Raw genomic sequence first — 241,733 nt, 5'->3', positions numbered from 1 at the left:
TATCACTGCAATGGTAAATATTGCCAAGATGGGACACAGCAGTTGCAAACTGACAGCTCAGTTGGATTACACTGCCGGGATCAGAGCAGGAGAACGGATATTCCCGGGTCCCCAGGGCTTGAGGGAATCCGGGGCAGGCGCAGACCACGGGGCACAGCGCTTGCAGCGTGCAGGAAGAGCTAGAAAAAGGGCTGCGTGCCTTGGACTCCAGTACAGCGGGGGACGTTTTCACCACCCCATGTTTCCTGAGAGCCAAAAGTCCCTGTGATCGGAATTGCCGGTGGGACAAGTCAGGCCAAAGTGAAGAGTGTAGCTGGAGAAATGCCCATTGCAGCCCAAAGCACTGGCACTATTTGTGCGTTAAGGGCTTGTATAAGAGAGCCCTCGCCTTAGAAAAATGCACAATTTCTTACACACACCCTTTCACAGATCAGTGCATGTTGGGGCAGCGCCTGCATCTGGAGGAAACATCCAGCCATACCCTTGTGGTCCCTCATGCAGCACCTAAAATTACGGGTTGGGCGTTGGGACTACCATACAGCGTTGCATGAGAAGCACTCCAGAAAGCCGAGCTCCTTTGAAACACACACAGACACTTATTTCCCTAACCTCTCCTCCCCTCGCCACCCCACAACGAATAACCCCCTATTTTTTTGCTTCTGTCCTTACTTTTTTCTCATTCAGCTGGTAGACCCACTGAAAATGTTGTTGTCTCCCCAGTAGCAACATCAGGTGGCTAACATGGCTACGAGAGTATTTGCTCTCTTAGCTGTCTTCAAGACCTGAAAGCGAGCATTGGCATTGGAAAAAAAAAACTAATTTTGGTTGCTCCTCTGTCGGAACATGTCTCAAAATGCATTGGCCATCCCTCAAAAAAAGAAAAAGAAGGCAAAAAATGCTCTCAACTTTGAAAGTTTACCCAGAGCATTTCAAACAAAACCAGACCATCACCAACAAAGCAGGACATACCGACATGACACCCACCGTGGGCCTTGGCTGAGAGGCTGAGCCCTGCTCACCCTTGTCAGCATTGTCCATTTTCGGTTTCCCCTCGGCTGAGCTCCACGGGTGCCACCCCATCCCCGTTGTCCATGACGTTGCCAGCAGCCATTCACCCCAAAGGCTTGGTCATCTGCTGCCCTGGCTGACGCCCAGCTCCACATATGTCCTGCTGCCCAATTGGGCTTATTCCTGCCTGTCGCTAAGAAACTACAGATTTCTCAGTGGTCACCAGTTCTTGAAGTATTTACTAATATTTGTACTTTTTATAGCAGAGCTCGGGGCATTCAGTGGTTATAACCACCCCCTCCCAGCAATATATTGATAATTTATCATTAAAATTCCAATCGCAGTACTTTATAAATCATTAACAGATGCTTTATCAAGTGGTTAATTATTACAGGTCCTGTCAGAGCTTACCATGGCCATAGGTTTCTTGCATTTGGCTACCTTCCACTGGTGTGTCCATGAATATCCATAAAGAAACTGGTCAAGTTTGCAGCTAGCTCATGAGGACCCATATATGAATGAAAGCTAAATAGAAAATCACCTCTTGCTAGAAGTGCTGCCAGCTTCAAGAGGCTGCAATAGGTTGGGGTGGTGGAGTTTGATTAGAGATGGATGGTTTCCCTCTCCTTCCATAAAATTTTTAAAAGAGCTTGCAAAGCCCATACTGATAGGAAATTCAGATCGAATTCAGTACATAATGTTTAGTGAAAAAATATGGAAAGAACTGAAGGACCTGAAGAATTTTCTTTCAACATTTTTAAACACCATTTTTTTCAGACAAGCTATGTCGGTCTGGAGCACAATGCACACTATGGTTAAACTGACGTTATTGTTTCCATTTCCACCCTCCACCCCCCCCCCCCCCCCCCGGAAAAGAGAAAAATCATTTCAGACCCGCAAGAAATTGTTTTTCACCTTAATTCAGAAAAATCAAAAAATTAATTGCTGTATTGATCCAGCTTGGTTCCTGACAGTTTGCAGAGCTTTTCACCCTGAAGGCTGACGTTGAGCACCAGCTAGGGGAAAACATCTATCTATCTCACAGGAAAAGCAGCAGAGGGTCTTAAGAATAACATTAACCTATTTTTTTCTAGAGGATTTGTAATATATCATTATGGCACATCGAACACTGGGTTGAGGGGGTTTCTTTTTCTTCCCCTGTCCTAAGCCAGCTTTGATTTTTCAATGAATTATTAAAAGAAGCGAAAGTAAGAACTCTTCAGCTAGAAAATTTCTAGGACACTTTTTGTGTTTTAAAAAGCAAGTTCTTCATTCAGAAATGTTGCTGTGATGCCACACGTGCCCATGCTCAGGAAGCAGCAGGATCGTTCAGCATTCGAGGAAGGTTTCTTAGCGATGAGTGGAGAAGATCGTGTTTTCCTTGGGAGGCTGCATGACCTTAAATGAGATTTTTTTGGTCTCAAATACATCTTTGGTGAAGGAATCTCTCTGTGGCAACATGATGGGCTCGCTCAGGTCCTGCAAATGGGGACACTAGAAGAGCACACCACTTCCTTGCACGCAGCTTCCTTGCATGAGGCACAGCAAACCGCAGCTCCTCGGAAAGCTGGCCTTGAAATGATCTTCATGCAGCACCTCCATCCACCAGCCTGTGTGTCTCCTTCTGATGGAGACAGGTAAGCCCTGAGCTGGCGCTTCCAGTAAGGGCTGAGAAAGATTAGCTGTAGCCTGTCAGGTGCTGCAGACTGGTGGGTTTTGCCCCTTCCACTCCAGTTTAGACAAGGAGCTGTCAAAGCTGCTAAAGTCTATGTCAGCCCCTCATCGGCTATTGATTTCTGCTGCTGAACCAGCTCCGTGAAAGCAGTTTAATTACTGCAAGTCTGAAGGAACTGCAGTGCAGACTGGAGTCCCACCAACAGCTACTGGGAGGACCCTCTTAATGTCACTGCATTAGAGCTTAACGTGCAAATTGATATGCAACTAATCTAATTTTTGCAAAGCAAAAAAAAAAAAAAAAGGTGAGGGATGAGTCCTGATGAACATGACGAGAAGAAGCAAACCCTAACGGGTTCTCCCAGAGAAAGAGACACCACAGAGGGAGAAAAAGAGATCCTCCTCCTCATTTCCCACTGCTAAACCCCTCTCTTCCCCCATTTTTCACAGCCAGCATCCGTACCCTTCAGTTCTTTCATGGATGTGGTAAAAAAAGCCAGTCTGGTCACACAGGCCTCCTTATACTCAACTGAATTTGCTGAAATTGCTCCTGCTGCCTCCGGAGGCTTTTGGCCCTTCAGGAGGAAGGGGCGGCATGGAGGATCCCGGGGCCACGGAGGTCAGTGCCCCGGAGGGCAGCAGACATCGCACCAAAACTCACCGTGAAGAAGCCAAATGCCCACTGAGGGGTTCATTTGGCATCTGCCGTTCCGCTGTTTGGTCCCCCCTCCCTTTTTTTAAAATTTTCTTAAAGCTTGGACATCAAATAAGGAAGCAGCTGCTCGCAGCCCTGCGGAGCTGGCTCCCGGACAGCCTTTCTGGCTGGAAGGTGGATGAGAGCGAGGCCTCACCGAGCCCGTGAGCACCGCTGTTACGGCTGCACCCTTTCATCCCTTTTTTCGCAGGCTTTGCACATGTCCCCACCACCCCCTCCACCAGCTCCAGGCCACCACCTGCCCAGTGCCTGCTCTGCTCCAGGAGCGATCCTGCTCCGCACCTAGCAAGCAGCAACGCTCCTGGTCCTCCCTCGGCGATGTACGCGCTTGTGCCATCAGCTTTAGGATAGTCTCACTGCTGGGTCAAACACCACCAACCCAACTACCTCTCTGCATCAGTGAGACCTCAACACTGACCGGTAAACAGGTCCCATGGTGCTGTCACAGGTTGTGCTTCCAGGGCCCTTCGCACCAGTGAAGGCAAACAGCCCCTCCTTGTAGGGCACCTCTCATCCAGCCTTGCTTAGCTGCCAATATTACTTTTGCCCTAAAAACATCTTTATTTATTTATTTATTTATTTATTTATTTATTTATTTATTTATTTTTTACTAAGTGTGCTGTGGGCTGTGGTATTTGGTCAGCTAAAGCCCCTCCAGAACATCCATGTTTGTGAGTTTTGTAAGAAACAGACGCCACAAACACCACTAGTGCTGTAACTTTGCTTCTTATGTCCAAGAGAAAAGGGGCAAGTTTGACATAGATCAGACACCACGAATAAGGCATGACCAAAGTAAGATGCTGGCTACACTCATCTTCTTCTTCCCCTTCAACAAGCAAAAACTTATGGAGGAGATTGCAGCATTATAAAGCAGTTCATTTGTCCTCTTCCAGCTTCCAGCTCTGCACTGTTATCTGCTTACTGGTCTCCCCTACATGCCACAGCCTGTTTCTCCAGTCTTGACCTGCCTTTGCTGGCACCTGGGAGAACTTGGTGAGCTTTGGCAGAGTGACCCTGTTGGCCATACATTAGCCATGGCTGTGGCTTACTGGTCCTGTCCTTTCTTTTTCCATTATTTTTAGAATACGTCGGTCTTCTGTTTGCACTTGGAACAAAAGCAGGTGAGGGAAAGGGATTTGAGGGGAGGATGCTTTGGGGGAGGGGGCGGTTGTTTCTGGGTTGTTGGATTTTTTTTTCCCTGAACCTTCAAACTGTCTTCTCTGATGCCATGGATCTTGATGAAAATCATCTACCATCCTGACAACACACCTTGGGCTTCTGCTCCCATTTGCCACCAAACGGGACACCTTTTAGAGTCCTTCATTTTGATCAAGTCAACATGAGAGAAAAGTCTGGTTTACACTGGTGCTAGTGACTGCATGTTCAGCACACAGGCCAGTCACGTCTTAAAGCTGCCAAATTAGCATTTTAAGTTCCCAAATGCCACTTACCGCAGGGCTAGGTTTTACTCCCACACCAATTTTTAATCTTACCGAGCAACCCTCTATGTCCATGGCTGGCACTACTGAAATCCAGGTGTAAATCAACACAGCCAAGAGCAACAGTTGCACCTTCACTTCAGTGTACAGGTATTTCATCAGTGTAATATATAGCTGCTTTAAGGTTTCAGCTACATTGCCATGCAGCTGAAAATCAAACCCTAAATTATACACTTTTTCTGTAAATATGCGCAAGCATGGGTAATTGTTTCAACATTTAAATTAATGTTTTTCTTGGCTTAGTACCCTATTTTAAGCTAGAGGAGAGCAGTTTGTATGAGTCACTGGCTGGATCAAATCAGTATGAGAATATGGTATATTCCGTACATTAACTTAACCCAAGGTCTGGACTAACTCTTGCTGAAGTTAACACCAAAGCCAAAGGAAATCAGTAGTTTCTGTGGCAATTGGATGGGACCCTAGCAAAATATGCCATTTCCCACAAAATACCTAAGAAATAAATATTTAAGATACTAGAAGAATATTAGAAATAGCCAACTAATGACAGACTACTTTTAGCCACTATTACATCTTCTCATTTGCACCAAAAATATTGCTAGAATAAAATCTACACTTAACATCCATTTAGACTACATACTCTTACACCAACCCCATTAGCTATCACGGACCTTGCTGCTCTTGGGATCATTAAAAAACATGATGTCATTTCAAAATAAGACGGCAAATCAAACAGTAGATATGTACATATTTTAATTCATTTTAAAAATGGTCTACACTTAAGGAGAGACTTCAAGGGTTGCCTTGTATTTTTTTTCTGTTACATTAGATTATACCTGAATACTCTGCATAGTGACTTTAACATTTCTGTTTTCTTTTTTTGTTTTGTTGTGAAAATAACAGTTGCAGGTAGCAATGTAACATCTCAAAGACAATCACGATACGTGCAGGATGTCCAGCCAGAAGCATTTCTCAGTTGACTTGCAGTAGCATGGCACTCTATAATTTGTGTATCAACACTTTTTTTTTTATGTTTAATTCAGATATGTTTCAAGAAGCAAAAACAAACTTTCTTCACTGAGCCTCAAGTATCTGGTCAGTTCCTCAGCTGGCTGCAAGATGCTTCCGTGGAGTTACTCCAGTTTATGCCAGCTTGAGGACCTGGCCTGTATTTTTTTTCCAAAATGCACTTGTATCCCCTCATGCTTTCCTTAACACGAGTGCAAATTTCAGGAACGTGGTTCAGGTCCCCTAGTCAGGAGACCTTGTGGGAGTCTGTGCAATGGATCCTCCTCCCCCATCCTGCTCCCTGCACACGCACGAGCAGAGAGGGCTGCACATGTGCAAAGAGCAAAATGTCGGAGGTGAGAGTCCGCAGAGGCAGTAGCTTGGAAAGCTGATTTTGCCCTCCCCGGTGTTTTGATGTGTGAAGTATTTCTGTTCCCATGTGATTGGCCCAGTTGATCCAAGAAGGTATTCATACCACCCACTTTCACAGGCAGTAGCCAAACTCCAGAAATTAGGTGCTCTAAGTCATCTTGTGGAGACAGCTGTAGCTCTCCAGTGACCACACTGGAGCCCAGCTGTAACTGGGTATGTCCATGAAATACCTAAAAGATCAGGTGTTGTGAATACCCTCTCTTGCTCCAATAACGTTTCCCCACCACAGAAAAAAGTGCTTTTGCTTTATCTACCTGATAAATATCTGGGCTGCTCGATCCTGTCATCTATCCCATGTGTTTGTACTGAGATCTGTCTCGAGGAATTTGTGCTTGACTGGCCGTCAGTTTGTGGTGGATGTGGTAAACGCAGAGGGTTATCACAATCACCAACCCCAGGATCAGACCCAGAATCAGAGGCAGGGTTTCTTCCAGCTGCTCCCGCTGGTCCACGGGGCATTTATGTTCTGCAGATAAAGAAATGGAAAGAGAAGAAGAGAGAGGCGGGAGTGAGCAGTCAGAGGTTTCCACCGTTGACTCGTGCCGCAGTACGGAAGAGCCTTCCCGCAGAAACGACCCGTGGCGAGCCGCGGCCCCGCTCCGGGCTCCCCGCAGAGCACAGCCCGCCTCCGCGGCGAGGGAGCGAAGCAGCCGTCGCGGGAGCCCTCGCGACAAAACCGGGTGCTTTGAAGGAAACCGCGGTCACCGTCCCAAGGCCAGCTGGGGGGCAGGTGACACCTGTTACCAAGCCAGCTGCGGCCCTGGAAGGAAACGCTCCCAGGCTCACGAGCTCCTCGCCAGCCTGCCCTGCCACACCACCACCGCCGTGAGACTCGAGGACGGGACAGCGTCACTGCGCGCTTCCTGACCATGGCTAAAGGTCTGCTCTGCCTAGTTAGTTACGGTGGCCAGAAACACGGTAAGGTGAGGCGTCGACATCAGTGGTTCATAATCCTACATCAGATTTATCCTGTTCATCGTTGGAAGATATTATTCCCTCCCCTACCTGCACGATGACTGAGATCTAACATCGCTTTCCCCACCTCTCCACCAAACCTGAGCCAAACCTTCAACAGAAGATTCAAGTCTGAATCCGCATCCATCTTCTCCTGCTGATGGTCCTCCCCAGGGACTCCCGCCACGCACTAACTCCAGACACAGCCTGCTCGATCTCACCGAGATGAGTGGCCGGAAAAGGCAATTCCTGCTGGGCTCAGACCCTCCATCGCCGTGTGCTTTCAGCCGTAGCTTCCCGAGAAGACAAGCCAAAGCAACGGCAGGGCAACAGGACTCCCTGGGCAGCGCTGCCGCGGAAAACAACCACGGCTACAGAGGGAAAAACGCTTGGCTGCTATTTAGCTTGCAAAGGCAAGGCCACCGAAGTCAGAAAACACCAGAGAGCAAGTTACTCTTGCTTTCCAGTTCGGCTCCCACTCGCTTACGTGTTCTACTACGGGCACGACCGACATGATCCCGCTTGCCCATGACTAAGGAGAGCAGAGCTGTGGTTGCCGAGGTGGGGCAGAAAGAAGAAAAACGCTAACCCTGAAGAAAAAGCCACAGGATAAAGGAGGGACAGTGCTCTGGATTTTTCTTCTTCGCAGGACTCCAAGCCCCGCTGAAAAAAGACAAAGACATTGATTATGTTAAAATAAAACAGCGTGCCCTGCGCTCCTGCTGCCGGCAGCGAAGAGCGGCGAGCGCCCAGCGAGGGCTGCGGCTCATCAGATCGGGGCGGGAGGCCCGTTACGAAGTGTTTCAAACCATAAATGAAGGGAAACAGAAAAAGCCGAAGGGAAAAATAGTCTGAAAAAAAAAAAGAAAAGAAAAGGGAAGAACGTCCTTTTCCGCTCCTCACCATTTCGCCGGAGGGGTGATTAATCACCGGGACTGTGCTACAGACAACTCGGCACTTGCTGCAATGCAGGCTTTTTGTTTGTTTGTATTAAGGGGAAAAAAAAAGACCCCCAAAACCCTCTTGGTTATTATTTAGCTCCCCAAATTTGGTTTCCAGGGCTTTAGGAAATTCTTCCCAGCTTTGGCTATGAAGACCCCAGCAGCGGGTGCTGCAGCAGGCAGATTTTGCTGCTTCAGCACCCGTCTTCGGGACAAATGCTATCAGCCAGATAAAAATCGGAAAGCAGATTTCCACAACTAGTGGTGGCAGCTGCAGGTAGGAGGACTGATAGCACAGCCATTCAGATGGACGGGGGAAATAAAAAACTCATCATCACCTGGTGAAACTGTGCCCAGCATGACAGCGCAGGGTTTGAGACAGGTCTTTATAAATGACTAGTTTAAAAAAAGAAAAAAGAAAAGAGAAAAGGAAAAAGAAAGAAGAAAAAAGAAAAAATGAAGCAGGAAAAAAGAAAGAAGAAGAAAAAAAAGGAAAAGAGGAAAAGAAAGAAGAAAAAGAGAAAAAAGAAGATTGGGTCCTTCTTAAAGCCCGGCCAGGCACCTTGCAAAGAGGAGCTCTTTGCTGAGGGGACCCTCGAAAACACGCGGCCCTCCTTCGGGTGGCTCAGCGGGAGGCGAGGCCTCCTAAGGGCCAGGTGGCCGATGCTCAGCCTTTCTGCCCCAAATTTGATTTTGATTAGGATCAAAAGGGAACGGACAGTGTCTGTGAGGGTCTTTTCCTGATTCGTACGTTCTCTTGATTCAGCTCGCTTTTTCCTAACCTTTTAAACTGAAAAATGTACACAAACACTTCTGCAAAAAGACGATTTTCCACGAGCTTTGAATGAAAAAGAAAAAATCCTGCTGCTGTTGCGCTGAAACAGGTTAAAAAAATATTTGTGATGGCTGGAAGCAATATGTCTTGACAAAAAGATGTTCCAGCACATGAGCTGAAACACTCAAAAAGAGAGCAATCATCATGCCCCGCAATTCTGTTTGAGTCTATTCCAGACAGGAGAGTGTCAGGTCTGATGATGAAACCTTCCCCACCGCGTCTCCTGTCTGGAAGGACAGAAAGGCCTGATTTGTGCCCCCTGACAAAACCCACGCTGCTGCGTACGGGCTTCGCCGCCAGTAACCCGGCCATCTAGAGCCCTGCTGGGGCCGGGGTACGTAAGAGCAGAGATTTACTACATCGTTTGGAGGAATGTGAGTCATGAGAGTAAGTGCTCGGCTTTGTAGTAAGTAAGTAAGTGCCGGGGGTTTTTTATTGCACTCCGAAGTATTTCCCACACGCCAAATAATAAAAAGCCCAGTGCTTTTACTGCTAGGTTTGAAAACAACACTCTCGTTTTCTAGTCCGTTGCTGAAGGATTTGGGAACTACATATTTTATTTGCATCTTGTTTGGGTAATAATAATGGAGTTAATTAATCTACTAAAATTTTGCTACACAAAGGGGACTGGTCTTGAAGTCCTAATTCAGGTGACCGTGTTTCTATTGCCTCACTCGAGGCGAGTCAACGCGCAGGCTGAAGGCGGCGAGGAACTCCGCGTTCCCCGGAGTAAAAGACAGGAAAACTCGGCTCGGCACCAGTTTTGCCTGAACTAGAGAGGGAGCTGGATCCAGCCACACGGAACCGCCGGGGTGAAACCCCTGCTGCCCCCGCACGCACGGCAGAGACCCCTTGGCGGGGAGCGCGAGGGCTCGCACGCGCTTTCCTCTCCCCGAAACGTTACGAAGGCCTTGGCGTACCGTGCGCGGTTCCCGACACGTACGTCCCCCACCAGCCACTCACCTCCTGGCAAACTCCGCTCTGCCGTGAGCGGGGGGGGGGGGGGGGGGGGACGGACAGCCCACGGCAGGGTATTCAGTTTTAACCAGCCTAGCACACGGTCAGAGACCACGGCAGAAATTCTGGCCTCAAGCCAGAAAACCGCACGGAGCAGCGGAGGGCCCCTCGCTGCAGTCACCGCCGCTCTGCCTTCGCCCGTGCTCCGCGCCTTAACCGGATTAAAGCCGGCCCGTGTGTGCGCTGCGAGCATCTCCTCCTGCAGCAGCCCGCCGGACCTAACCGCGCGGCGGCGCCTGCGGGAGCAACGCTCTCCAGGCAGCCCCGGGGTTTGCTGGCAACTCGGCTAGGCGGGACCTTACGCACGCACGTGCAACGAGAACCATTAACAACAGCACCACAGCTTCAACCAGCCGTGGTTGAACCTTCTCCCCACTGTCCCCTCCTCTCACCCTAGGGCGACGGGCTGAGCTGGGGAAGGCCTCAGGGAGACCACCAAGGCAGGCAACCGGTTGGCTGACGGAGCTGGAGTGAGAGCGCTAACAACACCCCGGGAGGAGGAGACAACGCTTCAGCAAGGGTGGGAGCAAAGTGCCCCCCCCCCCCGGGACCGCTGAAGGCCCCGGCAACGCGAGCCCCCCCAGGGATGCAGGGGCAGGCCGTCACCCCACACCTCACCTTCACTGAAGACAAAATCCGCGCTGATGTCAAAGGGCTGAACGCGGACTTCGGACAGCAAGAGCTCCACTGACTTCTGGTGGTCGCTGGAGACCAGGGAAATGGTCTGCTGCGCTTGGCACTCGTAGGACTTGCCAGCCGGGGTGACTAAGGCAGAGAGCCGGTGAGAGCTGGCTGTGTGCTTCCCGGCTGTCCAAGGAGCAGAAACAGGAGAAAAGTGAGGCCCTCCCCACCTCCGCTGGACCGATGCGACTCAGGAATTATCAGCAAGGCCGTACGCAATGCTGCTCTTAAGGCAGCAGCTCCCCGTGGGGCAGGAGGTGCCTTCTCATGCCGCCCGGCCTTGCGCACCCCGGGCGCTTTCAGCCATAAGCGGAGCGAGCTGAGGCTCTAGGCTGAGCTGTACCAGTGGTGCCGATGGAGCACGACTGCTCTAAAGCCCGTAAAGTCAATGGAATTCCTCCCGCTGGCAAATACACCAGTATAAGCTTCGGACTGGACTCATATCCCCCACTTCTGGGAAATAATTCCTGCGGTTACGCAGGGGCTCTGAATTCAGGGGAAAAGGAGCAATGCAATTTGGGGACCTTGCTACAGAGCGAAATAGGCCCTAGCAGCTTTCCTGAAAATGACCATTGCGCCCAAGTGGAGATTGCAAGAAAATGTTTTCTCGTTACATAATGCGTATTTTTTTCAGGCACCGAAGCGGAGGCATGCTCGGCAGGGTGGACGGAGGGTCCCCGACGCTCCCTGCCCCTCGGCAGCCCTCCGTTCCTCACCCCGCACCCCGGACAGGCAACCGCTGCAGGCGTGCGGCACACGCTCGCCGTCGCAGGCTGGCGGCACAAACGCGGGGGTGTGCAACGCGCCCGTGCCCGGCGCCTCTCACACCCGCAATAGGTCGTAACGAACGCGTGCTTCACCGAAGTTTGGGAATCTCACTGAGGAACAATTCGCTGGCGACAGGATTTCAATTTTCAATTTTCAGCGCAAGGCAACTAATTTCTGAGCAGAAATGAGGCAGAAGCAGAACAAAAGCCAAGAGCATGCGACCCCAGGGAGAAAAGAAGAGCCAAGGGGCTGAGCCGGGGCTGCGGGGCAGGAGCGCGAGGGGCAGCGGGGAGGTGACAGGGGTGCAAAAAGCGGCAACGTCCCCACTCCACCGCCCCAAAATCACAGAGGGGGGAAAAGGAGCCAGAAAAGAGAGTGGGGAGGGGGAAGAGCTACATGCGGGTGCATCCCCGCGAGGCCGGATTGCGCCTTCCCGCGGTGCCCCCCGAGCCGCCCGCCGCTTACGGCTCACGGCGTCCTTGAAGTAGGTGCGCTCGGTGGTGTCGTAGGCGAACTGGACCCGCGCCAGCCTCCAGAGCACCTCGGGCCCCCGGGACGCGTTGTGCCCCTCCTGCGAGACAGGGGCCGCGCGTGGGTCCGGCCGTGCCGCGCCGCGCCGCGCGTGGGTCCGGCCGCGCCGCGCCGCGCCGCGCCGCGCGTGGGTCCCTACCTTCCCGAAGAAGAGGCGCAGGCTGTAAGCTCGCTCCAGCCAGGAGATCTCCAGCTCGGACTCGTTGGCGCCGCACTTGCCCCGCACCTCGGCGCCGCGGGACAGCGGTATCTCCGCCTGCTCCGTGACCAGCTGCAAAAGCGCGGCGGCCCGGCCCGCGCCGCGGCAGCGCTTTGCACCGGCTACAGACCTCCGGCGCTGCTGGAGGGCTTTCCAAAACTGCCGGCGGGTTTGCCCCGACCCCCCCCCCCCCCCCCGACCCCAGCCCGGCACTGCACAGCCGTGGCACGGAGCAGCGGCGCCGCCGGAGCGCCGGCACCGCCGCGCTGCAGCCCCGAGCATCTCCCCGGCCCGGCTCCGGACCCTCGATACAGACCCAGCTCCCGACCCTGGACCCGGCTCCGGACCCTAGACCCGGACCCGGACCCAGCCCATGTACCCGGGCCCTGGACCCGGACGCTGAACCTGGACCCGGCTCCGTCCCCGGTCGCCACCACTCACATCCACGTAATTGCTGGCCCACACGTCGTAAGGGACGATGAACTTCGCGGCAAATTCCGCCATGAGGCACGTCGTCCGGTTTTCCCGCACCACAAAAATGTCCTTTTCGGGGTTCGGGGAGAGCCCGGAGAGATTTTCAACTTCTTGCTCGGCGCCGAGGCGGGCGGCGGCGTCTGCGGGCGGAGGGCGCTGAGCGGCGCGGCCGCGGGCCCGGCCCCGCTGTGCCCCCGCTGCGCCCCCGCTGCGCCCCCGCGCCCCGCTCCCGTCCCCCCCGCGGAATTAATCCGCTTGATTTTAACAGCCGGAACCGACCCGGGCGCGATGGGGCATCCCCGCCGCGATACGATAGAAAGTCGCGATGAGGCAGCCGGTCGCGGTGCATCAGACCCCCTTGGGGGGGGGCGGTGTCTGATGCACCGCACCGGCTGCCTCATCGCGACAGGGCCCCGCATCGCGACAGCGCGGTACTCACGCAGGAGGAGGAGCAGCGCCGGGAGGCGCGGGGCAGCGCGGCGCCCCCCGGCCATCGTCGCCGCTCGGCCGGCGGCTGCGCGGCCCCGGGCTCGGCTTCCCGCAAGCGGTGCGCTCCGGAGGGGACGGAGAGGAGAAACGGGGCGGGGAGGGGGGGGGGGGAGAAAAAGGAAGGAAAGGAAAAGAAAAAGATTAAAATCGCCGCCTCTCTCCGGGAGCTGCACAGGCTGCAAAAGCGCCGCTCCGCTGCGGCGTGGCGGGGAGGAGGGATGGGGAAGAGTGCGTGGGTGTGTGGAGAGGAGGAGGGGGAGACGTCGTGCCAGCCGGAGCTGATGAAGGCGCCCACGTCGAGGGACGGGGAGTACGCGGAGGCAGGGCGGGGAGGAGGGGGGGGGTCCCCCCTCCCCCCCATCCCCAGCTCCCTCTCTGCTCCCGGCGGTGCGGAAAGGAGCCCGCTGGAAACCACATCGCCCTCGCTGCTCAGGGAAGAGCCGCACCGACGGCCCCAGAAGCGGCCGGGGGCCCCGCAGTGAAAGGCACAGATCGCCTCTCTGCAGTGCTCGGGTGCCCGCCCTGCAGTGCACTGGTTCCCTCCCTGCAATGCATGGATGTCCTCTCTGCAATGCACTGGTTCCCTACCTGCAGTGCACCAGTGCCCTCCCTGCAGTGCACTGGTGTCCGCCCTGCAGTGCACTGGTTCCCTCCCTGCAGTGCACTGGTTCCCTCCTGGAAAATGGTTCTGCCGGAGTGGCTGCGGCGGTCAACCCGCTCCCGGCCTGGCGCTGGTCGGTCGAGGGCTGCCTGCCACTGCTTGCTGCAACTGTGCCTTCACCCCAGGAGAAAAGCCTCAGCCATTCCAGTGGGTTTCCCCAGGTGCAAGGCAAGGGCAGCAGTGCCCAAGCCCCGAGGCAGGGTGATGGGCTGCGGATGTGGCTGGGCATGAAGCTTCTCCCACCGCCTCTGGTGGTAAAAATCACAAAGCTGGAGAGAGGTGGGGTGATATGAACAGCCCCCCCCCCAGCTCCCCCTCCCCAGAACATCCAAACACCCTGACCAGGTGTTCCCCAGGTGGTGAAAGGCTCAAGGCCCCCAGAGGAAACCGGCTCCAAGGGAGCGGCAGTGATGATGGCTCTGGGGGCGCCGAGCCAGTGCCAGCTGCACCAGGCCCCCCCCCCCCGAGCCCCCCCTTTCTCTGCATCCTTTAGGCCATCGCGCCAGCCCTCCCTCCTAGCTGTCATGTTGGCCAGCTGCTTTTGCAAAACCATTGCTGTTCCCTGGGTAATGCCACTGCTGCCAGGGAAGGAAGGAAACCAATAAAACAGGACACTTTCCGGCTGGGTCTGCTATGGAGGAGGGGTTATCTAGTCCAACGCTAGCTCCTCATGGATCGTTAGCAATTGCGTGGAAGGCGAGCAGCTGCTTCGCGTGTTAATTTGGGAGGCAATGCGCAGCTATTTTTGTGTAGCAAGAAGGTCAGGAGCAGAACCTGCATCACGTCGTGAACGGCCACCAGCACGCTGGAGCTCCGGAGAGGCCGAGCGCGCTGCTGCCGAGCTGCACGGCGGATGGCTGAACCGGCCCCTCGCACCGCACCTGGGCGCCGGGTGCAGCCCCCACCCAGGCATCGGCATCCAAAAGCCTCCATAAAGAAAGAGGGGCCTGGCGGCAAGCTCCCCTTCCAGCAAAGATTGGGGGAGGGGGGGAACAAACCCCAAAGCCAAGCTATTTTAAAATATTCCTAAAAGTGGTTGTGTGGCATCTGCCTCAGGTGACCCAGGCTGCGTGCCGGCACGCGGTGTGACCTGGGCCTGGTACCTAGGGAAGAGTTTGCTCCTACCGAGTACCGGCGTGCCGGGCGCCCCGGCAGTGTTTTGAGTAGAGGCAGAGGGAGTGAGGCGTGCGGACGCTGCAAGCCTTCCTCGCTGCTCCTCTGCCTCCTGGCCCAGCCCTCTCCAGGGGTATCCGGCCCTGCCGCGGCCCCGATTGGAGAAATCCCGTTTATTCGCCGTAAACCCGGTGCCTGCATTTCCTCCGTCTCAGCTGGGGTGTGTGTGCGCGCGTGTGCACGCACATGTGTGTGTTGGGGGGGGGGTTGCACAGTCCCACAGCTCATCGTCAAGGCGGGGGGGGGGGTCTCCAGGGCGGCAAGGAGCAGCCCGGAGCCCGGGCGAGCAGCCGGATTTCACGTCGGGGGGCTCGCAGCCGGCAGCAGTGACCGCCTCCAGGAGGAGAGCCGAGCCCCGGGGCAGCCTGGCGCTGCCCCCGCCGGGCCCCCGGCCCGCGTACGAGGAGCCGTGCCGGCCCGCGACAGCGCGAGTCCCGGCGGCGGTGACAGAGCAGCAGGGGACCGAGCCTATTACGGACATTTTTGCCACAAACAAGCCAGAACGACACCAGCTATTCGGAGCATGCGGCTTTCCACGGACTTACTAGTAATTCGTATTTCTAGTTCGGGAAAAAGAGTTTGGAGGAAACGGTCGGGGGCTTTGCTGAGCAGGGCGTTAGAAGGTGAGTGCTGCTTGCAGCCCGCTGCCTTTCCTCGAGCAGCGCACGCCTGCAGAGGGGCGCGTTGTCCTCGGGAAGTAGCTCTTTAAACATAAAACCAGACAGTGAAGGGACAAATTGTTTTTCGTAACTATTCTGCTGAAATTCCTTTCCTGCTTGCGGTAGATCTTAAATATCTGACTATACCTTTTTCCTCCTCTCCTCTTTCACTGTAAGGAGTCATTCCTTCCTGGAGACATAGAGCCAGACCTGTGTTGTCCTGATACAGGACTGACCTACAGAACAGCTGTAGACCACCTAATCTTCTGCACGAACCTCTCCGTGGTGCCTTTAATGCCTCGCTTCCTCAGGTCGTTCGGCCTCAGTATTTAACCACCATCTGTCCTCTGGCCTCTGCTGCGTTCCCAAACCCGCTGAGGTTTCCAGGCAGCAGCAGAGCGGCCGCCCCACGGCACAGCACGGGGTGGGGAGCAGGGATGGAGGAGCGAGCCTGCCCCACAGCCCCCCCTCCGGCACCCGGCGCAGCCGGAGCCGCTCCAGCGGCCATCCCCAAAGCGAGCGCGGCGCTCAGCCTTCCCTCGCCGCGGCGCTGAGCGCTACTTGACAAAATTCATCACTTATTTACTTAATTTCCGACTGCTGCCTGCGTCTTGTGTTAAATCGCCAGCGGCCGAAGCGGGTACCGGCCGGGGAGCCGAGCCTCGAAGCGGGGGCCGCCCGGCTCGGCCGCTTCGCAGGCGCGCGCCCCGACGCAGCGAATCCCCAATGCCCGGCTGAGCCACGAGCACAACCCCCACGAAGAGCCTGCGGATATTCCTCCCTTCCCCTCCAAAACCAGCTTATTCCCCCCGTACTCTCCAGGGAGGCAGTACCAGCAGATCCGATTTTCCTCCGAGAGGGAACCCGGCTTTCCATTTACAGTTGATTCTTTAACAGGGAGGTAACCGAGCCTAAGAAAACGAGCAACGCTGAAGGCTTCAGCGAGCGCCGCAAGGCCAAGTCGCAGCAGAATGGGAGCCGTCGGTCTGCAGCTTTGCGAATAGGCACCGCCAGTCCGTTTACATCCCACGTTATACACCTAAATACTACCCTGACTTCTGCTTTAATGGGATTCTCAGGGCAGGGCTATTCTGTATGCAGGCTGCCTTGCAGCACTGCAAGGACCAGCATTGCACAACTCTGCTATCACTTAAAACAAACGAAATGAGACTCCTTCAAATAATAAGCTGTGATATAAATATATTTACACTATATGCATTTTTACAGGAAATACTTTACAGCTTATGAAAAGTTAACACCATGACCCTATAATTGACTACAGTGACAACTACAGTTCTTGGATTTTCAAGATTTTTATTAGAGAAGTTGAAAGTTTCATCTCAGGACTGACAATAACATAATTATCTCTTTCATTTAATTTGTTTATAGGAATATGTAGAATTCATTTGTACAAGCATATACAACAACTTAATTGGTGCTTAGTACATTGAAATCAGTAATCTGATTTGTTCTAAACTACCATTTTTCCATGCAGTCATCTTTGTATTGGCAGCATGGACAAATTCCAAGCAGAATGCTTACATGCATTGTTTTGCAATATAACTACAGCAAGCTTTAGAAACATGCAAATTAACACATAGCAAATTGTTTTTATATCTAATGGACGTAAAAAGGTTATTCCTGATATGAAATTCTGAAAATCTGCATAAATACTTTTGTGTAAAATTAAATTAGTTATGTACTTTCTTTTACTAGAAGTATCAAGAATGCCCACGGAATTAATATACACACATATATATAGAGAGACCTTGTTATGCTAAAAGTCTTTGTAATTAATCAAACAATATTCTGTGCCATACATTTATTCAGTATTTACTGGCTAGCAGAATGACTGTGGTCATATAGTAGGCATTACAGTCTTATTGGCATTTGTATCACATGCAAACATACTCGTAGTTTTTCTGCTTACTAGTCTTACCACGTGGCAACATATATGTGATTTTTCTACAATATTGTGATTCTGAAGTGTATAAATACTTTTTACATTTTCACAGTTACAAACTTTTTGCCAAAAGCCATTTAAACAATCTTTAAGTTACAATAAACTGTAATATTGGGGACCTGCAGCAACAGGATCAAAATGCAATTTTTATACAAGCAATGTATGATGTAAACTTCTCTTAAAGTGCCTAACACACAATTCCTTAGAGCACTGAGCAATTTTGGCACAAATACACTGTATTTCCCTCATGCTAACCGTTTCAGTAACTTTTACAGGATATTAGCTTCTTTCAGAAACAACAGAGTTGATATGGCACTTGTGAATGACATCATTTGGATGCAGAAATATCCTGTCAAGTTAGTGTTACAGGCGATGAATTTGGCCGATAACTGCAGATAATGTATTTTTGAATATATGTAGTTAATTTTCAACAGCTTACTGCCTGCTGCCTGAAAAATACCTCGAAGTATAATTAAAAATTGCCCAAACTTAACTGCTTACTAAACTGATTAGGACTGATTATTACTGTGACACAGCAGAAGATCCAGTTCAACGGGCTTGATGTTGCCAGGTGCCGATGAGTTGTGCCTGGTTAGGATTTGGTAGCATGAGGTATTTCACACATGAGAATACAAATGGTAAATAACATGACTACAGTTTTGTTACCATTTGAGATGATGTTAAAAATATTTGTTGTCTTTCAAGGATCTGATTGTATAATTCTGATGCAGGTAAAACTGCCTGCTGAGACAAAGAAGGGAATACAGGATTGGGTTTAAAAATCGTGTTCGTCTTCTGATTAGTGTGTTTCCAAACAAAGGAAATTCGTATTATGGAAATCTACCAAAGGAAATTCTGTGCCCAGTGTTAAAAAAAGAAATATGCAAACCTTAAGACTTAGTGGTCCATAGCTACACTTCATATATTAAAAAAAGAAAAGAAAAGAAAAAAGCCCACTTTTCAGTCTCAGCATCCATAGCGTGAATTTTGCTCTCTTTTGAAGGATGCTGTGTTCTCAATTTGCATGTTGAGGCTTTAGACCACTGTTGCTGGCCTGCGATCCATCTCTGCTTCCAGCTTCACCATCTGCTGCATCTCCTTTGCCTGCAACCCAAAATAACCACGTGAAATATTGCATTAGATCTTGTGTTCAAAATGAAGCACATTTTCTTTATGATAGTGTCTGAGTGAAATACAGCCAAAACACATTCAAGATATATGTAATCATATTATACTTAACCCCCAAGTGCCCTTGTTTTCAAACTCAGATGTAGTACTTAATGTTTACAAATTCTTGGAATATATTTTTGATCCTATTCATGAGTCAACTTTCTGAAGAAACATACCGTAAAAAATATTTTTGTGAAGAAAACTAGGCAGATGCTAACTCAACTACTTCTCCTGATACAGAGATGCCCTTGAGAATATATGCTTGATCACCACTGTGTTAGCGCTGGGAGGTGTTACATCCTGAGACATTCAGAGCGTTGACCCACAATCTGAACCCATCTCTTTCCAGGAAGACAATGAATGATGAAAATCACTCAGTGCATCATCTTCCTTGCAGCTGGTAAGAGAGGTCTTTAAAAATAATCTTCATCTGGCCTGGCAATCCCAATCAACTCTTACGACTGCAGATGTCCTGTTTTTCACCCCAAGATTAGTCTGTTGCTACATGTTCTTCTTGGGATTACACACACTGAATTCACCTGAAACTGTATCCAAACATGCTGTGCGGAACACAGCGATGCATTTATGCCAGATCTTGCTATAAACTCCAGGTGCCTCAGGCTTGGCAAGCTGAGTTAAAGCACTATATATGAATGGTAACTGTCCTGGGAATCCCCGGCTTTAGGGTGGCTTTCTTTTCTCTCCTTCTTTTCCTCTCCCTCTTCCCTCCCCTCACTATGTACACTCTTACTCCTCCCGTGGCTCAGCTATGGGTTTAAATTTGTGATTTGGTTTGAAATTTTGCAATTTAAAGGAACTGGGAGACATCAGCTCCTCCTTCATTTTCTCTAAGAGTTTATCTGAGAGTTTATTTAAATCCATAACCCAAAGAACTCTGAGTAACTTGACCCAGGGGCAAGCTGTCCCATCTATCTTTACAACCAAACTTCTATGGATTAGGACGGGTTTAGGAAGGGGAAAACCAAGCTAATCTTTTCTTCAGCACAACTGCTTTAGTGGTCTATATCTGTCATAAATGGAAGAATGGTTACTGGACTTTATCCGTGTGAACTACGTTTCCTGAAAAGTTGTAAAGGTTGCTTAGACAGGGAACTTTGAGTAGGAGCTTCTGTAACAGAGAGTCACCTATTCTGGATGTGCAAACATACTTGTATATGCAAAACCAGGCAAATGTAGATCTAAAGTAATGAGATGCACAGTTATTCATTTTGCAAGGTAAATGTGGGTTTGCGCATTTGTGATAAAAGTGTCTTCTTGAAAAATCTAGTCCTGTACCATAATCATCACCATCATCTTGGGGGAGAAAGTAATTATGATACTAGCAAAGCAACTGTCATAAATATGATGATTAAAAATTAATCAACACTCTCCATTTAAATGAGTTAAAAGCTTGAAAGTAATGAAGAAATAATTTTAACATGAAAATATGGAAACATAATAAATAAATATGTACAGCCTCTTCTGAAATGTTGGCTGGATTTTGCCTGTGTGTGAAATGAAATTCCAGATAAAACAAAGCCCCTTTGTTTGCTTCTTAGTGACTCACATATTTTACGTTTTAGGCTTGTGACTTGAACACCAGCACACAGTGTCCTATAAATATTCTGCAAGCTAGCATAAAGCGCATGGAAATATTTTAAAGTTAACTTGGTTTCAAAGAACACATTAGCAGAGGATCAGGATGCCCATTTTTGCTCGTCAGGGTCAGGCAGCGCATGAGCTGACACGAGCACACCAGCAGAATGCTTGAAGGTGAGCCTTGTGGAGGAGGTGGGGAAGCTGCAGCGAATTCATGAGGCTAGTGGCAGTTAATGGACTCGGCTCTCCAGACGCTTGCTCTCTAGTGAGATTTGAGGCAGGCCAAGAACCACACACATTAAAAGAAGAACACAAATATTTCTTTCTAGCCTAATGAATGCTTTTATCCTTTCATTATATATCCGTAAATAAATGTCTTTAAAGTAGGTGCAGTCAGACTCAGCGGTGCGAGACCTATGTTATCGAATCAAGAAAATAATTTGGATCAGGCAGCACTGTGCAATTGGATGTCCAAGCTTAATACAACGAGCACCCTTCGTAAGACAAGGGGTTAATAGAGACTTCTTACAAGTGATGAATATTAGAAAGATATAACAGCACAGCCACACAGTAAGTATAATTACCATATCTTGTAATATGTCTGTAAATTGTGTTTTAAAGTGCTGGAAGACTCTCTTCTTTAGACACTAAGAAGCTATTTCTAGCCATCCATTCCAGATTTTGCTATTTTTAGTGTGGCATTACTTATTTTATTACCATGCTAATATATTGTCTGTCTTTGTCTGTCTATCAGCATTAGCAGTTAATCATATGTATGTTAACATTAAAATGGTTTCCTCAGATCAATAGACACTTCTCACAGACAGGGCTTAGAATTCTAAGCATATCTTCTAGCAACGACAGGTAATGTACAATACAAGTTAATCTCTAAATATTTCCTATCCACATCGCTGTTCATATGCATCTGGATCTGAGATGCTAAAGCATAAAATACTGTTAATATAGTGTCAGACTCAAATATTCGTGTGCAAACATGATTAACATTGTGTTCACTGTGTCAATGGTACTTCCCAATGGTTGCATTTACAAGGAGAGCTCCAATGATAATGATTTAATTTAGAAGGAAAGCACACCAAAATAATAGCTTGCTTATTATATATCCATCCTACCTTGTGTTTGAGACACTGCATGACAGGATTTCAAAAGCTGTTTATACAAAAATAATAATGTCAAAATTGAGTAATACAACAAGAAGCAAATAAAATGAATGAAAACTGAAGTGAGATTGAAAAATTAATGCAAGAAAAATTATACATAAAACAAAACAAATCTAAATTCACAACAGTTTGTACTGAAGGCTGTTTCCATCCATAACTCCACTTGCTACATTGCATATTTGTATGAAAAATTTCTTCACTTGTTTGATCATGAAAAAAAAATCAAGACTTAAAAAAGTTCATTGAATAAGTACCACCTTTGTCTTGATCCAACTAGCTATAATACATCCACGTGTATAACACTGAAACCAGACCCAGCTAACGAGTGTGGGTGTAGCATCTTGCTAACAGGTCTATACTGCTTCTGGTACATGAACTAGGATCTGCTTGGGGTCACTGATACTATTGATCTCCCAGGATTTCTCAGAAGAGAGAGTCAGCACCCATTGTGATCAAACTAAAGCTAAAATTTTCCCTTGGTACACTTTTAGGGCTAAAAGTGAGTACTTGATACAGCAGCTGTGGAAATACACGCTCTGATGGACCAAATTTGAGTGGGTTAAAAAGCCGTTAACAAATGCTTCTGTGGTGGAGACCTTTACTTGCCCAGGCAAAAGTGATAACAGGTATGTGGATGATCTTACTCCATTTAATCACAGATGATTTAAGCTGACCCCTTACGAGCAAGCTCATGTGGCCAGTTACCAGTTGTCAGCAGTGGAGTCCGTAATGCTGGGTGAGGGAAGTAACTAATCGCTCCAAGAGGTGACTCCTTTAATGACTCACATTTTGTCACAGCAGCCTACCTTCCCTAGATACAACATCATCATTGCATTGTGGTCAAGAGCACAACCCTAATCATTCCCTCTTGCCCTTCTGTTTTTGAACACTAGATCCAAAGCTCTCTGAAGCCAGTAGCAAGACCCCATTGACATCACCTCGCTTTGGATCATGCCCACCATCTTTTCTCAACCCGCATAGTTTGCGGGGAGTTGTTGGTCACACTGCAGTAATCCTACAGATCCGCTGAAGCCTGACCGTCTCCCCTGGGCGCCCTCTCTGCCTTCTGACTGCCCGTGGATACTGCTCAGGAGCAGACTGACTGACAGACTCATCTGCGTCAGACATCAGAGACATCGTCTATGGAAACCATGTGGAGGAGCAGCCTAGGAGATTCTGTTTGCTGTCCGAAAGGCAGGTGGAGCAGTCAAAAGGGAGAGCCACGGTGGGTCTGGCTCAGCAGTAGCAGCTGCCCACGATCCTACATGCTATCTCCCTGCTGCTGCATCGCATCGGGCTGCATCGCATCGGGCTACAGAATTCTGCTCTAATAGCAGAAATATTTGATTTGTACATACTCTTTCCTCCCCCTCTGTAGGACGAGTTTAATTCATAGCATAATGTCTGCCAAAGTGTTCAAGTTCTCAATATTTAATAATAAAGAAGTGCCTATCTTCCCTCTCTCATGTTACGAAATTGATAGATACATTCCCCTCGTAGTACACATGTGTGCAAGTGCAATACTGCAAGTCAGTGTGATTATCAGAGCTCTCTGGCTTACCCTTTCACCAAGGGAACTGCTCAGAACAGACTTGCTCCTACCAGAAATAAGATTAGAACTTTCCTTTCCTTCCTAAGTAGCTTTTCAATTAACAACAAAATTCTTATAAACCAGCAGAAAATAATAATGTATTTTAATTAGGAGAGGGTGTACTAGTACAGATAAAACTCCCTGTGCTACTGTATTTCTTCAGAGTTCAGTCCAAACTAAAATGTCTCTTGAAGATCAGAGATACTCTGTGCACATTCTTCACCACTATTTTCCCATCAGTGCTAGAAACACAAGCTAACAAATGAAGAAAACAGATTTTCTTGAGGTACTTTATGGGAGTAATTAAAATAAGATATGCTAGGCTTTTTTAGGATTGTTGGATCTAGCTGTCCCATATCAGTGTGTTAGAATAGCTGGAAGGATAGACTCCGGCTAAGCAGTCAAGCTTTCATATGCTTGTTTGAACATCATCTGGATTTTATAGCATTATTTTAGTCACTTCACCTCTTCATTTTCACTCCCCCAAAAGATTACAAACAAGGTCATTTTCCCAGGTTCAGTAAAATGACTTACATCTAGAAGCATTCTACTTAGCCTGATTATGATTACTGTTTTTAGTAGATTGCTTTTATTTCAAGCCCTTTAAATTAAATACCTGCTCATTCTGCTTCTCCAAGACTTCCAAATGCTCAAGCTGAACTTTTTTCAACTGATCCATTTCCTTTGACTGCTTCATTGCCAGCTGTAAAGAAGAGAAAATAATGACAGCGAAATGTAACACGTTATTAACTAGCAAAATAAATACTTAATTGAAATGTATACATATATAAGCTGGCTTGCCTCCTTTAGACTGTATAAAAAATGGGAGAAGGCCAGTTATATCACAGGCTTTATATATAATATAAAATATTATATTAATACCTCTTTTTGTTACGTATTTTACATAAGAGTAGTAAATAAACAAAAGGAACAGTAAATTTGTCAATTTAAAACTGCTTCCTCTTATGTATATTTCAGGTCTTTTAAACTACAAGTATGTGGAACAAAGCAAGGACAATCTTTCGTTGTTTATTAGAGCTGAATTCTCAACACAGAGAAATGAAAATGAAAACCCAGAAATAGTGCCCAGTGACTTTGTCAAGGTTATAGTTACCCTTTTCCTCTCTTCCAGGAACTTTTTTGTGTTGCTGCTGTTCAGTTCTCTGACTCGTCTAAAAAGAAAAAATGTCCATAAAAACTTACTGCAGAAAAAAAAAGCAACAGTAAAAAGAATCACAAACTCACAGAGGATATTTTGGTTTCTGATTATCTGTACCAAGTGGGACTAATGGCAAATTGTACACTCTTCTAGCTTTGGCTCTTTACACTGATATGTTTCCAAACACCTTTGACACTATGGCAAAGACTTGAAAAGAGACCAACACTGTTGTGAGTGAAGTTTGATTTGTCCCCTACTCAAGAGTGGCAGATATAACTTAAAAAATTATTTAATTCCTTTATGATATCTCTTGTTGCACTCCAGATTTATTCTGGTAAATAAAAACGCTACACCTCTTAATAGTGGTCATGGAAAAATTATCTGATGATCATAAGTAAAGTCATCAATGCTGTAAGGTTTTTAAAGTTACTATTAAAAAAAATCATATATAACTAATATTTACATAAAAGACATAACTGCCAATTCTCTCTCATTAGGATTTCTGTCATGAAATACACCAAAAATAGTTCAAAGAGCTGAATCAGACTAATCACAAAGCCTGAAAAGCAGAATTGCCTTCAGACTGCTTTCAAATATAGGAACAGATTTATCTCAGTGTCATTAATGGGGGTCTTATGGAAACTAAGCATACCCGTACAAGTTACCAAGGCCTCTGACATCTCTCACCTTCCTCATATGCTAGGGTCAGTAACATGCAAGGGAGTTGGCTCAGTAGCAACATGCTCACGCTTCTGGACCAAAACGGCCCAGTGCAGAGGAGGGAATGGAAAGAAGAAGGAATAAGCCAAATGGCAAGCCCAAAGTCAAAGAGAAACCCTGAAGGCTCAAGAGACATCATTGTGTAGACGCTGTTTCTACCTATCTATTCGGAAACTTTTAGAATAAATGGAAGAAATTTAAATAGTTATAATGCAAATCCAATCCTCCAAAACATCTGAATAGCTGGTACTGAAAAGTGTCTCTCTAGTCTCTCAAACCAATCAAGGATGACTCCCTCAAACGTGCAGTGAATACCCCGCTTTTGCATGCGCAGCGGTGCCTGCGGTTTGCAGACCCAGGACGTTGGCTAGGTTTCCAGTGCCAGTGGTGGTTCAGTCAAGGAGCAGAGAATCAACACGTGTGCTGCTGTTGAGCACATCACCTGCTTCTCCTATCTCTTTCATCACCCTCTCTGCTTATTATCATCACTTGTAGCATCCCTTTTTTCTGTTCCATCTCTGTTCCCCATTATTAGTAGGTGAGGGAGAAAACCTTTCAGTGGCACCACCTCCTGTGTTTTTAGTGTGCTAAGTGTCTAGTTCCTCTAACTCCAGCTAGAACCAAACCTTAGATCCCCATTTTCACAAAAAAAAGCAACAGTAAAATGATATAATGTCAATAGCTGAAGAAGAAGAAAAAAGAATCTCCAGATAAAACTCATACCCCGATCATTAATTCTTACAGATGTGCTTCTATTTAGCAGTGTGACTAGTCCTGCATCAGTCACGTCACGGTTAGTAAGTATAAAGTTAAGCCCCCTTTTATTTCCCTGATCAGGGCATTACATTTCTTAAAGGGACAAAAACGAGAAAAATAACATTTTTCATAAAATGGCCATCTAAAATATATGCAGCACAATCATTAGACAGAAGCAAGATGTTTCCACACACAGAAGCATGCCTTTAGTAGATTTAATCAGTGAGTTCGTCAATCAGCCTGTGAGATGCTGTCTCAGGAAGCGAGATCTGATACTTACCGCTCTCTTTCAGCTTTGTTTTTGATAGATTTATCCTGGCTTATGGCTTTGCTGTTTTCCATAGATATCTTAGCCTGGTTGGCACGCATTTCCTTGCTTTCCCTAGGCAAAACCAAACAAGATCATTATTAGCTAAGATTCAATCACTGTTGCTGTTCATTTACTGATATTATTCTACACTGTGGCTTATATTGTCCTTGAAGCACTAGGGCAGAGGAAAGAATAAACAATATGAAGACTGTCTTCCTTTGGGTAGACTTTCTGCAATTTGAGAACACATTCAGAAATCTCAATATGTTCTACAGAATATAATTGAAAGAATAGTTTTAAGCATTTCAAACCTGGAATAAACAGGTATAAAATACTCTTTTCTCTCTAGTATATAAGATTTGTCTGAATAGGAGCTACTATCAATCACTTAGAAAATGCAACCTACCTTTAAAAACTGCCTAATAGATTTACAAAATCTGACTGCAATATGAATATTAATAATACTTGCTAGCTGTGGCATAAGTGGACACACTTCCTGGAAGGACTTTTACTTTGGGACTGAAAAGAGCCCTAAGTTTTAGATCATGGTCAGACCCGTGCTCCTTCCAGGCCAGGGAACCTTGTGGTCTTTTCTGTGAAACCAGATACCTTTAACAGAAGGGTGGCAATTGCCTTCCATTGGCAATGACCCAAATAGTCTAGTTTGACTCAGGAGGTGGAAAACTCCATGGTTTCAGCCAGCATTGTAGGAAAACCGAAAAGAGGTAAATAAGCATCCTGTTGTTCTATAAAGAAAAAGAGATCATAATTCGCTGTCGGGAGTAACAGCACAGATGCTGACCTTCAGAAACAGCTTATTAATTGCGAGTAGAAGCCTCTTCTTGACTCTGCTTACGTCAGCTAAGCTCCCCCTTCGGAGCTTAGGAAAGGCCCTTTCCTGAGGGCTAGCTCTTGCTTTCTGCCTGCTTAGCGCTCCAGTTCTGATAGCTCCTGATCTTAAGTGCTCATTTAAATGGGAATTATGTACAGAAAGTAGAAAGTGAGTAACCAACTCTGAAGTCCCCTGTATAGGAGAAACATACAGAAGTTTCCTGTCATAAGACAAAGCAGTGTCTTAGTCTCCTTGTCTGGATCTGATCTTAAGTACAGTGCTAAAACGTTACTGTAATTATTAACTCAAAATCCAAAAATTCTGTATGCACCAAAGACAAGAGGTATGGCACAGAGCATACTGCTTAATTTAATGAAACGTTATTTAATTTTTAAAATTTTTTTAATCTGTAAAAGGCCTTAACCCTTAGGTAGCATGAGGAAACTTTGTGTCATTTTCCACATTTTAAAAATTTTGCTAAAGAAATGCAGTCCTTTTTTTCCAATAAGACTTCATAAGGTTTCTCAAATACAGATTTAAAAGCAGTGGTGTTACAACAAAAACAAGATGGAGTTATGAACGATGGTCTAGCAAGAGCACGTTTTATTCCAACTGTCTCTTCTCCAAATAAAAGCTTTTATTTGCTATACTGAGTTTGAAGTAATTTTCAAATATATCTCCTGAAAAGCAGCAGTGGAATATAAATGTCTAGAGGATATGAAAAAATTAAGTGCCAGTCTTTAAACTGGTTTAATCTATTTGTAATAGACATAATTTTAGAGTGAAAGGAGTTAGGAGGACTAGTCGCCTTCTGTATCAGGCTTTGCATGGCTGCAAAATGAGGCTTGGGTTATGCCTACAGCTGGATCAGCCAACACCTATGGACATGCAGGTGTTTCTCCATCCTGGCAGCTGTACTCAAGCTATGAATTGGGCTGCTGAGGGATCTCTCTGGGTGTAGTCGTTTCTCACTGTTTCAAGAAACGGCAATTACTTTTTATAGAAGAAATGAAAAACTCTATCCACCTTTTAAAACCATCAAGACACATTTGCAGGAATCACTCTTTGTTTTTTTAAACAGTACTTCTCAAAGATGGGGCCAAACTTCTAGTACTAGTTTGCTGCCAAACTGCCTGACGTGGGCCCTCATGTTGAGCTTGTTGCTCAGCCCCTGCTCCCCTGCTGCATCCAAACTGGGAGATTTAACTGCTGATTTCCCACTGTATCATATTGACTGCAACCCTGAAACCTGTACAAACATGCCTTTTGAAGGAATACTTTAAGCATGTTAATCTATCCTAGGAATTCATATATATACTTAGATGACATTGAAGTGCATTAACATGTCATTTTATGTCACCAATGATGTGTGGATCACTCTCTTAAAATCTCTGTATTTAACAACTGCTACTTTTCTTTCTCGCTTATGTTATTTAACCTGGAATGCATGCATCATGGCTGCAGGTAACCACTCTTGGGTTCCCAATTTCTGAGAGGCTGCAAGCTCACTAGCTCTAAGTCAGTAAGGCCAACCCAGTTGGTGGTGGTGGTGGGGAACACCCCCAGAGTTCAATAATAAACTTCAAATTTTGTGTCTACTCTCCTCTGCTTCGTTTTTAAACAAGCTCCAACCATATATTGTAATTGCCCTTCCCATCACACATGGAGGGAAACTACTTTCTCTACAGCAGATAACTGCATCATTTTAGATTACTGATGTTCCTGCTGCTACTGTGTCCTCTGCTCTGAACACTGACTCCTTACTCCAGCTCACGGGCAGGCGTGGCGAGCACTGCGTGCTTACAGCACCAGCCACTGCCACTCTGTTCTCAGACACAGCCTTCATTCTCCTGTACTTACCTGAGCTGTTTCCTGGCTATTACATACGTATATACAGGTAAATGCATACACACATACACTCCTACACACAATGTAGTCTATGTAACAGTTTACAACAAATAAAGTGCACAGTCTCTTTGAGGCATTATTATTCACATTTCAGCATTTCACATTCCAAAACCTTCTGAGCTAGCCAGTCACAGTTTTAAACAAGAAAGTCTCGAAAGTGCACAGTTGGGGGTTTGGTACAAATTCCTGAACAAGCAAAAACGCACTAACTGCAGCAAATAAAGAAGAACGAACTTTGAAGGTGGCTTCTGCTAGGACAGCTCAGAAGAAATAATACTTATTATTTATCAGGATCCAGATTTTGAGGTCTGTTCCTCAGTAGCTCTTTAAATAGAACAATATATGGAATGAACACAAATGATTTTTAATAAGGAAGTAATATCCACTAATAAGAATATAAGAATCATTTACAAAAAAAATGATTTAGGGCTGTTCAAACAATGTAGAGAGACAAAAATTATAAACCCAAAGATGAAAACCATGAGAAAAAGGCTAAAAAAGTAAACTTCATCTTCATGTAAATATAATAGCTACCTATAATGACAGCTCTAAATTAACAAAGTCAAGAAAATAAAAAAGGTATAGAAACGAAAACAAAAACACTTTTATGAGATGAGAAAAAACCTTATTGCACAGAAAAGCTATATATTAGTAAAACGTCTTCTAAGCACTGCATTGAACTGTGAATAGGACTGAAAACAGGACTGTTAAAAAGAAAGTGATATGATCTCTCTGCGTAGATGCAATACTAGATAGACAGTACCAAGGACTGAACGTTCCTTTGGCTAGTGTCTTTTGAATAATGTATTTGTATTATAATTTAGCAATTTTTGAATTTTAATTTTGACTGGGTATGTATTGCAGGACAACTTGAATACATGGGTTAACACAGAGATTAACATAAAGATGAGCTCACTAAAGCCTTTTGCTGGGACAATTCTCCATTGGATGGAAAGCTTCAAGGTCCCAGGATCTATTCTCTCTGATGCAAAGATAAGCTGTTATTTCAATCAGGAGCTTTAAAAATCACCTCTTCCTCCTTCTTTAAATGTGATTTATTTATTCATTTCTTCCTATGCTTTTTGTGGGAAAGATGCTGAAGACAATTACATATGAATATACACATACTGCATTCATATGCCTTTAGACTACTTCACATAATAGGATATAGCATAAGATATTGATTCCACTATTTACTAGCATTTTTAACGCTGTGGCTAGCAGATGTATTCTGTTTTCATTTAATTTGAAACAGGCAGTGTGGTGAATTACAAAAGCAACATCAAGGTAGTGTCATGTAGCATCTCCTGTATTCCCAGTGCTTACAAAACAGTTCATCGCTCTGAAGTAGCTAACCCCGCAACCTGTTGGCTAAAGTTTTTATGACCTTACTTCCACCTTTAATACTTCTCAGGTTCCAGCCCTCAAGATTCAAGTTCCTGGGTAAAGTCTAAGCACAGCCACAGCTGATGCAAAGTGTTGCAGCTTCCCTGCAGCTGCTGCCTGCTGACAATCTGACCCAGCCAGGAGGCCTATTCCTGCTCCTCTCTGTCCCATATCCGATCACTTCTTTTACTTCTATCTTGTATGCAGCCCAATAGCTTTGCAAGTAGTGCAGGAGCTAAGAAGACAAGGAAACCACGGTGTGTTACACAGGTCTAAGCCAAACCCTCATTATCAAGTATCACTGCCCTGCTTACCTGTCGTGGGAAAATTTCAGCTGCTGGGTTTGTTGTTCATGTGCATTCATCAGCAGTTTTCTCAGTAGTTCACACTGTTGGTTCAAGTGTAAATCACGGATTTCTTGCTCTTCAGCGCTGTGTGTGTTGATCATCTCAGACCACTCTTTAGTGTGTTGTGCCACAATTTCTTTGACCTGCAGAGAAGTAACAGCAGTTTCACCACTAGTTCTCAGGTCGGCAAAGACAATCATAAAAAAAGACTATACACAGTGCAGATAGATTGTGAAAATGAAGTTACGCAAATGAAATGGCTTCATAGAGTAACAAACCATAGAGGACATTACAGTGCATTATAAAAACAGATGTAAAGCAACCACTACTATTAGGACTTTATTATCTAAAATATCCTGAATAAATTGACTACATATATACTCCTGACTGTACTGACATTATTTTAAAACTTTCTCTAATACTGAGTTCATTATGGAATGGTTTCATGTTCTTGATTGCCAGGAAAAATTTATGTATTTAAAAATACAAAAATTAGCAATGAAAAAAATCTAGTGAGGGGGATTTCTCTGAGGGCTTAAATACAGTCTTAGATTTTGTGGCAACAGTTTTACAAACACAGACAGTTTACAGAGAAATCCAGTACTTAATATAACCTGAATCTGAAGATAGGCTACGTATCTCTGTTTTATATTCATCAAGTCAGCAGGGAATCTGACAAATATTCCTCTCTTGCTTATCTCCCAGGATTCACAAGAATAATGAGATTAAAGTTTTGGAAAGTTCCCAAGAGACATTGCAAAGAAATCTAAATTATTTGAGTTATTATTATAACAATATGTGGTACTCAATGATTTAGAAAATAAGCTAATAGAAAGACATATTTTATTATCCTTTAATAATTATCTTTGGGTATTTCGACAAGCTACCCTACTTGTCTGTAAATGGTATACAAAATGTGTCTCATAAAAAACCCTCCTATTTTCAGATAGTTACTTCAAGCGCTACTATGGTAACTAACAGCATTTGGGCCACCTTCTCTGAAAGCTGAACCTAACTCTTCAAACCAAAACTGCCACCATACTGCTCAGAAAGGCAGTGATTGACGCCAGTGTTCTAGGTGTGGGTCCACAGCCGCTCCGTGCAACGCAGAGCACGCTCTCCTACACATGTTGATGTCGGCAAAAAAAGAAGGGGCTTGAAAAGTAACAGTCCCCATTCAGCCCTGGAGAGGCTCCTCTGAAGGTCCTCCTGCACAAAGGGCAGGTTTCCGAAGCTGGATTCCGAATGGGGGGGAAAAAAAAGGGTATAGTTTGCTCTCAGATTATGGTGACTGCTGTTACCTGAAAGCTGGATTTGTATTTAACTGTAACTAAATAGATTTCCCTTATCAAAACAGCTACGATCTGCGGCAGAAGTCGTCGGTGGAGAGCCACCGGGGACTTCCACAGCTGTCAGAAAATAACAGAGGCGTTCTGAGGCAGGAGCTTGGTAAGATTAATACAGACCTAATTCATCAAGGTTTTTAAGTGTGAGTGTTTGTACCTCCAGCAAAATGAGTCATGCTTCATTTTCTGCATGTAGGTAAGTGTACTACCAAACCAGGGCCTACCTCTATGAAGTGTAGTGTATACTGAAGCATGTGAAGCAGCTAGCGGGACTAACATCTTTAATAAGAAGTTTCTAAGGCAGTACTGCCTTCAGGCCAGGAAAAAATCTTGAGTATTCAGTTTTAAAAGGGGGTCAAAACAAACGCTTCAGAGTCAGTAAGGAGGAGATTCTCCTGCTTCTCAGATGGAAGCTTGAAAGGTTAAGGGGCAAGCACTCCAGCTCACCTCTGGCACCTAACTATGGCACTTCAGGGCTATATTTAGCCTAAGCTCCCTATATGGCTGATGGGAAAGAGCAGGCAGCTTCAAAGCAGGGTTTATCACACCAAAGAGCTGAACACTCTCTGAAGATGCCTAATTTCTACAGTGCCTCAAGTCAGTTAGGCTACAGGCATCTCCTCTAAATGCTGATCTCACCTGGCTTATGCAGCCCCCAAGACAGCCAGAGTAGACTTCAAAAGAGCTGAAAACAAGCTATTGCTGAGGTCTTTGGGAAACCCTTTTCTTTATTATTTTTTTAATGCAGTGTCTCCAGATGGAATCCACACATCATATGGAGAAAAAAGGTACAGGTAGATCCAAAGTCCTGAGTAATTGTGTATAAGTGGGATTATAGCAGTATGGGGAGCATATCCTCAGAAAGCTTAGGCGGTCACAGTGTTAGGAAGTATTAATGTTTTAAAACAGATGAGTGTTACTGTGAGACATAGGAAGTGGACAGACCCAGAAGTGAATCACACCTAGGTACTATACCTGCTTATACAGATGCCAACACGTGCATTCTTACATGTATTTGTGATTTAAAATATCTTCCTACAGAGAGTGTTCCGATTGGCCCCTGCCCCTCCTGAGAAGCACTTGTGGGGGGAACCGTGACAGTGTGGGCCAAGGAGTCTCCTCCGTTGCTTGCTGTTGTGTCACTCTTCCATACAGTTTGTCACTCAGGACTGAGAGCCTGACTTCAGATTGATTTCAAATATTAGACAGGGTAGGAAATACCAACATTGGAAATCTGATTCCTATTCACAGTTAAGACCGCTTTACACTGCCCTAAGCACAGAACGGCATTCCACTAAATAAAACTCGGAGTTTGCTTTCACTTTAAGCCTCCTTACACTGTTGATGAAATGCTAAACAAACTTAGTGTAGATAAGAACCTTGTCTTGCTCTCCAGCTTAAGAAAATGATGAAACAAATTAATGTATAAATAGTGGAAGCCATGGTGAAAGCAATGTGACTTAGATGGAAAGAGCTTCTACAAAACCCAAATAAATATAGAGAAGCAAAGAACCAAGAGCCTTTTGCAAAAGAACAGTGTAATCATTGCTTTTGAATAGTTGATATATAAACTGCAGAGGAACACGAACGCAGAAATTCTGTACCTGAGGTACACTGATACCAAAGAAACCTGAAAGAAAAATCATAAAAAATGCCTTTGCTCATGGATAGACATGCTACTGACATGCTATTAATTTCAGAATCAGCAAATAGTCCAAGAAGCAGATATAGCTCCCGGTAAAACAATTTTTTTTTTTCCTGAGAATGGGAGAGAAAAAGATGACTCCTTTTCCTAAACATCCAACAAGCAACAAGTTTCATTTCAGGTACAGCAAGACATACCCTGATGAGAAGGTATTTGCCAAACAACTGTTAACAAGATTTGAAATATCCAATCTGACTCAGATTCAGATGACCTTAGAACTCAAGACCATCCAACCATCTGAAATCAAATTTTGCTGAAGATCTATGATACACTTCAAAGTTCAGAAGCAGTAAATCGAATGGACATCCTTTCTTTTCCGCAATTTATTAGCATCATAGTTAAGATGACTACTTCAGTTGCACGGGGCTGTGCTCCTGTCCTACTTTCCACTGCTAAGGCAATGTTTCTTACCCAGAAGAGTAAGAAAAATAACCACCAGCTAAGTCTCTCTTTCCTGTTCCAAAGACCTGTCCTCTCATCTACCCTAGTGGGCCTAAGAGACTAATTAAAACCTTCCATTTGCATAGCATATATGCAATGTTTGTCTAGTCACTGTGTTCATGCAGGAACAATCTTTGAAGCAATCTTCTTTTCTATTCATCCTGTTCTTGTTTGATGGTGGGACCTACTTTTCTAATGTAGGAGAATAATTTGTATCTTCTAGCTTAACTGTGTGTGAAGTACATACTGGGGTATTCCTATCTACTACTTCATGCTAAACCTGGGGTGGAAGTATCTTCATGAGAAAAAGGCTGTAGTAGATGAAAAGGTCTCTTCAGAGCTAGAAGTATACATGCACACTGTGACACAGAGCTGCACTGAAAGGCATGTGCTGTAATTAAAGGCGAATTCTGGTACCATCTGATATTAAAATTAGTGGCTCAAATACTGAGAAATGCTAAACAACCGTTAATTAATCAATCTCCCACTATCTCAGTGTGATGCATTCAGCATCTCAGAATTTCCTCTGATTTAATTGCACCTACCTTGATCTAGGATAGAAGTTAATTTCCTTATGGTCTGCAGCACTGATTTTCAGCCTGTTGCTTGCAGGCCTCTAGACAATCTCTGGGACTAAGTCAAGAAGCCCACACATGGCAATTGAACAAAAGAAGTCTGTGAGAATACTAAAATCGGTATGTCATGTGGAAAATTTTGACAGAACCACAGAGAACAAGAGACTGAAAATCACTGAGCTAGAGAAAACCACAGAGGCAGATGACTAGCAAAAAAGTATCCAGTGCACAGAGGCTTGGAATTTCAAAGGATCATATGCCTTAGTCTCCTTTGAAAATGCCATCCTAAAGCCTGACAAGGGAGTGGACAAAAATCAATCTTTTTTCCAGATACAGATTATGTTTTAAGGCCACCAGTTTGAAAGCGGGATTTTAAGAACACAGCTCAGAAACTGCATACATTTGCGGAGATGGTAAACATGAGTCACATTTATTGGATATGGAAGATTAATGAACACTTGCATGTCCTTTGTGTACAAATCACACATCTTAACTTCGGACTGTCAATGACACAGGTGAGAAGCTGAGATCACAGAGAATAATTTTCTACACAATATAATTTAAAATGAGTTTTGGAGCTTATGTCTGGAGGACAGCTACCAGTGTTCTCTAGAGAGTTTATTTTATCAGGCAATGAATTAATTATTTTTTAAGTTGACAGTAGATTTGTTTTTAGTTAAAAAAACAGTTCTAGATTTTTCATAGGAGAAGGAGATAGAGAAATGAGAGTATCCTAGGTTTTATTCCCAAGGGTTTTCCTAACTCTTTGGCTGAGCAGGCAGCAATAAGACAGAAACCTTGTTTAGAGAAACAGGATCTCCTCCACATGAAATAAAAATACCAAAGAGTAAAGTAAGGAGGAGAATAGATGAAAATGAGCTTGTTCTAGTCTCATGGATGTGGCTGCTTGGTCATCTCTCATTTGTATTTTCTATACTTGTCTGACTCCTTTCACTGCTTCCAGCTTTTATATTAAAGTCTTCTACTTGTTAAACGCCCTCACTCTCCTGTACTCTTCTGCCCATGGATCATTCTACACCTGGATGTGTCTTCTACTGTACCTGCCACAGACTAGTTTGGATATCTTTCAGAAACTTAAAGCACATTATAGGTGGAATAGGTGAGCACAGATCTGAGAGGGGCTTGAGTGGAAAAGTGACGGGCGCCGAGTCTGGGAGACTGGGGAGGTTCCAGGGGGAACTGGCAGGAAGACAGACCGTGCTTTGTGGGTAGAGAGGGAGCAGCTCCCTGCAACTCGGCAGCATCTGTGAATTACAGCTCGAGAAAAACTTGTTTAAAATGAACAGAGGCTGGGTCTCGGGATACTATTTTTCTCCAACTCTCCTCAGAGAAAACAATGCACCAAATCCCTGAAGAAAAATGCACTAGAAGAAAGAAGGCACTTGTTCAAGAGTAACTTGGACTCCTCCTTCCCTAAGAGAGAGTCTGGCAAGCACTGTGAATGGTACAATGATGGACAACGAAAAAGAAGTTTCTTTGCAAATGTATTTTAGGAACATAATTATCATTTCAATTTCATATAGCATATTTTTGCCTCTTTGTCTTAGCTAAACTGATATAAATGACCAGTTTTGCTTCATGAGGCATGAATATAACACCTCCTTCAATAATTGTTAAAAGGGGAGGAAATTGATGTTGCTTTTAAAATATTTTTGAAGAAACACATTTAGATATCTGATTACTCCCATTCTTTTCTACATGTTATTATCGCTGAAAATCATTCATGTGCTTCCAAGAGAATGAACTACCACTTGGGTCTCAAATTCTCTCTTTCAGATGTTGCATGTGTTAAAATTGGCTTGTTTGCTTACCTTAGATTTGTGATCCGATGTTAGCGTCTGAATTTTAATTTCAGTTTCTTTCTTCAATTCAAGACAATTACTTCCACTAAAAAAAGCAAAATTGCAAATATGTGCCACAAGTTAAATATCTTCCCATCCAGTCAGCTCTTGCTAATTAAAATGTTAATCAAAGTTGAAGTGCTGCAGTGTATTGGAATGAAATTATTTCTTCTGGCAATTTATTCACAACTTACTTACAAAATATTGTAGGATTAATGATCACTCAATTCAAACACCATACAATTAATTCTAGTTTGGCTCTGCAATTATTCCGTTGCTTAGGATATGTCAGCATCTCCATTTATAGTACTAGGTCCTTTTTTTTCAGGCTTAAAGTACCTTGCCAAGAGAAACAAACTTGAGCCTGAAAACTTATGTGCATATTCCTGCTATGCAATGATTTTAGCCCTGTTTTAGAAGTCATATTTGCTACTTTTTTAATTTGAGGCACAGGAAAAGAAATCATTTGATAGCAACTTCCCAGAGCAGTTTAGGCATACTGAATACGAATGTTTATTAGAAATTTAAGTGCCCCTTTGTGGAAAAGCAAAAGCAAAGGGACTGTGAAGAAGGGTACTTATTAACCTTACAGACCAGCCCACATGGACAACTCTAAGCCATTTGATACCTCATCTGCTTTGAACAGCAGCGAATCCTGAAGACAGCCCTCACTCCTGCAAGAGGCTGAATAGAGTGCAGCCTTTGTGCCTAGTTACGTTAATGGGGTTGAATGTAAGGTGCAAAGAATGTTCAGTGCTGGACGAAGACCATAATCCCAAGTAACAGGCTGGTAAAACAGCTGTGGAGAGCTTGTGCTGCAGCTCCCCTGACATGCCTGTGGGCCAGAAGATGGATGACTTCTAGCATTCCCCAACATGATTTCCTTCCCAATTACTTGGGCTGTGCACTGGCTGGGACGGATGCACAGCAAAACAATTCCTTTGCAGCAAAAAGAGGAATTCCAATTACTGTCTCACTGAAGTCAATAAATCCTTGCAGATGGGACTGACAAGCCCCATCTTTTAGCAATCTTCTTGTTCCCTTTTTTGTAGTGAAGGATTTTTAGAATAGAATACAAGCTGGCAGAGTGAAAGAAGTCTTAGTCTTTTGGTTTGGAGTAATACAATATATTTAGTGGAGTCTATTTTAACAATGCTGTAATAATTCCGATTTCAGACCAGTTCAGATGTCAGGTCATCCACTGATGTGAACTGGTGTGACTCAAAATGAGAGGAGCTACACTCATTTCAGCACCTCAAGCTGGCCCTATTAAGAATGTTATTGCTTGACTGGAGTAACATTAATCCATGTTAGCTCTAGAAAAGGAGATTTATGAAACTATAACATGTTGTTTAAATCCTATTTTAATATCAAAGTACTGCTAAACTTAGGGAAATGAGCAGAAAGCTTTATCATCAAATGTTGCCAGGAAAGTCCTTGCTGAAAATGGTAGTGTGATTTGTCTTATGTTCCGATGGGCCACCATGAGGATTAATGATTTATTTTTTGGTCATAGCAAGAAAAATTCTGTAGAGATGTTACTCTTCTGACACTTTGGAAATAACATAAAGCCATAGAGACAGGTTCTGACCACAGTTACATCTGCCTGAAAAAGAAACAGTTGCAAAGAAAGTGTCTTCCGTTTTGCACGCAGGTATCTGAGATCAGAGCCTGGCTATGATTGATATATGACTTGCAACATGCTACGACTGCTCCAGAGGCAATTTAGACACATTTTACCCCAGACTGGTCTAATTAAAAGCCCGACTAATTTTTCCCAAATCCCAGTGGTCAGAAGGACCAGGAAATGCAGCCTTCCTTAGTCAGAAGGAAACTTCGAGACAGGCTGGACGTAACTAGAACTGTCCACAACCACAGTGACAAAGTTAGCTCAGGCTAAAACTATTGAGTTGCAGCTGAGAATAAATACCTAAGAAGAGTCCAAACAACGTCACGTGTCAACACTCACGCGTGCACGTGCACACATACACACACAACACACACTTTAATTCCTGGACAGCCCTGATAAATCAGAAGCATCCCTGTGTACTCTTCAACTCCATTTCCGAGTGGGAACATGAGCGTGCGTACTCCTGTAGACCTCTATGAGATTTCTGAGCATGTGCAGCATTCGAAGTGTACCACAGAAATAGCATAGAGAGCAAAATCCTGTCCATTTGTCAGTGAATTAGGACGTGATTAAAATTTTTACTTTGCTGAACATTATGCAGGTGACATTTGTCACACATTGTGGCAGAAACATACCACAAAAAGCTGCCCAACATAATCAGAAAAGAGACTCTCTTCTCGAGAAAGGCCTTTCTGAGGAAGTACCTGACAATTTCGATACAAATGCCTTAAAGACATATTTTACATTTGCTTTTACAGCTTTCATTGCTTGTAAATGTTCCAAAATGATAGCCAAAGAAATGGAACATGTTCTGTATTCACTGAACCCTGGGGTCCCTTATTTAGCAGTTCATTTCTATTCAACAGAGTGCCTAAGTCTCAAGCAACGTGCTCACATTTAAGTATGTCCTTAAATACACTGCACAGTAGATGGGACGTGAAGTAAGTGCTTAAGCTCCTAGCTGAACAGAGTTTCAGGACAGCATACATAGTAGACTCTGAAAGAAATCCTTAAAATATTTTGATAAGTAATTAAAAATGTTTATAGAGATGCTGATTGGTTAATTAGACACCAGTAGTTATTTTCACTTCTATCACTGTAAAGCCATCAGATGACTGACTGTTCTGGAGTCCATGGAAAGTACTGAGTTAGACCGAGGAACAAGTTGATGGCTGGGTATTTTATCTGCTGCTGCAGCAATAATTTCAAACTTGTTTTCTTTTTTAATTTTTTTGATCATTTGAAATGATCATAAAGTCTTTGGAGTCCATGTGAAAAGTGTTAAAGAAATCAAGGGAAGACATTACAAGCAGCAAATAAAATGGTGTGAAACTGGGAATCAGACCAACTATCTTTTTACTTGTTCCATTCTGCAGTTATTCTGGAAAGTATTGGTACACTAACTTTCCACTTTTTACTTAACAGGTATAGCCATTACCACCTTTAACTCTCTGACATATCTTCATCTGGTGTCTTGCTAAGAGAAGCAGAGGCACTGGCCTCTTCTCAGGCCAACAGGAATATTGATTCATGGATCTTCTGATAAGAGATTCTTAAAGAGCAGAGTACTGGGAAGCTTTTTTCCCTTGAAGATAATTCTGGTACAATGTCCAGGGCTCAGTTTGCTGCCACTATAACAAATACTCTGGCTTTAATCATAAATCCAGCTCTGCACTGCCATATCAATAACTCTCTGCTGTGTTATATTCAATGGAAATTGAACTCAAGCAAACAAATTTAATTTTTCCTACAGATGATCCCTCTCTGTTTGGAGAGCTAGTGATTTTTTGGGGGGGAGTACTTAGATTAGAAGTATTTGGGTGCTTATGCTTCTCCTTGCTTGAAGAAAAAAACACATTTTTTAGAGAGTTTATGTCACCTTCTATAATTTAATGGGGAGAATTCTCCTTATTTTACATACTTTAGAGAATTTCTTTTCTATGCTATTGTGAGCTTCTAACACACACAACCAATTATTAAAAAATAATCATTCCAAATCATTTATAAAGCAAATAAAGTATTCATGAAATAACCCAATATCAAAAAGTAATCTATGTTCAGTATTCAGTGAGTGAGTGGGTTGCCAGTTGTTGTTGCCAGATGCTAACAATATGCAATTAGGGCTAACTACTAAAACTAAATAAAGCAATTCCTGCTTTAGGTCACAGGCTATACTGTATAAACTGCTGTCTCAACGAAATGCCAAAGGGTGAAGGGTGAAAAGGAGAAATTTCTGCCAGATTAAATGTTAGCACCAAGGCAACAGCAGATCCTGCTACATAAGGCTAAATGGGACTGTAAGCAGGACACGTCAACAGTATGCTCCAGGAACATTTCTGGGATGATTGAGAGAGACACAGATAATGGCCCAGATTTTCAGCTAGTGCAAACCAAAGTAGCTTCAGTGAAGACAAAGGAGTAATAGTAATTTATCCCAGCTGAGGATCTGAAGAAGGTTTTGTGCTGTAAAGAAACTTTATGCTGACAACATGGCAGAATTCTATTGTTCTAAAACATTCATGATTGAGAAGCTGTATTTTTCCCAAGATCAAATCTCTGCAACTTTTTGGCCATTAGAACTATCGAGGACCAGCGTCTGCTCTCACTAAGCATAACAGTAACATTCCCTGGGGAATGCAGTGAGATCAGATCAGACCATGGAAACAAAAGTTTGAGGCAAACCCTTTGCTTTTATGTTTCACATATTAAGATAGTAGAAAACGGGAGAAAGGCATAGTGAGTACAACATTAATGGTCCATCGCTAGGGCCTTCAAGCAGCTCAAACTCAGTTTGATGTAGGATGCTGGTTCAAGCTTCAGTTAAGTTTCATCTGAATGACCTTTCTATGAATGTTTTATTCCAGACCGCAAAAACATAAAATCTATTTTGAGTCTAAAAAAAAAATATTTTAAAATAATATCTTACCCCTTCTTCTTGATTGCCTTCTCTAACATTTTCTCGTAAGATACTTTTTCTTTATCATATTGTGCCACTATTTTGTCAATTTGTGTGCAGTGCAACTTCTGCATAGCGCTGTGCTCCTGGAAAACAGTAGGACCTTACAATTAGGTTGCTGGGTTTTTAGTTTAGATTTCTCACAGTGTAAAAATATCAGTGTATGAACAAATAACTTTGACAATGGAATTTAATCTGGTTTAGCCACTCGCTACTGAAGGTTCCAGGTATTCCACCATAATAACTAAAGCATTTTCCTTAGTTTAGATTTTCATGAAAATCTGTGGTTGATCTTAAAAATATGGTATGTGGTGACCTTAAAACAAAAGAATGATGGGAAAAAACACCAACTGGTATTATCTACACAACTTAATCTTCTTTTTTTTAAATCTCCATTTAAGTGCAAAGTAAAAAAAAATATTACATTTGCAAGTTCAGATCATACAACAGAAAGTTTCTGAACCCAGAGGGGAACAAAACTCATCCCAACCCCCTTCCTCTACATATCTCAACAAATATAGTGCTACCCCTGTGGCCATTGCAAATCTAGTAGCTCCAGGTCAATAAAATACCTAAAAATCAATAAAATCATTAATAATTGAGAGTCTGAATATCTGGCCCGTGACCTCTAATGATGGTTGGAATCTTATCATAAGAAATTCCATCATGTTGCAGAGCATCTCCTTTTGCAAGAGACAGTAAGCTGTGCAATATGACTTTCAACTGCACGTGTACTGCTGCAAATAACTATTGGCCTTTTTCTTCCTGCGCAATACAACATGTACTGACAAACTAGACACAAAGGCCTACCTGTGAAGTATTTTGCATGAGTACAAGCCTGCTGTCATTACTACAGTTATATGCTTTATATTTGTGAAGTATCAGAGGAGACTATCTATGGAAAGAGAGGAAAGAACTCTCCTCATGATGAAAAGATGAAATATGAATGCACATGTTACTTGGCTCTAACATACAGATAGTTCCTCCCCACTACAGGACTTCACGAGACGTAACACTTCCCATTTAGTGCTTTCATGTAGACTTCATTATCGAACCTGACTTTGTATTCTCCATTATCAGAAAAGCTGCTTATAATGACGCAAATATTTAACTACCATTGAGAACACTAAATATTGAATTTACATTATAATAGAAAAAAGTGAATTAACAAACAACAATTTTATTAATAACCTATTTCTCATCATTTTATCAGATTGTGACAAAAGCCTCATATTAATTAATATGGCTTCTAACCAGAACTTTAATCTGTACTTTGCTTTACAGTTTATTTTGAATCTGTGCTACTGTTTCTATTCTAGAGCTCTTTGTTATTATTTTCTATACATCTGTGTTTGCCTTATCACTGTTTCTTCCTCTAAAAATACTAATTAAAGACTTTTATATCCACTTTCACCAAAACACTAACACAAATGTTGCAATGCCTTCTAAAACCTAGCATTAGGATGTACCCTAGCGTTCCACCATCTGCTAAGCACTCCTCCAGGGAACACTACAGCTTCCGATTTTTGTATTTAGAATCACAAACTGAACTTTCTGTTCCACAGAGGATTTAAAGGTAAACAAAAAGACTCCACCAACGTCAGAAACAGGCCAGCTTCACCAAGGAATAACTATACTGATTAACTATGTAGGAGAAAATAGGGAGAGTGAAAAGAATGACGCAAGCTTGATGGCACTAGGCAGCCACGGGTGAACTGACTGATAGCATCTAATTGCTCACATTATGTACTCGCCCCTAGATGAACAGAACAACACAACCCTTAGCACAATTATCGCGAAGTGTGAGCTGTCTGCATGCTCATGTGGCACTTCCGGATAATCTGGGAGGAGACATCACTTGAAACTAGAGTACCTCCTTTTACCTCAGCACAGCCATGAGTTAAGCCCTGTCTCTGTATCACAAGCCTGCTGTAACCTTCTGCGGAGACTTATTCTACTGCTACTGCTCATAGACAACTCTTGATCTTATAAGTGAAACAGATCTACTGTGGCCCCCCACTCCATCCCTGGTCTGCTTCTCCATCTTGATCATGAAAGACTTACTTTTTTGAGCACATACACAAACAGAGCTGAAAGAGGAAGATGTGCTACGGGCAACTACTCAATCCTAATCCTCGGAGCCAAGACCTGAGTATCAGAGATTCCTTGAGTTACATGACATCCGAATACTCATTAAAATGGCTTAGCTGATGTAAGTTGGACTTATCTCTATGTTCAAAAGAAAATTCATTACAGCTAGCTGCCTCACCCAAAACTTCTGTCACAATTCTGAGAAATACTGGTCGTTTGACAACATCTTAAAACACTCTTTCTCAGTATAATTTGTTCTCAAATGCAAACAAGTTGCAGATGAAAAAAATGTTCTGCATTGATTCAGAATATGTTCACAAATAAAACTCTTCTCAGCTGGATCTCTGGTTCATATTGCCTTAATTCCAGTCAATTTAAATTTACAATTTGAATTCATCTCTACTTTTTACACAAATATATTCAGAAATTACATGCTAATGATCATATTTTAAACTGAAGCTATAGTTCATCTGAGGCTCTGGAAGGCCAAATAACTGATATAAGACCCAAATCACAGCAAGACTCTCCAAGAGAAAAGGCAGAAAATCATATATAGTTCCGTTAAAAGGAACAAAAAACCCATAATTTATTATTATTAAATATATCATAATAAATATTATTATACACTACTAACAAGAACAGGAAGTAAGTTCTTACGATACAAATTGTAACTCTGGTGTGAATTATCTAAAATAACATAAACATTCCTGTGCACGACTACAAACTGAAAACTGGAGGATCCTCATTACAGATTATCAGGATGAGAAAATTAAGAAAAAATCCTATAAATTCAGAATCAACAATCCTTTCTGCAGAATTTTATTCGTCTAGAGTCTCAGAATCTTTTGTACTGTGGCTTTTGCATGGGAAACGGAGATGCTCTTTTTCCAGTTGTTCATTTTACTAGGCATGAATTCAAACAGCACCTACATTCAATATTAGCATAAATGTGTGGGACACGTGTCTGGGATTCATATTCTTGCATGGTAGTTATGCAGTTCTAGTTAGTGTCTATGTCCATATTAAATTACTGAAGGGTGCACATGAGAATATCTCTTTCTTGTCTGAAACTGCTAGAACTGTGCACCACACGATCTGGTAGAGAATGTATCAAGATAATCCCTCATTATCCTGTTGCCTCTTCTGCCTAATCCCAAAGGCACAAAAGCCATGCAACATCCGTGCAACAGATTAAAATTCAGTAGTGGCCCTCACAGGCAGGCTGCTAATAGATGAATTCTCTGGCAAAGACTCTTATATAAATGTGTGACCCCCTATCTTTATAGTCCATCCACCTGTGATACCCCCCAGCTCATTTACTCAAACTATACTCAAGATATAACCTGATGAAAAAAAGAAAAAACAGTAAAAACCAATGAAAATTATTCAGAGACATCAGCCCTTGTGCAGTTCCACAGTGTCACTCATTCTAGGAGAGAAACATTACTTCGAGGACTGCAGATAGGAAATGCTGGGTTTCAAAAGCTGTGCAGTGTAAATACTGTTATGAATGCACCGTCTAGGCATAAATATTTTGCAATATGCAGAAGTGACTGGATATATCATTTTAAAATTACCAAAAGTACAGGTTACCACACCTAAGATTCAGAAGTAAGATGTTCCTAATATAAATTTTTTATTTATATGTAAATGGTGATAATTAAGCAGATTTCCTATGGTTGCAAAGAAGTAGAAAAAGCCAAAAAAAAAAAAGCAAAATAAAATGAATACTCTAGCATATGAGGCTGACAGCTTGCAAGTTAAGTATCACTACAAAAGTATTCATTCTTGTTTACTGGCAGTGCCGTCTGCTGGAGTTAAGCAGCTGCATTTCACATCTCCAGATTTAAAACAGACCTATGAAGAATAAAATATCTTTGTTGCTTCCTATACTTCTGAATATCTTGCCACTACCACCTTACTGTCAAATGAAGGCAGTATTACAGACATTGTAAAACAAACCTCAGCTCTTCCCTATTCATGGACTTTGTGAAATGCAAAATTATGTGGTTTCCAGCAAAGCCACTAATCTGACATTAGGGAATGGGCAAATCTGATTTTATCAGTCACAGAATGATGCCTAGTAATGATGAGGCTAAGAACAGTCGTCTCTCTGCCAATCTAATGATTCATTTCTTTATTCTACTTAGACTAGATGCCTTGTGAAATTGGAAAAAGGAACAGTGAATATTATCCTTTCTGTTGCCCAAACATCCTATATAAAAAGTAATCGGTGCCAGACTTTTCAGAGTATAACAGTGTGTGTGGGTGTGTTTGTCTCTAGATTTCTTTGAATGTTCTCTGTCTTTCTTTTCTTCTGTTCAGTATTTCGGTCACTTTGACACCAGTAACATAATACAATGTATTCTCCTAACATCTAAACATAATTACTATTGTATTTTCCTACATGGTACAGCTTCTTTCAACTGTAATACCCTGTACACACACACACACATACAGAGCTGCACAGGCACACACAGCCATACAAATATGACACACAGTGACTTCATTTTATACTAGTTTTGTTATTAATTAAGGCATTTGAAGAGAATATTTAGAAATATTTAAGTCAGTGATCACTCAAGTTTAAAATTTAAGAAATATTGTTATTAGGGCATTTCTAAGCACTATAAAATAAAAAACAAACATGACCTGTGATGTGCAAGAGAGGTGTAACTGATTAATGCTTGTTGAAGTCAGAGTTATAACCACCTTTCTTCTAGGTCTCCTGAAATTGAGGTAACCAGCTGTACTATGCTTCTCCTGTACTCATCACACCAAGAAGGCAAAATGACCATGGAATTGCACCACACGTACCCAGGAAATAGAACTACTTTTCTGAAAGCCCTCATTGACTAAGCTGCAGTGAAATCACTTATAACCTCTTAGATACATTGGACATTTTCCCACTGGACCTTCTGCTTTAGAAGGTTGTACAGCTTTCCTAACTGCACCAGGAGCACCAGCTCTGCACCCCTGGCAGAGCAGATGCATTTCTGGCATTTAATCTGGAAATGCAACATCTGTATGTCATACACCTTGGTGAAACACAGAGATTGACAATACTACTGGCCTTGCTGCTACACAGCAACCAACCTCTACAAATGAGCACTTCAGTGGAGCTGCTAACACTTCTCTGCACTCAGTGGATGCAGTCAGTAATGGGGAATCTTCCTGCTGTCGCTTTCCCCAGCTCGCTCTGCGCAGGACTACCAGATCAGCTCCAATACTGCTTAGATCAATGCTTCTTTCTTCCTGACCTGCTCTCTCTTCCACCCTTGCATGCCTACCCCTACTCCTCAGTTCATCTCCAGCCTCTGCCTTTCAACCCCTGGCTTTCTGATACTTGAGTGTTTTTATAATTTATACCATCCACCTTTAATCCTCTTCCCCTTTCAACATTGAACCTAGAGACCTCAAAAAATCAGCCATATCTCTGTCCAGGCTAACCTCCTTGTTCCTTCCTTTGCCCTCTCACTCTGCTTCCCTCCTCCCAGAATGTCCATCAGGAGCTCCTTTTCCCATCCTCTGCCTGCTGCCCTCTCATCCCTACCAGCTCAAGGTGAAAGTTACAGTTGGCACACAGAGGCTGTGAAGGAGAGGAGAAGCAGGGAAACACTCTGGACTCTGCTCCCTCCACTGACATATCTGCCTATATGGGGAGATACTTTCCACTTGGCTTTCAGGACTCAGCACAGATGCACATGCTGCAGACACTGTGTCTGGCCCAGAGGTGCTCCCCAGACTGCCAGTGTCTGCTGGTTTAGGGCAGAGAGAAACTCTTCCCCAAAAGCTCCTGATACAGGAAAGATGTTTGACAGTGGCTTGGCTATGATACTCTGAAGACTGGACACAACAGTCCTCTCAGCATCTCCACAAATTCTAAAGCTAGCCCAAGCTCCACATTTTCATCATACTGCTGCACTCTGTAGTAATGTCATTCAGGAGAAGGAGCTTAGAGAGGAATAACACAGTAACTCTTGGCCATAATGTAGTTGATCCATTCCACATGAAGACAACGGGTATATTGTTAGATACCAGGCTTCACCTGTCAGGGCTGGGCTTCATTTCTTGTTCTTTCAAAGCCAATAATTCATTTTACATAATGTATTTTTCGCGGACAACTTCAGATGGAAAAGGTTTGGACCTTTTCCTTAAACAATACGAACAATTCCTTTCTGTTTACTTAGTTCTCCAGATCTCAAGGGAGTCTGTCTATGGTTAAATGTTTCAAAGAACCAAGCTATTTCTGGAAGGAGCTTTTAAGTTCAGTCTACCTAATACACAGACCTTCTCCAGCTGACCAAAGATGACTGACTGCATAGCTCTCCTGTTGCCTCCTAGATGATAAAATGCATTAAAGAAGCGACGAGTACATTAAGTACTTTCCTAAGAACATCTGTGAACTAATATGGCCAAACTTTTCAGATTCTCCTCTCCAAATTCAGGAAGTTGCCCTTACTGGAGCCTAGAGCAAGGCATGCTCTAGACAAGTGCTCTACTGTTAGTACAGATCTGCACTCACTCAGTTTGCACTTGAAGCTAGCAGAACACAGGCTGGCTCAGAACTAAAATGGCTGTGCTTGAGCTAATGCCAAAAGCTCTTCTGAGAGCTCAGTATCTTCAGACTGGTAATTTTTCCCCAGATTAGAGGACGTAAGTACAAGTCTGAACAGACAGGATCATTTTTTAACATTAGCAGCCATACAGTCTTGACTGAGATACTCTTACACTGGTGGGGGACAAATATATCAGGGATATGTATCACTGAGTACGTTTTTTCCCTATGCAATCTGGATAATGCTTTCACTTGGAAAAAGTTACTACAGCTGACTGGGGGATGCTGTCCAGAAAGAGAGAAAGTAGTCTTTAAAAACAAGAAGCCTCTACAAGATCCATCCCACAAAGGCCTAGAAATGACTTATGACATAACAATTCAGTTAAGAACAACCCATATATGTAAGCTATTCACTGCGGCCCATCATTACGGGACAGAAGTACTACTTTTGACTTTGATGACAGACTTTCTTTTGAGCACGGGCCTTGCACACAGCTCTGAAATGGAGAAATCGCTGATTTCCCTTCTGCATAGCATCAGTAAGGAGTCTAAAATTCAGCCACCTAATTTTCCTACAACTACCATGAATATGAAGAGCTCCAGGGAAGTGCAGACTATTGCAAGTAATTTCTTCATACTTCATTGCACAAACATACAGTTCCAAACCAAACAATATTCAATGAAATAAACACAAAGACTGATATGTAAGAAGCACAGGCAACTATATCAGGTCAAATGTCCAATGAAAATGATCCCTCTGATAAGAAATTCTAGTGCATCAAAAGAAAACAAGAAAATAACTGCCCACAGAGCCCAGAATGGATTGTATGGGTTGCCAAATGGGGTGAAATTCAGAACTTACGTATTTTCTTCACTTGTTATGTCTCTTTTTGTAACAAGAGTAATGGTTTCCTAATCACTAAGGGTAGGAGAAATTGGTTGTAGTTTTTCTAACGTAGAGTATATTTGTGATAGTGTCACATCTGGGACATCGCTGCCAACAGCACCAAGCAAAAGGCTAACTATAATGTGGTAAATATATACCTAAGTGAGGAGGCATATGGCCCCTCATTTTTAAGTTCCCCTTTCCATTTCTGTCTGGCAGTTCTGCAGTATCTCTAGTGTCTGCCTCTGATGCAGTACCCTCTCACATCACTATGCCTTTTCTCAGTTGCTTGCTAAGGTCATGCAACAAGGAGCTAGATAAAATCATTATCTGGATAGGGTGAGCTTTGATGTGTATATGGGTCAAACAAAAGTGCATTGGAACTTACGGAGACATACAAATAGTTGCTAAAGAGAAAATTTGCTTACTGGAGCATGTTTCAGCACACTTAAAACACACATGCCTTCCCTGCTGGTCCAACCACTGCTCCTTAGTTTTTCCATTCACTTTAAGAGCTGTCTGTGCTACTAAGCGCTGTACTTTTTTCAAGTAGAGTGTTCCGCTCAGAGAACTCTAATGATCATACCTTGGCATGCTTCTTCTTTAAAGCATTCAGCTCTTTCTGCTGTTTCTTTAAATGCTTTAGGTAAGCCTAGAAAAAGAGACGTTGGATCAATATTTCTGTGGAAATACTGCCTTGTAACCAGATAAAATCCTGGCTATTGGAAATAAATAATTAGAAATACATATTGAAAAGCTTGTGTCTATACTTACCTTCATTTGCTTTAAATCTTCTATCTTCACTTGAGGAATAAGATCTATACCTAGGAAGGAATTGATATAGTTTATCTAAAACTTCAAAAATACTAGCATATCCCATACTTTTTTTGAACTTTACCACAGAAATTTACATTTAAGTTAGATATTAATTAATATTTTTCACAATATAAAAAAGAAACTCTCAGATTAATAAAACAGTATTAACCAAGACATAGTTAAGATATGGTTAATTTCATTTTCAAATGCATTTGCTCAATAGTCTTATGAAAAAATTAATCAATGAATATATTCTCATCTCTTACTGTTCTACACTGAAGTGTCAAAATACAGCAAGCTAATAACTGAAAAAGCTCCTTTTATGAAAACAAAGCAGACCATTTATGCACGTTAAAATTTAACCATGCCAACTTCAAAATTTTTGTATATACATGGAGATCAATCTGGCACCGCTAATTTCAGGGAGAATGTTTTTAAAATAAAGTTCTAAATAACTACACAAAGGGTTAGCAAATGCTCGATATACTTATTCTCCTTGATTTGAAACACAAAAACTACGGGACTGAAAATCTGCCTGCAGCCTGTATGTTAATGGTGGTAAATTTGCATTTTGGTTAATACCAGGATATGAAAAAAAGAGGAACAGTACAGTTCAAGACTAAAGGAAAACTAAAAATCGAGGAGAAACAAACAAAACCAGGAGAAGTGATGAAAATAAATTACAAGAAACAAATCTATTACATAAGATTATAAGTACTATTCAGATGAATGCAAATCCATTTTTACCATCCTAACTACAGTACAAACAAAAAATTCCATTCCATCTCTATGTTTCAGTAAGTATTTTCTGCTATATTATGATTTTTTTCACTACTAAGCACAACCTAAATGTTATCATTTATAAAAATGTCAATACAATATTATGAGAGAGATCATGTGTAGGGTTTTTCTGATTTTTTTACACAAAAATGTTAGGTTATTCATAAATATACTGCAAGTGTGTTTAGTTAACTGTTATTAGTAGTGTCTGTGGACTATAAGATTCCTCCTGCCTTGCAAAGGGTTTTCTATCTTCTAAGTTGAATTCAACTGAAAAATGTTCAGATGCTGTAAAAGCAACTTCCTTAGGGAACAAAAATTTTTTATTTTCTTAGAAGCATAAGATTCTGCTAAATTATATGTACTAACATTGGTCTAGTAAATGAAACTGATATAGATTCAGGTACAGATAAATACAGAGGCTGAAGTTTTCAAAAACACAATCTGGAAATCAATCAGTACTACTGAAAGTCAGGTACAGAACAAAAAAAAAATTAATGTGTATTTGAAAATCTCCTCTAGATATCGTATCTTGCTTGTCATGTAATTTCTAACAACAGAGTGAGTTGCATATTTTAACAGTGGTAGAATTATTCAGCTCTTAAATGATCATATGGATCATACTATACTATAAAACAAGGATGGTTACATGGGATATAAAAATGACCAACTCTATTTCAACATGAGAGAATATAGATAAAAACTGTGTTCAGAAAAGAGTATGTACTCAATTCTTGGTTTAAGAAACAGTGCTGCATCCAGCGTGCTGTGTTAAACAAAAACTTCCTCAGGTTTTTATTTTAAAAGTGTAGATTCATTTACCTTGTAAACCAGGTTTAACTCCATGCTAATCAAGAATTAGACATCAACCTCAACAAGTACCATACCTAACTAATGCCAATAAGACTAATATTTGCATCTTGGTCATGATGCATTAAATATTAAAACATCTCACTGCATAAAGTAATCTGGATTTTATGCTGGGGAGAATTCTGAAGTAGTTCAGGTGCCACAGACAACCTGTTTCATTGCCAAAAATTATTCTGGAGAAATTGGCATTTTGGTTCTCAAGAGATCTCTTCACACCTGTATATCCACTCAGGTCTGCTTAAGTTTAAGAATTAAAGCAGTTAGCACTCCTTTTCATTCTAATCAATTCCTGTGGGCCAAGCTGGATTCTAACTTTTGAAGGAGACGGATAGAAATTATTTTCTGTGTTTCATTCACTTGTACAAATTAATTTTTTCACTGACTTGTCATTACCTGTGATGATCTATGAGAAACAAATAATCCCACTTGACCCTATAAGATGATTCTGAAGAGTCAGTAGTTAGAAAAAAATATTTATTTACTCATAAATGAGCACATTAAATATGTATATCTTTGACGATAAATAGGCCATTTCCATAATCACTATTTGGAGTAAAACCACACACTGAAAACATTTCTAATTGTGAAATTGCCATAGAATCCGATGAATTTTAAATATCTTTAATTACTCAAATCTGCAACTCTGTCAAGGGACTTGTGGAGGCAAAAAAAAAAAAAAAAGCAGAAGAGTTTTTGTGGAGTGTACCAGAATAGTCATTGCTATTGGCCTGGCTCCAGTAGACCTTTAGTAGATCTCTGCTCCCAGAGTCATACAGGTTGCTACTATTAGCAGTAGTTATACAGCTACACAAAGAGGTCACTTAGTAAAATAAAGCCATGTTGGCTTGGCAATGTAGTCATTTTTGTAACAAAAAAGAGAAAACTTTATTTGCAAGTAGACAAAGACCACTATCAAAAAAAGAAACGAAATATAGACCATTTTAAGAGGGATAAGAATGAGTAAAACTGCAAAACCAAAAAGTAAGAATGAGTACTTTTCAAGGACTTTCAGAATCACTTAAGAACACTGAAAGAGTCACACATGATTTTACCTTTCTTTGCGTCAGTCCCAGACCCAAAACCAGAAGTGGTACTTGGTCGAAGTTCAGAGCTACTCTGAGGAGTCACGTTTGCTTTGGCATTATTGGCTTTTCCTTTTCTATCATTCTTTGAAGTGTCATTTGGTACATCAGCTATATCACTCTGGAAGAAATATCCGCATTACAATAAATCAATTGCTGTTTGCAGTAGTACAAAAATTGGGAGATGGAAAATTTATAAACTTGCCTACTCCAAACATAATGAAGAAAACTGTAACATAGTTTCAGACAATACAATGCTCAGTGAAGTATTTCTAACCCATCTTAATAGTCAAGTACTAGCATATGGCTCCTTTCTCATTTCTCAAAATTTCTAATTCTAAAGGACGTGTTATCATGACCAAGGGTCATCATGACCTGGGAAAAGTCAGTCAGTGAAACGTATTTCAGTACGCATGGTGACATAAGCTAATGCATTTCAGAGTATATTGAAGAAGCTTACATCTGAAAATGAGAGATGGTGCGGTAACATGCATCAATGGGAGAAAGGACTAGTTTAGTTAAAAACAAAACAAAAAACCCAACTAAACAAAAAAGATCCAAATTCAAACCAAGGAACCCATCTCAGTCTTTTATTGCCAGAACTTCTTGCAACCCAAATTTTGCATCCTCCATTATGAAAAAAAAATAAAATGAATATTTATTATTCTGCCTATGTTTGGCATAAAGTTCTACTTACAGTTTCAATACCCATAGCTCTCATTTGGTCTGCTCTTTTTTCTGTGATAGACAAAAATTTCTTTGGATCTGACAAAGCATCCACAATATCTGTAAAAAAATAAATAAATAAAACACAACTTTTTAATATCTTCAGAGGCATTTGGAAATTTATCTTTGGCAAGTGCATTATTCTATGGCTATTTTATGAGCCACGGCTTGCAATAATATCCCAGCTTTCCCTAGTGAATCTGGAAGGGCTAAAAGCACTCATCAGCACAGTGCCACAACACTCCAGGAACATTACGTAGTGTACAATGCACCAAAAATCTGCAGGTTTTTTATTTTTTTTAAAAAAGACATTGATCCCATCAGATTCCCCCCAACTTACTCCCAGCTGATGACACTGGAAGCTGACTCCAGAAAGGGGTCTCCTGAGTCAGTCACAGAGCACTAAGATCTTCCTCACAGGGTAGGAATAATCATACTTTGTCCCTTGGGTGTTCAAGAGGGTGTTTACTGATGTGGGACTACCGTGAATTGTAGAAGACGCCAGTTTTTTCCCTGGTTCAATGAAAAAGCTAAACAGCTGTTTCAGATGGGCGGTTAAAGCAACAAGGCAAATGCCCTTCGGACCAGGCTTCCCCTGAACTCAGGGTCAGCGAAGAGCAATAGTGCCCTGGTATCAAGAGGCCACTCATAACTATTCTGTAGTAGCTGTGGCTATTTGGATCTCTTAATGCTGACTTTTTATATCTTGCGTGATCAAACAAATTAATATTTGCAGAAGTACATCTCCTTTACTAAGGAACTAAATAAAATCCCTTTCCTAGAAGCAGTCCCTTTTCCCTTTACACAAAATAATACAAACAATAATATCCCAGTCCCTCTTTATTTTACAACAGAATTCAGTACTACCATATATTGTGTCTCATGCTAGGTGGATGAGTCTACAGAGTACAGTTTTGTGATCGTTTTGCCTGCCAGCACACCAATTACCTGAACTGCAACCTCTGCTATGGCCAACAAAATCAGTAGCAATGCCACTGAGGTCAGTACAAAACTGGTATGAAGTCAGAACAAAGCCTCACGAATAAGGCTGGAAATTCTATGTGTTTTTTTCTGCTGAAGTGTGACAGAAATCTATAACACTAAAATTAAATTAATAATTGTGTTGCGTAATTTTAACCACACAGATTATACAATGTGTTTTACGTATGCAGTGATAAACATGCAAGTATAGGTTTACAGGAAGACAAAGACCTGTGAATCTTTGCCTGCATAATGAAAAATCTCTTTCCAAGGCTAATTTCAAAACCATCTCAAAAGAACTCACAGAAGGAGGCCCTGACACAACACAAAGTGATTTTACAAATTGATTTAGTATCTACAGTCAGAACATATCCAGAGACTAGAGCAGCAATCTGTTCTGAGGATCCCTCTGAAACTTTAACTGCAGTCTTATGGACAAAAGAGTCTCCAGGTTCGGTTAATAGGTCCTCTTGTCAAAGCAGTAACTTAAGGAAAGGAAGTTTAAAAGCTGCAGCCTGACTCATCACTCACTACAAAATATGTCATGTAATTAACTCAGGCTTTTGCCAGGAACATTATGGGGATCACAGATGGTGATTCATGTGCGGGGAATCTTTTTCTTTACAGAATGGTGTAAAGCCCTATTTTCAGCTACTTACAAGTAAAAGATAAGCATTTTGCATCCTTATATTCTGGATTGTCTCCCTATAGAAGAGGCCATTGTTTCTGCAGTGACAGTTCTGACAACCACAATTTTCATACGCATTGGAATTTTGCCTATGTTTCATGTCATATTTTCAACTATTTTCAAAATCAGCTTACTATGATGCCAGACAAAGAAGTTAGCCCACTGACCAGGTCTTTTAAAAAATATCCAACCTGTTAAAAGCTTTGGGCAAAAACTTGCTATCCTTCTCATGTGAACTGGTGGTTGGCATAAATTACACTGTGAAATGCTCCTCTGAAGTCATTGGGCAATAAAAAGGATGGATTGGGCTCCAATTCCCATCAAATTTGTCTTAAATAGATTTCATTACCCTGATAGACCTGTTTATCTACCCAAAATAGATTGTCTCCAGTACCTGTAATCCCTCTCTCTTCTACAACTGTATTTTAGACAAATGTAATACGGGTAGAATTTATTTTCAGACATAATATAGCCTTGCAACCCAGAACTATTTTCCTCAATCTAGTGAGCAAGTCTTCCTGTCCTTGGCTCCAACTCTTCAATGAAAATTCAGGACTATCCTGCTAACATGATGTGGTGTTTGAAAATGGTACCTGATTATCATGAACTTCAAGGTAGAAATGACTAACATGTTGGGGAGAGTGAAGCCTCTGTAAATTGTATTACTAACTGTACAAGTACGTCATCAAAGGCTCAGCATTTCTAAGGGGGGAAGTGACTCATCACCGCTTTTCACATTGTCATTTGGCCCCTGCATACGTTTTTCTTTCTCCTCAGTGAGATAAGGTGGAAGGAGATTCTTAGCACTTGTAAAACTAGCAAAATCACAGGACAAATGTATTACAGAGGACTCTAACCACCAACCTAAGTAACAATGCTTGATTACACACAGGCTTATATCATAGAAGTTTCTCTTTGGAGAATGCTACTTCACTTGCATTGATTCGCACCAGTACTGTATTTAATTGGGAACAGAATAACTGATGCAGATAAACTACAAAAAATTACTTTATCACTATATCATATGAAAAACAAAATTACGCATATTTTAAAGCCTACAATGGACCAACTATTCTAATTATTAGTTGATGTTGGTTTTTAAAATTTACAAGAAAAAAAAGAAAATAAAAATTAGGTAGCCAATGAATCAAGTTGTACCTTCCTAAAGATTTATTAAAATAATCATGGAGATTCTAATGATAGCTCATAAAACAATGAAAGGTGCACTGGAGATGTTAAGTACTTATAAACACATGCCAAGAGAATATTAACAATTCCATCTGAGTGTCAAAAGATTTCTCCTAGTTGTTCACCAGGTTATTCTGTATCGAGAAAAATCCATGAAACACAACAAAAGTATCTGGAATTGGGAGAGGAGAATTAATAACTGAACTAATTTTAGTTCATATTGATATGGAGCCTCTTTTTCCCAACACGGACAGTAAGCTATACAACTAGTCTCCTCATCCTAGCAGTTATTTACTGTAATGATAAAGTTACTTAGCGGCAGAATTGTTTTTCTGTATCCTCAAATCTAACAGATAATTGTAGATAATCTTCAGTGATGCTGACAATGTAGTAGACCAACCAATACTGAACTACACACAATTTGCAAGTTCTAAATTGATATTCAAACTCTGCTTGAAAATCATGTCTTTTGTTTCTGAATTTGTATAATGCATTTTAAAAAAAATCTTCTACTGAACAATGATCAGCACATTTAGTGGCTTGAACCACCTCAAATTCTGCTAAGCTTAATTTCAACTCCTAGAAAAAGCATGATATCATTCAGAAAAAAGTCAATCCCACTTCAGAAGCATGTCCCTAATTTAAAAAACACTTTCAGTGACTTATTTATTGTCAAAAGTTTTATTTCAGAGATGAATTAAAACACATGCTTAACTGTGTCCCTTAGATTCATGTTCCAGCTACTGCCCTAAGAATCTCAAGTTTAAGCAGAAGCTTTTATTTGCCTTGAGCTGAAATCTGCAACGTTAAATACTCTAGATGAAACATACTGAATAAAGGCATAGTAGTGCCCTAAAGCCTGTCCAGCAAAGCTGGAGTTTTACCCTAAAGCAAAACTCCAATTGATTCTCCAGCAGCCACAATTTCACCTATGTACTGTACAAGCATTTCTGTAAATGCTTAACTTGGATCATGAAATTAATGCTAGTGAAGTCAAGGTCTGTATATTTTTTGAAAGTTTGGGTAAATATCAACAAAAATATTCCAATATTGTCAAGAATACAGAAGTGGTTTTGTTTGGAAAAATGCATGTCTAGATTCTGCTTTACCTTTTCATACCTACAACCAGAAAATATAGCTAAAATACAGGTTAACCTATACAAATATTTACATTAAAAAAGTCAAGAAAAGTATCTTGCTAAAATGTCAACAGAGAAAATCAAATTGAGAGTATTAGCTTATTTTCCACATTATTTTGTATTTTGGCTTCCAATGGGTATATTTCACTCCTGTTAAAACTGAGGCACTTGATACTAATGCTGGTTTCTTAATTGAATACATAGGGTTTGAAAGAGCTTAAAGACACTTAATCTGTCTAGTCTGTTCCACATCAACACTCAAGATTTACAACACACTGAGGGATAGGATTATCTCACCTCCAAAACCATCAGGCACATATGTTTTAAGCACAATGTTGCAGAAAACTGTGGGAAGAGAGAGTGGTTTGTTGCCTTCATTCCGAAGGGAAATGTGTCTGTACCCTGCTTGCAGACCATCCAGAGGCAGGATCCTCTGACCAATCAACTTATTATTGTCATCATACACTGCTATTCTCAGGACAGCAAGATCAGGAAGAATAACCTGGAAAACCATAAAATAAAGAAATTCAATGACGCTAGTACAGTAGCACCCTTCCCACCTCCCATGTTTGAAGAAATCTGCTCATTCACCTTGTATGCCAGAAACACAAGTCTATCATCACTGTTAGATAATGTCATTCCCCTTTGCTGAGGCAAACTGAGTACTTTCAGATGATTCGTTCCTAGAAAAGCTTTCTTCACGCTAAACAACAGGCAGATTTCAGAATGCTTCAGAAGTTGCAATCTTGCAACTTGCAGCTACGCTAGCTTGCGTTGTTTTTTTTTATTGGAGAGTGGCGACATGGACAAGCAGGTAGGTAAATATGACATGGGAAATGACAGATGCAATGGCAACTAAAGGGTAGATAATGCTGCATCTGGAGGAATAACGACATGAAGAGGGGATTTGGGATGTACTCAGAAGGGCAATGTGAAAGAGTGCAAGCACAAGCACGGGGATGTATGTTGAACTGTGGGTTCTGCGAAGAGAGCAGACAGAGGAGGGCAGGAGAGGGTGAAAGCCTCGCTGAAAGGGCATGCTCCTGGCAAGCAGAAGCAGGTGCTTGTACTCAGGACATGAAGGGTATACGGCATGTATGGTGGGTGGGAGGAGCTGTGGCTGCTTCCATCTGTCAGCTTCTATCTCCACCGATCAAAGCAAGAGCAGAATGTCCCCTGCCTTCCCGGGAAGGAAGGCGCTTGCTCTGAATGCTGCCTCTGTGCAGGGAGCAGAGAGGAGGGGACAACCTAACTGCAAGGGGCAGCCTCTGTGCCCGTCTGCCTTGCCTGCATGCCAGCAGATGTCTTCCTACTCCTTTCCTGACTGGCTCTTTTCATTGATGATTACAGGCCAAGAGGAAAGGTCAAAATAAATCGCCTCTATTACCTCCTTAGACCCCCCCACACACACACATCATTTTCATTTTTAAGTCCTAGGGAACACAGAAGGTAGTACACTTTTGGTCTCTGAAGCCACCTGAGCTATTCACAGGTGCTCTGCCTGCCTCACAGCACAGGATGAGTGATTACAACTAAGCATCCCTGGCACAGCTCATCACCAGCACTGACTCCCACCTCCCTCTTACACAACAGAGTGACAACACAAAACTTGGGTTAGAATGACTGAAGCTTTATTTTAAAATCAATTAAAAGAAAAACAACAAAACATAACAGAAGAACAATCAAACACATTACCTGTGAGCAACCGTGTAGGATTAAACATCAGCTAGAGGAGAACACTGCAACCCAAATAGGGCACCTAAGATCTCTCTTCTACAGGCCACACACCAGCACATCATTCCTTATATGATGGGCTCAGATATAGCTTTACTAGGGAAAGGAGAAGGACCCAGAAGGTTATGGTTCCCTCTCCATTAATTTGTTCTAAGGTATCCTAAAGGCACTCCTGCCCTCATGACTTTCTAGCACCATGCACCCCAGGTCTTCATTTCCTCCACCCAGAGGAACCATTCCAGTTTCACTCATCTGCCCAGTCACCAACAGCTGTCTTGATTAAAACACTCAGCCTGACATGATTAGGGCCTGTGATGAAGAAAAATACCTTCTTGTCTGACTTGCAGTATGAGTTATTCAAGAGAATGTATGACCATGTAATTGTTTATTGCAGGTTAGAGATCAAAGTCCAAGAACTACTACTCCAACTATTAGCATCAGTCCTAACTCCCATGTCATGATACCCAGGTCCTCCTCATCGAGACTGAAGCTGTATTTTATGGGCCTTTTGAATTAAGAAATAAGAAGGCAACAGATGCCAGCCTAATTAGCAGCAAGGCATGGGCAACTGTGTGATTGCCTGTCATGTACCTAATGCATTTTCCCTGTGCCTCCTCATCTGCAGAGAAAAGCACTTAAATTCACATTCATTTCAGAATATATTTGAGTCCAGAAAAGCCTCTTGCATAAATTACGCTTCTATTAAAAACTGGTTATACTGTTAAGAAAGCAGATTATATGTGTCATATACCAAAGGTAAAGTGTGAAAACCACTCAGTAAAGTCCGTCACTTTGGAAAAGAGCAACAATTTTGCATGACAACGAAACAGGTGTAAGCAAAACAGACATTATCAAAGACAGCACTGCTAACACATGTAGTCTGGATGAAACTCCAGCTGACAAAAAATAAAATATAAAATAATATATATATGCATCATATATATAAAGACTGAGAGATAAAAACTGAACACTGGTAATGACAACTGTGATCTCTTTAAATCCCCCATACCAAGAAAAAAAGGTTTGTTTCTCTCTGCTATTGAAAAAAAAAAAAAGTACATGATGCACATGGACTACTGAAGGAGGGGGCTGAAAACACGTCTGAGGAACACAGCACCCTTCCAACTTTTCCATGTAATGACATTGACCTTAGCTTTGGATGCAGCATCTCACCTGCCCTCTGGGCTGAAGGAACAGTGCAAGATAGCAGCCACTGCCAGGGCAGGGAAGAAGAAATCTCCAAGGAATGATGGTGTCCACCAGCGGGGGCTCATTCTGAGCAGACTGCATACCTTGAACACAGGCATGGCCACGGAGGAGGTGGCTACCTCCGAGTGGGAGGAGGAAGCAAAGGGGAGGGAAAAGCCAAACAGAAACAAAAAATCATGTGACAGCTACAGAGGTTATCCATTAGAAAAACAAAGCAAAATTAGGAAAAAAAAAAACTCTCAAAAGCTTATTTCAGCTTTAAATTGTTTACGGTAGTAAACAGGAGCCCTACAAACCCTTTTTCATGGGAGCAGTACTTAATCATGTGAGCAGTCAGACTGAAGCAGGGAGGGATGGCTCAAGTGAGCAAGGATGCTCGTGTGCAAAAGGGCTGGCAACCACAGACTGTGCTTTCCAAGTATCCTACCTTTCGAAATACAAACGATTCTTCATTGTAAACAGGGTTCAGACCATTGTTCATCACCATGCGTGTTCGAAATTCTTTACGTATTGTGTCCGTGGGTAAACCATACATATCCACTTCTACATACGTACCGATTTTTTTGTCTGATAAGAACTGACCAGATATTACCTGCAACATAACAACAGTAGAACAGTAAAGAAAAGCAGTACAGAGAATAACAGCAATAAAAAGTATGCAGTGTTTTATGAATACTGGGAATACTGAGGATTCTTTATTTAACGACAGCAGTCTGCAAAATGTTTTCTATAGAACAAATATATTAATCATATGAAAATGGTAAATATAGCATTAAAATTACACTTTTTTCTGAAAAGTTATTGTGTTAAAGCCTTAAATACATGGTTGTCTTTAAATGAGATTACACAGAATACAAAACAGTAATGGTCTGGTCACTCTGCACAAGTTAAAAAGTTTTTTTTTTTTAATGCAACTCCATTATAATATTTGACAGTCATGCTATAACATCTAAACCACAGTTCTTTCCTGAAGGAATTCCTCTGTTATATTTCATCCTGAAATTCAGTGTTAATGGAAATAGACACTGAAGACAAGTAGCAGCCCAGTGGGAAACGCATACTGAGTCTACTACTTTTAGCAGCTGTTCGTCTTTATACAGCTTAGGGGACTCACTACAGCACCACAGAGAAGCGCTGGGCTAGCATGTTTTACTGGGTTATGATCCAGCTGAACACACTGCTGCACACACAGACGCACGAGCTATTAGTACTGCAAAGTCTCCAGCTTTTCGCTCATGAAAATACACACTCAGTTCCTGCCTTAACTCACAATTAATTTCATATACCATTTGCCCATAAAGGAAAATGCCAGCAGCAACCAAATTTTTGTTCAAGGTGAATCTTGGATTAAGAATGACAGATTAACCAGTGTCGAAAGAAGAACATTTTCAAAGATGCAACACAAATATGAAGACTTCTGCTTCCTGGTCACAGTTCTTTGTGTATCCCTGTGCTGTGTTGGTGGCACCAATTCAATGGGGAGGTGTGAATATGATGTTGCCATGCACAGAGTGGTGTTCATAGATAACCATGTGAGTGACCACTTTGGGAATCAGAGGCTAACGATTTGATCGAAGCAGAGTTTAAGGGCACAGGCACATAAGAAAGTCACCTTTGGTGGGAATTTGCAATGCCACTCTACAGAAACTGCCTAAGGTCATTTTATTACAGACTAATAGGTGTGACATGGACCTGTTGAGATAGGAGCACACCAAAGGTATGGAAGAGTGAATGTGTTCCAAGTGCATATAACATAGTATCATACTGCAATTCCTTCACATGTCCAAGATTCCTAATTTCTTTTCTTACCAACTTTGGTCTGATTTCTGTAAGGATTGTTGTGTGGTGGTAATACAGTGTATATAGCAGATAGTTTTTATTTTAGCTGTACTATAAATTCACACCTTAGACAACTTTCTACATAAGTATGCATGTTATAGCCAGCTGACTTTTGATAATTTGAGGCATTTATTTACATAGCAAACTATATCAATCTAAAATGGCTGTGCTCACCGTGCCACAGTATTAACAGTTATAAGTCAGCTGGCCCAATTAACTGCAGTCTTACAGGTACATTGACGACATCAATAAAATATGCTGAACAAAACCATCAGCTTGGGCAATGCTATTCAGCAACTGATCTGAAAATATGCTTTAAACTTTCTGTGCTGGCGCACTGTCATCTATTATACGTCTTGACTACAAAGAGGTGAATGGAAGCTACTGCCCTGCTTTCACTTAGGTGCAATCTGCAAACTAAGGCAAATATCAATCTAACTCCATATTCTGTGTTTAGGAAACGAAGGATGCTTAGAAAAGAAAAAATAAAAACCAAAAAACAAACCCATGACTCCTCTGTTTTTCTACATATATAAAATTTGTTTTGATTCTTTTCCAAGTCAAGATTAATCTAGCAAAAGCAAGTGATTAATTAGTGGCATTTTTTTACTTCATTTAGATGATCCACTCCTTAAAAATATAGCAAATATTGTTAGTAGGATTAAGGAGGGAAGAAAAAAAGAAATTCTTATGTTTTCACAGAGCTAAGGTCATTCTGAGCCATTATTTTCTTTTTATGGTCTAACATGCTTCCAAGAAACACTCTGAATAACAAATCTGAAAAGTTACGTAGCTGAGGGATACGTGACTGGGCTTGGGTCCACTCTTACCTTTTTTACAACAGCATGCTAGTACAAGGGGAGTCCTGCTCTCAGTCAGGGCTTCTAGCTATTACTGTAGTACAAATAAAAGTAATTCAGAATCAACAAACCATGCAGTGGAGATATGTTCTTCTTATAACCCTGATCTCTCTCCCTCCCACTGTTTACAGCTACTAGGCATGTTTTGTCTTTAATAAGGTTGTACATCCTCCACTGTATGGATCATACCTTCCCCCGTGTTGGGGAATTGCATTGCATTGCATTCTGCAATACGGCCCCCAACTCAGAGTAGGCACCACGCAATAATTATAGTGAACAAAACCTTTTCTGCTTTTCCTCTCCAATTCTCAGATGCATTGGCTGTCATTATTATTCCAATTTTACAGGAGCAGGAACAGAAGTATGGAGTTTTATGCTCATTTTAATCAGATAAGAAGAACAAGTTGCAAAAGAAGTGAACTAAAGGCTCTCTCTCATTGTTCTTAGCACTGTATTCTCATCACCAGATCTCACTAGACTCCACTTCTTTCTTGGAGGGACTGTTCTGCCATCTGACAGTAAAAAAACAAAACAACACTTTTCTGTTCTTCAGGAGGGGCAAATAAAACTTAGTTCAACTTCTCAAGTGCAATGAACTCTTGCTTGGGGAGAATTTGAAATTTCCATGCTGTGTATAGACAGAGATGACTGAAAGGAAAACTCTTTGGTTAAGTTGCAGGTAAGATATTTCAGCTAAGAGAGTTGAGAATCAAGTCACAAAACAGGATATATAGTTGTTCAGTCTCCTTCCAAATTGTGAGAAGATCTAACCACGCTTCATAACTACACCAGAAGTTTTAAGGACTTTGCTCCTCATGGGTGACTCCAAAGTTAGGATCTCCAGCACATGAACCTTTTTCTCTGATGTCCTATATGAGGTGAATATACAGGCTGGGCTGCTCCATAAATAAAAAAACACTTGTCTTCACCAAGCAACTTCATTCAGCTCTACTGCAACTTTATCATCATGCTAGGCTCTCCTGAAGCTTTGATTTCTTCCCTCAAGCAGCATACACATAGCTGTCACTCCTCAGACCACAGCGCAGAGTTCAGGTTCTACTTGCTTTGAAAATATCCTATCCAAAGATGCCCATTACAAACTCCCTCTAGGTCTGTGGTGACAGCAGAAGTTCGTGTAGTTTCTTATTCCCCACAGGAACGAGCTTTACTCATTTATTTACTTGTGAAGGCTGACGTGAACCTCCAAGAGTATGACAGGGTTTAAAATTCAGTGATAATATGTAATAACAAACCATTTCTAATTATATCATGTTCCATTTAGTTCAAGTAAACACAGATGTTTTAGCCAGCAATCAAATAAAAACAATGGAAACTGTTTGGTGAAATCCACACAATCCTAACATATTTTCTGTAGATATTATATTTCTGCTCACATTTAAATGTGATTTTGGATGTTCCAAGATGACAGAAGTTCCTAAATTTTTATTTTACCTGTACAGAACATGTCGCTGCAATTACACCATCTACAGGAGTTTCAGAGAAAGGGTCAAATGTTCGATCTGGTCGCCGCATGAAATCTGGTTTAAGTAAATACCTTATTTTAAGAAAAAGAAGAAAAAAATATTTTGTGTGGAAATTAAAATTGTATTAAATATAAATAAAATAGATGTTCTAGCTATAAACAATGAAGTCTCCTATGACACTGTAAAATACAGAATAACATTCTAGCTGCAAGTGTGAGGAGGGAAAAATGGAAATATTACAGTTGTTTAAAATACAGATAAATGTTAATCTTAATTTTGAATTACCAGCAATTGCAGTATTAAATCTACCCTGTGTTTCAAGATAAAACTAAATATAATGTAATCAAAAAGATTTCAAAATAATTTAGGAGTACATTTTAAAAATACACTGAGTTATATAATAAAAATTAGATGCTCTCATTTACTTTAATTCTTTAACACTGTTGACAAACAGAGAAGATTTATTCAATTTTGTTTTAAATGAAGCAGTTCCATGGAGCCAAGATTCATACAATAAATTGCAGCTTGAAGCTATTTTTTTCAACTCAGTTATAAAGCCTTGGGGAGAATAGCTGATAATGTTAGTAGTGACAGACTGTTAATTATAGTAGCATGAAAGGTACTACCATAATAACACTTGCAATACATCCCTGAGGACTACGCACTGGATCAACATATCAATGAAGCCAATACGTGCACTGATGAATTAAAAACCAAGGATTCTGCCATCAAACTATAACAGCAGCTGACCCACAAAAATGCTGTGCTACATATGAAGGGAATTCTCTTCCACTGATGGAAGAAAATAACTAGCTGGAGTCATCCTGCTAATTCGGCAGCCCTGACAGTAGCTGCTAGCAGCTCGTATTTCATCCACACTCCAGTCTCTCTAGCGAAACACTGGACACAATGTTATAAAAGCCTACACAAAATTCACAAGGAATTAAGAAGTGATGGAAAAAACTCCAATGGAAAGACTCTCAATCTGTTTTCTCACTTTTTCATATAGCATTTGGTTTATATTTAGGAAAGTAATACTCATCCTTATCACACTATCCGTACAGGTTATTTCCTAATCTTTTACTAATTTAAAGCAGATTATGGGCAAAAGGGAGCTGTGGGAAATGTTCTTAGCTCATAATTCAAGCCTGTCGAAATCAACAGTGCTCTCATGCTGGAGCAGCTCTATCTAGTTTCACCAGCATGCAACTTTTGTACATCAGAGGAAAGAGTAATACACACAGACATATCATTTTTATTCTTATTGCCCTAAGTGCTATCTCCCTGTACTAAACTAGCACCACATTTATAATGTATAGTGGAAAACTATTACCACTATGTTACCAAGTGTTATCACTACATTACTGTAATACCAGAAGACTGCTGTAAGAACCAAATTATTTGTTTGACAATGACGCCAGTGTTTTAGAGAATTACGTAAGAGTAACCATATGGTCTTCTAGCAGACTTGTGGGTCTAACAATAAAGGAACCACACTCTTCCATTAAAAAAAAATAAATAAATAAAAATAAAAGCTTAATTTTCTCCTGTTTCTATTATTCAGGATTAGATACAAGTAATGGTTGGAGATTCCAACCAAAACGACCAGGCACTGCACCTTTGTCAAACACAACAACCGCTGTTTGAAGATTTCACAACTGAAATAAAGACCTGGAGGAGCAGAGTACAACTGCCTATTCTGGGAACAGGAATTCTCCTAAACTCCATCCACTCAAATTTTCTTTCTGAATAAGATTTGCATTAGTAAAAAAGTTATTTCTTTTCCAGGGTGAACCGCATATTTTAATGCTTTTCTGGACTGCCACTTCCTACAATTCATCAAACTTTCTCTGTCTATCCTATTAAGGTATAAACATTTGAGAATTAGCTAACAGCATTGCTTGAGAATCCCTATTGATGCAGAATTATTGAGTGAGAACTTCGAGGGGTGAAACACTTCAGTGTTCTCTGTGCAATTTGCTCTCCACCTAAAGGACAAAGATAAGAAAAAAATGTTCTCTTGAACTGAGACTCAACCTGCCCAAGTAAATTTGACTATTCCGTGAACTGTGCAACAAATCTCTAGACTAAGTTGTATCTTCAAAAAAAGATTCAGAATAGAAGTTGAAGATGGATTTAAATAACTCTGTGTATGCTATTCATGATCTTCTTCCTAATTTGCACACAAAGCCTCTTCTATCTATCTCATTAAAAATGGGCATAATTAAAAAGCATATTCATCACAATACAGTGCAGTACCTCCTTGCAGGGGATAATTCTCTCTGAATTCTGCTAATTTCTACTCTTCACCTAGCATCTCATTTTTCTTTTATAACACATAATTAATAGTGACAATATTTTATTAAAGCCATAGTAAAGGATTCACTGTGACAACAGTTTAAATCACATCACTCACCCGCATGATCCATTATATTCAAATTTTCCTTGATTCAATTGCATTGCTAAATCTGTCAAGAGAGAAAAAAAATAGCATCTTTCCTGCTGAATAATGCATATCATGAGCAATCTCTCTTTGAAAGAAAATAAAGATCATTTGTCCAGAATAATTTGTTTAAATGAAAATTAAATTTAATGTATATAGAATACATATGCACATAGACACACACACACACATCTGCATAAATAAGAAATAAAAGGAAGCAAATTGAAAACTTCTATTTCCTCACAGCAGTAACAGCTTTATCAACCAAGCTGAAGTCTAAGCTGTGCTTATAGTCTCTCCTTCAATCCCAAAACACCCTACAGGCAGAGAAGCATCAGGCTATGGTCATGTAAGTGTCTGGGGTAGGATTCTTCTCCTCTTTTGAGATCTACAGTATCTTCATTTGAACCAGTGGTCTAGAATCGCTTTAAATAATGGAGGGATAGAAGTACTTCTAACAGCACAATTAATCTCAGTCTAAGGCAGACAACCAAAATAGACTAAATGAATCACATCCAAGAAGTGTGTACTTCTCTCCAATGACTGCAGACGACTGACTGATGAAGTGGTCTGTATATTGATATCTTAAAGATGAGATGAATCTTGTACTGGGTTTCTAGGAGCTTATTTCCATGAAATACCACAATAAGAGACCACAGAGATCACAGGAACATTGCTTAATTTCAAACTTTAGAGCACCTGAGTTTCACTCAATGCATTACTATAGCGCTTGTCTACAAAGATAGGTAATAGCCCCCTTCCCAGAAAATCTCAAATCCAACAAAAATAATCTTTTCCTGCAGGTTTCCAATTACATCAAAATACAACATCCTGGCTCACTGATAACACAAGTCTTCTCTTGCCCATAGACTCTAGCTTCAAAGGGTGCAAATATCTCCTCTGTACATTCTCCGTCACACTAAACGCAAGGTTCTGAATACACTTATAATGGCTATTATTCTCCTTTCTTGGCAGCCTTACAGCAGTTTTAACTTCTATTTCCTCAGCTATTCTTAAGCCTGCCAGCACAGTTGGATCACGGAAGACTACCACAGGGAAGTTGCTCATTTCCAATTATACAGGAAACACCATTATTTCGCAATACAAAGGGGTTGAGAATGATGTGCATTGGGCAAAGGCAGTGCTGGGAGAAGAGTGAAGCTGGTATTTCTGCTCCAACCTCCACATCATGTCCAGTGGAGCAGTTTACAAGTAGTGTATGTCAGTACAGCTTTCTCTTGCCTTCTCAGCTAGAAATTAGTGGTGGCAGAGACGCAAAGCTTTGCAGGAGAGAACTCGGGGTATACTCATGAGGAGTGTCTACAGTATCAAAGGCATTACTGCAGAAAAAAGATAATGGTCCTATCCCAGATGGAAGAAGAAGAAATGGAAGAATGGGTCTGTTACATACACTGTTAAAGAAATTTCTATATTCACAAAAACAACAACAAAAAAAACATTAGTTAACTTACACCTTCATTTAACAGGGGCAATAGATCTCTCAGTTTACGCCACATAGAATCATTTACACTCTCTGGCATCATTACATAAGATGAGTTCTCGTGCCTCATGCTCTGATGCTAAACATGTTACTCTCATACTTGACAAAAACTGGTCTAGAAATGTATTTGGCATATAGTCATTACTTTTTACTATCTTAATTTGCACATTTCTTCATTTTTATTTTGGAGAAATGCATCTGACTGTGGCAAAGGTGTCTCTTGCAAAAACAATGTTTTCCCTGTAATTAATATTTGTATTAATAACATTATCATTTACGTGAGAAGTTACAGTACTCTGTCAATTATATTTCCATGAAAGGAGACTGAATTTTCGTTCTATCCCTTTTTTTTTTTTTTTTTAATATTGCTCCTTTTCTTACGCTTCCATAATTCCCCACACGCCATATTATTTAGCCATATGTCTACTTCCTCAAAAAATGCCAGAAGCATATCCATGGCATCTGTTTGGGAGTTACTGCCCATGCCATTCTTCAGAATTTAGGTTCACTGGTCGTTGCTGCTTACCTGGGGTCTGATAGTTCAGTGAGACCATCTGGCAGCCAGCGTTCCAGAAAATTTGAGGCATGTAATTACTGGAATCCACTCGGCCTCCCTTTGGGTATATCCGACTCATTTGTCGTTTATTATAACTGTATAATTTGTTAAGGAAAAATGAAATACAAACAGCATAAAAATGTACTGTCATATCCTCTTATCTTCACTATTTCTTACTATTCCTTACCTTATGAGCTATGTTCTTTGTTCCATTACAGACATGGAACATCATAAATGAAGTGGACATTTGTTGTTTATTTATAGTATTAGTACAGAAGTGCCATTAACCATTTAAATAGTTAAAAGGATACTTTACAAACTCAATTGCATGGGTCTTCAAATACCCTAGTCCAACTGATTCATTGAAAGAGGACATGTTATGATGAATATTGCGTTCTAGGAAAGAAAACACATTTCAAATGCTGCTATAATGATGCATCAAAATTCACAATCATACACTATACGTAATAGCAGTATATACTATTCAACGAAGTGCTGCAAACACTGGTCTGTTTCCCCATTATCTGTCATTCATAGAATCAAATTATACTGATGATAAATTTAATAATATTTCTGACTTGCCTTTTTCTTTCAATTCCTGGGAAAATTAACAACATTCTCATCTTTTGTTTAGGACAAAACTATGACTCAGAGCCTGCACAATGCTGCTAGACAGCACAAAAAACCATAAAAATCTTCTAGTATGCAATACGAAAGCATAAGCTAACTGCTGTAGCGGCAATCATGCTCACCTTACTTTAATGAAAAAGGAACTAAAAAAAGCAGTTTAGTCAGAAAGGCGTATAGAATATAATCACGCTCAGGAACTCCATATTCCCCCAGTAATTTAGTGACTCCATGTGGACGACCAATGGAAAAACAAGCTAACTTTATATTTAAAGAAACAGATATCTTTTTAAATATACAGATGAAAGTCATTATACCATAAAAATCTTACACTATTTCTAAACTTTGGAAACAGAGAGATTAAAAACTACTTAAAATAAGCAGACATATTCTTTTATTTCATTCAACCTTTTATGTTACCTTCTGCTACATCGAAACCTTGAAATTTTACAGGCTGAGCATAGTTGACCATTGTTGATAAATACGGATGTATATTGGTTGTGGCACCTACATATTTGTAAGATGCCATCCATGCTTGTTCATCTTCAACAGTTACTAAACCCTGAAAACACATTTAAAAGAATAATCACTATTTGGGTGTGTGAATGTTATTGTTGGAATTTCCAATGTGATAGAAAATTACAACCAAATCTGCAGAAACTTAATAAATGCAAAATAACAGAAGAAAAGTGGAAATGTAATGTCACAAATTAAGATCTATTTCCTTATGGATATATGCACCAAACACACTCTAATATTACAGGAGACATGCAAGAGGACTGATGATAGAAGAGATCCTAAGTAGTGGGTAAATGTTATACGATGTTATAATGTAACTTTGAGATAAAAGACAAATATTAAAATGAAGTGAATAATGCTGCAAGATAGCGATCTTTGTGAACTCCTGAGAAATGTAATTTAATATAAATTTTCTGATAGCTACTTCCAGGACAGTATACATTTTGACTGAGTAGAACTTTGTCAAATCAGAACACAAACTGATTCAACTGGCAAGCTTTACTAATAAAAGCAAACTGAAATAAAGAGATTGCAGCTTTCACTGGACTGACAGACATCACAAAACCCACAAGAGGCAGGCTGCCAAGCTTATCTCCCTGGCCCCTTAGAATGATAAAATTTGACTCCATCATTCACATACAGATGCTGTACCTTTATAAGAGAATTGCAAAAATTTTCCAAAGGTATCTGATCTGCTAGAAATCCACAATATAAAGCACTTCTCCTGTGGATCTACTGTCCAACTTTTTCCTTTCCCTAAATCAATTAGAAACATATTCTTTTTATTTAAAAAAAGATAGAGAAAGATAGACCTCCGTCAATCTAAGCAAACCCTGCAAGGCTACCAGGTCACAATATTTTTCCTGTAACTTGTTTGCTTGTTCTCCAACCAGCAAATATTTTATTTGGCCTGCACCAACTACCCAAAAAAGTGCCAAAGCCAAAATAACACTTATTTTACAAATCCACTAGTCATTAAACTATCCTAAAAAAGATCGCTCGTGAAATCTAGCTCTGATTTGTCTGCTAGTATTCTCGTATGACCTATCACATGAATGAGAAAAACAACCACCAAAAAATGTAACCTGTGTGTGCAGACAGTGTACTTCTCCAAAGAAGTAGTACAAGCCAGAGTTTTATTTTCATAATGCAATAAATGTTTGTCTGACAGTTCTTCTCCATTACTGTATCAGGGAACCATGAATAACTGCAAGTATGGCATAGTTCTTTTTCTGGCAATGAGCCTCAGTATGCGTAAAAGCATAAAAGCATGGAAGAACCACCTATTTCACAGCACTTGCACTACTGCAATTCATTTATCCATGAGATGAAAAAAGAAAATGTGCATTTACTAGTCAGTATTGTGGGCATGTATCTGTACCAGCCATATACTGCTGACACACGTTTAAGAAAATGAATTACATGTGAAATGAAACAATTTAGGCCTTGACATATAAGACCAATATACCCAATGAGAAGAGAAAGACAAAAACTACTGGTTTCCTGTTATTACTTCAGGTATTCATGTAACTGTAATACAGGCGGGCCTCTGAGTACTTGAAGTTACAAGGAACGGCACTTGCTGATATCTACTGATTGCCTGGAACAGTTTAGTAAGCTGTGTACAGCTTTATTTGCATTTTAGACTGAATCAAATTTCCAGTGGCTTATGAAATCAAATTGATACCACATTTTAATGTTGCTCACCATGGCCCAGCGCAACTGTTTCTCTGGAAGTCATATACTGAGGATTCACAAATTTGTCCCCTAAATATGCCAAATACCAGCATCCCTTTATTAGTAGAATACAGGTGTTTTTTCTTGCTAGGTCAATTTTAGTTAATAAAAATTAATAAAGTTTAGATAAAATTAAGGCCAAATTCTTCAAAGTAACTAGTCATTTTCAGTGTCTCCATGTCTGGAAGGGCAATACTGAGGAAGAACTGACCATCCATCTTCTAAAATCCAGGGTCTTTTAATGTGCCTCCTCGTGCTGCCTGCTTAGAATTGGTAATCGTATTTTACCATCTTGATCCTTAAATGTCTAAGTAATGAATCACAGTGAAAAGGAATTTGAAGAGGATTATGTATGCCTTAGCGCCAGATAATAGCACCCTGCAGCCTACGGCTGTATGATTACATTACTGACGCGCTAGCTCAGTGATGCCAATGCTCTAGGACAACCTACTGATCATTAAATTTAAATTACTTACCTACTGACACACAAGTTTTATAGTTAAAGGACTGTTCTCTGTGCACTGTTCACCTCAAAGGATTTAAGACTTTCAAACTATGAATTAGGAAGGGTAGGAGACTTACTGAGACATAAAGACTTGCTGAGACAAAGGGATGGTTATAACAGCACATCCTTTTAATGGCTAGAGGAAACAATGGCTGAAAGTTGTTGAGAGCTACGTTTTTTCCACCCTACCTCCTCTTCCCCCAGCCCCCAAGAAAAGAAGTAGGATACCTTTAGAAAACAAAACAGATGGAAACAAAGTGTGATTAGGAACAGGAGCAATTTTAATGAGAGAAAAGAAGGAAGGAGAAGAGTGGAAGCAGAGGGAAGACTCTGTTGGAAGGGATTCTTGGGAGAAGATAAATGTAGAAGTCCCAAAGGAAAGGAAAAGGAAGAAAAAGAGAGAGGAAAACAAAGTGCAGTCAAGGCAAGGGAAGTGAAAAAAAAAGCAAGGTAATATATCTCAACATCTCTCAACAGTGCATGGCATTTAGAGGTAGGTACCTGCACTGAGATCAGACACTTCTAAACAGGGACAAATCATGCACTCCTGTCTGTCCCCAGTTAGTGTTGTATGTTCTGACAGCCCTAACCCTCGTATAAAAGGACAGCAGAAGAAGAAATCCTACAGGAGAAAAGGAGGCAAAACGACTTTCAAAAATATTCTGCAGGTGCAATGAAACTGCATAAAATTGTTAAAGCACTAAGAATGCATGGTAAGTAATATTTATGTTATATATAAAGCAATAAAAAACTATGTAACATCCTATATGTCACCTTTTTGTTTTCTTGCTCAGAATCTTCAACAGCCTAAGGGAAAAAAAATATATATACATTACCCAAAGAAAATGCAGTATGAAATACTCATAAGTAAGGTAAAAAAAAATCCTCAAAAAGTTAATGTATTTAGCAAAAAGTATAACCTCTTCCACTTTACTGTGTGGCTCATCTGTCACAAAAACTTGCAAAAAGTTGCAGCGTCTTTCAAATGTGGGCACACAAGATATGAAATTCAGCCATCGGCCAGCAGTGGGAATAGCAGGGAGGATGCTAAATGGTGAAGTCCAAACTACTGCAAATTGCTAGATGCAGGGGACAGGAAGTTTCAGAGAAGAATGAGAGAATGACACACCCAGAGAGCAAAAAGGATCATCTGGATATGCAGGCTGTCCAGACTCTGAAAACTTAAGGGTTAAGACTGCTGTAAACTGTGCTTTAAATGTTACATTTGGAAAAAGCCTATCTCAAGACATTACTTGCAATGGCTAAGTGAGCCTCTCTGCTGTCTGCCTTCAATTATAAGTCATCATTACTCAGAATTTCAGACAGATAAATGGTGACTTGGCACTGAAGGTGCATACCTAAAGAATAAAGATCGAGTCACTGATAAGCAAAAAAGCAAAGAAATTACCCAGGGGCATAAGGTGAGGATGACTGACTAATCTGAAAAAAGAAAAGAGAAGAAAACAAAAATGCTCAGGTAGTTGAACCTGTTTATTTAGTAAGTGAAACTAGCCCAAGAACAAACAAGTTAAACAGTAGTTCAGTGGGAGGACCCATAAAAGTCTTGAAGAACCATGGATGTAGACTGAAAAACAATCCAAGCAGGCAGGTCTGATGTCTCTGTGGTACTGTTAGAGAGAGACATACGGCCAAGGGCAATCTATATCATGAAAAAGATATCCCTTATTGATACTTCCATCTGGAATAAGATCCAAAGGTAGCCAGGCAGGAGAGAAGTGACCACAGATGCTTGAGTGACGGAGGCATATGACCTGATAAGGTACCTTAGCACTTGAATGTTTTTTTCTGTAGCAAGCAGCTCTTATGCCTTCAGTGTCAGAGTAGGCTTAGTTTTGAACTTCAGTGTCCTGTATCAAGTGTTACAACAAGTAATATTCTGTTACCGTGCACAGACTGATAAACTGTACTAAATCAAATACCAGTCTTACCCTGTCTGCCAGCTGGCTCCCTGGTATAGCCCCATTGCCACAATGCCCCACATGGGAATGATCGTCCTACTTTGCCTGTATTGCTGCAGGTGGAAAGGAGAAGCTACCCTAAGACTTAACCAATGAAGAATGACCCAGGGAATCCCTGCAATGAAGACCCAGGACAGAACTTTGCAAGGAAGCATTGTTGAGTGAGAATATTCTCCCCACATTAAACTCTCAAATGGTGATGCAAATACCAGAGACAGGACTGCAAGAAATTGATAGCAGCCTTTAATTAGTATTTTTTGCTGAAAACCTCCACTTCTTCTGCGCTGTCTTCCTACATTCTGATTCCATTTCCTCAATGAGTATTCTATCCGAACAAGCAGAGAGCTATTCTGGGCTGTAAAGTTTTGTATTCTCATGAATTGGGGAGTTAAGAATTCAGTGAAAGTTTGTATTCAACTCTTCTGACAACATGTGATGCTTCCACCAAATAGAATGTCTTTTACACCTAGCTCTGTGGGAAGCCTCCAAGGAAATACATATAAGAAGCAATCTCACCTTTTTGACACTGATGGCAACAGCTTCTTTTTGACAGTAATCATCTGCAGAAAGGTCGCTTCCGAATTTGTACTCTGGATGTGCTTCTTCTTCCTGGTCAGCTGCACAGGAAAAAAAGAAGGATGAGTGCAAAAAACAGAGTAGTTGCTGTTTTTTTGTGTGAGATAAAACAAATGACATCCACACGCACAGGTTTGATCTGGGGATTTTTTAAACAGAATGAAAATCTAGGACATGAGGTTTCCAAGCATAAGTAGTAAATTACAGCAAAGAATTGAGATTCTTACGGCTTTGGCATGGTTAGTAAGGGAGACTTTATTTCATATATTTCTGAAGGAATCATTAATATATTTAACAAAACTGTGAAAATAGCATAGGATTGGCGAAATAAACAAGAAATGAAGATGGGTTCTTTAAATAAAGATGTAAAAAGTTGCTGGTGTCCAGACATCTAATGTGTATTTTTAGAGCTTCCTTACATACCCCCACTACAGAGGACCATTTTAATTTAATTTTAAGATGATTTTCCAAAAGAAATTAGAGTTCTCAAAGAAGACAATAAGGTCTCTTACAAAAACAAAATTGTTAAGTATGTGATTTATTTGGATCTAAATAATAATTTCAAAAAATACTTATTTGAGCCTCTTGGTAGTCTAGTATGTAATTAATAACATAACACTATTAGAAGTATTCATTTCAAGTGAGACTCAGCCTGCCAAATAGCATGTCCTCTGTGCTCCTGGATCATCTGAAGAAAGATACTGAGAGGCCCTTCCAAAAAATCCTTGCGCTTCAGCCTTTTCCATCATTGCAAGGACAGACAACAGATTTGGATTATAAAGAGTATCTACCCCGAGGACTTCTACTGACTGCAATGGCAGCAGCTTTGTGATATGAAGAAATCAAGGATCAAGGGGTAGGCTATAGCTTGGGCATTCAGCATAAAGTGGGTCATGGTCCAGTACCTTGGGACAGACACTTGCAGGCACTGCATGATTTACCTCATCTGAAGGTGGCCATCTAAAACAGGCCATGTGAATCACATCTTAGAAATGTCTACTCTTCTCTGTTGGCTGTAAACACATTCCACATTACTGGCTCAGATCTAGATGTTTACACTAACGATATCTGAAGCTCAGCACGGAAAATCCTATCCCTGATGTTATCCGTATAGAGCATAATGCAATAGTCTAATCTGATGTCAACACAAGCATTAAAAATAGTGACAAAATCTGTTTCCAAAGCAAATATCACAGTCTCCCAGTCACGTACATACACACATACACAGTGAAAATCTGACTCGGTTGCTGTTATAACATGATTTCTGAAAAATAAGTTAAAAATTACCACTTGGACCACCATCCAAGCTGTGTTCAATGTGCTACATTCCAACTACAGTCTGCCATAGAGCCAGAAGCAGCTGTAGCATCTATCTGAGATGAGATGGTGGGGCTGGAGGTCTGTATAAATGGTCTTGCACTGAGCCCAGAGTTACTGCTGCTGCCACAGATCAAGCATGTGGTTTGCTTGGGTAACACATGCATGCTAACTGCTGATGCTGGCCCACCGTTTTACAATATGCAATGTTCTGAGAGGCATTCTACATGAAATCCTCACCACTTTCTATTTCTTCTTCATTATCATCCTCTAGGATATTTACAGGGGCAGCTGTTTCGCCAGCCTCCATCATCTTTTTCAGAGCATCTAGCTGTTCTGTTTATAAGAAAAATAAAAGAGATTAATCACATCATAAACAGTTTGAAGCAAAACGAAATACATAAAAACAGGCATAAATAACTCATTCTGAGATCTACTTTTCATAGAATCATAGATCATAGAATCAGTAAGGTTGGAAGGGACCTCTGGAGATCAGCTAGTCCAACCTCCCTGCTCAGCAGGGTCACCTAGAGCAGGTTAGGCAGGGTTGCATCCAGGCAGGCCTGGAATATCTCCAGAGAAGGAGACTCCACAATCTCTCTGGGCAACCTGTGCCAGGGCTCCATCACTCTCACAGTGAAGAAATTCCCCCTCACGGTCAGGCGGAACTGCCTGTGCTTCAGTTTTTACCCATTGCCTCTTGTCCTGTCACACGGGGCAACTGAAAAGAGTTTGGCCCCGTCCCCTTGACACCCTCCCTTCAGGTACTTTTACTTAATCCCAGATCAAGTTTTCTGTTAGCATCAACATTCTGCAGAATAACAGTGTCATTAGACATGGACTGTTGCTAGTTCTGAAAAGCTGCCAAGAGCTGTATCCAAAGCTCACTGAAGTTAAGGAAAGTACCTCTACAGACTTCAAAGGCCTTTGGAGCTAACATATTATTTCTTCAAAGAATAAACAGACAACTGTCTCTTCTGTGATTGATCTATACACCATATTCAAAGGGAGACAGAGTGCTTGGATTTTCAGTTGTGTTCCTGCGTGCATTTCAGTCAGACAGTACGAATATCATCAGTGTAACATTGAAGTCAGTAGAAGGTTTGCATGCTTATCTTTGGCAACAGAAGAACCAGGGTTTATCACTACGGCCATACTGGAAACTAAGATAACAACATTATTATTACTGAAGTAAGATAAATATCAGAACTGGCAATAATAGCAAGAAGAGCAATCTGAAATTCCATTTCATTTTTTGCTTATCCTGGAAAAACACAGAAATGTAAACATACCACTGCGGGCAGAATTTACAAGAGATTATATCTCCGTTATATTTTAGCTTGAATGGCAATCTGATAAAGTCCCAGTATTACATTTCTACGTCTATCTATGCTACACGCTGATATCAAGGTCCAGACTGTAGTATTCATATGAAACATAAGGACAAACAAAGTGTTATTTACATACAATTCATGATACATATTCTTCAACATCGAAATGTAAGCAATTTGGAAAGCTTAGTAACATAAAGCACATTCATCTCCAGTCTGGACTTTTGTTTAATTTAGTATTTGTTACAAGCTCTACTTACTTTTTTCTACTTCAGGTTTCAGCCTTTTATTCTTTATGAGAATCTTTCTTTTGAGGTCATTAGGAGAAGGTAAGGCTTTACCTGGATCAAGCTGTAAAAAACAATTAATAAAAAAGCTTAGTAACAGCTATTGGACCACTCTGTATTCCTATTTTGGGCTTTGACTTTAGGACAGCAGTGGTACCGGACAGTGAGCAAGCAGTGCCGCCTAAGGCACAACCCCAGAAGGCAGTGTGACTGGAGTAATAACATCACCTCTGTTTCTCCCTGTCCCATGGGAAAGCTCTGTTCAGGTAACTGTTGCCAGCTGAAATCAGCACACTGCTCTCCAGCCTATGCCATCCTCAGCTGTATTGATCAAAATGTCTTCTGTTGTTTTCTACCTAGCAGTGGTCATGGAAGTGGCCTGCAACTTTTCATCAGAGGACTTCCTACTTTGTCTCTCTTCTTGTGCCTGATACATAGTCTAAGTCACAGTTTAGCCTTTTATGATTTGATCTCTAAATAACTCACCTGTTATGGTCCCTCTGAACTGTAAAAATGCAAGCATGGCAGCCTGCACATACTGAGAGAGTACTTTACAGAGTAAAAATTGGCTGGTACTGGTGAATGGAAAACACTACCCAGGTCTTGGTTAAGTGATGAGGACTGCTTTTTCAAGTAGAGCTACAGGGTCATGTCTTAAGTATTTGTGAAAGGCATCAAATGGCAAACGTCACATACATAGTAAGTATTAGTAAAAAGTTTGTTCTAATTTGGGGAAGGAGAAAAAACATTATTGAAAAAAGGGAAAAGTACAAAATCCTCTAAATTAAGCTTCATCACATCAGTCTGAGGCTGAGCTATGGATTTTTGAGTATTATATGTAGTACCCTCTCCACCTGAGGCCCACTAAGGATATTCTATCAGGACTTATAACGCGCTAAAGTTCCCAGTGAAGCATGAGTGATATGGGATTAGAAGATATTGTCAGGACTATTAAAAATTATTAGAAGAAATATTCAGATATTTCTTATCCTTCATTCTAACTCTCTGAGCTAAGCAGAAGCACAATTCTGGAGGAAGAAACAGGAGAACCAACCACTGCAACCTGAAACCCAAGTACAATAAGCAGAGATGACAAACATCAACTAAGCCAAAAAAAAATCCACCAAAACCAAAAAAATAACCCTGCCACAACAGTGGGTGAAAATCTCCTTGCAGAAGGGTATTAGTTACCTATTACCACCAGGCTAGCTCAGCTGTGGGAGTTGCAGCTTGCTCACTGATGACAGAGTACACACTGAGCAACTGCTCTGAGACAGTGTTGTAGTTCCACTAGATGTCAGTGCCGCAGAGATCATTTATCCCTAGGCCTCTAGGATGCTAGCCAGCATTCCCAAGTATAGGTTAGAACTAGATGCCTCTTTGGACAAATATTTGTTTTCATTTAAAAAATAAATCTACTTCAACCACTGTCATGTCTCTCTTAAGGTCAGTCCTCCTCAGCCAGCTGAGGCACCAGCAGACGAGGGCTCCTGAAATACGCATTTCAAGTTTCCTGGAATGTCTTTGCAATGTTTGCTTTGCTGGGGGCTAGGGACTGAATGAACCCCTGAGGAGGAATGGAGATAAAAAGCAGAAGGGAGCACAGGCAGCTGAGTACCACAGCCTGAGGTAGCCTTTGGCTAGCTCTATTTTAGGCTTGCATAAAGCTGCTAGAATCAAGTCTCTGTGAAGAGCATGGCAAAGTATTACAGACATCATAGGGGAATACTACTTTTTTTTTTCTCTGGGTTGTGCCCTTCATGGTGACAACCTGATTTTCTCTCAATCTTAGGTGTTGCTCTCTATGCTACATGCAAGGGAAGCCAAGAAAAATGCAGCTCTGAAGATGCTGATGACAGGAGGCCTCTTTGAAGAGGCTCATAAGGTCAGGAGGGGAGAGGTTAGGCAGAGACTCTTTGCCATGGTCTCCCACAGCACCCAAGAGCAGCTTGTTCACTGTTTTGGTGGCTGCTGGCATAGGAAGCGAGTAAATTGTTCATGGGACTAAGGAAGGCCTTGGAGGTGTAGCTGCAAGCACTGGATAAAAAGATGTTAAGCCTCAAATATTGTGTTTGTGGAGGAGTGTCTGCCGTTATCTCCTGCCATGTAGGAGAGTGAAGTGCATGCCGATTACAGTGTACTTGATAGCCTAAATGAGGCTGCATGGAACTCTTTGTGCTTAATTTAATTCTTAATGGAGTAGTGGGGGCTACTTAGCCTGCAGAGCCTGATCTAGACTGTGAAGCATGCAAAGTGCAGCTAAAACAAGAGGTACTGCATCCTTCTCAGATGAGACCATGTAATTCACAATTAGTTGTTTGTCAGTAGTGACTGGCAATTTCAGAGTTACATATGCCCAACAAATACAAGGTATGTGGTGTATTTTATATAGGAGCTGGTATCACGTCACACATCAAGGGGATGGAGTTCCCCAGGCTGCTTGCTCAAGTCCTGTACGGAAAAGATTAAACAAATCAGATAAGGACAAGTTCGTATGAAAAAGCAGACATCCCAAACTGCTACTCATTTTTGAAAGCACAGGACTGGAACTGAACAGCATTCCCACAATAGGCTATATAATCCCATTTTATCCTTTCTCTCTCCAATACAGCTAGTATAAAAAATAGAAATACAAGCAGAAAATAACATACTGGATGGGTTTCTAGAGGCTGCTTCAACAGGAGATCTCCAAAAAGATCTTCACAGTACTTTGACATCTTGTACTGCTGATATTTGCTGGAAAATATGACACTGGTTAACTTTTAAGTGTGAAAAAAGAAATCATTACTACTCAGCAAAAGAGAGTAACATTAAAATAATTTAGGCATCCCAAATTATACACTGCACACTTTCTCTCAACTGAATGCTATTATTTTACTGTAAATAAACCATCAATAAAAGCCTATGATCTAACACATATAAATTTAAATTAAAGACTAAGAAAGTAGATGAACTGAAAACCACACAGCTAATGGAATGTTCAAACATACTTCACAGCATTACCACAGATAAAAATATTGCCATTATTAAGCCAGCTACAGCTTGACCAAGATATTAAAGTATAGCCCCTTCCAAGTGAGATCCAACATATCTGCATGCCCCTATACCATTTTCAAATATACTGAAATTATACTATTTTTGAGCATATCATCTTTCTCATTCACTGCACTATTAAAAATGAAAAAGGAATACACTATATACCTGCAGTGATTTTCAAAGGAAAGAATGACAGGATACTCTGATGTAACAAATGCTGTTTCCTTAATGGCCTGAATTACGTCCTTTAAAATGTAACAACAGGATTCAAATTAGAACAGATCAAATTACAATCATAATGAAAGATACATCTTTTTTGTCCTTCCTTTACTCCACTTGGAGAAACAAAGAGCTAAATCTCAAATGTAGCAAATGAAACCAGAACAGGAACAAAATGTATGCTCATTCTTCTCTACATCCCCCAACGATCCAGATTCAGTGCCCAACAGTGCTCACTGCACTTGCAGCAAAGACAGCTACTCCACTCGCAACCCATCAGTGCGACCCCCAAATCTCCATCTATTCTCGCCCAGAAGGATTTCAACTCCAAGAGTAATTCCTACATCTCCAGGCTGCTTCCACAGTTAGAAACTTCATAGGCACTGGAGGGAATTTTTATTCTGTTCTGCGGAGAGCTATAGGAAATTAAAAGACCATAAGACTGGGCAACAGATGAGAGCCTGCTTCCTGCAGGAAAGCGAAAAAGGTGTGTATAACACAAAGCAGAAAAAAGCCTTAAGATTTGGGAACAATACCATATCAATGAGATGTGTTAGTCTGTCGCAAGGGAGTAGCAGCTGGGTGCAGAGAAGAGGAAGGTGCCCTCCATCGATACTTGTCCTGGGGGTTTATTTGGGCTTACTTTCAGACGCAGTGGTGAGGCATTTACCTTAAAAAGAATATCTGTACACATTGCTTTTCCATGTGTTATTATTGGTTCTTGGTCTTCCCCTTTTCCATCCCAACAATCCAGTTCAACGCATCTAAAGACCCAAGAAAAACTGTATCAGTTTTCTTAGCGTTTTAGTACACACATGCTACTCAGAACAGTTTTTATTGGTGATGTTCAGGAACAGTAGCTACAAAGCAATTTTAGGCATAACACAATTCCTTTTAAGCTGTATCTGTGTAATTTCAGGCTGCTTTTATAAATATGGATATATTACCTTAAATACAGAATGTATGGGAGAATATATTCACACCTGAGCACCCTAGTATTCATTATTTATTTTCTTCCACGGTTAATTGTGACATGCTACAGTATGTCAAGAAATTAAACAGGAAATCATAAACTGATTCTCATTTACACATAAACTGCTTAATTAAAAGACCCTCTCAAATTCTTCAGTTTTCATTTTGAGACCAATCTTCTGTTGTCTTTATTACAACCTGTCTCCCATCTCCTGAAACCAATTCGTACATTAACTTGCAGTGTTTTTTGTGAGAAAAATAGTACATTAAATATGTATTTTGTCATTTACCACACTTTTTAATTTACACATTCAATTATGCAACTTATCACTAAGGGATATTACGTAGACTTAATTATTTAATTCACAAATGTTAAAGACTATTATCTACTGCTTCCAACCTGCATCCAGCCAAAAGCACTTGTCTGTACATCTCCACTGAAGACTTCCCACCAAACTGCCTGCCTGTTAAGTATGTATTGTGGGAGGAACTGATGAAATAGTGAGCCAAAGGATGGTCCATTTCTTGATACAACTCCAAACGGTCTAGGAAAACTGGGGCATTTTCATCTGACATCAAGTATCGGCAAAAACCATCACTTGATATGAGACCTGGAAGGAAGAAGAAAGCATGGGTTACTTACTGTTAGAAATTTATAATGGGCACAAACTCTATCAAAGCACGAGCCCCATCAGAAAGTTTTGTCTACACAAGCTCTTGCAAGCAAACAGAGGCTCCTTAGAATCACAGAATCAGTAAGCTTGGAAGGGACCTCTGGAGATCATCTAGTTCAACCTCCCTGCTCAGCAGGGTCACCTAGAGCATGTTAGACAGGGTTGCGTCCAGGTGGGCCTTGAAGATCTCCAGAGAAGGAGACTCCACAACCTCTCTGGGCAACCTGTGCCAGTGCTCCGTCGCTCTCACAGGGAAGAAATTCCCCTTCACGGTCAGGCGGAACTTCCTGAGGTTTGATTTCTGCCCATTGCCTCTTGTCCTGTCACATGGGACAACTGAAAACAGTTTGTCTCTGTCCCCTTGACACCCTCCCTTCAGGTACTTATATGCATTGATAAGATCCCCCCAAAAATCTTCTCTTCCCCAGGCTGAAGAGGCCCAGCTCTCGCAGCCATTCCTCATAGGCCAGGTGCTCCAGCCCTCTCATCATCATCTTAGCCCAACGCTGGACTCTTTCCAGTAGCTCCATGCCTCTCTTGCAGTGGGCAGCCCAGAACTGGACACAGTACTGGAGATGAGGCCTCCCCAGGGCTGAGGAGAGGGGCAGGATCACCTCCCTCCACCTGCTGGCAGCACTCTTCCTAATGCAGCCCAGGAGACCATTGGCCTTCTTGGCCACAAGGGTACATTGCTGGCTCATGGTCAACTTGTCATCCACCAGCACTCCCAGGCCCTTCTCTGCAGAGCTGCTCTCCAGAAGGTCAGCCCCCAGATTGTACTGGTGCCTAGGGTTACTTCTGCCTACGTGCAGGACTCTGCACTTGCCCTTGTTGAACCCCAGGAGGTTCCTCTCTGCCCAACTCTCCAGCCTGTCCAGGTCTCTCTGAATGGCAGCACAGCCCTCTGGTGTGTCAGCCACTCCTCCCAGCTTGGTATCAACAGCAAACTTGCTGAGGAGGCACTCTGTCCCCTCATCCAGGTCATTGATGAAAAAGTTGAACAGGATGGGAGCCAGTCCTGAGCCCTGGGGGACACCACTAGCCACAGGCCTCCAACTAGACTCCACATCACTGACGACAGGAGTGACATTAGCTTTCTTGCAGTCCTCAGGCACCTCTCCACTTCTCCAGGACCTTCCAAAGATGATGGAGAGCGGCCTGGCAACAACATCCGCCAGCTCCCTCAGTACCCAGGGGTGCATCCCATCCGGGCCCACGGATTTGTGGATGTCAAGTTTGTCCAGAAGGTCTCTAATCCTATCCTCCTCAACCAAAGGAAAGTCTTCCTTTCTCCGGACTTTCTCCCTCACGTCCAGGCTCTGGGATTCTTGAGGGCTGCCCTCAGCAGTGAAGACTGAAGCAAAGGCGGCATTCAGTATCTCTGTCTTCTCTGTATCCTTTGTCACCAGGGCCCCCACCCCATTCAATAGTGGGCCCACATTTTCTCCAGTCCTTCTCTCACTCCTTCTTCTAGTACTCTAAGCTAAACAGCAACTGCACCACTGGTGCAAAATCTGCTACTGTGTTCCCAGAAAATCAGAACAGTTCTATCAGAAAAAAATAGGGTTCCATCTAGCTCAATATCCTGTCTCCGACATTTATCAATAGTAGACCTAAGGCATCAAGAGCATGCGAGTAAGGCAAATACGTAGTAACATATTCTCAGAATACTCCAACAGTTTCAGACTCTTAGACTTTGCAAGCAAGAAATTGTGAGTTTGCACTTAATAGTCTAACATGGGAATTCTTCCGTTCTGGACAATACTTCGTCCTGAGCTGACTGTGGCTACATTGCTGGATGTACATCAGCTTGCAGCATGCATGGAGATTGTTCTCTGCTGGAAAAACAAGTGAAGACTTACTTGAAGACACTCACATGTGTTCATTTGCAAAGCATGGAAAATCTAAGATACTTCCAAGTTTGTATTTTGAAATACTTGCAGTAGTTTATTCCATTACAAAGAAGAGCAAGCCATTTTGTATATGAAGATAGAACAGTACATTAACTCAGGATGGAATTTGCGATATCTCTTACTTCCCTGTTACATGCTTCATAAAGTGTTAAAAAAGTCAAGGGACAAATTTCAATGGAAAAAAAAGGTAAGATAATCACTATCAGTACTGCAATCTCACTTTTTAAAGATTTTAATCTTTTTAGCTAAGATGCTAAAAAAGGATGGTGGATAGGGAAGAAGGGTTTACTCACAGAAAGTCATAGCAAAGAATAATTATCTGACACTAATTTGGAAACTGCATTCCCTAAAGTCAAATACGGACACTCAGCTATTTCTAAGGCACAGGTCACAGCATTCTCAATTTTATTTTGTTTAAAACCACCTTTTGCCTTATAAAGAAAACTCCTATAATTCTGCTTTTTATTTTGCTGATAACCTTTTGAAAAATCCTGTAGTGGAGCTGAAGCTTTCTGTGATTTGTGTCAGCCAAAGGTGAACCGTTCTGGAAAGTCCTACTCAAATCCTCTCAGCTGCTTCTGAGTTTTGGAAGATGGTGAAAAAGGGGGGAAAATGGAATTTCCAGCTTTAAAAGTGTTTTTATTTTTTTGATCACTGAGAACTTAAAAGTGGCAGCACAAAATGGCTCTCAGATGATATGCAGTGAATCTAGTGGAAAAAAGGCACAGTTGGGCAGGCATTCCAGGCAAACAGTGGTTGTGGTCTGTAGTCTTCTTGCCCAGAGAAAGCATAACATTTTGCAACATACCCATGTAAAATACTCTGTTGTAAGCTAGGCTGCTGCCTGCACGTAGTATACGGATCAAAATATAAGAAGGCTAAATGAATATCCATTGAAGAGGGTAACATTTTTTACAACACCTAAACAGCTTTACAGTCAGCCACATGCACGAGGCCCTGATGGCAGGAGTCCTCACATTGTTTTCCATCACTCAAGGCCAGACTTGTGCTAGCCTTTCCCATTTGGTATTAGGCAGCTGTTTCTATGTATCAGGACAGCTGTCTGAATGGTCACACCCTAACCTTGATCAGGGAAAAATGAAAAATCACTGATTCTGAGGGGGAGATATTTCTCTGCAAATCAGGTTCCCGATCCAGTTTCCTGGGTGGCCAAACAAGTGCCCATTGACCACAGGGACCATAAGCTTCTTTTTTAGAAGTCAGATGTTTCAGAACATTTTCCCAAATGCTTAAAGATTAGTGATATTAAATTTCCTTCCATTTGTTTACCTTTTCTCCTCAAGTCTTCATCTGGCTCATATGTCTCAATTATCTGCATGGCTCTTTTTGTATCATAGAACGGAAATAAAATTTCATTCAGCCGAGGATCTCGCTGATGCTATGGTTAGAAAACAACAGAATTCAGCAAAACAATGTAGTACACAGCTATCATCCAAGAGCATTTCATTACTGCAGATGAGAGAGAAAGAAAGAAGTGGACATTTAAAAACAAAACAAAACAAAACAAAACTAAACTAAAACTTACAGAATATCCAATGGTAGCTTTAGCATTAGATAGAAAATAAACCTTACTTATCTTTCATAAGAAACTTAGGCAGTTTGATTCTAGAAATATTTCATAAGAGTCCAGTGTAATCATAAACTGGCCTTACTGTTGCTTGTTCACGAAAATAATGACTGCACATCGTATATGTGTCAATGAAATGTTGAAAAAAATAGCTAAACTTTCTTCTTTGTAAATCCTCCCTGTTCTTCCCAATCATTTTTTTTAGATCATATAAACTGATAGACTTGACCGATGGCACTGTAATCACCTCTGCAAAGATACATCGCTTCTGCAACATCTACAGCTAAAGTAAAAATTAGAAGCAAAACAAAGCTATACTATAAATACAGAATTTGAAACCTGTTTTTAGAAATGTGCAACTATTGATTATTTGTGAAATATTTATATATTGTTCATCAACTATTTAAAAATCAGCCTAGGTTCTTAGAAGAAATATGTAAAACTTAAGAAACTTCACAGTATCATCTCTTCCATTCACAATAATTTATGATATTGTGATTTCACAATATATAATATATAATATATAATATTTAGGTATCTCAGATACAATTTAGCAGTGATTTTTAATACACTGCTAAAATTCAGAGTTTTTAAGGTTTCATTTTAGTGTTTGCTATGTAATACTTGGGTTTTTTCCATTCCAGTTTAGAGCTGCACACTGTGTGCCTGATTCTCCATTAAAAAAATTAAAAACAAAATTGAACTGAGTAGTGGCATGTAAGCAGATGCAATAAAATGTAAAGAAATAAATATGACTGTGAAAACACTCTTTTACCCCAGTAGGTGCAAAGTTTTCAAGCTGTAGTTTAAGCAGAATTCAGAAATGGAACAGGTCACCCCCATAATGGTGATCAATAATTTGGAGTGGACAGGATGGTATTCATACGGCTTGGCACAGCACTACCAGCATTTGCTGCAATTTCTTATGTGTAAACACTTTGACTTCTGTTTGTTTGTTTGTTTTACAAGAAAAGCAATATCCAATTGAAAATAAGCAACTTCATCTGTTTTCTTCCAATCAATATATTGGTGCCTGTTCTTGATTCATTTCAAGAAATTACAGCCAATGCCAATATAGTCATGCAAATAAGGAGGGATCTTTCAAGGAATGCCGCGGACAGTCTGCAGCATCTGAAGTATAGCAATTACATTCACTACAGATTAGCTATCTGAATATGTAAGTAAAACTCAGATGAAATATGAAATGAAAGCAGCTGGATGCAGGACATAACTTGCTAAGCACCACACAACAGCAATACAACACTTGCATGCAACAATACAATCTATTGTGCCAAATGACAAGCTATATACCATTAGTGAAAATATACCACCTCAAACACTTTTAAGAAAAAGGAAGGAAGGTTCTTACTAAAGAGAGCGCTTCCCCACTCTTTCTTCTACAGATAATTGTAAGAAAACAGAAGAAAATAAATGGGATAAAGCAAAAAGTCTCCTTGTGAGAAACAGTGTCTCAGAATTATCGTAGGGAGCTAAGAGCAAAACAGTCTTCTTAATTATTATTACTATTTTTTTCATCTTAACAAAAGTTTGTCTTCATGTTTAGTTTAAAAAATAAATCAAATTTGACAAGGTATGACTTAAAAAAACCCCACAAAAATATTCAGAACCATCTCTTGAGGAAATGTTCTGCCCTCCTGAATTTGTTAACTCAGGAAAGTTGTAACACAAAAGCTAACCAATACTAAAAGCATGAAGTTTCACTCAGAAGACAACGTGCCCCAGGACTAATCATTTATGTCCAATGTAGCTGCTTTTGCTTGTTCTAGTTACTATATTAGAAGGACACCCTTCCACTAGACCTTCTTAACCATATGAGGGTGAACCATCTAAAAGCAAGGACAGAAAGAATGCCTGGTTGATTTGCATTCTCCCTGTGCAACGATAGGAATGGTCTCCTTTTGTGGAAATGCAAAGAGAAGGAGAGAGAACACAAAAGGATGTCCTCATATCTCCTTCAAGGAGAAGGGAGGAGTTCTGGTCAGACTACTGAACTTCTACTTTAACAGTTGTTTGGCTTAAAATTTATTGCTGCAAATGAATGGCAGAAGAGAATCTCAATAGCAGTGGTCTCATTTGTTTTTCTATTATTTTTCTTTTTTCTTAAAATTGGAGTTTAAAAGAGAAGACCTAAGACAAACACTCAATGCTTGATAATAATTATATTTCTAAAACCTTCTCAGATGCTTTAACATTGATATACAATGAAATCAGCTGTCAGCCAGCAGCATTTAAAACTCACAGAGAGATAGCAGTTTGCCTGAGAAAACTCCAGGGAAACATTTCACTTTCCAGTCATATCAAAAACATATCCTCATATTTCCTTAAAAACCCATAAAACTAACAGCTTCTGCAGCACACCTTGGAGGTTACTGAATTCAAAATAATTTAGGTTGAAGGTTCTCATGAAGAACTGCCCTGTCAAGCAACTCCCTTCTCCTATATAACAATAAAAATCTTTTAATATTTTTCAACATTAAACATCACTGCTAATTGAAGTGTTGGCCAGATGTCAAGGGGATAAAAATGGTCATATCTGGACAGAAACTCTAGGTCATTTTGTGCCTTCGAATTCATGACCAAAACCCTAAACTCTACTTCAAAACCAAGAATCTTCCAGATTACAGCCAAAGGCATGGGTTTCAGGTCATCAGAGCAAGTGTTTCACTCTACGAAACCATCTGACTGTTTTTTTCCAGCTTCAGTTGCCAACTAAAGAGCCAACTATAAGATTTCTATTTGAAAAACTTGCCATGTCTATAGGATGTAGAGAACAAGATCTTCAATCTTGCTCATAAAATAGGACTTCTAATTCTGACAAACAACTGCTAAAAGCATACAAAATAGAGAGCATAGCACTTAAACTTTAGGTTTTTGTTGAAGTGGAGATAGCCAGGAAGTTCCTGCAATTGCTAGCACTTCAAAAGTGTTAGCTTCCAGAAAATACAGTTTAAACTAGAATAATCATATAAATCAAATTTAAAATAAAGCTGAAATTGTAGTTTACTGAAAAATTCAACTCATGATTAACACACACAAAAAGAAAACAGCCCAGAAACAAATATAGGACAAAGTGAGTGCAGGGTTTTATATTTCAAGCAGTGAAGTCTATCACTACAGGTCAGCTTGGGGCTGAAGTACTTTAAAGGGATCACTTACAATTTAAACAACAGTTTAACCCTTTCTTCTTCTCAATGCAGGAGCAAGAATGATGTATCTTAACTAGGATCCTGAGTCCTGCAAATATCTAGACACCAAACTTTGTAAATAACTACAATGAAAGAACATCTCACAGTAGTGATATTAAGCATGTGCTTAAATTTGGCATAGAGGGAACTAGGTCGATGGCAACTGAGGCCTCAAGTATGTAATAATTACAGATGAAATGGTTTATCTTCTCACTTTTCGTTTTGAATACTCTTTCTACATGCAGCTCAGTTTTCATGAAGAATAAGGTATACACATTCCTTACTTAAAAAAAAAAGGCAAGGGGAAATTATTGCTTAAATCTTCATATAGTAGTATCAAAAATACATTAAATACATAAAATAGATTTATAAACAGTAAAAAATTTTAGACTGAGAGATTTTTGGTAAATGCACCTGGTCCCTAAAAGCTCATACACAGAAGTAAAACAATTCTCCACATCACAGATGACAAGAAACTATTGGTACGTTCTGTCAAATTCACAGAGTGTTGTTCCAGTTCTGAATGAATCAGTCTTCTGTAACTTACTGTGCTTTAGGAGTGGGATAGAACACCATTGTTCATTGAAATATTTCTCACATTCATGATATTGTTAAGAAATAGTAAATATTCTTAATAACAAATGAATTTTGGAAATACAGCAGCAAAAATATTTCCTTTTATTTAACACTTATAATAATTCAAAAATTATAGACAAGCTCCTAAAATATCCTCTCAATCCTTGGACTGGTAATAGATGGAGGAAAAAAAAGAAAAAAAAAAAGGAGCGAAGAATAAAATCACTGTTTATAAAAGCCTACCTCTTTTTTTCTATTATTCCGAAGGATTAGCAGCTATATTTATCAGTGGTCTACAGGTAAAATATATTGCTTATAATAAAATACTGGAAGTATTTTAGCTGAAACTGCACTGAATATAACAGTATAAAATATATAAAACATACGTAACACACAACATAACACAAACACAAGTATTAACAGATGCAATCCGCAAAGCCAACACATAGAAAGCACAAGAACATAGAAGATTGGAGCTGATTTTTGCACCTGGATGTTACCACAATGGAAAGATCAGCAGATCAGAAGCATAGCAAATAATGGCATGATACATGCAATGGAAAGACTGGAAGAAGCAAGCCACTGCAGACAGACTTGTATGGTAGTTAATGTATGAAAAAGCTTACTTCATTTAGAAAGCTCACTAATTGGTCTACCGTTAAATAATCAGTTTTGTCTCCATTGCTGAAAAGAAATTTATTAGAGAATGTAAGTTTTCATATATGATGCTACAGTAGGTATGATTTACATGTTGACATTGTTGATACTTTTCAAACCTTCTACTCTTCTACCTGAAGTGGCTCAGTATCTCCAAATTAACAGTCACAGAATACATACTAACTATCTGTGCTAGGTACAGTGCATCTCCCATATTTGGCAAAACTTAGCAGATATTACTTCATAAAACAACATGTAAGTCTTCCAGCTGAGAATAATTTGAATGAAGAAACTTTTAGATCATCAGATTTCTTACTTAATTTAGTTAGTTCACACACTGCATTAATCACCTAAAAGGAGCAAGTTAAAATTACAGTAGTTAGTAAAGCCAATGCAAATAAAATAAACCAAAAGAGTTCCAGGTGCTTCTTTTAACTCATGTAAAAGTTACTATAAAATATACAGTGAACTTTTACATTAACAATCTTAGAGGGAAGGATGGGGAAAACATAGGCTTGAGTTTGTCTAAAATACTGCTGATAACACTAGGATTCAAAGACAATCTTTACAGTGCTCTGTCACTTTTAGATACAGACTAAAACTACAGTAAAATAAGTTTAAAATGAGATTATATTAAATTTAAACTTACATCTTTCTATAGAGTTCCTCTATGTCAGTTCGGGGACATATCTTTTGGGTAAGCTCATAAAATTTCTCATAAGTAAATGCTGCAGGCTCAATTTCATCATTCTGCAACAAAATGCAAAGGCAGATTATCCAGCAGAGGACTCTTTACATATTCTTATCAGTGCATAAGCATTACATTAAAGAAAGCAAATGAGAATTATTTTAGTGCTTCACCTAACGTACATGGTTTCACTTGTATTTTCTGAAAACAGTTCTCAACTCGTCTTTATCACAGATCTGTTTGGCGTGCTTATATTCTGACCTCACACTAACACTAATTCTACATAAACACAGAACTGGAACACAGTCTTTATTTTTCTCCTTAGGCTTAAGAAAAAGTCCAAGATGAACTTCAAGATATTTATCCTGAAGTCAAGGAACATTAGGAAAAAGTCCCAGGTTTGGTACAAAGGTTTTAACTAGTAAAGCCACTCCAGCACAGCGGTGTGTAAAATCTCCGCGAGGGAGGGAGGATGCGGGACTCTAACGCGCTCAGTGCTGTGTCCTTCTTTGGCTGAGCAAGGCGAGCGCTGCACGAGGGAGGGAAGATTTCACCTCGGCTGCCAGGAACCGAGGCAGCCCTGCCACGGGGGATTCACGCTTCTCTGTGCCCCCTCTCCCTGGCCGGAGACGGCGGACGGACGCCGAGCCTGCAGGGCTGCCCCTCGCCAGCCTCGCTAGGCGCCTGCTGCAGGCCTGGAGTCTCCGAAAACAAGGCAGGGAGACTTGGCAGGGCGCACGGGCGAGGAAGCAGGCTGCAGCTGGCGGCCAGCCGTCCCCTCTGCGGGGCTGCGGGCAGGGCGGCTGCCGCCAGCGCTGGCAGAACGCCGGCGCGCAGGGCAGAAGGGGCAGGAAAGGCAACCGGGGCCCAGAACGCAACAGAGAAAAGGCTAAATGCGTAACCTACACCGATATATTTTGCATAAACGCATGAGGGGGCAGGCTGTTACAGAAAAGAAGCCTGATGCGAGAAGTTTAAGGACCACTGATGTCACACATTTAATTACACTTTGCTTTTAGTAAACAGCCTGCAGTGACGAGTAACTTCCCCACAAACAACAGGCATGTTTTTGTGCGACGCAAATGACTCTTATCACAGCCACAAATGTGAACAATTCATCAATTTCTTACGATATAAAAAAAATTATTCAAAACTGCTAAATACCTTTCCGCTGGGAAGACCTAATTCCTTAAGTGCCTGAAAGATCACTTTTTCTGTTTTACCTGATGCAAAGGTTCTGGTAATGCTAAAACAAAAAAGAGTAGGGGAAAAAAAGGAAAAATGTTAGTCATTTTCTGAACAATCAGCTCTTTCTCTCTCTGCCAACATTTTCCTCTGGCTTCAATGGATGAATGTAAGCACCTTCCAAGTAATCGTGCAGTCGACAACGTGCTCTAAGTTTCGCGGAGCAGAAATGCCCTGCCTCCAAGCTACCTGTTACAAAATAAATCAAAATAACGAACTGCAAAAAAGAACAAAAGGGGTTTTTATCAATATTCTGGGATACAGAACTGTGCAAAGCATGCTTCTTTTGGCTCTTGCCACGCGACTGCATGCACAGATAAATGACCGTGTTTAAAGAGCAGCATATTCTCCAAGTAAGGAGGCTCACGTCTGCACACATTGCCGGTTGTGGGGACTCCCCTTCCTCTCCGAGCACTAACCTGTTCCTCTCAGACGGCCACCCGTAACGTAGGCCTGAACTATCCCCAATAGCACTTTCCCTCCTCTTTCCTTTTCAAGCCCTCTCTGCTAAAGAGAAACTCCCAGCTGGACATCAAATCTCCTTCCTTGCTCTCTCACCGGCTGCAGCACACTCCTCCCTTTGAATGCTCCCTCATCTTATACCCCCACAAATAAGCCTGTTACAGAAATATTGTGCACAACTTGTTTTAAGCAGGTCTCCACTCTCACTGAAATATTTCCCAATTCTTGTGATTAATATGCACTTGCTTCTGTAAAACAGGCGTGATTCACCATGCATGAGACTGACAAGGTTTCACTTGACAGGAAACAAATCCAATTAAAGCTTTAATACTGGGTATGACTAATGCGAAAACTTTTGGTCGATTTGTTTCTACTTGAATAACCTCTAACTTGGAAGAGTAGATCCAAACTTAAGAGCTCTCCTTCCATCTTTCCAGGGTTTAACCCAAAATGATGAGTCCCATAAGTGCTCTATTTTGGTAACTCAACTCTGGCTACTCTGGATAGGAAAATTGCACTCTGTATGCTTACGTATTTCTAACTCTGTCAGAGGCTGCACATTGGGAGACACTCCGCAGTCGTGGCCTGATGAGAATATGTTGCTCTTTATCATCAAATGAAACAAGCAGTTGCTGAGACTTTCTGTTAACCTCATGCACACTGAATAATTTCACAAAGTGAAAGATGTGAAAGAAACTGTTGCTTTTATTTGTTGCCACAGCAATTCAGAGTTGTTTGACTCTCCAAAAACACTCCAAGTCTCTTGCCTAAATATTTTCATACTAATAAAGTGAATATTAGGAACCAAAAGATCTAAATGATAAAATAATATTTTAACAAAACTTGGCCAATTTTTTTATTGGGTTCTTAAAACATTTAGACTTCTACTTAAGCACCTAAATAAATTGTTTGATTTTCCAAGTTGATAAGTACTAAGACGTTTTCGATAAAATGTAGACTGAGGAGTTTAACTTTAGGCACCTGCTGTTTTTTCAAAAATTTCACAACCTATTTTTCTACTTATTCTGAGACACAGAATAATGCTAGCTAGATTTACAATACATCCTCAACCCTGTAAAAATTCTATGCCTGTTCTAATGAATTGGCTCCCAGTAGTAAATGTCATGTCAAACACGTGTAATATTGGCATACGCAATTAATCAGAAACTGTGAGCCAAGATTCCACGGCTGCAGAAAACTTATTTTTGATGCCAAATTCTCTTTTATTTCACCAAAGATGACAGCAAACATAGTAATAATTTGTAATGACAGTAGCAGCCTAGAAAAAGATTGCATGAATCAAAGAATTCAGCACAACACTTTCATTTTGCTAGGGATATTGTAAAAAATCCTACTTTTTCTTCTACCAGAAGAGGATGCATCCTAGCAGATTTACATTCATCTCATTGTAATGCCATGGAAGAAAACTGTGTTACTTCTAAAAAAAAAAAAAGGGCAAGTTACTGGTCGACAAATACCTACAAGTGTTTAATCCTCCTGTTCTACAGTTATTTTGATTTTTTTTTTTTTGCAGTGTCAATTACATTTTCATTAATAAATTTTTAAAACACCTCCCAAATCTGGTCTGAAAGGAATAAATCTATCACGCTTGTTGATGGCTGAAATGACTTGGTTGCAACTCCAAAGCTTTACCAATTTCAAGTCATTACTTCAAAAATCAAACCAACACAAACTGTTCAAAACAACTGTTCAAAACAATCTTTTATCTTGGCTACACTGATTTTATCAGTTTGGCTAGAACTGCAAGTACCACTGCCTAAACTCTACAAGAAATTCTCTGAAACTATGATTTCTAGCCATCATGAAACTGCAGACTGAAATTTCTTCCAAGTTGTTTCGAATAATCGATATTAAATACATTTACTAACAAAAAGTATAGTTTCAAATTAATTAATTCAGTGTAAAATAGAATTAATCCTCATTCATCATAGTTTTGCTTTTGTTGATATGCTTATAGGAAGAATCTAAATTAGTTTAAATCCTTATAAATATAGTCACACAAAGCCAGAGGCATGGGAGGAGGAGTAGGAAGATTTCCCAGATCAACAACTGGCTACACCACTGGTGTTGGCAACAGGGTTTTGGGTTCTATGACCATGGAACATGGTTTGAAGACCAACAACTGGTGCAGAGAGATGGGATTCACCTCACCAAGCGAGGCATGTTTGCCTTTGCCAACAGGTTGGCCAGCCTAGGAAAGAGGGCTTTAAACTAGGCATGAGGGGGGAAGGCGGTTGTCATACAGACATGGTAGATAACAAAACACAAGTTGGGTTAGGGAGCCTCCAACAGGTGCACACACCTGGGGATGTGTGTTTGGGACATGGCTATGGGAGACCCCCCTACACCCTCCCTGGGAAACCTGCAGGCATGACCACCTCTCTGAAAGGCCTGTACACCAACGCACACAGCACGGGGAACAAACAGGAGGAGCTGGAGATCTGTGTGCGGTCGCAAGGCCATGATCTCATTGCAGTCACGGAGACATGGTGGGGTAGCTCTCATGACTGGAATGCTGCCATGGATGGCTCTGTGCTTTTTAGGAAAGACAGACCAGGAAGGAGAGGTGGTGGAGTTGCTCTTTATGTGAGAGAGCAACTGGAATGCATCGAGCTCTGCCTAGGGGTGGAGGAGGAGGAGGCAGTCGAGAGCATACGGGTAAAGGTCAAAGGGCAGGCTAACACGGGGGACACTGCTGCCGGTGTCTACTACAGGCAACCCAACCAGGAAGAGAAAGTTGATGAGGCCTTCTATAGGCAGCTGTAAGTAGCCTCATGGTCACAGGCCTTGGTTCTCGTGGGGGACTTTAACCACCCTGATATCTGCTGGAAGGACTACACAGCAAGGCACCAACAGTCCAGGAGGTTCCCGCAATGCACTGATGATGACTTCTTGTCACAAATGGTGGAGAAGCCTACGAGGAAGGGCATCCGGCTGGACCTTCTCCTTACCAACAGAGAGGGACTGGTTGGAGATGTGAAGGTTGGGGGCAGCCTTGGCTGCAGTGACCACGAGATGGTGGAGTTCAGGATCCTGCAGGAAAGAAGTAAGGCAACAAGCAGGACTGCAACCCTGGACTTCAGGAGAGCGGACTTTGGGCTCTTCAGAGACCTAACTGGAGGAATCTCATGGGTTAAGACCCTAGAAGGAAGGGGAGTCGAGGAGAGCTGGCTAGTATTCAAGCAGCACTTCCTCCAAGCTCAAGAGTGGCGCATGCCTATGAGTAAGAAGTGCAGCAAAGGGGGCGGGAGACCTGCATGGGTGAGCAAGGAGCTCTCAGCCAAATTCAGACAGAAGAAGAAAATACACCGAATATGGAAGGAGTGGACAGGCTACTTGGGAGAATTATAGGAATGCAGCCAGTGTGTGTAGAGATGCTGCGAGGAAGGCTCAGGTCCAGTTGGGATTGAGTCTGGCAACGGACGTTAAGGACAACAGGAAGGGCTTCTTCAAATACATCAGCAGCAAGAGGAGGACTGGGGAAAATGTGGGTCCACTACTGAATGGGGTGGGGGCCCTGGTGACAAGGGATACAGAGAAGACAGAGATACTGAATGCCGCCTTTGCTTCAGTCTTCACTGCTGAGGGCAGCCCTCAAGAATCCCAGAGCCTGGACGTGAGGGAGAAAGTCCGGAGAAAGGAAGACTTTCCTTTGGTTGAGGAGGATAGGATTAGAGACCTTCTGGACAAGCTTGACATCCACAAATCCATGGGCCCGGATGGGATGCACCCACGGGTACTGAGGGAGCTGGTGAATGTTGTTGCCAGGCCACTCTCCATCATCTTTGAAAAGTCCTGGAGAAGTGGAGAGGTGCCTGAGGACTGCAAGAAAGCCAATGTCACTCCTGTCTTCCAAAAGGGCAAGAAGGAGGACCCAGGCAACTATAGGCTGGTCAGCCTCACCTCCATCCCTGCAAAGGTGATGGAACAGCTCCTTCTGGAGGTCATCTCCAGGCATATGGAGGAGAAGAAGGTGATCAGGAGCAGCCAGCATGGATTCACCAAGGGCAAATCCTGCTTAACCAATCTGAGAGCCTTCTCTGATGGAATGACTGGCTGGGCAGATGAGGGGAGAGCAGTGCACGTTGTGTACCTTGACTTCAGCAAGGCTTCTGACACTGTCTCCCATAACATCCTCCTAGAGAAGCTCAGGAAGTGTGGGTTAGACGAGCAGACAGTGAGGTGGATTGAGAACTGGCTGAAAGACAGAGCTCAGAGGGTCGTCATCAGTGGCGTGGAGTCAAGTTGGAGGCCTGTGGCTAGTGGAGTTCCCCAGGGCTCAGGACTGGCTCCCATCCTGTTCAACTTCTTCATCAGTGACCTGGATGAGGGGACAGAGTGCCTCCTCAGCAAGTTTGCTGATGATACCAAGCTGGGAGGAGTGGCTGACACACCACCTGAGGGCTGTGCTGCCATTCAGAGAGACCTGGATAGGCTGGAGAGCTGGGCAGAGAGGAACCTCCTGAGGTTCAACAATGGCAAGTGCAGTCCTGCACGTAGGCAGAAATAACCCTAGGCACCAGTACAATCTGGGGGCTGACCTTCTGGAGAGCAGCTCTGCAGAGAAGGGCCTGGGAGTGCTGGTGGATGACAAGTTGACCATGAGCCAGCAATGTGCCCTTGTGGCCAAGAAGGCCAATGGTCTCCTGGGCTGCATTAGGAAGAGTGCTGCCAGCAGGTGGAGGGGGGTAATCCTGCCCCTCTCCTCAGCCCTGGGGAGGCCTCATCTCCAGTACTGTGTCCAGTTCTGGGCTGCCCACTGCAAGAGAGGCATGGAGCTACTGGAAAGAGTCCAGCGTTGGGCTAAGATGATGATGAGAGGGCTGGAGCACCTGCCCTATGAGGAACGGCTGCGAGATCTGGGCCTCTTCAGCCTGGGGAAGAGAAGATTTTGGGGGGGATCTTATCAATGCGTATAAGTACCTGAAGGGAGGGTGTCAAGGGGACAGAGACAAACTGTTTTCAGTTGTCCCATGTGACAGGACAAGAGGCAATGGGCAGAAATCAAACCTCAGGAAGTTCCGCCTGACCGTGAAGGGGAATTTCTTCCCTGTGAGAGCGACGGAGCACTGGCACAGGTTGCCCAGAGAGGTTGTGGAGTCTCCTTCTCTGGAGATCTTCAAGGCCCTCTTGGATGCAACCCTGTCTATCATGCTAGGTGACCCTGCTGAGCAGGGAGGTTGGACTAGATGATCTCCAGAGGTCCCTTCCAACCTTACTGATTCTATGATAAGCAGAGACTGAGCTAAGCTAATTTTTGAACAGGCTCTAGCTAAACTGGTGCAATTTGCATGTGTATGGGTTTTCTGCCAAAAAAAAAGCTGCACAAACTGAGTATATATTTTTAATGAATGTTGATCTTTTAAGTATCGTTTTCAGAAATGTTAAAATCAGAAAATACGAAGTATCTTATCAAAGCTATACCTCGTAAGATCTGCAGATGCAGTTCTAGTCTCCAACTGCTAAAATTTATTAAAGCCCAGAAGACAAAACTGATGCTCTCCTAAGGTTTGCCCATTACTAACTGCGCCAGTAGTTCTTACCTCCGAAACATAGTAAGTATGTTGGCAGTAACAGAGATATGCTCCAGAGTTGGTTAAAAACTGAAAGAAGTCAAGAAGAGTCTTCATGACCCTGCCACCTCAACTGTACTGAAGCAGAGTCAGTTGAGCATTTATGCTCTTTATCACTGACAGCCCACAGAGTTCCACTGACCCAAAGCTTGCATACTCTATGGCCACGTGCTAGTTGCAACAACCTGCATTAAACTTAAAAGAAAAGGGAAGAGGTCTAATTTCCAAGGGGAGATTTTCTCTCAGAGTTTTACTGTGCTTCAGAGTAAAAATGAATGAAAGCTGGTATGGCGATAGACGTTCCTACAGCTTACCAGACCTGCGAGGTCTTCTGCTGAGAGAATAAAATTCTGTACTCCTAGAGCTACAGCAATTGCTGCACGGATCCCTGGGCAGCAGGAAAAGGCAGAGGTTTGAAGAAGTAGGGTTGACTAGAGGACACTGTATTTAAAAATAGGTATATGGGACAGATCAGAGGAATCTGGAGGCGTGTTGAAAGAAAAGCACTAGTGGTTTATCAGGGGGAAGAGATACTGGGGAAAGACTTGGGAAAACAACGTGAAACTTGACACGTGGTGAATAGCAAAGGCAATCTCTGCCTGCATTGTCCAATGCTTCTTGTGTGCCTTCCTTCAGCTGGTTTCCTCAGCCACATACTCCTCCCCTTACGCATCTGCCTCCTTCTTCCCCCTTCCCTTTCTCCATGCTCCTCCTCTGTGCTAAGCACCCGCAGAAGGAAGAAGGTAGTGAGTCCCCCATGTCCTGGGCTGCCCAGTGCTCAGACACCCACATGGCTGTGTCCTACTTCCCTACAAGCAGAGGCTGGATGGACCTGTCTGCTCTTGTGATCTTACTGGCCCCCATCAGGGCTCTGTTGCTGACAAGAGACCACAGCTCTTTTCCAAAACTGTAGTTACAGGTTAACAGAACAGTAGATTTTTTCCCCTGCTGCTCTCATTCCTTCTCTGCTCTTCTCCTTCTGCCTCTCACAGACATCTCTTCTAGTCCTTTCAGTAGGTGATAAGAGTGCTTTTCTGATGAGTCTGAAAAGGCTGCTACATCTTGCTTGTACCAATGCAGGAAATTCCTTGGAGTGTTCAGGCGTAAGAAAGATGCAGATTCCCTCTGCAAGCATGGAATAGTAGTAGATCTATTAAAAATATATAGTGCAAACTCTTTTTTCAGGAACTTAAGTGGGTATAGACCTGTTTGTGTCTGGAACCTGGAAATAGTGCCTATTTGAAACAACAAACTCTTGGAACTAGAAACATTTTTAAGAAAAATGGTTCAAGTTTAAGTGAAAATTGAAGTCCTCTAAAATCCAAACTACAGATCTGGCAGGAAGATTTAATACATTGGAGTCAGTGCACTGGATTCCCTTTAGCAATATGTGGATTTATCTGCAAATGCAAATTAACATACTGTAGCACAACAGTGAGAAATCAGACCTTACTGTTAGGTAACTATTGCAAGATGGAAGCATTTTCCAATAAGCTAGCCCACATATTCATGCTGAGGCATATAAAGCTCTATGTTCAAACCTAGGCATAAAGATCTACATTCTTGGAGATTAATTCACTTTTGTAATATTGTTCTCTCATCTTTCCCATTCAGCTGATCTCTACGCAGAAGGTGCCTCATGGCAGTTTAGTTTAAGTTTGAGAAACAAGCAGGGGCTTGGCAAAGCAAAAGCTTCAAGTTTCATATCCTGAAGCAGCTCTAACACTGTCAAGCTGCTGCTGGAGTCAGGAAACTAAAACCTAGAGGGCAGCACAGCAGGCTCAGTAGGTTTTTTGTCTTTAGCACATCCTGTAGATCCATAATCATTTATTCCTCTCTTTAAAAAAAAATCTGCAAGGTTTATCCTATAAAATCCTCCTTCTTGTTTCCTTCTGTAGGTTTCTCTTTCAGAGAGCACAGCATGCCCCAAAAGGGATTTTCACACACTGGATGAGGAGGAAAGAGGCTCAAGGTATTGACAGGAATTTCTAGAGCAGGTGGAGGGAGAAAAACTCCATAATCAGAACTAAAAAAAAAAAAAATAGTAACTTGAAATAATTAATAGTTATACAGAAAGAAGAATGCTATTTTGGCTTTTCCATCACTGCCAATAAGTAACCCAAGGGCTGCAATGATTCATTTACAATGTGGAGAAAAACAAATATAATTCTGGTGGTTCCTATAAAAGCAGAAATAATTTTGGCAGAGCTGTGTCTGTCATTTTACAAGGAATTACATTTTCAAATGTACCTTTCTGTCTTCCACTTAACTGGTCTGAGAGTCTGTGTGGTTCTTCTGATAAGTATTTTACAAAGTTCCACATCTGAAAAACTCTGATCCCAGAGACGGCGGACTTTTAAGTTGAGAAATCTGATGTTCTTGGCTCTCAGTGACTTTGATAACACCTACAAGCACTCAAATCTTCACTGTACTGGACTAATAGAAAAACTACCAGGCTGTTAAGCAATCCTAATGAGTTTACCAAGGAGGTATGAAACTCAAATAAGTATGTCTCAGGTCTGTGTTTGTTTTTACATACGTATTAGACAGTAATAAAATTGGTATTAAAATTTAATTAATAAGCCATAGAATTTGATTAGCATTAGACATCCACTACTTGCTAAAAACTTGAATTTCTAACTGTGCTTACCTCCGAACTGGAATTTTACCATTTGTGTTCGTCAGAAATGCCAGCTTCATCCAGCTGCAATTAAGAATGAAATAATTTTAAAATACTATTAATTAAAATGAGAAGTAGATATTTATGTTCAACTCAGTAATACTGGCATCTCTGTGAAATGAGTAGAAACAAACAATTTTTCTATAATAAAAATACTTCTTAAACCTGTAGTGCTTAAGGCAGGGCACTTCTGTAACTACAAAAGCAAAAATCAGCCCAAAATAATCAGTACCACAGTTAACAAGAGTTTGAAGAGAAGAAAGATTCTGTTTGTGTATGCATGAACAAAAGAGCAATCTAGACAATAAAGAAAACACACAGTATCAATAAATCAGATGAATAGTAAGAAATTCTCTCACAGTTTCTTTTTAGTAGCTGCCAGATATAAGCTTGAGACCTGTTCTGGTCACAGTGAAACATAAACTTTAAACCAAATTAACACTATTCTTGACTTAGACTGTTTCTGTGACTGCAGATGTTAAACCCAAGAAAAGAAATGCAAATAGGAAAATACAAGAAAAATACAGGAGGAGGACAGGCGAGGAGAAAAGGTAACTTACTGTTTCTTGAGACATGTCATTGGACTGACATTGTTAGCTCTAAAGTTATGTATGATGGATCCAAGCCCTTCTACCCATTGCTGAAAAACATGAAAATACACAAGCACTGAGTTAGGAAAACTGAAGAGGGAAAAAGTAGGAAAGTTAGTCTCAGGGGAAGGCTCTCCTCCCTCTTTGCAACTATGGATAATGTTAACACCTGAGTTAAGAAAAAAACCTCTCCACTTAGCAGCCTATAACACCACAGAAAAATCCAGCCATATTTTGCACATTAATATTTTATCCTTCACTGAACTAAACTGTTGTGCTTTCCTTTCTTCCAACTACTACAGCAGCATCTGCAGTGCTATTAAAACAGTTCATTGCCAGCAAAGGAAAGCGATTCATCGATTGATTTATTAAACTTTCCATGTATAGCCTATATAAATACACGTCTCCCTTACAGTTGCTGCTGGCAATATTAGCTATTATTAAGCAACATTATACAATTATACAATATGTGATGACATATTTAACTGGTCTAGTTTTAGAACAGGAATTCAAGAAACATTAACACGCTAGAGCGGACCACAGGGAGGCACAACAATTGTTATATGACTCTGACCTCATCTAACACCCCATTACATATTCAGTCCTGCTTTCTTTCTGGCTTTCATCCTTAAAAAGCAAAACATTCCAGTAATCATTGGGATGACTGTCAGCCAACAGCAGCATTACAGCACTTACGCAATTCCTTTTTATGGATATATTTTTCCACTATAGCTTGTGCCTAGATTTTGCAGTACTATATAGAAGAAGCTTAAGGATTAGGCCTTAACATGAACTCTCATTGATTTCAGCATGAATCCTGGCAGGATAAAGCTATAGGAAAAGAAAAAACGATGGTATTATGGCCAAGTTCGATCTGAGTTATCCCATAGTAACGCGAGGATTACTCAACAGATAATTTACACTGGTGGAAGCGAGATGGGATTTAGTCCACTGCTTAACATCAACCTTATGAATAAAGAAGCTCCTTGCTTCTGGCCAAATTCTACGCACATAGCTTTCACTAACTTGGGCACAATCCAGAATTTGACACTTATAAATAGATGAGTGTATATTTTCTTTTCATGAATGAGTGCTGTACATCAACAAAACAGATGGAAAAATTCTCATTTATGTAGGAGGAATACTAACATCTTTGGCAAATGGTAGTAGATCTGCAGGCAGTAAATCCCAGTTGGCTAAAACAATATAAAAATCATGTAAGGTGTCAATTCATCAAATGAACAGGTTTAAGCAGACCCTTGCACTCACGAAATGTTACAAGAATGTCACAAACTTCTGTTTTAACACAGAGAAACTGTCATCAGACTGCCTTCTAAATGAACCTTATAAACCTATTTGGCCCTAGGAAAATGAGGCATTTATTAAGGCCTCTATTAATACTTAAAAATTCTTCTCCAAAGTATCCTTTTAAGAAGTTCTGCACAAAAATACGCACACAAGAAAAAATATGTATCTGAGAAAAATTTGAAAGTAAGTCTCAGTGAGTTATGAGAACAGCATACATGTTTTCATGCATTTGGGGTTTTCTGATGTTTGTTTTTATTTCTTTGAGCATTTTTGTATGCATTATAATTCTTCATACATTCTTCTTTTACTAGAATTCTTAGAATTATTTATCCTCGATATTTTAACTGCATCTAAACTGCATCTTTTCATTGCACAGAGACAGAATTCCTGGAGTGAGAAAACATCGTATAATCAAAACAGCCAGTTAGGCAAACAAACATGCAGTGAAGTAATGCAAGGAGACATCCCCGGCAGTTTCTCTACTCTCAAAGCACGTTTCTTTCTTCCCCTGCAATATTTGCTCCGTCCCTGCTGCCTCAGCTGCCCTAATAATCTGTCCTACCGCATGTACTCAGGCTTTGCCAAGAGAAGAAGAAAACCATCTCTCCAGCACTCACAACTCAGACGCGGAGGAGGGTAAGAGACTCACACGGTCTCACCTCTGAAACAGCTTCCAAATTTGTGCTGAAAACAATCCATCAGTAAAAGCCTGCCCTCCCACTTCCCAGCTGCATGAATAAGAGAACCTCGTAGTAGTAGCATGGATGTACTGGCCAGGGAGAGAAAACAAGCACGGTTCATGGGGAGAGATAATGTTATTTTAATGGTATTTACAAGAAAGAATGATATAACTGAAAACAGTATTGATAGACTTACGGAAAACTATTATCTTTTCATACAAATGTTTCCTCATTTAAGGTGATACTGGAAGAACACCTGTAAGAATTTCAGGATAAAGTCCTGAATTCTAATCTAGCTTGTCTCAGGTATTTTTCAATCATTTTGAACTGTAGAAATCTGACTCCAGTTTATCAATCATCATGCGCATGTGTGTGCGTGTGTGTGTGCTGTCTCTCAAAAGCAACTAAAATTTCAACAATGATCAAGAAAGTAAAATGGCATATGCCTGGCAAACAAAAATAATCGCAAAAATAAATCAAGCTATATACATGGTGTGAATAGGTCTCCAACTTTCAAAAGCCCCTTTTTTTTCTGCTAATAAATGCAATCAGTGCAGTGCTGGCAACACCAACGTTTGAACAGGAAATACACACACTGATCAATTTTGATTTGAAGGCAACAGACTGCAACTACACCAGCTCTAACAAAATTTAACATTTCACTGTAAGATTACGCAGGACTCAGCTCCCAAGTCACTTCTACACATGAAGAACAGCTGCTAGAAAGAGAAGCTGCTAGGGAAAAACAAACAAGTCTAGGGAAAGATCAATACACTGAATATCAATTTATTTGCAAGAATTGTTCTGATGACTCCCACTTCAGAGGGACTCCCTCATCTTTACTCAGGCCCTTTCTGACAGATGCCAAATCAGGAACGGCTACCTCTGAATGTCCAAAGGGCACAAAAATGCAGCTGACTGCTGATGGAACACAGAAGAATCACATCTCTGCTGGCATCGAGCAAGGGAGTAATCTAAGAGAGATTCTGTCAAACTGTGAATCATCTTTACATTGGTACGATGCCCTCTGGGCAGGATACGGCAGTTAGAGACCCACACTTCCCTGTCTGTGCCACATCACACAGCTGCGCGATGCTGCAGCATCTGGCTGCTTGCACTCTGTTTGGGGCTAAAGCAGTTTCTGGGCACTTCATCAGATATTCAACGAGCTGGCCCCAAATCAACTGGGAATAATAGAGCTATGAAAAAATGCTTCTGGATTATGAACACATTGTATAGAAACAAAATGCTATAAGAGGAAAAAATGTCCTGACCAACAGAATAATACATAAGCTCAGTGTAAGACATTCAAACTATTTGTTAACTGGTCAACACAGAACATCCTTCTGAGCCAGAATCATCATTACCTTTAAGGCACTGTGATCCAATGCACGGATATTCACAAACAGCCAAAGTCTGAATACCGTGACAAATGTCAAACTGGCGATATATTGCTTCCCTGTCAACAAACCATTTCCAGATTAAATGTATTCTTGCGAAATGACCATGCAGAAGGGATGAAAGAATAATTCAGATTTTTCCCTGCTAACATACTATGAGGACACTGTCAGTTTTATGAATGAAGCTGAGACCTGTATACCTATATACGCAAAGGGGGATAATCATCATCAGTTTTATTCCTTGGTGCTCAGAATCTCAAATCACCGCCTCTCCAAAGGAGGAAAAGCCTCTGTAATACAATATTCTGAAATGAGGCAGATAGGAACTAGTTTGCTTGGGTCTTACAGTAAGTGGAATAATAAAATATTTTTGACTGAAATTCAGGATACATTCAGTTCTTACTTATGCTCATACTAAATATTTTCAGACTTTCAAAATATAGCTCAGTATATTTAACCTATTAATGTAACTCCTGAATGGTTCTCTGTATACCGAGAATTATTCTAGATTCATACAAGGAATCTGGGCCCTGCTGTCTAATCTTAGAGAAAAAACAATCATGAAACTAAACAAACAAACAAAAAAAAAGACACCTTGAACACAGACCCATAGGCTGATACAAGAGGCCAAAACCTAACTGCACCGTTGGAATTAGCCACCTATATTGTTTTTCTGTAACATGAACCAACATCGTCAAATGCCTCTGTATAGAGAGATAGAGAGGCAAAAAAAAAAAAAAAAAAAAAAAAAAAAAAAAAAAAAAAAGAGCAATTGAAGAAGCACTCTCTCAGCTTTTTCAGAAGAACTCAAATGCTTTGAGGCACTTAGTGACCCAGCCGTAGTTGAGATTCATTGATGAAACACAGCCAGCAGTGGCAGGGTGAACAGATAGGTTTGACCTCTCAGCTCTCTCTTAGCCATCCACCTTTCATTTAGGGGGTTTAAAAAGGGCTAAAATTATGACCATTAAGAAGGGCTAAAACTCACTCTAACCTGCAGCCCATGCAATTCCATACAAGGTCACCTGTGGCTTATTTATAGATGAGGCCAGTATTATCCAGGCCTCTTGAGGTGATTTTACCTTCACTTCTTCAGCGCAGTCTTTCCACAGTTGCACTCTGCTTAAGTCAAGTACTAAGAAAGCAGTAGAGGCAGAAAGGCACTGCTCTCTGATTTCGGTATTTACTGCCTGTGACTGGCTGTCAGAATCAAGGGCTTGATAGCCTGAAGGCCAGCACTTCCAATTCAATGTATTTATTATCTATGCCAATCTATGTAATCTCCCTGCAGCTCAGTCCTGTGGTCCACAGCCTACGAAACAGATCCCCCATAGACCTCCAGGCACAACCTGCTTCCCTGTGAGGGCTCCCCCACCCCGGTCTCACTCGGTCCCCGAGCACTATCATCATGCAGAACTCATGCCCCCAGGGACACCGCAGCTTATACTGCTTCTCCGTTGTGCTTGGTTCTTCCTCTCCACACAGTGAGTTGTTAAGACAGAGAAGGAAAAGCTCTGGCAGTAGTCAGCCTTTGGACAGTCAGTCTCGAGGTTTTCCGTGCTGCAAATTCAGTGGCACAGGTCTAGCTAGAGCAGTTTAAACCAGCCATTTCTTTCTGTTCATTACTGCTTTTCATGGAGGTGCAGTCCCAGATCATTCCCACCCCCTGCATCTGGAAAAAATGCAGAACTTCACAGAGGAAAATGAACGAAGAATGGGCACATGGTTGATTACCATGGAAGAATACTGGAAAACATCTCAAACTGCTTTTACTGTTTCCAGAGTTATTTGGCACCAACCCCGAAGGAATGATAAACTGTGCAATCCCAAACAGTGGTATGAATGTTAAAGGATCAGAAAACTTTGCTAGGCTTACAAGTCCACTTACAATAGTTTACAACTGCTCGGGATCAAGACTCCCTACTTCAGTAATGGGGAGGAAAAGTCAGAGCAAGCATATGAACTAGTACTGCCTGTTCTGCCTAAGGGATGCTTCAGTGTCAGACTACGGAATATGGGTGAAAAGCACTTCCCTGGCTGACGGCATAATTAAATATCCACTGGTTCAGCAATAGGACATGAGAGCAGAAAAGCAGAAGAGAATGTGAGAGCCCAAAAGCAGAAGCTACTAATTGCTGAGCTGAAAGATATGGTCTATTAGCTGAAGGGCTGCAAAAATTCATAAACACCTGCTGATCAGACAATGGAGAAGAAGAAAGAGAGGGTGTTAAAAAAAAGTCTCTATTGAGACCTGAAAGCTCTCATTTCAAGACAACTTAGGAATCTGCAAGCAATGGAAACTACTGATCAACAACTCATTTATTGACAGAATTTCCTCACTAACCCCATGGCCTTCCCCAAAGCTGCAGGGATGTTGTCTGGAAAAGCAGTGAGGTTAGTGTGATAACTTTGATGACTTTTGAATCTATTAAGAAAAAACAAACCAATACAAATAACCAAAATAATCTAGCTACTTCAAAATCCAACCTACTTTAATGAAACACTGTCCCCTATGTGCAAGGAGCAGTCCTGAGCTATACATGAGTGCATGGTTTCATAAGCTGCAGGTTCAGAAAGCCCATGGAGAGAATAACCAAACTTTCCCAAGTCTTTTCAAGAAAGAAATTGCCTGGCAGGATTCCCTGGTATTTTGCTCACATCTGCCGACACAGTGACCACTAGATGTCCCTCTTTTCTCAACACAGATGTCTCAGAAATAATTTCTATTCTGTGAAAACTGCCTCTCACACACGAGACAGCAAAAGCAAGGAGACTAGGCTAGTGACATTGTAAAATCCAACCCCTTCCTGATCAACAGCAGCATAGACTTGCTGGATATGACTATTGAAATTCTGTTACAAAGATAAAGGACTTTTCCTATTTTGAGTACTTCATTTGAAAAGCCAAGACACATACAAACACTTCATATTACAAAGCACCTGATACATCCAGACTGCTTCCACCATTCAACAAAGCTTTTCACCCTGGAAAACACTTGAAAGATCTTCTCTGAAGATGGCTGAAAAACTCATTTAGGTTGCTTTTGTATGTAGACTAAGGCAACTATGGTGGAGTTTTACAGAAAAACAGACTCTTCCTTCTCCTGGCTACAGAGAATCAGAGGTGAAGTTTTGAATGTCGCTAATTTGAATTAGCGACATTACCAAGAAAAAAACATGAGAAAGCAGAAAGGCAAGCACACTGAAATCACAGGCAGAGTATTTTAACCGCAGGCTAGATATGAATCCTGGCTAGGATATGAAGATCTCTCTACAGAGCATAGCATTTCATACTTGGCACAGAGCTACCTAAATGTGCAGGCAGTAGTCATATTGAAGACAGTCATAGTTTGGAAATGTTTGTTTATCACATAGGCTATGAGACATAAGCCATATACCAGCATAATGGGACACCCAGAACAGCAGTAGACTTTCAGAGTTCTGCCCAGTTATGTTCTGCAGTCTTTTTGGACAAGTTTAATTCAAAACATCAAAACAAACAAAAGCTATGGGAAAGCAGGACCTTTCTGAAATGTATCTGTGGGATATTCCTTTGGGAATCTTCTACTATTCTCTGGTTGTCCTCCCAGCCATCTCATTTTGGCAAATAATTAATATCTTGTTTCATGGAAAAAAAACAGAGTCAAGTGAAACAGAACTTTTTGTAAGTGAAAAACAGTCATAAAGCAGAACAGAAAGTATCAGTTTAAAGTGCTTTATCTTAGCAAAAACATGGTTGTTCATCTAATTGTTTTAAACAAACTGAAATCAATTTAAAAATGAATGACTATTCAAACTGAAAAGCTGAGAAGTTTAAGAATGTTAATATGAAATGCTTTCAGCTGCAGTCACCTCCAATGCCATAATACTATTAGTTATATAATAAAGCTGGTATTTTACCTATAGTCTGTTTCTTAGTATATGATGAGCAAAGTGTTTCAGCAGGTGCTATCCGCAATTCATTTTTGTGACTCACAGGTTAGCCATCGATATGCAGTTCAATGTCTCAGTGAGTAACACATCTGTAGAAAACATTTATTTTCTACCCACTCCTGCTATGCCATTGGGAAAGGTTACTCCCCTCACCATCTTCCATGGGGCAACTCCCATCCCCACCTACCATCAGCAGAATGATTTGTGCAAGCACTTCCTAGAGCTAGGTTATCTAAACCACTGGCGTTAGCTTCACCCCTAAATTGGTGAACTTAATCCTCTGGCTCTTCCTTGAAATGAATTAGGGAGCATTCACACAAACTCCTGTACCGGCAGGGCAGAGGGAACAGTATGCTCTGGCAGAAACGCAGAAACTATCAGCTGTAGAGACAGTTCCTTCCAGCAGCACAGCTGGATCAGGGAAAGAATGGCTTTTGCAGCCAAATTTACCCCTACTATGCAATAATATCGAATAATGTAAAAAGAGCTCACTGCACTTAGGTTCATTTTTGAAGTTAAACTCCTTAATACAGTGCCAAAGGGATAAACAAAACAAGTATAAAGTCCAAATCTGGGGTTGCTAAATTACAATAGCTTCACTGGATTTATGCCAACTTTGAATAGGTAGCCTACAGCCAAAATGCCCTATGCTAAAGACTCATACCAACACCACTACATTGCCCCTGCAGTAAGGAAATTCACCCCCAAATATTCAGTGATCCTTCTGAATGTCCTAGATTGGGGAAAGCAGATTATCAGATTATTAGATCACAGAAAGTCAATCTAGTAATTAAAAAAAAACCCTCAAAACCAAACAAAAACAAAACCCCCAAATCCCTCACATACACACATACTTTTCTAATGTGCATTTTTTTTAGCTCACAGGAATTTATATAACCTGATTTAATCAGGATTCCAAAAATTAGATTTTAGAATCCACCGTTTACAGTTGTACTCTACTGTCATATGAAAGTTGCTTTAGGAGTAGACCATGACAGCTGCTTGGAACCAGACATAGAGTCCCCCTTATTTTGTGATGGTTTTAAGAGCAGAAATGAAAACCAATTTCTCAGCTGAAAACACCAATAAAATTTAAATAGATAGAATGTAAATACCAGAGTTGGAGTTTGGAGACAAGTGGAAAGATAATAAACACACTCTGCTTGCTGGAAGAGCTGTACTTGGAGCTCAGCAATGGCTTGGCCAGACCTGTGGAGCTCATTGCCACAAGAGGCAGAGGAAAGTCTGGCTGCCCAGGCACAGAGAAGCTGACAGATCCCAACTAGCCACCAGGACGGAGCCCTGCCTGGAAGGCAGGAGCTCCACACATGCCATGGCACACATTTACAGTGAGGCACCAGCGAGGGATGGCTCCTCTGCCTTGCTGCTCTGCTACTTGCAGAATCTGCTTCCCACTGAAACTACTCCTGGCCACTACCTTCAGGGTAGCCTGAAGAAGACAGGAATTTATATACATTTTCTTCTCCTCCAGGGCTACTCAGTCCCAGCCACATTCCAGCCTTCAGCGGCTAACAATTACCTCTTGGCCTCATTTCAGGGTATTATCTACAGAAGCAGAACACCTTCTCCCAAAAAGAAAGGTTTGGGGGCTTTTGCATTTGGATCTGTTATCAAATCCCCTTGTTTTAAAGTATCGCAATCATGTGTGGATCAGTCCTAAACTTAGCAATATGTATATAGGGAAGAATACTCATCTTGCTCATGGCAATAGGTGGGAAAACAGCAGGAACAATTAGAGATGCATCCTTTGCAAATATCTGGGCTGCTCAAGCTACAATTATTGCCCTCTTTCCTCCAAATTCTTGCCTCTGTCATTTCATTGTGGGAGCTTACCTTTGAATGTGGATTAAATCAGGGCCTGTTTTAAAGTGCAGTAGGAACTGCATAGCTACTGAGTGCTCCATACAGACTCTTCTTCCAGAAGAGATTTACTACGTCCCAGAATAAAGATGTCTTGTCATGAATAAACTAGGAAGAATTAAGCAGGGACAGAGTAGATAAATCCTGGAAAATTTTCTTTTAGCACAGAAGTGTAGTGGGGGGTCATGTATTCATCATACACAAAAGGTCAGTACAGTGCAGACCTCCTCCAACTTACTTTCTGTATACCCATACCTCCAACAAAGTCACAGCTTTAGCTGCAGTTTTAAGAGCCCTACATTGTTTTTGGCTTGATATATTGTCACCTTGTGTCCGAAACATATCAGATCAGGTGTTGACAAGTCCCAGGCATGTGTTTTTGCAACCTGTAAGTATTTTTCGTGGAAAGACTCCCAGGAAAGACTCACAGCTACAGATCTGCCAGAGCTGACCCACAAACACACTGCAATACACGACACATCATCTTGGATAAGTATCTTGGCTGTTAATGCAGCAGTATACACCTTAGACAGTATAATCATCTTAAATTTGACAGTCTATGTAACTGGTCAATATATACTGTTCACAAACAAGTTGGTATAATACAGTTTATCCTGGTCTTCTTTTAGAATAAATCAGAGACATTGCTTAGTTAAGTATAAAAACGAATGCCTCCTGTGCTTCTCTTTCATTGCTTCTTAAATGTTTTCAAAAGCTAACAGCAGCACAATGTTTCTCCCTGAGAAAATACACACAATAAAATCAATTTATTGTATCTAGGTAAGTCATACAACTATGTCTTCTATCGTAGAGCTTACTCAATACTCCCAATGGCTACGGAGGTTGGGATCCAAGCACTGAAAAATCAACTGGGTCTGCCAAAGGATTTAGTGATACTGCATTCAACAGATACTCTGTTTTAAAGGAGGGGATTTAGCAGGTGTACTGTTACTGATCACTGTTCTGTATTCAGCCAGAGGCAAAGCAGGGTATAACAGATGATAAGTGCACACAAATCTGTAAGTGTGCTTGCCTTACAGGACAGAAAAGCAAAAAAAAAAATTGTATTTTAAAAACTCCTTAAATCTCTGGACTGTACCTATCAGTATACAAACAGTCCTCTGGATCAAGTTTCTCAGGTAGAGCAAATTACAGCAGCCAGACCGAGTGCCAGGCCACGGTGGGGCCTCAGAACTTTAAGAAGTATTGTGAACTGCCTTAAGCTCTCAAGAAATATGACGTGTGAAAAAGCACCATTGTTTTCGTATGACTGTTCCACGTAAATAGGAAATAGAAAACAAACTGGGTATGCTGGAATCCTCTTAACTGCATAGAATTTTCTTTCCTGCATTTGTCTTTTCAAATAATATGAACTAGTGAATACAATTAGGTTATCGCAGAACAAAATTTTGGAGAGCTGAGCTCCACCCACTAGGAAAAGGAAAGTAATTGCACTTACCTTCAGCATCACAATGTGCCACAGAGCTGCTGTGTAATCTGCTCCACATCGTCTGCTGTATAAACACTACACAAGGCTGCTAAATACTTGGGACAATGCTGTACCTTACACTTAATGGTCTCAGTGTCTACTTTCGATAAATTATTATGCATGCAAAGACTCATGAAGTTGCTATTTCCTTTCACCATAGCACACCAACATTTTACAGAATGCTCTAAATGGATGTTTGTTGTCCTTTTGTAGAGCGTGGCAGCAGACATTAAAATGGGTATTTCAGTCACCCAGGCATGCTGACTTGCTTCAGAAAAACAATCTAGTGGAGCTGAGGAGCTCTCCTTTTGTTTAACATTGTTTAACTGTGGAATACCTTGGCTACTTCTGTGTTTTCTGCTACCATGAAAGTGAAGCTGATGTTCACCAGATCTATGCCACTGCAAACACATACTATCCGTCCTTCCAACTCATTTTCTGATTTTCCAACAGCCTCAAGTGCAGTTAGTATTTTGGGATCCTGTTAAACAGAATAAATAACCTGTTACATTTGCAATACTTTTATTATGCAATACACTATGGTAAAGATGCATTTCTGTCTCTATATACATCTTTAAACCATTGCCAGTTATCTTAAATGAGTGCTTTCATTTAGAATTCTTGTGGTGAGCCCCAAAACAATATATTCTAATAATTATGAGCATGATTGTGAGAGTTCAGAAGTAAATGAGGTATATCAAATACATTTCAGAAAGTTAAATTAAAAATTACATACATTACAGTCATGAAGAAGAAAAATAAATCACTCCAAGGACTGGAAATGGATTGTTTTAATCTCTAAGTAAATTATTCCAATCTAGTTAAGTCTGTAATTACTGAAAGTTATGACCTGTGTGACTTTTTGCTGTTTCTTAACGTTGTATCTTACAAGCTGATAGCTTTCCTGAGAGTCAAAGGCGATGGACTTAATGGGCATAGAAAGCAAACTACCCATGTAAAGACAGAGGTGAAGTCTGAAGCATATTGATATGGTTGTCTCCACTAAAACATGAGGCCGTCTGCACTACTACTTCTCATGCCCCTTTTCTGTTGGGGAAACATTTTAGTCTATCAGCTCTCAAGAGAATTACTAAGAGATGGTTATCTACAGTTAACACTGAAAGCTTATTGCTTCAAAGTGTAAATGCAGAACTGTTAAGAGATGCCTCGCTGGACAAGAAATCTTCAAAATTGATCTGAACAGACAGGCCCAAATGTCATCTCAGAAGATTCTACATATGCTTTCTACAAAGTACCATTTAAATTATTTTCACAGCTTTGCTTTTTTGCAGATTTCTAACTTCTTCTTCTGCTGATTTTCTTCAAAATGGCAGGGAGTGACCACTTGCTCCAGTGTATTGCTGCCACCCCTAACCATCTAACTGTATAAAAAGGGATGCAAGCAAAACTTTCTAGCTTTTATGCCAATGAAACAAGAAGATTCAGCAAATTTTAAATGGATGGGGGGAAAAATGGCATAAGAAACATTGTTTTCCAGATACCTAAAACAAGTATCACGACATAATTTTCTGAAATAATTAAAAACTCCTGAGAGACTCTCTTTGTTTTTCATTTATTTCAAACATTTTTCAGCTTTCATAGCAGCCTGAAGGTAGAGTGCTGCACTGAATCAGAAAGACCAGATAAAAAATTTCACACTGCAATTATATGAAATCACTTAAATTCAAAACTTAAAATTTTAGACTATAATTGCAGAAGAAAAGCTGTGTTGCTGGTATTTTGTAACTAGGTGAACTGCATTCTGCACTTCACCTTCGCAGTATAAATTAAACAAGAGTACCTTTGGTACAGCTCCAAAGCGAACACTGTTGATCAGGGAGCACTCTAATACCTGTCCTTCCTGAAATACAAAGAAAAGGTAGATGAGTTCAAAGGTCTATTGACACATGGCTCCAGGTAGGAAGTGAAGCAAAAATAAATAGTCTTATTTGCAAACGCTGTTAATTAACACTAAACAACATATTCCCCCTTCATTTCTGTTAATTCTCTAAGTACTTCACTTCTGTGAATTCTAAAAGAGGACTAAGTCTAGCTGTGTAAATAAAGTCACATAGCATTTTTTAAATTTAAAAAGATTAGTACTATGTAATATACATTACTGACATAATTGTAGTATACCTTTCCTTCACTTTTCCAGCTCAGAAAAAAGCCAAATTCATCCACTTGAAAGAGACAGTTGGTTTCAAAGACAAAAGACTCCTATAGAAAAGAAAGTATAGACCAATATTTTAGTGACTTTGAAAAATGCTGTAAATTAATTTCCTCATCAAAAATAAGCTTTTTACATTTTCCCCAACTGTGTTCCTAGAGAATTTTCCATTTTCAAGCAATCAGAAATGATGAGTGAGGCTTTTAACTAATGATCAATTATAGTGATTTTTTCTTTCTGCTGCTATCTGAGATATTAGGATACCCTTAATTAATATCTTCCTACTTCTCTTTGCAATCATGAGGGTTTTTTGTTTAGTTTAGTGGGATTTTTTAAATAAAAGCAGTGATTCTTACCTAATCAAACACTTCAGTGAAACAGAACTTCAAAGACAACATCCAAAATATGGAAAGGCTAAAATTATGCAATCTGCCAATACTGCACTTGGGATCAAACCACCGTATTTTACTGTAACATTTAGAATTCAGAAATGCTTCTCTGTTTGACTACCACAGTATGTATGCCACAAGTATTTTTTAGTGAGTGTATCAGGCAAGTAGAGTTTAAAGGATATTGACATATAGCAAAATCAAGAACGAATGGCATACAAAGAGACGAGGCATGGCAAAAAATCAGATGAGTTGAATTAATGAATTTCCCCCACACACCTCCAGCCTCAATTAATACACTAGATATCAAGCAAAATGTAGGGAGATATCACACTATGCAGAATCAATCATTTTTTAAAAGAGAAAAGGATCTAGGGCTTCATGAATTAAAAGGCCACATTAAAACAGCAAACAAGCATGTGTGCAGGCTACAGCAATGCTTAGTGATTCAGAGTTCAAAACTTTGTTCTGTTTTAAAGATAAAGACTGGGGGGACCTTTCTGATATACCATGTCCTCTCCAGTTCATCAGGACCCTCTACAGGACTCTGGAGCCCTAGCACTGTACTGACACGTTATATAATCTTATTTAACTCATCATTTCTCCTTCTTCCCACGTAACCTTGTCTGCTAAGATAGGGAAATAAACATGGAATTTCAATGAAAATTGGAAGCCTAATCTGAAACATTTCTCTTGAAAATTGCAAGTCCTATGCTGCAGTCACTGGCTCTCGCTAAGTTTGCATAGCGTGCCTAAAGCAGAGGTCTCTCTCTTGGGTAGGCTATCTAGTTACTACTACAACACAATTAAATAACAGCCTATGTATCTCATAAATCTGATTATACCAAACAGCCAAACCATTAAGTTCTCACTGTTTACAGGCTACACATCTTAACTTCTGAGTTACTGTTTTTTACAGCCCTTCACGATTCCTGTAAAATTCTAGATGAAATATAGAGTTAGCTACCCAAGCAAAGGGCTTACAATGTTTTCAGAAGAGTTCCCTTCAATAAAACTAACCAGGCTTCCAACTGTCCCCTACCTAACCTGGTGTAACCCTTAGTAAAACTTGCAGCAAGGAATGCAGACAATGACATACAGACAGACGGACAACATTTTGCACTGAAGGTAGCAAGTAACACCCCTTTCTCTAGGGCTTTGAAAAGCAGCAAATTCAGCTGCAAGGAGTAATACTTAACAGTGTTGACATCCCACTCCAGGACTACTTAACATATCCGGCTGGGTACACCCGACTACTGTGAAGAAGGGCTCCATTCTGAGATGTCTCATTTTCCCTATCACACATCAAGGATCCAGGTGCCTCACTGAGGGCTCCTGATCTCACTCTCAGATGTGAGACTTGAACTCCCTTCTGTATCTGCCTGTTTCTCCCTGCTCGCTGCCTAAGGCGTGAGAGGAGAGCCACAGTCACACAACGGGCCATACTCATTCACTCAGGTCCACACAGGCCAAGTTTCTTAAGAAGCATTTGCTAAAAGAAAAACACAGCTTTTTCTACCTCTCTTTTATAAGGCTAGTATTTGATGTCCACTAGTGTCTTATTAGTTTATCTATGTCCAAAACTGAAAATACAATTATCCCCACCTCAGCATTCCTCATGATAAAGAATACCTTCTGCTTACATTTCAAAAGATAAGAGGAAAATACTAATGTCCCTGAAGGCGCTTACTGAAATACTTTCGACTTAAGAGATTTCCTGTCCAAAAAAGATTAAAAAGAGCCTGATAAAACTATTCTTACAGGCATATCAATGCAGAATACAAGGTAAATGCCTAGACACTTTATTTTGGCTATGCAAAATGTCCCATTTCGCATTCCTTTAATAGACTTGGATTAAAGCACAGCTGAAAGTAGGACCATAGGAAACATATTTTACAGAGAGTACAAATTGATTTTCTAAAGGAGATAAAAACCCTCCAGATCACAAATGACACATCTGACTCAAAATATAAATGTTCTGTGTTCTTTTACTTTTCCCTGTGAGATGCAGGTCCCTAGTTCACAAGTAAAAGAAGACGCACACAGATTTGATACATGCACAAAAAATGGAAAGATGCACTTGGTTTGGTAATGTGCTTTGTGGAACTGCAAAGACGAGCTTTATGCACATTATAGATATTTTGATCCAAATCTCCCCTTTCTCTTACTCAGGGATTATTCCAAATCAGAGGATTAAATATGTTTTAAGGTTATTTCTTTTAAAAGCAAAAGACCTGTAAGATTATAAAGTATGTCAGTATTTCCTCCCCGCATACATTTCTGGAGTTATTTGACACATTTCTGTGTATACAATGAAAACAAAACGTGAAATATTTTGTAATATCCACATATTTAAAAGAGATTAGCAAATGAAATGCAACTGGCTCTTACCTCTTCATATCTATCAAACACAGCTCCATCTTGCATAAAAGAGGGAACTGGCTTCTGCCAGTTAAATTCATAAGGTTTTGCCATGATTATAGAAGAAAAACCTGAAATAGAATGAAAAAGCAGAGTTCAACTGCTGTCTTTTAAAAGGAGTCTTCATAGTCTAAAAAGGAAAAAACCAGTGACTTTAGCTTTATTTTTCACACAGTAGGAGTATTAGAAAAATATAATCGTGCACTTTCAAATAAAGAGTTTTCCTCATAAGCATATTTTCATGTTTCATAAGTATAACTTTAAAATGAAAAATGTTCCTCAAATGTGTGACTGCACATAATTATTTGAAAAAATATGTAGACTGTAGCATTGCACTGGTCTAAATATCTGTTACACCACTTCTAGAGCATAATTAGGCTGGGATTAATGCAGTCCCAGGTAACACAGAATATCACAGCTAGTAGTATACACCAGTGCTTCTTTTCCACAGGAAAACATCATATACCAAATAGACAGGATATATTTTTTAGTGCTCTAAATTGCATACTATATACTTGCATAACATATTTTTACTCTGAGCTTTGTATTTCAGAATCCATTTATACTAAACACAGTCCTGTTCTTTTTCAGTGATATTTTTACACATAGCTAAAGATATGGATAATATATAGGTCAAGATTCATACGGAAAAAACTGTTTAGGAATATAGGGCATGAAATAAAATTAGCTGCCAGCATTGTACAATTTGTGCAAGTTTAGGGATGCGAACAAAATAAACTGTTGATTTAGAAACTAAAAGTCACCAGAAACAGTCCTTACAGGAAAAAAAAACCTAATTATTCAGTATCTTTTCCAACACCCTTGTGCCTTATTGGGTATGTTACTTTACACCACTAAATGTCCCAGCTACATACTCTGAAATACTACAGTTTACTGTACCTGAAGTAAAGTGCATCTGCATTGTGCCTGCTTTCTAATGCCATTTTGGACATCAGTATCTTGATTATTCCTCTACACAATACACTATAAAGTTTTGCATGAGAAGTAATATACTTGGCAGGGGCATCACAGGATGGCAACTCTGACTCACAGACAGCAAAAAATCCATTTTGCAAAATAGTACATTGAGGATGTACCTAGCACATAGTCATAATAATCTGATGCCACATGCTACTGCCTGTCTCTCAAGTGAATGCAATCGTACCCTGCTCTCGTTTGCTTGGCCTAGTCCTCCTCTGACACCTTACCAGAAAGGCTGCTCAAGAAAACATCGGAACAAAAGCCTGCGCGCAGCCCCTCAACGTGGAAGCTCTTTGGAGAAGCTATGGCATTCTTAGAGGCCACCACTCGTTTCTGCAGGAGCCCAAAGAGCCCTCTGGCTCAGACTCTTGCTCAGCACAGATCCGAACTGCTGTTTCTCCCTTGCATGTCCCAAAGCAGAGCCTAGCACAGATGGTAGCCCTGCTTCTCCTGGACCTGAGCACGTGACCCAGAAGGACCCCTGCTCATGAGGAACAGGACAGGGCTTTCACAACTGGGGCTAATGTGCAATTGTTAGATTGTAACAAATAAAACCCACCCCACATGGGGACCATGCTAAGCCACACTGCTCCAAGAGCAAATCCAGCACTGCAAGTCATAATTCAGTCTTCTGATTTCATTTGCTCCAAAAGACAACAATCTTCACCAGCCCTTAACTTGGCACTTATTAGGCCTTACCCTTGTGGGACAGATATAGAGAAAGGAAGAGAGTCATCATCCCAAGGCCTTATCCATTCCCCGCACCCCGCTCCCTAACATCTCACTCGCTTCAAGTGTCAGTGAAAGCCCCTGCCTCCAAAGCGAGTGTTAATCCAGGACAGAGAGATTTGCTTTTCCCCCACACTGTGTTTCAAATGAGATTCAACAAATCACAAAGGTCAGAAATGTCTACTTAATCACAGGAAGCAGAAACTGAATCCTCGGGGAGAAGTTTCACTATATGTGCCTTCACCTACTTAATCACTGTCTACCTCTAGGATGAAGATACAAGGCTAATCCAATACAGCTATTCCCTCTGTTACAATGTAGGCACCAAACCCAAGTAAGGTTTGTCCAAATAAGAATATTAAAAAGTATACATAAAATTCAAGGAAGAGCATGACAGTGCATGTAATACAAACTGTCTTTGTAGTGCTTGTTCATGCCAAAACTCTGAATAGCAGACTAAAATATTATCAGTTAGGTAGAAATGCTTCCACACTGCTTCTAGACGGAAATGTCTACTTGGACATAACTTAAACACAGAATAGATGCAAGTGTGTGTACATACATACGTACACATATACACACACACACACACACACATCCATACGGTCATATTCCCCTTCTTATTAAGAAATTCTAACAAGCGTAAGAACAAGAAAAGGACGCAGACAATACTATTAAAGAACTATGTCCCACAGTCCCTTTAAGAACAAACACTTTGCTCATATTTTACTGAAAAAAATGCAAAATACATTTTGATGCTGTCCATCTATTCATCTCCTGCCTTTTTTTGGTCATTGATACATGAATATAAAAATATAGAGCATGTTTCTAAAATGTATCAATCCATTAAATGAGTTCATTCTCTAGAACTATCAAAGAAACAATTTGTCAGTTATATGTCACACCATTAAGTGTTCACTCCTTTTGAAGATGGCCTGAAAACTCGAAACAATCTGCAACTAGAAGAGAGAATAAGCAAAATAAATACAGGACAAGTGACCAGGACAAAAAGGTTATCAGCTCTATTTAGTGCCCTATCAAAAGTCCATGTTTTTGCCCTGTGTATTTGGCTTTTTACTACTCTGTCATGAGGGCCACACAATGTTTTGAAGTCCTTTCAGGGAATGTACCAAAATATTGTATATTTATTATTACTCTCATAATCTTAGTTTCTTTTTTTGGTGTAGATCAGTGCAGAGCTGCCTTCTCCTCATTCCCTAGAGAAAGCTGAGTAACAGACATGCCTCAGCAGTAGCGTGATGGCATCCTGTTCTGGGCAGCTCGCAGACTTCATGCAGTAGCCCAGGAGAATCACTGTATCTTGAAAATTTCTCCTAAATTCTCCTAACTGCAAAGCTACATTTAGACAAACATAGCTTCAGAAGAACAGTTTTCCGACTTTGCAGGCTTTGTTAACAGCCGAAAACCTAACCCCCAAAACCTATACTACGTAACAGTTCCTCAAAGAATAACTCTTGGAAAAATACCCCTTACATTTAAAGGAAACTTAAAACATACACACCCAACGTTATACACATTCCATTTTTACAGCACACTGACCCTTTCCATGTAAACATACTTTTATCTGTTTAAATGATTTTTACTATCAGAATGTACCAGAGAAAAGTCACTTCATATACAAGATAGGTAGTTTATGCACCAACACACATTGCCAGCATGTGAAGTTGTTCTGGGAAAGACAAGATGCATTCTGTGCTAAATCATAAGAAACATGATGACACTTTTAAGGCTGTGAAGAATACTCTTCCACAATCCCTATACTGTATCCATGGTCTTTACTCCTTTTTATTGACACTGAGGTCCCTAAGTCTCAAATTTTAAGACCTGCATACTCCAGAATTGCTCTGAACTCATATATAAGACATCTCATAACATTTTCACTCAGCAGTAATGTGCTCAAACTGACACCTATCTTTCAGAAAGACTAATTACCTTAGTACTACAAACACGCACTTTACTGCCAATTCGAACTTAGCTGAGTTCATCATCCAGCCACAGAAACACAGCTCTGTAAAAATCCTTCCTTTACAGACATATCTTCTCCCGGTCTGTACTTACACAGTGTGATGAAGTTGTCTCGTTACTTCACTACTGATAAACTAAACAGATTGAGCTCTTCAGTTTCTCGCTGAAAACATTTTTCAAAACTTGGAGTCGCTCTGAACTCTCTCCAGTTTTCCAGCTCCCTTTCTAAAGTCAGGAGTCCAGACCAGGACACAGCAGCCTAGCACAGTCCTCTGTCGTATAAGCCAGAATTACAGTCTTATTTGCATAACCTTGCATTTAGCTGCACGGAAACACACTTGCTTGATTGCTCATCATTTACCAAGCAATCAAGTTTTGTGTTGGAGACTTGAGCTCATCATTATTTACTGTCTTACCTATCTCCTGTCTAGCTTTACTCTCTCACAACTCAGTACAGTTTACAGATGAACTGAGACAGATGAAGTGTGAGGGAAAGATGGTTTGAGTACATGTAGCAAGCAGTCAGATAAATTGTAACAAACCAGATCTTTAAGCCATATGCTTTAGCAGCTGTGCAGAAGGTGAAGAAAAAATTATCTGCCTTTACAAGAACTCTTTTCAGACTCACAAAACCTCTTCTCCTCCTCTCAAAAATCTGTTATTCCCTAACCCTGTCTGCTTTTAAGACCACAAAAAAGAAAAAGCCTTGTCACTTCCTGGAGCTCTTGTAATCTTCATCAATTTCTGAGCAGTTCAAAAAAAGGTAAAAAAAAAAAAGCAAACAAACTCAAACACGATATTCCAGCTTTCACTTGATTGCAAATATATGCATGCATATACCCTTATGATGAGGATTAAGAACTACACGCTTTAAAGATGATATTTAATAACAATGCAATGTCTGAAGACTCAATTCAGAGAGATCACAGATTTAGGAACTAAATTTAAAGGTAGCCATATTGTAATTTTAATACTTTTAAATGTCCCCTACGCATTAAAATCAAAATCCTCTCACTGATTTAGGATTCTTAAAATATCCAAATCCCTCTGCATATATACCTTTCACAAAGAGCAGGCAAAACACTCATATAAAATACACTCTAGGACTTGATCAGTGACCACAAAGGAGTAATAGGTAAGTCTCCCAAATTCAGCAGTTAAATGCCTTTTGAGCTATTTTCTGTCCTTTAAACACTTGTCTATCCCTCAGGCCATCATTTGGGTCACAAGAAATAAAGCTCCTTTTGATTCACCTAGAGTATCCAAAGGGAGAGGCCACAAAATTAACCACATCCATAACAGCATTATTTAACATAAAAATCTTCCTGTTCTGTAAGCTTAGCTGTACTAACCTAAAATGGGGGAGGGAGGACACACTACAGGACTGATGGACTATAAATTCTGCTTTTTTCTTTCTTCGACCAAAACAAGGACAAGGTGTGTCTGAACAGGAGGAGGAAATGATTCTGTTAACATAAAGCAGACAAATGTTTGGGGAAAGAAGTGATATTTTAAACTAACTCGTAGGGCTGGCTAGTGTGATGGATAGGATACTCCTTGGATCCCACAAGCATCCTGTCAATGTTGAGACACCTCTGGAAAGGAGCGCAGTATCCGTTTTCATCCCGCCATTCTAAGACACGGCTAAATCATCATTTCCACAATTTGCTTAGCCCCAAACCTTATAACAATATCTGCACTATTTTTTTTAGTAATTATTATTTTGCCTTTCAAATTAATCATTATTTGCTGAAGGTGAGGAGGCTCCCATATCTTCAATTTCTTATTCTACCATTTCTCTCTTCAAATCACACTACCTAAAAACTGCACTATTTACTGTCTGTGTGGTTTTCAAGGGCAATTTATAAGCATCCGAAGAAAAGTGCAGTCAAATTTACTATTTTTGACCAGTGGCATTTATTTTCTCAAAGTAATAAGGAAGCATTTTTTTAAAAAAACTAAAGTATTTCTGACTCCTTTCCCTCTTCAAGTACATATGTCCTTCACCACCACTCCTCTTTGGTAAACAACAGTCCTTATGAACAAAACCAACTAGATCCACATAAGCAGATCATGTAACTTTATAGAGTTGTTTATGGAGTTCATCACAGTCCAGAAAGTCTACCTGCAGGGATATATTTGCAGGGTTGTGGGCTAGAGATAGAAACAGATGGTGCAACACTGAAGTTCTTGTAAAAATGCTTCATTCATGTATTTATTGAGACTCTAATGCACTTTGATATGTGAATATCATAGTTTTTTTCTAGATCTCTATGGGAAAAAGACTCAGATCTTTGTACATTTCCTTCTCAGCGTCAAATTTATTTAGTCCTAAATGTACCAGCATGATCATATGAAAAAATGCACAGATGGGGTATTTTTAAAATACAAAAAGTATGGTTCCTGCAAAAGAACTTGAAATTTAGAGTGAAACTTAAGAAACTTTAGAAAATAAGAACCACTACAGTGTGAGCCCTATGGAAAAAGCAACACTGAGAGCCACACTGCTGAATTCCTGGACCATTCCTGCTTTATCACAATGTGGCTATGAGATGCTACAGTTTCCCAGGCTCTTCCGCAGCCAAATTTTTTTTCGTTTTCTTCTTTTTTTTTTTTTTTAAGAGTAATCTTTCAGCAATTATTTTTAACATGTTAATCACACACCTAATGCAAGCAACCTAAATCAGTTCTCCCCTAAACAAGCTCTAGGAACTGCACAAGATATTACAACAGAGCTCAGGCACTTGAACATATATTGTCTTGTAAAGTTCTCATTTTCCACTTTGTCTCATTTCCTTTGTTGTTTTAATTGCTGCAGTGCATTGGCATGTAGGGGCAGCTAAGAGATTACCCCAAAACAAGTAGTGCCCTGTTCTTTACTAACTCTTTTTCAGCATTTCACAAGAAGCTCAGTGAGGCAGCCCACTGCAGAGCTCTGCCTCAGGCTAAGCATGTCTGTTGCTGACAGCAGAAAACAACAACAGCTTATGCCACAGCACCGAAAACGAGCCGCTCCTGCCTTAACTTGACATCTGAACTGTGGTTCAACCATCACCTCTGATGACAGTAATTATCTATAATGAGTACAGTTCCTAAAATAGACCAACAGATCGTAGGACCCAAACATGACCTCCCTCCTTCCTTAGCTGTTTTTCTCTGTGCCCAGCTTTCCCATACATTCCAAATCCCTCCCTACCTGCTATATGCATTTATCATCTATCCTTTTTTGTCCTTTTTTGGGGGGAGGGGGAGATGGAGAACACTTCATTTTCTGAGATGTGAATGGTGTAAAGAAACAGGTAATATTCTGAGGAAGGTGCATTTGCAACAATATAACAAGACTATGTTCTGATAATTAGAAATATATTTAAATCATGCTATGTAGGAAAGCTTTTCAGTCATGTGATTCACTAAGGCCTAACTCCTCAGAAACTTCTGAGTTAGTTGATTTAGTGGGAGCTTTCCTGAACAGGAACTGAGGTGAAACATTTGAAGTAAATATCAGCTTAGCTTACACAGACCAACAGCTGAAATCTAAACACACACCCACACACACCCCTCACACGAGAGAATCCTAAAGAAATGTTTACAATAGCATGGCTAACTCTTTAGAAAGAAATAATCCACATTCTCTAAGAGAATTAACTTCCATTAAAGCTGTTACAGAATCAAAGTGCATTAACTCACAAAAATAAATGTGAGGCAGGAAACACTATATATGCAATAAATTCGCCATAAGGAGTAGACTCCTCCTAGAGCAGCAACACAAAGTCACTGAAGCAGATTCTTCCCTTTAGAGTCGATCCAAAAGGCGCTGCAGTTGCCTGGACATTTTTTGTGCAGATTCTCACAGGACCGGGACTGCTCCTTGTGTGCTCCCTTCGTATAAAGTAAAGCTGTTAGCTTCAGCTGCTAACTAAAATGGGCCTTTAGACAACGCTTTTATTTTTCCAGCCATTTAAGTAGCACATTTGGCAATTTCAACAACAACAAAAAAAGACAGATTTTCTTCATGGTACACAAAGAAATGCCTACGGTGATAACAGAAGCTCATCTATATGCATCTGTTGGAGAAGTATGATTTGAAGAGTAAAACAAAATGCAGAGCTATCCTCATACAACTGCAACTTCGCAGAAAGTTTAAGTGTTAAAAAGATCGTGAGGCAAACATACAAACTCAAACTTTGCTGAATAAACAACAACATTTTTTGTTCTTGTTCTTTTCTTCTGGAGATGAAGCATTTCATGCGTACATTTTCAACTTGCAATGGTAAGTCAAAAAGGCAAGAAGAAAGACAAAGATCTTCCCAAAAGATGATTTCTGAAGGTGACCTACTCTTCGTACTATCAACTATACACAGAATTTAGCTGATTCATTACAAGATACAATAAATGATAATTTATTCTCATTTGCATGTATTCTGCAGTGTCCCTCTCATAGCAGTTTTCTGCTTCTGACCTGTTAACTTACCTTACAGCATGAGCATCAGATAAAGAACCTTTTCTTAGTCCTTTACTCATTTTGTCTTGCTCTAATAGTAAACACTACCCATATGTAAAATTAAGTTGTCGAACGTCGAGGATGCCACTTTTGTCTTCAGTTAAGTAGAAGCAGCATTAGAGGCATTAAATATTTGTTTTTAGAATAATGTCAAGAATGTCATTTCCTGGAAGCCATCTCCCCAGGTAGTAACAGAGAATGAATTGGACTTTGATGAAAGCAATGGTTTGTGTAATTGTTGCCACGATCTTTTTCTGAATCACTATAGCCTGTGGTGTATGTACACCATCCATATATCTTGATTTAAGAGGCAATGACTTTTATTAAATGTAAGTACTTCCCTCTTTCAGTTGAGGATAGTGTCAAAACAGGCTACCTCAAGGAAAAAAAAAAAGAAAAAAAGGAAGAAAGGAAAAAAAATGATTACAAATACGTTGCCCTTGCAAAACGCCTATCTATTTTCTGAATTATTATTTAACCCCAAACTCTCTGACACCTTGTATAATTACAGTAAGTGAATCTCAAAAGAAAGAGATCTATCAGACTTATTACAAAACATACTCTTCAATATTCTATTTAGGTAATTAACACTGTACTTACTTTCTATTGTAGTTGTTGTTTAATCTGTAGCTGACAGAAAATACATAAATCAGAGAATATTTTTCCTCCATTTTAGGTATATCTATATGAAACATTTGTGACAGTTATTTTAATTAAAATCTGTTCAGTTTCTCCTTTTTAGCCTCTTTCAGGGGCTTAGAGCTTCAAAAGAGAAGTGATTTCTGTAGTTTAATTTGCTAGGACAACATAAATAAATGTTTGAAATTAGAATCCTAAGAAGAATTCAGATGGGAGTATGGGGAAACACCAAATAATCTTAAGGGAACAGCATTCTTGTCATGAATATAGGAGCTCAAGTATCCTGGGAGTTAAAAGGACCATAAAAATGTGAAACTGAATTATTAATTACAAATATTGTGGAGAGACAATACAAACTTTCAAAAGGAATTCATTTCAACAATATTTCACTTTTAAATGCAAGGAAAGGTTTTGGAAATAACACAAGCTAATACTTCAAACAAAAATAAAACAAAATACAAATATCAGCTCCTCCACGAACACGTCTTTAGGACACAGTTGTCTGTTTCCAAACAATCATGCAGGCTAAGACCTTGTATTAATAAAATTTAAGGAAAGGTCAAGATCACATTTTTGTAATATCTTCCAAATCTCTGTATGTTTAAAATAATCCCTTCTATGGTCAAATATATTAGTTCAAAATAAACTTTTATAAAGTTTTGACATGACTTAATATGAGCTTGCTTAAAATACACGGATATTTTAAAAACTAATAAGCTGTGAGGAACACAGATGTTACTTTAAAATCTAAAATTAGGAAAGTGACATTATAATCTGCAGAGATCGATTCTGACCAGTTCTCTAGGTGATTTCGGAGAAAACAGCACTGAACCACATGGCTGGTACTTAATCTTCAGATGTAAGCAAAGACAATCTTCTTTAAAGATTGTAGGAGCTATTAATATTACAGCTTGCAGTCATTATTGGATAGGTGTTTTTTTTTTTTTTTTTTTTTTTTTTTTTAAGTAGACAGTTCTTGAAAGCTTAAATTAGTTACAAATCTCTCGGTAGATGATATGGAATGAAAAACAAAGAAACATAGAGCTAATATCTACATTTGATCAGTACACTCCTTCCTTCCTTCCTTCCACCTGAGATCCTTCTCCTCTTTTTTTTTTTTTTTTTTTTTTTCCCCCATTCCCCTCTTATCAGGCTGACTCATGTGCTGGCTCCTGCCCTGATCCAGGTCTCAGGTGCAGCGGGCAAGGATGTACAAGCACAGCACTGACGGCTAGCGGAAATCACCACTGTCCTGGGTGTCCAGCCCCAGCAGTCAGGGTAAACCAAGGCCTGGGTAGGATTCGATGACAGGCATTGCCCTTCTTCCCTCCTTCGTCCTGGCGAGCGAGGTGAGCTTGAGCCAGGGCAGTAGCAGGACAGCTGAAACCTGCCCTGCTGCGAAAGACTGCACTGGAAAAGGGGCTCTCCCTCAGAGCTTTACTGCTTCGAGTTATTTAATATTTTCTGCAAATATGTCAGGTTCAAACCAAACAAAACCACAAAGATCAGAACATAGAACCATAAAGTTGGAAGGGACCTCTGGAGATCATCTAGTCCAACTTCCCTGCTCAGCAGGGTCACCTAGAGCATGGTAGGCAGGGTTGCACCCAGGTGGGCCTGGAATATCTCCAGAGAAGGAGACTCCACAACCTCTCTGGGCAACCTGTGCCAGTGCTCATTGTCTGTAATGGAGGTTCTTCCTATGGTTCGCCTCAGCCAGATGCATGCACTTCAACATCACTGTGCAAAAAGCAGATCTCTGAACTAGGATGGTATTTAACAGATGGGGAGGAAAACAAAAAAATAACAAAAAAAATATAATCGCCATCTGGTCTAAACACTATTTTATGGGCTCAACTTGCCCATTTTCCTCACTCCCAAACACCCCTCTTGCCATATGCAGAAACATCATTTATTACCAACTGTTGAGGAAAGAAAAAAAAAAGCCTCTTGGGGTTAGCTGGGAGTCAAGGGAGCTGAGCAACAGCTGAGATTTGCTCTGCAGTCCTGGCTGGACACTTTGTCTCTTCCAGTTTTCTTTTTCTCCTCTGTAAAATGGGGTTAGCAAGATATGTCTTAAATATACCTTTAGCGATACTTATCATTTATCTGCATAGAGTTTTGAAAGCAGAAGGTAAGGTTTCCCAGAACAAAGTGTTGTTATAGACATCTAACCATCAAAAGCATACAGTATTAACTCATTAATAAATAACTGGTCATTCTTCAGAAGGTAAGATTGCCACAGTATTAAACATAGAATGCATGGCAAGCAATCAAGGCTAAAAATAAAATGCTGCCTATAATTTGGAAAAATGAAACCCTTCTCTCCAACAGGACACAGCCATGTTTTTGAGATATACCAAATCATCAGATATTTATAGCTTTAATTTCATAAAGAGCCAAGAGAAAAAAAAAGGTTCTGAAATTCAAATTAATATTATTGTTACTTTATTATGATAGGTAGGTGGCATTTCTTCTGAATTTGTTGTAGTCAGATTTCTTTTTAATGGTTGTAGTGCATCTGTCTAGAAACACTAAAAGCAATGGAGATAAAACAGGAAAGATAGTGTAGATAACACAACCAAGGATATAAAACAAATGCTACCAATCACTTAGCCGATGAGTTTCATAGTTAAACATAAATGAAAGATGCAGGTGCATAAAACACGGTATCACAGTCTTTTTTCACTAATCCCTTTCTCAGAGAAACAGAGCAACATGTATATATGTATGTGTCTGCTAATCATACATTAAAACAACTCTTTTGACACTGTGCTATGTCTACTGTCACATCAGTCGTTACTGATTTGACAGAATTTTTCTCCTTTAGGGTAAATCAAGACTGCATGAGACATCTGAAAAACTATTGGGTAAAACAGGTCAGGAGTGCTAATATATTCATTAGCATTATTTTCAATTGTTCATATTACTTGAGAAAAATATCCCTAAGCTGTCTTCCTGAATATTGTGCCTCTTGTTTAAAAATTGGGGCAAAAACTGTAATGGCAACTATTGCAAGGAGGGGTAGGGAAAGTGTTCCAAGTCAGCAGGCTCTACAAATCTTCCTGCTGGATGCTTTTGGGGTTCTTCAACTATTCATATTATATCAGGAAATTTCTGAAGAACAGGCATCTCAATTTTTGTATTCCTCCACATGGTTGGTTTGACACAATACTTCAAATGGGATAAAAATAAAAGTGTTGGCATGTAACCTATTTGTCCAGTATGGAGACAAAAAGGAGAGTCAGTCTGCCAGTCATGAGTGCTGGTATGGTGTGCTGGCATACACAGCACGTTTTGAACACTTATTTGACATCTCATAATAAACAGCAGGCTTTATAGCATGCTGAGAGTTTCAATTTATTCAGACTTTCCTGGACCAACTGGAGAGACCAGAGTCAGTGGACTTTCTCTAAATTCCTAACATTAAGATGCAATTTAGTGTTGTACAGAGGGAAAAAAAGGGAGTTCTTAGCTCTCACAGCCTGTAGTACAGAGTAAACATCCTCATCACTGTTCTTTATTAGCACCTCGGAGTTGCTAGGACCCACTTCAGCTAAAGTGGAAAGAGACACATCTCTTTGCCCTCATGCTGAGCTAGGTATATAATGGAACATGCTCACGTAGGCAGAAACACAAGCAGTGCTCTCTATTCTCTCCCTGGAAAGGCAAGAATATAAACATCACGCATAATCATGAAGACATTGCTGAGAGTGGCCAATCGTCTGGGGGAGAACGTGTGGAGAGGAGCACAAGAACTGAAGAGGAGGGAGCCAATGATGGAAAAAAGTACAGAACCTTGAAAGTGAGGATGGGATGTCTGACACTGGTGCTGGCTTCAACTGAGTGGCGAAGGGTAGAGCACAGCCGAAAGTGAAAAGGGAGGGTGGCAGCATTTTGACAATGCTAGAGGATACCGGGTGTTTTAGAATAGCTCAAATGGAAATGGCTCAAGATAGCACAAGTAAGACTATTTTTAGAGATTATTCTGAGTATGAAGATGGATTTTGGCAATAAGGCTGGAAAGGAAGGAAAAGTGTGGAATATAAGCTACAGAAGACCAGCAAAATATAATGCAGATGTCTACCTGCATGGGGTGAAGAAGAAAGAAGTGGCAAGAATGGTGTCAGCATTCCAGGCAAAAGTATAGGGAGGTTATTTACTGTGGGGATGGCAAGGCTCCCAAAGATGAGAAACTCTGCATTTCCCTGTGCTATAGACAAGCCCGAGCAGAGGACACATGGGCAAAATGCCTGGGAGAGCGAAGGAACTGTTTCCAGATGAGAGAGTGGAGGGCAAAGGCAGAGAATTGGTTTGGAAGTCCTCAGATGCAACTGATTATTCCATAACAAATGATAAAGAGATCCTAGTAGCGTTAGAAAGAAAGTCTGTATGCACTAAAGTGTTCTGCAGTGCTTAAACATCACTGTCCTTATTGACTCTAAACTCCCACAACTTAGTAGCAAGTGGTAACTGGGGAAGGACACACACTCAGCAAGCCCAGTGCCCATCAAAATCAAGAGCAGTGTCACATGCAGCAAATTGCAGAGCCTGCAGAAAGCAAAAGCAGTATTTTTACATGTTTAAAATCATTTCTGCTCCACATATCACTGTTAAGCATTTGCAGCATGGTAATTACCACTGCACAGAAGAAAAGCCTAGGCCCAGCAGGCTTTTCCCATTAAAAAGCTGGTCAGCTAGTTCAGATCTCTTTTCTTCCTGTCACATACCTATTAAATGCTCCAGACTGTTTAATGTGATAAAAATGTCTAGACTCTATTTTGACTGAAAGCTTAAAGTGGAGAGTTTTTTGCCCTTGGCTAGCAATTCCCTTCTTTGCTCCTCTCTTGGCAAGCGGCAGCACAACAATTTGCATGCTGTACTATTGCAGTCCACACTTTCTGCATATTGTAAATGCATTTCTCCTGTCTTCATAAATTTTCTCAAATTTTTCAAACAAGCCCAGGGAAACATGAAGAATATACACACAATATATTACTCGGCATAGCATTTCTTCACAAGGGAAAACCTGGATCTAGTAATCAAAGTGTAAAAGTAGCTAAGAAAAGGAAAATGAAACAGCACCCTTCACAGTCCAGTGAACAAGAAAAGCAGAAATGTAACAGCGAAATCTCTGTTGGGACTAAGAACAAGATGCTTTGCTAAAACAGGTGGTAGAAGTAGAAATTAGGCAAGAAATTGCTATAGGCACTCTAAAAGAAGTGTTACCAAATGTGAAGCAGTGTGTTCAATGCATTGTGGTCCTTAGTTGCCCTCATTATCTTTAGCAACTGCTGATTTTGGTACAACAAAACTTCATACATATAATTCAGACAAAATTCTGACTTGACTTAATCACAAAAAAACTTAGATGCTAGTATAAAACTTAGGCTAAAAATAACTCCTGTCAGTGAAAGTACCCAGTTCATCTTACAAAGCCCCAAAAGAAAGGGCTGCAGGGTGTGTGCAAATCTGCATCTGTGGAGTGGGTCATGATTACGGAACAGGTGCATCTGACTTTTGTCAGCATGTGCAACTTGTGTATCGGAAACTAAGCTGCACACCATGGAAAATGCCTGAGAAGAAACCTTATCCCTGGATACCACTCACCGTAGCCGATTCCCACAGGAAATACAATCGTTGCCAAAAGAATTAATGGACAATGTGGTGTGACGGAAACACCACTTTGGCACAGTCACAACTGGCTTGTCACACATCTTCCAGTACCCTATTTGTTCCCAGATCAGAGCAGCCCTAACATCCTGGGAGTAAACTTTGGTTTAAAATGCCCTTCATCCTCATCCAAAACCTCAACTAGCACTTGCTCTTTGAGATCAGGTCATGAAGTGCACTGCCAGTCAGAGGAGCTGAAGAAGAGCCAATCTCCTCCAGCACAAATGATCACTCCATAGCAAAAGAACCAATGGTTTGGGAGTACCTATGGGGAGGCTATTTCAATGGAAGCAAACTGCAGCCTTTCCACATTAAAAACCCAGCAGCAGTAAGACCTGTGCAGTGAAGGTACTGGCTCACCACCGAGCACTTCTAGTTACCACCTTCCTCAAGACAAGTTTTGCTAAGCAAGCTGCAACGCTCCCTTCTGCTAAGGGGGAGAACACTGTTTTCCAGCATTACCAGAGAAGGCTGTTTTTTTGTTATTTTTAAGCACTCAGATATCGAAAAACAGAGAACTGACTGAGCAAGCAGCCAATGTCTAAAGAGAGTCTTCTGTGAAACAGCTGTGCATAGAAGTTGAAAGGTTGGATCAGGAAGGTTGTATGTTGATTCTAAAAACAAATAAACAAACAACACACCCCTCCTCCCCAAATACTACGAATAGAGCTTTGCTCTATTAGATGCTTTGCTAAAACAGGTGATAGAAGTAGAAATTAGGCAAGAAATTGCTATAGGCACACTAAAAGAAGTGTTACCAAATGTGAGGCAGGTCATTAAATCTTTCCTTTTCTCAGTGCACTCCTGCAGCCTTTACACCAGCACAGTTCCCATCCGTGTCAGAGGGTACTTTGCACAGTAAAGGGACTACAAAATTGAATCCCTTCTTTGTTCCACATATGCATAGTTGCATGGGGCATCCATGACATGGCGCACACACAGGGAAAAGGGAGTAGGCCCAGACAGTGTTTCTCTGAAAAGCCCCATGCCATCCTGAGTAACACTTTGAGAGTAGTCTGCCACTTGTTTATGCAGAGCAGCCGGCAGAAGCCTCCTGGAGGCAGGAACCCACTTTGTGGTTACTGAGATATCAGGTTGTTGCGGAGTTTTTTTGGATGGGGGGAGAGACTACTGCTTCTCCTGAAACAGAAGTGACTGGCACAGAAGCAGGAAGAACAGATTTTATAGTAACAGCTTTCATTTCCAAAGTTGTATATCCACTGTTTTCTCCAAAATTGTAATAGCATGTGCTAGCTAACAGCTAGAGACAAGACGACTGTTCACTGCAATAGTCAGACTAACATGCAGAAAGATCTGTGCGTAAGAAAGTCAAAAACTCACTGTGCCCACTTCAGAGCTTTTTTTCCTCAGAGTATCCTCAACCGAACACCTTAAGGGAGCAGATACCTATTAACATTGTAAATACTCAGAGCAGTGGACACCACCATCCCCAAGCCACTTGTTACCACCATCTGCTAGGGACAACCACTTATCAGCACTAACTGGACTAACCTATTTGCAGGGCTACCAGTGAAATGCAACATACAGCTGCCCATTGAATGTGCCAGAGCAAAGTGAGCTCTCCTGGAGTGGTCAGCCCTGAAAAAGGAGCAGATCTGACTCCCTCTCACCGAAAAGAGCAGCCCCCTCTTTTCCTTCCTTTTGGTTTCCAGCCATCCGAACCCACTCCTACCGGCCTGACTGATCCTGGCTTAGCCAATTCATGTCTGTCTGCATGTGGAAAGCTATTCAGTTGCTCTGATTTTCTGCTAGCTTAGTGAGCTGTATCCATGCCACAGAGGGGCATAAGGGAAGAACTGGCAACGCGTGCCTGCAAGAAGCAAAAGCATCAACTTTTTTGGGTGGCTGCAAACTGATATTGGGACAACCTGATCTCATCTGACTGCCTCTCTATCTTCAGTGGCCAAAAATATTAACTGGATAATTTCTTATTCTCCCTAGCTCCACATTTATGCACACTCCTCATAGAACCTTCTTAACCACAACTAATACAACTCTCTCTCTCCCGCATAAATATATAAAATATAAAAACAAAATCAGAATACCCCAAAACCCCTATACCATATATATGGCAACTACCTATCACATTCTCATTTTCCTTACTTTTGTGTGCAAGATTACTGAAGGTATCTGAAAGCAGAAAGAAGAGGAAAAGAAAAGGGTAAAGCATAGAGAGGATAAAAGGAAAAGGGCGAGTGGGAGGGATAGGGGAAATGACAAAAGCAAAACCTTATTTTATGGGCTACAACATAACGTAAGTAAGAGAGCTAATTCAGTGATACAAAATTCAGAAGACATGCCGTAAGATCAGTTTACTTAATGACGTTTATAAAATATTCTTGAAGAGCATGGGCTACATCTTTAAATTCAAGCCAACACCAAACAAGCAAACCAAAAAGTCATAAAAATGAAAACATCTTTTCTTCCTCCACATTGGTATTAAATCACATGTCCCTTTTCTGACGGTTCACGACCACAAGTGATTCTGGGATAAATTATACAACCACTGATTAACACAGTGGACCCTGAGGTCCAAACCATGCCTCCGCCCACCTTTTTGTCCCGACACAAAAATCTTCTGGCACAAATTAAGTGATGTCTCAAATTGAAACTCAGTGGTCCCTCAGTTGCAAGACAGGCCAAAAATCAGGTATTTCTGACACGCATGTTGGTACCATAGAGAAAAGCAGCTCAGGCCACAATAACCCATGAATATCTTACCCATATGTTCAGTGAGCATCTTTAGGCTGTGCAGCATAACGTGTGGTTATGTGAGTCAGCTCTCAGCTGGCTGGGTTTTGCTATGCTACCTGGTATGCTAAAAGCAATTTCGCTGGATAGGTTAATTTAGTCTGCTTCTCAGGCAGGCAGAGCTCCATGCCACTATAGCTAGGCTGCTTCCAGCTCATTTAGTGCTTGCCCAGGGATCCTGGGGATTTCTCCACATTACAGTATGTAGGGCAAACATACCTTCTGCTGCAATACTGGAGAGAGAGTTGCTGCGCAGTACTTCTACCAGCACTCAACAGAGGCTGGCTTAAAGCCTTAAAATATCACAAAGCAATCTTTGAAGCAATCAAAGCAAATTTCACACTGCAGTAATATTCTTAAATATTCTCTTCACTAGCACTTTTCTCTGTTCATAATAACAGCCTGCAGTTACAGAATCCTCCATAAATTATTTCATACCAGTAGTATGGCCATAATATTCATTTTCCCAATGCATAAACAGTGCCTGCTCCAATATAACAAACACATCAAGTCAGTGAAAACTCAGGTCTCTGTGACAGATTTCTGTCTTCAATCATGAGCCTATCCAGGTGGGGGCACTGCAAGGTAGCATTACTTCAGCAAAGCATGGGAGAAATTAAAACCCTAGTTTTTTATTCTAGCCTTTAAATTTGAAAGCTTACTTCAATAAAATCATCGGTTAAGGATTAGGTTGAAAGTAAAACTCAGGGAACCAAAACAAAGTAACTGAAGAAGTTTGCATTTTCCCCACTCACTCAGCACTGCATTCAGATCGCATAACGCTTCTCAGGAATGACCTAAGAGCATCCTGTAAGGTGTCTGCAAGCTATATTCCAACATAAACAACCCGCTTGCTAGATCCAAGCGATCCATCTCAAAAACATCTTGAATGGTATGTCAGATCTGATTTTTTCTTATCCTCTACAAGACATAAGCAAACAACTAAGTAGAAACAGTCAACATACAAAGATGAAATGAAACAGTTCAGTCAGCTTCAGGAAAGAGGCAAATCAGAGGCAATCAGAGGCAACGTAGTATCAGAGGCAAATAAACTAAGGCAAGCAAACACACACACACACACCACATATACACACAAATAATAGTTACTCCTTTGGGGGACTTCTTGAGCAATCAGTTTGCAGGAGTTTGTACTATTCTGGCAGCATTTAGAGCTCAAAGTTATAGCAGTAACAGGGATTTCTCATCAGTATAATGTACTCCGAGGCATTTTATATGTCTTAAGTGAGACAAGCCACCTGAAGTTTAGTCATCATCTGATGGAGAAGGAAGAAAAGTTTTGCTTGCCAAACATCTGGGCAATTTCACTGGGGACCAGTGCAGAATGAATCTCATAGAAGACAGCTTACAGGTTAAAAAAATGAATATAGATGTGGTAAGGAAAGAGAGAGAGAGATGGTGGCTCCAGATTCACTAACCTGGGAAATCTCCAGATGAGGATTAGCCAATACAGTTTGTTTTGGCTGTGAAAATTTTGCCTAGCTCTTAACGCTATGCCATTTGTAAAGTTCTTTGTATAGTCTCCATGTAGCTTTGTTCAGTAAGTGTTATTTTAAATAGTGTTCTGATGCTGAAGCAGAAAATACAGCTGTAAAGGCATGAAGAAAACGCTGGTGAACATTTTTCTTGATGGAGACTCAGAAGATCTGGTTTAACATCAGAATTTCCTCCTATGATATTCCCACTTGTTTAATGAGAAGGAATTTATGCCTTGCCAGCACATGCTATTAAAATGTGTTGTCTGTTTTGTACAGACTGAATTCACTAGAATGTTACATTAAAACACATAGAAACCAGAGATTCAAGTCCCACTAAACACAATCACACAGACTACCTGCTAGTACACCTAGATGTCTGTTTTCCTACCAGTAAACTATGAAAAGCTCAGCTTATCCTTCAGTTTCCAGATTACAAGGTAAAAATGTGTTTCACATAATAACCAACAAAATAGAAGAACTATCAGAAATATTGTTGGAATGAACTCACAGGAACAGCATTTAAGAAAAGTTTCTGTGTTTGTGGACAACATCAAGACAAAATTGATTAAATATAGTTAATACTATGATTACAGCTTTGGACCTAGAATACATTCGCCTCATTTTAACATCATATAATCTATTACTTTTGTCAGCTACAAAACAATTGCATCTATTGATCATCTTGCTTCCTTGTATCTTACAAAAGAAAAAAAATTCAAATTTGGAAAATGTAGTATAGTTAACATGCATTGAGAAGTAATATTTTATATTATTAAATTTATCAGATATTATTAAAATGTTATTAAAATTTGATTAAAATCAAAGGTGTATTTAATATCTTCATTTCTTCTGATATGATGACTTTATACATATAACACTGTATTTAACATTATCTCTTAGAAAGAAGAAAACCAACAAAGCTAACTTTTTATTCCAATTCCTATTCTTATGTAAAATAACATGCAACATTCATATGTTTTATAGCAATACATAGAAATTCTGTATTTCAAATATGATTTGTTATTTATTGAAAGCCATTGAAATAGATTTGTAATGAGCAAGAAAGAGTAAAAAGTGGTAAAGATGGAAAAAAAAACAAAAAGTAGATTGAAGAGAAAATATTAGACAATTCTAATAATTTCCCAGAGACTTCCTCCTCCTGAATCCCATCATAAATATTTCAATCTTACTTTTTTCACAGATTGCTCATACTACTTTTTTTGTATGCTGGCATATATTTAATCAGCTTCTTAAAGCTAAAACTTACGGCAGGAGGAACCAATAATCTTTTTAAATTAGAAAAGCACCATTTCATATTTTTACCTTAATGATTATCATATTGTATACACATTCAACATTTCCTTTTAAAAAAAATAGCAGAAGATGAAAAGATAGATTTGAAAAAAATCCTCTTTCAATCTCTTCAGGATTTAAAACTCAAATTCTGGTACAATCATAAATTTAACTACGCACTGCAGTGCACTACAAATGGTCAGAAATCTCCCCAGAGATTTCCTCTCACAGACAAGAAAAAGGCTATGAAATGGCAGAAATGATTTAAGAATGTTATTTTATTAACCATCAGCCAAATGTGGAAGGGTATTAGTTTTTATACAGCATATAAGGCCTAACTTCAAACTACCTAATACAACTTTGCACCTACTGCACAGGTGAGTTCAGGCTAAGCACATACACAACCAGCTGCACTTGGGACAAATTTGTTCATTTACATGTAAACAATTAGTTGATGCACAGTTTTGAAGACCCTAGACTACATTTCCAGAGGAGCACAGGGATACAGTAACACTACAAACTGCTTAGTGAGCCGGCCAATATCACCGCTGAGATTCGGCCAACTCACACCCTTCTGTAAACTCCAGTGAACCACTACTAGCATCACTAGATGTTCAAATACAGTTGCATATCTGACCCAAGTAACTCCTGAAGTCAAAACCTGGGACCCCAAAAGATTGGTTCTGCTGCAGTTACTGAGAACATTACTGTTTTCTTCCTGGGGTCAGAATTTCCATTGGGATTCCCAGTCTATTGCTCTAATCATCACAAGTGCTTGATAATAATTTTCCTTTTATTTGTTGTTTATAAGGTCATCTTTCCACAGTATACTGCCACAGTGCCTACCAAATTATTCCTAGGACAGCCTCAGAGCTCTTTCTAGGTATAAAGCATACATCTTTGGTTCTTGTCATCATGGGATTTATCCCAATCTGTTTTGAGAATTATCCCAGCAGAAATTCCTAGCAAATTTTCATTGTTGTACGAGTTCAAAATTAAATATACATTCTACTTCTACTTCATTTTGGTACTTTTCAATCCCACCTAGTAAAACTGTCATTTCTAATAGATAATCCAAAGTAAAATTCATGTCTGTTATGTTGAATCTGCAATGTTTTCATATTAATTTGCAGGTTCCTCAGTCATTCTTGTTCCATTTTTTTCCCAACAGGTCTGGATCCAAAACCATTTTCATGGGACATATTCCAAAATGTTCATTATTTGAATGCAGCAAAGGAATCTAATTCTTCTCACTCATAGCAAAAATTTAACTTTCGCTTAGCTTTGAAATTCCTTCTATAATAAGGCATCTTCATTAGATACGCATACTGCTTCATCATATACTTGCACTACAAGGATCACAGACTCACTAGTATCGCAAAATACCTGTCACAAAATAAAGCTGCTTCAATCTGATAAAGCTGCTTCAGTCAGATAGCTTTCTGCTTGCCTGCGAACAGACCATTTAGTAGAATGGTCATGGCATGGAAATATGACTTCAGTATGTAACTTTAAAGACATCAAGTCTTCTTTTCCTATTTGTAGAGATCCTTTAACATAAAAGCAAGGTTAGACTGCGCAGACTTAAAAGGACAGATTAAACTTTTCATGAAAATATTATCAAGTACAGTAGCATAATCAAAGTGGGGGGTCACAGTCATGAAGGATTTGACTGGTGGTGACCTATAATTACGAAGAATAAACACTAGCCTCATTTTCATCTGATTTTCATCAGCATAAACTTTTGCTGTCCTCTATGTACTTTGAGAAGTTAACAAGTGTAGCTTTCACTACTAGATAAGATCTCAGCTTTTGGGTAGCTTTACTCAAATTATTTGTCCCTTTAAAATGACTAAGCTTTTCTAAATCCTACATTTAGCGGCTAAAAGGTCCAAAGTAATCAAAAAGATTTATCTTCTGATGTGCTGCCAACAGTGTTCCAACTGGCCTATGTCTTAATAGCTTTTTTATGATTTTTTTTCATAACTTGTTTTATTCGACTTACAGAAACTGTTTCTAACTACTCCAGGATTTTGTAAGATAACTAGAGGATATTTTTAAGTGAAAAGCAATGGTTTCTAAAGGATTTTGAATATTGTGAGTCCTGAGCAAAGGGACACAAATGTTATTGTGATTTAATGTGAAAATTATATTTATTAATATCAAGTCAATAAATATCTAATTTCAGGCAGTTTTGCTGATCTTTGAATGTCAACATATAACAACTTCAACATATTTTGATAAATAATGTCATTAGCTTCATAAAAATGTTTTTAGAAATGTATCTTTTCAGATTGAAAACAGCAAATTCTACAGGACCAAACTGAAGAAACTCATGTCTTTTGAATGTGTCTTTCAAAGAAAAGTCTATCAGACCGCCTCGTCTCTCTATAAATAAATAAATAAATAAGTAAAATTTAAAAAGTCATTAAGTCTTAAGATTGGAAGTGACTCAGAAAAGTTAGCTTCTCCATTACCCAGCCCCAGAAAGGATCAAGCCCATTTTATTCTTGATAGATATGAGTTTAACCTGTGCATGAAGATCTTCAGCACTGGAGTAACCTACAAGCTCTGGAGACAATCTACTCAAGTGCTTCACTACTACTTATCCTTCAAAACTTTCTCCTAATTTAAATACTCCTCACTTCAATAACCTCTATCTTTCTTGTCCTAGCCACCATGGAAAACAGTTTTTTCCTTCTCTCTTTACAGAAATCTCTTTAGTATTTAAAAATAATAGTTAACCAATAATAAATTTTCCAGTGATCATTTCCAGATACTAATCTGTTTAAAAGTTACTCAAATAATAAAATAATTTAATGTTAAGGACAATTAATTGGAGAAGCAGCTGGCAACATGCTCACTCCATGTAGCCGGCCACAATGTTCAGGACAGATAGCTTATTCACTTACCTCATAGCTCTATTGTCATTTTATGGAAAATAAATGTTACAAGTTATAAAGACAACTAAAAAAAATACCAGTTGGAAACTTGGAAGCATCCTACGGAAAGCTGGGAAACACAGCATTAAAGACAATGTGTCACAGTGCATTTAAGTACTCAGGGTAAAACACTGGGATGAATTTTCACATCTGTGCCTTTGTTGTAGAGTGCTGGCATCTATCAGAGCCTAGCATCCAAAAATGAGTGATCCGTTGGAGCTCCCAGACACAGCCTAGACCTTCTAGCACACAAGCATGCAGGCAATAGGAAATGGCATGCCGGAAATACACTTCTATATTGCTCATGGAAGTGGTTACCCATCTGATGCAGTCCATCAAACCTGCTACAAGAGCTCCAGCTGGCAGGTGAAAATAAAAAAAAATCTCATTGGGGACAGACATGCAGCTGCAAGAGAAACCGGCAGATCCCACTGGCACCATCCCAAAATAAAACAGACACCTGGACAAGTCTGGCAATCTGTGAATTACCTCACAGCAAAGAAGAAGAGGGAGGCACCAAACTGGACACAGTCTGTTAGAGCTTGTAAGAGTATGTCAAGTGTCTGCTGCACAACATAACAAACATGATGCCTCAAAGAGGTCTCAGGTAGGACAATACTGGGAACATCCTCATTGGTAGAGAGCGAGTAGTCGTCACTTGCTCTCCTATACGCTGTGTTCACAACAAGTAGCAAAAATGGACATCAGTAAAATAAAGCTGACATCCAATGGATCAGTGTAGTTTTGCATCTTTGGCCATTGAAGAAAGGAACAGTTATGAGACAAGGCTTAGTGAAGGGAAACCTAAAAGACAGACAAAACAAGCTGGAATGGAGCTTAACTAATGACTTACTAATGTCTATTTTTAGAATGGCTGCTATCTTCTGTTTTAAATTACCCACACTTTTGAATGACAAAGTCGAAACAAACTCTCAGACAATTATTTTTTTGTGCTTCCATCTAAAAGCAATTTCTAACTAAATGTACTGCTGGTTGGTCCTGCATTTCACATGATTCATGCTGCAGGTATGTAAGGCAGGGAAAACTCGAGATGAACATGGTTGCTTAGCACGTATTTACTGCTACCCAAAAGGTGTCGTCCCTTAGCAATCTCAGAGCACGTATATGCATTCTCACTTAAAGGTGGAGGAAGTTAAAAGACAAAAGTAGTTACCAGTGTTCCTAATTGATGATTGAATGCAATTAAAAACCCAATTAACAATCTGATTTTCAAGACTTTACTGTTTCTAGGCTAAACAACTTGAGGTCATTCAATCTTTTCTCTTAAGTCATTCCATAATCAATCCTATCTCTCTCCTTCGGACTCTGTCCCCAAGGACTAGGCTTCCTTTGAAGTCTTGTGCCCAACACTGGATACTCTACTCCAACAAATCTTTCCTAGACTCTTGTAACTGCAATCAGTTAGCAAGCACACAAATTCCAGTAATTATCATTTATTCGGAAGTCATGGTGTAGCAAAGGAGATGTATTAAAACAACAACAACAAAAAGGTATGGTTGTTAGCTTTAGTTCCAGACTAAGCCCTACCTAAATTTCTTGAAGCTGCCTAGAGAAGCTACATTCCCTTCAGGCCCTTTGAAAACTCAGCAGTAGACATTAATTTAAAATTCTGGCAAATTAACAGTACTTCAAATGATTTTTTTTTCTGAAATACAAGATGTAATTAAAAACACTGATTTCTAGTACGACCTATAATCAGGAATTCAGTGCGTGCTGGCTGTGTCAGAAATGACAAATGTGCTCATTCTGACAGTGAAGATACCATCCAGTCCATGCTGGGTCAATAGACAGAAGTTATCCTGAAAAGCCAGTATCTCCATTTCTGCAACTTAGTTGGGAATATTTTGCTTACAGAATAAGCTGTTACAAGTTTGAAAGTAAATTGGTAAATGTTTATGCTACTTAAATGATTTCCAGTTCACACAATCTCAAATACTTTTCCTTTTTAAATCTAGTCTAACTGATTTGAAAATAATTATAAAAAAGTAAGGATGCCCAAAATTTGGAACAGAATTCTTCATGAACTGCAAAATATGCTTAATGTTGGTTTAATGTTAGGGTTTTCTTTAAACAGTATCTAGACAGCTAAAGAAGGCAGCCACAGTTAAGGTGATCTTCAATGACATCAATGTGCTTCAATTCATTCAGCATTTATTTGGTAGTTCTTGGAAAGTTTGAGTTAAACTATTTAAAGGTTTTTCTAGGATTAGGATCCAACTATTGAGCAAAAACAGAACCCCCTAGACCAAATTCCATTTCCTGTTAGCTTAAATCTGGCCACATCCCAAAACTTTTTGTGAGTTAAATAATTTACATTCAACCGCTGAGAACGCTCCTCTACCCTACACACAAACTCTAATCAGGAATTTCAATGGGAAATTAAAGTACACTTCTGTCTCTGACAGTGGTATGTATTTCAGTGTCATCACAATGCAAAACTGAAAAGCACAGTGAAAGATGATCACGCTCATTTACTAACATACCAGAGAACTCTATATTCTAAGATTTTGAAAAGTGTAATGACTATGCAAAAATTAAGATTCATATGGTCACTTCAGTTTAATCACTCTCCCCAGAGAATATCACTTGTCTACTCAGTACCAGCCACACTGCCTGATTCAGTTTAAACACTTGTGTAAGGTGATCTCTCGATTTCTGTGAAAGATTAGGAAAGCCCATATTACAGACAGTAAAATAACATGATGCTGGAAGGTGACAAATCTAGGTTTACTAAACCCTGAATTAAGCCAAATGGCGTTTAACTTGAACTCCTTCTGGAACACTGCCAACTAACTCGTATCAAGGGATGCTTTAGAGCAACATATTCCACATGCTAAAGTGCCAGGAGACTATGTTAAAGAAATTAAATCATTCTGCTCCACTATCATAGAAGCCTGAGCAGAGGCTGGTAATTAGCTAATTTGCATGGACTCTGTGCAGAACTGTAGTTAAAAGAATTCCATGAATAAAACCTTTAAGGCCAAGACAGCTTGGCCTGATGGCTAGCTAGCTCGCATGTCTTGTCAACCCTCTATCTGAGGGACGACAACCCATTTTTAGCTTTACAATGAATGATAGGTGGGTAGATTTCTGAAAATAGCTACATCTGCAGTTTTGCAGTTAAATATGTAATTTCCTCACAAAGAGTCTAATCAGATTCGCATTTAAGTGAATTGCAAAACTCCCATCAAGAGATGCAATGAATTCAACCCTCATTTGAAATACCTTGCAGGAAAACAGGCATTGTTCTTGTGTGTATCCGACTATCTACACGATCCAGACCAGGAAAAGTACCAGGGCAGCCAAAGTTAAACTCTGGAGAAGATCTGTTATAAGTGCTAGGAAGCAGCACACAACCTCTACTGATGCTGTGACAGCCCTTGGAAATACCAATTCCTCTACATATCTGTCAGGGAACAGTAACCTTGGGCCCATTAATTATTATCAGGTACCGTATGCTGTATGTTCATGCAACCTCCTTTTCAGGGAGGACTATTTAAGTCCCAACAAGAAATAGCATGGAAAGCTTTTCCTGGAGAAAAGCAATCATGAGCACATGTCCTCAGACCTGGCCCTGGGCCTCAGAAGCCAAGCCTCTAGCTTGCAGACCTGAGGGCCAGGCCTCACACCAAATTAGAGGCCTGATTAAACCTTATCCTCACTTCTCCATCATTCATCAATACAGCAAAAATATTCCAGGCAATACTATAACTACGGAGTCCTGGGTCCCCACGGGGTTTAGCAGGTAATATGCTGACCCACCTTCTGAACAGATGTGCCTCCTGAACATCTTGAGTTCAAAATGATACTGTATGCATTTCCCCTCTCCGCTCCTTCCCAATCACCCTGTTGTTGGACTTTGCTAAATTAACCACCAACTGGAAAAAAAAGAAAGTGAACCTGCAATTCAATGGATTTCTTGCTGATTAATCATTACCCTTTTATTTTCTTTTAAAAGAAATGGGAAGTTGTAGTCAAATCACTTCTTAGCCGATTTTGAGAAATGAATGAATGTTTTGCAGACATTTCTAGAAGGCGGTAACTTACTATCTATTGAGGGAATTCCATATTTATTTTTGGCATTTAATTTCCATGAAGAGGAGGATCCTGTTGACGCAGAATGTTTCTTTATTTATTTTTTTCCAACTTTCAAATGTTATTAAAGCATCAGTTTGTTAAGATTCCAAAATAGATAATATAGATCTTCAAATGTTGTAGATGAGAGTTTTAGTTTGAAATACATTTCCTGTATATGATGTTTTTATCTACCCAAGCAGTAATACTCCATTTTTTTTGTAATTTCCTTCTGAGATTTGCAATGGCAAAATCACAGTAAGCTACAATGAACCATATTTTATGTAGAAAAGGTTATACATATATAATATCTATTTTATAAACAAACAGTTATAATTGCAAGTACCTCTATTTTTATATTATTAGTGTTCTGGACATCTCCCCAGTGACTGCAGTATAACATATCCATATGTTGATCAACTCTATACATGTAACATACATTTCAGAAGTCATACTTTCTGATGAGGTAGCTTTTTATCATCCTACTTATAAAACACTGCCCCAAAAGCTGTTTTTAAAGCTACACAAATATTATGTCAAATCTACTGTGCAAACATCTATTTTGGAATCTTAACAAACTGATTTTTAATGCTTTAATAACATTTGAAAGTTGGAAAAAAATAAATAAAGAAACATTCTGCGTCAACAGGATCCTCCTCTTCATGGAAATTAAATGCCAAAAATAAATATGGAATTCCCTCATGTGGCCTTGCTGTTTTCTTCACTTCTTTCCCATAGACTTCAAAAACAGAGGTCTACACTTGGATTTTAAAGGAATATATATATTTTAAAAGTTACATTGCAGAAGGAAGAAAATTCTACATATTTCTACCAGCTGTTAAGGTTTCAAGTTATCTGCATGAGGTACACAGATAAAGCTAATATAGCATTTTAAGTAAGATGAATTAAGTAAGATGAAGTTTACAGATATTAGCCAGTACATTTCACTGAGCACAACTGAAAAGAAAATATACAAGCTTTTGGACACAAGCCATATTTTCAGGACTGAAACAAAAATAACAAAGTTGAAGCAAAACACAGGTTAGATTTGAGCTTTTTTTTTTCATCATTGATCATTTGTTGATCTGTCTGATAATGTTTGCAGCCACACTGCATGGTCTCTAGGATGAGGAAGGCAATTCTAAGAAGGAAGCACAGCAGAGGCACAAAGGAAAGTACTGGCTTAATTACCAGACCCTTCTATGATAAACCACAGTTACAAATTGACTGAGACTAATTCTGATTATTATCAAACCCTACTTGGTAAGGCAAGCTCTCCTCTCTTTCATTCACAAGCTCTATACATATAATCCCCCTTGCCCACTTTGAGCCTTTCACACTCTCGCCAGGATATCTTCTTTTCTGCTCCTTCTCTTCTCTGTTTGGACATCCCCCAGCTCTTCACAGCTCCTTTTTGCTGCACTGGTGGCCTCTGCTTTGCTGCAATTCAAACTATTCTCCCTTTCCCAACTCTTCTCATTTCTTCTCTTTTATCATTGCACTTTCTTCATCCCTCATCTTTCTCCAAATACAACATTCTTGTCCTTCAAATTGTGACTCCAGTGGTTTGTCCAATTTCTGCTCTCATGCTCTCACTTATCTCTGAATGCATGTCACCCATTTAAAACTGTCTCTCAAAAAGGGAGGCTCCTCTCACAGCCAAGACCTATGAAGATTCAGGTCAGGTTCAATTTCACATTTGAACTTTGAATAAAGACTCTCTGCAATTCCCGGCAACCCTGCTTATGCTGCAGTTCTACAGCAGAAATACAGGCATATATCATCTTCCCACCTCCACTGTAGCATTATGATTAAAAAAAAAAAAAAAAAAAAAAGAGAGAGAGAGCACGAGCGAGGGGGGGAGAGGCTGAAGCATGCTCACTACTCACTGATTCAAAATCTTTGGTGAATTTAGCTGTAAAATGCTACTGAGTATAGAAGAAAAGGTCTTTTAAAGCCCATAACGTTGTCAAACTTGGATGAATTTCCACGGAGAAATGGACATTACTTAGTCAAAATGTTTACATTTGACTGTATCTTTTACTATCTTATATCTTACAGTACAGTCTGTAAAAGCAAAGGATTATTTATTCTGCATATCATAGAGCACTAGAAATGGTCTTAATACAGAATAAATTATAACGGTAACCTTTTTACTAACTTCCAGGTGTTCTTCCTACAGAAGCACAACCCTTATACATAAGTTGAAAAACATACAAAAACGTCATTTTTTTCCATGCCACCACATCAAAATACAAATCAAACAACAGCCAAATAAAAATGCTTCTTACTTAAGAGTAGGTAAATATCTGCTGACCTTTTAATTTTTTGGCAGCATTAGTCATTTAGGAAATTTTGAAATTTTGGACTAAGTTAATTACTTAATTCTAGAAGTGAAAAAGCAAACAACCGGTATTATGGTGGCATAGCAAATCTAATCAGCAAAACTGACAGTCTCAGATATCAGCTTACAGAGACCAGTTCTAAAAAGATGGGATGGCTGGAGAGCGTGGGAAAAATGTTTGCATGTTGGCTGCACCTGCAAAACTTTAAGGCATTCATGCTGAGGGTAAACAAGTAGTCAGTCATGAAACTATTTGCAGAATGTGCTCTTACAAATGTCTATTTTCATGTATAATTGCTAGACTTGAAAGGCACAATATCCACACTTAAAAGACATCAGAAGTCCTACACCCTAAACAATTAAGCTTCCTCCTTATCCCTACCAGTCAAGGTCTGACAAGGCTATGGTTTAATGCAGATGACTTGATGTTCCTTTTTACCCTATGTGTCAGCCTTTCCAACGTTACTGAAAGTTATCTACAACATCAACACCACTGGTGTGAAACCTGTACAATATAAGCTCTCTCTTGCTTCTTAGAGAAAGGGGAAATCATTTTTTAAAAACAAAATTAAAAAGCATGGAAGGGTTTTGAAAGCCTGGCTTGGGTGTTTTGTTGTAGTTCGTTTGTTCATTTTGGGGGGTGGGGCAGTCTTTTTAACATCAGCGGTTCCCAGCAGGTGAGGTATCTTCAACTAGCGGACAGGCCACTGTTAGGCATGTGGAGCCCAGTAGTCTATGCAAGGCTCTGGCACTACTAAAAGCACTGGTACGACAGGTAAAGAGAGGAGAAAAAAATGCCAGTTCAGGAGAAGATGAGGCGGCAACAGGCATCTGACTGTTCTTCTTTACAGCAAAATAAGGAAAAACAATACCAAGAAAGATGCCATACTCTTAGTGATTAGTAATTCTTAACTCTATTGTATTTGGTCAAGTAAACTCAGCATACCTAAACGTGGTATACCAGGGACACAACCATGTCAAAAGGCAACAGTTTGAAAGGACGAATTTAGATGGATGGGAAGATACTTGCATATAAAATTATGCAATGATCTACACGAATCAGTAGACACGATTTTTTTCCCTGAAGGATTGTGCTTAAAGACAAACAGAGCAATGCTCCCTCTCTCCCTAAGTTTCCTCTGCTTTGTGTTTTCTCTGTTAATTTACCAAAGGCACTTCAACACCCTTCTAGATTACATAACGCTTTGCTGGACTTTACTCTCTCACTGGAAATAACATGAACAATGCTGCAAGCTGTAGCTGCAGCACCCAAGCTTCACTTCCCATATGGAGATACATGAAACTGCCACTAACCCACTGCAGATCCGCAGAAAGGATGTACTACTTTAGAGGAGATAATCCTGGAACAGGCTTTTCCCCTTTTCTTCAGTCAAGTGATGCACTAAAGCTTCAGCCCTCCTGGTAATGCACGGTCATATATCTAGCATTACTGTATAAACAGTCGTATAGCGTGCATTTGTGCTACCCGTAGAGGGCCAGACTTTCAGGACTGCTCCACCCTTAGAGCTTCAAAAGCAGCTTTCTCTCCTTTTTAGGCTCATGAATGAAGTGCCTGGGTTTTCAAGTGCTCAGCACCCAGTGAGAACAGGGAGTCCTGTTCACATCACTCGTATCGCAATTGGCCACTTCTCCGAGGACATTATGAAAAGCTGTTCCAGCTTTATTCTTTTCAACAGTATTGCTGCCTAGTGGCACCAAACATTTCCTGCAAAATAAAGATAGGCTTACTTAATTTTTCAAAATAATCAGTTTGAAAAACTGGGACAGAGAACATGTGGAATATATTAACTTGTCCTGATTTCTAGAAGGAGCTATCAGTTGCTCTGTATGAGACTAGGCCATTCTCTTGTGCAAGCTTTGCATTTCAGGAATTTAGAAACTGGCTAGGGGAGGTGAAGGGGGGGGGAGAAAGTCCTTTTCTGATAAATTCAGACAAAAAAGAATCGGAGCTCTGAGGCAGATCTTCAATTTCTAAGAAGTAAACTTTCTAAAAAATAAATATATTTAGCTAATTTGGAACGTGAGGCACAAAAACAAGTTTACATGATCTGGCACTTCCCTCAACAACAAAAAGAAATGTTATTGAAAAGAACTACTTCTGTTACAAACACTATTTACAAGCAGTTATTATCAAATGAAGCAAACATATAACTGAAGAAGGAAATACAAACCTAAGATACTCATACTAGAATATCATGCATTTCCCATTAATTATTTTGGCAGTAGAGCATATGGTCTGCTGTTCAAACAAAATTTCTTAGGGAATCATCAGTTGCCTATTGGATGCCTACAAAATCTACCTAGAAACACAACATGGCAGTATCATGGAAAGCTTAAAAAGCAAGAGCCGTTTAGGATGACTAAAGCATATAGGTGCTCAAGAAAACATTGTTCTTTGTTTAATAATTCTCCGAGGGAAAAAAAAGGCAAAGCAGAGACTTTACATTGTTTGCCATCATTATTGTTATTCTCGTTGTGTGTGCATGTATGCATACACACACCTTTCTCTAGTTAACAGTGTTATAGAAGCAACAACTGGCTTGTTAATGAAAGTGAATTCAACTTAAATGAAAAATTATAAGACTTTCTGACACTTTTTTCTGCCCAAACCTGAAAAACTTGCTAAACTTCAGTATTGCTTGTTGACTTTATTTTTGGAAACTTTACGTTTACAAGCGCCCTTCAAGCACTGCACAGTAAGACTACAGTTGTGGATCTGAAGAAGCTAGGCAAAAACAGGAAAGCAGCACTGCTTGTAGGGCCTGCTTCCCATGCAAGAATGGTGGAAAAGATACACAGTTTCAGTGGGCCCTGTTAGATCAGTGTTCAGTGGGCCCTAGGCACTGTTAGATCTCTCCCTCCCTCCCTTCACAAATCTGAGATAAAAGTCTTAGGCATCCTTTACTTATTTGAACACACTCAGTTCCTTTCAGTAACCTCTCCAGAACTGAGTAACATTTTAATCTTCAGAAAACTGCAGGTAATGGTAGAAAATTCTTACCAGTCAAATTTTAGCTTTAGATTATGCCTGTAAACTTGCAACATTTATATGTTCTGACTTTACCATTTCTCATCTTGCTCCTATGATCCTTCCTGGCAAATCTTAAGCTTCAAAAAAACTCAGAGCTGTAAACTACTCTGTTATTTTGATGCTCATGCATTGCAAATATACCCATAGGAAAACCCAGGCATCACCCTTAAGACAAGGCAATTTAGTACAGGCAGCAAATGCCAGACAGTTCAGTAAGCTAACAGCAAAATACAAAGAATATGCAAGTAAAGAGAACAGCAATCAAAGCTAAAACAGATGGTATGAGATGGTAGAATCCCGGTGTCTGAAATCATCACTTACAGTACTGAGATGAACTGTAGGAAAACAACCACGCTACAAAAGCATTACTTCAGCCCACTTCAGCACAAATTAAAACCAAATTGCAATCCACTGAGAAAATGCACTTTACTATTTTACCAAAAAAAGAAAGTGAGTTTCCAGTTTCCTCCCTACCCCAGAAATACAAGATTTCACTTCTCCACTATAGCATAATATAGCCTTGTTTGCTAGCAAACTGCACTCAGATGTTGCTCCTCTCTGACATCATTAATCTCCATGGAAACCTCAGAATAACTGTTGGCCTGAAATAGGTTCTGTCATCCCAGATCGGCTCAAACGTAGTCCAGGAAAAGATCTTATCTCTCATATCTTTTGGCTGTACATTGTTACCAGTGAGCACAGCTGAAGAGTTAAAATTTCTGTGACTGATATTAAATAGAACTTTCACTCTCAGAACATCCTCATTTTCACTCAGAACATATATAAATTAAACTTGTTTTCCAAGCTGATGCTCAGATACAGAGATTTAAGGATTACCTAACTCCTAGAGCAAAATGCAGGCTGAAAAGAAACCTCAAAAGATGCATCTGTATTGAAGGTTAGGCATGCACTATAGATCTACATAGTGTTACTCCACTAGAAAAAGAGATCGGGGTATAGCAGAGAGGCCTTTCTAATAAATATTTATCAATACTTACTTGTGAGGGTCAACAAGGAAACACTCATTTTAAATGGCATGCAATGAGATGGGTCCTGTTCCTCCTCCATGCCAATGCTGCCCCTTTCCATGACTAATGTTCCCAGCATGGGGTCAGGGTAGTTAAATTATCTCATCTAGAAATGTTTTACCTAGCAAACAGGTCTTCCACAAATGAGTTTCTTGCTGAGTTAAGTTGACAGGCGAAGTCGTGTAGATTTACACTGTCAGGAATACCACTTTCTTGGCAAGAAGCTACATACACAAACTGTTTCTGCAAGGAAAATATACTGCCTGTGCATATATATATGCATAATGTTATACATGTATATAAATAATCTGACTTCTTATAGACAAAAATTGAGAAATACCATAAAAAGGAGATTTATTTGGGCAAATGTCATGCTGAATTAAATGAACTTGCTTTCTTAAATGTAATTCAGTCAATTATTTTGCATTTCCAGACACAATTAACATAAATTGCCATATAATTTTTTGTGAAGTATGAAAGAAAAAAACAAAGAGACGGGGAAAAAAAAGAATAAGGCAAAAGAACTGTAGAATAGCACATAATAATATCTACTTATTGCAGCAGCATTCATTTATTCGCTTTCAACAGCCCAAATAAGTATGCAGAGAGTAACAGGTCTCAGTCCTAAAATGAGTCATCTCCAGTTAAAGCTTCAAGTACTTAAACACTTCCAGAAATAAGTTCATACTTCCTTAGATCTGACCTTCCTCACCTTAGCTCCCTGATTACCGTTATTTCAATTTTGGGCAGGAAACTTCTGCTGTAGTGTATTTGTCCACTTTCAAACTCAATGAAGTTCTGCATCTCTTCACATTCTGGCTGTATTCTTAAACATGATAGTAATACAGTAAAACAGAGATATCTTATGACCGAGTTGCTAACAGGCTCACTAACTTGAATAACACTGTTGCTAGCTTGCTAGCTAATAATATCCAAGGCACACTGTCAAGTCTTTTCTTTAAAAAAAAAAAAAAAAAAAAAAAAACAACAACACAGCAGCATGAAGATTCATGATAGGCAAAACTGGCCGAACTTTAATATAACATTGATAATGCCTTTACTTTAAGGTTTGTGTTACAACAGTCTTAACTTAAGAGTTCATTTGTTATTGAGTAAGCAGCTGAGCAGGACACTACAGATCACAGTGTCTGTGCGTAGAAGTCCACATCAGTTCGTAAGGTCACACCAACACATCCCTAAATGGGAGTGCGGCTATGTTTTATATGAAACCAATCTTAGGGATTACAGAGGCTTTGGCTCGGTATGTCTTTGAATGGTAGGACATAGCTGTTGCTGCCACTAGCCTCCAGATAAGCCTCAGTTAACTGTCAAACAAGTCCTCTGCATGCTGCATAAATGTTAGGCCTTTTGCATACCTACTCTTTTTCTTTTGTAAGAAAAAGATGAAAGAGGATGGGGACTATGCATCTGAAACATGAGATGCTGAACTGGGATCTTCAGCCAGTAACCGAAGTTTTTGCAGCCGTGTACTTTCTGTCCTAGCTCATCCTTTCTTAACTGACGTGTTTGTAGCCATGTACTCTCTGACATAGCTCACCCTCTCTCCAACTAACAAGCAAAGCTAATGAAGCAGCTGTGTACTAACATCCTTACACTAAAGTGCTAAGGAAGGAGGTGGGAATCCACAGAAATCTTCTAAGGGCTGAATGATGCCTGTTTTACAAGCATGCATCTTTGGAGGGGCACAGCAGACTCTCACTATAGAGGGACCAAAAGCACTGTTCTTGTGCTCACAACTAATTATAGGGAAAGGGCAGAGTCCAGAGGACGACAACAGACAGAGCTTGTCCAGTGTGAGAAGAGAGAAAAGCAAATGCTAGACAGAAGTGCCTCTTGCTGTCTCTGAGAGTCTCTCGTAGTTTGGTCCATGCCATGACTTACACTTGTTAAGAACATAACATTACCTGTGCAATTTTATTTCTGCCTGGAGAAAGAAGAGAAGGGCTAACAAAATACTGTATTTTAATTGTAAAAGAAGTATCCATCCGATAACATAATGATCATACGGGGTTGGATCAAAGATCCTATCCCCAGTGGTGTCCAAGAGATGATATCTAGCGGAGCATATCTGATTAGACCAAGCAAATAACTGAACTTCTTTGGAATATTCTTTTGCAATTTGGTGCTCAGAAACTTTGAGCCTGAAGTGAGGATTTTGTGTTCAACAGTTTTCTTGATTGTTTTTTTTCTTTCAGGAATTTGTACAATCAGTTTTATAAATTCATATAAACAAGCTCTAAATAACATGAAACCAAGCTAAGAGATATATAATCTAAACTCTGAGTCAATATTCCACCCCTGAAATCCAGGCATGGATGTCTGAGGACAGACAGCAGCTAGCTTACTGTCTACTCCTATCTCAGTATCTTTTCCTTCAGGCCTCTCATTTTTATGACAGCCTCAGAAATACGGAGCCACAGTGCAACATGAGAACACAAAACCTTCCAGCCAGAAGAATGACTCAGTAGATTAGGTTAGCATTATAGAAATGAATGGTTACTTGTGTTTTTTTCCCCCCAATTCTTCAAATCGGGCTCACCTTTCTTTCTCTGGCTGCTGCCTCTGAGAGTAAGAAGATACGAAGTCTTGATCACATGCTAACATGCTAACATGAAGAAGAATTTGTTTGGTTCTTTCTCCCCAAGAGACTTTGATGAAACATTTAGCCTTCATCAGCTCAGCAAATAGAATACAAAATGCTGTCTGTAGAATAGAATATCAAGGTCTGATATACTTGAAAAACAGAAGGAAAGGCAAGTAATCTTTCTGTAGCAACCAATGTTAAATTTCACAAAGGGGGTATTTAAATTTTTTTTAAAGAAATAAAAAAATGCATCCCCTGGTTGCTTCTGTTACTGATGCCCACCATAATAAAATGTCTTATTCTGGTGTTAGAACAAAAACAGTAGGAAGAGAAAGAAAAGAAATACAAAAGACAATTGAACATTCAAACATTCACGAAAGAGATTCAGAACCAAAACAAGTAACATCTGACAGAACGGTGACACATGCAGACTTCCTAGGCAAAAGCTCTGGTTGTATCACCAGCCTGACATTGCTAGGCAACTCAATGCTGAAGCACCAACAGTGTATCAAAACAACTAGTTTGTTAATTGCTGTCAAGTCACCATGTCATTTAATAATACAAGATGCATCAGACATAGCAACAATTGAAATTAGATGTTTCTAACAAACTCCATTTAAAAAAAAAATCTTATTAAATAGCAGCCCTCAGATCCATTATTTCCATCAAACAGCTGTGCTAAATAAATCTCAGTCACTGTGCAGTCTTGTACTTAATTAAAATAAAAGAAAGTTTACTAATATCTACGTTGCAAGGACTGAGTCTTATCTGAAAGCTTTTATACTTCCAACATTGTTATGAAAAACCTGAGTTTGAGAAAGTTTCAAACAGGCTTCCAAGCTAAACATAAATGTGATTATAGAATGCAAATGCAGTTAACTAAGATGAATCTTCATGGGTCACAGCATTCTTGTTAGAGGATCAGCACTAGACCCAGACGTTACGTTATAGAGTTGGGCTGTTTTTTTTTTTTTTTTTTTTTAAATAAATACTTAATTATGTTTCTTAGAAAACATTTTATTAAAAAAAAAAAAGCCCAAATGTACTCTAACTGTTTTTTGGTATTTAGAATTCTAAGTAATTAGAGACACAATGTAATTTAGAAAATACACATATATGCATGTGTACATATACATCAAAAGCCCATCGCATCCTAGTAACAAGGTGAGCGCTGTCTGAACTCTAGGAGCGCCTGGATATTGTTTTCCTACTACAGCCCAATACTTTGTTATCCACTTGGTTTCTGAACAGCATGTATTCTCTTTGGCTCCACACAAAATGCCAAGACAGACTTCTGTTGCTGTTTGTTAGTTGCCATGCTATTGTCATCTACTTCACCCGTTGGGAATACATCATCCACCTACAATTTCTCACGTGTGTATTAGTAAGCTTTGCCTAGCGCTAGCTGTATTTCCAGGAAGAGTATCACTCTTCAGCTGTTCCAATCACTGACTTAAGCTTTAACAGTAAATATAAACAGATTCAATGTAAGCAGTAACAGTTAACGTTGGTTAACAGTTAACATTGAATCACGTGCAACAGGAAAGGGGAAAAAAATAGAGAGCAATACTCTTTGGTATATCTCAGAGAACATGGAGCTGGGAATATGAGATCAACTAACTCCGAGTTGTTAAGCCTGGAGTTGAGACATTTTGTAAGCACATGAGGCAATTCCTGCCTTTAGCAGGCAGTACCCCCTTATCCTTCACTACTGGCTAAATGTGGGCTTCATCGCAGTGAATTGATGGCGGAGAAAAGGTTCCAGCTTTCAAAAGTGCCAACTATAACATTTGTTTGCAAGATCCAGAGCCACTGGTAACACTGGTCCAACAGAAACGGCGCACTAGAGAGCATTTCAGCAGCATGGCCACTTCGTGGTGACTGTGACATAGTCTATCACTGAACCGCATCCTAATTTTTCCAGGCCGATTTCATAGACTATCCAGAGCACATGGCGAGGGTCTCCCATGACACACTGTTAGATGCCAATGAGTGAGACATTCAGGTACCCCCCCAGGGAACTGTCTGGAGGAATGGCCACTATCATTTCCCAGCGTGAACTTTAGAGAACTCTAAAATACATTCCTCGCATCTCTTCTCTTCTAGGAGGTAACAGTTAGGCATTATATCTTGCCCTACTCATCCTAAAGCGAGCAGGCTGCAAGAGAGACAGTAAGGTAACCGCAAGCTGAACAACGGTGATTTGAGATGCAGCTCCTTTGGGACTGGAGGAAGAAGATTCTTTAGGGTCTGAAATGTTGGCTAGCTGTCAAAATATACAATGAAAGACTGGGAGAAAGGTGTCTTTCTAAATCTAGATCACTGAGCCAGTACTTGTCATTAGTCTGCAGGCTTTGCACCCCAGCAACTCTATCTGCTGCCAATGTTACATGTAAATTTATCTGTGACAGAGTTCAAAATTCAGTCATGAAGAGGTCTGATTTAGAGAGAGCAAGAATGAGATGGAACATCTGGCTGATCTTTTTGTTGGCTTAGTTTTGTCATGAAAATTACTGAGGTTAGTATGAACCAAGCAAGAGCTAGGCAAGTGCCAAAGATGTGTTACATTATTGTTAAGGTGACCTGCAATTTGGGAATGCTTCTGGAATCCCAACAGCTGCCTGGGCAGTCCTACTGTACTGAAATGTGTTTCCATCTGCTACTTTATGAATTATCTCTTCACAGGTTGGTCACCCACATGGTTATGAATCTTAGCTAATCCAACGCAAACTGAGTGAGCTGGTTTTGTGGAAATAATGATAACAGCTATCTCAGAATTCACCAGTCATCATTTTTTCCAGTGCCAACAAGTTGTGCACCAAATGTTACAGTCAACCCTACTGCTACTCAAGCTCTGTTCTCAATTAATAAAACTGTCTCTTTGGGATCCTGGCCATTTTAAGCTATGGGTTCAGGTTACAAACATTTCAGTGACACTACCAACTCCCTGACCTTTCTTCCCACAATGACTTGTTCATGTCTCCATGGCACAGCATGCTACTCCAACAGAGATGACACCACAAAACAAAAAAAGTATGTTGCGTTTCACTTTGTTCTTTAAGAACAGTCTAATGCCACCACAGAAACCACAAGAAAGATGACGGTAGATTGTGATTTAAAAAGTAGTGTAAGACAATACTGCTGTGAAATACTTTAGATCTAGAAATTACCTCAACTAATAGCCTCTTTGTTCTCTGATATTCTTAATCAGTTTAACCATACTAATTGCAAGATAACTTATATGAAGCCTAGTAATATATCCATATATATATATATATATACACATATATATGTAATTGATTCAAAAGGGTAATAACACAACAGTGGACCATATGCTTAAATTCATATATTAAAGAAACATTAAGAAGCCATAAGCATTACATTTGCAAATTCTATTTAATTGTCATTTCTAATTTAAAAGCAAGTAACTTACAAAGCACTTCTGGACTGGATGGATAAGCAGTGGTCTAATTAGACTGATGTGCTGGAAAACTCTTCCTTCTGTGAAGCAATAAAACAAACAGAAGATCAGTAAAAAACCTGGCATTGTCTACTGAATCTCAATATGGGCAAAAAACATAGTCCATAAAGGTATGGTCTCAAGAGAAGTATTTCAGAATAGAGATACTTTTTGCTATGTATTCCAGTATAGGAAAAGATAAACTATGATAAGCTATGGCTGATAGCATTGCAAGTGCTGGATGAAGCATGGTGTTCCCCACTGCATTGTGCCAGGGCAGTGTTTAGCATTCATAAAGCATCCTGAATGATTAATAATCATCACAAAGGAGCAGCTGAACAGTGCTGCCACATTTATATCTTCCCAGAATAAATGCTGCCTGATTTTAATTATTTGTGTTTTGCGTCTTCTTTAGATGAGAAACAAACTTGAGAAGATTTCATGTTACAAGGAATAACGGGCAAGCTCCAGTAACACAGGACTTGGTACAGTGTGAACAAGGGATGCGTTATCGAACTTGAGGACTCTGTTCCTCCTGTGTGGTATTCACGTATGTTCATTTTTAAATTGTCTAAGCATCTAGTCAGACCAGGTTTCACCCACAAGCTGTTACAACCAAAACATTTTAGAAGAGCACAATAGTATCTGTATTTCCATACCACCTCAGAGCTGTAGTCATGGGCCACGTGCTATTTCACTTGGCATTGTTACCAAAACAGAACCAAAGATACCTTCTATCCCAAGCACTTCATAACTAAACAAGTTGCTAGAGACACACGCAGGTAAAACGAAGGGACATTAAAAATAATGAGAGAATACTGTTTGGACAAGAGTCTTGAAACAGCGGTTTGTTTATAGAGAAGAGATTTCATATGAGGAACTGGAAGAAGAATAATGAGGTAGTTTGCCAGATGTTACACTGGCATTTTTTGAAGTGCAAGATGCAGCAAAAAATCAGAGTATGAAGGTCTTGAGTTGAAAACGCAAAAAATAAACAATGAAGGCTTGGGTCCTGAAGTGACTGGGGTGAGAATAGGCTTCTTATTACTGAGAGAGACAGAGAACAGGTGACGGTCACTGGGAATCACAGTGAAGAATCTCAAAAGTACACAAGGGCAGTAATGTTTGATGCGCAAGAAGCCAACAGAGTGACAAGCAAACAGGGCAGTGACACCATTAGAAGAGCAGGCTAAAAATTGCAGAAACATTTCAAATTGATTTTAGTGTACTAAGACTGCATTTATCAAGGCCAGTCTGTTATAATAACAGAGACATGAGATAATGAGAATCTGGAGGAAAGATTAGATGTATGCACAGATAAGAGGCTTTTTCCAACAGCTGTTAAGCACACTGCAGAATCCTCCACATGCCACAGTCTTTATGCTCTGACCCCAAGAGATCTGAATGACACCCAAAACTGTGGGTCAGAGGAATGCAATGGCAGTGCTCGCAGTATTTAGGAAAGTAAATCTAGGGTAGAGAAAGGAAGTAGCAGAGAAATTTGGAGGAAAACAAGGAGGACAAAGGAGACAATGGACTGCAAGAGTGCAGGAAGGGTGATGACAGTTTTTAGCTGTGTTTGTCAGTTTAAGAGAACACTGAAGAAGAGGGAAACGGAGCGGAACCAAGTACACCAACAGTAGATGGAGCTCTGCGATAAGAGAAAATCTTACCTTTCAGGGGACAGCTAAAAACGTAATTCTGAAAATCAAGGCATAAAACCCACCTTTATGTTAGATCATGAAACAAATCCACAAGGGAAGTGTGATGGTAGTATAACAGCTATGCCATGCTGGCAGAAGAAGCTGGTATGGCCTGTCACTTCTTCTTCCTGCCCTTCTTAGTTAAGCAAACATTGACCATGCCTGATGCAGGTTAAACCCCAGCCAGCTTGCTGTCAACCAAGTGCCAAGATCAGTCAAACACTAGGCAAATGTGAACTCTGGATTTGATTTAAAAAGCACATTGAGGAGTCATTCGCATACTTCACGCTCCACAGTCTACAATATGTGCCAAAACCATTTGGACTTTTTCATAGAGGCACAGATTAAGAATTTCATACTATTTTCTGAGATCTCTCAAAAAGAAAAGAATCACTTATAACGAAGTCTGTTTACCTCTAGAAGGGAGGAAGTTATATTTTGCAGACCACAGTAATGAATATCAGTGATACATAAATAGATCTTCACAGACAACTGGTATAACCCTATTACTGTAAGAAAATCTGTAAATGAACTGCACCAACATAGGCTCTACTCTATGTCCAGACCCACAACGAAGTTGGAAATTAACAACTCCAACAGCTCCATATCGAATGGAGTTAGAAATCTAACCTGAAAAGTCTCTGTTAATAGAAAAGAAAGAAAGAAAGGAAAAAGTCTTGGTCCTACATAGAATGGTTTCCTGTATTAGGCAACGTGTAGCAAGCCTGTCAAGAGTAAAACATTATTTTCTCTGTCAAGGATCTAGCAACCTTGTCTATAACAGGTTTTGGCACCTGAACCTTCTCTGCACAGTCTCCAAAAGAGCAAGTTCATGCTTATATGAAATTGAGGAACACAAAAATGGAGTTCCTTCTAGCTTTGTTCATCAGAAGATCCCAGTAGTGCTCCTGTGAGAAGAAGTAACAAAGGGAAATTTTAAGTAATCTTTTCCTCAATTCCACGTGGAAAGCCCTCACTCTCCAACTTTACAAGTAGTCTCCAGTCAGTCTTTTTCAAGGAATGAAGAATTACAACCACCCTTGCCACATTTTTTTTTGGAAACAGAACACACAAATGATCAATATAAATTATCAGTGCAATTTTTCAGAGTCCTGGAAGAGCGCCTAGGTGTCCAAAAGCTTGTTTGTTGGTCTCATCAGTTAGCCTGATAAAAGATACCATTTCTTCCTACAAACCTTGAGTCTCTCAAGGTTTCTTTAAAAAAAAAAAAAAAAAAAAAAAGTTACATACAAGCAGTTGATCAGCAATATTTATAAACAATTCACAAGAGATGGCACTGAGGCCTAACTATATCACATGCTGCTAACTTCAGTCTGGGGCCTACTTAAACAAACTATGAAATGTGCTGTCAACCAGGAATTATGTGCACAGCTACAAGATAATAAATTAAAGTATAAGATTAACTTGATCAACAATAGGAGACTTGAAGCACAGCATAAGTTTCAATTTATAATTACATAAATGGGCCCAGAATCATACTGCTGGCCTGCTGTACATCAAGCAATGTATTTCTCTTATTTTTGCTAAGCTGAGTTTTAAATCATGTTGCATAATTTATAAATCACCTTGCTGAAATCTGTTGATTCTACTATGCATGCCAGTACTCAACCACATAACTTACCAGTGGAGAGCACAGAACTATTCTTGGGCCCTTCAGACTACTGACATTCATGCTAATCATTGCTATTTAATAGTAACGTATAGCTTGATGTAGCATTGGTTAAGCCTTTGTAATTTAAAGCATGTTACATGTTATCTTTTTCCAACTCAGCACAGTACACAGGTAGGAACTGCATTAACAATCTAGTTCAACACACAAAGGAAGAAAGCCACCGACACACGTTGCTCATGACCGCAACGCCGCTCACAGCACAAAGGCTGAACAGACAGAGGAAACCAGACAGGACAGAAGCGATCCCCAACTCAGCCAGAGCCCAGATCACCATCCCAGCCACTGACCAGCACAGACCAGACCAGGTCCCTTTTCACCCACAGCCATGTCAGGGACAATAGATTTACATAAACCCTTGCTTCTGCTTGCCTACCTCTGATCACTAACATAAAACTAAAGCCACAAAGAAATCTGCAATGAGCAAATGCAGAGCTGCCTGCTGAGACGTCCTGCTTCCCTCTGCAGAGCCTCCGCGACTCTCTCTGCACTCAATGAGCCTCACGCCTGAAGCCTTGGTCAATACATGGACAATAATAAAGAGGTTAGAGACACAGCTGACATCTTAATCAAAAGTGAATGGCAGTGCTAGCACATGACCAGGACCAGTAACCCAAAAGAGAGTAGAAAAATAGCACACATTTCCTACTTGTTTCCAAAAACTCAACTATTCAATCATTTTAAAGAAGAACACAGAAAAATATAAAGGAACACTGCTTAAGTTTAGTAACTGCCAAAGCTAACAATACCAGCTTTTCTGGTCCCTAGTGTAACTAGTCAGCTGTACAGTATGCAAAAAATTGAAGTACTTTACTGATGCTAAAGCAAAAAAAAAATTTGTGACTGGAAGTCCTGCAATAGAATTCCAGGCAGAACAGTAATTTCTGTCATAACAGAAGGGCTAACAGACCATTTGGAAGCTTAATAAGAAAGCCAGCATTTGTAACAACACTGCTGGATGGGGCTGGGGGAAGGAGAGAGGGGGGAAGACAATGTTACTTTCTTTTCTTGAAGAATATTGGCCCTGATGGTTTTTATGACAGCAAAGTACTTCTGGCCAGAACAAGTTGATAAAGACATATGGTCAAATCTGCCCAACTGTGGCACCTAGTAAAAAACCACATACTCAGGGAAATTCATAAAACCCTTGTGGCCAGCAAGTGGGAACAGCGAGGGTTTTGTCCATCAAAGTTTAACTATTTGTATTAGGTAGATGTGGTCTTCCTCTGAAGACCTTTACAAACATATACAGTAATTACACAAGGAGCACAGAAATTACACAGGGTACTTACTCTAGGGAGACTGCTTCAACGGGTATCAAAAAAGCAGGTGCAATCTAAGCTGACCACTATGATTTCCCATAACAGGTTCCTACCATCTTTTGCACAAATCTGAGTAAACTAGTAGCTTCCTACTGTGCCACTCACATTGTTGCACTTGTGCGGCTGTTTGTGAGACACTGAAATGATGTAAGTAAAGAGAACCCTAAACCCTAACCTCTTCCTTTTATTCTAAACTCAGCTCACTGGTTTGAGTTAAAGTTTGGACTGACAAACAGATGCATCAGCACAGCTAATGGAATAGGGGAACAGCATATTACAATAGGATAAGAAGAAAAAGCAATTTAAGCAGGAGAGGGAATCCCCTTAAAAAAGCTTTGCACCCAAGTCAGTTCAACATGGACCTGCACCCTCACATTCCTCATCAGGCAGGCCAGAGGCACTAGTCTTTTTCTTCAATATTATCTTATGTGTGCTTTATTTGCAGCATGCTATCAGCAGTTGGCATTTCACAAAATGCTAGAGCTAGGGATTAACGTTTTTAAGGATTTAAAGCCTTTACAACAGTAAGGAGCATTGACTTCTGCAGAGGGTTGTAACAGGAGTAGTAAAACATCATGCCCAAATACATGCTGGGAAGAAAGGCGGTATGCAGAATGATGAGATTTTAAGAACAGGCATCCAGTAATGTGTTACAGCTAGAGAAATATATGGAAAATGGAGGACAAACTCTTTAAGTCTGCTGGACTTTGCAATTGCTGTTTCTCTCGGATCAGACACATTTCTGTTAGTTCTGGTGTATATATGTATCATGATCAATGACTCATCTACTGTTAAATCTCTAGCACGAAATCCTGGATTCACAAATGCCAGTAGGGAAACCCCAACTGACATAAATAAGCTATAGCAGAGGCTTCCAAACTGAGGTATGCAAATTACTTTTAAACGATATACAGAAATGGCTCTTCCTGAATGGAGCTATGTGCTTTTACCTAGGTCTCCTTGTAAGGAGACTTTTTAGGACTTTTTAGGGGAAGCCTCGGGGGTATCTGCCTCTATATAGCCTTCTCACCAGATCCTTACACTCTGCTTTTGGCATCCCTTCCATTCCTCTTTGCAAAGACTCAAGTTTAAATCTAAACACACTACTCCTTCTCTTTCCTGCAGCAATATGCTAGATCATTATCTAGCTAGATCATTGTCTAGTTATTTTCATCGTTCACTTCAGAATGATCAAAATGTAAAATGCAGAAAATCTCCAAAACCACAAGGCCATTTTAAGAAAAACATCAACACACACATGTATACATAGAAACAGCAAAGGTTTGCAAAACTGTCCAACAGAAACCCACAGCTGCCACAAAGTGAACCAGAAGCTCCTATAAGGCAAGACGCAACTGAAATACAGAGGAAAAGCCAACAAAATATTTTCATCGTGGCAGCAGCTGCTTCATTCAGTTTTATGAAACCCAGCATTTGTTACTGGAGATGGCACCGATTCCTTCGGCTGGTCACCACAGAAGAAAGCACCCGGCCCTGCCATGGCCTGGCTGTCCCTGCTAAGATCCAGCACAGCAACAGGAGCAAAACTGCCACCGCGCTGCAACCACAAGAAACGATCGTGCCTTGGGTACCGCGCGTCTTTTTCATAGGCAAAGCTGGCGGTTTAAGGAAACCAGGACTGCACGCTCCCTTCTCCACTTTCGGTAGCGTGCCAGGAGCATGGCAGTACTTTCCGGCCCCGCTCCCACCCTTCCCAGGCTCCCCAAGGCGCAGCAGGATTCAAGGGCCCTCCCTCCCCAAGCGCCAGGCAGAGGGAAGTGGCCAGGCAGCAAAACAATGGCCCTAAATATTTTGTGCCCAACCTTAGAAACTGCACATATGAAATAGAAATTAAGTACCAAACCCCAGCTAGCCCACAGCCAGGAAAAACACCATTTCTTTCTTTATTTATACTTGCTGGAGATCTAGGTGTTCCGGGTAGCAGAGTTTTGTGAAGGACTGCAAAGGAAACCATTAAGCAGAAATTCCATGTGACTATTCCCCCAAATTTTACTTTATGCGCTAAATGCTTAGGCCTGAAGACAGAAAAAAAAAAAAATGGCCCAAGCCTGAGCACAGAATGAATGGAGCTTTTATGGAGTTTCTCAGATAGTGGCAGTTTGACAGTATAAAAGGGTTGTGACAATACAATAAAGTCATAGCAAACTAATATTGCCTCAAAAAAATAAGCAGTATAATTTACATTTAGTCTTTTTTCTATTTCCATTTTCTTCATAATTCAAAATAAAACAGATTTTCTTCTACATATTACTTTCACTGCTGATATGAATGAAAGAAAGAATACGCTGACTTTTATCATAACTTGCTTGGAGCATAATGAGATTTTGGAGAGCAGTAAGTGTCCATTCTCAGTTTTTGGTGACGGAAACTGAGAATTTACCATGACTTCTGTAAGTGCTACTTAATGTTACTTTATTTTATTATTTTGCTAAGGAAATAAAGCAAGATTATTTTATTGCCAAAGGAGTAACTATTCATATTTTTCCAATGGAATTCTGTCTTCAATATTTCTTCAATGTTTGGTCTTAGTTTGTCTTTCAGCAACTAAATTAAAAGACTGTGTTAATTCCCCACTTATTATTTACATTGGCCAGGTATATTTTTGACTAGAAATATCTCAATGATTTTATTTTTAATTCTTCACTTTCAGGTTCACTTTCTTATTTATATAATGCTATTTATTCATTTGCAGATACAAGCTGTAGATTTTGGTGACAGAAGTCACATTTAAAAAATCAGGTTAATACTTCTAACATCTGAATAGAAACTCCTTCTGGAACACTGCCTTTCTCTTTTCCATTAGATCTACACAAACACATTTTACATCTCTTACAGATTCCTTCAGCACAGGACAACAACTTTGCAACTCATTCAGCAGGACCTTGATCATTTGGAGCTCAAATGAGCTTAAAGATAGCTCTTACCAGCTGTAGCACCTTTCCTAATTAGAAGCCTGGATAAGACTTGGTTTCCTAGGGCAAATGACAGATGTCAACCATGACAACACCATCTAAGATCAAATATCTGGAATATCATGCTGTGGAGTTACCTGCCAGTAAGCTGTAATACAAAAAGTCTCGAGTGAGTTAAATTATTCAGTAAATGCTCATAAAGTTTACAGAAACTGTCTCTAAAATAAGATTTTAGATTTTCACTGTCTGCTACATTACCTTTGAGGCAACGATACTCTTCTCTAGAGTAGAGTATCTCTACTTTACTATTTAATAACAAAATTTATCACCACCTTATTTTCTTCTTCCTCTAGTTCTTCACTTTTACCTGAAATGGATTCAGTTCTGGAATGTTATGTGCACTACAGTTTTAATCCAATACACCACCTAGGCGTGTACTTAGCTTACACATATGTAGGGCCACTGATTTCAACTATGTAACTTATACTCAGTCTTAAATCTACAGTAATTATATGTTTAGCAGCATTTCAACCAGAAGCACAGGCAAGCTATCATTTTAAGCAGGAGCAGCCAGATGGAGCTTATAAAACCCTTACTCTACTGGAATCAATGACTGTTCATTGGAGACGCAGCTGGGGCACAGACGTAGCTTGGAGAATCGGTCCATGGTGGTCACTCAGGGACGCCAAATTTTCTCCCAAGGCTTAGAGGCTGCCCAAGCAGTCTTGCTCCCCAAAAGACCACTCCCTGGCTGCTACTCTGACATATATTACAGGCCACCTCTGGAAAAAAATAGCACAAGGAAATACAGGATGATTCCTCTAAAAGTCTCTCACCAAATCTGACCAGCTGTAAAAAAGTTCATTAATTCCTAAACCTTGGCTAGGGATTGGGAAAAATCCCCTTGCAGCCCTCATAATGTTGCTGAGTCTCAACCTGGCAGATTTGTCGAGAAGAGCAAGATGATGACAAGCCCTTACTACTGCAACAAAACATTAATTTCTTAAGAAAATTCCAGAAGATTCCAACAAATACGGCTGCTCAGGAGGTCTGGGTATTCATGTCATAAGATGTATTCACATGAATGACATGCCATCGGCCTAAAAAAAACTCCACTGCTGTGGTACACAGCAGTATTTCTTCTTCCACTGAAGTCATCTGAAGTTTACTATTGGCCCAATGACTGATTGGACATCAGTCCCATAAGATGATTATTCACATTCATGCACGTGTAGGCACATAATGCTGTCCTATTTATATTTTCATTCCAAACCAGCTAGTGTCAGATTCATCTTTCACAAAGCAGCAGTCATGGATCTCTGGCTAAACTTTGTGCCATGTTTCCTATTTAAAAAAGCATTCCCTTTGGAAGTTATGCATGATAAAAAAAAGCTTTGAATATTTTAACATGTAATTGGAATGGTAACTGTTTCTGTACCGGAAGTTCTCATCTGAAAGAGTTCATGAACACAGACAAAAATACATAATCTCACTATATTCAAATAATCCTGCTTAGAACAGAGAAAAATTATATGAAGATTCTAAATATATGGCAGGAGCAAAAGAAGTTCCATTCTTAAGTTTAACATTAAGGTAAGCATTTTCAATATCAAAGTAATAATGAAATGTTGACGACATTTTCAGTGTATTGTCTTAAGAGTATCACATGAGTGCATGCTTGAACAACTTAAAATACTAAAGAAAAAGAACAAGTATAATATATAATGGAAACATGCAAATTTGTTAAGAGCCCAAATGGAATGTATGATGTAAACAATCAAAAATTGCATTTATTTAAATAGGAGATTTTTGTCTAAACAACGACTTCATGAAGAACTGTGTTCCAGCAATTAAACATTCTAACTAATTTCAATCTTTGAATTAAATCTTATTCAAATTTTATGCTAGCCCTATTACATTTTATAATGGTTACCAGCAAAAAGTCAAAAAAAGCCTCATGGATAGTTGCTATTTACTATTGCTTTCTATAAAAATTTATATATAAGTAAATATCACAAAGACATTACTACAGGAGGATGAAAGAGCATCCAGCATCATAAAAAAACTGAGAGTAGACCATCACACACCTTTCTAAAAGACATTCTATAGAAACAGGTTGGTACTAAGTATTCTGTGCTGAAATTACAAGAGCACGCTAAGACACAACTTTATGAGAACCTTAAACACAATTATTTCATTCAGTACTTCTGAAAAGACTACTTAGAAGTTATATGGAACTTACACAAAGGCCTTGATCTTTTAATCTTACATACAATTAAGCCTGTCAGCTATCTCTCTTCATTGGGGCTTGCCATGGGTAAAAAAAAGTTCAATTATTTCAAAGAAAGAGAACAAAACCATCAGTCAATCTGTTCTACAGCAAAACTGGATAAAAGAAAGATCTAAAAATGAGGAGCATTCAGGAGAGCTGCTGGATAAAACGAGATTCCAAATTTTTTGCAGTGCTCCAGAAAAATCAAAGAGGAAGCAAAAACATGAGTGATACAAACACCAGAAGAGTAGATCATCCAGAGGAACAAATGCAAAACCTAACGGTCAGATTTCTCTTTACAAAGTATGTGCATATTTAGACATATAAATATTAAAAAAATGTATAAAGTAAATTTGCTACTGTTTTAGTGAGACAAGCTTTCCAGATGAACTTAAAAAAAAGCCTGACACTAACAAGGAGCTTGCATTTTCCCTTTACTTATAACATATAAGCAATAGTCTGAACAGTCATTGTATATTCTCCCTCTAACCTAACTCTCCTAAAAGCTAAAAGAAAACTCTTTCCAAAAGAAAGATGCTTTTCTTCAGGCATTCCTAGAATTCCTCATGATCACTACTGAACAGAGAGGCTATTCATTGCGATCCTGTTACTTACTCCCACGTATTGAAGTCCAAAGCATGCCTCAGAGCAGGCAGGTGGTATGCAAGTGATTTCATCTGGACTGCATTTGGCCCTTGCAGACCTAATTACAAAGCTGTTTGGAATGAACTTAGGGAAAATGCATGAAACAAACCACAAAGTAACCGAGCTGTAAATTAAGAGGATCAGAAGCGAAGATGCATCAGCTCGCTTTTTAAAGGCAATTAACTAACTATCTCATCCTTTTACAAAGAGAAATTTATTTTTCCTTTCCAGATACCTTATGTGAGCTCTAATATTTGCCATTACATGAGGAGTACAGGACAAACTAGGGAAGTCATATTTGTTACTGCTTAAAAATGTTCTATAATGAGAGCTGTAAAACTACAACTGAGCCGCAGATCTACAACAAAACTTTTTTTAGAATTATTTTGTGGGCTTTTGCTGGCCATGGTAGAACTTGCCAGCGTAAGAACAGCTTTCACTGCTTTTTTATATTCTCCTTTCCCCTAGACTCCACAAGACTCCAAAATAGTAGGAAATTGCAATCTGCGCTTTTTTCAGGCTACAACTTCTTCCAAGGATCCCATTTTTCTGAGAAGTTTAGTTATGAATCAGACAGTGAGTGTGATTTTGAAATCAATGCGAGTTCTGTCACTGACTTAATTGAAACCAGGATTTCATCCAAAGAATGCAATCATATGCTATTTGACATTATCTATAGTGTAAACGGTGATGTGAAATATAGTTTGACTGTTAAAGAACCAAAAAATTGTCTAGCAGCTTCCTGGTTCATTGTCTTTCCGAAATTTGCCTGCTCTAAACTCAGATTCTACAGAAGAATCTTTTTATTAAAAAATGAAAATAAAAGTGCGTAAAAAGACAACGAATTTTCTCCACGCAAAAAAAAGCAACGTTGCAAAGTATACATTTTCATCAATACTGTAGCTAATTAGTTTAAAGTTATCAAAATAATTGATTTGATAAAGACTAAATACAGCAGTGACAGAAAACTATACAAAGAATGGAAAAAATCTTGACACTTTAAATAGAGGACTTCTTGGCTTAAAACAAATTGATCACAGGCAAAGAGGCAGTCAGCATGACTTTTCTAGCCAACCACATTAAATGAGTCTTTGATCTCACCAGCAAAGTGTTTTAAAATAGCCAAAGAGCCGAAAAAAATTACCTGCAGAGTAGAATAAAGCTATTATTGATACACAGAGTTTGTTGGAAGGAAATGGGGCATGACAACCACTGTACGCAGAACAGAGGTGATTACGCTTTTCAGGTGACCAGGTCCCTCATCAAATGCCATGCCACAGAAATGCCCGAGTAATTTCAGCTGGCCTGCAGAGATACAAGAAATTACATCACATTTCTACCATCTAAAAAGGGGCTCAAGATTCAAGCCATGGAACTTTAGATACTGAAGGAGTACATGGCCAAACTGTGTTAATCAGCCAGGCTCCTTCCATGGTAAACGAAGGCAGAGTGGTATCTGCAAGAGCTGACTTAGATGTAAAGAAAAAGTGGAATAAATAAGTCACCTTTGGGAAATGCCTCTCTTCCAACTGCCTATGGAGGAAGACTGCGTGACTAGCTCAGACAAGATACACTATTTCCAGTTAAAGCAGCTAAAGCTCCTTGGGATGAATCTCAGTCTAAAGGGCTGGGCCCCGAAGGGTGAGGACTCACAGGCACCGGCGGCCAGGCACGGTGCCCCTCTGTCGCTGCTCGGACACGAAGGCCCCACTTTCCCCAGCGCCCGGAGGACAGCGCTGCGTGGGACAGCACTGTGCTCCCACTGCACCGGCACAGGCACAGCCGCTGTGTTACTTGCACAGATGATTTGGTTTTTTCTTGTCTCACCTTCTGACCAGAATTTGCTTAGAAGACAACAGGTTTCCATAAAACCTCTCCAAAGCCTACAGCTCCCAAAAGATAGAGACGTACTGTCCTTGGGCGCTACGAACAGGCAGGATTTTCGGACAAGCAAGTGTGTAAGATGGAGAGTTCCCTACCAAAACTAAGCTGGTTTAACGGGCATTGGGTGCGTGAGCCCTCACTGCGGTGCCTGCGCACAGGCACTGTGGCCGGCAGCTCGACCTGGCTGTGCATGGGCTGTGCCCAGAGCAAGGTGTGAACTTCGGCCACGCTGAGCACCCCCTGCCACGCAGCTGGAGCTGCCTCGTCTGCAGAGCCAGCTGACTCCCGCCGGGCCCCAGACACCTCACACAGGCAGTTAGATCACCAACATGCTCAGCTTCAGCTGAAAGTTTAAGCCTAGAGTCTGCACCAGTGGTATGGATGTAGCCGAGCTAAATACACAGGCTACGGTGAGATAGCCTTTACTACACCACAGTCCAAAATGGTACTTAAGTTGCTCAGGCAGATAACTCACTGCTATATAAAATTACGGAATCTGTTCCTAGCTACACAAAAGTCCTCCCTGAACTTTGTAGTAGACAGAAAAAGAGTCAATTTTGAAGTGAGGATGCTTTACCGGATATGGCTGCAAACATCACTTCATATTTATCTCAGCATTTTAAGTGAGGGTTCTTGCAGTGTTTAATACCAACTTTTCAACCATTTGAACCATTTTGCTTATTTTCAGAGAATAACATTACTATTATGTAATAAGTCGGATGAAAATAAATAAATAAATATTTCATTACATTTTGCAGGATTTCCAATAGTATCTGGGAAATTTTGTTGCTTTTTTCCCCCATAGGGAATAAGAATTTACAGAAAAAGCCTCCCAGGTCTTTTGACTCTTCAAATTGCTTTTCTACACCAAAACAGGCACATGTCTGTAGCAAAGACAGAAATTAATTTCTCTGCCAAGACATCAGAATCATTTATGTGCAAGTTTGTTATGTACAACAAATATTAAAAAGTATAAGCTTGTTATCTGACATGCAAGACATCTTCATGTAGTGAGTTAGAAAGAATTAAAATTGTGCTTCATATGAATCACTGCACATTAGGCCAGCTTTGCCTTTATTTGTGAATCTACTCATCTTACTGCAGTTTTCTAACACAGATTTCAATAAACTAATAGTTCAGAATTGATTAATCTAACTCAATCTATAGATATTTTACTTCATTTAAAATTTTAAAGAAGGAAAACATCTTGAGCATGGCCCAAGTACAGCTCATCATAATTTAACAATAATGTATCCAGGTAGCCTGTAAGTCAATGAACCTTTGGTTTGCATCAATTTGCAATCCAACACTATGCCCTACCAGCAACGCCGTGCCATCCATTCAGATCAGCTATTTCCCCATGCAATCAACTGTCTCCTGTCTGCCCGTATAAAGCTTTTAGACTTTATGTCACTAAGAGATTGCAGTTCAACACTTGTCCCTAATTGGAAAGGCACCGATTTTAGAAAGGTACTGTTCACATAAAATTGGATGCATTTCAAACAATGCAACAGTCTATTCAGTACACCTTCAATCCCTCAGACTGTCGGTCTATTTTTATGATTTTATAGTAATATTTTTTTTGTATGTTATTGTGTACATGAAAGATAACTTCAATGCCTACCATTACCATACACAACCTCCAGTTAAAAGTCAAAAGAATGAACAAATAACCTGGGAAGTGCCCAAGTGTGTAAATTCATAGAGTAGAACTGCTCATGCAAATAAAATAAGTATTTACTAGCTCTAATTAATTGAATGCATAAAGGAAACATTAAAATAACATTAACTGCTGTCAAGGTAAAAACACACCACATTTTACTGGGCATCTTTTTTCCTCTGCTTTCTTTCACTTACAGTATACTACAGTAACAGCAGGCAAAATATGCTTGAGAAAGACTTAATATTATTCTGAAGGATGCATAGAAGGGTCTGATGAAGAAAAGTGTTAGAGAAAGGCTGTCTAAAATTTACAATGCGTAATTTAAGAAGTCAGTATTCCCTCGTTCTTCCTATTATTTAAACATTATAACCTAACCTGCACTGGGAGATTGATTTATCTTAGCTTTATCAGTTTTGCATGTTTAAAACACATCTACAAAGCAGGGTAGATGAAACTGTAGCTGTGGAAAGATAACATTATATCCTTTCAGATATTACACAAAGTGGTAAGTCAACTTTTATCAAGATGACTGATTCTACCCTTGGGCTTGTGCTAGTTTAATTACATTGGCCAATATAAAGAGAAATAAAAACAAAAACATTAAAATATTAATTGGCAAAATCATAATCAGCAAAATTTAAATTATGTGAAACAAATTGTATCAATCAAAATACATCAGAAACTAAATTGGAAATTTTTTTTATCCAAGTCATAATTGCACAAAGCAATCATACAAACCTATTAGTAATACTTCACTTTTTTCTACATATGCAAGTAAAGCATAAAGGAAACTGGTTTTTTTACCCCAATGTTATTCTCAGTCGAATCATCCCTTCATACATTAACTTCCCCACGAAAAACAACCACCACAAGAACAAGCCTAAAAACGTTTTGGTGTTAAACCTGTCAATCGTTAACACGGGGCGCAGCTGGCGCTGCTGGCGGAGGTGGGATTCCTGCTCACGCACGGACGCTCGCCAGCCTGCAGCCCACCCCCCCTGGGTGCTGGCGAATACCCAGCCGTGTGAGGTGGCAGGGCGCTAGCTCTTGGCGTGGGCACCCACGGGCACCGCGGCTTCCCCAGCAGGGCTGACGTCTCTGTCAGCACTGCTGCACCAGCGTGGGCGCCCACCCAAGCAAGGCAGACCGGAGCCACTGCAAAGGCAGCTCCCCCCGCGGCACTCTGGCCGCTGGCCGCGGGGCAGATGTAGCATGAGCGCAGCAAAAGCGTGGCTGGGATCACGCCGGCAGCGCTATTCCGTAAGTCTTTTTCCATGTGAGAAACCAATTCCTTCTCCTAAGGACTGAACTGTCTCACCCTTTACAGCCAGGCACAACAAAACCATTATGTTGGAATGACTTGCTGGGAGCATAGAGGAAAGGAAGGCAGGGGGAGAGAGGAAACGAATTCATCCCTGCCCCCTCAGAGGCATATACTTCCCCCCCACACACACACACAGCTGCAAGGCACAGGCCGACTGATGAGCTCTACCACCTTACCCTCTCAGCCGAGAAACTCTGTCCTTCACCCCATGCCTCTCGCTGCTTTGGCTGAGGCCGACCCCCGGGGAATTCATTATCCCTTATTTCTCCCATCCTGGCACACAGCTCACCGTGCTGTAAACCTGTGAAACGACCTGTTAGCACATGCTGTCCTATCGCTCCAGCCTTCTTCCTTCCGCATCTATCGATTTTTAAACTCGCCTACAGTGCTTTGCCTTTAACAAGGCACAGTTCCTGCATTACAAGCTAAGCAGGGGCTAAAGTCTGCATGCAATTGCTGGATTGAGGACAGAGATCCTGGATTTCAAGTGCTCTGCGATAAAGACTGTGCCTCCAGGGCCTCCGTACAACTCTCCCCGATGATCACAGCACAACGCAAATAAATACCCGCATCTGCATCATCACAGTATCGTGCCCACCAGATTCACAGTCCTCATTGCCTGCTGCCATCTAACCTCAAAATACATTATCCAGTGCTGCCTCTGCAGTTATTTCCCATTTTGCTGATAAAAGAAATGCCAAGACAGCACTCCCTGCTAATTTTGCCAAAATCATCTTCTAGGAAATAATATAAAAATTCCCTTGTGCTGTACAGCAAATGAAAATAACACACTATAAGGGAACTAAGGGAAAACTAAACTACAGCTGAACAAGACAATAAAAGCATTGTGATGAATGGTTTCAGTGCCCCACCATATACATTATTTTCTGGTAGAGATTAAAAGAAAAGGCAAGACAAAAAGAATGATAACATTGATTCTGTTTGACATTATTTCTTACCAGGCAGCAAACTACTGTGAAAGAGTGCCTGGTGACAGATTTCACATTCAAACACCTAAATACAAAACAGCCCCAATTTTAAAGAAATCGGCAGATCAACCAGATCATTAACTGCAATTCTATTACACTTTCCCTGCATATATTTGCAAATCAGATCCAACCAGATACATTTTATAAGCAATATTTTAATGGGATAAATGCCAGAATCTAAATTAATAAACAGAGTCATAAAATGTTAGCCCCATGTATAAAAATGCCTATGCCCATCTGGAGCAGGAGTGCGCCCTTGGGTTAATATTTAAAGTCAATACACATAGCAACTAAGAGCTTGCTCACATCCTCTCACATGAACACACAGTTCTCATTAGCGTGTCTTTCTGTTTCTCTGGAGGAAGGACCAGAAGAAGGGCTTCACACGCTCCTGCAGGCTAAATATCCAAAGGAAGCACAGTAGGAACCACATGGATCTTGGGTGCAGTGTATGGCCGCATATCCCTTTTCCAGCTACACAAGTTGGGGAAGCATCTGGCCTGTGACCATTCAGCAGTATCCTTCGTACTCCTTTAATGCCCACTACTAGTGTTGCTCTCTTTTTGCCTGAATTCTTCTAATCCGATTTTTTTTTTCAATACCTGCCACATACTGGCAATAACCTCTTGGTACAATGCAAGTCAGCCACAGTTTTCCTCCAGTACAGGCTGTGAAACCCTCTTGATTCAAATTTAGGTCTGGTCACTCCCATGTTTACCATATAAATGGAGCAAGCAAAATGGCCTTAAAAGTTATCTGCAGTCCAGATAACTGCAGATATCTCTTCCTGTAATAGCAATTGTATGTGTCCAATACAGATAAAGAAAACACACACATAAAGGCAGCCAAGTCAATTAATTTTAACTGCTTTCTTTTTCCTTTGGAAAGCAGAAAGGAATTTCAAAATAGTCATGTGTTTGTAGGAGAAAAGGGAAAGTATCTGCAGACAGAGTCTAATCAATTTTTCCCTTATGTGGATATAGCCTAGAGCAATGCACATACTCCCAAACCTCCAGATCCCTAACACAATAAGGCTTGTGAGTTGATATGCAGAGAAGACTATCCCAGTACCACTCCTCCCTCAAAAGAAAGAAAAAATTGTTTTACCTACCTAAAAATAGGGTCCTACACATGATATTTTTTTAAGGATGGAATGGAACTAAAAGCTTCCAAAAAACACTCAGTTTTATATTTATACAAATCTATTAATTCTGTAAAGCTCTGCCGATAAGCTCATGTTAATTATAATGCTTTCTGCGTTTGCCTTTCATTTGAGATTCTGGAAGTACTTGGAAAAATCTTAATTAGGTCTCAAAACACTCCTGTGAAGGAAGTATATTCTCTTTGCACAGAAGAGAAAGACAAGGTGCAGACAGCTCCTGTGATTTGCCAAAGGTCACCAAAAGGCTCTAGCCCTAAACAGCACTCGGCAGACCCGCACGGGAGCGGCGCTGAGCTCTCCAGCCCCCTCCTCTCCAGTCGCATCCCAGAGCCATCACACAGCATATTTCTGTCCCTCACATAAATATACATCTACTCTCCTCTTTGATTTTCAGCCACAGGCTGAACTGGAGTCCAAGTTTTTCCAAATTTTATGGAAAGTTAGCTTTCGGTTTGGGAAAGCCACGTGAATTTCTCTCCTTTCATCTGAACTGGTCTACACAGGCACAACTGTTTATTCAAGCTAAAGCGAAACCTGGCTGGTATAATTAAATGTTGTGCCTGGAAGGTCAGAACATCTTATAGCATCAAAGATTTAAAATCTCATTTTCATTCCTGATTACTTAAACCACTACCATAAAACTACAGTGGATAAAATCTCATCTGAAGCAGATTACATCTCTCCTGATGTAATGGAAGTGTAGCAAACAATCAATTTACATTTTTCTGTGGATATTAACCTCTACTGCAGCTTCCAGTTCCACAACGGAGCAGACTATTTGCCAGCTTCCTCTAACTTAAATCAAAAACTTTGATTTCTGGCTGCCAATCGTCTGCTTGAACAGATCATATTCATAAATGTTAAAACATGCTTTCATTTGTTTAAAATCAAGTGAGTAATTCAATTTGGCAGGAATTAGGATAGCTGTATTACAAAAGTGAGGTGAGGTAAAAGGATGACAAATGTACAAAAGAAAAGCTCCATTTTGTGAAGAACAGAAGTGATAAGGCCAAAGACGAACAATTATTTTAATCATTACCTAAAATATTATTCGTACCTGTATCTGGGTGTCGAGCAGGACATTTCATGCATACATGCTTTGTACCCATAGTTGGAATCAAATCCTTCCAAGACACCTCCAGAAGCCCCAGTTTTCAAGGGCAATAAGGCATGCACACAGCGCACAACTTTCCTGGTTACCAAATACTTTCAGAAAGCTGATTCTGAGGTGTAAGCGTACAGCTCTCCTGAAAAGTTGCACATTTACCACGAAACCAAGTAAGAACTCAGCTATTGGAACGAGTGTGCCAAATTCACATGGTCAGTGCATATTTGACCAGATTTGAACCTTACTTAAAACAAAGCAAATCCTGAGTAACTCATACTGATCAGTGAAGTAAAACTCAGGAAGCCAAGTTAGTATCCATTCACTGGGCTTGGAAAAGTTTTATTTTTGAATACGGAATAGACTAGGAAGAAACAATTCCCCTTCCTTTCATGTTTAGTCACAGTTTAGGCTATTTCCCACCATTCCCTGAAAATACTAGATGCATTTTCACTCATATTAGAAAGCATTCTGCTGGCTCACACATTGTTCCTTAATTTGAAACTCTTATCTTTGGAATTGTCATTTACCATTCAAACAGTCCTTGGTGACATGCAGAGTCTAAAGAGTTGTCATAAACAAAATGACATGCAGTTTTTTAAGTGTGAATAAAGCAATAAAAGCTTTCAGGAAAGAACAGCCTTGCAAACCCTAATTGAAAGTTGAAACTGGGCCTACTTATCACTATAAAAAAAAATGTTATTAATATTAAATTTAACAACTTGAATATAGGCAGCCCACCATGATGTGGCTCCACCATTAAAAGGTTTGAAGTAGCCCAGGTGGAGAGTGCCATCACCACAGCAGTAGACTGGAGATGGAAGTTCTCCTCACAGAGCTCATATTGATGAAACCTTTATGGGCACGGCTGGAAAAGCAAAAGCCTGACCCTAAACTGTAGCATATAAAAATGTAGTGACCTCAGTATTTTCACAAAGCAATAAGGGAAAAAAACAAAAAACAAATAAACAAATATAAAACCCCACTATTTGCAACCCCTCTCCTACTGAAGAATAGCAGGAGAAGAAAAGGCTGTTGCCAACCTGAAAAATGATACGCATTCCAAGAAGGTACACTTTCCTTGAAAAGAAAGAAGTTTCAATTTACTGCCCTGCTTACACATAGGCCCACTTTGAAAAATCTCAGTAATACTAATATATATGCACGTTCCTCTCCCACCCAAAAAAGAAAAAAAAAAAAAAGGGGGGCAAAATCTAGTTTCATACCCCCGAGGCAGCAGGACAGCTCTCATGAGAATATATGGACTCACAATCCCAAACGAATCGGTTGATACTTGGAAAACATACCAGAACACACCAGTTTCCCAAACTGACTTGCATAACCAGCCAGAGCCAGTTGTTTACAGTTACCCAGAGCACAAGGAGCTGAAGTTAGGCTGTGTTAATTTTATATGTTGTTTTTTAATTAAATCTTTCTGGCTACTCAGGACCCATTTTTCCCTTTAAAATATGAATCTTTACTGGATGTCTGCAAATAGAACATGGATTTATTTCCATATAAAGAGATCTAAATATACTACCCTTTATTAATGGAGAAAAAACAGAAAATCTCATGTTAACCAAGGACCTATCTAATCTTCCACAGACTTTACATAGATGTCCAGTGAAATCATTAATACAGCTTACACTGCTATGAATCAGTCTCTTTGCACAAGATACACGCAACGGACAGTGACAGTTCTGTCCAGCTCTCCATGGCTAAAGAAATACTTACTAAACCAAATGAAAAAGAGGAATATCAGGCTGGAAAACCTTTTGCTTTTCTGCAAGGCAAATTCCTGGTTTTACTAAACTAGATGGGAATTTTGTCACCAATTTTAACAGAGGCTGAAAACACATGTAAATCTGAAGAGTCGCAGGGAAAGTGGCAGAATTCCCCACTGCGCCTACCTGAAGCGCAAACACACATTTTTGCTGAACAAGGTGTCAGTAGCAGTGTGAACAGCACTGCTTCCAGAGCAGCCTCCCCTCTCGCTTTCTAACCATGAAAGAGTACAGGGGAAAAGGGAAACAGCAGACTGCTAAAACAGACCCTGAGATAAGTGAACAATTTTTTAATTAAAAAAAACAAAAAAACAAACAAAAAAAAAAACACACAGAGGATTTCAAGCACTTTCTGGTTTCTCTTAGGTCAGAATTATTGCAGTAACAGGGTCTTCCCTCAGCTATTCATAGCTAATCCAAGCTGTAAATTGGGGGTTGCAGACGTATCTCAATAGATAGAGGGTTATGCCTCGTCTTGGCCGTGTTAGGTAGAAAATCCAGTGGTTGGGGTGTGCTCAAGTTGGTAACTCGGATGTTGCCAAAGGAACAACAATTTATAATACATAGATCACACAAGAGGCATCATGCATTAAGCTGTAGTGTAACGATACTGAAAAGATAAAATCTGTGAAATTTTAGAAACAATGAATGCCTTGAATATGTAATACCTGTTCATTATGCGTATATTATACAATGCATACACACCATTGTCAGTGAAAAAAATTCTATTTCTTTGGATATATAAAAATATTCATTATTTGATCTACTCATTTTGTTTAACAGAAATTATGCATTTTAGCAATAGTACAAAAATCTGAAGAAATCAGTAGCTTGAAGTCCCTTATAAAGTAAAACAACAAATAATTCTAAAGCAGATAAAAGACTATTTATACATTTTCAAAATACATTCTTTTTAAGCTAAAACCTAGAACCTAGAAAGCTTTGCAGATGCTGTTTTTAAAAAATATTCCATTCAATAAAAGAAGGAAGGCTTGTTTCATTTCCAGACATCACCTGTTAATAGCTTGAAAACTAAATCGCTATTGCAGAATTCTGGTGACTACACCACTCAATTGTTAAAATGACTGCATGACTCAAAAAATTTGAGTGTCCTTATTGAGAGCTGTTAGATAATAAATGTTTCTAAAAATCTAGGAATTTTTTAAGCAAGAGCTGATCTTTTCTCAAAGTCTTAACAGTTGTTTATGAGGGAATAGTTGGTTTCGAGAGCTTTTGAAAAATCTGGTGTCTCGACTTTCAAAGCCCATATAAGAATTAACTTATGATTCTGAAGACAGTCATTGTAGCAGGGAGGCAGCAAGAATAACGCTTAGTTTTAGTCATCATATACTACCTTAAAAGCACAACTGATTTTAAAAAGCAACTAAGCTATTTACCAGATAAGGGTCAGCCAAGTAAAAGCCAAAGAGTCCCAGAGGTGTAAGTTTTGGTGTGGGGAACCAAGGCAAGCAGCTGCCTTTTACAGAGCGTGAATTGCATGTGTAATGCCACACAGACTCCTATTGTGTCCTTGGCTATTCACTAGCAGCTTTGGAGGGTGAACTATTCCTCCCCTGTGCCAGGCCAATTTGATAGTCCTCGCATTGATAATTTAAAAAAAATATTTCAGTAGTTTTCCCCCTTCATGAAAACCATACCTACTCACTTTACTCAAAAAAAAAAAAAAAAAAAAAAAAAAAAAAAAAAAAAAAAAAAAGATCAGTTTGAAATCTGATAGTTCTTCAGGTTTATGAAAAGGTTGCTTTTCAAGATTACCAAATTATGCTTCAGTAAAGTACATGGTAGGTGAACATCCTGAAAGTGATATGCTGTTAATAGGGAGTGGAAGCTGCTCCCAACTCTTTCATATGTATTTTATAGGGAATCACACAGAAAGAACTGCTTGCTTCTTGCTAGATCCTGCATATAAACAAAAGTCTAGAGCTGCTGCTGCTATTCCTACAACCTAATGCAAAAGCAAATTGGGCAGCAGCAACCCTGCAAAGCTCTCAGATTTATCTCTGCTTCCAGCTCCATGTGAGCTTGAGATAGGAATTATGCTTTCCAGTCAGGGCTGTGGGAATGTGCATTTGGGGAGTGGGAGAAGTTGAGATTGAGGATATAAGCTCTAAGGCTATATATAGGAATGTGTGTAGTAGGAAGGTGATGGATGCAGACAGCACAGAGGCAAGGGCATACCTTAGGTTGGAGCAGAAGGTCTCACAGTAGGATGGGGAAGATAAAGGGTATGAAGTTACAGAAGCAAGGTGGGAGGACAAAAAGTAGAGAAAGTAGGGAAGACATGACTGGATCCTTATTTCAGAAGTCTGAGGTGCAAAGTTACCTGCAAAGTTGAGGCTGCTAGTGACATTAATAGTAGTTCTTGAACAAGCTACATCTAGGAACTCGTAATGTGAGGTTATAAATAAGCATCACAACAAATACAGCTTCTGCTAGCTTTTCCCTGAACTCTTCTGTTTCTAGCTGAGGTACTCACTACATCCAGCCAAAATTCTGCAAATACAGATCAGTTCATGGCAGTAGAGAGCACTCACCTTTGAGAAAGGATGCAGCATCTAGCTTCCAAAATGAGCAGAGATATGTGACAAGTCATTAGAACCATCTGGATCTCCAGGCAGCCAAGAGGAAAGGCTCCCTATTTCCCACCCCCATTAAATTTTGATCTGTAATAGGAAATGCCTCCTTCTACCTGCTCTGAAACACCCTTCCAGATCTTCTCCCTGCCTTTATTTCGCATGGAGGAGCTAGCAACCTGAGTTACACTTAGCCTCTATGTTTTGCCATCTGTTAAACAGGGGATAACACCATCTCATGGGACTGTTGTGAGGTTTAATTAATTATTGCTTGCAAAGGACAGACTTCCTCAGCTGGAAGACACTATTTTAAGTATTAGTATCATCCATAGTGTAGATCAGTACAACTTATGGCCCTTAGCAGTCAACCCTAGCAAATAAAGCCGGAACATTACGTATGTAAATCCTGTTGTGCCAGTGCATAAAAGTACACAAAAGACTGTACAAATTACTTAAATTAAACAAACTGAATTGTTCTGTAACAAAGGAACCTATTTGTCTTTCCCCTCAGAGGTAAACTCCCATTATTTAAATGCTGCAATAAATCTGGCAGGATATGACAATTCTTGTATTAACCAGTGGACAAACTTCTGAGAGTTTCCAATACTCCTGCCAAAGCCCTTGCCTAAGAAAGAAAGAGAATTGGTAAAGATCTAATGAAGACTCAAAATGTTTCAGGCTCTGAGAGAGAGGGACTAACACATCTTACATAACAGGAAAGCCAGTTCACCAGATAAGGCAAATAGCACAGGTGGTTACATTACAAGTTCCTTTCTTTTTGGGCTCCCTCCCTTCCCCTCCAACAAAAGCTTTTGGTAATACATGGAAGGGAAAAAGGTGGGGCTAGAGCCACAGGCCCTCTAATCAACCTTTGGGAGTATATTCTCACATGAAAACGATGCAGCCCCAGTTTACAATGATTTCACCAAACAAAAGGGCTTTATTCTAAGCTGCTGTAATTACATCATCTCATAATCTCACCTAGATAATTCCTCCAAGCTAAAGTCAATACAGATATTCCAGATATCAAGGTAAATGGTGCCACAAATGACCTCGCCCCCCTTCAAGGTGGGACCACAGCAGGAGCACAGTGGCTCCATCACTCAGCTTGGATAACCAGGGCTCCACTACACCCCTGCAGCACACACTTCTTCAGCTCATTTCTCTCTCACACATCTTAAAAGTCTGAATGTCTAAAGCATTGCTTCCCCACAGCTCAAAATGCAGGTTCCGCAGAAGGAATTCTGTTCAAAGCCATTAGAGTACATTTCTCACACTACTCAGGTACTTCTCTACTTGTTTAAACAGACAAGTATGATAAAGCATGGATTAAGAAAATTAATATTCACTCCATCTGCACTGCAGCTAACGTTCTCAATACAGCATGCTCTATTTAATAAACTCTCCCAGTTCTGACAATGTCTCTCAAGTTTCAGCAAACCAAATGAGCATGTTATACTTGAATAAAATCTTATCTTCTTATTAAGTCTTATAATCCAGGAGAAAGTGAAACACTTTCAGTTCAGCTTTTTATCAGAGTAGTCTGCCTTCAACACAAAAATACAACAAAAAATGTTAGCTATGATCAGCAACAAATTATTCCTTTCTATGTGCATTTATAATTACACCTTTTAATAGTCTACTCAAGAACTGGAAGAATCGGCTCACTAGTTATAAGGTGGAAGTATTTTTTGCCTGAATTAACCCAGAAAACTCTTAGAATTTTAAACCATTTGCTTTTGAAGGAAAAAAATGTGCTTATAGATGCTATAACTGTAAAGACAGTATCTCAGACACAACTAAATGCAGTACCCTATCAATCTGCAAACAGCTGCTTTTCCCCTTCAAGTCTCAGGGACAAGAGAATAAAAGACCAGTTGATTGAAAAATTGCTTTTAAGAAATCAAGAAGAATCATCAAAATAGGTAAGGACTCTTTACTGCTTTCACTCTAGCCTTGCATAGGAATATAATAACCAATACATGCAAAGACTAAGCTCCTTGTTGAAAATTAAAACTGTTGAACTCTATTTTGCAGAAGCTGGAGAGAAGATCCTGTCTTGCTACAGGAGTGACCATGGAAAGGACAAATACACATGTGCCATATTCTCATAGTAATCAAAAGGCTGGATGAAAGACCGCAGATTACCTGTAATTTGGGTTCACTTCACTCATTTATAACAGTGCTGAATAACCAAGACCATCCAAGGTGGTACTCTGAGACAAGAGGACTCATACAAAATAAACACTAGGATGAGGAACAAAGCAGAGCTTATTAGCTGATGAACAAGTTGTCCTGGTTGCTTATCTGAGTTGGGTTGTTGCAAGCTGCAGAGGTGGACAACTAGGTGGATAAATACTGGTTGGACTGCTGGCCAGCCTCATAGGGTAGTGGTTAAATGGGCTGTACTCTACCCGGATACCAGTGGCAAGCAGGGTACCACAGGCTTTTCACAAATCCTGAGATCTGTCCTATTTAACACCTTTATCAATAACCTGGAGGAGGCCATAGAGTAGCAGACTCATCAGTTTTGCAGAGGACACTAAACTGGGAAGACCAACTCATACACTGAAGGGCAGAACTGCCATCCAGAGGAACATAGCCAGGCTGGAAGGATAGGTTGACAAGGAACCTCCTAAAACTCAGCAAGGACAAATGCCAAGTTCTGCCCCTGTGAAGGCAAAGCACCCTGCGACACGGCAGGCTGGAAACTGGCCAGCTAGCAAGCATTTCTGAAGAAAAGGCCCTGGGTTCTCGCAGCAAACAGCAAGCTAAGCATGATCAAGGCACTGGCAGGAGAGAAAGTCATCAGCATCCTGGGCTATACTAACAGCAGCATAGCCAGGAGATCAAGGGAAGGGATTATAGCCCTCTACTCAGCATTCACTGGACAATATCTGGAATACTTCACCCAGCTTTGGCCCCCTAATGCACGAAAGACCTTGACAAACTGCAGTGAGTCCAGTAGAGGCCACCATGATGGTCAGGGGCAGGAGTACTTGTGAAGAGAGGCAGCAGCTTTGGGGACACCCAACGGCCACTCCTCAGGACCTACAAGCGGGTTATTGAGAAGACAGTAAGGCTCTTCACAGTGGTGCATGGCAGGAGGAGAACACACAACAGATATGAACTGAAAAACAGAGGCTCAGAATGGATGTAAGGAAAAACATTTTCACTAGGAGGACAGTCAGACTTCGGAGTGGGCTGCCCAGAGAGGCCGTACAGTCCCTCTCCCTGAAGGGTTTCAAGATGTGTCTTGATAGAGTCCTGAGCAACTCTGTCAGGTCTCAGAGCTGACCTTGCTATGAGCAAGACACTGGACTGCAGGACCTCTTCAAGGCCCTTCCAGCTAGAGCAAGTTTTTGAAAGAGCATCACCAAAAAGGGGAATTACAGAATCATAGAATGGTTGAGGTTGGAAGGAACCTCTGGAGATCATCTAGTCCAACCACCCCCCAAATTTTTTTGCTGCCAGTTTCACAGTGACAACCTAAATAGCAGGGCAAAGGCAGTGCAGGCCACAGGAAGGTGCAGAAAATGGGACAAACAAATGGCTGTGCAGATAGGGCACAGTCTAGTACTCGGAGAACGGAGCAGAGCAGAGGAGCAGCAGCCCAAGGCCAAACGGTGTGGACCCACCACACTAAACTAACAGCTGTCTGGTGACTAGCAAGATGGATGAAATGAAGGTTTCTTTCAGTGGCAGAGAAGTGCGCACAGGACTTAACATTTGTGTTGTCTTCCATTTATACAAGCTTTATATAATGAAAAGAAGGTATCAATTTATGAGGCTTCAAGAAAGAATAATCTGCAAAGGTCAACAAGCAATGCATGATTACAAACTAGATAAAGGCCAAAGAGATTACTGTGTTATTGCTTAAAGTTGATTGCTATTCTGTAACCTTTAGAATGACTTTCTGTTCAACAGTTGAGTAATTGTGACCTTTCTCATTAAAAAAAAAATTAACAAGTGTGATAAAATTCTTAATCCATTATGCAGAACATGATGGAGAGATATTTATCTTGCTTTATTATCCCAATATTTATGTCAGACTATAGGCAAATTAATGTATTTTGAAACTATATTTTAAAGTGTCAGGATAAAGACTGACAGACTTTTTTGCATATAGAGCCATTAGAATATGAAGGTGCGTTATTACCTACCTTCAGGTTAACTTTCAGCAAAGGTTTTATTTGCTTCCTCAGAGAAAAACAAAGTGTCTCTACAGTTGCTCAAAAATTAAAAAGAAATAGCTACCATTTCCTTTTGTTAATTATGCAAACTATAAAGCGTTAATTTTTGTGGAGTGTTGCACAAAATTCAGTAATAGATTATATATTGCATCATTTCAAAACTAGTAATTTTTTTTAGTATCCTTCACAACTACAAAAGTAACTACTCATGAACTAAAATAACACCAAGCACAAGAAAAAAAGTGATTGTATATAAATATCTGACAGCAGTACATGTGATAACTTCAAAAACAAAGGACTACAAATGACTAACTGAAGGGTTTGCTTTACAGAGAAAACACTAAGCCAGAACATGACTAACACAGCTGTTTTGTTTTGTTTTGTTTTTTTCCTCTTAAGTCTAGGGCCTGAGAGCTAGGTGTCCAAGCTAAATTACCTGTCTGTCTCTCTCTCTAATCTATGTGAAATGTTAGGCATCTCCAGAGGACAAGTCATCTCATCCTAGGAAATTTGTCTATAACAAAAGAGATGAATCACTTCCCCAAAGGTACCTTATTCCCTCCTTTGACTTCAGAAGGAGTCAAAGCAATAGCTTAAATAGATGTTTAGCTTTAGGCAGCCAAAGTTCATTGAGACAAATCCTATGTCTAGAGCTAGACAATATATCTAATAATACTAAACCTACAGTTCTTTCTCTATGCAAAAATTGTCATTTATATGCCCTTTTTCTGTACTGTACCTTAATACATTCTTTCTGTTTAAATCAGCCCTTATTTAATCTCTATTTTATGCCTTCTCTTGCAAACATTTTCTCTCCTTTTTCTCTCTCGGCCCTCCTATCCTTTAGGTTTGCTTTTGTTGTTAAAACTGTGGAAACATCAGCTTAGACTAGACTATTTTAACTAAAAGCAATTAAAACATCTCAAAATATTCACTTCATTTTTAGTTTAGTCTATGCAAAGAAATAACTACTTCCGCACAACTACCTTATCCCCAAATTTTGTGGGTTTATTTTTTTTTAAAGAATAAAATTATTCAATCAAGAATGTACCTAATTCCCCCAATGTAGTAAGTTCTGAAATTATTAGAAATACTGCATCTTACCAGAAGGCCAATATGCTACAAAATATAATCAGTGTAACACTATATTCTTGAGAACATTACTCATTCACAGCAAGTACTGTATAGGCTCTGAAATACACAGAATCAATCACAGCTCTTTTCTAAAGACTTAGTATTAAAAGATGGAAGGCTCATGAGTGCTCAGGAACAGTGAGTTTTTAAGCATTTACGACTGTTATACCAATTGCTTGATGCGTCATTCCTCAATTTTACCAAAAGTACTTAAGAGATGAAAAAGCATTTTCTAAAGTCAGCTGAAAACAAAACCAGCAAACAGCGTAAGGCCTAACAACAGCTTCAGAAACATTGTAGTACGTTAACCACAGAAATTAACTCATGTGGAACACTTTATAAATGATCTGGCAATTGTTGCTATTCAGTGAATTCTAGGGAACAGAACGATATCAGAGCACAATTTAAGTATTTTATATGATAGGTGAGACAGGAAAGAATGTCACTCCTGATGAAAACTGAATTTTTTTGAAGTTACTGGCATCTGAAAGTCTAAACTATAAAATTTATTTTAAAGAAAGAAAACAAAGGAAAGACTAGAGAAATTAAAGAACATAATTCCTATTATGTAGATTTTTTTAAATCAAAACTGTTATGATTGTGCACTGCATCAAGCTATGTGATTAGATCCTAAAAAAATTCATTAGATCATTGAGCCATAAAAACTGACCTACTCTGAAATGGTTATAGTCCAATGTGAGCAGCCTCACACTTGTAGCTATATTAGAAATAAATAAAAGAAGAACAGTACAGTGTTCTCGGGCTACTACATGGCTGGTCACACACTGTTTCCTCAAGCATTCCTGCCATAAAGCACGCCAAGCCCTGCTAAAACGACCTGCCTTTCAGTGGAACTGAGATTCCCAAGGGAAGTAGTTTGAAGAGGCCTTCTGCTGCTCCCATCACACAGCTGCTACCCTGACACTAAGGACAGTTTGAATAATCAGAAGAAAACTTTGTCCAGGCCTTGCACGGAGCTTCCTCCTGGTTTGCAGGCACATAAATACATCAAGTATGTGGGTGCACAAGCAGAATCCAGTGGAAGAGGCCAACCCTAACCCAAAAAAGCACCATTCCTAAAAACTACCCCCCCTCTCCCCGAAAAAAACATTTTACATAGGGGATAGAATGGGAAAGACAATTTCCATTTTCTCCTCTATATTTTTGGGACGCTAACAGAAAGTACTGATTTAAATTGATCATTTAAACCGCCAAGCAGCATATTTGAATTACCAACAGTGATTTTAGGCTGTATTTTGCATTTATCCTACTTCTCTTTTTTTGACGTGATTGATAATTGTTGGTTGTACAGTCCACCATTACCCACTGGAGGATACACTGTATCTACCATCATTTGTTTAAGTAGTATTTCAGCAATTATGAGATTTTTTTCTGTATTTGAAAAAAAAGGGGGGGGGAAACAAAACTGGGATTGATTAGGACCCTGATATTTACTTAGTATCAAGCTGCATTTGCATGGGCGGTAGACATAAATTCAAAAGCATCCAAAAAAGCATCAAAAAAATTGGTGAAAGTATTTTGTGAATTAGATGCAGTAGTAAAAAATACATGCTTTGCACTTTGTTGATTTATTGTATAAGAAAGAATTTTAAGTGAAGAAATGGAAAATAGTGGTTTTGTTTACCATGTTCTCCAAAATTTTAAATGTGTAGCTCTCTCTCCCTTAGCACCTCACTTTTGTTCATAGGAATACAAAGGCAAAACAAGATAGTTTTTTTCAGCTTGCAGTTTCTCAGCAATGACTGTGCTAATCACTGAAATGAAACAGCTGAATAATCTGAACCTCAGAAAATACTCTCTGGGCCTCTCTGTGAAAAAGACTGCTGCCAGAAGTTGCATGAGCTTCTTACTAAAGATTGAACCAGCTCTTTAGTGGATTATTTCTGCTATGGAGAAAGTTTACTACATTTACAGGCACTATATCTATAATTTCATGTAAATTGTGTTACCAGCTATCCTTAGCTTCCATCTTAACAAACCAGGACTATTTTTAAAAGGTAAGGGGGGATTTAAGTTTTAGAAGTCAACGGCAAGTTAAAAAAAAAACCAAACAAACAAAAGAAAACCTTCTACTCCAGGAAGTAAAGAGGGAGAAGTAAAAACACCATCCAGACTGCATCTTGCTAAAGAAGAAATACTGACTAAAAGTCTTAAACAAGTAAAGGAGGGGCAGAGAAGGACGGGTGGACAGACTTCAGATGCTCTTGTCCCAGGGAGTTAGATGAACAAACCCTATCCCCCAGACACGTTCTCATCATTGGTAGCACTGCAAAGAACACAAGAAAAGCAGCGTGAGCCCCAGAAAAAGACAGGACTGCAAAGCCTGGAGTAAAGGACAGGGTGGGACAGGAACTGAGCCATACCTGTGGAAAGAAAACAAAAGGAATCTACAAAACATACTCTACAGTAGTCCTTCAACAAAACTGTAAATTGAGAATACCTTTCGAAAGGTATTCGTCTCTCAGAGCTAAAAGAACAGATCAAAACTGCCACGTAGTCCCTTTCTCTCAAACGCTCTTTGTTGACTAACAGAAGACTTATCTCTACTTTCATAAGCACAGGCTCCTTAGCAAATCCAGCAGAAGTCACAAAAATGAGACCGATGGCAGTTTTTTATGATTGTGATTCAACAAAAGCAGACACAGAAATAAATTAATGCCAGTGGTTATTTAAACTGACATTAATGAAACCAGTCCCACAAATAACATTGAATAATGTCCAACAAATCAAATTCTCTACCTCTGAAATCATCGGTTGAAGAAAACACATTAAAAGGCCCATTCTAAACCCTCTGAATAAAATATATTTTGCTGTCTGTAAGAGTAATTCAAATCTATCTTACTTATTCCAAAATGATTAAAACTATTATGAGTATTTGCCTACTTTAAAATAAGGTCAAACAACTCTGCTCCCAAAAGAGCCAAAACCAAAATGTTTGTCAACTTCACTAACAGCATAGAGATTTACTGAGAAAGAGGTTTCTGTACTTTTTCCCTGTAGCCTAAGAATAAATTGTAGGGGGAATATTGTTGGGCATGTGAACAATATGTCCTAATAAAGTTTCATAAAGTACTGGTGTTGTAACAAAATTATGAGTTTACAAGCAAAGTATACATCTGCATACACTTATCATAAAACTTGACATCTGCTCTCACTTAAACTCTAACCTGACAACAGAGACATTAAAAGTGTACATTACTACATTTAAAGAATCAAAAAGACAATCATTTATCAGCATGTTACCAGAAAGAAAAGTAATTTTTACTCAAGAAAGATGCCTCTGCTCTTTTCAACCCAGAGAAACAACTTAATACAAGAAACTCATACAAAACGTACAGTTCTAATTAAAGCAAAAGAGTATATAATGTTGTACTTAGTCTGGTTTTAATACATATGAAGCATGTCTCAGTGACCTATAAAACAGTGTAAAAAAGGAAAATATATGTTTATAAATATCAAATTTCTCCATAAAATATTTTTATTATTTGAGCACTTATTATTTGAGCTGCACAGTAAGCAGCAGCATCCAAGTAATGCAGAAGAGCTACTATTCATCCTTATGAAACACAAATTTTCCGTAAATTGCTTTTACTAGCTTCACAAACTAAGAAAAAAAAATGCATCTCATTAACACTGGCAAGCTTCCACGCTCTCCTACTTTGCAAAACTTAAACTACTAATACGGGAAGAACAAGAGTAGAGCTTCTTCTGGAATAAAATAAAAATAATAATAATAACACAAAAGTGAAAAAAAAATCTTGAGTTTTAGAGCAACAAACATTATTGTTCACTAAAGTGGAAATCCTTCCAGGTCTGTACTACAGTACAACTGAATTGTGAATAAATAAAATGTACAATTCCTTATCATTACATGCATCCTAGTGTTAGGAGTAAGCTATTTTGTAGCAGCTAACAGCTCAAAACCTCTTCCTGCACTGAAATACGCTCCTGTCTTCCATATCTACTTTTTCCTCTTGACATAGCTTTAAACTAGGCTTACAAAACAGAAAAATTAAAGAAGTGATTCAGGCATATACAAGTATATCTGAGCTTGCTTTAATCAAGCAAGCTAGCTGCTGTAACAACAGCTTCCTAAAATACAGAGCCTTCAGTGCACATTTGCAACCCGAGTCTGATCCCAACGACCCGATTTACTAGGGGTTGTCGGCAACCCCGCTGCCCAGGCCTTTGGGCTTGCACAGCCATCACCGACTTTTTTACTGCTCTCTCTCTACTATTACCGTTCCTTGATCCAAGCAAGATTAAAGTCCACATGTGTCTGCCTGGGAGGCAATCCCATCACCTATAACTTTGGACATTTAGTTTGGGACCAAGAGGTACAATGCTTTCAACAGAACAGCTATTTTATTTTCTGTTTTTCTTTTCTTGAACCCAAAATTAGGCTTTCATGTATTCTAAAGGGTACCTCCAGATATGCATGCATATAGCTATATAGCTACTATATAAGCAAATATTCAGATATACTATTTATACATACATAACTGTATGAAGATGTGATGGTCAGATAAATAGGTAGATGGTTATAGATGGACATAATTTTATTTATATCTTTCCTTCTCCCTCCTGGAATTATGCATTTCTAGTCAAGCAGGATAATACCACTTGTATAACATGGAGGGAGGGAAAGCAGCAGGGGAAAAAGAAAAAGATTTTTTCTTAATTTTTGAGACCCCTTTTTCCTGTTTATAGCCTTTTTTCACTGCTAATGCATGTTTTTATGAGCTAGAGTGACATCAAAGATAAAAAGGTTGGGGTTTTTTTGGTTTTTGGTTTTTTAAGTATTATGTACACACTTATGTCATAGAAATGCTGACATTTTTAATTATATGCGCACAACAGAGAGCTGAATGTCAGTCCAGGAGATGCATTTGCTTAAAAATAAATAAATATCAAAAATTTAAGATCTACATTTCTCTGATTTGCCTTTAATATTCAGACTTCAGTACTGATCTGAAGCTCATTTATACAGTTAGAGACTTCGTTTTTCTTAGGCCATGAGCAAAAGTAATGGATTGGAAAGGATTTTTAGACACTGCCTTAGTGACTGCAGTACTCACTAGTCACGCAGGAAGCAGCAAGGAAAAGCACTGACCTGTGGTCCAAAGCTTTACCAACCTTCCTCCCCTCTGCTCTTGTACAGGCCTCAGTAATGAAAGTACAGAGAGCTGTTTTAAGAATGGCTGGCAATTAACTAATAAAATATTTGGATTTATAATTTGAAGACTTTAAGACTTTTTTTTTTTTTTTTTTGTAAACAGAATATTGTGTTTTCAAGTGGTACAGCCAGCTTTATCTTCCTTGTCCGTACATGTTGATTGCCTTTTTCCTCTTTCACAAAATAAAAACAGGTCTACAAAGGAGCTACTAAGGTACAGCTGTGAAAAATATACCACTGTCACTGAACTGAACAGCCTACTCCCGAGTTCACTCTGCAAACTTGCCTCCGGGTATATCATATGGCTGGACAGCTGTCAGCCTGCAAGTCTTCCTTTATTCACTACCATTTCCCTTTTACCCAAAGATGTGCTATTTGCACACATCGCATTCTTTGAAAGTTATGCCTACAGAAATAACTTCGAATTTTATTCAGAATAATTAACCTATCTGCAAACCCACAGTGCATAACTCCTTGATCTGAATCTGCGACTAAGGTATCCCCAGACATCTTACTATTCAAACATACAGCTTGCTTTTTGGATCAATGAACTGGTCTACTTGCTGTCACTGTGAACTGACCAACTGCAGTCCCAAAAGATATTTATAATTTTTTCTTATGAGTCACAATTTGCACCACATACACAATTTAAGCACAGAAAAAAAAAAAACAGATTTCCAGTTCATTTTTATGACTGCAAAGATTTACCTTCATAAGCAAATATACTATATAACGTGGTCTAAATTCTTTGGGGAAGGAAGTGTTTTTCTTGTCTGTGTTCCCAGAGTAAAATAGGACTCCTAAGCCATGAACAAGGTTCCTAGTACTACCATAAAACACGCAAATACTCCATGTTCTTTATATTGTTAAAACATTGAATTTATGATAGAAAATTTCTTTTCCACAAGCAAAGAAAATTAACTAAGAAATTAACTAATTATGGAATATTATCCACTGGAAATAATTGAATCAACGTCCAAGTACAGTCAAAAGTAACACAGTATTGCTGAAAACCCTAATGGTTTCAGCATTTAGGATTTTTAGGGATTTAGGATTATTAGGTTTACTTTGAAACTGTAGCAACCATATTCTACCAGCACAAAAGGTCTGTGCTAGGGACTATGAGAAAAGATCCTTTCAGGATCCCAGCCCTGCAATATTATGGAACCAACTCCACATTATCATCACCTGGAACTCCACAGAACCCTCTAAAGCACTGCAGGCTTCTCCTCTTCCCTCCTCCACTACAGATTCAAGTACTTAGAGTAGTTTTGACTACTTTGTGGTGGTGCTAGCATCGTATCTTCAACTGCCATCACTAAAGAACTAGAGTATTATTGCTTTAAAAAAAAAAGTTGAAATCCTTTCCTTTCAATACATCTCCTCATGATCATAATGCAAAAGCAGATGTTTTGCTTTAAAAAGGGAAACCTTATAATTTGGAAGGCAGAAGGGGGAGAATCTTTCACTTGCTCTTTTTCTAAAAAACTTTACATTCACTTTTCCTTCCTTAAAAATATTGAATTTCTAACAGTTGATCTAAGATGTTTTTTAGCATCTACAGAAGAGCATTCAGAACAACAGTGAATTAGTTTCTTTTTTTAATAGCATGATAAAATCTAGCCCTCGCACTTGGTTCTTCAAAATTTTGTGCTCCTCTAATCCATGAATTTGACACAGCTGCCGTGTTCCTTCACTTCTACACTACAACTGTGCCAAACCACTTCATCTCTTCACAGCCTTGGCCCACAAGCATCTTCACTTTGCCTTTGTTGCTGTCCCTTACTCCCAGATTGCTGTTTCCCTGACCACACAACACTAAGTTGCCTTTTTTTTTTTTTTTTTTTTTTTTTTTTCCCCAGAAGGGAGTCTGGCTGAGTTGGATGCCTGCAGGCTACAGAAAAGGAAGATAGAGCTAGCAGGAGCTTTTGGTGTTCAAGTTATTCATGTCTCAGTTCTTTTGTCACGTAAGTACCTAGAAGGTTCTGCTTTGCTTTTTAAATAGGCTATTTGCTATGTTACTACCTATGGAAATTCAAATCACCTCATCTTTGCTAGCAAAATACAACTGTAGGGTCATGAAAGGGAAAGAAAAATCTTTCCAAAGAAAAATGACTTTTCTATATCACAATACTAATGCTATTTAGCTCAGGATAAGAGAATGAGTCCAAAGCAAGCAATATACTGAAAAACTAAGTATTACTCTTTTTAATCAAATAAAGCTCCTTCTTGCCACCAGTGACTGCAGACTCCAGGCCTGTAAGCTAGCTGCTGACCTACGTGGGAATACTGCCCTTCCTGTAGTTGAGTCCAGCACAAGAGCAGTAGGATCAAACATGAGTTTTGCTCTGTGTCATGTCACTGTAACAACACTGTAATATACAACTGCAAAAATCTAGGCATTTAATCTCATAAATACAATCTGAGCTCCAATCATCTTATTTACATAATTCTTTGATAAAATTAATGCAAAAATGCCTTCAAGGAGAAGTCAATACCCTCGTCATGTAGATACTCAAAAAGTTGGGCAAGATTAGTTTCACTCTCCCCTACATTGTACTAAAATAGTCACAGATAATGGAACATAAACAACCAAGATAATAAAAAGTCTATCTTATACCAGACTGAAACTGCCCTAAAATATCTTATATATATATATGCTGATGTTCCTGGTATTGATATATATATATATGCATACATATACACACACACACACACACACACACACACACAAAAAAAAAAAAAAAACCCACAAATATATACACACACACATACTATAAACCAGGTTTCAGCATCTCACAGCTCTAAATCTACAGCAAATCAAATGCAAATTTGCAAATTTCATCTTTTCCTTGAATGTGTCTTTCACAAGGGGGGATTTTATTCTATATTCTCTAAGTGCCCTAGAATTGATACGTATATGTTAATGGAACAGTATATAAAGTCACCTCAAAGGCAACTGGTTTAAAATTATAATCCCATCCCCTACAGATGGGATGTAGGGTGACAAGTTCATTTAAAATTAGATTCCTAGATATAGTGCACACCTGATAATTGAGGGAAGTAGGAGGAGGGAGAAGGTTATTGTTCTATATTTGAAAAGGTGAATCCCTCCTTCAATAGAGGAGGAGAGGAAGGAAATCCAGAATCATACTGCAGTGGAAGTCTAGCTGTCTGATTACAAGGAGACAGATGTGTCAGTGCTCATGCCTTTTCACTACGGGCAAAATCCACCTGAGCTTAGGAAGGCTGTTGGGCAGTTGCTGCAGAAGTCTCTACTAAGTCTCTACTAAGGACTGCTGAACAATCTTAAACAGCCCAGCACACGCTCTTCCCCCACCTTCTTGCTCTCCTACCTCTTCCATGAGGGAGGCAGCAGAAATTCACAGAGGCACTAGCACTCTAATCCTCGCTGCTGCTCAAACCTGCCCCCGGGCCACCACGCAGGAATGGCCCCTCCGTCCAGCCACAGCCCCTGCAGCACAGAGGCAATGTGTCCGCTCTGCCACCCAGGTCTCCGCCACCCTACAGCGCAGTCTCGCCTCTGAGATACCCCAGCCACTCTCCCATGCCCTGCTGATTTCCTACCCACAGCGCATGCGGAAACCTCAGTCTTTGTCCTACATTCCCCACACACAGCACCTACCACAACAGCAGAGAGAGAACAGAAAGCTTACCACCATGCTATGTGCTCTGCATACCCACAGCAAACACTGGGAAGACCCCACAAACAGAGAGACATGGGGAAGGAACAGAGAACGTGCAGAGCATTTCCCCAGAGTACCCAAGGAATATCAAGATTTTGAAACTCTGGTATCTACAAGGCCAGAGGATTTGGTGGCATGAGTAATACAGCATTGCTGCAGACTGTATTCCTACCTGTTGCAATTATCATTTGTGGAATGCCAATCACGTGTGTGACAAAACAAAACACCAAAATGAAGCAAGAAATACTTAGCTTTAAATTGTCAGCCAGCCATGTAGTACTGCTCAAGGAAGCAACAGAACAGAGAAAGTGAGCAGAGAACACAGTTATAGTAGCTTCCTATTTTAATAAGTGTTCTAATTGCTGACACTCAATTATTCATACACAGTTACACATTTCTATTGTGCCAGAAGCATTGTAGGGACTTTGAAGTTGGAATTGCCATGCTGCACTTAAAAGTATTTTGTTTGTCTTAAACATTACTTAGGCAAATACTCGTGCATGAATTATCTAGAAACATGAAAGGGAGCATGTGTTAAACACACTAGGAAATAAGCCTGTCTGGCTGGGTGAAAGTAGCATGCACAAACACACACTGCTCCTAGCTCTGAGGCTCCAGCATTCTCCCTTGCAATTTAAAAGAACCCCAGAGGTACATTTTCATGGCTGATACCAGAATGGCAGTTGCAGGTATGGACATGCACACATTCACATACAGTTACCAAGAAGAAAAATATGCAAGTTGGACCACACATCTTTAGAGCTGTTTCATGACTGAGAGAAAGCAGAGACTCCAGGTCACTTCGTTTCTTTGGGGGGTGAGGGGGGAATTCTATACATGAAGCTCAAAGAAAATAACCACCACAAACCCATGGAACAGAAATCAAACAGCAACTATCTTGACACCTCCTTTTTTTCAGTTCTACAAGAGTCAACCTAAAAGCACAGTAATGTAAAAATGCTCTAGTTCAGCAAAATATATACATATATATATATATAATGTATGGCATGCCATAAAAGACCTATTATTAGATTTGTCACTGTTCTGTCTTCAACGTCTTTCCTAATAAAACCTGGAGGAATAAAGGGCAATACAATGAATCTTAAGACTTTGTGTAAACAAGAAAAAAAAAAAAGGTCAGTCCCCAATTAATGTTAAAAATGGAATTAGGCACCAGGTCAATACTAAGTAACAACTAAAATTGTTTAGGAAGACGGCTGTGTCTATGTTGACCTTACCCTCCACTGATTGAGAATTATCCATGTGGTAAATGGTAAATAGCTTACAGGACACAAAGCTGATTCACTTTTCTTTCTAATCTCAGCTTGTACAACAAACTTTACGGACAGCCTCCAAAAGGTTTTCCTTCCTTTTGTCTTCTTCTTTATACACCTCAGCAGCTCAGTGTCTGAAATGCCCCAGTGATAAGAAAACGTGCATCTCAAACAACATACTCCTACTCTGCACTGTTGCTATGGAAGAAAGCAAGGAAACTGAGGAAAGGAGAAATCACTCACATGTTCTCTGCCTGGCATTTGCATCTGCCAGCAAAGGGATAGGAAGTGCAAAGGAAATGGTCAGAGCATCAGGAATCCCCCAGAGCCCTCATCCACACATATGCACAGTTGTGATGCTGCAGTCTTGAGAAGAGAGATCATCGGTCATGAATACGGCATATTACAGAGCACTCTGGGGGACCAAAGAACGACACTCATATTTCTAAGAAGATTCTTGCTTCCTGCTCTTCCTGTTAATGCTAACACCTGGCATTCACTTCCAGCAAAGCGGAAAATTCAAATATCACACCCTGCTCCTGTTATCCTCACCACCTCTGTCTCAGTTGGACCAGCTCCCAGCCTTTCTGTTCAGCCAACTATCCATGCTGCTGCCCTTACTTTTCCCCACATAACACTCAACCAACACTACATCTCTAGGAAAGGTCCTCCTGTCCTATCTCTGTTTGCGTGGGTGTTTCTATTCTTCTTCTCAATTATCTCTATTTACAATTTCCACATAATTGTACTTTTAAATACTCAGCACTGCCTTCTGACTCCCCGATTTCTCCTTATTTATAGCTTCCAAATGCCTGCAGATGCTGCACACACAAGAGAACCCCCAACTCTGGTAACATATTTCTTAATGCAAGGACCAGCATTTATTCCTCCCATCAGCGAGCATGACCAAGTACCATTTTCAGTCCTTTAACCTGACATAATCAAATATATATGGTTTTGCCTGTGTAAGAGAAACTGAACTTCAGACTACTCATCCAAAGATTAAAAAGCTCTCAATTCTGTATTTAATGTGTCTTGTTTTGATAGCTAAGAGAGGATAATCATTAGCAGCAAAAAAATTTTTTGAAAGTGTATTTCCCTGTACTGTTTGTACAAAATAGTACACCCCACTAAGATTTAGATGCAAACTGAACTTTAGATTGTACAACAAAACAATTTGTATCTTTAATATCAGCATATGAAAATAAAAAAGCAAGAGTCAAAATATACAGGTTTCTCTCTCTCTTTTTTTTAATCACTTAGCTAGTACTGGCAAAAATATCTCGTTTCATTGCTGCTCTAGTGGGTGTAGTACATAGTTTATGTCTTCAGAAACAAAACCAAAAAAATCAAATGCATGATTCTTAGGACTTCTGCAAGAATTCTGTGTTTTGCTGTCTTTTAATTTAGCTTCATTGACTACTGTGGTCCAACATATCTACCCCAACAATGCCAACAAATGTTTACATATGTGCTACTCTATCATGTTACTCTTAGCAGTTCTAAAGTACTTTAGTTCACTGAAACCCTGGAAGTTTTTAACATTTCACATAATTCTGCACAATAAAAAGTCATATACTTGAAATACACTATGGAAAAGTACTGTACTGAGAAAGGGCTGAACAGCAATTTACATAGCAGCTGTGGATTGCATGTGCTCAGTAAAAACAAGAGAGAAAAAAAAATCTGTTCACAATGAGAAGTACATTATCTGTGAAAAGGTCAGGGACTAGTTTCATTAGCACTAGCCTAATGGTAACCTAGAATTAGCCAGTATTAAATTATTTTTAACTTTGGCAGCCAATGTACTGAAAACAAGCACAGCTGGTGAAGTCCAGCATCCCAAACCAGAACAGCAATGTTCCCATTCTCATTAAAAGGATCAGGATTTTCATCCGTTGCCTCATTAGCCAATAAATATGGTATTTGCTTTTTCATTCTGAATATGGTCTCAGTATCATTTAGCAGAACAAGGAAAGAGGTGGCCACATCATCCACTTAGTTCAACTGCATGTAAAAACCTCATCTTTACTCAACTTTTGCATTAAGACTCACTAGAGAAGTCTCAGCCTAATCAAAGGCCCTGACATATCTTGCCCCTTAATTTTTAATGTTTTGTGCAGTTGGATATCTTTTTATAAAGGGCCTACATTCAGAAAGAACATCTAGAGATGCACTGAAAATACTCCCTGTTTCAGAGCCTGGAATGATTCATTTTATTGAAGCAAAGAAAATAAAATCAATACTGAAGGACTAGGATCATATTCTTAAACCCCTTTGCTCTACTTCTGATTAAGCTAGTTAAAAACAAAAACAAAAAAAAATCAAAAACAAAAAAAAAGATTGGGTAACACGCATAAAATCTCTTGGCATTGAAATGCCATGAGACTATTTTCACTAGCAACAGAAATCTTCTGGAAAGAGGCAAAAAGTAAAAATACATTCAGAAATGCTAGTTTAAAGTTACTGACCACAGCAACAACCAGTTGTTTCAGGGCAGACTCAGGGTTCTATTAAAAAAAAAATCTTCAAAGAAATGGAAATATTAATTTGGCATGTTAAAATTTGCACTGATCCATGACCCACTACCCTTCCTTTCCCAATGACTGCTTTTTAATTTTTTTTAATATCAGTTTGTTGACTAATAAAGCTTTGTCAGTTTTTTAAACTGCTCAATATAATTACTGTAGGTACATCCACTCTCACATACCTAAAAATTAAATAATTGTTCAGCTAATAAACAAGAATAACTTGTGATCAGTGTATCATCACACCAGATTACCATTTGGATACTTGCTTTTTCAAACTTTTCTTTAAAATGTTAAAGCAATTGGGGTGCAAAACGGAAAGCTGAGAGTGAAAGCACTTCAGATGAATGGTTCTTGCCACAAGAAATACCAGTAACACAGAAGCACCTCACAGTACTTGCAGAGGTCCTAGCTTCACTGTGCTAATTGCTCTACAAATAGGGGAAGAGACGCATTTCCTTGAAGACTTAAGTCATGGAAAAGCAGCATTAAAAAAAAAATAATAATAAGGTGAGCAAACCAACACCGGCCATTGAACACAACCGACCTACTCCTGCATCTCAGATCAATGCTGTCTCCGCTCCTGTCTGTTGATGGATTTCAAAGGGACTACAGGATGAGAACAAACACAAATCAGTGAAAGAAATAAATATGCTTACAGGAACACACATATATGAGATACATAAGCACCACAATAAAATATTACTTGCAAAACAATAAGCAAAATACTGCCATTATCAAAAGTTGTGCAGGCTACACAATCTACCACATGAGTTGTAAGACCTGGTGAAAGGTTTCCATCTTGAAAGGCCCCCATCACAAATTTTGCCAACTGCATGGAACAAAATGAAACGAAATATGAGAGATACCTCTCAAAAAAAAAGAAAAAAAAAACAGTCCAGTTGGTTCCTCCCTTAAAACCCATTAATGTGAATGGAAAAAGTCATGTTGATTTCAGCAGGCTGAATAGCAAACACTTAAATAAGGATCTTCCTTTTACTTTACATCAGAGGATACTCAACTGATAAGAAATGTTTTAGCATCTGTAAAGTGTCCTGGCTGGTACTAGATTAGAACTATTAAAGACTATTCAGGCTCTGTTCCTTAAATGTGATCCTATTCCACTAAACTCATTGGATTCTTTTTTCTCAACTGTGAAAAGGATCTGATAGCTAAATTTACAGAACTAGCAATACTCTGAAAATACAGAACCTCAGAGAGAAAAGAGAGCTCATGAAAAATAAACCTTATGGGATTATCAATTAAGATATTTTAGCTTCCAAATTTAAAATAAATGGAAAATATGTCATATGAACCTCTGTAGATATTCAATCATTTTATTTTTATTATATTGAGACCCATAATTGTACCTGGAAGGAAGGAAAAACTGGATCACTTTGTCCCCATTGGTCTAAAAGCACAAGTACCATCAAGAGACGTACCTGACTCACTGGCAGTGGGAGCAGCAATGAGACCTGTATTAGCAAGCTTCATAGGAAAAAAAATAATTAGGACAGTAAGAAAAAATACATAGGAGCTAATTGTTCTCATAACTATGAAATAAAAATTCACATCATTTACGAAGTTCAATGAAATGATGCTTGAGCAAGGAGTTCTGCATCTGGGCAATTATAATACCATCATATATTTCACTACATATACTTAAAAAAATGAAAAAGAAAGAAAAAGAAAACCACACCACTTTCTGACTCTATCCTTATCTTCACACATACCTGATACTTAAAATTTAGGATTTGGGGAGCAAAAATTTTTAATTCTTATATTCATGAGTGTAGGATGTACTCTGTATGTAGCATTCAGAAAACGGAATCATTTGCTGAATCTTGTTCAAATAAGCTTGTTTGAAAAATTTGCCTTTATCCCTTCCATACATATAAAAATAACCAGGTAAACAGAATCAGGATGAGGAGTGGCTTGACTGGACTTAATAGTGACCCCTAAAAGAAATGAGGTGTTTATGCACTGAAAGAGCAGCTTGCCTTTGAGGAAAACGAAAAGTATAACCAGCAAGCAGAGATTGAAGGCAACCTATGAAAGTTATTCTGAAATCTAGGTACAAATAAGCTGAGACAAGGGTGACATATGATAACCGGAACATAAAATAATAACAAAAACAACAATAATGACATACAGAACCAACCCAAACGTGGCAGGTTTTTTTGAAAACTATTCCTCCTGACTTAAGCACTTAATATTACACATCTATCACAACTGATAATGAAAAAATACACACACACACATGCACAAAAAAAAAGAAAAAAGAAAAAAGAAAACCAAAAATATTTACAGGAGGAAATAATCAAGATTCAGGTTCCAGCCTACCAACATTTTGCTTCCATCCCGCTCTTTATTTATAAGTGTAAACAAGTGCACCAGAGTGCAGGTAATATGTATATAAATATTTGCATCAGAAAGGCCTGCTGTTACTGCTTTTTGAAAAAACAGTTGTGAAGGAATGATATTATAACAGACATTTCATAAAGGTGGTGATGCTATAAGCCCAATGGCTGCACGAAGCAAAACAATATCTTCAATAAAGCAGAAGCCAGTAACACAGCTCACAAAATCAGTGTATGCAGATTTCTTCCAAGCCTCAATTTCAATTTCCATAAATGTCAATATTCCTTACTTCCAGGTGATCTAAGATGACTTATGAACCATTTGCACCTGTTTTGAAATAAAGCTTATAGAAAAGACCTTACTGAAAAAATTAGAATATTTTAAATATTAATATGTATAATTAAAAATGTTTCTAAGCTTAAAATAATGAGTATATCTAAGCTATTTATTTCATTGCTTTTTCTGTCTTTTCCAATGTATTATAAAACACACATACCTGATACAGCCAGACATCTAAAGGGAACTGACATGGTGCTGCAAACATTTTGTTTACCAGAGACATTTATAATCAAATTTGAGGACATTTACAAATGTTAGCTTTCTGACTGCCCTCTTAATTTCTTTGACAGCTTAGTGGATTCACAGTAACTGCAGGTATATTAGGATAACCTGTCTCAGGAGTAAAGTATTCCATCTAGCCTTTTCCTAATGTTTTAACCTAAAAATTACTAAAAGAAAAAGCCATTTCATGTATCGCAGACCTCCTGGTTCAAAGAAAATCTGTCTCATGGACATTTGTATGTTATAAAGTGAGAAAATGCAGTGTCAAATAAATTCTAGGTAATTGCAATCTGAAGATGTATTCCGATGCTTTGAAAAGTTTTGGATGGTTTTGTTGCTCCTGTCTTTAAAGTGAACTGCAAACGTTCAGTTTCCCTCGAAGGAAAAAAAAGAAATTTTTTTGGCAGATAAAAAACCAAAAATAATAAACTTGCTTTTAAATTCTGTTGGTTTTGGTTAAAGATTTGCCATGAAAATGTGTTGTATGATAGTCACTGAGACAAAAACTAAATTCTCTGATCCCAGTGAGCACTTAACTTTTCTGAAAGCAAATACAGGTTATTTAGCACTACTTCTGCAAAGCAATTATACCATCAAGATGTAGGGATGACAACCTCTGCACACAATAATATCTGAGTCAATTAACCAGACGCTGTGGTGTGCATCCAATAAACTTGATGGGTCAAAGAACTTCTGATCATCCTAAACCAACTGCAGATTATCTCAAACTGCTACCCAAATTAACTCCACATGGATTTATTGTCCTGCTAACTCTAACAACTTGGAGTGAACTACACTTCTGCAGACCTAATCAGCAGTTGAAAGTTATCTCCCCTATGAAAGTTATATGCCTCGATCATCTCAACATCATGAGGGCTCAGGATAGTTGACATGGTTCATACAGCCACCTCCCGCTATCCACAATCGCTGGAAGAACATCAACAACCTTTTAAAACATCCACTCTAAGATTTGTACCAAGGACTGCAAGGATTATTGGTGAAGCTGCAATTGAATTGGAAGTGGCTTAGGACCTGGCAGGAAGGCAGAGTAAGACCTCCAGATTGCTCATCTGCAATCAGCATAGCTTGGAGGATGCTCTGAACTGTGTATCAGCTATCCTAGGAAATGCCTTTGACAAAAAAAAGCTCTGTACTCTAGATCCCTAATTTGTGCTTACCCAATCTGACCCCTTCTTGGCCCTAATTTTAAGGTTCCCCAGATGGCATTGTATCAGTACATGGACTCTTTCTTTAAACTTCTTTTAAACTTTCTTTTCCAGACATTTAGAAAAAATCTGGTCTCTGGTGATCAATATACACTGCATGGGCATCCTCTTCATGGCTTTTCCAAAGCAAGAAAAGAAAGAACCTGTCAAAGCTTGACATTTCTGCTAGAAGGAGAGCAAGATGAAATTTATATATATTCAGCCTTTCTTCAAAGTTTCCAGCAAGGTTGATGCACTGTCTATTAGCCCAGGTTTGTATATGGCTATCCATCTGCAAGAGATGTAATGGCCTTCCTGTCCTCAGGCAAGAAAAATGCAAGATTCCAGCAGCTATGCAGGACTAGCAGTAACTGCCTTTGTTATCCTACATTATCTGGCTGCAGTTAAGAAAGGCAAGTCCTACCTTCTGATTTTTAAAACTTTCTGAATCACAGAGGGTGATTTTGTATCCCCCTATTTCCTTGTTAGATTCTACCTCTTTTCTGCTTCTCAGTCTTGTGGCTTTTCCTCTCACTATACAGTAAAAGAGAATCGATACAGGGAAGCTGTGAAAAATGAATTAATGTTTCTGAAATATCTCCAAATCAAAAATGCCACACAGAGGTATTATCGGGTAATTTTTGCACATGAATATTGAACATCTTTTATAACACAAAACACTGCTGCTACAGATTTCCATTTATATATAGCTTGCTTTCTCAGACACAACTGAAAGCCTTCCACTTCCAAACACTGACTATGACATTCACTACCATACGTGATCTAGTTCAAAATGGCTTGTCAGGCCAGCTCAACTTCACAGCTGCCACCAATAAGATGCAATATATGCTGCTTAGTGTTTTCAATCCAACAAGAAAAATTCACTTCTGACATCTACACATAACTGAAAAGGACTAAGAAAAACTTGTATACCCAACCCAGTCCATCTTTAACTACCATGTATATGCAATCTGCATCCTGGGTATGTGTAGGCTATTACCTTAGATCCTTTGATCAGGCCACAGACTGCATGTGCAGAACTAACAGAAGCTTTGCAGTGATATTTGATAGTGTAATGTCTATTTTTCTAAAACACTATTTAATAGGTTTTCATATAGTTTATTATTTTAAATGATTTCAACACACTCAAAGAGTCTATATACTGCTCCTGAAGTCCCTACCCCCGGCAGCAGGGGAGTTGCTGGAGGACTCTGTGAAGAGTGAAATAGTACAGCATAGCACTGTCAAAGAAGGCTGGAAGCTAGTTGCTTCTCGAACAAAAAGAAGAAAGGCCTCTAATCCTCCTGTAGATCTGGAGTTACAGTTGAAGAACAGGTTTAGTGCACTCCAGGATGAGGAGAACCCGGACCTGGCCTCCAGGGAAGCAACTGGCCTGTCTGACCCTGTGCCTTGCGTGACCACTCGGAAGAGGTGACGAGTGGTTGTAGTGGGTGATTCCATGCTGAGGGGGGCTGAGGTGCCTATCTGCCAACCCGACCCCTCCTCTAGAGAGGTTTGCTGCCTGCTGGGGGCAAGGATACGAGACGAGTCTGAAAGGCTACCAAGCCTTGTCCACTCATCAGACCACTATCCTCTGCTGCTCTTTCACGTGGGTGCTAACGATACAGAGAGCGACTTCAAAGCAATCAAAGAAGACTTCAAGGCCTTGGGCATGGTGGTCAAGGGGCTGGGAGCCCAGGTGGTCTTCTCATCGGTCCTGCCAATTAGGGGGAGGCATGGGAGGAGGAGTAGGAAGATTTCCCAAATCAACAACTGGCTACACCACTGGTGTTGGCAACAGGGTTTTGGATTCTATGACCATGGAACATGGTTTGAAGACCAACAACTGGTGCAGAGAGATGGGATTCACCTCACCAAGTGGGGCATGTTTGCCTTTGCCAACAGGTTGGCCAGCCTAGGAAAGAGGACTTTAAACTAGGCATGAGGGGGGAAGGCGGGTGTCATACAGACACGGTAGACAACAAAACACAAGTTGGGTTGGGGAGCCTCCAATGGGTGCACACACCTGGGGATGTGTGTTTGGGACATGGCTATGGGAGACCCCCCCTACACCCTCCCTGGGAAACCTGCAGGCATGACCACCTTTCTGAAAGGCCTGTACACCAACGCACACAGCACGGGGAACAAACAGGAGGAGCTGGAGATCTGTGTGCGGTCGCAAGGCCATGATCTCATTGCAATCACAGAGACATGGTGGGATAGCTCTCATGACTGGAATGCTGCCATGGATGGCTCTGTGCTTTTTAGGAAAGACAGACCAGGAAGGAGAGGTGGTGGAGTTGCTCTTTATGTGAGAGAGCAACTGGAATGCATCAAGCTCTGCCTAGGGGTGGAGGAGGAGGAGGCAGTCGAGAGCATACGGGTAAAGGTCAAAGGGCAGGCTAACACGGGGGACACTGCTGCCGGTGTCTACTACAGGCGACCCGACCAGGAAGAGAAAGTTGATGAGGCCTTCTATAGGCAGCTGTAAGTAGCCTCATGGTCACAGGCCTTGGTTCTCGTGGGGGACTTTAACCACCCTGATATCTGCTGGAAGGACTACACAGCAAGGCACAAGCAGTCCAGGAGGCTCCCGCAATGCACTGATGACGACTTCTTGTCACAAATGGTGGAGAAGCCTACGAGGAAGGGCGTCCGGCTGGACCTTGTCCTTACCAACAGAGATGGACGGGTTGGAGATGTGAAGGCTGGGGGCAGCCTTGGCTGCAGTGACCACGAGATGGTGGAGGTCAGGATCCTGCAGGAAAGAAGTAAGGCAACAAGCAGGACTGCAGCCCTGGACTTCAGCAGAGCGGACTTTGGGCTCTTCAGAGACCTAACTGGAGGAATCTCATGGGTTAAGGCCCTAGAAGGAAGGGGGGTCCAGGAGAGCTGGCTAGTATTCAAGCAGCACTTCCTCCAAGCTCAAGAGCGGTGCATCCCTATGAGTAAGAAGTGCAGCAAAGGGGGCGGGAGACCTGCATGGGTGAGCAAGGAGCTCTCAGCCAAATTCAGACAGAAGAAAATACACTGAATATGGAAGGAGTGGACAGGCTACTTGGGAGAATTATAGGAATGCAGCCAGTGTGTGTAGAGATGCTGCGAGGAAGGCTCAGGCCCAGTTGGGATTGAGTCTGGCAACGGACGTTAAGGACAACAGGAAGGGCTTCTTCAAATACATCAGCAGCAAGAGGAGGACTGGGGAAAATGTGGGCCCACTACTGAATGGGGTGGGGGCCCTGGTGACAAGGGATACAGAGAAGACAGAGATACTGAATGCCGCCTTTGCTTCAGTCTTCACTGCTGAGGGCAGCCCTCAAGAATCCCAGAGCCTGGACGTGAGGGAGAAAGTCCGGAGAAAGGAAGACTTTCCTTTGGTTGAGGAGGATAGGATTAGAGACCTTCTGGACAAGCTTGACATCCACAAATCCATAGGCCCAGATGGGATGCACCCACGGGTACTGAGGGAGCTGGCGGATGTTGTTGCCAGGCCACTCTCCATCATCTTTCAAAGGTTCTGGAGAACTGGAGAGGTGCCTGAGGACTGCAAGAAAGCCAATGTCACTCCTGTCTTCCAAAAGGGTCAAGAAGGAGGACCCAGGCAACTATAGCCTGGTCAGCCTCACCTCCATCCCTGCAAAGGTGATGGAACAGCTCCTTCTGGAGGTCATCTCCAGACATATGGAAGCAAAGAAGGTGATCAGGAGTAGCCAGCATGGATTCACCAAGCGCAAATTCTGCTTACCCAATCTGATAGCCTTCTCTGATGGAATGACTGGCTGGGTAGATGAGGGGAGAGCAGTGGTCGTTGTGTACCTTGACTTCAGCAAGGCTTCTGACACTGTCTCCCATAACATCCTCCTAGATAAGTTCAGGAAGCGTGGCTTAGACGAGCGGACAGTGAGGCAGATTGAGAACTGGCTGAAAGGCAGAGCTCAGAGGGTCGTCATCAGTGGTGTGGAGTCCAGTTGGAAGCCTGTGGCTAGTGGTGTCCCCCAGGGCTCAGGACTGGCTCCCATCCTGTTCAACTTCTTCATCAATGACCTGGATGAGGGGACAGAGTGCCTCCTCAGCAAGTTTGCTGATGATACCAAGCTGGGAGGAGTGGCTGACACACCTGAGGGCTGTGCTGCCATTCAGAGAGACCTGGATAGGCTGGAGAGCAGGGCTGAGAGGAACCACATGAGGTTCAACAAGGGCAAGTGCAGAGTCCTGCACGTAGGCAGAAATAACCCTAGGCACCAGGACAAGCTGGGGGCTGACCTTCTGGAGAGCAGCTCTGCAGAGAAGGGCCTGGGAGTGCTGGTGGATGACAAGTTGACCATAAGCCAGCAATGTACCCTTGTGGCCAAGAAGGCCAATGGTCTCCTGGGCTGCATTAGGAAGAGTGTTGTCAGCAGGTCGAGGGGGGTGATCCTGCCCCTCTCCTCAGCCCTGGGGAGGCCTCATCTCCAGTACTGTGTCCAGTTCTGGGCTCCCCAGTCCAAGAGAGACATGGAGCTACTGCAGAGAGTCCAGTGGAGGGCTACAAAGATGATCAGAGGGCTGGAGCACCTGCCCTATGAGGAACGGCTGCGAGAGCTGGGCCTCTTCACCCTGGGGAAGAGGAGACTGAGGGGGGATCTTACCAATGTGTACAAGTACCTGAAGGGAGGATGTCAAAGGGACGGGGACAAACTCTTTTCAGTTGTCCCATGTGACAGGACAAGAGGCAATGGGCAGAAATTGAAGCACAGGAAGCTCCACCTGACCGTGAGGGGGAATTTCTTCCCTGTGTGAGCACTGGCACAGGTTGCCCAGAGAGGTTGTGCAGTCTCCTTCTCTGGAGATATTCCAGGCCTGCCTGGATGCAACCCTGTCTAACATGCTGTAGGTGACCCTGCTTGAGCAGGGGGTTGGACTAGCTGATCTCCAGAGGTCTCTTCCAACCTTACTGATTCTATGAGTCTATGATTCTATATGTATTAAATCATACTGTCAAATTCCAAATAAAATGCACAGGCATTTCCAAATACCACAACATAGTGGTTTTTTTGCAATCCTGGACTCATTAAAAAAGATGCTAATTTAAAGGGGGAAAAAAGTGGACTAAAATGTTATTATATTGATTCTTTTTCAAAAAACTGTTCAAGATCCTAAAATCACTAAGCGAAGTCAAGTACAAACTTAAAAAGCAACAGAGAGGATTTCCTTTTTACATTTCTGTAAAGTGACAAAATACAATATTAATGTTTTTTCCACAGTAAGAAAAATCTAAGAGGACTTCCAAGCTATTAAACCTTCCAGTGGATCATTTGTGTTATGAGCTATTAGCATAATTGGGGGCACACTTTATTCTGACCTTTGTAAAACTTTCATTTCCCAAATGTGATAGGTACAAAGTGCTTTTATAATACCAATAACGATTATTTCCTATGGGAAGCTGCCAATTATAAGCTGTCAAAAAAGGTATATCAGATATACGTTGAGAAACTGAACACACCTACCAACAGTTGGACTAATTAAAGCTATTCTTCAAATATTAATAAAGCTTTTCACTTCTGTAAATATAGTCTGTACATTTTACTTCAACCACATCCTTGTCAGGTCATTCATTCAACACTAATAAATATCCTACTACTGTTTAAATACAGCATTTATGCTGAACATTCACCTTTCCCTGGCAATAACCCAACACATGTGGGAAGCTGTTTTTAACATTTAACCACTTGACTCAAGTTCATATTATTTATATCAAGTCACATCAAGTGCCAGCAAAAATATACAGATATAAAAACAAATCCCTTGGGTTCTAAACACAAGTCTTAAAACTTGGAGGGGGGGGAGCGAGGGCAGAGGAGGAGGCGGCAACAAAGATGACATATAAGGATAAGCAATAATAAAGTGTCTAATACTGTGTGGTTTGGTTTCACAATATTGACTGCAGTATATTCCGCAGAGGTCACAAGTGCAAGAGGTAGCCTCAGCCAGCCAGAGGTGTGCCCAGGCATTCTGTAGCTCTACACGCTACACGGGTTCGTTAAGCATGCCAAAGGAGGACTGCTCCTTTCAGCCATTTTTAGTGACACAAGCTTCAGGTATTTTGCTGTAAAGCTGTTACAAGCAGTGAAATTAGACCACATAGAAAGGGAAGCCTTCTAGAAACCGCAGTCCTAGCAGATACTGCAAATACAATTTCTTCATAGGTAGCCCCGGCTTTTTGACACTCTCCCTGGATCCCACTGGATAGGCAGATATAGTTGGTAGGTTGCAGAATCTTACCAAGGAAAAGAGAATAAAAGGAAACTCCACTAAGAAATATTCAGGACACAATCATGTGCTCCACTGCAGAATACACCCTAGCTCTTACTGATGAGCTGTTTTGTACAGTACTGTTTTAACTACATTACCTTATACTTAAAGATATTTGCTGTAATATCTCTGCTTTGATCATCATAATTTTAAAGTAAGTTCTAGGATGTGATTCCCATTAACGCTCCTGTCACTTTGAAATACCTTTTCAAGATGAAATGGACATTAAATTATTTTACATTATCTCCTCAGAAACTGTAAATTAACACAGAAATGTTGAGTACGAGAAACAACAAATCTGATCCCTAATTACAAACAACATTAGAAAATACTGCATGCTGATATGTCAATGATGAAAAGAGGAAAGCTTTCAATTTTCTAAAATAAATAAATAAATAAATCCATCTCCAGTTCACTGATTATTTATGTACACAATTTATGTTCTATGCAACAAATTGCTTAATTAAGGTATGGAGGGAAAAGCCCACTTTTTGAATAGACACTTAAACCAACAAATGAGATCATTTAAAATCAGACATGGAAGTTAATCTACCAGGTTCTTCAGAATGCCCTGCTAGATGCTTATCTGCATCCATAGAAACAAAAACAGGCCACAAAAGCTAGTCTGCATAGAAAAAGCTGACAGGTTTTCAGGCACACAGACCCTAGGTGAACTGCAAACAGACTTGTATGCCTAAATGTTTTTGTTTCTCCCATACAACACAGAAATGTATTATTTGGTCTGACAGAAGATGCTATGTCTAATTACAAATTCCACCTTACTTGTCAAATACCATGATGGACACAAAACCTTCATTCTCAAAGAGTTAAAACAGGCAGAATGACTTTTTGAAAGGAAATATGGGCACAAAGTTCAAATTCATGAAATTCACATTCTAATTCATCTGGGCCACTAACCTCCCACAAGACTTAGAATACTGCATCTGCCTTTCAGAGAGAGAGAGAGAGTTAAATAGCTGCACAGGTAAGACTCAGTATGTAGGAGAAATTTAGGAGAAATTTAAACACTCATTTACTTAGTTTTCAAAGAGAAAGGTTCAAAAATAATTTGGTCAGAGTCTCCAAGCACCAACATGAGGTGGACATTCCTGAACATCTTGCTGGAAAAGACTTCCTGCATTCAAAGAGCTCACGGCTCAGCCTAGATAAATTCAAACCAAATTCAAGGCACAAATATTTTAATAGTCAGGGTAACCGGATTTACTCCTCCTATACGTCCTCTTAAGAAAGAGGAGGTAACTTTATAAAGGCTAAAATCTTCCAGATGTAAAAGCGTCTGAGAAAAGGACTCTGCAGATCTTGAAAAGCAGTGTATGTGTTAGCACAGGAGTTACACTTAACATCTACGGCAGCTCCAAAGATATGCTCCCAACTGCTAGCTCAGACTGCAAAGGATCTTATAATGATCTTGTTTACAGTCCAGATTTTCAAAGTCTGGTATGGATCAAACAGTAAAAAGCATAGTTATGAAATCTAAGTAGATTTACTCTCTACTTTTCACTGTAATGTTTAATAAGACTTATTAATTTTGAAAAGAAGAAACAACAGTTGAAAATATAAACAACTGAAAAGTGGAATGTGTGCTGTTAAGCAATAAACAACATTCCATATTTCTCTGTCTTTCCCTTTTGTTTTACATAAAATAACTAGACAGAAGCTCATCACTCCACACACTGTAACTTTCAAAACTTGGCAAAGCAACTCTTATACACTGTGTTTCAGATCCAATAACGCAATACGTGCTTCAAAGATCTGGCAGCAGTTCTTTTGGGAGCTACTTCCTACTCTTCTGGCTTATGCAACCTGTCGAGTCTGAAAATCTACACTTCGCAAATTAAGAGGATGTACGCGGAGAAAGAGCAAATCATAATAACCACAATAATTATAAATGAAATACTGAATGCAAATTTTGTTTGCCACACAGGTATTTGCATTGCCTGCAAAGTCATTTTGATGCAAAACAGTAAATGCCATCTTCTCAGATTCCATTTTTCCCAGGTACTGCAATTAAAAAAAAATGATTATTTTCAAGTAAACAACTGCCCATAGGGCAGACTCTGTACCTATTACACAAACATTCCCAGTTCTCTAATGCAATAGTCATTTTAAGAGTAACAAAGTTAGAACAGATAAGAACACCAGAATAAAAAGCAGTTTCATGTAAAGCCACAATACGATGGGGAGTTTTGCCTTCATTAGAATCTATCCTTAACCAAACATCTCTGTCCTAAACCTGACCACTAATGTACTTAGAGAAAACATCCCTGTATTTTTCCACAGTTTTGGGGCTCAGAGAAGTTGGACATACTGTGAGGAAAAAGAACTTCTTTCCAAATATAAAGTCTTTTCTGGCAGTAATAAGCTAATTTTCTTTTTGGCTTCACCAGAAAGCAGCAAGTTTTAAAACTGAATGCACTATTCATGTGGTATAGGAATATACATCTGTATGTTTCAAAGAAAATATCTGCTGGGCAAATAACCTTGGCATTTCATTAGTAGGGTTTGGTAGATGGTTTCAACTGGAGAAGAGTCAGAAGTGGATAAAACTTTTTATACAAACTCAGCTACGCGCATGACCTTGCTTCCTCTCCCAACACACACTTATTTCCTTTTTGTCACTTGTATTATTGCCTATCCTTCCTTCTCTATCTTGCTTCATTTATTTTGCAGATCTTCCTATACCTTTCAGATTGTTCTGCCTATTCTTTTACCTCCTGTTTCTCTCTTTCTCAGATGCTTGGCCCCAGCTGAGGTCAGCAGCTTAACTCCCACTGACTTTACTGCAAAGGGATCCCCTGGGAACATAGGAATGTTACCCGCCATCTCTGACCCCTGCCATCACTGCTCTTCAGTTTTCACATACAGTCATGCCATCTAATTTTAGGATGAGAAACTGGAAGGAGAATAGTTTCCTCCACTCCTTTCTATCCTACACTCTCCACTCCCAGACAAAAACTCTGGCTGATTAGTTTGAGTGGACACTTGTGATCTGATCTCCTCCAAGAGCCAATGCAATTCACTATCCAGGAAGAAAGCAACCAAGAAAAAAAAAAGTGAGAAAAACAAAGAAATCCCATAACCCAGAGTCTTAGTGAGCTGAGCCAGCTCAGCAGAGGGCTCATCTGAGACTGCACAGAACAGAATTTGCAAACTCCATTTTCCTCAGGTTTCCTTGAGGCCTAACAACATGAGCTGTCATTTTGCAATTCACTTTTTCAGACCTCTTGCCCACTGCAGTTCTTCCCACGTTGCCCATCTCTGTATACAAGACTAGGTCTTCAAATATTTTTAAGAAACAAGGTTCTAACTTCGGGCACCAATAAGATATAAATCTTGAATAAAGTAACAACCGGGCTTAGTTCCTTATAACACTTCCACACCTTTGCAAAACAAACAAGATAGTCTTTCCTTCTGGAGGACTGGGAAATAAATCTTAAAGGGAAAGTTTTACAAGGCTGCCACTTAAAGAAATCCCCAAGCCAATAAAAACAACCTTTCTTGGCTGAAAACAATTGATTATTCAGGTTAGTGTCGTACATCCTTCTATATACACACCTTTTCCAACAACAAGAAATCTATAAATGCAAGAATATCAAGGGGGAAAAAAAATTATTGTCTCTAAATACCCTTACCTCTTCCAAGTAATATCTTCTAGTCATCATATAACTTATCAGACAGACTGGATCAGGTCCCAGGTCCGCCTAGTTCAGTACCGTCTCAGATGCCAGCACCAGATCCTTTAGATGAAGGCATCAGGATCTCACAGTAGGCAGGTACTGGATAATCTGTCCCTCTACATTAGACCTCATGCTGACCTCTGCTAATCAGAGATGACCTTATGCAATGAAAAATAAGGTTAAATACATCCTTTTGGATTTATTACTAATTATAATAATCATATGGTTAAGAAGAACTCCAAAGATCTTCAAGAGCTTTTATTATTTCCCCCCCTCCCCTGCCTTTTTCTGCACTAGAATGCCTGAAGACTGAAAGATTCCAGTCCCAGAAATGGTAGAGTACATCCAGCTCATCTCACCTGGCCACAAGTAGTTTGAAGCTGTAGTCTGGTAAACTTAATTAGTCCTCTCTAGAAGTCCACTAGTCACTCATTCTTTCCCCACTAACCTCCATTCTGCCAGCACAAATGAAAACCGATTCAACTGAAAAACAACTTCTTATAATTGTATTTAGCAAGCTATTTTCAGCCAGATCAGTTCCCTGATAAAATTCACTTGTCAATTACATAAACTTTCGGTGAGACTTGCAAGTGAGGTTGGGGACTACTTTCTTTAGCAGCAATATTGGTTTAAACGTACATGAAACTATGAGAACCTGACAACTGAGATGATAACTACTGCTCTAAGCTATCTGTATGCTCTTGTCACCACTTGCTTTTTAGTTTGGATAGCTTCCCCCCCCCCCCCCAAAAAAAAAAAAAAAAAAAAAAAAACAAACAGTATGCATATTCTGCTCCTTCCACACTCACGTTTCCCACCAAAAACATCCACCCATTGCTGGACTTCACTATAATTAAACAAAACAGCCAAAGGAAAGTATGAAGAACACACAATCACAAACAGCAGGAAATGTTTGGAAAACAATGCTTCTTCTGGATGCAGTAAGTTTCATTTATTTTTCTTATGCCTCTCTATTTTTGTTTTATACTGTTGACTCCAAGTTTTAATGACAGAAGATATTTTAAGCATTCCTGACCTAGAAATGTGCTAAGAATAAGAGATTTTTTTTTTTGTAAAGAAAACATTGTCCATCCAAAGGGAAATTCAGAATATACTCCACCTAAATAAGCTATGCATATTGCTTATGAACAGCAGATAAATTGTTAGATCTAAAGAACTCAGTTTCCAGGAGCCAGCAGTAACATGCATAAAGAATCACATGGTCTATAGAATCATTGGACCTGATTAGGAGAACAGTAGTTGGATTCATGGACATAACAGATCTGCAGAACAAAAGGCAGCTGAGATGGAAAATATCCACACACAAAGTCTTAATTGCTATATTTATCAGAGACTGGAAGAAGCTATCTAGTTTTATCACAGAAACAATGTCAGTAGCTAGCGTTAAAAAAATCTCTGTATTTTGAGAATAAGAAACTGGGAAAATTGGCAGGGGTTACATTTATCTCCAGTAAGAATTCCATTTCTCTTCTTTGCTCTCCCCTAGCAAGTGTCACTTCCATTTGGGGAATGACTAGGAGGCAAATGCATTAGGGCTAAAATCTGTCTTCAAGTACATCAATGTTTACATGGATAAACTGTGCAGGTATGACAATGGAGTTATTGTAGACCCACTGTGGCATAAGGAAATAAGCTCAAAATATTTGAGATCTTAACAAAAAGACTAAACAGAAAAAGTTCATGAGGTTTGGGCCTTCTTAAGTCAACAGTAGCCAGTGTAACATCATGAATTACAGTAAATAGTTCTTACAATTATACTGGTATACGAAACACTACGTTAATAGTGTTTCTTTTGCGTTTGCAGTACTTACACAGCTACAGGAAGATGTCTGTGGCTATTTGATCCTATTTCAGAGGCCCCAGAAATGTGAATAAGTTGTCATCCAAACCTACCAAGTATTCCCTCAACTGCTAAAGCAAAAAAGCAGTCATTTCAGCTATAAAAATAAGATTCAAATAAAGCTCTCAGTTATACATAACTTGGAGCATTATACAATATATACAATACAGTCCTTTGAGCTTGCTAGACATTTCCAAAAGACCAGAAATATCGGAAAGAAGCACACATTTTATAGCTATGATATGCACAAAATACGTAATAACATCTTGAAATCATACATTGTTTTGGTCAGTATGTCATTTTATATCCCCTCTCTCACATAAACAAAGAGCTTCGTTGATTTTCTTAATGTTTGAAGAGTTGAGAAATATATTCACTAAACGTCACATTGGTTGAAGACCAGAAGAGAAGACATTGTGTGTTAAGCTTCAACAATTTTAAGAAGCTAGGTTTTAGAGGAGCCAGTAGGCATTCTTCTACTTTGGCAACACAATAGGATGGAGAAAACCTTACCGACTGGATGCCTCAATGATCTTTCATGACCCTCTAGTATACAAGACAGAATTGCATCATTTTGCATGGGGTTGAGCCATTCTGCCCTTCGCCCCCCATCCCCAGAGTCCACCAGAGCAAACCTCAGCCATGCAGCTCCCTTGGCAAACAGGTACAAGTTGGCATGTACAGTAGGGTAGACAAACGCTGTTTACACATCCCGGAGGGACACAGTTGACAGTCTCTCTCTGCACGTCTGTCTCATTACCTACGCCACAAGGACTGCTAGCCTGAAGGGATTTGTCAGTACCCTGTTATCAGCATAACTAAGATAAGAGTAAGATAGATAAGAAAAATAAAGCAAATAAAAAAAGAAGAATGGTGTCCATTCAGACAAATGCAGACAGCACAGCTGCAGAGCATACAGAAACAGGTAAAAAGAAACAGAAGAAAGCCTTACACACAAGTAAATGTACCTAACACTTATATCAGCTCTTAATATTCCTGCCTCCTTAATATTAGACATCCACAAGCTCTAGGTTGAGGATCAGTTATTCAATAACATATTAAAATCATATTAAGGGAAGAGGATTTAGTAGCAGGAACACTTTCTTATGTTTACAATCTGTTCTGTCTTATGTAATAGCTACAATTTGCATCTTTCCCTTCCTTCACCTTCTTTCAGTCAGGAAGGCATTTCAACTTTTTTCCCTCTCAAACTGTTGTCTGACTCCCTGGTTTGGATATATTAATGTTCCTTGGGCAGGCCAGATTCAACTACTGCCTACCTATAGGGTAAACAGTCAGCTAACAATTACTCCAGTGCTTGGCTAAATCCTAAACAGAACATTAGCAGAATGCTCTTTTCTGCAAGCCTGGATTTTGTCCAAAACCCCAGAGCGAGGCACTTCCATATCATGAAGCTCCTGTTTTGTATAAACCTGAACTTTTTTTAAAAATCACAATGTACACAATTACATAAGTAGGATTAGTGTAGGCAGCATTTAACCAGCTTTCAACACATGATACAGTGATAATTAGGAATCTTTTTGTGGCTGAGAATGAGGTTGGGGTGAATGTTTTTCTTAGCTCCACGTCCGAGAGATACAGTAGCACAAACATGAGAATAGATAATTTCATCGAGTACATACAAGCCAAATGATCTCACTATGCCTTTCGCTCTGTAAAAAGTCTGCATGTCTAGCCTGTAAAAATATCACAGAGATTTATTTCATCTCCATAAAAATCAACTGATGCCTGTTGATGAGAAAAATATCAATGAGGTAACTGTGAAGATCAATACATTCTTTTAATTATTATTCTAGTCAGGAATGCCCAGTAAACACCATCACCTTCAGATTATAGACTTTGATGGGAGTTTGGTAGTCTTTCCTTCCAACAACGTCAGAGAAACTGTAATTCATAAAGAATTTTTTCATTAGTTAATTCTCTCTTCAGTCCAACCTCTTTCAGAGTAGGAAAATGGTCAAAGTTCCTCTACCTGTTGATGGCATCATTATATGTAATGATGTTCAATGATACAGGTGGCACTTACATATTTGCACATCACCATGTAAACAGAAATAGCTACAGAGACACATTGGTTGACCTCATCTCCTACAGCAATATGGTCTAGAACCACACACTGTAATAAATCAAACAATAATGTGTGATGATCTCACTTGACCTTTAATAATGTGATGTTTTAGCATATTTGGCACCCAAAATTCCACCTCTCTCTCCAGGCATCCTTGAGGTAACCAGTATTAACTGCAGCACACTGCTCGCAAAGCCTAAGATTTGACTGCATAAATTCTGACTGCCAGGAACTATTTCTGCTTGTTTTTTCTTATCTTGCTATTGAGCCAAATCCTCTTCATATTTACTTTATGTCAATTCAGAAGATTTGGAATTTACTTTTTCTTTGTTCCAAAATCTTTTAGTCTTTGACTTTCAAGATACTGCATGAAACCTACAACATACACCTGTGTATGCTGTGTTAAAATGGTTAAAAATGGGTCCATCTGGGAAGTGAAAAGCAGCTTCCCTAACTTCCTTTATGCATCTCCAAATTTAATAGCTTTTCCCGTTATGTAGTGGTTTGTTTAGAAAGTATGCAGGACACTCCAATGCAATAAAGAGCTAATCAGGATATGGTAAACCAATTCATCCCCTACTTTTCTTTATTTATTCTAACAAATGAACCAATTACTCCTGCAGTTGCATTTATGGTGTGATATCGTTCCAAAGCTCCAGTAAGAGTTCTATTGCTTACACCTGGACAAGAAGTTAGTACCATCTGTTTTTTCAGACTTTAGCTTTAAGGATATATTTACAGTATACTTATGAGAAAGCTATTTCTGGCCCACGAAGCTTTAAGGATTTTGGGGTTTTTTTTTTTTTTTTTTTTTTTTTTTAATTATTTTAACAAACTGCACTTATGCCCACAGGAGAATTATTTTAATCATTTACAAATAAATAAATTAATAGTGATAGAACAGTAGGTCACAGTGCAACAAATTTCCTAAATTCCTGTAGAACAGCACAGGGATAAATCGACTACAAAAAGCGAAAAGCCAGGGAAACAGAAATGGTTTTAATGACTGAGCCCAATGCTATACATAGACAATGCATCGCCTACAATCATTGTACTATTAGTTTTAATTCTAAAATTCTATAAGAGCAGGGCCATCACATCCTTCAGACATTGCTGACTTTTCTTTGCTGAAATTTTCCTGTAATGGATCCCTCCACTGAAGAGCTCCCATCCACAATCAGAATCCTCATCTAAAAAAATCATCTAATATCATATCAAAGAATTCTTGTATAAATTTAGATATTTTTATATGAACAACAACAAAAGGTAAATACACCACCTCTCCATAGCCATTTACAGAAATTTCAGTAGAAAGAAGAGTGAACAAAGTTCAACATTCTACTTACCTGTACAGCTATGTTCCTATACACTAAAGTGACAGGCATCAGGGGACTCATTTAAGCTAAATGGATTGGCTCAAACAACAGGGCAAAGCACCATCTCAGCTGGTCTCCTATGACTCAGGATTAGTGGCGCTCAGAACTGGTGACAAACTGGCCCTTTTTGGCCTGCTCAGAGCCTAGATGCTGAAGCAGGTATAATTTGGTGCTTCTGGAAGAAAAGTTTTCAGATAGCAGAAGCCGATAGGGTAAGAATCTTGGGTGCTGTTGAATACATAAACTAAGCTCAGACTAGAAACACCTATAAAATGAACTTAAACAGGTGTGTGAGAAGTGTCCCAACTCTGAGTGTTAGAGAAATATTCTTTATCGCTAATTTGAGATCAGGGAAAAAAGGATGTAATCACATGGAAACTAGAGCACTTACATTAGCCTTTGCAACTGTTTTATGAAGGGTTCCACATAGGTATTGTGAGTTCTCAGTGACCTCATCTGTTTGCAAACCTCAAGCCCCTAGTAGGCTAGTATTTTGAGAGGAGAGAGAATCCTTTTTTTTTCCCCCAGGCCTGTTTAAACCACAGTGCCTATCTGTGGCACTGATTGTTGTCCCATCCCATCCTATCCTGTTCCCACCCACACCCATACACACATTCGCACAGCTTTTACTTACTGTCAGGGTATTTGGTTTTCAGGAGAGGAACTCAACATACTCTGAAGCTACAGACTTTTGGTCTAAATTCCTAATAATGTCTCTCATGTTAGATTATCCTCTTTCAGAATATGTTCTTCATTCTACTAGCAGCACAGAACAAAAACATTAACTGTATTTTAAACTTGAAGCAAATAACCTACTAAAAAAACAGCTAAAATGAGAGAATGGGAAAATGCACTTACCTTTTGAAAATCAGAAATTACTCTGTAGAAATTCCCATTGTAGATAATCAGCTCCTTTCCCTTAAATAATAATAAAAAAAAAAGGCAATGAAACAAATATTTTATGAAAATTCACTAAGTTGTAAGCTATGCATATGGTAGATAGAACACACCCTCTAATATTTTTCCTAGAAAACTGAAAAAAGCTGTAATAGTACATATTAATATACAGTTACCTAATAAAATACTGTGAAAGTTTTCAAGATTTTTTTTTCCAGAAATAATTCCCCCTCATGGATTAGAATATATACACTGTTGCACTCCACTCAGCAAGTTTTTAAGTTCATTCTATTTTGAATTTCCCTTCTGTCTTCGTTATCTAAGCAAAAGCTTAGCTGCAATTGAATCTAATATGCAGTATCCACTTCTCCACGCATTTAGGACTAGAAAGTAACCCTTTGATGGAGGCCAAGAATGAGCAGTGTGAGAAACATACCTCATGAGCTAAAATCGGTAAGAAACTGATGTTTTATGGTTTACGTAATCAGGTCCCTTTGTCACCCCTACTATGGGCAGAGAGTAAATTGTGCCAAGGTTATTTAGTGCCAAAACACATTCCCCCATTACTTTTGCCAGCACTCTAGAGTGATGAAAACATCAATTAATTCACTGATGTCCATTTCTGCTTTGTCTTCTGCTTCTGTCAGAGTGGGGAAGGGACTAGCAGCCCTAGTGCACTTGACACTTCAGCCCTTTGGGGTAGTGCAGTGGGTAAAGAGTCTGACATCATTCCCTCAGCCTAAGACATCAGTGCACTGATGGCTCAACAGCAGAACTCTAAATTTAAATATTTTCATCTTCTGCAATATACATCATGAAGTGAGTGCTTCAAGGGAGACTTCTCCCCCAAGCTCCCTCTGCGGAAGGAGGAAGTACTGGCACATCTCTATCAATGCTACCAATTGCCTGCCAATTGTTCCTTTTTCTGTTTTTTAAATGCACAGAAGCAATTCTTCATCTACGTCATTCATATGTATGAGACTCAAAATGTACATAAGCAATAAGCAATGTGTTAGCAAGCACTAAATAAGCAAAGCAGCAGAGATACGGGAATTAGAATGAGGATGACAAAACAGTGTGCAAAAACAAATTCAAATTCAATTAGAAACCTATGCTTTATAAAAGAAGATATGTTTAAAAAAAAAGTGTTTTCAATTTTGAAAATAGTATAAAATTAACTATAATGGCACCTTCAATTGAATCTCTACCATCAGCTCCTGAACATTAAGAGAGAAGCTCTATAATTACGTTACATCTTTTTTCCTTTAAAGTTAAATAAATTGACGTCTAATATTCAGAGCATTTACTCAGGATGAAATCTGACCTGGTACCTTTTACATTTTAAGAGGTACAGGAGAAAAGAAAAAAATATCTGTATTTATACAGATACAGATATATTTAAAAAAAATCAGAAAGATTAGGAACTGAGAGGCTCAGAGTGCACAAAATGCCCCAAGTAGTTTGCTAGAGGGACTGCAAACCAAGGTAGCTGCAGTTACAGCAGTGAGAAGAATTTTAATGATTTGGGCCTGTATCAAATCATAAATAACAGTAAACTATTTTCTTTAAGATTTTAGGTTGAAGACTTCTGAAGTTGCCAAAAAATTATATTAAAACAGTAACTTTTCCAAAATATAAACAGTAACTGAGAGAATGGTAGTTAGGTATTTTATTTTTATTAAATATTGACAGTGCATTCTTCTAGTAAAAGATGACACAGTGCCTTTGGTTTTTTTTTTTTTTTTTTTTTTTTTTTTTTTTTTTTTTTAATGCCTCAAACTCTCTCATTATAATAATGCACTTTCAGGCTCGCCTCAGTAGCCTTAAATTACATGACAAGGTATCACTGTGTCTCCCCCATCTCACAACCGCCGTACACAAAAGAATGAGAGTCTCTACACTTATTTCTAGGGACAACTAAAGCCAGCTCAGTGCCCTAAATAAAAATCACTATTCAAAACATGTTACTGATGGAAAAACAAAGACGCTACAAAAATATTTTGATACAAACAGATTATTCTACTAGTCTGCAACGAGATACACACCTTGGATATTTTTCTTCTCTTGCAGATTGTGATCAAATTTCAGAGTTACATCAGCATAAAAATCAGCAGTGTTTCATTGAAATCAGTGGCATCATACCACATCTAATGCACAAAACAGAAACAGAATCTGTTTCTCAATTGTCTTTAATTGTTTACAGCTTTCTGGAATAAAAATTGCCATTGGGCTCTGAAATTTCTCATGTGCCATGTAAACAGACAAGTACAAGATCATAAAATTTAATGGAAAAAAACAGTTTCTCTTTAGTTATGCAAATATCAAAAATCTTTTTTTTTCTCGAGTTAAGTACTTCTTCAGAAGCTTGTTTGCATTAAAATCTCCAATGGCCCTTTTAGTGAGACTGTAAATTCTTTGAGAGAAACACTTAGAGCCAGAGTCAAGTTTCAGTTACATGGTAGCAATGCAGAGCATTTCTTAATTCACAGTAACCTAACTACGGACGGGTAAACAGCCTGCAGCTGCAGCCTCAAGTTTGTTCCATAGTGGGTTGTAATGGCTAACATAATAAAACCCCAGAGCTTTAATTTCTCTCCTGTCCCAAGGAAAAAACAAACAAACAAACAGGTAAATAAGTTGGTCTTAAAAACCTTGACACTTACTTTTTATAAAGGATCATTGATTGTATAATCCTTACCTCCCAAGCCCCTGGCCAGATAGATACCACAGGATCTCAATGGCAAAACTGCTGAACACTGTTCCGCAAGTTGAACTCAATAGAAGTTAAACACTTAAACTTCTAAAATGGGCTATATATAAACACCTATTCTGGTATTCACACTCACAAGTCTGATTTTAGGCATTCAGATTATTCTCTGAAAATTAGCAGAACCTTTCTGATCTTTGTCTCTTGCTGCTCATGGTTCCTCATTAATGAAAGCAAGTAACAACAACCCTTCAGACCACAGATGTGAGGTTTGATAAATGCCCAATAAGCTGCCATAGCCTGCCTTACCATGTAATGGGGAATACCAAATCCTGAAGGATCCAGTATCCATCACTGGCCACCACAAATAATATCACTAGTCTTTCTTCTAACCGGGACATCACAAGTTGGCTTTCAATCAAGTTTTCACATTGGGGTCTGCAGACTCCTAGGGATTCACAGATAACTGCTAAGGATCTGTGAACACTAGCTAAGAAAAACATCAACAGTAAACTATTTTCCATTCTCGACAAACATTTCTAAATATACTTAATATCTACCAGCTTCAGCAACTCAGTTCTTTATTCTGTCTAGCACAAATGACAATCAGGTAGTACACATAATACCTCCCACCCCATGAACTAATTAGCCAATTCTTTGTATTGTGAGAGCGCTATTAAAATTGCTGTTGTTTCACTTCCTCCTTTCCTAATGGAAAGCATCCTTGTATATTTTATGCTTGCCAATCTATCAAAAAAGGTTATATTGAAACAAAATCCTGTGAGGAAAAATGTCTCAGTATTATTTAACAGTCATCTACCAGTAACAGCTGAGCAAGCAAAAAAAGGGATTTTACGGTTCTCACTATCAGTCAGCATCAAAAGTGAATGTTATGGCAGCGTCGCAGAATCTAGAAAGAACACAAGGTGATATGATGATAGACAACCTTCAGTCTTCTCAACAGAGTTCTTCAAAAGTAAAGTAAGCACATTCATAACAGAACAGCAAACTGGCCAATCAGCTATCACTGTGAATGTAAAAATATGGTTTTGTGTCACTAGGGAACTGCTAAGGCTAAAAAAAAAAAAAAAAAAAAAAAAAAACACAAAAACACACACCAGAATCAGAATTGCTGGTAGAGAATAGGAGCCAAGCATTTCCATCAGTATATGCCAAATTCAAGAAAAGGCTGAGTATTCAAACCAGCTTTCAGCCTGAACAAAGAGCAGCTCCTACTTTACACTGCAGAGATCTGCTGCGCTCACCAGCTGAGTCATACATGTGAAATACAAGCTGAAAGTGAACTGTTGAGAAAAACGTTTGTTTTGCCCCCAGGTTTCAGAAGACATGGTGATTATACTTAATTATACTTAATGATTTCCTACTGGAAAGATGAGAGAGACTGAATAAGTCTGCCATGTCTTGCTCTGATGGCACATGTTCAGTGATAGGACATATTCCTCATATTGTTGTATTCATTTATAAAATATTCCTAATATTTACATGAAATTTTGTGGTATTGTCTGGCACTAAGACAATGAAGCAACACAAAAACTGTCCTCAAAATCCCACTGAAAACAGGTTACATCAGAGTTCAGCCGCTGAAATCACATACATCCTCTGTTTCATGCCGTGGACAGCAAATGCAATTTTAAATCCTTCTACTAAAGTGCAATGAATACCAAGAGACAAAGGTCTTGCATCTTACCTTTCACAACAGAAGTTCATAAACGTGTATTTCTCGACAAGAGACCTAAACTATTCTATCACCTTAAACACACAACATAGTTCTGCCAAATTGTTTCTCTTTCTCGTGTTTTCTCACAACTTACAAAATCCTGAAAGGAGAAACAAAACCTGCAAGGAGAGAAGTGAAGTTTTCAAAGTCCTCAGATAAATCGTGATGATTCCTCAACAGGATGGATAACCTTCATTAAGATGCTGGATTTGTCAATAGATTCAAAACCTTTGACTACTTTTTTTCCTTAACGGAAAACAAGATGTGATTTGACACTGATCCAGAACGCAAGGGTTTCTTTTCACCCGTCACTCTCCGAAATCATCAGAGAGAATGACCTGACAGAAACACATTCCTAAAAGCCTGCAACTCTGTTTTGTAACTAATGACACTTGGTTAGGAATGAAGAGCACTTGCTTGAGTTACCCACTGGGAGATGATACTTCAAAATTCTGATAAGGACCTCTTGCCTGATTCTGGCGTACGAGCACCTGATTTGGAAGACAAGACCATTAGTATCTTAATTCACTCATAATGATTATTTTAGTCCATGAACATATCCTATTCTGAAGCAGTCATTACTCACCGAACTTTCACTCATTTTGTGCCAGAAAAGAGCATCAACTATAGTTTATCTGCTTTTTAGTTGTTAGTTAGACCTAAACTCACTGTACAGCAACCTGCACATGTGAAATTTCTAAAAAGGTCTTTTCTTTCTTTGTATTCTTTTTCAGAAGAGAAGGAGAGCACGAGAGAAAGCGAGAGAGAGAAAGCGAGAGAGAGAAAGCGAGAGAGAGAAAGCGAGAGAGAGAAAGCGAGAGAGAGAAAGCGAGAGAGAGAAAGCGAGAGAGAGAAAGCGAGAGAGAGAAAGCGAGAGAGAGAAAGCGAGAGAGAGAAAGCGAGAGAGAGAAAGCGAGAGAGAGAAAGCAAAAATCACTCTCGCTGTAACACTAGCTCTTCGATAAGATGGTGCCAGCTGGTACACACTCATGGGCAGGAAACCACACTTACCAAATCAATGTTATATCAGCACCCTGCCTCCTAAAAGCAGGCAGCAAGGCTGCACGCTGCCAGGTCCTGCGTTCAACGAGGCAGACTGTTCTAGCAGAGGCCACGCTGCCGAATTGCTCATTCTCATCCGAAACCTTTGAAAAACCTCAGCTCCTTCCTGGAGTGGAGCCTTGCCAGGGACATCAGTCTGTTGTTGGTGACACACTCTACACACAACTCAGTGGCTTCCTGTTCAAAGCATTACATAATTTGAGCCTCTGGCATATCTTCCTGGAACATTTCACGTATTAATCCAGAAGCTCAGCAGCCTCTTCAGTAATCAGAAAACTCTCCACCTTTTCTTCATTGATGCTGACCTGAACAGTACTGACTGCAGACCATAAGGCTTTTTATTTCCAAGGAAGCAAAAACTGCATGGTTGATTCACAGAAACAGACAAAAGAAGCAGCTAAATACAGAGCTATTCTTCAGTAACTCCAGAGGCAACGAAAAAACTACATTTCATTTGTCTATGTCAAAGGAATAGTATGATTGAAAACACATTCATAAACCACATACATGGCATATTAAGCACAACTGCATTTAGGTTAATGGAGTTTAGTTAGAAACTTATTAACTAAAAAAAAGTACACATCCTACCACTAGTATCATACATAACACACACTAACTACTAGTCCTACATCTGACCTTAGCCATGCACATTCACGAGTCAAGAAACTTCTCAACTCAGGATAAGGAGCCATACAGCTAATCTGAAAAGCAAATCTACTTTTTGATCTCTGCTGAGCAAGATTCAGCTGACTGAATTCCTGAAACAGGCAGGCTATTCCCACAGGGATTCCAAATAAAATATAATCCCCAGGTTTCAAATTATGAAAAGCATATTGCTTAGTAATAGTTAGGTACACCCAACAAAATTATCTCTTTGTAAATAAATAAATAAGTCTTTCAGACTTCCTTCCTACAGTGAATACATTATATTTATCTGATAAAACTGAGTAATTTAAGTCAGGCAATAAACAACAGCAGTATTTGTACAACATAAACAAAACTGAGATACCACAAACTCATATCAGTATGCAAATATAATCGGCCTAAGAAACACAATCTGCAATTCCACTCTCAAAAATTTTAGTACAATGTCTGGAAAGACATCCTTCTAAGAAAAGGAATTATAATGACAGATCTTCTGTCTTGAGACCTAACAACTACAGGATTATACTATCCTGAAGTATCTGCAGGTACTTTTACTTATATTTTAGGTGGGTATTAGGTTTTCCAGGATTTTAAAGTATTTTTACAAGCACCTGCAGTAACTTTTTGGAACCAAAGTTATCCTGCTGCAATCGAGGAAGATTTCAACTATGAAATTACTCACTGCAGATGAAAATAGTAACTGAAGACCTCAGGTATAGCATTACTAAGAATCCAGCTCAGTTAGGTGTAAATGCTCTAATTCTGCTTTGGCCAATGAAATCAGTAATTTTCATTAAAGCAAATGTGTTCTGCTATGAGTACAGTTAAGGTTTTTCTTACTACATGCAAACCAAACAGTTAAGAAGGGGCAATTCCAGCATCCAACACACAGCCTGAGCAACCAACGTAGGTATCAGGGAATGTGCAGCGGACGAGAAGATGGAAAGAGGACAGATACTCCTTTTAAGCTGCAAGCCACCAGCTGCTGCATTTTATTTTAATGAAATCATTAAAATAAAATGCAATAGTCTAAGGGATTCTCCAGGGAAAGCTCAGCATGATCACAGAAACCCTTCCACTGTAGCTCAGGCGCTCTTTTGGGGAGTTGCCCCCTTTTTCAGAAACCAGTAGTTCATGTCTTACTGTTCATTTTTTAAACATAGACAAGCAACCCCAACATAGCATGTTCCAATTTGTGCTTTTATTATCCCGAACTTATTTGACACTTTCAAATGTGTCAAATAAGGCATTCAGCTTTTTCACACTATCCCTTTCCATGGCAGACATTAAATTTTACTCATTTTTTTACTATTTCACAAGACATTAATTACTAAATGAATCTGTGCTTCTAGGGAACACTCCATTTCATCATCTTTTTTTTTTTTTTTCTTACGAGACTGCAGAGTGAAGATGCAGCACTATATTTACAACAATTTTTATGCTAGCAGATGTTATACCACAACAAAATTGCTTTGCTACAAGTTCAAGGAGGCAGCATTGGAAAGTTTACTCAACCAGATATCAATAAAAACAGAGGATGGCAAACCACAGGACATAGACATGTAATTTCACACAACTATCTCTTTTTCTTTCCCTTTCTTATGCTGCTCTCCAATCTATTTTAATTCCATAAGAGTCTCTGACTTGTAGTCTCTTTATAATGCATTACAAGGCCTAAATGCCAGCAGTTTTCCTTGTAGATCTGTAGATTTTGTTAGAACAAGTAGATTATAACTGGCTTAAACACACATTTATTTTAATTCTACCCACATAGAACATATACCCAGTTCAAAATATAAAACAAACTTAGTTTTTATTGGTAATATATAAGAGGAAAAAAAATCATTATAATAATGAGATACATTTCAAAACAATTTTGATTGCTGTCACTGAAACCAGCAGCAAAGAGTTAGCTGAAAGTGGCATTATTGTGACAGAAATAGCATGGTATTTCAATGCAATAAAGTAAATACACTTCTCCAGATGCTGGATAGCAGTTGAAATCCACTCAAAAAGGACCATTGCAATAATGTTTTGATAACAAGTTAAAGCATTAAACTGTAAGTACAATGCCACATTTTTGGGGCACTGGGGTAAAATCTGATATGGCTTGCCAGATTTCCTATCTGCTAACTTCTCCCCAAAAAGAGTGCAAGACATAGTTTAACTTTTATTTGCCCACTAAACAGATTAGAGCATTACACATCTGCAAAAAAAAAAAGGCTTACAGAGCATCACTGTGCAAACATCCTGGGTCTGATGCTGCAGGCTTTATTGAAACAAATCTTTTGTGATGGTAGCCATTACCAACCTGTGTTAAACCTATACGGGATGTCCATCGTCAAGATTTATGCTTAAAAGGGATACCAGCAACTTCAAAGTCCCACTTGTTTGAAAATTATTAAAACATGCAGCTTGAGTTTTTAGCCTGACTTTTACCATGTGTAATTAGAATTGTTTTACTTATGTTCACTTATATTCTCTCACCTGTATGATAAAAATTGTATTCAGTTGTAAAATCATCCTATACTGATTATATAAATTCTTCGGGATCTTTTTTAATACCAATGTACAACATCTAAAAAGGATTCCAGAACTCTTATTAGATCTCTAAGTGCCCTGAGAATGTGAAATATCAAATAATTTTTTGCACAGTTGAATCATTTTTCTAGACATATGCTTTGTATAGTTCATTGTATTTTGTCCCAGTCTCTCCTGTTGCTTTTCTTATCCAACTATGCAACTGAAATTGTTCATGGTTTGTTTTCTGTTGCCTTCCACAGAGCTAAAAGGAAGAGGGAAGATATAGAAATGACAGAACCTAGAGAAATGGGTTGTAAAATTCATAGGGGAGTTCAATGGCAGCCCTGATGCATGCAGCTGCTTCAGTTCATTGTTTGGAGGAAAACAGAGGAGAGAAAAAAAGAAAAGGTTTTTGACTTGACAGTGTCCCTTTAAGTAAGTTTTGCTGATTCAGACTATATCCATACAGCTGCCAAAAAAAAAAAAAAAAAAAAAAAAAAAAAAAAAAAAAAGCAGCTCATGAGTTAAGCTCTGACTTAAGGGTTTACACAGGGAATCCTCATAGCTAGAAATAATACTAAGCAGCATATTTACATTTTTGCTGGAAGATTGGTGTCATAAAGACTCTATGAAAAAAATCTGCTTGATAAATATCCTGCATCAGTTTATACTTCTAAAACTGAAAAGAACGGAACTTTCCTACTGCTGGGCTATAAATCAAACAGGATCTGTTCCATAACAAAGGTATTAGAGACAATGGTCTCTAATACTACATGACACATCTGCTTAAGTAGCATGAGCAATGCCTTATTCGGTACATTCAGCAGTATTCCTGGGAGTCTGCCCTGATACAGTACGTTCATGCCCCTGATTTACTACCTCCTAATTTGCAACTCAAGATCAAGAAGTATGTTAGCAAAGTGCATTTTACTAACATACACACTGCGGACTTCTGTAAGCCCTCTCATCACACTTAAGAAAAAGGCCTCAAGAGTTGGAATATAAAAAGATACCAAATTGTCCTATTCATTCTGAAAGCTCCTTTATACTTTCAGACACTTCAGTATGTTGAACTGAACAGTACAAATGTCATTCCTTTTTAATTTATATAAAATAGTGGCACATATATTCTGTACTGCAGTGTATTATCTTATTTGAGGTAGCAGTGAATGGTCACCAATCAGGAAAAAAAAAAAAAAAAAAAAGAGATAAGGGCCGCATTGCAATAAATGCCATAAAATAAATAATACAAAGATAGTCCCTGCCCCAGAAACCTTACAATTTAGGGCATGGAGAAAGAATCCTTAAGGGATCATCCCAAACCTATCTAATGTTCCTGAATTCTGATATTTGTATTACTTCAGCTGATACTTTAGTTGGAAGTTGGAAGCATGCACATTCTTCCGTGTGCTGCAGAAAGCTGCTGTGTATCTCCTCACTCACAATACTGTAAGCCCTCATTTCAGGTATTATCGTGACAGAAAGATAACACAGGTATTGGAAAACTATCATAATCAGAATGCTGGGGTCAGGGGTGCCACACTGTATTTAACCCACAGCAACTGTCATCACAGATACAAGCCTCTGTTCAGAAAAAAAAAAAGAAAAAAAAATGTTCGCAATACAGCTAGATCAGCCAATGTCCAAAAGAAAGGGCAAAGAGGCTAGACTGTGGAACTATTAAACCAGTATCAAACAGCAGCGAAATTTTCAAGCTGGGCTCCTATACTACCAGTATTACATAAGGCTATGTTTTCTAAGCAAGATAGATGTTACTACACACAGTAACTATGCTCAGTCAGTTTTATTCCTCATAGATGGTGTGATTCTCCTAGTAATTCCTGACTTCACCCCAGTCTGGGTGTCAGGGAGCTCTGTCAGGGTGGTGCTGCCCTTCAAAGAGGTGTAGGAATATAACCACTACTTCTGAATATTACATACACTGTGACACTTTTCAGAGCCTGTTTATCTTTTGTCAGGTCTAATTTAAAGACAGAAAAAATAGAAGCTATTTAATTATCTAACAAATAAAATACCTTTTTTTCACTCTGTCTTTAGCTTTGCTGCTGAGCGTTGTTAAACAGCTGCCAACTTCTTAGAAGCAGTGAGTGATACAAAAAAAATAATATGCTATAACAGCACTCGAAGCACTTTGCAGACAAGTGTTACCTAAGCTTCACTAATACCCAGCAAGGCAGCAGTGTTTTTAGTCTCCTTCTAAAGATGGGAAGCCACAAAGTGGGAGAAAATTAAGTGGTTTGTTCAAACCTTCACAAGGCCAAAACATGGCCTGAGACAGCAATGATGCTAGCAGCACAGAGTTAGACATTGCTTATAGAGCCATTTACCCACGTCAAGCCCAATCGGGGACAAAAGCAGTAATAGAGAAAAATGCCGAGATGTACGTTCCCTGCTTCTCATTAGTTTTTTTGGAGAACATCATCTCACCGATCCTAATCTCAGGGGCTTAGCTCAGAATGAGCTGCACTGAGATTGAATCAAATCACATCTCCAGTACCTCTTTTTTTAAAAAAAAGAAAAAAGGGAGAGGGTGGGTTGAGAAAAAAATAAACCAGTAAGTGGACAGTATACAAACCTTATTTGAAAAAATTTCAGATGCAGAAACCCAACCATAGTGGGACTACAATAGAAGACAATAGATAAAGAGGCACATCCTTCTGAAAGACTTCTTAGGTAATGCACAAAGTCATTTAGAGTTGAACACTTGAGGCTCAGATTGACTTAGATTACATGGTTACAACAAAAATGCCACAATTTACCAGCAGATATCGCTGAACATGAAGCGCCAACTTCTATTGTTAAATTTTTATTTTATTCATGAAAAAATGTACTATTTACCTTCAGAACCTTACCTGCAGGACTTCAGAATACTTGCCTAAGCAAACCATGCCCTGCCAAAGGTTTTAATACAACATTTTTTTTTTTTTGGGGGGGGGGATTTAAAAGTAATGATATTGTAAAGAGATTTAAAGAAAAAAGTGGATTTGTCCACTTTCAGTCACCTTTAAAAGATTTACTTTATATGATTTAAAATTAATCGAGATTTCATTTCTTCAACTTTTGCAAAAATAAAATGACAGTCTGAAATTTATTTTTTACTTCATGTATACAGAAGCACCCATTTTTTATTCAAATGATCAGTTAGCTTCTCAGCTATTGAGGGATGCCATATTTATAGATTATGAAATTAAGAAGCATCACCAGAAAAGCCATCATTATTTGAATTACTCATTACAAATACCAAAGGTCTATAATTTTATCTTTTAGGTATAAAATTTGATATCTCTTAACAAAACTGACATCTTTTTCTGATAATTGCTGCTTCTAACACTTTGAAGGTACACTTTTTACAGAGCTTTCAGATGAAGTATATGAACCAACACATTGACAATCCAACTTCTGGTTAAAATATTCAAATTACGCAGGCAGCCCTTAGGGTATTTACATTTAAACGATGCTAAAGTTATTCTTTTGGATATCAGCCTTTATTAAAAGAATGGAAAAACGAAATAATCCAAAAACTAAGCCTACAAAAATGCCATTGTAATTTTATGTGACTGGAAAATTTCTCTTGGGTTTTGCTATATTAACATTGTGTTTTCTTAAGAAAACGATTCCATTAAGAAAAATAAAAAAGGAGTAAATGAAAAAATTACCTGAAAATTCATAAAGAATGCACTATGTGTGTGTGTGTGTGTGTGTGTGTGTGTATACACACACATATTGTATATATACTACACTAGGGGACAGAATCAACTTCTTAAAAACTATATAATGCAACATTCAACCCAACAGCGTAAATCCCTCTGCTTTTTTGCACTTCAAAAGCTGTTTTCCAGTTTTCAAACACCTTAAAGTAATCTCCACTTTGCTTAGCACCTTGATCGTGGAAAACTACTCACCATATCAATCATTTGATGATTCAAAATTACCTGAAGAACTTTCTGCCTTTCTTTCTACATAATTTCAGATCAATTCAATAGATGTTTTTAACATAAGCCCACACCTGAGAAGTCTGATATATCTTTGCTTTCATAATATTCACCTTTAGATGTTCTACTGTGGAGAGGGGAAGTGATTATACTGAATTAAAGTGAGCAAAGTCTTTCCATGATAATTTAGAAGTGAAAGTTAGATGAGATCACTGAATGTTTCAGAGCACTGCCGATTTAATTGGGCATAACTAAATCTAAGATGCATAAATTACAGCATGCATTTCTGGACAGATTCATCTTAGTTTTGAAAATTTAAGTGTTACAAAGATCATTAAAACAAAGATGCTCCCAGCAACAAAGCTCACCTTTTTTTAAAAAAAGTCTGCTTCATGCCAACTCATAGCTGCTCATAACAACACAAGTATTGCTGTCACCTCAAATGTGTTTTAAAATACAAGAGGAATTTACAAAACAAATATATTTGTTCATATAGCAAAGAATTACTGCAAATACTTATTTTTTGTTTCCCCACACTTGGAAATGCATGTACTCTACACAAGACTTTTAGCTCACCATAGAAAAGCTGTTAAGTTTCCAACACACAGGGATCTGCACAAAACTGAGAGCACCATTTATCTACCTTTCTCAAAAAGAAGACAGAGGAAATGAACTGGTGGACTGTCACTGTTCCAACAAACAACATAACATTTTCTTTCCTGAGCCTGCAACTCATTGAAAGGATAAGCACTGAAAATGAAAATGCAGCAGAGTAATAGAGACTGCATTTTTATACATGGTTTAGACTACTTGATAAAGGTCTAAGAAGCGAACTGTGGTTCCTATAAACACAAACCAGCTGAAAGCTACTTTTAGGGACCACAATTTCTCAGTGCAGACTTTATTAATAAGAATTTTAAATGAACTTGATTAGACTAACAACAATTAAGATTTGTGTCTTCCATATCAACCGAACCGAGCTGCAACACTGAACACTTCTCCACAGTAACAATCACACAACTATCTAGAGCGATAGAAGTAAAATGCAGATGACTGTCATACCTTTCTGACATTGCTGTTTCCTCTTCCTATCCATCCAAACATCTATTCATCTTTAACATCAGCTCACTCAAGAGAGCCTAGTGATCATCAGCTGTCTCTCTGTTTCTAATGTAAATGTAATTAACAGCTAAGTTTTCAAAAGAGATATTTTGAGTGCTAATTTCTATATATGTAATCCATGCATTCAAACACAAAAAGTACCAATACAGGTTATCATGGTCATCACCAGTACATTCACTTTTTAATTGAACTTGCCTCAAAAAGAGTTAAGTACCATATGTTTCTTCCAAGGTGTTAGTCTTCATTAATTCAACAAGGGAAGGATGGCAATGACTCCCATAAAAGCTTCAGAAGTACAAATACTTCTTCTGCTATGTGAAGCAATGACCAATTTAACTGTAAGATATTTCCTTGTATAAAGAGATGCGCACAAAACGGTATACAGTTACAAACTATTTTTACACGACTTTTCCAAGTCAACCTTATGCTCTCATTAGGATATCTCAAAGGAGACCATTTTATCAGCCATTGGCTGCGCTAGGCATATGTGCAGATCCCAGTAGACTTTCAGGTGTTGGGGGGGGAGAGGAAAGGGGCAGAAGCAGTCAGGACCAAACTTTCATAATGCTTTAAGATAAAATCAAGTAGATGAGGGACTGCTGGAGTTTAGTAAAATTATGCTGACAGTATCCACACGCAGAGAAAGCATAACTAACTCATCTAAAAAATCATGTCCATTTTGTTCTGTCCTGGTCCAAGGTCTTCTCAGAAGTTACTTCTCTTCTCGGGTGCCAGTGATAGTCAGGGGTCCAAACAAGCCACTGTACATTTCAGAGCTGAAGAACAGAGCATCAGCAAAAAGTCAGACTCTGCTAGATACTGCCAAATTCGAAGGATTTGGCAACAATCCGCTGTATCAGTTCAGTTAGAGAGCATGAATGGACCCTCTACAGGTTAAATACAATTGTATGGAGGTGGCTACTTTTTGTAGCTTCAGAGCAACTGCAGAGCCTTTCACAATCTTCCAGCTACAGCTGTTGTACTAGGAAGGATATGGCCCTACCACCTCCCCAGGATGACCAGCAGCAGCCAAAAGTTCTCTCCAGACAGACTACTCCATCCAAGTCCCTCACCTCCCTCTTCCCCCAGCAGAGAGACCCTCCACTTCCAGCTTCAGCATAGGAATTCAGCAATCCCAGCAGATAACGGCACCCTGTTAGGTTATCTAACCACCTATGACAGGCACACCAAGGGGGATTTCCAGGAGCTCCCCTGCACCTGCAAGTGCACGCAGATACAGGAGATTTCTAATGGGAAAATTACAAAATGAGCTGTAAAGCCAAAGCAATTACGTTAGCTGCAACTATCAGCTCTTATGCCAGACTGCAGCACCTAATTTGCTAGCTGCTCTGATATACCTGCAATCACATTTCATCTTCCCTTGTCATTTAATGTATGACAACTATTCCTAAACATATTTTGTTAGGGAAGTAGTGCACAAGTAACACAGGCCATAAGACCAGAAAGAAATAATTACTCAATCTATTCTTTGCTGATGTCAGACATGCAGTACAGTTCTCTGCATCCAGCAGAGATCATACTTAATCTGCACCAATCTTCAAGAGCTGTATCTGAAAAAGAAAAAAATTTTAATGGTCCAAGAGCCACCTTCTGCCTTGCAGTCAAGGTCTGGGAGCAACACACAGTCCCTTTCATCATAAGGCAGAGATATATAATCTCTCTTTTAACAGAATTGTGCTTCATTGTCATCTCTGCAAACAAATTCATATCAGCGTCTCACCCTGTCTCCATGCCTCCTTAAAAAAACACTATCTTCCCTGATCAGAGCCCTCCTAGGAAAGGGATACTAATTCCATTTGGTTATTTTAGCGCGAGTAACCACTCCACATCTCAACTTCATACTTCCAATAAGCATTCATCCTCCATTTCCACTCACTCTGACAGGAATTCTGTATGAATTGGAGCAACATGTCCTTACCTTGCCTATATCCACAAAAAAAGATATTCAAAACTGCTCTTATTTTTTTAAAAATAATTTTTATTCTATTTTGTGTATTTCAAGACAGAAATAAGCCCTTAAAATAGCTATCAACTCCTTTCCTACTTGTGTTTTGTACTAGTAGCTGCAGCAGACATCCAAAGGCAGTGAAAGGGGCAAGCACCCTGGACCCAGAGCAGATTCAAAGCTAAGAGCGCAGTAGGGAAGACCTGCACATGAAGGAGGTACAGCATGCACAGCAACATGAGTAACAAACATCTTTGCAAGATTAGCAAGGAAAAACAAAAAGCAAATGTGAGAGACTGCAGTTTCAGGCATAGTAGAGAAAAACGTTCATGGAGGAGAAGAATGGGAACAGAAATTGTTGCAGAGTTTTGGAATGAAAGCCCCTAAAAGATCAAGGTGGGAAAATTGCCACTTTGTCATGACAAGCTCCCTTCCAACCTATCTTGTTCAAAACCACAGCTTGTATCTTACAGACCTCCCTTATTGCTTGTTATTTTCCACAACATCACATTGTTCGCAGGATCATGGAAACTCTAGATCACTGGAATCCAAGAGATGCTTCTTATTAACCTTTCAAGAGCTCTCTCTCTTTTGTCCCCTTTCTTAGTCACTAACATCCTGACTGATTGCTTCCAGTCTGCAGGAATGTACGTGCATGTGGGCTTAAGTTGAATATAGAAATTGTTGGAAAAGGAAACCTGTCTGCAACTTTAAGATTAAACAGTCTGTTCTTTAATACCTATTTCATACTGTTTTTTTTCCTCTTTACACACAAACATTGCTTACATTGAATATATATTCTCTCTCAGACAGCATATTGCCAGACCGACCACAGCAATAAATGCTTTTTACCTAACTCTTTCATAGCTGGATTATATCTGGTTTTTATTCTTTACATATTCCTACTTTCATACAGCGTTGTACATGAAAACAATAGAATATAAGCACTAAACGCCTGGATTAAAATATCTCATAGAAGTAAATGATCTATAAACACAACATCTGGAAAAGAAATACGTAGAGTATTCAATCTAAACACAGCAATCACTTTGATCCTAACACCTACACCTTTGCACATCTTCTCAGTCTTCTAAAATTGGCCAACTGTAAGGTTAGCTCACAAAGACAGTTACAAGCTGAGAGTCCTAAAGTCTGTTGAATCGAGTCAATTTTTCAGAAATGAGAGAGCAGAGTTGCAGGTGCTGGTTGTTTCAGCAATACTAGTTTCAGGACCTGCACAAATACATTATATAGTAGATCACAGTCCAAGCAGACTGCCACATCTTTGTTGCCTAAAGCTCCGAGCTACAAGTTCCTGGATAAAGAAATAAGCTCTTATTTTGAGAAAAGACCAAGCAAGTGACCCTAAGTTGTCTGTGTCCAGGGCCTATGCATTTGATAGTAAGGGAATAGCTTCCCTATAAAATTGGAAAAAAGGCGGTATCTTTAAAAGTATGACAGATGCCAATCACCTCTGAATTCAATTTCCAATCATCTCTTTTTGTAACAAGTAGGAGAAAAGATGAGAAATGGAACAGCAGGGCACTTTTTGCTACAGAGTAAATCTTCTATCAGACAGCATGCAGCAGCTGCAAGAAGTCAGATTACAGATTCATCTGACTTCCATGAACTTGATCATTAAATAGGTGAATGCCAGCAAGCCTGCTTCACCTCCACATTCATGGGTTTTGTAATCTACGCTGTCCTGTGACTCCTCATTAGTTGCTAGTGGGACGGAATCAAGACTGAGTTCAACACCAGTAACCAGCAATGGAAAAGAAGGGGAAGCTGGAGACCTTGTATTTTTTTTTCCTTTTCATGCACAAACTCATTACATTATGGCAATCTAACCTTTCAGCAACACCTGCACTGCTCCCCCTGAACAGGTTCCCTCCCCCAGGAAAGGCTCGCTGGTGCTTCGTAGAACTCCAAACATGAACAGGTATTACCATCATTGACAAATGCCATTCATCAAAGCCTCGTAACAAGCCAAGCAGGCCAGTACGACTTCATAACACCCTGCCTAAGGGCTGGGACTGTCAGTGGAAAGGAAGATAGGTTTTTCTGCTTCATTCTCCTCCCCAAAAGAATGAGATCTTTAGGTGCCACTTTATTGAGTTCTTTATCCAGTGGATGATGCCTACACACTGCGAGGTGTTGTGCTATCGTATTAGAAGCAGTGTTTGCCTCAGTTGAGAACTCATACAGCCAAACCCACAGCACCTCACTACCTTACAATCTGATGTAAGTCTTCAAAAGGAGGGGACGCAAGTTCTCATTTTCCTCCAAGACCCGAACAGCGATAACTTCACAGGACAAGACCAATGACTCATCATCCAGAAGTTTGCTGGAAAGGAATCTCTGATGCCACAATAGTGCTGCACCATCTATTTCTGTGTCACACAAGCCGCTCGGGAGCGCCATGCCCTGAAAACTAGAGAAAGTCCTGACATAAGCGCTGTGAGGACAGCTGTAAAAGAGCTGTCCTGACATTCTTCCCCAATTTGTAGCTCTGTCCAGACATCAGTATTTCTTTTTGCAATATGGATCTTACTATTTCATGACTTCTGGAAACAGGAAGAAAAAAAAAGGAAAAAAGAAATACAAGAAGGTTGGGAATCTGTCATCTTCCAGTTTGACAAATCTCTTCATCCATATTTACCAAACTTCATAAACCTTTACCACAGGGAGATGGTCCAGAAATATCAATATACATTTTCACAGCTTAGTGCTCACAGGCTGAGAACAGAAGCAAAACAGGCTAGTTAATGCCAAAGCACAGTATTTGTGATATTTATAGCAGTGCCATCTATACATTCAAACTCACAACAGGTCAATCTCTGGGTATACAACATCCAAGGATCACATAATGAAGTCAAGCCAACGTTCACTTTTCTTACAGCAGCAAAGGCCACCACAAAGCCTGCTCTCAAAAAATCCCAATGAATAAAATTTATCTGAGCCTTTGATGAATGCACTTAAGCCACTTTGATGTGGTTAAGTGTTACACATGCATGTTACAGAAGAATAAGACCTCCTAAACAGTATAATCAAAAACTTTTGAGAAGTTTACAGTCTGGATCACAAACATACCCACTATGTGTAACTCATGCAGACATCAAAGAGTCTTCCCAAAACCATGAGTATGTAATACAGATCTCAAAATAAGTAAATGAACTGAAGCTAGCAATTTTGCAATATTCGAAGTGGCACAATGCACCTATTTATTAGGTAATGGAACTAAGCCCAGGCTCCTAATAAGCGATTCTGCAAATAGTGCTTTGTGCAACCTTTAATAATAGCTTCCACTAACAACCAACCAGTGATTTTATGAACTGGAATATTTCACTTCTAAATTAACTTAAAACAATTCCCCAAATCTAATGGGGACAGATGATTAAAACTACAGTGGAAATCAGTCTTCCCTAAAAGTCAATGAAGTATCTATCTTCATAGCTAGCCACTCTTCCCTAAGATGCCTGAATTCTGTTTCTGTGCTCACTTTTAAAATTCTGATAAATATTTCCCTGCCCCTTCTTCTCCCCTTCCCCTGGGAAATGAATTATTTCCATTTTAAGCAAAATATTAAAACAGCCATCTCCAAACTTGTTCTGCTGCAAATTATAAACAAGCAGGAATAGGTATTGAGACGCTAAAACTACCACAAGGAAAGTAAACCACAAAGCAACACAAGTAGAATACAAAACCCAACAAGCTAATGTGCAAAGGAAATACTAAATAAATAATATCAGGAATATTGGAAATTATGCTCCTCCAACTTTTCAATACTTGGTAAACCTCGTGAAAATAAAGCCATTACTTCCTACAAAGCCATAACAAATATTTGACGCCCTCACAGCATAGCTCCAAGTTCACATCACTGCCAGATATTATTGGAACAAATGGCCAAAGTCTGCAACAGAAGTCAGCAGTGTGTTTCAAGCCAAAAGACTGGGCCACTATTTTAAAAAAGGTGAAAGCAGAACACAACTAATGATTTTGCTTGGTATATAACAATGAGGTATTTTCTCTGTCAGGAATGGAAACTCGTATGATATCTCTGCTTTCCCCTTCTTGGTCTTTATCTCTTTCTCCTCAAGGTTCTTTCTTCCCTGCATGCTAAGAAAAAGTAGAGAGTGTATGTTATGCATAAATTCATGACATAGAAAATTCTGTTTCAGAACACAGCCCTTGTGCGTGGGCGTCTGTCTATAAAATAAAAGGCACTGTTACTCTACCAAGTACAAATCCACATCCAGAAATTAAATCAGATCTTAAAATTTTATTTTGACAGCTGCACACAGCTGTATTTCCACCAGAGGTTTGACTTCAATATGAATACCTAGTTTTAGTGATATCATCAAAAGATGAATCAAAGCTAACATTTGAAGGTAGAATGGCATTAACAGTTGTTGAAGAGAGTTCTCATGCCTGAAATCTGCAATTTATTTTAATTACTTGCTGAAATTATCAGTTGCAGAGAGGAATAAATCTGTTTCCAATTTGTATTTATAAACTGTCTCTGTACAAAATAAATTTGCTCCGCTCTGTACAATGACAATTATTCTATAGTACATAGCAACACTGTGTAACCATGACCTGGAGAAAGCCTGCAAACATAGCATACATTACACTTTCAGAAGTTAAAGAAAATGAACTCAGACGAGTAACACTGCCAGCTTGCTTAAACTGCTCAAATCAACTACATAATATAAATGTGTTATGACAGAACCTGCTCCATCCATTGGTAGAACTAGCAATGTTATGTTTTCTGTACAAGCCACATTAACTGAGATTACTAATCTGAAAATTCACTAAAACAACATCAAGTGAAGTTTGGAAAACACTAAACATCATTTAGCCATTAAGCGAATACGATGCACACTTTACTGAAGAGCTGTACTGGACAGGTCTCAGATGGTGTGCAGCCCCTACCGCCTGCCTTCCAGAGGCACCCCACGGACACTTAAACGTTACAGAAATCCCCCCGGGAGATAAAGATTACTCTACAACTTTACAAAGCCATCTCCTTTTGAGAAAGCATTACCTAACAAAGACACATTAGGTATCGCACTAAAGCGCTAGATTCTTGGTTTTCTACTAGACGCCAGTATAGCTTAAAGGAAAACTCGAAATTTACTTTCAGATGTTAAAATAAAGAAGAGTAAGGCAGGACAACAGTAATCGGAACGAATAAGCAGGGTTAAGTAACAGGTGTCTGACTGCACATAATTCAAAGCCATGCATCAAATACTGTGCATAGTCCTGCTGGCAAAATGGCAACCTTGGTTTGCACCTCGCTTTTGAAAGTTACCAGCAAGTGATTTAAAACACCCGTGTAAATGAGATGCACGCACACAGGGAGAGGCAAGGCGGGTATACCGAGGGACCTCTCCCTATTTAACCGAAAGGAAACAAACCAAGCTCTTCAGAGGTGAGCCTTCCTTTGTTTCTCCTTTCTCTTTTAAAAAATAAATAAATAAAACCGAAGTTATACTTAACTGCACAGAAACATTTGTCACACCGCCCAGCACCGACAAAATCCGGATACACTGAGAAACTACAGCGAGCCGCGCAGCTGGCAGCGCAGAGGAGAATTCAACCGCCCGCCACACAGCCGCTCTCACACGCACATACGTGAGTGTGTGCAGACACATACATATGTGCGTGTGTATATATATGTACTTACGCACACCGCCCTCACTCACCTCGGGCAGCGGCTGCCGGCGGCCGCCCCCGGCAGGGGCCGGCGGCCAAGGTTACGGCCCGCCGCCCGGGGCCGCCCGCCGCCGCCGCCCGTGAAGGACGCGCCGCCTCCGGGCGATGCCGCCGCCTCAACGGCCACCAACGGCCACCAACGGCCGCCCGCGCGCCGCCACCTCCCCCCGCCCCCCGCGGGCGCGCAGCCCCCGCCGCGCCGCCCTTACATCAGCTGCCGCCGCTGCTGCCGCCGGGGCGGGAGGCAGGGCTGCGGCCGCCGGGCGGGCGGGCGCCGCCGCCGCGCTGCGCTGCGCAGGGTGCCGGGGCTGCGCGGCCAGGCGCCGACCTCCCCCTGCTGCCGCCGCCTCCTCCTCCGCCGCCGCCGCGGCCGCCGCGCGCCTCCGCGTGTGCGTGTCCGGCCGTGTGTGCAGCCCGCTCGCCTCGCAGCGGCGGCGGCGGCGGCTCCTCCCCCCTTCCTCTCCCTTCCCTTCCCTCCTCCGCCCCCGCCCCGGCCCCGGCCCCGCCGTCGCAGCGGCCGGGGCGAGGGGAGCCCCGCCGCCCCCCGCGGGCAGGGCCAGGGCCAGGACCCGGGCCGCGGGCACCGCTCGGCCGCGGCGCGGCCCGCCTGCGCTTTACTCCTGTACACATACATATATATATATATATTTATATGCGCGTGTGTGCGCGCGCCCGAGGTGGCTCTGCCGGGGCTGCGCTGACGCGAAGATGCGCGCGGGCACGTTCACTATATGTATTTTAAAGGGCGCCGGGCTGGGTGCGCGCGTGTGTCCCCCGGGAGCTGCCGAGGGGTCACCCCGGCCCGAGGCCGTCGCTTCAGGCGTCCTCAGGGACGGGGCAGGCGCCACAAAGCCGGTTGGCAAACTCTTCTGCTGGCGTCCAAGGGGTAACCGCAGAGTCCAGCAGTGCCTTCAATCCCGCTGCCAGGTCAGTCGTGTAACCGCGACTTCTTATTTTCCCCTCCTCGTGATTCTTCTGCCTCTAATTTTGCACGTAATTACAGGCTCCGGGGGCTGATGCGGTACCCGGGGAGCCGCCGTGGGGAAGGCGGGCGAAGGGCCGGTGGCAGCGGCGGCGATGGAGGTGTGCGATTTCATGGGCTGCCCGTCAGCGCCGCAGACCTGGAGACGGAGGGGTTTTGATAAGTGATGCAAGTGCTATTTTAAGCGGGTGTTGATATTTGCTCTTGCCTGCTCGCTTAGAAGTTCCTCGCAGGCGTGGTGGCAGAGGTAGATCTCTGGACAGGTATGAAGAACGAGCCCGTATCTACGGGCTGGAGAGGGTGGATGGTGCCAAAGGAAGAGCATGAAGGAAATGGCAAAGGCACCTGCATAAGAAGCACATGAGCTGGATGAAAGGCAGTATCATGTCAGGACTGAGGGGATGGAGGTAACATACAGGATATAAGAGCAGCTATTACAGTCATTAAAGATGTGGGGAATCAGCTTGGGTTTGAAGAGGACATTGGGATGGCGAAGGGGTTCCTCCGCCGTTCGAGCATGACTCAATGAAATGGATGCGTTTGCAGGAGCACCTGAAAAGTGCTCCATGCCTTTTTTCATTGCTATTTTTTTTTTTTTTTTTTGCAGGTGGGCTGTTTATAAATTACTAAGCAAATTTTGATGGAAGTATTGATAAGAATATTTTAATTCCAGTGAGGAGTAACACTAGTAACACTTACTAGCAACTACTATTTCCCTCTCTTTAGGAATACCGGGTTGTAGTGGCTATAAACATAGACACTTCTATTCTGATCCATAGTGCTGTCTGGCTTTCCCCACGATTTGTCTTGTCCTCGTCGCCCCTAAACTGGCTTCTACATGACAATATGCTGTGGCTGATATTTTAAGGCTGCCTAGTATCATTCAGGCCTAGTATCTTCGTTAACTGTAGGTCTTCAAACAGCTTTAACAAAATGTGGTGATGAAATATTTAGGTAACTGCAGACAGGTAGTAGCATCTCAGAATTAGTCAAAAGTATAGTTCCATTGGAAATGACCTTGTTATTTTGCAGTCTTTCCCTTTCCAATGTCATCTCTTATGACCTGACTTCACTCATCTCTTGTAAAGAA

At 40.0% G+C, this 241,733-nt stretch overlaps 2 protein-coding genes across 9 annotated transcripts; both read right to left on the bottom strand.

Moving 5' to 3' along the window:
* Positions 1–6,581: 6,581 nt before the first annotated feature.
* LAMP5 (lysosomal associated membrane protein family member 5) lies at positions 6,582–13,188 on the bottom strand. The gene is made up of 6 exons (XM_062573502.1): positions 13,134–13,188; positions 12,662–12,834; positions 12,161–12,292; positions 11,956–12,061; positions 10,660–10,848; positions 6,582–6,760 (listed from the first exon to the last, which is right to left on the bottom strand). Exons 1-6 carry the CDS (start codon positions 13,186–13,188, stop codon positions 6,582–6,584), a joined length of 834 nt encoding a protein of 277 aa, XP_062429486.1.
* A 3,711-nt stretch (positions 13,189–16,899) lies between these two features.
* On the bottom strand, positions 16,900–239,935 carry PLCB4 (phospholipase C beta 4). Of its 8 annotated transcripts, none has more exons than XM_062571532.1 (40): positions 239,871–239,935; positions 218,189–218,248; positions 156,759–156,826; positions 117,160–117,260; positions 114,349–114,429; positions 114,011–114,070; positions 112,547–112,690; positions 101,490–101,569; positions 100,900–100,953; positions 92,113–92,194; positions 90,910–91,010; positions 90,230–90,287; positions 85,524–85,632; positions 82,047–82,257; positions 81,345–81,438; positions 80,621–80,700; positions 80,071–80,155; positions 77,393–77,483; positions 76,042–76,137; positions 74,425–74,525; positions 72,704–72,736; positions 69,589–69,730; positions 68,853–68,937; positions 68,512–68,636; positions 66,458–66,509; positions 64,010–64,112; positions 60,286–60,450; positions 57,213–57,417; positions 52,891–52,979; positions 52,164–52,314; positions 49,420–49,469; positions 49,232–49,297; positions 41,081–41,196; positions 36,495–36,570; positions 30,563–30,738; positions 26,093–26,194; positions 24,292–24,349; positions 23,794–23,880; positions 21,539–21,575; positions 16,900–18,743 (listed from the first exon to the last, which is right to left on the bottom strand). In XM_062571532.1, exons 4-40 carry the CDS (start codon positions 117,241–117,243, stop codon positions 18,655–18,657), a joined length of 3,618 nt encoding a protein of 1,205 aa, XP_062427516.1. In that variant the 5' UTR covers positions 117,244–117,260; positions 156,759–156,826; positions 218,189–218,248; positions 239,871–239,935; the 3' UTR covers positions 16,900–18,654. The 8 variants fall into 8 exon arrangements, with proteins under 8 accessions (XP_062427516.1, XP_062427515.1, XP_062427517.1 ...); XM_062571531.1 differs by lacking the exon at positions 239,871–239,935 and adding an exon at positions 239,652–239,736; XM_062571533.1 differs by lacking the exon at positions 239,871–239,935 and adding an exon at positions 239,446–239,562.
* Between the last annotated feature and the right edge of the window lie 1,798 nt (positions 239,936–241,733).

Source organism: Rhea pennata, chromosome 3 (assembly GCF_028389875.1).
Source record: "Rhea pennata isolate bPtePen1 chromosome 3, bPtePen1.pri, whole genome shotgun sequence".
NCBI classification, from domain to species: domain Eukaryota; kingdom Metazoa; phylum Chordata; class Aves; order Rheiformes; family Rheidae; genus Rhea; species Rhea pennata.
This window is presented reverse-complemented; position numbering and strand designations above follow the sequence as displayed.

Coding starts and splice junctions, on each gene's coding strand:
- LAMP5 (XM_062573502.1), bottom strand. CDS start 13,188: ATGGCCGGGGGGCGCCGCGCTGCCCCGCGCCTCCCGGCGCTGCTCCTC. Junction 12,835..13,133: donor GGCGCTGCTCCTCCTCCTGC/GTGAGTACCGCG, acceptor CTCCGCCCGCAG/ACGCCGCCGCCCGCCTCGGC. Junction 12,293..12,661: donor GGGCCAGCAATTACGTGGAT/GTGAGTGGTGGC, acceptor GCGCTTTTGCAG/CTGGTCACGGAGCAGGCGGA.
- PLCB4 (XM_062571532.1), bottom strand. CDS start 117,243: ATGGCAAAACCTTATGAATTTAACTGGCAGAAGCCAGTTCCCTCTTTT. Junction 52,315..52,890: donor GAGCTATGGGTATTGAAACT/GTAAGTAGAACT, acceptor TATTTCTTCCAG/AGTGATATAGCTGATGTACC. Junction 18,744..21,538: donor TGCAGTGTCTCAAACACAAG/GTAGGATGGATA, acceptor TTTGGGTTGCAG/GCAAAGGAGATGCAGCAGAT.